At 43.1% G+C, this 275,912-nt stretch overlaps 4 protein-coding genes and 1 long non-coding RNA gene across 21 annotated transcripts; 4 read left to right on the forward strand and 1 right to left on the reverse strand.

Moving 5' to 3' along the window:
• The first annotated feature begins 218 nt into the window (after positions 1 to 218).
• OASL (2'-5'-oligoadenylate synthetase like) lies at positions 219 to 13,879 on the forward strand. Of its 2 annotated transcripts, XM_044241095.1 has the most exons (6): positions 219 to 416; positions 3,644 to 3,926; positions 5,031 to 5,206; positions 8,213 to 8,454; positions 10,875 to 11,022; positions 12,638 to 13,879. In XM_044241095.1, the coding sequence occupies exons 1-6, from the start codon at positions 219 to 221 to the stop codon at positions 13,136 to 13,138; spliced, it is 1,548 nt and encodes a 515-aa protein (XP_044097030.1). In that variant the 3' UTR covers positions 13,139 to 13,879. The 2 variants fall into 2 exon arrangements, with proteins under 2 accessions (XP_044097030.1, XP_044097031.1); XM_044241096.1 differs by lacking the exons at positions 8,213 to 8,454; positions 12,638 to 13,879 and having other exon boundaries at positions 10,875 to 10,985.
• Positions 13,880 to 14,514: 635 nt separating this feature from the next.
• Positions 14,515 to 25,131, forward strand: C3H12orf43 (chromosome 3 C12orf43 homolog). Of its 4 annotated transcripts, none has more exons than XM_044244126.1 (6): positions 14,515 to 14,673; positions 20,156 to 20,198; positions 20,385 to 20,483; positions 22,944 to 23,053; positions 23,592 to 23,682; positions 24,172 to 25,131. In XM_044244126.1, the coding sequence occupies exons 1-6, from the start codon at positions 14,520 to 14,522 to the stop codon at positions 24,524 to 24,526; spliced, it is 852 nt and encodes a 283-aa protein (XP_044100061.1). In that variant the 5' UTR covers positions 14,515 to 14,519; the 3' UTR covers positions 24,527 to 25,131. The 4 variants fall into 4 exon arrangements, with proteins under 4 accessions (XP_044100061.1, XP_044100063.1, XP_044100064.1 ...); XM_044244128.1 differs by having other exon boundaries at positions 24,175 to 25,131; XM_044244129.1 differs by having other exon boundaries at positions 22,980 to 23,053.
• Positions 25,132 to 25,524: 393 nt separating this feature from the next.
• HNF1A (HNF1 homeobox A) lies at positions 25,525 to 44,948 on the reverse strand. Of its 5 annotated transcripts, XM_044244123.1 has the most exons (10): positions 43,646 to 44,948; positions 37,166 to 37,365; positions 33,082 to 33,268; positions 32,381 to 32,622; positions 31,384 to 31,535; positions 31,043 to 31,244; positions 30,122 to 30,313; positions 28,813 to 28,934; positions 28,581 to 28,725; positions 25,525 to 26,841 (listed from the first exon to the last, which is right to left on the reverse strand). In XM_044244123.1, exons 1-10 carry the CDS (start codon positions 43,969 to 43,971, stop codon positions 26,714 to 26,716), a joined length of 1,896 nt encoding a protein of 631 aa, XP_044100058.1. In that variant the 5' UTR covers positions 43,972 to 44,948; the 3' UTR covers positions 25,525 to 26,713. The 5 variants fall into 5 exon arrangements, with proteins under 5 accessions (XP_044100058.1, XP_044100056.1, XP_044100059.1 ...); XM_044244121.1 differs by having other exon boundaries at positions 28,581 to 28,934; XM_044244124.1 differs by lacking the exon at positions 43,646 to 44,948 and adding an exon at positions 42,587 to 42,758 and having other exon boundaries at positions 28,581 to 28,934.
• Positions 41,836 to 53,206, forward strand: LOC122903344. 9 transcript variants are annotated; one of them, XR_006383952.1, is made up of 6 exons: positions 41,836 to 42,171; positions 49,002 to 49,235; positions 49,518 to 49,677; positions 50,543 to 50,801; positions 51,817 to 51,903; positions 52,459 to 53,206. It is a non-coding gene; the product is annotated as an uncharacterized LOC122903344 (long non-coding RNA). The 9 variants fall into 9 exon arrangements; XR_006383951.1 differs by lacking the exon at positions 49,002 to 49,235; XR_006383950.1 differs by lacking the exons at positions 41,836 to 42,171; positions 49,002 to 49,235 and adding an exon at positions 42,980 to 43,126.
• Positions 53,207 to 86,223: 33,017 nt separating this feature from the next.
• SPPL3 (signal peptide peptidase like 3) lies at positions 86,224 to 232,875 on the forward strand. The gene is made up of 11 exons (XM_044244131.1): positions 86,224 to 86,461; positions 180,639 to 180,716; positions 209,406 to 209,494; positions 216,010 to 216,129; positions 216,869 to 216,947; positions 218,282 to 218,394; positions 226,776 to 226,882; positions 228,885 to 229,048; positions 229,796 to 229,995; positions 230,938 to 231,047; positions 231,722 to 232,875. The coding sequence occupies exons 1-11, from the start codon at positions 86,439 to 86,441 to the stop codon at positions 231,791 to 231,793; spliced, it is 1,155 nt and encodes a 384-aa protein (XP_044100066.1). The 5' UTR covers positions 86,224 to 86,438; the 3' UTR covers positions 231,794 to 232,875.
• The last annotated feature ends 43,037 nt before the right edge of the window (positions 232,876 to 275,912 follow it).

Here is a 275,912-nt window from a genome sequence, read left to right on the forward strand (position 1 = left end):
AACTCCCAGCGGGAGGGCCCCTGCTGCAGCAAAGGGTTTCCAAGAAGAGAAACTCAGGTCAGCCCAGTCACTCCTGGTTTCCTCTCCACTCTGGCCCCTCTACCCCACAGGGTGCTGGCAGTCAACTGAGGAGGAGCCCCCTTAAAGAAGTGGGCGTGCACGGAGCCGGATAGCTGTGTGGCTATATATCTGTGCAGCGGTGATCCTCTGGCTCAGAGATGGCACTGACCAGGGAGCTGTATGCCACCCCTGCCTCCAGGCTGGACTCCTTTGTGGCTCAATGGCTGCAACCCTACCAGGAGCAGAAAGTGGAGGTTCTGGAGGCTGTACAGACTGTGCAACAATTCCTGAGAGAAGAGTACTTTGAGGGCGACTGCGGACTAGATGAGAAGGTGCGGGTGCTCAAGGTGCTCAAGGTGAGTCCCTCCATCCATAAAGCCAGGGCCTGGTAAAGGCAGCATGAGGGTCCTCGTCCCAGAGGATGCTGGGAGCCTCTTGCCTCATTATCCTTAGCCCACACTGCTGACATGTCAGGGCATCCCATTGAGCTGCCTGCACCCTACCCTGATTCTGTCTTGAGCAGAACAAGTCTGGTAAGGAAACTCATGACAATAGTTCAATTTTCTGGGATGCACTAGCCTAACCCCTTACAATACACGAGCTCTAATTCATGCACCCTTTGTGGTATGAACGATTCTTTTCCCATTTTACAGATGAGCAAAATGGAAGTTCGGACCCTTAAAATTCATAATGACTAAATGCAATGCAAGGTCTCTGAATGGATCCTGGTGTGAATAGACCATTCACAAAATACAGTTTGGAGACAAGTAGGGAAATCTTAATATGGCCTGGATATTAGATAATAGAGGGCATTGTTGATCGTTTAGGTATATCCTTTTGTGGTTATGGGCCAGGAGGAAGTGCTCTCTTTGGTTGGATACAAATGCTAAAGCAGGAGTGCCTGGGTGGCTCAGATGGTTAAGTGTCTGCCTTTAAAAGCTCAGGTTATGATCTCGGGGTCCTGGGATTTGAGGCCTCCATCGGGCTCCCTGCCAGTGGAGAATCTGCTTCTGCCTCTACCCTTGCTTGTGCTCTCTCTCTCTCTTAGACTCAAATGAATAAATAAAATCTTTTTTAAAAATGCTAAAGTATTCAGAGACAAAGTTGCTCGGTATTTGTAATTGCTCCAACAAGGTTTTGATGCAAGCAAATGTGGCAAAGGGTTTAGACTTGCTGGAACTAACTGCCTGGATATGTGAGTGCTCATTGGAGTCTCTTCCTACTTTTCTGTTGTAAGTTTTTGATTAGACGTTTTCTTTAGTGGAAGCTCAGAGAGGTAAGGTGACTTTTCCAAGGTCACACAGCTCATGGGGGAGCTGGGATTTGAACCAGGATCTATCTATTCCACAGCCGGTGCTCTAGGCCAACCCCACTGATTTTTCCCCCCATGCCTTTCCTTCAGCTGCTTCTTGTCCTAGCTAGAATCAAAATTGAAGGGGGTCAAAGCTGGAAAGGCCCTGGAGAATCAGTCTCAGCCAACCCTTTGTTTAAACATTAAGGAAACTGAAGCACAGAGATGGTGAGAGTGGTCTCAGGTTCACACAGTGAGCTAGTGGCAAAGGCAGGACTAGAATTAGGGTGCCTGACTCCCAGCCTAGGGCTCTAGTTCTCACCTCAGAAAAGGATTTAGAAATCTCAGGTCCCCAGCCCTTCCTTACACCCATCTCCAGCACCTAGAGCCTGAGGCCACAGGATTTAGACAGACCACGGTTTGACTTTTGGCTTCCTTTCCTTTCCCATCATCATCATCACCAGTTTCCTCCTTGTCCAGCAAAAGCCTCATCAATGCAAACTAAGAGATAAGCACATGGTAAATGCACCAAAACAAAAGCGCCATTATAAATTCTTGCTCTGAGTCAGGCAGACACCCCCAGCCTGCCCCACCCCTGACAATCTTGAGGGTGAAGTGGATGAAAGGGGGGTAGTCTGGAGACCAGAGGATGCTACCAACTGAATGAGTTTTGATGACATGAAGTGGAATTTACCCAGCCCTCAAATTCTCCCTGGAGACCAGAGCTACTTCCCCCTCCCACCGAAACCATAAAATAAGAGTGATACCCCCAAAGCAATGTTAGAGGAGAAATAATGCTTTATTCACGTTCTAAACCCTCTTCCCACCCCCACAAAAATCTGGAGCTTGGTTGGTTCACATGAATGAATGCTTGAAAGAGTTGGGTTTAAGAAGACTTGGACTGGAGTAAGTCATGAAGCTTGTTCAAGAATGTCCTTTAGTCTCCACCATGGGTCTTCATTGCAAAAGGCAGGAAGTCTGGGCAAAGCTTTCAAGGGAATGTGCCCTTCATCCGCACACAGGATTCCAACCCCAGCCCTGCCAAATTGGGCCGAAATGTTGGATCTCAATGAAGGTGCAGAAAGAGAATGCAAAAAAAAAAAAGGAGGAAGAAAAGATGGCAGACTTCTCCTCAGAACTAGGGCCTGGCTCAGAGACTTGGGGCACAGGGAAGAAAGAAGTAGAACACCTTGTCAGAACACCTTGTCTTCTGACCCTTTAACTGACTGACCATGACTATGACTCCTGGCCATGAATCCACTGTCTCAGCTTTCTCATCTGTACATTGGGGACAATTACTGGGGTGACTAGTCCCCACCCCAGTCAGTGGGTGTTAAGATTAAATAAAAGATACCATGGGCATAAAGGACCTTCCATAGTGCCAGACACCGTGAAGGTTCAACCCATGACAGTTGCATTATAATCAATCTGTCGTGATTCCACTTGCCAGAAGAGGTAATCACCCTCAGGTCTGAGGGATCTCCCAGCCTGCGGTGAGAAAGACAGGAGGCCAGATATTTGTAGGGCTTTATATACCAGAGGCAGGAGGGGCTGGAGAGCAGGTCTAGACTCTCAGAACATCAAATAGACTGCTTCCAAATCATCCGGCTCAGGCTCCTTCCATCCAGATGGGGAAACTGAATCCCAGGTAGAGAAGGGATTATCTGAGTCAACGAGACAAAGAGGATGAGAGCTATACAGCTGACTTCCTGCATGCCGGGCCCATAGCAGGCCCCCCCACCACACCTTCTCTTATCTAATCCTCCCAGGAACCCAATGACTCACGTTCCACGGTTACTCTCATTTTGCAGACGAGGAATTAGGGTTCACATTTAGGGACCAGAGATGAGAAACAAGTGCAGGAGTCAAGGTCAAAGTCGGGCTGCCCCTTGGCTCTTACCCACCAGGCAATCCTGCTCCCAACTTTTTAATGTCATGAAAGGCTCAGATGCCCAAATGCTCAGAATACCCTGGGGAGTAGGCCTCAGTAGTCTCTTGGAGGAGGCACCACTCTGCAGCTTAGAACACCCCATCTTAGCAGCAAAACAATGTCTGGGCTCTGGAGTCAGGCTGCCTGGGTTCAAACCCAGGCTCTGCTGTGTACTGTGTGTGACCCTGAGCGCGTGACTTCTCTTGAAATCTCAGTTCCCTCGCCTGTAAGAGGGGATGTTGGTACCACCCACCCACCCTTCTGGGCTGTGGGGAGCCTCGGATATGGGATAATTCACGTAAGGAGCAGCAGGGACTGCCTGGCACAGGCAGTGGCAGGTGACGGGGTTCTGTGTTCCACAGGTAGGAGCCTTCGGGAATGGCACAGCAGTCAGGAACAACTTGGAGGTAGAACTGGTGGCGTTCCTGAGCTGTTTCCACAGCTTCCAGCAAGAGGCCAAGCACCACCAAGCCATTCTGAGTCTGATATGGAAGAAGCTGTTGTGTCGCCAGGATCTGCTGGCCCTTGGGCTCAAGGACGTGGAAATCACCCAGGGAGACCCTGAGGCTCTTGTCTTCACCATTGAGACCAGGAGGACGGCAGAGCCCATCACTGTCATCATCGTGCCTGCCTACCGGGCCCTGGGTAAGGGGGAGGGGAAGTGCATCAGATGCACACATCTGCCATCTCAGGGGGACCTGAACTCTCACACCTCTCATTCACAGCCAGCTGCGGACACCTGCAATCATCTGTTTAACCTACATCCTGAGCTGGGGGCTCAGTTGGGGCTGGCCCAACTCGGGCCATTGTGTTGATCAGCTTGGGAAACAATTACCAAAGAATCCTGTGGATAAATACATGATTGCAAAAGGAGATGAGAGCGGCAGAGGGGAAGGTGTTAGAAGCAGAAACTGGGGTCCTCCTGTAGCATTTATCACGGGTGCCAGGGCTTGTCCTTGTTTGGGCTTTTTCAGAAGCAGACCCTAAGACAAAGATGTGAGGATAAGCAGTCCTGGGAAATGCTGAGAGGGAAGTAGGGGAGAGGGATAGGGAAGGGAGGAAGCATCACAAAGTCACCAACACGAGCCTCTGGCTTCGTGCCCCTGGAGAACTCTAGGGGACAGCACAGAGTACCCCTCAACCAAATACAGCGTGGGATGTTTATTCCCCAACTTACCATTGCCCTTGTCTGAGTTTGTCCTCAGGCGAAGAGTCCTGGGGTTTGGAGTAAACAGTATCAGCTACAACCCCAGGTGAATCAGGTTTCATCCAGATGGGTGGCTGCTAGGATCCACCTTGTAGGGACGGTGTCAGAAATGGGGTCCCACCTGGGCAAGAACAAGAGTGCCGGGATGCATTAGTGATGGCTGCTGCGGAAGCACACCCTTCTGCAAATGCCCTTGAGGCCGCCAGCTCTCTTATCTGACCCTGGTTCTCGATTCTGGTGTCAGGAGGTTGGAATCAGTCACTGAGAAAGAAATCCCAAGCAGACATCAAGGGGACCTGGCGGGTTGGGGACCTCGAGAGAGAATAACAGTCTTTGAGTGGTCTGAAGAATGGCAAGCCCACTTTTGATTCTCCAGAAGGACAACCAAGCAAGGCAAACCTTGATTCTCTTAGGCCTTGAGGAGTCCAGTTTCCCTGGGGAGACACTCCAGTGAAATTAGCAGGCTCCGCCCCTTCCTACCCACTTAACAACCTGGGGTTTCCTAAATCCCGGCTCTCTACCTTTGCTCCCTCTCACCCCAGGGCCTTCTGTTTCCAACACTCAGCCACATCCTGAGGTCTATGTGAGTCTGATTGAGGCCCAGGGTTACCCTGGATATTTCTCCCCATCCTTCAGTGAGCTGCAGAGGAACTTCGTTAAATATCGGCCAACCAAGCTGAAGAGCCTCCTCCGGCTAGTAAAGCACTGGTACCTGCAGGTGAGGAGGCTGCCAGGATGGGGGCGCGATAGGGGGAGCCTGTAGAGGGCAGGGAAGAGGAGGCGGAGCCTGCATCAAGGTGGGGGGTGGTAGTGGGGAAGGGAGGGAAATGCTAATCTTTTAAACTGTAAGTTGAAATAGTGATGAAGGTGGAGGAGGAGGAGGAACAGAAGGAAGGAGAAAAGCAAGGAATATACAATATTTTCCAGGACACAAGTGTTTGCGACACCCCAGTTTCAGTGGATACTGGCTAACACTGACTGCTTTGAGTTCTCCAGATGTTAGTTAATCTCAGCTAGTTAAGGACGAACAGAAGGAAAGTTTCTGTTAATTGCACCAGTTTCCCCCACAAATGCCCGTGTTCCTCTCATGGTCATTACCAAGTGAATATATCTGCAACAGCCAATTTTTTAGATTTCACAGATGCTGGCTTGCATGGTACCAGGTACATTTCAAAATATCTCCATGAACAAAGTCAACTAAACTTGTGAAAGGAAGACTCAGAAACAAACCCAAAGTTAGAAAGGGTGGAAGAAAGATGCTTTCTTGTATATATTAAAATACACACACGCAAACACACACACACACACACACACATACACACACCCCTGGGTAACCCAATCATTCAGGGTCCTGGGGTTAAGCCCCACATAGAGCCCCACACTCAGTGGGGAGTCTGCTTGAGGATTTTCTCTCTCACGCTCTCCCTCTGCTCCTCCCCCCACTCATTTGCTTTCTGTCTCTCTAAAATTAATAAATATATCTTTAAAAAACAGAATCAGAAAATTTCCAAGGTTAGTAAGTTTACAGTTACTCTGTTTATTGGGGGTGGGGGTTGGGGGTGGAGGGAAACAGCCATTTTCTTCTTACACGATTATCAAGTCAACCAAGGTTGTGGTACATCTTCCGTCATCAGAATGCCCAAAGCCAAGAACAAAGCTGGTTTGGTGGTTAGTCAGTCACTTACAGGAAACGCAAGGTTTTGTGGCTTTGGAGAACTAGAACTCCACAGAATGATTCATTTGCTTGCTGTCTAAGAATGCAAAGTGCTTTCTTCCTACATATGATATGCCCTTTTTCTGGTAATGTCCACAGAGTATATCAGCTTTGCTTCTAGAAGCCTCCCTTCTGTTTTTGTTCGAGCCTCCTCCTTAAAACAAGGATTTGATCGCATATGGTCTCTCTCTCTTTTTAAAAAAGATTTATTTATTTGAGAGAAAGAGAGAGAGAGTGCATGCACCTGGTGGGGGGGGGTAGTGCAGAGGGAAAGAATCTCAAACAGATCCCCGCTGAGTGCAGAGCCCCCTGTGGAGCTCAGCCTCAGGACCCTGAGGTCACAACCTGAGCCAAAATCAAGAGTCGGACACTGAACCCACTGACCTACACAGACGCCCCTAGAAAGATTCTTTAGACAGGAAGTGACTGGTATCAGGTAAGATGCTTTCTTTTGCAAGTAGGAGAAAAACCAACTTAAACTGACTTAAACAGGGGCGGCTGGGTGGCTCAGTGGGTTAAGCCTCTGCCTTCGGGACATGATCTCAGGGTCCTAGGATCAAGCCCCGTATTAGGCTCTCTGCTTAGCAGGGAGCCTGCTTCCCTCTCTCTCTCTGCTTGCCTCTCTTCCTACTTGTGATCTCTCTGTCAAATAAATAAAATCTTAAAAAAAAAAAAATCTGACTTAAACAATAAAGACAATTATCAGCTCGTAACAGGATTCACCCTGGCGTTGAGGGGAGTGGTAATCCCATCCAAACAGTGTAGGTACTATACAACGGAGAAGAGAGAAATGCCTCCTAGAGCTTTCTGTGTTCTCCCACAGAATCTCGGCTATTGCCAAGGTCTGTAGAAACTTCCCTGTTGCGTTGGTGGCTCCGGGAATGCAGGAGGAACAATAGAAATGGCTGCCTGGGCTGCCATCTTCCAGCCCCCTCCCCCGCCTTCCTCAACCCTTGATTCTCCCACCAAAAGGTCACATCTCCATAGATAAACCGATACCTATGCAGGAAACAGAAGTACCAGGACCCCCCCACCCCATACCCTCTGATGACCAAATACCCTATCATATATGGATGTGAGCCCATGCCCTGCCTTGGCCTGATAAAAGACCCCCACCAACTCCGTCCCAGTGTGACTTCCCCGACTCCCCTTTCCAGAGTCGCGGAACCTCACCCGAGGGTGCCCACCTCCTCCCAGCGCGACTTTCCTGGCTCCCCTTCTCCTGAGCCCTGAAACTTCGCCAGAGAGTGCCTTTAATAAATCTTGCCTTTTGCCTACCTCGCCTGGTGTCGTATTTATCTTGCCTATAAAATCTTACATTCCCACCCCTCTTTTTCTATCAGCAAAGACTTTTCTTTAAAGGAAATATTTCAGAAGAAGCCTAGTACAGTAAAATAGATAGAAATGCAGTTGCTTAGGCTCAGATCTGGAGCCCAACACGTTCACTCTTTGGGACACCTCTTCCTAAGTCCATTCCAGGGGCACCTGGCTGGCTAGTCAGTGTCATATACAATTCTTGATCTTGAAGTTGAGGCTTGGAGCCCTACACTGGGTGCAGAGATTGCTTAAAACTAAAATATTTTTTTAAGGTTTTATTTATCTATTTGACAGACAGAGATCACAAGTAGGCAGCGAGACAGGCAGAGAGAGAGGGGGACACAGGCTCCCTGCTGAGCAGAGAGCCTGATGCAGGGCTCCATCCCAGCACCCTGGGATCATGACCTAAGCTGAAGACAGAGGCTCTAACCCACTGAGCCACCCAGGTGCCCCAAAACTAAAATCTTAAAAAAAAAAAAAAAAAAAGGAATCGTTTGAAATCCACTGGACCAACTGAGCCCCTTCATTCTGAAACAAGGAAACCATTTAGGGCCAAAGTGGGAAAGCGACTGGCCAAGATTACACAGCCAGTAGGTGGCAGAGCTGAGACAAGAAGTTGGAGTTGCCAGTTTCTGGTCCATCTAGAGCGATCCTGACACAAGATCTTGGGGTCTCTCCTGTCTCTTTCAACAGTACGTGAAAGCCAAGTGCCCCAGGGCCGCGCTGCCCCCTGACTATGCCCTCGAGCTGCTGACCATCTACGCCTGGGAGATGGGTACTCAGGAAAATGAGAATTTCAGGCTGGATAAAGGCTTCACCTCAGTGATGGAACTACTCCAGGAGTTTAAGTTCCTCTGCATCTACTGGACCAAGTACTACACATTCCAGAACCCAGTCATCAAGGATTTTGTCAGAAAACAGCTCAAAAGAGACAGGTACTGGGCCCCTGCGAGTCTGCCACATCTCACAGAGAACAGAAAGAAGAGAGGCAAAGGCAGTGTCGCATTGAATGGGAGGGCTGCTTTATCAAGCACTAAAATCACACTGACATCTCAAACCTTTCAAAATGCCCTCGTGGGCAGAGGGGCTGTAAGCCTTCTCCTTGTGCCTCAAGGAACCCCACCCTACTTAGCTCTCTTGCTTCCAAAAGACCATTTCAGGGCATTCTAGCAACAGCATGGAAATGTGGAAAGAATCACGGGCAGCCGGGTTTCATCCCAGTTCTGGCTTTTTCTCACCGCTGTGAGCCTCAGCTCCTCCTCTGTAAAGCAGGAGTAAGTGGCATCTACAATGCAGGCTATTGTAAGGGTTGGGGAAATACCTAAAGGGCCCATGCGATCTGGTCTACGGTAGATGCCAGTGAGGTGTTCACTCTCATGGCGCATGTAGCTCTACAAAGCACCAGCATCCATCCCCAACCCCGGGATTGTCACCGTTTATGTGAAGGCTGGCTCAGTCTCCAGCCTTTGCCTGGGGCTTTCAGCCTCCCCCAGTGGCGGGTGGAGGCTGGTGGATAAACACCCCAGCTCCCTCCCATCCCAGATGGAAGGACTCTCTTAGGGTCACGTGTGCTACATTGTTTCCAGAGTCCCTGCGCTGGGACTAACCTCCAGTTGCCCACAGTGGGAATCACCTCAATACAAACCCTTCATCGGTGTCCTTCCCTTCCTGTATCACTCTCCCACTCCCGACTGGGGCTTCCTGGCTTGTCCTTCCAAATCAACCATGGGCCCTCACATCCTTCTCCTGGGATCTGCTTTTGGAGAAACCCAGCCTGAGACAACTCTTTATATTAGAAGCTCTAGGTCAGTGCGAGCAATATCCCAAGAATGTTTATTGTTCCCTTATGTAAATGTTGGGTCCCTTTAAAAAAAAAAAAAAACAGGGAAGTAAAACCCAGTCTCATGATGAAAAGAGGATTCATTCTAAGGATGCCCAGAAATTTGAGGTTAGGAAACCATCAGGACCTGAGGCAAACCTACAGACACCCTCTTTCTCTGCCACTCCCTCTCATGGTCCACATGCTGTCTCTTCCTCTGACAACCTCTGCTTCTTTCCCCATACCTGCCCTACTCCCCTCTTACTTTCATGTAATGAGGGACCTCCCTTATCCTTGGTCCAAACCCCAGAAGGAACCAGTCTATTCATTGGGCCCAAACCCTACATGTCAGGTCACCTGGTGGGTCACTTTGGGTCAGGTGATCTTACCCTGTAGGGAAGCCTGGCACTGCTCCCTAGTTCAGGGAGGGCTGTTTTGGGGTGCAGGGATGTTGGGGGTAGCAAGCATAGAGCCTTTGGTGTCCAGCACGCTCCCATAGCACAGTCACATTCTGTCATAGATGAAGTCACAGCCCCCTCCTAAGCCAAAAGCTCATGGAGGGCAAGAGCCAAAACTTAATCACGGGCTTGGCATCTGACCCATGCGCTCACCCCAAGCAACCTAAGGAGACTGTTAGACCCTCTTTGAGCCAATATTCGCTAAGTATTCATTCAACATTTATATAGAAGAGAGATGCTCGGGGGCAGCCCAACCTCTTCTCTGTTGAACCAGAGCAAAGGGATAGGAACACCCATCTGCTGACAGTAAGAACTTACAGAAGTCTGTGCCTCAGTTTTCTCATCTGTGAAATAGGGATATATAACAGCAATTAAATAGTCTCACCCCGGGGGGCTCAATTAGGTAAGCAGACAATTCTTGATTTCAGCTCAGGTCATGATCTCAAGGTCCTGTGATGGAGCCCCACACCAGTCCTCCCCACTCAGCAGGAATCTGCTTGTCTTCCTCTCCCTCTGCCCCTCCCCCGGCTCATGCATTTTGCATGCTCCATCTCTCTCTCTTAAGTAAATAAATCTTAAGGAAAAGAAAGAATGAAAGAAACCAATAGTCTAATAGTCTTTCCCTCCTAGAACTGTTATAAGGATTAAAATATGTTAATTCCCATAGGGCTTGACCCAGTGCCTCAGTAACTCTCAGTGGTTAGTGCTGACGGTGTTTCTATTATCCAAAGCAATTCAGCAGCCCTAGCCTCAAACTTACCTATGTAGTAAGTTTGCTCAGCAAAACAAAAGCTCTGATCTTAAGAGGCCCACTGGCCCGAGCAGGCCTCTGTTCTTGCTACAGCATGCCTTTGGGGATCTCAACACTCCACACCCCAAAAAGGACTTCTTGGAAATATAATCAACCCCGATCTGTTCTTCTCCAGTGATGTTCCCAGACCCTTCAAGACCGATGCCCCGCCCCCCCGGGCTCCACACCCAGCGCATGCTCAGTGGTTTTGATTAGATGATTCCTTGAACAGGCTTCTTTCTGGCCTGCAGACCAGAAAGAGCTGGGAACCCTCTCCCTGTGCTGCAGGCCCATCATCCTGGATCCGGCCGACCCCACCCACAATGTGGCAGAAGGATACAGATGGGACATAGTCGCGGAGAGGGCCTCCCAGTGCCTGAAACAGAACTGTTGCTATGACAACAAGGAGAACCCAGTCCCCAGCTGGAATGTGAAGGTAATGGCTCTTCTGTGGGCCTGTCAGGGGCTTGAAGCTCAGAAGGAGGTAACTGTGGAGAATTTACTTATTTACCTACTTTCTGTGTCGATGGCACCAACAAGGCTTTAGAACCAGACAGGCCTGGCAGAACCCAGCAGCTCTGTGAAGTTGGGAACATTTTTCAACTTGCTGAGCCTCAAATTGCTTCCTTTAAATTCATGTTCTCTTTTTCTTTCTCTTTGCCATAACCGGAAGAGAAAGCTGTCATGCTCCCGATCACTGTGGGCAGGAATTGAGGCCACGCGAGTGAATTCAGCAGCTGTTTCGTGCCAGCACTTGGGGCTGGTGGGGACAACAGTGGGGTAGAAATCAAGCATGGCTCCTACTCTCAAAGAACTCACTGGATTTGGGTGGGAAGGAAGCCCATGAAAACAACCTTGCTCAAAACTGCCGGAAAGAAAAGAACTGCGAGGGAAGTTACTCAATGAACAAAAAACGCCAAGTAATATTATTATGCAATGGCAAACCTGCTGTGCAGGCAAAGATCATAATAATCACTTTGATTCTATTCCTCTTGTACTTAATAACTTGCCAAGCACTTGTCCCGGGACAAATCTGTCAAATAGAGAGGTCAAAATAAACATTATTATCACTATCTTGAACATTGTTATCCCATTTTACAGATGAAGAAACTGAGACTCAGAGAGGTTAAGTGAATTAACCAACATCACACTGCTAGGAGCAGAGCCAGGATTTATGCCCAGGTCTTTGTGGGGGCCACCAGCCAAGTGAAGCCCACAGACTGAAATATATATGCCTCTGGATTTTTCCGGAGTATAAAAATCATTTTGCAAAGATGTTTAATCTTGAAAATCAGAGGACGTGGGGATTCTGGGCCTATATTCCTTCTTGAAAAGATCAACCAGCAGTCCAGCCCCACCCAGCGCCTGCCAGGTGCTGTTCTCCAGCCACCGGGGACTCTCAGAACCTTGGGCATGACCTCCGGTGGTGGTGAAGAACAGACTGGAGTCTGACCTTGGTTAAAATACCTGCTATGCTCCTCACTACCTCTGTGATGGTCGCTAAGTCACTTAACCCTGCTCAACCACAGTTTCCTCCTCTGTACAAGAGGAATAGGAACCAACCTCATGAGGCTGCTGTTGTACAGGACCCGGACTGGATCCTGGCCAAAGAACCCAGTGGCACTCGGAGACCTTGGAGGATCCAAGGTTTATTTAATACCGGTGGGCTCAGAGGAGAGTAATCTCTCAAGATCTGAGCCCGGAGCACAAAGGGGGCACTTTATACACTTTTACTTCCGTACTGTGCCACTCTTAACAGCTGTTGCCAGTGGGAGAGGGGGGAAAACCGGAATGGCCCTGGGGTTGGGACTGGGATCTCCTGCTGGATTGGTTGGCCAAGTTAGAACACAGATTTCCTTTATCACTGTGAGAGTAAAATGCATTCAGAAGAGTGCGGGCGCCCAGCACAGGGCCTAGGAGGTGGTTGGCACAGCCCAAGTGTGTTGCTACTGCTGCTGCTATTGGAAACTTAGGGACAAGTAAGGAGAACTTATGCATGTCAGGCAGAGGAGCGTGGAATTGACCCCCTCTCCCTCTTCTCTCCCTTCCAGAGGACGCGAGACATCCAAGTGACAGTGGGACAGTGGGGTTACTCAGATTTGATTCTTACGGTGAACCCTTATGAGCCCATAAAGAAGATCCAAGAGAGGATCTGGGAGAGCCAGGGGACCTTGGCCCTGAAGCATCTGTCCTTCCAGGAGCCCGGTGGCAAGCGACAGCTCCTCAGTAGCCAGTGCTCCTTGGCTTATTACGGCATCTTCTCCAACATTCGCCTCTGTCTGGTGGAGACCACCTCCCACGAGATCCAGGTATTTGTGAAGAATCCTGATGGGGGGAGCCATGCCTATGGCATTGACCCCAAAAGCTTCATCCTAGGCCTGAAGTACCAGATTGAAGACCAGCAAGGGCTGCCCAGAAAAAAGCAGCAGCTGCAGTTCCAAGGTCAAGTTCTGCAGGATTGGTCATCTTTGTGCAGCTATGGGATCCAGGACGGTGACACCCTTATCCTCTCCAAGAAGAAAACTGAAAGCTTTCCATTTCCGCCCCACTAATCCGGGACTCAGCATATCAGCCACTTCCTCCAGCTCTCACCTGGAGAGGTGCCATGTCTTCATCAGCTTTGTAAATAGTTAGCTTAGCCCTGCAAGTGGGGGAATGAGGAGGGATGTGAGACATTTGGTATACAATGGACAATGGCCAGACCACATATGACAATAGGATTCTGATCCACACAACCTCTGCAGTCCCCAGCCCAGGAAGCCAAACCACCACCTTCGCAGCAATCTACCCCCAGTCATCAGGACTTGGTCACTAACTGCCTAATTCCACTGCACTTCCAACATAGAGCCAACCAGAAAAAGGCAAATAAGTTCCCTAACCAATCACAGAGGACAGCCTGCTTCTAGTTAGCCACGTACTGCTTCCCCATGCCAACAGCTTCAATCAGGAAGTGAAGAGAAACCTCCTCTTTTTTCCACTATAAAGCTTTCTCTGTCTTGGAGTCTCTGCCAATTTGCAGGGAACGGTAGCTGGCTCCCTTGTAATAGGAAGCTGGGAATAAATAACCTTTGTTTATTCTCTTTTTGGATGTTCTTCATCTCTTTCCACACATGCTAATGTCTGGGACAGCGAATATGATGAAGTGTAAAACAATTCTCTCAACTTCTGATGCGCACACACAAATGGTATGTAATAGTCCAAAGGCTTTTGGAAAAGAACAGTATCTCTATCATCAGAGGACTTCATGTGATCAGGTTACTCCAATAACCCAATAAAATGTTTCATTTCCCCCCTCGCCTTTGCCCTGATTCCTTTTTTGTTTCTTAATATATATATATTTTTTTAAGATTTTATTTATTTATTAGAGAGAGAGAGAGAGCACAAGCAGGGGTAAGAGCAGAGGGAGAAGCAGGATCCCTGGGGGGCAAGGAACCAGATGCCCACCATTCCAGAACCCTGGGATCATGACCTGAGACAAAGGCAGATGCTTAACTGAATGAGCCACCCAGGCGCCCTCCTTCGGTTAATTTTTGTTGGACACAACAATCCGAGTTTTAATAAGTTCCCTATGGTGTTTCTGATGCCTAGAAGAATTTGGGAATTACTGGAATAAATGGATAATATTGAAATTACATTGGATCAAAGCCTAAGAACCAATGCTGGTTTTGTAATTAACTCCCCGTAGGACCTTAGGCAATTCCTTCTCCTCTGTGGGTCTCATTTGCCTCATCAAGAAAAGGATGAACAAGTTCACCTCTTAAGCCCTTCTAGCTCTCACGTTTGAGAAAACTCTCAGGGTAGTTCGTGTCCCAGGACGCCGGCGTCGAAGAACTACAATCCCCACAAAACCTTGCGTTCTCCCCCCCCCGCCAGCGGGTGCAGAGAAGGTTCGCCAGTAGAAGCGCTCCCCACAATCCTTTGCGGTAGTTCAAGATGGCGGCGCCCCGTGCCAACCTGAGCGATTTGGAGAGCAGCAACAGCAGCGGCAGCGGCAGCGATGCGGAGGAGCTGGCAAGGTGCCGGGAGGCGGCGATGCCAGCCTGGGGCTTGGAGCAGCACCAGAGAGGGCCGGAGAAGTCAAGAGCCGGTAGGACACTGTGCTCTGGGAGTCTGGCAGAAAGGCGTGGGATCTTATCCCGGGGTCTCAGCTGAAGGATAGATGGTGAGGAGGGTGTTATCCGGACTCCACTCTCTCCCTGAGAAAGCTTCAGGGACTGGGTAGAACCCCTATTCAAAGAGTGGGCAGCAAGAGGGAGGGTTGTTCCATTATCCCAGTCAGGGAAACTGAAGCACTTGAATGTCTTTTGACTCTGTTTCCTTTGGTCCATCGTCACTGCCGCACTCTGGTAGCCCGCCACCTCTTCCAAGATGACTGCAACAGCCCTCTTTCTGTAAACCGGTCTCCAGCCATAACCCCGCGTCCAGCTCATTCTCAGACTTTGGCGCTGCCAGCGAGCTTAGTCCTACATGTGTCTAACCGTGACTACAACCCTGAGAATAAATCCAAAGCCCTTCAACATAGAGATTCCTAGTCATGGGTAGAATCTAGAAGATCCGTGACGTTGGAACCGGAAAAATATTTTACCTTTACTTTCATTAACCTGCATTTGAAATTTAGCATCCCTTTCTGTCATGCATGTGAGCAAAACAGCTACAGTCTTTTGGGCAACACCTGTTACTTTGTCCTGACAAAATCACAGATTTTCATATCCCATTGCAGTCTGCATATGTATCAAAACACCATTGTATTCACAAGAAAATATTAGGAAAAGATAATTTACACTCGTCCTTGCTTTAAAATTGCAGTCATTTTTAGACCCATCGGTAGATCTTACTTAATGCCTTAATAAAGACAGTGCATTAATAAAGAAGCATATGTAGTAATGTTGCCGGGTTCTTTTCTCACAAAGTCAAAAAATGGATCTGGCAGACATGAAGAAATGAAATGAAGTGAAGTGAAGAATTATTAAGGGAAGGTGAGAACAGGGGGGAAAGCTTTCTAGAGTGAGAGGGATCTGGGATGGGTTGCCACTGAGGGCTTTTATTGGTAAATATTTTGTCTAGAACATTTAAGGGAAACGATGGATTTGTAAATATTATGAAAATATCTTGTCTATATTTAGAACAAACAAGGTGGGTTTGTTTTGTTCCCTGCTCTCTAGTTAATATCTTATCTATAACATTTCTCCACTTCTGGGATTTCTGTGAGCCTGGTTGCATAGTCCCCTGCATGAGCCTGGTCACATAGCCCCCTACCTGTCTCTCCCTACTAGCCTCACCTATCCCTTACTCCGTAATTTTTTTTTTAACTAATTTTTTTAAACTAATAATGGTAACTGGATTTCTATATCATTGGTTTTTTTTTGTAATCATATGTGTTGTGTTTTATGCATTTCAAACATTATTCTGAGGAGGATCAAGGCTTTACCAGACTGCCAAAGCAGGCCATAGCAAAGCAAGGTTAAGAACCCCCACATTTGTTTAAAAGGACTTACAAGCCCTTTGGTAGTCTTCAATCCATTCCCTGCCTGCCTCTCTCTTCCTCCTGTCCTGCCACATTGCATTTCCCATAGGTAGACTCCAAACCATATTATATCCTCTCATCTCTGGACACCATAGCTCAGCACTTTTCTCTTCAGCTCTGCATACAGGTCTGCCTTGCCAACTCCATCGTTCACTAGCAGTGAGACTATGGGCAAGGCACTTGGAAGGCACTTGGAAGGGTAATGGTGGTCCCTCCCCTCCCCAAGGAGATGATACCTCTACAATGCTTGGCACATATTAAAGACCCAGTCAGTGGTAGTAGTTTTGTGATTGCTCTCTCTACATGGACCACTTTCTCTCTTCTACTTAACTCTTGCTTACCCTGTGATATAGCTGAGATAACCACCTCTTCAGAAAAGCTGGTTATATGTCTTCACAGTGTCGCCATCATACCTTGTGTGATTCCCTTCATAAATGGTGCTTCCTTTTCCCCTACTCTTGCCACTTATCTCTTTTTCCTTCCATCCCTGCATCCCTAGCATTTGTGGGTGAGTTAACCCTGGCCCGAATTGCTCCACAAATAGTATAGTGAGAGGTTATGTGACGTGAACTTAACAAAGGCTGGGATCTGGCCTGTCCCTCACCATGGTATCCCCAGGGCTTAGCACAGCGTTCAGGAAAATAGTTCTTACATGAATGAACTTGCCAGAGAGGCACTTCTCCGATGAGTGAGGGACTGAGATCCAACCAGACTTCCAGTCCAGTTGTTTCTGCCTTGACAGAATGGATTTCTCTGCGAAGCTGTGAAGCTGACCCCAGACAAGTAAAATAATTTCTGAGTGCCACAGTTTCCTCATGTATGAAATGCCTAAGTCGGGGCACCTGGGTGGCTCAGAGGGTTAAGCCTCTGCCTTCGGCTCAGGTCATGATCTCAATCTCTTGGGATTGAGCCCCACATCGGGCTCTCTGCTCAGCAGGGAGCCTGCTTCCTCCTCCTCTCTCTCTGCCTGCCTCTCTGCCTACTTGTGATCTCTGTCTATCAAATAAATAAATAAAATCTTTAAAAAGAAAAGAAATGCCTAATCCTAGGATTGTTGGGAGTCTCAAACATGAACAGCTTTGACCAGCTAGTGAAGAGGTGTACATGGGAAAAGAGGCGTCTAAGATATCTGCTTTACAACTCACTGTTTTTGTGAAATTGTAAACCTTCTGCTAACCAAAGTAGATGTAGCTGCTGATAATAAGGCCTGTTACTTATTGAGCGCCTTCTGTGTGCCAGGAAGAATACTGAACACTTAACATACATTCTGGGGCCATTCTAATAGTAGCCACCATGAGTTGAGAGTTTACTGTGTGCCCTGTTCTTTTTTCATTTTTATTTTTAAAGATTTTATTTACTTGAGAGAGAGCGGGAAGGAGGGCGCTTGTGTGGGGGCGGGGAGGGAAAGGAGCAGAGGAAGAGAGAAACTCAAGCAAGCCTCCGCGCTAAGCCAACATCTCACAACACTGAGATCATGACCTGAGCCAAAATCAAGAGTTGAACACTTAACCCACTCAGCCACCCAGGTGCCCCGTGTGCCCAGTTCTAAACACTTCATGTTCATTGTCTAGTTTAATTCTTCCAGTAATCCACTCTAGCAATTATTAGCCCCATTTTACAGATGAGAAAATGAATGCTCAGAAAGGTCATCCAGCTTGTAGGTGCCAGAGTCTTTGTGACTCTAAGCCTATGCTATTAACTGCTGTTCTTGTCACTCCCTGCCACAGACAAGTGCCTCTTGTGGGCAAAACTCCCACCCTTTGGTCCATGACCATGTGGAAATGTAGGTCACTGTAGTATTAAGATTTTTTTTTTTGAAAGAGAAAGAGAGAGTGTGCGCGCACAAGTTGGTGGGGGAGATAAAGGGAGAGAGAGAATCTTAAATGGGCTCTATGCCCAGCCCAGAGCCTGACACCAGGCTCAATTCCACAACATTGAGATTGTGATGAGCAGAAATAGAGTCGGACACTTCACTGACTGAGCCACCTAGGCACCCCAAAGTGACTATGTTATTAATGTGACCCCTGATACAGCTTTTTAATCCAGTAATGAGCTCTTTAATCCAGTATTGATCACACATACCACAAACCACTTACATTTGGGGCAGTATACACTTTGATTACTTTATGCAGCCTGTCTTTCACACCAAGGCACTACACCCGGAGCTGGAGATGTAAAGATAACAAGAGGCGGACCATGTGCTCCAGCGGCTTACAAATCTAGGGAGGAGATAGACATGCAAACAAAGTGTCTGAGGGGTGCCTGGGTGTCTAAGTGGGTTAAAACCTCTGCTTTGGGCTCAGGTCATGATTCCAGGGTCTGCTCAGCAGGGAGCCTGCTTCCTCCTCTCTCTCTCTCTGCCTGCCTCTCTGCCTACTTGTGATCTGTCTGTCAAATAAATAAATAAAATCTTTAAAAAAAAATAGTTTCTGAAACAGTGTAAAACTTTACTATGTCCTCACACTAACGCTGGGAAATTGGTGGTCTTCTCCCCATATTATAGATGACAAAAACGAAGGCTCGGGGTAATAAAGTAACATGTCTGGAGTCACAGTGGAAGAACCAGAACTGAACCCTGTCTTCTGGGGCCTCATACTGTTGCTCTTCCAGGACATTAGCCGTCACTGCCTTTGCTCTGTAGTCATGCCGGAGGAAATACTCCTCCTCCTTGCGAGTGTGTGCTCAGAAGGCAGGACTGGGTCCATCCCAGGCTTGCAGGTTCCCCAACTGCAGGAGCATCGGGCACTCTGCATTCTGGGCTGTTCTCCAGAACTTGTTTGACACAGAACAGACGTGAACTGCGTGCCCTGGATTGATTCAAGACCATGAGGCCTTGCTCGGGGCCCAGAATTACCTAGTGATCATTTTGTCCAATTGGCTTCCTAAAGACACAAGCACATTTTGTTCCATTATTCGAGTCAGAGACCTGAGAGCCATCTCTCATTCATCTTTCACACCATCCATCTAGTCTGTCAGCAAAATCCTGCTGACTTCTTCAAAATACATGCATCCAGAGCCCTAACCCTTCTCCCTGATTGCCGCGGCCCCCTCCTGCCCTCACCCCACCATGGCCTGTGTCCGCACCACAGCCAGAGACATGCTGGAAAATTCCAAGTCCATTTATGTCTTTCCTCTGTGCAGAATCCTCCAGGGGCTCCTTACCTCCCTCAAAGCCCAGGTCCTCACACTGGCCCACCGGGCCCTTCCTGCTCTGACCCCCACAAGGTCCCCATTTCTGCTGCTCCACCAACTCACTGGGCTGCAGCCACACCAGCTTCTTGGCTGGTTCTGAAGTATTGCCTCAGGGCCTTTGCAGGTGCTCTTCCCTCTACCTGGAAGACTTCCCCAGGTATGCACTTGACTCACTCCCTCACGTCTCTGAAAACTCTGTTCGTGTGTCACCTATCCGTGAAGTCCTCCCTGACCACCTTTACAAAATGATCCCCCAACTTGTCCCTCCCCCATATCCTTCCCCTAGATTTATCATTATCTAATTTCATATTTTGATTGTGTGGTTTTTGTCATCCATATCCACCAACTAGAACATAAGTTCCATGAGGGCTGGGATCTGTGTCTAAATTGTTCATCAGCTGCATCACCACCTGGGTGATATTAGAGCTTCAGGATCTGGTTGAACGAATGACCACCAGGCATCCCCAGCATCTTGGCTTGAAAAACGCAGCCTATGTAACCAAGCTACCTTCTCTCTCCTCCACAGCACTTAGCACACAGCCAGGCCCACAGTAGTTGTGCAGTAAACACTGGAATCAAACACACTTAGACTTTATTGTTCAGCATGGTGGTTCAGAGGGGGCTCTGGAGTCAGATGACCTGAATCCTGCCCCAACTCTGTTGCTTACTAGCTGCCTGACTCTGGCCAAGTTAGTTTACATCTCCTTGCCTCTGCTTCCTCTTCTGCCAGATGGATAATAACTCCTTTAACAAGGTTGTTGGGAGCATTCAGTGTGTTATACATGTAAGTCATGCCCAATGGGTATTATTGTCATTTCCTCTATAAATGCCTCAATTTTCCTTATTTCTATAGGTGCTGGAAATAATCAGGGGCCAGCCACCCAGCCGAGCCTCAGGTACTGTGCACACTGTATTCAAATTTAATCCACCCTTTTAACAAGTAGTGGTCCCCTACCATGTACCAGACGTGAGGTTAGACCCTGGGATGTCAGGGTGAACAAGACACATGGAATCCCTGCCCTCGTGGACAGGGAGCAGCTGCTGAGCTGGTGGGAAATGCGGTCCTTTCATGTGTGTTGTAGGCATAGAGTGGACGACCACGAACAAGATGGCAATGAACTTCAGACCACCCCCGAATTTCGAGCCCACGTAGCCAAGAAACTGGGAGCCCTGCTGGACAGGTAACCAAAGATGGCCCTTCTCTTCTCCTGCATCCTTTAATACAAACAGGGATGGCTCACATCGGCTAGGAGCTCAGGGTGTGCAAACAGGAGCTGGGCAAGCATTTGGCATATGTCCCCTCGTGACATTCGTAACCAGGTCCTATCATTGTCCTTACTCTGTAGATGAGGAAACAGGCTCTCTGGGAGAAGGAGCATTTGCTTGAAGCCACAGAGTGTAAGGCCCAGGCTGGGACTCAAACCCAAGTGTGTTTGGCCCTAAAGGCCACCCTCTTAAGCACTGCATTATCCAGCTACCATGAAAGTCAGAGGAGCGCAAGAAGCGAGAGCTCATTCTCACCACAAGAGGGTAGAGACAGCCAAAACTACTATTTTGGGAGTACTTCCTTTATGCCCTGTGCCGTGCTGGTTCTCTGTCTTGCATTTGAGAATATGATCTATACAGATCCCAGTCAGTGTTCCTCAAGTCAGTGCCAGGTCCAAAGCATGGCTCTCAAAAGAAGGGGTCCAACAGCAAAGAAGTTGGGAAACACTGCAATCTGTGTACCTCCTTATGCCCTTGGAGACTTAAGATTCATAATAGCATATTCAAGGCTTTGAGAATCCTGCAGTCAAGAGACTTGTGTGGTTTTGCTTGGCCTGGCAGTTTCCAAACTCATCTGGCCACAGTGACTTTGTTTCAGGGAAGACTGATAAGTGTAGCATGGAACACAGTTCCGGATTCGCTGGTCTACATCCGTTCCTGATTGGCAGAGCCCCACCAGACTTTTCAAAGGGAGATGAAGATGTTCAGGCCATTGTCCTTCAATTTATCAAAAAGACAAATGTGTCCTCCCAAAGTATAAACCAGCTGCTCTTCTGAGACTGACAGAATGTTGGGCCAGACCTTCGCAGCCTGAGCCACCGCAGCCTCAGTCCCAGTCCCCCAACTCGAGAATGTGGTGAACATGTGTGGGGAGGTCCAGTGGCATTTCAACACACGGGAGCAGTTTTTCTTCATGACCCTTTGGCTTTGGGGTAAACAAGGCCTGGCTGGCATTATGGTGATTCACATCGGATGTTTCCCCAGGTGGAAATCATGCAGGATACAGGTCAGCCACAGTCAACATGTTCCCTGTGGTGTTTCTGCGTCTCTCTGAAAAGAGACTTAAATGATACTCTAATTAGTTCCTTGTGTTAGATCGAGGTTCCTCAGCCTTGGCACTCCTGACATTTTAGACTCCTGGACTGGATCTTTCTTGCCTGTGGGGAGCTACCCTGTGCCTCATAGAGCAGTGAGCAGCATCCCTGGCCTTGACCTACTATGTCCTAATAGCATTCTCATGTCCCCTGCAGACTGACATTGAACCACTGTGTCAGATGCTGGGGTCAGAGTTAGGCACCTGGGCAGCAGCGGCTCTGTGCCTGCTCCCTGCTTTCCTGCACGGTGCTCCAAGGGATGCCTTTGGCATATAGGGAAGAAATAGTCAGGAGAATGTACCCAGTACGTTGCTGTGTTCGCCGCCAAGACATTGTGCGAGCGTTGTTCTCTGCCGTGCACGGTGACCTCATCAGCACTTACCAGAACGATGCTTCCTGATCTCAGTACTTCTTCCTGCTCATCATGATGTCAGTGACCATCTTCATCATCATCAGAGCTACCATTTACTGAGCACCTACTTGTGGCCAAGCTCTATGCTAAGTGCTTGGTATCCACTATTATTTCATCCCATGACAACTCTAAGATGTAGGGTTACTATTCTCCGTGTGGCAGGTAAGTAACAGAGGCTTAGAGAGATGAAGTCAGTTGCCGGAGGGGACACCACAGGAAAGCAACGAAGCCAGGATTCAAAGCCAGGTCTCTGAAGTGTAAATAGAGTCAGTGGGTTGTATCAGTGTCCATTTCCTAGTTGGAACCTGTACTCTAGTTATGCACATGTTACCATAGGGAGGAAAGGGAAGGGTATATGGGATCTGTTTTATTTCAACAGCTGTACGTCAACCCATGATTAACTCAAATTTTTTTAAAAAATTAAAAATTAAGAAAAGAAACAAAAAACAGGGCTTCCCTGTTCTAGAGGCTGACCTCTGAACCATTCTCCAGATTGGTCTTATTTCCCTTTTCATGCTTGTTTCCAGGAAGCTCAAAACAAACCATGCCCCCTCTCTCCAGCATTGTCTGTCCCTCCTGGCCTGTTTTTGCTTTGTTCTATTTGAAATTGAATTTTGTTATACTGTGAGTATCTTTAAAACTTCTTCAGCACTTTCTGGAATAGAGTGGGATTCAAACAAAGGAAGGGCTGCCATTTGCCCCGAGAGGGGGGGCGTTCATCATGTTACGTCTATAGGTGTTACTGTCCTTAATCAGGCTCTCATGCTTGCTGCTGTAGCATTTAACATCACATTCCCCTGTCCCTTCCACTTAAAAAAAAAAAATTGTTTTAGTTTTTTTTTTTTTTAATTTTTTCCCTATTACTCCAGACCTCATCCTAAATCAGCCATTTCCTCCTTCCATAGTTCGATTACCATCTCAGAAGTAGTGGAGGAGCCAGCAAAGCCTAAGGTGCAGCAAGTCCCCGCAGAGGACGACGGTGAGCAGTCATATTGTTAGCGCCTGGTGTTGTTTCCTTACACACCCCCGATGTGTGTCCCAGCTGGCAAACCGTTTCCATACACTCTCTGATCCACACAGCCCTCTCTGAAATAGGCTCGTTGATGCTCTCCCTGTTTACAGGGGAAGCCATAGGGGAAGCTGAGGTTCTGAGAGATGAAGGTGTCGAAGCCCGAGCAGGGGCCTCTTAACACCGCACTCCCCAGCTGTCCCTGGCCGAGTCTGTCTGTCCTGTGCCCAGCCCACTTGCCACTGCGGAAGCTTCCTGAGGCAGAAGGTTCACCTGCGGGCTTCCAGTTCCCCTTAGGGCTTGCTGACCTGTTGGGGCAGCTGGCGTCCCCTGAGGCACCCTCCCCTGACTCTGGCAGGCACACGCAAGAAACCTTTTTGTCACCAACCAACACGGATTCCTGGGTCTCTGCCTCTGGACTCGGAGCTCCCTGAGGGCTGGGCGGGGCAGCGTTGGCCCTTAGGAGGAGGGCCCCTGGCAGTGCTGACCCCACCCCTCTGGATTTTAGGCTTCCGCCTCTTCTTCACATCTATCCCGGGAGGCTCTGAGAAGAAAGCTGCTCCCCAGCCTGGCCGAAAGCGATTACATTCCGGCTCCAGGTGAGGTCTCATACCCTCTCCTCATGTTCCCTCCTTTGTGCCCATTGTCTGTGTTTGCCAGTCCTCTGGAATAGCCAAGCAGAATCTGATCAGATCCAGGCCAAGAAGGAACCTGTCAGGTAGCTAGAGAAATGGTGCCGTCGGGGGGAGGGGGAAGAGGTTCCGTTGGGCATTGGCTTTGGAGTTTTACTGCTTCTTGGGCACCATCAACGGCCAGACACCTCACTCCTGGGGCATCCCTGTGAGGCCTGGGCTCTGGTAAGATCCCCATTTTGTAGATGAAGACACTGAGGGTCGGAGAGGTGAAGTCACTTACTGAGGTCACACAGCTGGGAAGCAGAAAAGCCAGGGCTGGAACCTAGGCCAGCCTCACTCCCAGGCCGGAGCTCTCTAGCCACCTCCCACTGTGACCTCTTCCCTGTGGCTAAAACGGAGGGCGGTAAGGGGCAGCTCCGGGCCCTGTGCCCACTCTGTGCTCTTCCCTTGTAGCAGTGAGGACAGTGAGGAGGAATGGCAGCGGTGCCGGGAGGCAGCTGTGTCGGCCTCCGACATCCTCCAGGAATCTGCTATCCATGGCCCTATAAGAGTGGATGGAGAGGCAAAGAAAAAGAAAAAGAAGTTTAAAAAGAAAGCCAAGAAGGAGGCCAGTGCCAACTTGGACGCTGCTGCCGCCATCACAAGCGGAACTGCAGTTAGGAAGCAGGAAAAGCAGTCACCCAAGCTCAATGGAGACCAGCCATCATTTGGGACCAAAAAGAAGAGAAGGAAGAAAAAAGCCAAGAAGACCAGTGAGGCTTCCCCATTTCCATCAACAAAGAGTACAGTGGCCACGCCTGCAAACTGACTTCGGCATAGGGGCCCAAGGCTCAGCCAGTCTGGAGGACAAGGAGCCCTTTGGGGACAAGTCATTTCCAAGCCCCATCTCCCTTTCCAAGTTCAAGAACTTGGCTAGAAGTCCATACCTGGACCATGATTGGGGCTTGCCCAAGGGTCGGGACAAAGACAGCTGTAGAGTGAGAAGCCTAATTAAGGCCTGCACATTGGTGCTCCCCCTGGGGGCTGGGGCAGACCTGTGGTACCAGAACATTCCATGGCTTCAGGAAAAAGGAGCCATCCACCTATTCAAGATTGTTGACCAGGTGGTAAAGCTTGTCTTCCCTGTACTGTCTGAAGAGAGTGAGTGAAGGGAGAGCTTTTCCTTTCCCTCCACCTTCTCAACCTGGTGTGGCAGAAAACCATAAGAAACTGAGGGAAGGGCAGCTTGGCCCAGAAGGAGATTTTTCTGCCTCCAGGCCACACAGACTTTATACAACATTGTCTGAGAGATTTTCTCCCCCACTAGGTTTCCAGAATTTTTTTCCTCCACGTTTGTGAATGTACCATGCATGATCATGTGTCTGAGCCAACCAGATGATTGAAAATAAATTGTCAAGAGACCCCCAAACTTAACAAAATAGTCAGGGTTCTGCCTGTGTATGGATGCTGAATCTTGATGAGACAGTTTCAATAAACATCACTCAGGTAGAATCCTCCTGCCTAGACCCCAAGGTGTGTCCCCGCACCCCAGCCTCCAGACTTCGGGAAATATCACAGCACTCGCAAGCGGGATTTCACACACAAGGAGAGTTCCACAGGGAAGAGGAGCAGCCCAGGATTAAGGTGAAATTCTGGCTTCCTGGCCTTGCCTTCAAGCTTCCGCAGAGCGAGACAGAGGTGGGACATGAGGGTGTGTGCACTGACCCATCTGCCCTCAGGCCCCTGGCCCACCTTCACCTCCCTCTGCCCGCCCAACCCCATCTGGGCAATGTGTGGACAAGCAAGAAGTTCCCGGTACTCATTTCCTCTACTCCGTTCCTCATTTCCTTTACTAAAAGTTAAATAAATGTACAGGTTCGCCCTTAGCTAGCTGCAAGCTGCAGGGGGCACTGGTTGTTCCCTGGCCCTGTCCTCAGTCCCAGGGTGGGAGCTGTCTGCAAGGCCAGGTGAGGTGTGGCAGCCCCAGGGGGAGGGGGTCATGAGGCCCTGGGTTTACACAACTGCCTTGCCTCTCCTGGTGGCACTCGGGACCTCAGGCTCCTGGGTGTGGCTGTGAACTGCCTAGACCTTCCCCTCCTTCCTCTGGGCACCTCAGCTCTGCCACGTGCTCAGGCGTTGGTGCCCTCCGAGCTTAGCGGCTTCTCCCCCAAACCAGGGAGGTGCTGCAGGGCCCCACAGACCAGAATCCTGACAGCACCAGGCGCAATCGCAAGGCTCCCATGGGGCAGGGATGACTTCCTAACCCTGAGGGGGACTTTCCCATAGAGGCAAGATGCCAGGCTGGCATTAGAAGGTGTGATACCCAAGGGAAAGAACAGCCAAGAAAACTGGCTATCTTGGAGGCCAGGGAGAGGGATGGTCCAGGACAAGAGAAGCTGGAGAGCTGTGCATGCTTTCACTGCTAGCTTGAGCTCTTCCGGTGGTGGACATCAGAGTAGCCACTTGGGGAAAGCTCACGCAATTGGGGGATGGGGTTGGTACAAATGGGCATGTGAGCCTACAGCTGGAAGGGGAGCAGGGTGAGGGGACTGATTGGGACACAGAAGACAGGGTGGGGCCATAGGGACTCTGAGCTTCTCGGAGCTCAGTGAGTCACAGCTGCACAGCCTCGTGTCCTGAGAAGTGTGGTACCCTTGGGAGTTCCAGGGCTCTCTGCAGGTACAGGCTGGGGGTACCAGAGTCCAAAGGCTGCCCCTTTCTGTTCCAAGTGACAGATTTGACCCTGAGCATCAGGTACAGTCCCTCCGTGTCTTGCTCTGCTTCCCAGCTCTCCACAGTCCCCTCTTGTGGACGGAATTAGCCCACCTGGGGTTAGCGAACCCTGGAACCCCTTCTGACGCTGACAGAGCAGAGTAGGGACCAAGGCACAGTTTTCTAGGGCAGACTGCTGTCCTGTGGCAGTGAAAGTTTCACAGGTGTAGATGTCCCCCTCACCCCCCAAGCAGGCCACGCAGGCTCCAGGCAGGGCCCAGCCCCTGGGAGGCGGTCGCCATGGTTACTGGGAGGACGAAGCCATCTGCGTGGAAATGAAGGTCTCGATGACACTGTGGTTGGATGGCAGCAGGTGGCTGTGGCCATTGTTGGAGTCGGAGCTCTGGTACAGCACCAGGCTGCTGGAGGACACTGCAGGGGCAAGTGAGACAGCTGGCTGCCGGCCAAGCCCTTCCTGAACCCACCTCGCCCACCCATTCCCCATCCCAAGGAGCACTTGGCACAGAGGACACAGGGCCTCACCACTTCCTGAACTGCCACAGATAACCAGACCCCAAAACCAAACCTCTGTGCTTGGCTCTCATCAACCCCCAGCCAGGCTCTGGGGCCCCCCAGGGAGTGGCCACCTCAGGACATTTTAGTGGAAACATTTGAAAAGCCCTGGTGAGATGGTGTGGTTAGTTGCTAGGCTACGGTACAGTCACCGAGCCAAACATTGAAGTGTTGCAGTGGTGATGTTTTGTAACTGTGGCTAACACCTATAATCCATTGCGTGGAAGTGATGGAGATTTCTCTTGATGACATGAGTGGGTCTCCTGTAATCAGTTGAAAGCTTTAGGAGCCAAAGCTGAGGTTTCCTAGAGAAAAAGGAATCCTGCCTCAAGACTGCAGCATGGACTCCTGTCTCTCTTGCCAGCCTGCTGGCCTGCCCTACAGCTTTCCGACTGCCAGGCCCACAGGCATGTGAACCAGTTCCTTAAATATACATGTACCTATGTCATTGATCCTCAAATAGTGTAGGGGGAGCTAGGGCCACTGACCACCTGCAGTCATAGATATGTAACTAACTTTTGACTCCCCAAAAACTGAATTACTGACAGCCTACTGTTGACCCAGAGCTGTACCAATAACCTGAACCATCAGCACATATCTTGTACCCTCTAGATATTATATACTGTATTCTTACAACAAAGTAAACTAGAGAAAAGAAAAAGTTATCCACATTGTAAGGAAGAGAAAGGACATTTATCATCCTGTGCTATATTGAAAAAAAATGGCGTATAAGTGGACCCGTGCCATTCAAACCCTGGGTGGTTCAGGGCCCAGCTGTATTCCTCTTGGTTCTGTGTCTCACCAGAACCCTGACTGAATCTGGTGGCTAAGAGAATGGGCTTTGATTTTGGACCCAGATGCAAATCCTGACCCTGCCACCTAGGCAGTGTCAGAGGCAAGGCCAAGTCCTTCACCTCCTGAGCGTCTGCTTCTCGTTTGTAAAATGGGGTGACGACTCGTGCCTGGTGGATAAAGCATGGAGCCTGGCCCATGGAGCCCCGAGTACCTGTCAGTGCAGCCACGAGGGCTGGATGGGGGAACCTGAGGCCCCCAGAGGAGGAGCGGCCGCCCACAGTCACACACTTAGCAAGTGATGACCCATGGCCCCAGAGCCCAGCAGCCTGACTCCCAAGTGCCCACTGTTCATTATTGCAGACGTCAGGCATCAGGGATGGAAGTGAATGGGTCAAGGGGGATGTGACGACCTGGAGAGCCCACACTCTATCGTTGCTACGTGGAAACACGAGTCTCCCAATTTTCCAAGAAAAACCAGAAACCATGATTTCTTTGTGAAAGCTAATTTTTAAAAAGTGGGCAACATACTCAAACAGTGCCAAGCCCTGAGCCCAACCAGCATGCCCATGAGCCGCTTCTGGTCCACGGCACGCCCAGCGTTCTGCTCCTTAGTACCCTCTACTGTCTCTTGCGATTACTTAATCTCTTTCCTCAACTGAGTCAGTGTGATAGTCACGTAAGATACGCCCATTTTCCTGTGGTTTCATACCCCTCTTGGCTCACTTCGGGGGAGCACAGGGTGTCCTCCCCTTTGCTGCACACACCTTCCTCCCCAGCTGAGGGAGCAGGGAAAGGCTGCTCACCGGTGGGGCTGGCACTGAGCCGGTGGGCTGGCTGCAGGTGCTGGATGCCAGCGGGGTCCTGGCTGGGGATGTGGATGGTGGTGGTCTGAGACGCTGGCGTATGCAGCCCGGACTCAGTGGAGGCCTCGGTGTCCGAGGCAAAGACCTGGGGAAACACAGCAGCCTCCTGAGCCCCGCAGAGGTGCCCTCTGGGAGGGGCCTGAGCAAGGGGCCAGGAGGGCCTGAGTCTTACCTGCTTGGTGGGCGTGAGGCTGGCCAGGGCGCTTAGGTTGGTGGTGTCGGTGATGAGCATGGTCTGCGGAAGCAGGCCTGTGTGGGTGTACTGGGCCACCTCAGGCTTGTGGCTGTAGAGTGCTGGCCAGGAGGGAGGAGAGAGAGGAGGATAAATATGTGGCACCCTGGGCCACGCTAGACCCCTCTGAAGGGGGCCTCAAAGCTGGGAGCTCTGGGGGAAATGGGGCATGGGGCCAGTAAATGGAGCAGTGGTTAAGGACTCAGGACAGATTTCCAAAACTGAGGGGCTAGATCCTTTCCCCAACTACAAGACCCTGCAGAGACTGGCTTGGTGGAAGGCTGGGGAGGCCCAGAACCCTCAACCCACACCCACCACCCAGGGACGACAAGTGTGAAGGGCAATGGGAGGCACAGTGCAGCTGTACTAAGTACAGGCCGTGGTGGGGAAGGCTGGCAGCCCGCTTAGGGGGTCAGCAGAGCAGGGGGCAGCATCACTCCACCTCCAGGACACCTCTCCAAAATGTAACCCAGAGTTCTGCCTACAGCCTAGCCCCATGACTATGCACACAGACACCAGCAGAAAAGCACTTGAACTACATATTCTCACATTGACTCAGATGAAACCATACACACACAAGTATGTGCCCTCAACCAAACCCACACAGAGACACAGGCCCACAGGTCTTTAGCCCTAGTTCCAAATTCCAGAAAGTTCTGAAAACCAACAGGTTTTTGTAAAGCCATCAGTTGAGCTCATCTGGTGGCAAACTCTGACCGGAACCCAATGGGAGGTTCTGTTAAGTCTTTGTTAACCCGCTCGTGGCTTTCTCCCTTCTGCAGAAGTCACAGGGCTTAGAAGACAGGACATTACCCCAAGGCCTCCCGGGAGTGTGGTGGTATGTATGGTGGACACTCCATGTCTCCTTTCTAAAGTCGGAGAAGTGCTGAGTTCTGAGATACATGTGGCCCTGCGCGTTTCAGAGAGAGGACTCAGACCTTCCTCCTACACATGCGTGTGCATCCACAAACACCGATGGACACCCATATGCACACCCACTCACAGAAACTCATGTGCACACACGACCAATGCTCATTCACACCCTGACATATTCAGGCCCCCAGACACGCATCTGAACCCCTGCAGACCGCCTCGTTACCAAAACACACAAAAGCATGTGCCCCCAACATACACACACACACACACACACACACACACACAAGCTGCTAAGCCGCCCTGTCGCCTCATCTGCTCATAGACACCCGGCCTCTCCCACCACTTCCCCCAGCGTGGGTCTCGGGGTGCTTACCGTGGGGGCTCTGCAGCTGGGCCATAGTGGCCATGAAGGGGCTCTGGGCCACGTGGCTCTGCATGGGGGGCATGAGTGGCTGCTGGTAGGAAGGGTGCAGCGGCTGGGAGAACTGGACAGGCTGCAGGGTGGTGAGACTGCTGCCCATGCTGTTGATGACTGGTACACTCTGTGCCTGAGTGGAGGCCAGGCCTGCAGCGGGAGGAACAGGAGTTAGCCTGGCCGCCTACTGCCTCCATGGCCTTCACTGCCTCCACTGCCTCCACTGGCCCAGCACTCACCCCCGGACACTGTCCCTCCCTCCAGAGCCAGTGGGGTGGGGGAGGAAGGGGAAAGGCGACCAGGAGACAGCTTCACTAGGACCTGGCGCTAACTTACATGGTCTTAGCAAGCCACTCCCCACCTCTGAGCCTCTAATTCATCTTATGGGCAGGGGGTGTGTCCAGTTAGGTTCCCCGGAGACCTGGGGTTCCACAGCAGTGCATAGGCCCTGCAGCTTAACTCTGTCCCCCTCTCCTGGTAGCTCCCTATCTGTCAAATATATTCAGCCTCTGTATAATGGTTCTTCCAAAGAAAGTCTTTCTGGGCTTAAGAAAACTAAACAAACAAAAAACACCCAAAAACCTACAAGATTTTGATCTCCTTTTCCATGCCCGGTTTTCCCAAAGACGTTTTGCCTTCCGAGACACTATATAATGTTGTACTGTGTGTGCTGTGTGCCTCCCCACCCGGAGTCATTGAGATTTTGGTCTGTTTGGCTCCCTTGTGTGTCACTGAGGTGACACTGTGCCTGGCACAGCACATGTACTCAGTAAGTCTATGAATGAATGAATGAGTCCCAGTGGCTCCTCCGGCTTCTGGATCCTGTGGGGTCCCTGTGAGCCCTCCCACCCGGATGCCCCCCCATGCCCACCAACTTACCAATAACCAGGGTGGAGGCACCTGTGTTGGTGAACGTGGGGGCCAGGGAGGCAGGCTCACCAGGCCCAATGGCCATGACCCCAGGAAGTGACGCCATGATGAGATTCTGGGGCTGTTGGTTGAGGCCTGGGGAGGTCTGCTCCAAGCTGTGCAGAGCTGTCAGGGTGCTGACAGGGGGCAGGGGACCCCCAGTTGCTGAGACCTTAGAGGGGAAACCAAGCTGAGCCTGGGTGAGGTCCCACACTGTCTCCCTGGGGACCACTCCAGAATCTCCCAGCCAAGGGAAGGTGGAAGATGGGTCTGGACGGGTCTTCCTCCCCGTGGGGTGTGGGGACACTCACCAGTTTGGCATCGGTGCTCAGCAGGCTGTGGCTGGGCTCCAGGCCCGTGGGGGACACTTGGTGCAGGGAAGCAGACACTGTCACCAAGGGACCACCGCTGCTGGAGGGCACTTCCGCCCCCTCGCTGGTTGCTGGCTGTCCATAGCGCACACCTGGAACGGGAGCCGCGGCCAGCATCAGCACCCCACCTCCCTGCCCTCCGTGGCCTTCATCGCTCCAAACTGCCCTAATTAGCTGACTCCCCCCATCTTTCTGTGTGCGGCCAACAAACCTCACTTGAACCTCCCCCTGCCAGGTCCTGGGCTGGCTGCTTCCAACTTCCCGAAGGCAAGACCTGCATCTCACTAGCTCTATGGCCCCCGTGGGCCGGAGCTATGCGTGATAGGCAGGAGGTGTGCAATGAAAGACATTTGGGTCAAAATGAACGGAAATTGATGAACTGAAACTGCGGTGAACAGAGTTTAATAGAAGGAACCGGAATTAGTTCAATGAACTGGAATCTGGTTGAACTGAACCCAAAATGAATTGAAGTAGATTGAGCATGTTGGAGTTGAACCAAACCAGATCAAATCAAATTGGATTGAACTGAACTGAGCTGTACAAAATTAACTTAATTTCCCTGGATTATATTTAGCTGGACGGAGTGGAATGGAAGGGAACTCAGTTGGATTGGAGTGAGTTAAATAGAACGGAATTGAATCGAATTTAACTGAACTGAAAGGAATTGAGTTGAGTTGATCTTAAATGAATGACCTGAATGAAAGTGACCCGAGTCAAGTTCGACCAGATTGAATGGCATGGCGTGGTCACTGGGGTGGATAGGAGGGGACCAGATAGAGGATGGAGGGTAACGAGTAGAGGGGGGTGATAAGGAACCAAGGTGAAGTGCGAAGGGGTTTGGGTGGTTATTGCCGCTGGCGTGGTGCTCCCTAGCTCACCAGCCTGCCATCTGTCCCCTCTACCCACTATTTCATGCCCCCGCACACAAAGCACTCACCGTGGACCTTACTGGGGGAGAGGGCAGGTGGGGGCAAGCCCGGGGAACTGTGGGCAGGCAGTGTGGGGCCCGGGCCTGGCCCTGGGGGCGGCCCACTGTATGTGTCCATGGCCAGCTTGTGACGGAAAGCTTCTTCCTTGCGCCGATTGGCAAACCAGTTGTAGACGCGCACTTCCGTGACGAGGTTGGAGCCCAGTCCCTGGGCCTGCGACGGGGACACCCCCCTCTGGATGCACTCCGCCCTGCAGAAATGGCCACTCATGAGCCTCCAGGCTAGGCTCAGAGGAACTGTCCTCTCCTGGGGCTGGAGGTAGGGGAGAGAGTCCCAAAATGTAGGCTTCTCCCTTAGTATTGAGAGCTGGCAGATCTGGGTTCTAATCTCAGTGCTGCTGTGTGACCCTGAGCAAGGGTCTTAACCTCTCTTAGTATCTCCATTCATAAGTGAGCAAAATAGCCATAGGGTCATAATGAGGGTGAATGGAATAGCAGCCCCTCAAGGACTGCTAGGATGGGTGGGGAGTGGGTGCTAGGAATGGAGCTAGGTTCCAGACACTGAGCGGGATCTGAGTGCTCCTGGGCCAACAGCAAGAGCGCTCAAAGACTGGGAAGCCTCAGAACCCAGAGCCACCCTCCCCCAACCTCTCCCCTGCCCTGCCCCAGCCCAAACCGAGCCAGCCCTGCCGACCCACCAGACATCCTACCTGTTGCACTCCTCCACCAATGCCTCTCTCTCCTCCTTGCTGGGGTTCTTCTGCCTCTCATAGGCCTGGAACAGGATCTGCTGGGAGGCTGGACCCCACTTGAAACGGTTCCTCCGCCCCTTCTTGGTTGGCAGCTCATCACCTGTGGGCTCTTCAATCAGCCCACCTTGCCCTGCGTGGGTGAACTCTGTAGGCACACACACAGCTGTAAGCAGGGTGCTGGCCACTCCCACCTGGCCACCTCAATTCCTCCAACCACGCTTCTGATTCTTTCTCATTCCCAAGATCTTGAGCCAACAGAGCTTACAGCTAGAACATAGAAATCCAATCCAGTGATAACAAACAGCACGTGTGCCACCTGTCTCAACCCGTGCCCCAGGCAGACATCGCTAATCAACCCTTGCACAGTAGACTGAGTAGATTCAGAGCTATTTTAAACTCCTCAGATCTGGAAATCACACTTAACATGCAAGTGTTAGCCAGGAAAGGGGAGACCCAGCCAGCCCTCATCAGCTGGTTCCACCTTAATGGAAATGCTTAGATTCTCCCTGAGCAAGGAACCGAGAGACTAGAATGGATAAATGCAAAGCCATCTTTGGGGGAGGGGAAGCAGGGAGAGTGAGTCAGGGAGGGCAGACGCTGTGCCTTCACTATCCGAGTGGATGGGACCCTGGATGAGAAGGACATTAGAGGACAGCTGAGGCACTCTGAACAATAAAGTAAGTATGGACTTAACGATAGTGTGACAGTGCTGGTTTGTTAATCGTCCCAAATGTCCCCTACTCGTGTTAATAATAGGGAAAACTGGGTCTGGGGTAAACTAGAGTCCTCTGTGCTGCCTGCCCAGAAGGTCTACACTTGTCCTAAATTAAGAGTTTGTTATGTGTGGGGGCCTGGATGGCTCAGTAGTTAAGCATCTGTCTGCCTTCGGCTCAGGTCATGATCTCGGGGTCCTGAGTCTGAGCCCTGCATCAGGCTCCCTACTTGGTGGGAAGCCTGCTTCTCCCTCTCCCACTCCCCCTGCCTGTGCTCCCTCTCTCGCTGTGTCTCTATCAAATAAATAAATAAAATCTTTTTTAAAAAAAAAGAGTTTGTTATGTTAAAGTTTTACCTGCTAAGAAGGGTAAATTAAAGCCATGCTAGTTTTCTAAAAACACTTAGTGATAGTGCCTTCAAAGTACGTCATATACAATTCCAGCCACCTGAGACCCAAAGGATGTCCCTGTTGGGTACAGGTGGCAGGAACACTGGGTCCTAGGGCATTGGTATGTGTTGCTATTTCTGCATGAATAAGTAATCAGTGATCATTTTTGTAAGGATATATTAAAATTTTACCATAGTGGTTGCTCAGTAAATGTTCAATAACCTAATGTAAAGTAACCTAATGTTACTTAACCTAATTAACATAACTTTTTGGTATTTTCAGTTTAAGATTTTATTCATTTATTTATTTTAGAGAGAGAGGGAGAGAGCGTGTGCAAGCAGGGGGAGGGGCACAGGGAAATCCCAAGCAGACTTCTCACTGGGGCTTGATCCCAGGACCCTGAGATCAGGACCTGAGCTGAAAACATGAGACGGACACTTAACTGACTGATCCACCCTGGCACCCCAATTAACTTAATGTTTTAATCAGCCCCTTGATAAAACCAATATAGTTTGGGGAGGGTTGGGCAGAGGGAGAAAGAAGGTTGTTAAGTAGGTCCCACGCCCAGTGCGGAGCCTGACAAGGGACTCAATCTCGTGACCTCTAGATCATGACCTGAGCCAAAGTCAAGAGTCAGATGCTTAACCGCCTGAACCACCCAGGTACCCCTACCAATATCATCGTTTTAAAAAATAAGTTATATAAATGATCATCACAGCTTTAAAAAGTTGTGGGTTTTTTTGTTCAACAAAAATGGTAAATAGTAGATACTCAATAGATATAAACTGAGGTGGGACGCCTGGCTGGCTCAGTCAGTGGAATGTGCGACTCTTGATCTCAGGATTGTGAGTTCGAGCCCCATATTGGGTATGGAGAGGACTTAAAAATAAAATTTTTTAAAAAGGATAAATAAAGGGCACCTGGGTGGCTCAGTGGGTTAAAGCCTCTGCCTTCGCCTCAGGTCATGATCCCAGAGTCCTGGGATCAGCAGGGAGCTTCCTCCTCTCTCTCTGCCTGCCTCTCTGCCTACTTGTGATCTCTGTCTGTCAAATAAATAAATAAAATCTTTTTTAAAAAAATTTTTAAAGGATAAACAAATAAATAAATAAATATTAAATGAAGTATAGCTTGCTCTCTTTCTCTCTTTTAAGATTTTATTTATTTATTTGACAGGCAGAGATCACAAGTAGGCAGAGAAGCAGGCAGAGGGAGAGGAGGAAGCAGGCTCCCTGCCGAGCAGAGAGCCTGGTGCAGGGGCTCGGGTCCCAAGACCCTGGGATCATGACCTGAGCCGAAGGCAGAGGCTTTAACCCACTGAGCCACTCAGGCGCCCCGCTCTCTCTCTCTCTCGAGCTCACCTGCTTTCCTATCTTGAGAGTGTACTTTTCACTTTAATAAACTTTCCAGCTTGAAAAAACAACTTTTCACCTTGTAAAAAATAGATAAATAAGTAAATAAATAAGTGAATATTAAATGAGTGAACAAATCAATATGTGAATTTGAGGACTTTAACATTTTAATAAATGTTTAGGAAGCATAGGAGCAAATAGTTGATTTTTTTAATTACCATACATGCAAATTGTCACCAGGTCTTCATAAGGAGCTATGGGAATATCTATCAAAGATTTTCAAATACATACTCCCTGACCCAGAATCCCACTCTTAGGAATTACTTTACAGACAGAGTCTTGTGTGAGCACGTCGTCTATGAAGCAGTTGGTTATAGCAGCACATTGGAAAAACCCTAAAAGTCTAAAAGTCTTTGGTAGGGAGCCAGTTAAACAAATAACAGTGCCTCCAAATAACAATAGCCAGCAGCTCTTCAAAGAGCACAGGGGGAAAAAAAGAAAAAAAATATATGTATGTATGTGTGTATTATATATTATTATACATTATATATTGTGTAGTATATGCATAAAATATCTCTGGAAGGATGCATGAGACCAGGAATGTCCATTAGGAGGACACCTAATTTTAATTGTAAACTCTTTATTTTCCCCTATTTTTTAAAACTAATATGTAGTACCCTTTTTTAAAAACGTGGGTAATTAATAAAAGAAATTTTTAAAAAAAATTTTTTTAGGGACACCTGGGTGGCTCAGTTGGTTAAGCGTCTGCCTTCAGCTCAGGTCATGATCCCAGAGTCTTGGGATCAAGTCCCACATCTGGCTCTCTGCCCCTGCCTCTCCCCTTGCTTGTGCGCTTGCTCGCTCGCTCGCTCTCTCTGACAAATAAATAAGTAAATTCTTTAAAAAAAAAAAAAAGTTTTTTACACATAGGCTCAAAAGTATGAGTGCACCTGGGATTTTGTGGGGTGTGATGTCTGAGTAAGGAAATGCAGCATTCCCTGAACAACAGAGTGGCTGATCTTCCCGAGCATACACCTTGTCTCTGAGCCTTTACTCGGGCCACTCCTTCTGCCCAAAACACCTTTCCCTGTGTCTCCATGGGCCAACATCCCACTCAGACTTCAAGACTTAGTCTGAAAGTTCTCCTTCTGGTGTGGTCCTTCCTGATGCCCTCACCTCCCTGTGGAAGAACAGATTTTTCTCTGGTCCTCTGTCAGCTTAATATCTTGAAAATCTTTATGTAGTACTATGCCCCCTGGGCCTGGCGTATGGTGATCGCTCCATAAACCCTTGCTGTTACTGTTGTTTTTATCGTATTGTAAAACATGTCTCGTTGCATCGTAACGATCTATTCTACACAGAGCTCCTAGAAGACAGGGACTCAATTCATCCATCCTCAGATGCCCGGGACCAGCCTACCCCCTCCCCCAGAGCGCCTTGTGCAGAACAAGTCATATGTGCCCATTGAATCCTGCTGACTTCTCAGCTGCCCAGTCCCGGTAACACAGGGGAGAAGCTTCCGGCCCCCACCCCCAAGCGGCAAAGAGTCCCGGGCCCTGCCAGGGAGGACAGGGCTGTGCTCATTACTTACGCTGGGCCACCTCTCGCTGCTTGCGGACGTACCAGGTGTACAAGGCGGCTCGCTTCTGCGTCTTCATGGGGGTGCCCTTGTTCAGGTGCTGGGACAGGTGTGACTGGTTGAGGCCGGTGGTGTCAACCACCTCCCTCTGTGGGATGTTGTGCTGCTGCAGGTAGGACTTGACCATCTTGGCCACGCGCCACGGATCCTCCCTAGGAGGAGGACAAGGACAGAGCCTGCTCAGTATGGGGGTGCAGGGGTGCAGGCAGGGCTGGGGGTTCTGTCAGCCCTAAGAGTGGGGATTGTGGACCGAAGCAGGTGCGGAGCCCCAGACCTACACCCAGACTCCAGGACAGCAAGGTAAGGGCACTCATGCCGGGTCATAGGGACAGAGGTGGAGATACAAACAGACTCATGCCGGAAGCTGTACGAGCCAGAGAGAGAAGGCCCTCACTTTTATGCCTCCTTTAAAGATCCTCCCCCCATCCTACCTAGAAATGTTATCTGTGGTTATGTCTTATCCACTGTGAGAGAGCTGTACACACTGTGAGGGCAGGAGCCGTCCGATTCTCAGCCCCGCAACTAGACCTGGCATAACGTATGCCTGTGGTGAATGCAGAAGTGAATGAAGGGTGTGTGGGTGCAGGTCGGGTAAATGGGATACCGGGGAATGAATGAACCAGAGGGTAGAGGGGTAGGTTATTAGGGGGATGGATGTATGGATGGTTGAAGGAGACCTCCTGGGGAAAAAATGGGTCTGAAAACAAGGAGAGAAACATGATTCTCTCACTTTATAGTTAGGGCCACTGAGGCTAACAGTGCTTGCGTTCTATCTTTTGCCCAAGGTCACAGAGCCAGTCCAGCAGAGTCCCCTCCCTCCTGAAGGGATTCCGTTCTAAGTCAGCCTATCAGGTAAAAATCACAGAAAGTCAAAACACCTTCTGAAGGACCCCTGGGTGGCTCAGGAGGGTGAGCCTCTGCCTTCAGCTCAAGTCATAATCCCAGGATCCTGGGATCAGCCGACCTCAGGCTCTCTGCTCAGCAGGGAGCCTGCTTCTTCCTCTCTCGGCCTGCCTCTCTGCCTACTTGTGATCTCTCTCTCTGTCAAATAAATAAACAAAATCTTTCAAAACAAAACAAACAACAACAACAAAAAAACCCCACCTTCTGATAATCTATACTAAAACCTAGACTGTGCCCTGGCCAGTTTCCCTACAGCATGGTAGGGGGCCGGGGGAGTAGTTCCTGATGAAGGAGTTATGGATTGGTATTCAGAGCCTCCCTGCAAAAAATACATATATTGTGTGTGTTTGAGGGTGCTGGGGACAAGGGCAGAGGGACAGCGTCCTCTGCTGCTTTTCTGTGCTTTTCAAATAATGTAATATGATGTTAGACAATAGGCGACACATGCATATAGAACATTCTTAAAACTCAACTGCAAAAAAAACAGAAAGCAAACAAACCCCCAGCACTCTGAAGCCCACCCCGTACTGCCTTTCCTCTCTGCTCAGTCCCAAGCCGCCAGCCTGGCCTCCTTGACACTGCCCTTCTCAGGTGGGAGAGCCCAGAGGCTTTCAGCAGCCCTGCCCTGTGACTCCCTCTTTTTTATCAGCAGTTCCCATACACGTGGGTCGGAAAGGGAGACAGGGAGGGTCAGATCTGAATTGGTCAGCGATCGGTACCGCAAAATCCCAGTTGTGTAGAAACGATAGGTGTGAGAACCCTTGTTTCTTGAGTATTTCCCATGAACCAGGCATTGTGCTAAGGGCTGGTCGTGTAAATCTTACCATAACCCTGGGAGGTAGGGACTACTTGTGCACCTGTTTCATAGATGGGAAAACTGAGCCTCAGAAAGCCGACCTAGCAGGGACTCCAGAATCTTTGGCTTTGCCCAGATCCACCCCCACCCCCCAGCTCTCCCTGAGCTCTTCCTCCTCTCTGTATTCAGGGGCTCCTGGGATCCTCTTTCTCCACCCCTCCCCTGCTCCCCGGGTGCCAGTCAGAGCCTGGAGGGAAGGGCAGTACAAAGTCCAGCCTTTGCTTCCAGGCAAACATGTTTATCTGACTCTGGAGCCAGACGGACTGCCGATGGCCTCCCTCCTCCCCCTAGCCACAGGCATCACCCTCCTGAGCAATCCTCCCTCCCTCCCCTCCCCCTTCCCCCTAGAGAGAGAAAGAGCTCAGTCTCCCGCTCAGCCTGGCCTCCGTGGCTCAAACTGAAGACTTACTGTCTCATCACTGTCCGTTTGACACCGTGTGTGTGTGTGTGTGTGTGTGTGTGTGTGTGTGTCTCTCTCTCTCTCTCTCTCTCTCTCTGTTCTACTTTTTCTCTGCCTGGCTCTCTCCCTCTCCGCCTCTCCTGTCTATGTGTCTATCTCTGCTGTTCTCTCTGTCCCTTCCTCCCACCCACTTCCCACCACACACACTCACTCAGTCAGTCACCCTCAGTCTCCAGACACCTGACTTTCCAGGACAGTTTCCCCAACCCAGAACTAACAGGCCACGTCTCCAGGTAGCTCCTGCTTTCCCTCTAATGGGTCTAAGAGTCTAGCCAACCTGGCTTCCCATCCCAGCATGGCGCCCTAGCATGTCCTGCATGTGTGCCCCGCACACTCACGGTGCCCATGGGAGGACCGACTGAGTTTCAGATAGGAGTGAACCACATAGAGCAGGGCCTGGGACATAGTAAGTGCTCAGTAAATACAACAATTTGTCACCACCATTATCATCATGGATGATGTGGCCATGGGACCCCCCAGCCCTGCCGCAGAGGGAAGAGGGCCGAGAAGAGGTAAAGATCGGCCCACATCTCCTCCTCCCACCTCCGACGGGTTCTGGGAGGGGTCAGGCAGAGTTTCAAGACTCTGGGCCTTTGGCTTGCTGGCCCCTGGGGTTTCAGAGGGTCCAAGGCTATGGAGCTCGGAGACCAGCCAGAAGGGCCACACGTCTGGAGGGACAGTGGAGTTCTCAGTGCTTGGAGGGGGGTGGTACAGAGAAGCTTCCCCTCTCAGGTTGAATTGGAGCTCTGCTACTCACTATCCATGCAGTTAGGACCTTGGCAAATTGCTTCACCTCTGCATGCCTCAGTTTCCCCAACTATGATACGGGGCTAAAAAAAATTTCATAGGTTGCCAGGAGGAGAAAACAAGTTTAGCGCATTTGTAAGCAGTCTCATGATCTCTAGAGCACCGCGTGGAAGGGAGTGGATGTGAGGTTAACAGGGAGAATGACTCCGGAGGATAAAAAGGGAAATAAACCTATCAAGGATGGCAGGCAGACTCAAGGACGCTGCAGAGTGGGGGACTAGGAGGATCCGGGTCCAAGTCCCCGCCTTACCACTTTGTAAATTACCTTGGGCAAGTCACTTTGCCTCTCTAAGCCTTAGTTTGCTTATCTGCCAAATGGGACTATTGCTCATAGCAACAGTTTACCGCACTTACATGCTATTTAACCCTGTGGGTGTTATACCGTCTCTGCCTTGCAGATGAAACAAGGGCTCAAAGATGTGAAATCAGGTGCTGAAATTAGGGTGGGGCTGAGTTGGAATTTGAACCCAGGGAGGTTGGCCTCAGTCACGGATGTTAAGACTGTCCCACCTTGCCCACTGTCTTCCTGGGTCTCAAAGCCCTGATGCTCCCTGTTGGAGAGGATCAGAGTCCCTCAGGTTGAGGTTTGAGCTGCTCAGGGGCAGGGAGGACCCAGGAGGACACCAAGGAAGGAGCCCTGGGTACAGGATGCTCCCTCGGCCATAAGAGCAGATGTCCCTAGGGCTTCAGGGAATCCTAGCCACTGATGAATGAATTCATGCTGTGTTTTAGCCACTGGGCTGGATATCAGGGGTAAGAGTGGTGAACAAGGACACACTGGCCTTTCCTTTGAAAAACTGATGTCATGGCAGGAGACAGAAAACAGGTGAAAACAGATCATCTTAAGTACCGTTAAGGGACAAGAGAAAGTAACAGAAGATAGTGGAAGAGGGAAGTGTAGTGGGAACTACATTTACACGCCGGTCGTGAGGGAGGGAGCAAAAGGAGGAGAGGGAATCGGTCATGGGAAGATCTAGAAAGAAGTGCCCAGGCAGAAGGAGTAGCACACACAAAGGCCCTGCGGTGGGAATCAGCAAATTCCATGTAACTAGAGGAAAGTGAGTAAGGGGCAGAGGGCCTGCAAGAAGAGATCAGGGAATCAGGGCAGGGAATTTGAGTTTTCGTCATTGGCCAGCTAGGGAAACTAAGGCAGGAGAAGAGACTTGCCCAAGGTCACACACTGAACAAAGAGTGGAAGTCTGAGGGAAGAGCTCGGTTCCCGCTGTGACCTCAGGCATGAAGCACCCCAGTGGGGAGGCCCCCAGGACCCACCCAGCCTCTTCCCACTGTCTTCTCCAAAGAAATGGCGTCCACGGGAAACCCTGCCCCTGCACCATCCTTTCCAGCCTTAAGCTCCCCAACCCAGGGCTGTCCAGGACTTCATCAGGGGTGCCCACCCCCAACTCCCTCCTGTGCCCGGAGGGTAGAGCCCCGTTTTTTTTCCCCTCGGGGCGTTTTCAGATCCCTTTTGTTACCTGAACAATAAGTAACCCAGGTAGTTAGTTATAAACTCCGCAGGAACAAGGAGCTGGTTGATAATTTATAGCAACATCTCAAATTTAAATGGAAAGTAAATAGCATGCTGTTAGCATTAAAGAAAACCCAATCGGGGCAGGCGGGAAGCACTCTAGCCTTACTGCAGCTTGGGGTGCCTCACTCTCTCCCCTGCCCCTTCTCCCAGCTGGGAGAGAGCCCCTCTGCCCTCCGGGCTTTCCTGCTCCCCTGGGCTTCTCCAGGCCTCTCCATCTCCCCCCATGCCCCTCTCTCTCTCTCCCTCCGTGGCTCCTTGCTCTCCCTCAGCTTCCAGGTCTCTGCTGGTCCCCAGGGAGCACTTTGACCTCTGCTCCCCCATCAGGTGCTGTGGATGAAGCCTCACCCCCAACCCACCATTCCACCAAAGGGGCTGATGATCCAGAGGCCCCACCCAGCCAGGTAAGAAAGGCCTTGGTACCCCCTGCCCCCACTCCCACTGGAAAGCCCCCAGTCCCATCTGGGGCCCAGAGCAGGTCTGGCGCAGCCCCACCCTGTCCTTGTCGCCCTGGCTCTGGGTCTGGCAAGAACTGACTCTCTGCCCCTCCCCTGCAGCCCAGTAGGGCCCTTTGCCCTCTTCTTCCTGCCAAGTCAGGGGGCCCTGGCTGCTCCCCTGCCCCCTGCCCAGGCCCTCACAAGTCCGGGCAGACCCTGAGGCCTCCCCCCACCCCAAGCTGGGATCAGGACCTTGGACAGAAAAGAGATGGTCCCGTAGAGAGCCTCTTTGGGGCTTTTCCTCCCACTGCCCAGTCACGGCAATTGAGAGACCAAACAGAGTGGCTGTGGAGTCCCAGCTGGGTGGCCATAGTCAAGGTACCTCCCCTCTCTGGGCCTCAGTTTCCTCATCTGTGAGGCAGTTATCCCCAGCTTCTTTCCAGCATTCATCTTGACATTCTCAGACCATTTGCATGTGAAACCCCAGCACAACAGGGTCGGACTGTTAGAATTCCAGCTTAGGAGCCTTTGGGGAGGGCGGTCCCTGCAGCCCCTAGACCCCTACCCCTCCCACTTCTGCTGGGTAAGAGGTTGGTTGGTTGGCCCAGGCCTCCCCAGGTCACCATCTTTACAAGTTAATGATCACAGGCCTTATCAGAGCCTTTTACCATTTATAAATTTATAAAACAAAAGAAATAATAAAGCTCGTGGGTAATTAGTAACCAGGTCAGCTTCGCTGAGGAGAGGGGAGGCAGCGGGCTCAGACCCACCCAGTTCTCCGGGAGGGGAGTTGGGGAGCCAGCCAGTGGATGGGGGTGCACAATGGGGAGACCTCTCATGGTGTGTGCCAGTGAGGTTGGGGGGGCCTGAGGCTGTGTAGGAAAGAGGAACAGGTCCTGCCCCGAGGCTCCAACTCCCTCAGGTAAGATCTGGGCTTTCCTGGCTTAATGCTTGGGTCCCTGGGTGGCAGAAGGAGCCCCTAAAACTCCAGCCTCGGCCCTCCTTCTCACTAACCATGCTTCCTGGCCCCAGAGCCTGCAATCTTGAGTGCTTAGTGGGGAGGTTAGGGTTTGGGGAGTTGAAAGGGCCATGGTGGCTAACAATTCCCTCCCACCCTCCAGTTCTCCAGGCACATAAATTCTAGACATGCCTGCTTTTCCCCGATCTCAATGCTCCCCTGGGGAATGCCCTTACTGCCCCAGCCCTGGGTTGAAAGCCTTGGCTCGTGGGGCCTTGGGACTTTGCAGAGGGCCAGGCTGGGGGGCTGAGAGGCTCTGGGCTGGGAGCAGGGATTCCCCGGAGCTCTCATGGGCCCCGTCCCCAACAGCCAGGCTAAAACCTGCAGGTTGGGGAACTCTGGACTCAAGAAAGGCTAGTTAGGAGCTGGGGTGGGGGTCCTGCCTGGGTTCCTTGGATGCTGGGACAGGGGAGGGGTCCTTACTGCAGCAAGGTCTCCACCACGGCTTTCTGGTGGGCTGCTTCCTCAGGGCTGAGGTTCTCCAGCTCTTTGAGGATGGGCGGCGTGAAGTCTTCCCCATCGTCGTCCGTCTCGTCCTCGGAGCCCCTCGCTTCCCCCAGCCCATTGGGCAGCTCAGCCAGTTCCCCCCGACTGCCGCCGCAGGATTCCCCCTTGTCCAGGGAGCCATCTCCAGCCAGCAGGCAGGGCCCCGGCTCACCCAACGCCTGGATCAGGGCCTCCTTGCTCAGGCCGGACTCGAGCAAGGCCACCAGGAGCTCCGTCTGCAGCTGGCTCAGTTTAGAAACCATGGCTCCGCCACCGCTGGGGCCACAAGGCCTAGGGCCACCAAACCGGCGGCCTTCCCCACTGAGTGGGCCGTCTCCTTGCTGGCCGACCAGCAGGCAGGCACAAACCAGGCTCCTTTCACCTACTGCCCCCCCAAACCCCACAAACCAAGCCCTGTGGGCACCCCCAACCCCCAACCCTGGCCCCAGCGGCCAGTGAATCAGGGCCCCTGCCCGCTCTGTTTACATTGGAGCTGGGGAAATTCTCCAAGGTTCATATTTATCCGTGTGCTTAGCGAAGGGACTGAACTTTGGACTTCAGCCCTGCAAAGTGCGGGCCTCATGGCAGTGCAGAGGGACGGGGGAGCCGAGGCCTTCAACGGGAGTGGGCAGAGGAGGGTGGGGGAGGCAGGAGGTGGGGGAGAGGGCAGCCAGAATGGAAGGAGCTGGGGGGCCACAGAGACCTTTAGGTGAACAGCTTTGGGTCCTGTCCCTGAGGACTTTGTAGGGGGCTCAGGCTGAGACAGGACAGCGAAAAGAGCAGGTTTCCCTTGGGAACTAAAGCCAGAAAGGGTTCTAGGCAGATGGGCCATCTCTCCTCAAGGTCAGGGCTAGGTCACATCCATTTTGGGTGTGGGATTCACCTCCAGGCCTCCCCATAAGAAAGACATGTTGACCTAAGTCTATGCTCATCTATAAAATATGACATTGCCTCATTGTATCCCCCTGAGAGCTGTGAGTAGGTACAGGGGTTATCCCCATTTTACAGACCAGAAAACCAAAGGCTCTGAGAGGTGAAACAACTTGCCCAAAGCCTCAGAGCTAGCAAGGGACCAAACTTGGAAGGTGGGAACAAGGCAAAGCCGGGCAGGCACTTGACTCATGTGTAAATTTTAAGGGGGCATTAGAAAACTCAGTAATTAATGGAGCACCTGGGCCTCTGCCTTCAGCTCAGGTCATGATCCCACAATCCTGGGATCGAGCCCCACACTGGGCTCTCTGCCCACTGGGAAGCCTGCTTCCCCCTCTCTTGTCTGCCTACTTGTGATCTCTCTCTCTGTCAAATAAAATCTTTAAAAAAAAAAAAAAGCGCTCAGTAATTGAGAAAAATTGTATTTTTATACAGTATAGTAAAAACCAAAATAATGCAAACCTCAAAAAAGAATTAAAAACATACCCACACAAGAGCCTGCATGTGAATGTTCATAGCGGCATTACTCACAATAACCAAACTGGGGAGAAAACATAAATATCTACCAATGGACAATTGGTGTGAGTAAGATACAGTGCATCCATGGTGTGGTATGGTATGGTACGGTATATTATTTGGCCATAAAAAGGAAGGAAAGGTAAATACTCGCTAAAGCATACGTGGTCCTTGAAAGTATTGTGTGCAGTGAAAGAAGCCGGTTGCAAAAGGCCACCTATGATTCCATTTCTAGGAAATGTCCAGAAGCGGCAAATCTATACAAAGTCAATGACTGGTTGGAGGTGGGGTGGGACATTGTTGGGGAGGGGGAGGGACTGCTTCACGGGTATCAGGATTTCTGTCGGGATGATGAACACATTCTGGAATTGACTAGGTGATGTCTCCCAACTCTTGAGAATAACTAAAAACCGATGAGTTGAGCACTTCACAGGGTGGATTTTATGATACAAAAGTCAGTAGAATATGATTTTAAAATTCAGGCAAAAATATCTGATAGGGACGCCTGGGTGGCCCAGTCGGTTGAGCATCTGCCTTCTGCTCCGGTCGGTTCCCGGGTCCTGGGATCGAGTTGCTTATCCAGCTCCTTGCTCAGCGGGAAGCCGCTTCTCTCCCTGCTTGTGCCCTCCCTTCCTCTCTCTGGCAAATAAATAAATCAATCTTTTTTTTAAAAAGTCTCTGATGGGGGCGCCTGGGTGGCTCAGTGGGATAAAGCCTCTGCCTTCGGCTCAGGTCATGATCCCAGGGTCCTGGGATGGAGCCCCGCATCTGGCACTGTGCTCAGCAGGGAGCCTGCTTCCCTTCCTTTCTCTGCCTGCCTGCTTGTGATCTCTGTCAAATAAATAAATAAAATCTGAAAAAAGTCTCTGATGGACAAAATACTACAATACTCCCCTAAGACCGAGAGTTCCATGCTCCATCAACTGAGCCAGCCAAGTGCCCCTAAAATGCAATTTTTTTTTTACATAGCTTTGGCTTTATTGAGGTATAACTGACAGACAAAATTGCAATATATTTGAAGTGTACAATGTGATAATTTGATATATGCATACAGTCCCAGCAATTTTAGGAGCAATTGACTTTTCATTAACATAAAATGTAATAATTGTTTCAGGGGTACAGGTCTGTGAATCATCAGTCTGACACAATTCACAGCACTCAGCATAGCACATACCCTCCCCAGTGTCCATCACCCAGCCACCCCATCTCTCCCCTCCACTCCCCAGCAACCCTCAGTCTGTTTTCTGAGATTAAGAGTCTCTTACGGTTTGTCTCCCTCTCTTGTCCTCTTGTTTCGTTTTTCCCTCCCTCTCCCATGATCCTCCTGTCTTGTTTTTCAGATTCCAGATATGAGTGAGATCATACGACAATTGTCTTTCTCTTACTGACTCTGCTTAGCATAATAATACTAGTTCCATCCATGCACACCCATTGCAAACGGCAGGATTTCATAAAATAGCAGAATTTTAAAATAAGGAAAGGCTGTAACCCTCATTCGCCTTGCCCCTAATCCCAGCCCTGTGCAAGAACGCCTCCCACCCACCCACATACACACACACCCCTCTTCCCTGTTCCAGTCAGATCCTTGACAGAATTCCTGAAATTTGTCCCCTAGGGTGGCCCTCAGTGCCCAGAAGGAGGAGTGCCGCCATTTCCGGGAGTAAGCAGGGTGGTGGTGAGGGGGTGCACCTCAGGGCTCTGCAGAACTCTGGTCATGACTGTGCGGGCCAGGCCAGCACGGACCAAGGGGCGCTGCTTCACTGCGGTAACTGCTTTCCCTGTCTGTTGTCTGCCAACCCCCTTACCGGGGGCTCCAGTCCTGCCTTCCCTGGATTATGCCTTTATTGTTCTACTCCCCTTCTTGCTTTTTTTTTTTTTTTAATAGATTGATTTATTTTAGAGATGAGGGTGCAGAGGGAGAGAAACTGAAGCCAACTTCCCACTGAGCGCAGAGCCACGCGTGGAGCTCTATCTGACGACCCAGAGCTCATGATCTGAGCCAAAACTGAGACTCGAGAGTCCATTGTTAACTGACTGAGGCACCCAGGTGCCCCTTCCTTCCACCTTCTAACACGGTCCGCAGTATGTGGCTACTGAGTACTTAAAATGTGGCTAATGCCTCTGGGTGGAACCCTGTTTTGGGTGTATTGAGAGAGCGAACATTTTTAAAACAGTGGCTCAGTGGGTTAAGCCGCTGTCTTCGGTTCAGGTCGTGATCTCAGGGTCCTGGGATCGAGTCCCACGTCGTGGGGCTCTCTGCTCATCAGGAAGCCTGCTTCCTCCTCTCTCTCTGCCTGCCTCTCTGCCTACTTGTGATCTCTCTCTCTCTCTCTCTCTGTCAAATAAATAAGTAAAAATCTTTTTAAAAAGAATTCATCTCCCCAGTTTCTTTTTACTTTTGTAACAGTACTGCTGGGAAATTGTAAATTACATTATGTGGCGGCTCCTATTTCTGTCTGACCTAGGCTCTGTAATTGACTTATGTGTTGTGTGTGTTACTTAGGGTCAGTTTCCCTCTGCTACAGTGTATAAGCCTCCTGAGGGCAGGGCTTTTTCCTTTGTCTTGTTCACTGCTGTATTCCCAGGGGTTAGAATATTGCCTCGTATATACATAGGGGGTGGCCAATAATTATTTGTTGAAAATGAATAGACAGCTAAATTTCACTGCAAACAGACCATGCATACTGAGCCATTCACGAAGTATAAGCGTTGATGATGCTTTAAATTCTCAGAACAACTCCACCTAGTAGGTACTGCTGTTCCATCTGCGGGGAATGGGGAGTGGGGAGGTGGGAACAGAGGCTCCAAGGGGTTAAATGACTTGCCCAAAGTCCCCGAGAGCCAATAGTCTGACTCTCTCCCCCAGTGCTTTTCCTCTGACGCAAGTTGCTCTGAGGAGCAACTCTGAGGAGCTCAGTGGCAGTCCCTTCACGGTCTCACTGGTCTCTTACTTGGTATCCCCTGCCAGGAGTCTGCCTGCTGCCCAGAGAGGTCCGCGGTTTTCACCTAGAAAAGGGAACCCGAGGGCGGGGCAAAGGGAGGGGCCTGGATTCTTCCGCTGCCTCCGTTTGAAATCTAACTGCTAAACCCTCCCGCAGCCCGGTGGCTAAGCCTGGGACTCCAGACTGAAGGTGCAATTGCCTGGGGATTAGGGGCAGAGCCTAATGGGCGCTTCTGCTCCCACTACTCTCAGAGGCTGCTGTCCTGGGTCCCCTGAGTAGGGGCCCTCCCTGGGATATGAAAAAGAAGACACATCAAGAACGTGACCCTACTTCTCCGCAAGCAGAAGAGGCTGCGCGTCCCCCAGTCAGGAGACAAATCTAAACAGGAGACGTTTGCCTTCTAGAGAATGACGCAGACCCTAGTTTGAGTGTCACGGTCCCCATACACCACCCCCAGCCCCGCCCCTGGGGGGCCTCAGGCACGTAAGCTACCCTTTCTTGACTCGTCTATAAAACAGAGGTAGGGTTGCTTAAGACAACTTTCTGTAACAAGCATGATGCAGATCCCAAACTTACTTGGTCCAAGGCACCCGTTGTCTCTAAAGTACCTCGCGCTCCCACCTGCGCAACAAACAGTCCCCCCAATAAAACCTAACAGGTTTAGTAGGTATTTAGATCAAAACAACTCTTAAATATTTACGTCCTAACAGCTTAGAGGCCACTTGAAAAAATACACATAAATGGAAAGAAAAAGGTATTTTAGTTCCTTCTTGAATAATTGTTAACTACTATTAATGGAATGAGAGCTTGCTGGACTCTACACAGCTCAACCCTTGGGATTATATTGGGAATTACCACCCTCATTTCCTGTTCCACAATAATTTTCGTATGATACTTTTTATCAGAACTGTCAAACCACATCCTCCAAAGGAACGAAGCTCCAACATTCAAACTGCGAACTATCTTGTGCTAGCAGTTTCGCTCGGTGTCCGGCAGGTGTCGCTGTGGACCGCTCAAAAAATCCTCCGCAGCCCGAATCCTCGCGCTGTGGGGACGGTAGATAATACAGTACGTGGTGGCTGTGAGCTTTATTGCTATGCTTTCCTGGGCGAGCAGCGATTTGCAAAGGCAGAGTTCAGGTAAGGCATAGGCTTCCCCGTTGGCCATCGGAGACAGCACAGGAGGGATGCCCTTAACAGCCAGTCTCAGAGTTCCTCTCGGAATTCAGATACTACCCCAGTTCAGTCCCAACTCAGGGCCCACCTGTATTTCAAACTCCGACCATTCTTCCTCCCAGCCCCACTCCCCTTTCATTTATGTGGCTGGTATATGCGTTGTTCATCCGTTTTCTCATTTAACTCCTCAACAGCCTCACGTTGAGTACTCAGGTACTTTTTTTAAAGATTTTATCTATTCGGCAGAGAGAGCACAAGTGGAAGGAATGGTGGAGGGAGAGGAAGAAGCAGGCTCCCCACTGAGCCGGGAACCCATGCGGAACTCGAACTCGTTCCCAGGACTCTGATACTACGACCTGGGCCGAAGGTAGAGGCATAACGGACAGAGCCACCCAGGCACCCTGAGGTAGGAACTTTTATCCCATTTTACAGCTGAGAAAACTGAGGCTGTAAGAGGATATATAAGCAGCCCAGCTGGTGCATAGCAAAGCTAGGATTTGAACCCCAATTCCTCTGATGGCAGAATCAAAGCCCTGAGCACTATTCCATGCTTCTTTTTTTTTTTTTTTTTTTTTTTTTGAGGCAGTTGGCGCTCTCTAAATACTTGTTACTATCACTTTGATGGTGGTTCTTCTGGGTAATTACGCCTATCAGCCTTGTCACTTTTTTTTTTTTAAAGATTCTATTTATTTATTTGACAGAGAGAAATCACAAGTAGATGGAGAGGCAGGCAGAGAGAGAGAGAGGGAAGCAGGCTCCCTGCTGAGCAGAGAGCCCGATGCAGGACTTGATCCCAGGACCCTGAGATCATGACCTGAGCCGAAGGCAGCGGCTTAACCCACTGAGCCACCCAGGCACCCCAGCCTTGTCACTTTTGAGCTGGTTTTGTAGATTAAGAGACTACGATGCCCAGGAACAACAACAAAAAACAGGTCAGGAGCATAGACTTTGGCGGTGAGTGCCTGAGTTTGAGCCTGGCTCAACCACTTACAAGCTGTGTGACCTTGGGCAACTTGCTTAGCAGCCCTGTGCCTCAGATTCCTCTTCACTGGAATGGGCCTGAAAGTACCATCTGCCCCGTGAGTTGTTAGGGGGATTGATGAGGTAACAACACACACGCACTGTGCCTGGCATACTGTAAGCCCAGCACTGAACGATTGTCATTACGTGGTTATTAACATGAGTGCCCCACTCCCCTTGGGCAGGCTGAGTTCTCTCCTTTTGCAAAAGTTCCATAAGCGTCCCTGCCACCCATCCCATTTAACTCATAGGCCCTGATTCTGGCATTCAAGGCCATCAGGACCTCAGGCCCACCCCCTTCCCAGCCCCACTGTGAGCCATCTCCAGAGCACACCTGGAACTCCCTCACAACCCTGCTTTTGCACAAGTTCTTTTCTCTACCTGGACGCTTCCACCTGTTCGCCTGTGCCGAAGATCCTCCATGGTCTCCTCCTGACTCCAGCTATTGTCTGGCCCCGGAGCAAGACCAGAAGCAGCTGGAAGCCTTAAGACTGAGGGTTAGAAACACAGGTTCGTGTCTCCTCACTCAGAGGGTTTGATTTCGTAGATCCGATGAGGCCCAAATATACAAGCTCTTTCCATCAAAGGGCAAAGAACTCTGGTGTTCTCTGTATAATAGTGTTTGAGAAAGATGTGGAAGGACCCGCCCTTAGCTGTCAACCTCAGTTACCTGGGCTGGAAATGTGTCCACAAGCAAACAAACCAATAGTACAGTTAGGAAAGAAAAGAAAACTAAAAAAAAAAAAAATCGTAGCTGTGTGAGGTGATGGATTTTAGCTAAAATTATTGTGGTGATCATTCTGCAATATGTACATAAACTAAATCATTATGTTGTATGCCTTAAATGAGTAGTGTTTCATGTCAGTTGCAGCTCTACAGAACTGGGGGTGGGAAGTAGATTGTAGGGACAGTTGCACAATTTTGTTGAAGTATCTTAAAACCATTAAATTGATACTTTAAATGGTTGAGTATCTGAAAATATTATATGTGAAAATATTTCAGGAAAGCTTTTAATAATTTAAAAAAAAAAAAAAAGAAAAGGAGGGAGGGAGGGAGGGAGGGAGGGGGTCAAAAGGAAGAGGGAGACTCCTGACTGGCTCAGTCGGTTAAGTGTCTGCCTTTGACTCAGGTCATGATGTCAGGGTCCTGGGATCTGGTCCTGTGTGGGTCTCCTTGCTCAGCGGGGAGCCTCCTTCTCTCTCTCTCACTCTGCCATTCCCCCTACTTGTAGTCTCTCACTTCTGCTCTCTCTCTCTCAAATTAATTATTATTATTAATTTTTCTTTATTTAAGAGAGCATGAGAGGAGAGAGCATCAGAGGAGAGAGAGTCAGAGGGAGAAGCAGACTCCCTGCTGAGCAGAGAGCCCCCATGCAGGGCTGGATCCTGGGGATCCTCGGGACTTCGGGATCATGACCTGAGCCACCCAGGTGCCCCAATAAATAAAACCTTTTTTTAAAAAATTAAAAAGAAAAGGAGTCTCTGAAAGATACTGCGTGTATAATGAAGTGACTTGGTGTCTGTAGGTATGTCGGGATAAACCACAGTGAGCCAGATGGAAAGATGGTCTCCAAAGAGAGATCCGCAGTTACCTTGAAATAGTGGGATTTCAGGTAATTTTTACTTTTGTGCTTATTTTTTTCTATAAGATTGGAATAGTTTAACTTGAATACTTAATTTTTATGTCAAAATGAGGGGTTTTTTTTCTTTTTTAAGTAATCTCTACGTCCAACGTGGGGCTCGAACTCAGGACACCCCAGATCAAGAGCTGCATGCTCTACTGACTAAGCCGGCCAGGCACCCTAAGATAAAATTATTTTTATTTGAGTAGTAACTCCTCCCTGTCCCCCTCCCCAAGAGCCAGGCTCCCCAGGCTATGCTAGCACCTACCGTCTGTTCCCCATCTCAAGTGTTCATCTCTGGACCCTCACCTGGTGGCAAAACCCACGATATGTCTATTCCTGGGCACGTGGAGTTTGTAAATGCTGATCCTATGCTCCTGGAGTCTGTGCACAGCACATGCCCAGGAAATTCTTGTAGGATGGAGCCTAGTCCACGGTTTCTGAACCTGTTTCTTACAATTTTCTTGTTGTCAGTAAAACTAGATTGTAAACTCCGTGAGAGCAGGAGGACCCTGCCTTCTTTTTATTCTCCTTACCCCTGCCCAGTTCTGATACAGGCGCATAGTGACCCTCAAGGGTAGAACAAAGACAAGAGGCAGAAAAGTACCCATGGAAGAAAGGACCAGCCCCCGGCGCGCCTTCCTCTGCTTTGATGTCATCCTCTTCCTGGACAGCAGAGAGCGCTCTATTTCCACGCCAAAAAAAAAAAAAAAAAAAAGCCACCTCTGCCTCATCCCAGGAACTCACAGCACTGAAAAACTTTAGGATTCCAAGGCCCCGCCCTCATTGTTCCGGAATCAGACTGGCAGAAATTGACAGAGAATCTCTTCTTTGAACAAGACCTTGGGTAGTTTTCTCAGGATCAAGCAAATTGCAGAAAGGATCTCACACAGCTCCTTGGATGTGTTCCATGTGGCTTCCGTGCGTTAAGAAGCAAAAGCCAGAGCCCAGGGAGACTTCCTATAAAACAAGGACGAGGAATCAAAGAGAACAGATAAATATGTTAGCCTGGACTGAATGGGTCAGTCCCAGAGCGAGGCTGTGCTGCTGCCCACAGACTGAACTTGCCAGCTCTGTTATGTACGAGCCGCGTGCCTGGCAAATCCCCGAAGCATTTGCTGTCTTCACCCGGTGGTTGTGATCCTTCAGTGAGATACACCGCTGTTGTGTCTCTGCAGCAAGCAGACATCGATGGAATGTTAGTTTTCAGTCTAATATAAAAATACCTGGTGTTTTGGGGCGCCTGGGTATCTCAGTGGGTTAAAGCCTCTGCCTTCAGCTCAGTCATGATCCCAGGGTGCTGGGATTGAGCCCCACATCGGGCTCTCTGCTCGGCGGGGAGCTTGCTCCCCACCCCACCCCACCCCTCTGCCTGCCTCTCTGCCTACTTGTGATCTCTGTCAAATAAACAAATAAAAATTTTTAAAAAAAGATAAAAATACCTGGTGTTTTGAACACATACTCTGCGCGGAGCTTCACATTAACTCTCTTGGCTCCTTCAACCCTCACAGTAATCCTCAGGGGTATTATCCCCGTTTCACAGGTGAGGAAATAGGCAAAGAGAGGTGTCCCAGCTAGGGAATGTCAGAACTGGAGTCAGAGGCCAGGAAGCTGTCACACTGAGGGACAAATGCCCATCAGTGACAGCTTCCGTCTAGGACATTAACTATTCCAGAAAGCACGGCTTCCCGAGTGTCGTGTCCGCCCCCCAACCCCTGGCCCTGAGACAAGGCCTTTTTGAGGAAACGAAGGGACAAGAGGGAAATCAAGCTGAACTGGGGGTCCTCAGGGCCTACCATTGGGGTCATGTCCATTCACAGGCATCCGTGGGCCTCGAGATTGACAGACAATCCAAAACAGATCGGCAAGCAGGAACCATATGATCGTGTTTCTAGATGGATAGATACAAATGAGCCTGGGAACATTGTTTCTGGGGGGAGGAGGGGACCCCAGAGACCGGAGGACAGAGTGGAATGAAGGCTTCTCTTTTGCGCTACTTCATTTTTACATGGTCCTGGTGGGATACAGCAGGCACTCTCGGATGAGATGGTGTGGGGGAGGCTTTCCATAAAGGGGCTCTTTACCTAAGTGGGAGCAGATGTAGAAAAACCCAAGGGATGGAGTATTGGGGCAGGGGCTGGTGCTGGTCAGCAGGCTCGGACTGGTGAGCGGTGGGAATGGCCTCCAGCGCTTTGGAGAGGGCTGTCCTGAGGGGCCAGAACCATGTGACTCCAAGCCAGGAGGTAGGAGGTAGTAAATGCCTCCACCACTACTACGCTCCTATCTCCTGCTGGTCTCTCCACTTAACCAAAGGCAACCACCAGACAGACTCCTGGGGCATGGGGCAGGCTACAGACAGAAGAGCACCCCTGCAGGGCAGACCTGACCACCACACAGTGGAGGTTTCCATGATACTGATGAGCTAAGGAGTATATATTTGGACTTCGTCCCTGGGTCTTGGCACAGAGCACCTGAACCCTTGTAAAATGGATGACAGAGGTGACAGGGGCATGTTTTGTTCCATTATTTGAACTTAGTCCCCGTTCTAGATTTAAGACCTTCCAAGATCTTGGGAATCTCTGGAGGGATGAACTTGTCTTTTTGTATGTTAATGAGATGGCTGATGGCTGGTGTGGGGGCACCGTGGGGGCTCACCACCCACAAGACCGGGACCAGATTAGAGGATTAGAAATTTCAGGCCTGGAGTTTAAGTGTCTTCCTTCAACTCAGGTCATGATTCCAGGGTTCTGGGATCCACCCCTGCATCAGGGTCCCTGCTCAGCAAATAAATAAATAAAATCTTAAAAAAAGAAAGAAAGAAAGAAAGAAAGTTCAGGCCCTCCCACCCACCTTAGAGAGGAGGGAGAAGGGGCTGCCGACCGAATTAATCAATGACCAGTGATTTTAATCAACACCACCTATGTCACAAAACCTCCGTTAGGATCCTAAAGAAGAGAGTTGGGAGAGCTTGCAGGTTGGTGAACACACGCTTGTGCTGGGAGAGTGGTGCCCCCCCTGCTCCACGGGGACAGAAGCTCCTGTGGTAGGGACCCTTTCTTATTTTTTTTTATAAGATTTTATTTATTTATTTGACAGACAGAGATCACAATAGGCAGAGAAGCAGGCAAGAGAGAGAGGAGGATGCAGGCTCCCTGCCGAGCAGAAAGCCTGATTCGAGGCTCAATTCCAGGACTCTGGGATCATGACCTGAGCTGAAGGCAAAGGCTTTAACCCACTGAGCCACCCAGGTGCCCCTCCTGTGGTAGGGAACCTTTTGAATCCTGCCCTAGCTACCTCTTCCTCTGACTGTTGTTTGCATCCTTTATCGTGTTACTTTCTAATAAACCAGTAATAGTAAAGTGTGTCCCTGAATCCTGGGAGCTATCATAACAGATTATAGAAACTGAGGATGGGGTCATGCATGGGAGCTTCTGATGTGAAGCCAAGTCAGACAGAAGTGTGGGTACCCTGGGACCCCAGTACCTGTGAGTGGCATCTGAGATGGGGACTGTCTTGAGGGACTAAGCCCTTAACCTATGGGGTCTGCAATAAGCCCGTGTAGTTAGTGTCAGAGCTGAGCTAAAAGCTGAGTCTTTTATTTTATTTTATTTTAAGATTTATTTACGTATTAGAGCAAGAAAGCGTGAGTAAGAGATGAGCAGACTCCCCACTGCAGGGCTCCATCCCAGGATCCTGAGACCAGGACCTGAGCTGAAATCAAGAGTGGGATGCTTACCTGATGCAGGTTTCCCAGGCTCCGAGAGGCCTGTACAGTATTTCTACCTACTGTTCAGGGAACAAAATGCAGTCACATGGCCACCCCTAGTTGCAAGAGAAATGAGGAAATACCTTTATTCTAGACAAGATCAAGATTCTGTTGCTAAGGAAAAATGGGAAGAATGTCTGTTAGATGGGTAATTAGCTACAAATAATCGTAGCATCTCCAGTCATTAGGCCCTTACTATGCGCCGGTACAGCGTATCTGTGGTCAAACAGGATTGACCGCTGCCCCTTCCGTAGCCAGGGACACACACACACACACACACACACACAAGCCATTTGCCCCTTCACTGTGAGCTGCCCATGTGAGACGTCTTTGTAATGTGATACCAAGCAGGGAGGGGAAATGTTCCCTTAATGTTCCCTTAGCATAATAAGGTCAGGGTTACTGGTTCTCATGAAATTCAGTCAAAACGCTGTGACTTGGAGAAATATTAATTTCCCACGCAGATAGGGGGGAATGTTTTCAGAAGGAAATTAATCTTGGTGGCTGGAGATAACGTTTGATTTCATATACACTGATACAAGTCCAGCGCTGTCTGGCATGGAAACCCCCCGCTGTTCCAGCCAACCCCAGCCTCCCGCTCCTGCCCCCAGAGGAGTCAACAAATGGTGAGACCAAAGTCCCTCTGTTCCCCTCTGCGAGTCAGCAGAAACTCCAGAGAAGAAAGGCTTTTGATAGTCAGCGGACTCTGGGAACTGTGTACTTAGCAACTTACAAAAAGGGGCTTCAGTGGGGACTCTGACATTTTTATAGAGATGGGTGATGGCTGGAGTGGCAGGAGGAAGGGAGGGCATGAGGCATGCAAAGGTAGGAGAGAGAAGTAGGCGGTGCAGAGAGGAAGGGAACATCACAGGGCTGCCATTTTGTACAACTCCAGGGTCACACCCACCCACAGAGAAGAGAGGCCAGCACTGTTTCTGAAGGGCCTGTAGAAAGGAGATGACATTCGACCTTCTGGGAGGGCTGGTGGAGGAAGGAGCTCGAAAGAGGGAGGTGGCAGCCATGACCATCCCCTGGGAAATGAAGCTACCCCAAGACTGGAGACATGGTTTGGGGTTCCTGAGGATTGGTGATTTGGGCAAAACCCAGGGAGGCTAGATCCTGGCTATGGAGCAGCCAGTCTGAACGAAGACACCTGCACTGAAGCCTGGCACAGAAATGGTGGTCTTGCCAGCCTTGGGGGGTGGTTCCACAGGCTTGGACGAAGGGGATAGATGAAAGGCCAGAAGGCCCCCTCAAACATATTTTCCTGTAGAGGACTCCCATGACCTTTGTACAAGACTAAAAATAAGAAGCTAAATTATGACCGAACATGAGTGCCACCCTCCCTGAACACGTGGAAGCCTTGGGTCAGGAGTAGTTGGATTTCAGATAAATAAAGTACTGTTCCCTAGTATCTGTGGTGGAAATTCATATCCCCCCCGACCCCCGCTCTGCTGCAACCTGCAAGGAAATGGTGTTATTTTAGGCAGATGGCCAGACCCTTCTGCAATGAGTTGGCAAAACTTGAGGAGAGGGACATGACCTTCCACAAGACCGCCCTCACCTCATCTCAGACACCAACTGCAAGATTGGGGTGTCCCCGGGCCACCCTCACATTTCTCTTTTTATATTTTGGGAATGAGTTGGGGAATGGAAAAAAAGAAAAGGTCAAGACTGATCAAAAGTGTAGTTCTTGAGACAAGGGAAACAAAATGAAAGCTATTAAGCCTTGATTAAAATTCTCCCATCTTCTCCCTAGAAACCTTATGCACCCACAGCCTTCCCCTAGTCAGTTAAAGACAACTCTGTGGCATCATTAGGAGTCTGGGTTCTTTTCATTTTCCTTCTCAGTAGTCTACAACATCAGCTTCACTGAGTTGTGACTCCCCTCGTGGTCACAAAGTGGCTGCCACCACGCACTGAGGCATCTTGGCTTCCTAGGGGGAGAAACAGAAGGGGGAGCTGCTTCCGTGCCGTAGTCTAGCCAGATCTGAATCAACCAGGGGCAAAAGAAGAAGGAATTACCACACTTGATTTAATCTGGTGGTGATTCTCTCAGAAGTGCAGTCCTAGGACCAGCAACAACTGCCTCCCCTGAGAACATGTTAGAAAGGAAAACCTGAGGGCACCTGGTTAAGCCTTAGGCTTAGGTCATGATCCCAGATCCTGGGATGGAACCCCACATCGGGCTCCCTGCTCAGTGGGGAGTCTGTTCTCCCTCTCCCCTGGTGTGCTCTCTCTTTCTGGGAAAAAAAAAAAACAAATCTTCCAGCAGACCCATGGAGCCAGTGTTTCCAAAGGCCTGCGGGGGATTCTGATACCCTGATGGAGAACCACTGCCTTAAGTAAAAGTCTTCATAAACCACCTTCAAGGTCCAGGCATGAGGGTGACGTCACGTTGGAGAAAGGTAGGTGAGTTGGCAGGAGGGCCGTGAGGGAAGGAATGCCCTCCCCAGTGGGCACTGCAAATCCCGCTGTGGATAATGAGATGACAGGGACAATGTGGGCTCAGGAGTCCCCATCTGCAGCAAGGAGACTGTAAGACTGAGGTCTCTTCTGCTACGACCCTCAAGGGAACGGAATCTACCCACTGGACAGAACAAGCGCCTACACATCCATCATCAATGGATCTCACAGTGGTCCTTTAAGAGATGTTACAAAATTTCTATTGTAGCCATGATAAAACTGAGGTTCAGAAAATTCAAGGCTACACAGCTATACACAGCCACCCATCTGGGTCCTACCCTCTACGCCATGGGAGACGGTCAGTCTCCCGTCCACATGACCAGTGATGATGTACCAGTCAACAGCAGAGTGATGGGAAAAGCTAGCTTCCGATCGGAACAACTAGTAACAAAGGGGAATGAACATTTCATGTAGAGAATTTTAACCTAATGGTAAAACCAGCTAAAAGTTAGTTTTATCAAAGTGTAATAGCGCGGGCACCTGGGTGGCTCAGTGGGTTAAGCTGCTGCCTTCGGCTCGGGTCATGATCTCGGGGTCCTGGGATTGAGTCCCGCTTCGGGCTTTCTGCTCGGCGGGGAGCCTGCTTCCCTCTCTCTCTCTGTCTCTCTTAAAAAAAAAAAAAAGTGTAATAGCGCTTCTTACCAATGTCAGTTACAAAATACTCTCCCCCTCCATCCCCAGTTGGTTTAAGTTCCAAAAGAACTCCTGTACTGTTGGGTTTTAGTAATATAAATGACTCTATAATAAGTATATAATTAAATTAAAATAGAACACAAGTAATATAAATGTAAAACTGGTACTTTGTAATATCTTTGGGGTGTTTTGTTTTGTTTTTAGTAATCATTATAGTCTACTTATAGGGAAGTTAATTCGGAGAATTCCCAGTGATATGGCTACTCCCCGGGCAGCTGGTCTCAGCTATCTTGGTTTTAAGAGTAAGTTTTTAATGATATAAAATCATTGGGGGTGGTCATAACACCAGCCCCCCAATGGCACTACGTGTTCCTCCTTCAAACAGTAGATTTCGGGTGCCTGGTGGGCTCAGTTGGTTAAGCGACTGCCTTTTTTTTTTTTTTTTTTAAGATTTTATTTATTTATTTGACAGAGAGAAATCACAAGTAGGCAGAGAGGCAGGCAGAGAAAGAGAAAGAGAGGGAAGTAGGCTCCCCGCCGAGCAGAGAGCCCGATGTGGGACTCGATCCCAGGACCCTGAGATCATGACCTGAGCCGAAGGCAGCGGCTTAACCCACTGAGCCACCCAGGCGCCCCAAGCGACTGCCTTTGACTCAGGTCACGATCCTGGAGTCCCGGGATCAAGTCCTGCTTCAGGATCCCAGCACCACGGGGAGTCTGCTTCTCCCTCCGACCTTCTCCCCTCTCATGCTCTCTCCTCACTCTCTCTCTCGAGTAAATAAATAAAATCTTAAAAAAAAAATAAACAGTAGATTTAAAAACAAAACAACACAGAGATAGTACAGTGATTAAAAAGATGAAGAAACAGAACTTAGCCTACCTCTAATTTGGTCATTTTAGAAGGCCACTGGGAGTAATAAAATTGAAAAAGATGAAACACAGTGTGAACAGCAAGATGTAATACTTCTGTATGGTCAGTGCTAATTTTAGTTCCTGCATGATATTTTTACTGAATTCACTAATAAGTTTAAAATTGAAATGTATTCCTACTTCTTAACCATTAATTGTTTTAAAAGGAAAGAATGAGGGTGCCTGGGTGTCTCAGTCGATTAAGCATCTGATTTTGGCTCAGGTCATGATCTTGGTGGGGGGGAGTCCTGGAATGGGGCGCCCTGGGGTCCTGTCTGAGCTCAGTGGCCTGTTTGCTGAGCCTCTCCCTCTGCCCCCTCCCCCGCTCTGGTGCTTGCTCTCACTTTCTCTCTCTCTCTCAAATAAATAAATAAAAATCTTTTTTTTTTTTTTTAAGATTTTATTTATTTATTTGACAGAGAGAGATCACAAGCAGATGGAGAGGCAGGCAGAGAGGGAGATAGAGGGAAGCAGGCTCCCCGCTGAGCAGAGAGCCCGATGCGGGACTCGATCCCAGGACCCCGAGATCATGACCTGAGCCGAAGGCAGCGGCCCAACCCACTGAGCCACCCAGGCGCCCCAATAAATAAAAATCTTTAAAAAATAAATGAAATGAAATGAAACCATCACTCAAGAAAATAATCTTGGGACGCCTGGGTGGCGCAGTTGGTTGGATGACTGCCTTCGGCTCAGGGCGTGATCCTGGAGTCCCGGGATCGAGTCCCACATCAGGCTCCCAGCTCCATGGGGAGTCTGCTTCGCTCTCTGACCTTCTCCTCGCTCATGCTCTCTCTCACTGTCTCTCTCTCTCAAATAAATAAATAAAATCTTTAAAAAAAAAAAAAAAAAAAAGAAAAGAAAATAATCTTTATTGGTTACCAAATGATTAATCCTGAAAATGATTTTATCGTCTCGAGGAAGGGAAGGTTGAGAAATGATGTGTTGGGTGTCAGATACAGTCCTTCGAATGTCTGAAGGCTGTTTTCATACCACCATTGCTAGTTCTCTCTCCCTGGCTAAATGGCCCTAGTTTTTTTTCCCTCACTTGTCTTACCACTAGAGCCTGGTGGGGCTCTTCTGTGATTGTGGCGTCTGGAACAGTAGGGTCTGCAGAACAGAAGAGCAGACAAGTTTTTTTGTTGTTTGTTTTGTTTTTTTAAAGATTTTATTTATTTATTTGACAGAGAGATCACAAGTAGGCAGAGAGGCAGGCAGAGAGTGGGGGAAGAAGGCTCCCTGCTGAGCAGAGAGACCGATGAGGGGCTCAATCCCAGGACCCTGAGATCATGACCTGAGCCGAAGGCAGAGGTTTTAACCCACTGAGCCACCCAGGTGTCCCCAAACCACACCTATTTGCATGGCTAAAATGAAAAAGCCTGACCACAGAGAGCGGGTGAGGATCTAGAGCTGTAAGGACCTATTTAGCCAGAGCGACTCCATCTTGGTTAAAAGCCATTTTGTTGTTTGTGCAGTCAACTTAAACTGACCCTGCCCCCTTCCCCGCAGAGAAACTTACTTAGAAGCAAGTCTGGGAAACCAGTAAAATATGGTCGGCTAGTTCCTAATAACAGAGCCCAGAATACAAGGCCAAATCGGCCCGTTCCTGATAACAGAGCCCAGAATACAAGGACGAGTTGGGCCAGGTGGAGACATCCTATCAGTAAGAAACACACATACTTTTCCCCTAACCACCAAAGAATGTAAACCCCGCCGTTTGGGCGCCAACCTTGAGCACCAATTCTGATCAGAGTAATAGGTTAGGTCAAACAGCTACTATAAGGTAAATTGTAATTCAATTGGCCACCTGCGTGTGACCCAACATGACTACAATCTCATTGGCCACCTATGTGTGGCCAGACTTTTGCTCTATAGAAGGTAGTCAGTAAGATGGGGGGAGGGGTCTCCCTCTTTAGAGGCGGCCCTGACCGGTCAGTCAGTCAATTCTTGAGCCTGTAAGCTGGGGGTGGTCGCTCTCTTTGGTCTGACTTCTAAGGATTAGCACAGAATAGAGCTTTGCATAACTTCCACCTTGTCTCAGTCTCGTTCCCCTGACCAATCAGTCTAACAGTCTAACTTCTAATACTTATCACAAAATAAAGCTTTAAATAACTTTCACTTTGTCTCAGTCTCGTTTCATTTAATAACGGACCCAACAGAGCCGCTGGAACTGCCCAGCGCAACTGTTAGAACTGTCAAGTGGTATAACCACTTTGGAAAAGAGCTTGCAGTTTCTTAAAAAGTTAAATATACAATTAACATAAGATCCAGCCTTGCTACTTCTCGGTGTTTACCGAGGACAAATGCAAACATCTGCCCACGAGCAACCATGTGCCACGTGAGTTCACAGCCGCTTTATCCATAGTAGCCGAAAGCCGGAGGCAGACCGGATGACAGTCAGCCAGGAGACGCATCAACAAAGCATGTCCTCTCCGTACAATCAAAGAGAAACTGAGCGACAACAGAGCCAAAGATTCATTCACGCACCACTACGTGAATGAATCTCACAGTAATGGTGCTGAGTGAAAAAGAAGCCAGGCGAGACTGGGAATGTGCGGTACGAGTTCAGTTCCGTGGAAGTAATCTCCAGTGATGGAAAGCAGACTGGTGGTTCCTGGGGTCTGGAGGGCGGGCAGGCCAGGGAAGGTGGGGGGATTACAAAGCACACAAGGAAACTTACAGGGGTTCTAGGTGTGTTCATTATCGTGATGGCGATGATGGTTTCACAGATGTGCCCTGAATGCCAACGCTTATCAAATTACACACCTGAGACATGCGCAAGTTTGTGGTCAGTCCCTTACACCGCGACAAAGCCCTTTTCACAGTCTACTCACCCCTTTACATTTTTTCAAAGGTTTGGGAGAAGGTTTGAATTGCTTCCAATTACATTTTTTCTGCCAAGTCAGTCACCACGCAGAGACTAGGCATCCAGAAGTTCTGGCTATATTTGGCTTCTGTATGTTATGCATACAGCTTGGGGCGCGCCTCAGTAAATAGCAGTGATTGGGATTAATAATGCTGTATTCCAGGTATCACCTGACGGGCACAGAACTTTCTATTTATTTATTTATTTTTAAAGATTGTATTTATTTATTAGTCAGAGAGGCAGGCAGAGAGAGAGGGGAAGCTGTCTCCCTGCTGAGCAGAGAGCCGGACCCGGGGACACCGGGCTCTATCTGAGGACCCTGAGATCATGACCTGAGCCGAAGGCAGCAGCTTAACCCACTGAGCCACCCAGGCACCCCAGAACTTTCTATTTAGACCAGATGTTGCAAACCCAAAAGAGGCCGTTAGGGGCCAGGTTGATAAACAAGGTAAGATAAGCATTTACGATAGGCAGTGGCAGAGAAGATGTCAAGAAGAATTTACATCTGGTCTGAATGCATTCAAATTAGTGCGGAAAAATAGACGTTGGTTGACTGCATGGGGAAGGTCTCCAGGAGTGGGGCGTGGGGACCCCGGACCCCCGCATTGTCACGTTAGCAGGATAACTGTGTGTAAAAGAGGTCCTTGCAACTTAGTGATTCCATAGTAACCGCTAACATTTCCACAGAAGGCTTTTATTTGGTCCTCCCTATAATTCCGCGTGCCAAGTAAGATTATCTCGGCTCTCTAAAGGAGGAGACTAAGTTTCAGAGGTTCACTAGCCCAGGGCCAGCGAAACCAAGATTCCACCTTGCTTCTTTTCAGCCCCGCCTCAGTTTTTGCCCTTACCCGGCTACACCTATGATTGTATGAGCTTTGTTTACCCCCGTGGAGTAAACCCAGGGAGAAAACTCAGCTTTCTCTTCTTTATCCCCAGAGTGGTCACTTCCCCCGGGGCCAACCTTGGTTTGGAAGGAGAAAGACAACAGGGGGCCCTCTGGTGGGCATTCTAGGGAAAAAAAAGTCGGAGTTAGGAACCGTCTCTTTCAACTCCGTTTCTTTGTTTATGAATTTTCTTTTTAAGGAGCTCGTCTGTGTCGGATATCCTGGGATAAAAATGCAGTTAAGGGAGTCCTTCAAATGTCTGAAGGCTATTTTCACTTCAGTTAAGTTCACTTCAAGGAGACCATTGCATAAGAACTCAAACTTGTAAAATGGATCCCTTTATTCACTCCACAAATTCTTATACAGCTGGTATGTGACCTGCTTAACAGTTAGTGGGACTAACTGGATGCCAGGCACAGTTTTAAGTGCTTTGCAGGTATTAACAATTAGCCCTGAAAAAACAACAATTCAGTTGGGTTCTGTGATGTCTTGGTCCACCCGAACTGCCCTAACTGAGTGGCTTAAGCAACAGAAATATTATTTCTCAATTTTGGAGGCTGATAGTCCAAGATCAGGGTACCAGCAAGGTAAGTTTCCTTCCTTCTTCTTCTTCTTCTTTTTTTTTTAAAAAGGTTTTATTTAGGGGTGCCTGGGTGGCTCAGTGGGTTAAGCTGCTGCCTTCGGCTCAGGTCATGATCTCAGGGTCCTGGGATCGAGTCCCGCATCGGGCTCTCTGCTCTGCAGGGAGGCTGCTTCCTCCTCTCCCTCTCTCTGCCTGCCTGTCTGCCTGCTTGTGATCTCTGTCTGTCAAATAAATAAATAAAATCTTTAAAAAAAAAAGGTTTTATTTATTTATTTGACAGAGATCACAGATAGGCAGAGAAGCAGACAGAGAGGGAAGGGGAAGCAGGCTCCTCGCTGAGCAGGGAGCCCGATGCTCAATCCTAGGGCTCTAGGACCATGACCTGAGCTGAAGGCAGATGCTTGACCAATTGAGCGACCCAGGCACCCCTTCTTTTTTTCTTTTTTGTTCCCCCAGATTTTATGTTTAAGTAATCTCTACACCCAATGTGGGACTCAAACTCACAACCCCAAGATCAAGAGTCGCACACTCTACTGCCTGAGCCAGCCAGGTGCCCCTACATAGGTAGGTTTCTTTCTGTGGACTCTTTTCTAAGCTTGCAGGTAGGCCCTTTTTTTTGTTTGTTTGTTTAAAGATTAATTATTTATTTATTTGGGAGAGACAGAGATAGTGAGAGAGAAGGAAAGGGAGAAGCAGGCTCCCCACTGAGCAGGGAGCCCGACGGAGGGCTCATCACCCGATGGAGGCATCACCATGGAAGAGAAGCCGAGAGAGTTACATGAGGGTACAGCAGTGGCCCCTTGTCTAGACCAGGGAGTTAGAGAGAGGGACTTTCCTGAGGATGTGCTGGGTGGGCCTCTTGTGGCATGGAAAGCAATGTGGAACAAGGCACATTCTAGAAATTAAAGAAGCGTGGGCAGGATGAAGAAAGCCACAAAAGGTGTGGAGGCTGGAGAGAAGAGCTGGGGCTAGACTTCACTGGCGGCAGGGAGGAGGAAGAGGAAGAGAAACATCGTGGGACTCTTTTTTTTTTTTTGGAGAGTAAACTGAGTGGGATGCAGGTAGATGGGATGACTTCTCTAGGGCTCCTCTAAGTGGACCCCCTGCCCCCCAGTTTACCCCACCCTCTTCTGCTCCCTACCCCAAAGTATAAACATCTTGCCTCAATTTACACAAAACTTTTCAGGAGGCAGGGCAGTCACACATAGGATCAGTCATAAAGGAAAGGGAATGAGAAAAAGCCTGGCATATTGGAGTCCCTACTTTGTGCCACTTCATTCATTCAGAGGAGTCCCCAGGAAGCGTGGATCAGAAACAAAGCCAAGAGTTCCCTGAACCCATTTCCCCTTCCCAGGCACTGACTAGGCGGCGTTCCCAAGCGCCCTTGCATCTAGGGAGTACTGTTGCCTTGTGCTGCCAATAGGGTGTGGACGGAGGGATGTACTCTCCACCACGCCTGGCCAGGAAGGAACCCATCCAGTCTTTCACGTTCCCTGTCCTGTCCAGTGGGAAAGGGAACAAAGGAGTTTAAGATGGAAGGAGCCTTATGATGGGAAGGAACCTGATCCTGAGTCTGTGGGTCAGCAGAAGGCTGTGTGCCTCTGCATCAGACCTAGCACGAGAGAGAAATAAACCTTTGTGGAGTTACGCCAGTGATGTTGTGTAGTGCTTTGTTTGGCAGTGAGCCAATGCTGATTCATGCGAGGTGACTGATAGTGTACTCCTAGTTTGGATGAGGAAACAGAGGTCCAGGGACGCTGATTAAGTAAATTCAGGTCACGCTCCTCAAAGAGTACAGCAAGAATTTGAATCAAGCTCTGCCTGACACTTGGCATCTCTCTCTCGTTCACTAGTTTCTGTCTTCAAACAACTTCTTAGAAACTGTGTAAAGAATGCACGCAGGGTTTAGTGTGAACACAGCCTAATTCACTTACCGGTTCTCCACCAGTGAGAGGTATTGCCATTTCCCCCCTCACTGTCCTAAGTAATCCTTCAGTGACTATGCTTCTATAGACCTTGATGTGCAATCCTCAATTGTTCCTTTAGGATAAATACTTAGTGATGGAATTTCTAGGTCCTGGTGTTCATATGTATGTATACAGGCTTTGGAAAGCCAAATTTGGTAGCCAAATAAGTCCCACCACGCCCTGCCTTCTGCCCTTTGCTGGCTCCCGAGTAGGTGGCTGATGATTGGAAGGCGCCTTGAGATTTCTCTGACTTCTGCGACCTCGGTGTAAGGCAGAAGAAAGCCGGTCCAGGGGCGCCCCGGTGGTTCAGTCGGTTAACCATCTGCCTTCAGGGGCGCCCTGGTGGCTTAGTCGGTTAACCATCTGCCTTCAGCTCGGGTCATGATCCGAGTGGGATCCTTGGATTGAGCCCCAGATCGGGCTCCCTACTCAGACGGGAGCCTGCTTCTCCCTCTCCTCCTGCTGCTACCCTGCTTGTGCTCTCTTGATCTATCTGTCAAATAAATAAAGTCTTTAAAAGGAAGCATGCAGGCAAGCAAGCCAGGTCCCGAACTACTGGCTGAATGTGAATCTATGAAATCGAGCGAGGAAGAAGCGGTCTAGGTAAGCAAGGCCAGCCGACCACCGAAAAATAGGTATTCCCCTTTCTTGGGCATTTGGGTTGTTTCCCATCGCTTGGTATCATAAACGCTGCAGCAAGGAACACCCTTTACCAAATATTTGTTTAGACTATCCCAGGGTGCCCGGTGAATAACGAATATAAGGTAGAAGCTGAGACAGATGCGGCTTGTGCCCTTGGAGAACTTAAGATCAAGCGAGGCAGAGACCATTGACAGTCCACAAACAAGTGAAGGACATAAGGGCACAAAGGGAAGAGCTTGGGGAGAGCAGATGGGGTGCCCAGTTACAGGGTCATTGCCAAAGGGGAGTTGGGGAAGGGCATCGCCTTCTTCTCCATCATTTCCATCAGCAGAAGCAGCGAGGGGACATATCTGGTATTGACATGGAAAATTTTTCAACCTCAGGTGAAATGTGATTATCTTAGGCTTAGTCTGAGTCCCGTGCACTGAGACCCAGTGAAAGACTGAGCGAAGCAGGCTAGGGCAGGGGAGGGGCAGGATAAAGCCTAGCCTCAGCTGGGAGCTACCTGTAGCTGGGGCAGAGAGGGAGGTGGTCTGGAGTGTTAGTTGCCCCATAGTTTGGCCCCTCACTGAGACCAGAGGACCAGTCTTCTGTGTCTTTCTATCTGCTGTTGCCTACATTGCTAGGTGGGGGAGCACTAGAAGCTGTCAGAACCTTCTACCAAGGCAGGACCCCTTAGATGAAGGCAGTTCTCTGGAGAAAGAAGTTGCAACACTCCTGGAGGTTTGACAGGATGCTGGGGAAAAAGGATCTGGACAGGGTACCAAGAGCGTCTTCTACAGCTCCCAAAACGCAGCTTCAAGACAACACCCTCAGCCTTCCCTTCTAAACCCCCTCGCCCCTCCTTCTCGTGGGAAGGTTACAGAAGGCTTCTCTGCAAATATGAATGATTCTCGCTGGAGATCTGAGGGATAGTGAGGAGTTTGCAGACCAGAGGGAGGAAGAGAGGGAAGAAGGCTCCCAGCAAAGGGCCAGCAATTGCAGAGGCTTGAGCTTGGGAGGGAGCGTAGCTCATGTGAGGAACTGAGACATAGCCAGTGAAGGGGAAGGACAGACAACTGTGGTTGACCAAAGGGACCGTTGGGCTGGAGGCTGGGTAGAGAGCACACTGGGTCTTCAGCTTTGTCTTCAGGATCAGGGAACCCACTGGAAGTTTAAAGCAAAGGAATGACACCACCTGACTCCTGTTTTCAATGGGGCCTCTGGCTGCAGTGAGAACAGACCCTTGGGAGCCAAGGGCAGAAGCATGGACTCTGGTGAGGTTACTGGCCTGGTTCAGGCAAGAAGTAATGGTGTCCGGGTGCCGGGGGGCTCAGTCAGTTAAGTGTCTAACTCTTGATTTCAGTTCAGGTCATGGTCTCAGGGCGGTAAAATTGGGCTCTGCATGGGAGAGTTCTCCAGAGCCTGCTCCAGAGTCTCTCTCTCCCCCTCTCCCTCTGCCCCACCCCTCACCCTCTAATAAATAAATTCATTTATTCATTTAAAAATGTAATGGTGTCCACACAAAAACTATACAAACGTGCATTGTAGCATTGTTCATAATGGCCCCAAACTGGAAATAACACGAACGTGCATCCCCTGGTGAATGGATAAAGAAATTGGGGTCTCACCGTATGATGGCATATTTGGCCATTGAAAACAATGAAGTACTGGGGCTCCTGGGTGGCTCAGTCGGTGAAGCATCAGCCTTTGGCTCAGGTCATGATCTCAGAGTCCTGGGATGGAGTCCCACTTGGGACTCCCTGCCTCGCAGGGAGCCTGCTTCTCCCTCTGCCCCTCCCCCACCTCTCTTATGCACACGGTCTCAAAAAAATAAATAAAATTTTTTTAAAAAGGAAAACAATGAAGTACTGATACATGCTAAGACATGAATGAGCCTTGAAAACATTAAACTAAGTGAGAGAAGTCGGACACGAAAAGACCACATACTGCATGTTCATGAAATATCCAGAATGGGCAGAGCTTAGAGGAGAGATTAACCAGGGCTGGGGCAGGGAGGAACTGGTCGGGGGTAGGGGGGGTCTCACTGCTAATGGATGAGGGGTTCTTTTTGGCGTGACAAGAATAATTTGAAAATTAGATTGTGGTGATATGGCACAAGTTGGTGACCATACTGAAATCCATTTTAAAAAGGTACATTTTTTTTAAAGACTTTATCCATTTATTTGACAGAGCACATAAGCAGGGGGAGCAGCAGGCAGAGGGAGAAACAGACTCCCTGCTGAGCGAGAAGCCAGATGCAGGACTAGATCCCAGGAACTGGGACCATGACCTGAGTTGAAGGCAGATACTTAAACAACAGAGCCACCCAGGGAGCCCTGGGATGTATTTCGAAGATGGGTCATTACAGGGGGCAGAGTGGGGCAGAGAGTGGGTCTGTAGGAGTCATGATCCCCTTAATGGTAATCCTGGGAGGAAAGCTGCCCATAGCAGGTGTGGCCAGCTCGCCTCCGCTGCATGGCTTCTTGGCTTCCTGTCCCTCTGCAATGAGCTAGCCCTCCTGGGCCCCTGGATGGACTGGGGAGATGAGTCTCCAAGGCTCTGAGCTGCCTTCCCAGTGTTTCTCAGCTCATTGTAATTCGAGTGCATGTCACAAGCTTGATGCTACACTGACAATGGTCAGAGTCCACCAGCCTCCCTCTCCGCGTGGCTTCAGAGTCCCCAGGTAAAAACCTGACCCCAGCCGGCCAAGCCCAGCTCTTAAAAACAGGGCCCTGCCTTAGAGGAGGGTTTTTCCTCCAACACCTCACCTCCATGCCTCTGCTCCCCGAGCCCAGCATTGTCCCCAGTTCACCTCCCAAATCGTTCCAGCCTCTTTTCTCCCCTAAGTTCGCATTCTGCTCCTGCCACCTCCTAGCTCTGACCTTGGGCAAATGATATTAGAGGAGAGATTAACCAGGGCTGGGGCAGGGAGGAACTGGTCGGGGGTAGGGGGGTCTTGAATCTTAGTGTCTTCATCTGTATAATGCGGATTCAGTGAGATCTTATGGCACATGAAGTGTTCAGCCCAGGACTTGGCACAGAACAATGCCCAATAATTGTTAAATTTGGCTTTTAAATTTTCAAATCCATTTTATTAGATAATGTATATACACCGTATAACATATTCATTCCAAAAACATTTATGGAGGGCCTCCTGGGTACCAGGCCCTGTTATGGTTGCTGGGGATATAGTGGGGACTAAAACAGACCCAGTTGCTGCTTTTGTACCTTACAGAAAGAGAAGACACACACATACACACGCATACACACACACACACAAAACCCTGACACTTTTCATCTCTCAGGTGGAAAAAATATAAAGCAAGAAAGAGGCAAGGGAGCACAGAGTGGATATAATTTTGTGTAGTCTAACTATAAAACCTCATTGAGGAGGTAACTTTTGAGCAAAACCCTGAAATATGTTATAAAACTTAATCACAAAATAAACATTATCTGTGAATTCACTCCCTAATTTATGAGCTATAATATGATCACGCCAGAAGCTATGTGTTTTGTTCTGTTGTTTTTGTTTTAAGATTTTATTTATTTGACAGAGAGAGAGTATAAGTGGGGGAAGCAGCAGGCAGAGGGAGAGGGAGAAGCAGACTCTCTGCTGAGCAGGGAGCCCAATGCAGGGTTTGATCCCTGGGTCCCGGGATCATATGAGCCAAAGACAGATGCTTAATCAACTGAGCCACCCGGGTGCCCCTCTGTGTGTGGCTTTGAGCAAGTCACTGTCCTGCTTGGTGCCTCAGTTTCTCCATTCTGAAAATGAAAGACCAGAGGCTCTTCAAGAGCCCTTCCAGCTTAGATATGAGTCAGACAGTGTGTGTGTGTGTGTGTGTGTGTGTGTGTGTTTTCCCAGAATCAGAACCTTGTACTGTGTTTGGGGCAGGGGCCGGGGGCAGGGTGTGGTCTACCTTCTGGATCAAATATCAGATTTTGTATGGAATGAAAGTATCAAATATTTGTTCTCACCAAACTGGACCATTTGTCTGGAACCTCTGGAAGCACAGGCTGAGGGTTGCCTATGAAGAGAGATGATATGGACTTCATCTGGCCTTCAGCGCTCAGTGGTGTTTGCGGGCTATTAGGTGTGGTCTCAGCCATCTACTTCCCCTGGGTTTCTGCCAATTCCCTGCTTCTATTTCCCTAAGCTTCCAGATGTCCTTCCAACAAGTTCTTACCTGCCTAAGTTACCCAAAATTGGGTTCTGTTGTTGGCAGCTGATGAGCTCAGACCTTCAAGTGGTCCTGTGTTATAACCATGTGTCTTTTTCTTCCTTTTTTTTTTCTTTAACTATGTTTTTCTTCAAGTGTGGCATGCCTTTTGGATGTATATATCTTATATCTTCCCTCCCCAGACAGAGGGCTATCTGGAGGACTCGAAGAGTACAAAACTCAAAACAGCTGGTCTGTAGACACGGGATCCTTTCCAAGATTGTGGAGCATCTTCCAATTCACAGGGCCACATTGTCTTCCTGATAACAGCCAGCAAGTGGAAATGCTTTGTTTGTAAATTTCACATTAAAGTTTCCGATTTCCAGATTTCCTTGAAGAATCAGATTTGGCCAAACTGACCTGTAGCCCCATGTGGTAACATTTTGTTAGAGAGGAGTCACACCTACTGCCTTTAGTTGGGGTGTGACTTCTCCATTTATCCACAGTCGTTACCTCTCCCTGTCGTCTTACCCCTGTACTGCTTCACAAATTCATTTAAATGATCTGTTTGGGTCCAGGAGGCACTTGAGTTTGCACCCTTTGTTTAGGTGAGTGGAATGTTGTGATTCATGCCTTGTTTTCCTTGAGCGTGCCTCTTAAGGCCACAGTTGGGGCTAGGACATGGCAGGATGAGATGAGCATGGGATCATTTGCTAGATACGTAACCCTAGAAAGGTCCCTTCACCTCTCAGACCCTCAGTCTCCTCAACTCTGAAATGGAAATGGCACAACAATGTAGAAAAAATGAGGTTGAGTGGGGTGGGATCACTAAAAGTTTGTGGAAGAGTTGGTGGATCCTGAGATCTTACATTTGGAAGGGCCCAGCAGGCTGCTTGGCATATAGTGGGTGCTTAGGAAATGTGCCTTCTCTTTGCCCAGCTTCTTGACCGCTGGGTTCATGGGTAGGGATGTTCTGGCCAAGAGAGAGCAAAACAGTCAGGCCACAGTACCCTCCAGAGGGGCCCTGTAAGCTAGAAATAGACTGGTTCCCAAACAGCATGGAGTATGCGATGAGGGGTGGGCATGAAACCTCCTGGAATATGGCCGGGTCCCCCCCCTCCAGCCCCGTTCTGCACGGGACCCATGCGCTTCATGGAAGAGGACCAACACCCTGACCAGGTGTCTGAACCTGGATTCAGATAGGGTCAGAACAGCCAACTGTGCTGGCAGAGGGTAGATATGACACATGGAGCTTGAGAGAGAAAATCGCAGAAGGAAGGCACCAGACAGAGAGGGCCTGACAGAGGGCTAGGCTGCGAGACTGGCAAGATTGGCAGGAACAGCTTGGCGAAGGGGACCCACATCCAAGTCAGGACTTCCTGCTGGCCTGGCTCTGGTGGGGGGCGGCGGGTGCTCAGAGCACCAAGGCCATAGGTGGAGGCATGGCTGTGACCAAGGCCTGCCATATTCATGGTTCACTTGCAGCTCTGCAGCACCTGGGCCGTGCCCAGCTCCATTCCAGGCGGATGTCCGGGGAGGAGCAGCCCTCGGGAGCTTCAGGGCAGCAGGGAGATAAGCAGGTGCATCGTGTGGGTCAAAGTGAATCCAAGGTGAAGAAGAGAATGCGATGTCCTGGAGTGGCTGGGGCAGGAGCTGAGTGATGATGGCAGATGTGGTCATTTGTGTCACCATATGATGAGCTCCCAGGTCTTGCCCTGTTGGGGCCCTTGTCCCACCTCAGAAGTTAGGTCCACTGAAGGCTTGCCCAGGAGGGCAGGCAGCTCTGTAGCCCCTCAGCAAGCCAACCCCGGGGGTCTCACATGAGAATGAGGCCAAGTGGGTGGGTGTCCTCTGAACCACTGGCGGGGTTTGCAACATGCTCCTCCTTGCCAGGGTGAACCCAGAGTCCAGGGCTGGGGCGTCACCTCTGAGTCACCTCAGGTGGGGCTGGGAGCCACCTGCTACACTCCCCCCCCCCCCACACTGCCCTGGCTCCAGGACTCTGGGAGAGGATCTGACTGGAGAAGCTCACAGAAATTGGGGCTGTTGATCACTGGGGCAGCAGCCCTACCCCCCCCACTCCCACCCCCCAGCCCCCACCCTACACCCCTGCCCCACAGCGGCCATGATGAAATTTAAGGTTCCTTTCCACCTCTTCCTGTGGGAAAGGGGTATGGTTCTTGAGGACTCGATGTCAGCATTTCTTAGGGGACTGCCTGGGGATTGTGCTGCTGTCTGAAACGGTTGCTCTAAGAGGAGGCCAGCCGGCAGCCGGCCGCACCAACAATCACCAGTCTTCGCTCCTTCCTCCACAGACCTGCCTCCTTCAAAATCCACTTGGTTTTTCCCTTTGCACCCACATCTCAGTTGAGATCCAGACCTTCCCTTCTGCTTCCTGGGAAGCCACATTTCCCTGGGTTCAAAGCCCGGCCTCGCTGTCCATTTCTTACGTGTGTGCCCTTGGAGCATCCCTTTACCTTCTCTGCATTTCGGCTTCCTCTGAGGTAGAATTGAGACAGTCTAGCCTCACAGGGTTGTCGTCGTATTTTTCAACCAGCAAATACTGCATGAATTAAGAGATATAAAGCATTTTGAACAGTACCTGGCACATAGTACCACTCAGTAAATAGTAATTTTCCTATTATCATGATTAAATATTTACCCAGTGTCTGTTCTGCTGGGCATCGGGGTTCCGTGCTGAGGAAAGCAGACACCTTATGTAGATAGAGTACAGTAATGTGCAGTATTGGGGCGCCTGGGGAGCTCAGTTGGTTAAGGGTCCGACTCTTGATTTCAGCTCAGGTCATGATCTCAGGGTCGTGGGATCGGCTCCCGTGTCAGACACTGTGCTCAGAAGCATGGAATCTGCTTGAGGTCCTCTGTCTCCTTCTGCCCCTCCCCCACCTCAAATGAATAAATAAATAGATAAAATCTTAACAACACCCAAAAAAAAAAAAAGGCACAGCATCTGGCATATAGAGGATCCCCAGTAAACAGGGGCGGTCCTCCTCCCTTCCTTCTTAGGAACCAGCCCTGGGGACCCAGCTGGTCCCCAGTGTTCCCTGAAAACCACAGACCTGACATGTGATGGAGGTTGAAGGAATGCTTTGGCCGGCAGAAGAGCCCCGGGAGTGTGCCTGGAACTAGTCACCTTGGGGTGTGCCATGTGCCACACAGGAAAGGTTTCTCTGGGGAGGAGCCTTACAGAGATGTTTGCTGGACGAGGCAAGCTTCAGGGGCGATGGCTGCGTCCTCTCTCATGACCCCCCCACTGCTCAGCCAGTGTCTAGAAATAGGGTGTTAGAAGCTCGCCTTCCTCGGAACTTCTTGGTCAGGCCTGTGTTCCCCTTCGGACACTCTGACTCAAGCCTGACTCTCGGGAGCCCAGGTGGTTAGTTTCAGCCATTTAAGTCTGGTTTTGCGATTTTAACCCCCTAGTCTGGTATTCGAGGTTGTCATTCAGGGCTTCGCTGAGGTGTGATCTGTAAGGTCCAGCTCACAGGCAAGCAGGGGCACAGCCAGATGCTGAGGGCATTTTAGTCACTTCTAAGAAGTTCTTCAAGGTCTGAGCTCAATTTAAAACACTTGCTACTCTAAGGCAGGGGGTGCTGGGGTGGGGATGGCTCAGTTGAGAGAACAGAGGTTGTGCTAACTTTTGGGAAGGGGGATTTTATTTTTTTTTTATTGTTTTTAAAAGATTTTATTTATTTATTTGACAGACAGAGATCCCAAGTAGGCAGAGAGGCAGGCAGAGAGAGAGGAGGAAGCAGGCTCCCTGCTGAGCAGAGAGCCCGATGTGGGGCTCGATCCCAAGACCCCAGGACCATGACCTGAGCCGAAGGCAGAGGCTTTAACCCACTGAGCTACCCAGGCGCCCCAGGAAGGGGGATTTTATTTTATTTTTTTAAAGATTTTTATTTATTTATTTGAGAGAGAGAGACAGTGAGAGAGAGCATGAGCGAGGAGAAGGTCAGAGAGCGAAGCAGACTCCCTATGGAGCTGGGAGCCTGATGTGGGACTCGATCCCGGGACTCCAGGATCATGACCTGAGCCGAAGGCAGTCGTCCAACCAACTGAGCCACCCAGGCGTCCCAGGAAGGGGGATTTTAAAATACCTTAGAGGACGTAGGTGTAGTTTAACTCTAGAAACTGGGTTTAGGTAAGAGACAGAACAGAGTTCAGGCAAGCAGAGGAGCTAAGAGAGGATGTGTTCATTGTAATAACAGCTACTATCGATTGAGAGCTTACTGGGTGTCAGGTCCTCTGTGGAATGTTTTGGCCAAATTAGCTCACGTAATCCTTACAACAGCCCCGTGAAGTTTGTGCTTTATATAGATATATATTAAGATATTTATTTATTTATTTATTTATTTATTTGAGAGCATGCAAATGAGCAGCGGGGAGGAGAACAGACAGGGAGAGGGGCAAGCAGACTCCCACGCTGAAAGGGGAGCCCAACGCGGTTCTGGATGCCAGGACCCCGGGGATCACGACCTGAACCAATGGCAGATGCTCAACCGACTGAGCCACCCAGGCGCCCCAGAGTTGGTGCTATTGTGATCTGCATTTAAGATCAAAGAAAGCAGGAGGCTCAGAGAGGTGGGGCCACCTGCCCAAGCCTGCACAGGTGACAAGTGACAGAGCGGGGATGGGAATCTAAGCAGGGTCCTCACCTAGGTGAAGCGTGATGGAAAAATAAGAATCCTGAGCTATAGGAGACAGAAGAACACTGGTGGCAGGTACTTTGCCTTTCCTGATGGGTTTTTAACCCCAACTGGGTATTAGAATCATGAAGAAACTGTATAGAATGTAGGCTTCAAGTCTCTACCGCTAGTACCTCTCCAGCAGATGGGGTCTAGCATCTCTATTGTTCATGGTTTCTCAAATGATTCTGACACTGCAGGTTGAAAACTGCTGCCCCAGCCTGAATAGGGGTTTTCGGGGATCTCACTTCTTTCCATCCTTGAATATTTTCCCATGGGCTCTAGACTGGGATCCAAACCACCTTAAAGACATATAGGAAAGGTTGTGATTTGGAGCAAGGACTGGGTTATGTCATCTGATTTCACTCAAACCCTGGCTGTGCCATGAACTAGCTATGTGACGTTGGGCAACATACTTTACTTTTAAAGCCTTGTTTTCCTTTGCTTAAAAACAGGGCATATTACACTGACCTTGGCGTGGAGCTCTGAGGAATAATGGGAGGCGGTGGTAATAGCAGATTGGGATTGGGTTGGTCAGAATAACCCTCCCTCATAAAATCTAAACAAAATATATACCAGAAACTTCTGGTTATTTGAAGGCACCGTAGTGCATTCCACGGCAGCCAGAAATGTGAGAGAGCTGACAACACGTGAAAGATAGAAACTACAGGTTGAAATTTGTATTGTTGTGGTCTCTCGTCTGAGGCACTCTCTAACCTGTGTGGGAGGTAGGCATGGGTAGAGAGCAGGTCTTACTGATTTGAGGTGTCAGGAGAACAGAACTCCATGCAAAGTGTTGAAAAATCAAGGTGAGTGGAGGGGGGGATCCCAGAAAAACCTGGACTGTAAAGGAGCTGAGTCCCAAACTCTGTCTAAATCCTTGGATTTCCACTGGACTATCCACATTCAGAAGAGGCTCCAAGGATCTCAGGGAAACTAACAGCCAGAAGCTGAAAGAACTGAGTGGAAAGCTCGGGGACCACCCTCTACATGGATGCAAAATTTGGAGGTGTTTTTTTTTTTTTTTAAACTTTTTTTTTTTTAGATTTTATTTATTTATTTGACAGAGAGAGATCACAAGCAGGCAGAGAGAGAGAGAGAGAGGAGGAAGCAGGCTCCCCGCTGAGCAGAGAGCCCGATGCGGGACTCGATCCCAGGACCCTGAGATCATGACCTGAGCCGAAGGCAGCGGCTTAACCCACTGAGCCACCCAGGCGCCCCAAAATTTGGAGTTTTGAGTCCAGCCAGATTAGTTGCCTGCTAAAACAAAGTTCAACAGTCTTGAGAGGAAGAAGACAGACTCCAAGGTCTCTGCAATGGGTCACTGACAATGGCCAGCACACAAAAACCAAGTAAGCTGTAAGCAGACATATGAAGAAACAGAAAACTGACTTATACCCAAAACTCATCCTCGAAGAGAAAAGTGACAATCCAGATATTGGACTTAACATCGAGGATTTAAAAGCAGCTGGTAGGGCACCTGGGTGGCTCAGTGGGTTAAAGCCTCTGCCTTCGGCTCAGGTCATGATCCCAGGGTCCTGGGATGGAGTCCCACATTGGGCTCTCTGCTCAGCAAGGAGCCTGCTTACCTTCCTCTCTCTCTGCCTGCCTCTCTGCCTACTTGTGATCTCTTTCTGTCAAATAAATAAATAAAATCTTTTAAAAAAATAAAAAAATAAAAGCTGCTGGTAAATATTTTCAAGGTCTTAAAGGAAAATAAAGTCACAGTGAAGGAACAGATGAAGCTCTTCAGCAGAGAAATTGAAACTATGGAAAAGAACCAAATGGAAATCTGAGAACTAAAATGTATGATAACTGATGTGAAAAAATTTACTTGATAGGTTCAATAGCAGCATGAGGATGACAAAAGAGTGAATTTCAAGATCAACAGAAATTACCCATTCTGGGATGCCTGGGTGGCTCAGTTGGTTAAAGCATCTGCCTTCCACTCAGTCATGATCCCAGAGTGCTGGGATCGAGTCCCGCATCAGGCTCCTTACTCAGTGGGGAGCCTGCTTCTCCCTCTTTCTCTGCTCACCACTCCCCCTGCTTGTGCTCTCTCTCTCTCTCTCTCTCTGACAAATAAATAAATAAAATATATTTTTAAAAGATCTTATTTGCTTAATTGACACACACACACACAGAGATCACAAGTAGAGAGACAGGCGGGGGGGTGGGGGGAAACAGGCTCCCTGCTGAGCGGAGAGCTGGTGTGGGGCTAGATTCCAGGACCCTGAGATCACGACCTGAGCTGAAGGCAGAGGCTTAACCCACTGAGCCACCCAGGCACCCCAATAAATAAAATCTTAAACAAACAAACAAATAAATAAATTACCCATTCTGGAGAAGATATTTGCAAATGATATATCAGATAAAAGACTAGTATCCCAGATCTATAAAGAACTTATCAAACTCAACACCCAAGGAACAAATAATCCAATCAATGGGCAGAAGATATGAACAGGCATCCTGCAAAGAAGACACCCAGATGGCCAACAAACACATGAAAAAGGGGTCAACATCACTTGGCATCAGGGGAAATACAAATGAAAACCACAGTGAGATACTACCTCATACCAGTCAGAATGGCTAAAATTATTAGGAAATGACAGATGTTGGTGAGGATGTGGAGTAAGGGGAATCCTCCTACACTGTTGTTGGAAATCAAGCTGGTGTAGCTACTCTGGAAAACAGCATGGAGTTTCCACAAAAAGTTGAAAATAGAGCTACCCTACAACCCAGCAGTCTCATTAATGGGTATTTACCCTAAAGAGACAAATGTCGTGATATGAAGGGGCACCTGCACCCCAGTGTTTATAGCAGCAATGTCCACAATAGCCAAACTAGGGAAAGAACCTAGATGTCCATCAACATATGAACAGATGAAAGGGTAAAGACGACGATATATATATATATGCACACACACATATATATAATGGAATACTATGCAACCATCAAAAATGAAATCTTGCCATTTGTAACGACATGGATGGGACTAAAGGGTATTATGCTAAGTGAAATAAGTCAATCGAAGAAAGACAATTATCATATGAGCTCCCTGATATGAGGAATTTGAGAAACAAGACAGAGGATCATAGGAAAAGAGAGGAAAAAACAGAACAAGATGAGACTAGGGAGGGAGACAAACCATAAGAAACTCTTAATCTCAGGAAACAAACTACAGGTTGCTGGAGGGGAGAAGGGTGTGAGGGTAGGGTGGCTGAGTGATGGACATGGGGGAGAGTATGTGCTATGGTGAGCACTGTGAATTGTGTAAGACAGATGAATCACAGACCTGTACCCCTGAAACAAATAACACATTATATGTTAATAATAATAATAATAAAAAGAAATTACCCATTCTGACGACCAGCGAGAAAAAGAAAACTGAAAAAAATTAGACAGTTTCATGAGCCTGTGGGACAACACTGAAAGATCAATTAGCCGTACATAATTCAGTTTTCAGGAAAAAAGAGGAAGAATGGGGCATAAGAATATTTGAAGAAATATTTGCTGATGATTTCTCAAAATTTAATCAAAGATAAATTTACAGGTTCAAAAAGCTCAGTGAAGCCCAAACAAGATAAATACAAAGAAAACCATGTGCAACACAGCATAGGCAAGTCACCCAAACCCCAAGAGAATGAGAACTATCTTGAAAACAGCTAGAGAAAAGTGACACGTTATAAGGGCAGGATCTGTGATACAGATGACACCTGACTTCTCATTGCAAATAATAGAGCCTGGAACCTAATGGTCAACACCTTTAAAGTGCTGGAAAACAAAACAAAACAAAGCAAACCCCCTCTCATACCAGATTTTTTTGAAAATATTTTATTTATTAGAGAGAGAGAGAGAAAAAGCACAAATGGGGAGAGAGACAGAGGGAGGGGAAGAGAGAGAGAATCTCAAGCAGACTCCACATTGAGTGCAGAGCCCTGAAATAAAAAATCGGACACTCAATGGACTGAGCTACCCAGGCACCCCAATGCTGTACATTCTTTGTCATACTTCGTCTGCTGTAAGGTGTCTGTTTCCTTCAGCACTGAATCCCCAATGACCATTAGAATAGATGCTAGGATTGTGTCTCTCAAACTTTATTTCATTTTTTAAAAAGATTTTATTTATTTACTTGGCAGAGAGAGAGAGAGAGCACATGTGCAAGCAAGGGGAGAGACAGAGGGAGAAGCAGACTCCATGCTGAGCAGGGAGCCTGATGCGGGGCTTGATCCAGGATCCTGGGATCATGACCTGAGCCAAAGGTAGATGCTTAACTGACTGAGCCAACCAGACACCCCCAAGACATATTCTTTAAATACAAAGCTACACGTAGGTTGAAAGATGGGAAAAGATACAAAATAAAAACAGAAATCCTAAGATAGTTTTAATGATTGTATTAATATGAGATAAAGTAGACTTCAAAGCAAAGACTGTAACAGAGATATTTCACAATGATAGAAGAGACACTTCATCAGGAAGATAGGACAACTTTAAGTGCGTGTTAACCTAATCACAGAGATTCAGATATGCAAAGCAGAAATGGATAGGATTAAAGGGAGAAGTAAACAAACTCGTAATTATAATTACAGATTTTATTTTATTTTATTTATTTTTTAAATATTTATTTGAGAGAGAGAGAACATGAGCGAGAAGGGCAGAGGGATAGGGAATCTCAAGCAGACTCCATACTGAGCCCAAAACTTAATGTGGGGCTCAATCTCACAACCCTGAGATCACGACCTGAGCTGAAACCAAGAGTCAGATGCTTAACTGACTGAGCCACCCAGGCACCCTTTAATCAGAGATTTTAATACTTCTCAAAAATTGATATGAAAAATCAATTACTAGACCAAAGGAAAAAAACCTAGTAAGGACATTATCAGCTCCCTTGATTTAATTGACATTTACAGAATATTGCACCTCAAATAATAGAATACAAACTCTTTTCGAGTGCACATAGAATATTCATCAAAATAAGCCCTAGCCTGGGTTATAAACAAGTTTTAACCCATTTCAAAAGGTTAAAATCTCATGGAATATATTCGTTGACCACAGTAGAATTAAATTAGAAATCAGCAGCAATAAGATACCTGGGAAAGCGCCCAAATATTTGGAAATTAAACAACACACCTCTAAAAAATTCATGATATTCTGAAATAAGTTGAAAACATATGTCCACACAAAAACCTGCACACAGATATTTATAGCTGCTTTAAGCATACTTGCCCAAACCTGGAAGCATCCAAAACGTCCTTTAGTAGGTGAGTAGATAAACAAACACAGGTACGTTGATATAATGGAATATTTGTGATAAAAAGAATTTTGAAGGGGCGCCTGGGAGGCTCAGTGGGTTAAGCCTCTGCCTTCAGCTCAGGTCATGATCTCAGGGTCCTGGGATCGAGTTCCACATCGGGCTCTCTGCTTGGCAGGGAGCCTGTTTCCCTCTCTCTCTGCCTGCCTCTCTGCCTACTTGTGATCTCTCTTGCTATGTCAAGTAAATAAATAAAATCTTAAAAAAAAAACAACTTTGAAGCCTCCAAAAGACATGGAGGAAACTTAAAAGTATATTGTTGAGTGAAAAAAGTCAATCTGAAAAGGCAGTATAATGCCAACTATAGGACCTTCTGGAAAAGGTTAAACTCACAGGGACCGTAAAAAGCTACCAGGGGTTTGGAGGGAGAGAGGGAGGGATGAGTAAGGGAAGCACAGGGGATTTTCAGGGCAGGGAAACTATTCTATTCTGTATGACACTATAATTGTGGATACGTATCATTATATCTCTGTCAAAACCCACAGAATTGTACAACACAAAAAGTGAAACCTTGGGGCACCTGGCTGACTCAGAGCATGTAACTCGATCTCAGGGTTGTGAGTCTGAGTCCCATGTTGTGTATAGAGATTATTCTTTAAAAAGATTTTAAGAAACTGAAGCCTAAAGTGAACTATGGATTTTAGTTAATAGTGACATACCATTATTGGTCCATTCACTGTAATAAATATGCCACACTAATACAAGATATAAATAATGAGGGAAACTGTGTGTTGAAGGGGGAGGGAGTATGTGGGAAGCTTTGTAAATTTTTCTTTAAACCTAAAACTGCTCTAAAAAAATGAAAATTTTTTAAAAAGACCCATGGTCAAAGGAATGTGGCTCACCACATTCCTTTTTTTTATTTTTATTTTTTTTTAAGATTTTACTTATTTATTTGACGGACAGAGATCACAAGTAGGCAGAGAGGCAGGCAGAGAGAGAGGAGGAAACAGGCTTCCTGGTGAGCAGAGAGCCCGATGGGAGGCTCGATCCCAGGACCCTGAGACCATGACCTGAGCCGAAGGCAGAGGCTTTAACCCATTGAGCCACCCAGGCGCCCCAACATTTTTTGTTTTAAGATTTATCTTGGGGTGCCTGGTGGCTCAGTCATTAAGCGTCTGTCTTCGGCTCAGGTCATGATCCCAGAGTCCTGGGATCGAGACTCGCATCAGACTCCCTGCTTGTAGGAAGCCTGCTTCTCCCACTCTCTGTGCTTCTGTTCCCTCTTTCGCTGTGTCTTTCTTTTTTTTCTTTTTTTTTTTTTAATTTTTTTTCAAGATTTTATTTATTTATTTGACAGAGAGAGATCACAGCGAGAGGCAGTGAGGCAGGCAGAGAGAGAGAGGAGGGAAGCAGGCTCCCTGCTGAGCAGAGAGCCGGATGCGGGACTCAATCCCAGGACCCTGTGGGGCTCGATCCCAGGACTGTGGGATCACGACCTGAGCTGAAGGTAGAGGCTTCAACCCACTGAGCCACCCAGGCACCCCGAGTTCACCATATTCCTAAACCTATACTTCCGATCTTCTGTCTTCCCATTGCGTCTCTAATAGAGATTTATCTGCCTTGTGGATTCTCGTTCTGGGTCAGGAAGTGGGTTTCCAGGGACAGGAGGGTATGCTAAATATGGACGAGCTCATGGAGAGAATCATGGGAATATCAGGCGAAACCAGTTGTCCTGTTTCGAAACCGGGTTTGCCCTCTTGCTCACTCCAACATTCATTCATTTCACAGTCTTTGAGCTTCTACTCTGAGCTGAGTTCTGTGCTGGGAACTGACGGTGTAACTGGCAAGACGCCACAGCTCCTTCCCCCAAGGCAGTCCCAATCCAGAGGGAGAGAATGACAAGTAAACAAGCCATGACAGGGAGAGTTTGCTGTGTTAAGTAGTACATGTACATTGCATACATGTACATTCAGGGATCTGGGGGGAATCCTGGGGAAGAGTCTCTAAGCTTGCCTAGGTTTGGTCAAGTTAGACTTCCCTCCCAGAGGAGGTGACATAGAAGCCAAGCCTCAAAATGAGGGGCAGCAGTTAAGAAGGAATGGAAATGTCTCCTGGGCTTGATCAGAGATCTGGAAACAAAAAAGATCAGAGCCCATTGGGAAGCTACAAGCTGGTCACTGTGGAATATAAATAGACAGTGTGTGTATGTGTGCACGCCAGTGTGTGTGGAGGGGAGCAGGGGGGCTGAGAGAAGTGGAGGATAGGGGTGAAAAATGGGCTGGCGAGGCAGGCAGGGACCAGTCAGACCCAAGCCTTTGACCCTCTCAGTAGTGCCTACTCAGCCCAGGCAGACCTGAAAAGCCTGATCCCAAGAGTCTGTGCCCAAGGCAGATGACGCGTCTTGGGGAGACTCACCAAATCTCTTTTGAACACATTTGGTAGAAGAAGCAATCCTATAATTACCGTGGCGATAATTAGAGGAACTTCCATCGCTTCTTTCAACAAACGTTGCATAAAATGTGGCTCTCTCACCTTCAGGGCAGGGGTGGGGTGGGGTGGGGTGGGGAAGAAGTCAGGCATCCCTCATGGGGGAGGCCAACGCCTGCATCTTTCTCCTGCCAAGGACACCTGACTACCCTGCTGCGGCCCAGAGGTGCCATAGATACACCTGGGACAGCTCCAGCTTGGAGCTGAGTGTTGCTGGCCGGGGGACGAGAGTCACTCCCCAGTTCCCCAGGCTGAACAGACTATAACCTTTATTTCAGTCTGGCCTTTAGACCTGCAGAGAGCCCACCCAGGACCTGGATGTGCCTTCTACATCTTGGCTACTTTAGCCTGAGATGCTCAAGCCACTAGTCTCTGGGTTCATGTTCCATCTTCCTAGGACCACATACACAGGGTCTCTGTGGCTTGGACATGCTCCTAGGCCATTACATGTTTCTTATACAATCTACATTCACATGTATACCCAAGAGACATCTTGAGGGCCTCTGGTTTAGATGGAGAGAAGAAAACATTTCTTCTCATCTCTGACCCCATGCCTTCACCCTAACCTTTTCTCCCTCCTTTCTTCTACCATATATTTCTCAGTGCAAAGAATGGTCCCATTGCTTCTGGGAAAGCCTAGACTTTCTTCCCTCAGCACCCTGTGGCCCATCCACCCGATACCAACAACTTTTCACTTGGCTTTGCTGTTAGTGACTCACTGGGAGTGAAATCCAAGCGAATTGCCTGAAGGCTCCGTGTCTCTTTTTGTCTCATTAGTGACATGTTTGGTCTGTTTTGTTCTTAGCCTTCCAGACAAGAAGCTTCTGCACCTCTCAAAGCCACTTGTACCTATGGCTTCTGACCTTTCCCAAGGGGCCTGGAGCCTCACTCATGCTCCTTTGAGACTCAGGATGACTGTGTGTCACATTTAAGGGGATAGCTGGTGTTCTGCAAAAACACCTGGCAAATCTGTAAGAGCTAAACAAACAGCAAGAATTTAGGCTCTCTGCCTTCCTATCTCCCTGTGATATCCCTACATCCAGTGGTGTTTATGGCTGGATAGATATTTGCAGGTTGGTATCTTTCCGCCAATGGTCAGAGGAAGGACCTGGTATTTTCTTGGGACCCTGCCTCCAACCCTCTTTGGGACTTTGATCTTATCAGTTGGCTGTTTCCCAGGCCTCTCTGGTGGAACTTCAGGAAACATGCTGAACCTGACTGGTCCTGGCACCTGGCAGTGGGGGAAGGAGGAAGAAGGAGAGATTCCTCCTGAAGGAAAAGTGTACTTGGCTTTCTCATTAATGGGTTCCCCTTGGGGAACAGGCAAGCAGCAGATGTATGGGCAATGGCCAACTGATCCATTTGGAGATAGATTCAGGGTGTGGTGTTCCCTGTAAGCCTGGGCAGGTCCTGGGAAACAGGAGCAGGGCTAGATCTGCTAGCTGAAATTGGGCCTGAAATTGGGCAAGCAGCGTGGAGCTTGAATATGCTGGTTTCCCATGTGCGAGCTCTGCTCCCAGTGGAGATGGGTCTGGGGAGCTAGTGTGTCTGTTGCTCAAGCATGCTTCTCAAACATGGAGCTGCTCTGATCATTTTCACTCATGAACACAGTAGCCAGCAAGGAGGCTTGGCTTGGCCCTTCAGAATCTCACTTCAGAGCAACTTAACAGTCCCTTCTCTCGATACTCGCCAGCACAAACCGTCTATCCCACTCCCGGATCCAAGGTCACTCCAGGCCTTCATATCTTTGGGCCTTGCCTCATGCCATTCTCTCTTCGTAGAATGTCTTTCCTCCTAGGAGACCACTAGAGTGGTCTTGGAGAAGCATCCCCCAATGCCCAGAGGCTCAATACGTCTCTCTCTCCTCTGTTCTCCTATGCCCCAGACTCACTCTACTGGTCTCCGGTCTAGCCCTATTATGTTTACTTCGTGCCTGCCTCCAGGCATGCCGATGGGCAGTTCCCTGAGCTTTTTGCTCCTGCATGACCGGCTCCTTCTCATCCTTCAGGGTCAGCTAGGCCTTCCTTGACCATTCATACACATTCTGCCCCATTATCTGGGAGTTATCATCTTCGTGAAACAGCATCTTAAATTATCTTCATCTATATGTTGGCCTGGACTATGTCTCTTCCTCTAGAATGTAAACTCCTGGAGGGCAGAGATACAGCAGAATCAATTGATAAGTGGTTTGTGCCCAATAAATATCTGTTGATTGATTAAATGAAGGCAGGTATGGGGTATTCGAGTTGTCACCCTGAGGCCCTGGCACAGAGCCTGGCGCAATAAAGGTTGGCTGCATGGAACGTTTGCTAGACGAATGAATGAACCAAGGAACAAACGAACCAAGGGATGCAGAGATCTGATTACTGACTGACAGGTTGACTGACAGTTGGGGGACGCTTGGCCCGCACACTGCTGATTGACGACTGACAGCTGAGTGGCAGCCAGCGGACCCGCATCGGGGCTCCTGATTGGCTGGCTGCTGCAGCCCCTGAAAGGGGAAGGGGAAGGGGTCTGAGGCTACTGCTCGGCGTGCGGAGGAGGCGGCACCAAGCGGCGGAAGGCGGCCCAACCGCCAGAAGCTGTGCGAGCAACAGTCGCCTCGAACTAGCAAACCGACGTCTCGCGCAAGGGCCCGGCGCGAGGGGCGGGGCGCGCGCGTCACGTGAGCGTGTTTTGGGCACGTGACCCGCGCGGGGCCAAAGCTGGCCCCCGCCCCCTCCTCTCCTCCTCTCAGCGGGTGTGAGCCGAGCGGCCTCGCTTCACCGCCTAGCGCCCCCCTCAGCCGCCGCCGCCTCCGCCCGCCGGCCATGTCCCCCGGCCGCCGCCGCCGCCGCTCCAGCGCGGCGCTCCGGTGGCTCAGCGCGCAGTGAGCGCGGGGCCCTCTCGCTGCTCGCCCGCCCCGGGGCCCCCTTGTTCTCAGCGCCGCCGCCGCCGCCATGTTGGGTTTAGAGCCGCAGCGGAGCCGCCGCCGCCGCCGCGGGTGAGGGAGGCCGAGAGCCGAGCCCGCCCCGCCCCGGGGCCCAGGGCGCGGGGCCGCCTCGGAGCCCGGCCTCTCCCCGCCAGAAGCCTTCCCGGCCCGGCCGCCGTGCAAGCCAGCGAGCGAGCGCCGGGCCGCGGCCGCGCCTTCCGCTCCCGGCCCGAGCGAGCCCGCCGCCCGTTCGTTCCCGCGCCGCCGCCGCCGGGCCCGGCCAGAGCCTGCAGCGGAGCCCACGAGAGTCAGCGCCATGGCGGAGCAGACCTACTCGTGGTGAGTGCGGGGCTTGGGAGGCCGGGGCGCGGCGCAGGTGGGGGTCGGGGCGCCGGTGCGGCCGGCGGGGGGTGGGGGAGAGGAGGAGGAGGAACAGGTGCGCGTTGGGGGGGCGCGGGTTGGGGGTGCACGCCCCCCTCGTCCCCACCAGAGGGGGCGGCTGGCCCTAGTGGCGGCGGTCAGCGCCCGGGGACCCAGCGCCCCTGTCCAAGACAGGGGATGGAGGCGGCGGCGGCCGCGGCGGATGTCATCTGGTCATGGGCGGAGCAGGTGATGGAGAAGGGGAGCATGACCCCAAAGGTGGGAAGCCCACGGATGGGAAGTTGAATCCTGTGGGCACCCCGGAACTAACTTGAGGGGGTGGCTTCTGGACAGGAGGGTTGAAGGGGTGGGCAGAGGGACAAGGGTGGGCCACCGGGTTGCGAGGAAGCTGGTGGGGAAAACAGGTGATAAGAGTCTGAACTTGGAGGAGGAGCCGTCTAACTGGGGGCCGCTGCTTATTAGCACCGGGCTGGCTGAGTGAAGGGAGAGTTGGTAAGGTGGGCAGAGGCTCGGGTGTAACCGAAGGAAAACTGCGGAAGGAGTGTCTTGGGAACCATGGAGGGGAGTCCCTCGTGAAGAGGTTGGAAGGGGATCCTGTTTGGATAACCACGTTCTGGAAAGGAAGTTGTTGGTGGCAGTGGGGCATGAGTAGAATCTTTGTGAGGATTGGTACTCTCTTCTTCAGAATTTAAAGTGGTCTGCTGCCCTGGTTCAAGTATGGAGATGGAAGATCTAGTTATGTCCATTTTTATGGGACTTCTAAAGTTATTAAATAGATTGTTAAGGATTAAGAAGTGTATTCTGTGGCTTATGGAGTGAGAGCTTACCTATCCTGAGAAGGGAGTGCAATGTTTGGAGAGAGGGGGCTGAGAGGCCTCCCTTTAGCATGTGGAGGTAGAGTAATTGCAGGAGGGGTTGAAGGATGATGATAGTTTCCTTGAAGAGTGGAAATCGGACGGTGGGGAGGAAGTAATAACCGGAGGTTAAGGAAGGAAGAAATGGAATGATAAGTGTGAGATGGGAAACCTGGTTGCAATCTAGAGCGATTGTTTGAAGATGGTTTTACTCTTCGAAGCAAACGTGATTTGGGACGGAATTGTACTGCTTTCCCTTGTTAGAAAAAACACAATTGGGAAGAGCATGGCTTTCGGAGTTGGAAGACTTTGTTTGGAAGTCCTGTTCATCACTGACTTGCTTTGTAACTGGGCACGAGAGTAAGTTCTCTGTTCCCCTTCCCCTACCTATTAGATAGGGAATTGCCTTTTTCATAGGTGGTAAAGATTAAATGAATAACTTTACAAAGCACATGGCAAACTGTAAAGTGTTGCATTTTATTACATTATAGCTAGGGAAACAGCAAAGAAATGGGTAATACATGAAAATAAAGAATGGTTTTAGGTAGAGGGCTTTAACGGAGTAGATGTTTTGTGGTGGTTGAGGTTATGATAGGTAAGTCAGGAACTCATTGTGTCTTCACATAGGGAAAGAGGGTTAGTGATGGAAGATGATAATTCAGAAGGGAATGTCAGTGCTCAAAAAGAAGATAACAGAGTCTGCAAAAAGTAACACTAAGAGAAGAATTAAAACATTGGTGAACAGTTGTGACTGCAAATGTATTTTTAAAAGTGCTAACTAATTGGATAGTTTTGAGCAGCAGTGAGCTGTCTCTCCTTAGCAGGTATTAATGGAACACAAGATCACAGTTTGAGCTTTCTTATGGACCAAATTAAGTCCCATAACTAACTTAACTAACTCATCTTGAGCTCTTAACACTGACTGGCCCAGCTGAGAGTTCTGATGGCTGCCCTTCTGCTTTTATTGTGCCATACAGAGACTGGATGGTTGAAGGGGTAAACACAGGGGCCAAGAAGTGGGGAAAATGAACATGTTTTGCTAGATATTTTGGCCACACACTATGTGATGTTGGTCAGCTCTACTAGTTAAGGGGAGACTACTTTGTGAAGTTTGGTATTTTATAATATTTATCCTTCTGAAATACTTCAAATCTTAGCTGCTTTTGCTTTGTTAGGCAAAGAAGCTTCTTGAAATCAGAATGGTTATTAGCCTGCCACCTTTGGCAAGTTTTGAGATGGTGAAAGTTTTTACAGCATCTTGAGAGAGGGAGGTGTTTGAGGAGGGAGGATTGGGAAACCAAAGAGCATTCTAGGTTCTGATAGTTACCATAGGTAATTATCCATGTAAGGTACACGTTTAATTCTCACCAGTCCCTGAGGTAGGTGACCATTCTGTTTTATGGAGGAGGAAGCTTAGGCTGAGGAGACCAAATGGATTTGTCCGAGATACTTCACCTGTGATGCTTTATTTCATTTGACACAAATTCCCACATCATTGTTTTCATTCTCCTTGTAATAGAAGTGTGGAAAAGGTATTCCAAAAGTACTTGTGAACTGAGTTTTGGATTATCTCTCGTTTTGCAGTATCTTTGTCACTGTTCCTAGAAGTTGATTTTTTTTTTTTTTAACAGACTTGTACTTCACTCATTTGTATGTGGCCTTTAGGAAAATCAACCTTGTGGGGACTATTGTGATAGTATAGATTTGTCTGAGGATGAAGTCAGTGAAGAATGTAGAAAGTAGATGTTAGAAGAATGAAAATAGGTTCCTTAGGATTTTCTTTTCTTTTCTTTTTAAAGATTTTGTTTTTAGGGACGCCTGGGTGGCGCAGTTGGTTGGACGACTGCCTCCGGCTCAGGGCGTGATCCTGGAGTCCCGGGATCGAGTCCCACATCAGGCTCCCAGCTCCATGGGGAGTCTGCTTCGCTCTCTGACCTTCTCCTCGCTCATTCTCTCTCTCACTGTCTCTCTCTCTCAAATAAATAAAAAATAAAAATCTTAAAGATTTTGTTTTTAGAATCTCTACACTTAAATGGGGCTCAAACACAATCCTGAGATCAAGAGTCAAAAGTTCCACTGATTGAGCCAGCCACGTGCCCCAGGATTGTCATATAATGATATGTAAATTATAAAGCAAAATTGGCCATGAGGTGGTGATTGTTGAAGCTTAGTGATGAGTACTTGGAGGTTTATTGCCATGTTTACATTTTTCATAATAAAAAGTTAATTTAAGAAAACTAATACACATGTTGTTCATGCAGTTTTCTGGTTTCTCGTGCTTGCTTTCTGTGTTGAGAAGCCAGAATGGGTGTGCTGAATTAAAAATATGTAGATTATGACCTGATGAATGAGGGGGCACAAGCCTCTCAGGTAGTTGGCAGGTAGTTTTCTCAGCATCTGAGCTCCCACTTTGGGGAAGGGAAATCCAGGGGGTCATTGCAGTTGTAGATGCAGTTTCAGTACACCCATCCAGTGGAAGTACAGTAGCCCCCGTTATCTGTGGGGTTTACATGCCGGGATCCCAGTGGAGGCCAGAGGTTGAGGGTAGTATAGAGCCCTATATGTACTGTGTTTTCTCTATATGTACATGCCTGTGGTAAAGTTCAAGTTATAATTTAGGCCTTGTAAGAGATTAATAACGAATAATAAAACAACTACAACAATACACTGTGATAAAAGTTACGTGAACGTGGCCTCAAAATACCTTATTGCACTGTATTCACCCTTGTAACCTACGACATGATAAAATGCTTATGTGATGAGATGAAGTGAGATGAATGACATAGGCACTGTGACATAGCATTAGGCTACTATCAACCCAAGGACAATATGTAAGGAGAATCATCTGCTTCTAGACTGGTTGATCCTGGTAACTGAAGTCGTGAGGCTCAGTGAGCCAGGGAAAGGGCAGTCCTCTGTCCTAGGTCACAAACAGGAGATACAGAATAGGGTAGCAAACACCTATTACTTACAAGAAGATGGAGGTGGAAGTCAGTAATTGGGGGTCTTACTTCTAGAGGTTATTTTAAAGGTGCCCCGGGGAGAAACAAAGCAGAGACTTGTGGGCCTCCTAAACTCAAATCGTTATCTAAATGTCCAGACTCTGGGTGTGATTACAGATAATCATACTGTAAAATGGCTGGGCACCAACTCTGAAAAACAAAATTCTTGTCTTCGAAAGTTGTTTCCCTCATCATGCTTTCTTCCAGCAAATTCTGTCAAAATCCCATTACCCAAGGTTCACCTGAAATTCCACGTAGCTGAGAAGTATTTTCTGAACACCCCAACTGAAAGTGATCTCTTTGTTTTGGATACTTGTAGTCTGCATCTTTCCTTCTTTTACTTGTGTGAGTACCTAGCTTCTTCATTAGATTGTAAACTCCTTGAGGGAAAGGACACTGTTACGCTAGCTACCCTTTGTCCTCCCATATACTTAGCACATCGTCTTGCCCGTAGCTTCTGCTTAAAACACGCTGACTGAATATGATAGGTTTAGACGGTGGTTCTTCCTTTCTTGAAAGAATATTTTAAGTGTAAGGGAAAACTACAGATAGATAAGTATTTATTAAAATCCTTGTACTTATAAAAGAGAGCTTTTGGTAACTTAGTTTCCTGGTGTCACAGTGCTGTAAGAATGAGTAATGCCATCCTTAATAAAGTTTTAAATAAAAGCTATTGACAGATGAAATTAAAATAATTGGTAGTAACACCACAGTCTTTATCACCATGTACTCACAAGATTCATCTTGTGTTCTTTTTACTTGTATACTGAGGAAGTAAAAGAACTCATGTGAAAACACAAATAGAAGGTGCAAACTAGATTTTTATTAATTTGAGAAAAACACCTTGATCAATATATATTTGTGAGCGTTATTTTAGCAAAAGTTCTGTGGAAAACAGGAACTTGTCTCTCTCTTTTTTTTTTTTAAAGGAACTTCTCTCTTGATGGAGTCAGTGCAGTACTTCAGTCTTGGTGGTAAAAATGATTTACGTTAGGATTAATATTGGTGTGGAAAGAAAAGGAAATAAGTACATGTTAACTTCATCGAGATGAATTTTGTTACCAGAGTAGTATCATAATATTTTATTGTGTGTTTTCTGAGTGCTAGGGCTTTAAAGAATTGCTAAGTAAGGAAACTGAGGCTCAAGGAATTTAAGTAACTTGCCAAATAACATGTAAATGGTGAAAGGGCTCAAAGTCAAGACTGTTTAATGTGAAGATTCTGTCACTAAATTTGTCTACTTCATTTCCACAATCACTCCTCTAAGCCAGCCCAACTTTTGCTTGATTTCCCTGTTAGCCTCCTCACTGGGTCTCCCTTTCCCCATTCTCCACGTGATGGCCATTCTCCTTAGTGGCCTTTTTTTTTTTTTTTTTTTTTTAACATCTTATTTATTTATTTGAGAGGGAGAGAGAGTGAGAGAGAGCATGAGAGGGGAGAAGGTCAGAGGGAGAAACAGATTCCCCATGGTGCTGGGAGCCCAAAGCAGGACTTGATCCCGGGACTCCAGGATTCTGACCTGAGCCGAAGGCAGTCGCTTAACCAGTCGAGCCACTCAGGCACCTCTGAGTGGTCTTCTGACAGTTTAACTTAGATTGTGCCTGACCTCTGCTTAAAAAACTCTTCAGTGTTCATACTTGGAATAAAATCCAGGTTCCTCAGTATGCTCATCAGGGTCTCATCTTGTGTGTGTCTCTAAGGGTTGACAGACAATAAACAAAAGTTACACAGTTACACAGAATCTTTCTATTTGGGTACTCTCTTGAGTGCCTGGCATGTAGTGGGTAGCTGGTAAATATTTACTGAACAAATGAATGAGAACGCTTCCTGGGCTAAGTATCCCAAGATCTACTCTGAGGATTGCATTATATTGAGGTAATATACTGTGATGATAATGGGCTTTACCCTGCTGGGCATTTGCAAATAGTGCTACACCTGAGAAGAAGAAATAACACAGATCTTTGGAACTTGATGGAAGTCGCTTCCCTACAATTACTGTTGTGTATTATTGTATCTCTTGGTGAACATATCTGTTCTTTGTATCTTGTGATCTTTGCATCTTATGCAAGTTTTTAACCCACTGAGCCACCCAGGGGCCCCCTTATGCAGGTTTTTCAGAGAGAAACTATTTAGTTGAAAATGTGTGTCTTGCTACTGGGTATTTACCCCAAAGATACAGATGTAGTGAAAAGAAGGGCCATCTGTACCCCAATCTTTATAGCAGCAATGGCCACGGTCGCCAAACTGTGGAAAGAACCAAAATGCCCTTCAACGGATGAATGGATAAGGAAGATGTGGTCCATATACACTATGAAGTATTATGCCTCCATCAGAAAGGACGAATACCCAACTTTGTAGAAGCATGGACGGGACTGGAAGAGATTATGCTGAGTGAAATAAGTCAAGCAGAGAGAGTCAGTTATCATATGGTTTCACTTATTTGTGGAGCATAATAAAAATAGCATGGAGGACAAGGGGAGATGGAGAGGAGAAGTGAGTTGAGGGAAATTGGAGGCAGAGGTGAACCATGAGAGACTATGGACTCTGAAAAACAATCTGAGGGTTTTGAAGGGGCGGGGGGTGGGAGGTTGGGGGAACCAGGTGGTGGGTATTAGAGAGGGTACGGACTGCATGGAGCACTGGGTGTGGTGCAAAAACAATCAATACTGTTAACGCTGAAAAGAAATGTAAAAAAAAAAAGAAGAAGAAGAAGAAGAAGAAGAAGAAGAAAATGTGTGTCTTGGGATGCCTGGGTGGCTCAGTTGGTTAAGCCACTGCCTTCAGTCCGGGTGGTGATTTCAGGGTCCTGGGATCAAGTCCCATATCGGGCTCCTTGCTCCACAGGGAGCCTGCTTCTCTCTCTGCCTCTGCCTGCCACTCAGCCTGCTTGTTCTCTCTCTCTCTCTCTCTCTCTCTCTCACAAATAAATAAATAAATAAAATCTGTAAAGAAAAGAAAATGGGTGTCTAGCATTATAGACTTCAGATTTGCTCACTTTAAAAACATGTTTTGCTTATAGTTAAGGTGGTATAATAATGGTTTGGTGATGTGTGATTCAGACTGAAATTAAGCAAAACTAAGACCAGAAATTTGTACTGAATCATTTCCCTCAGGGTTTCTTATGAAGCCTGGGGATGGGGGAGAGGGAAGCTGGAGAGTCTGTAATCATATCAGCTTTTAATTTCCCAAATGGTGTTATGAATTAAAATGCCTAATGTCCATGCATTTCTTAGAACAGATTTCTGTGTGACCATTTATTTTAGAGATGACAAATGCCATGAATTGAGGCGTTAACGGAGCTCTGTGTAACTGTATTTTACTTCAACATTAGTAACTTAGTTTTTATCATTCTCCTGTTTCACCAAATCATCTCTTAGAAAATCAGGGGATGTTCTAAGAGGAGGGTGTCTAGCTAAATACTCTTGGCTACATTTGGCATCTGAGCCTTATGTGATTGCTGTCCCCAGCCCTAGAGCCATAAGTATGACTTGATTTGTTAAATTCTAGAATATATTTTCTGGAGTTTAATGGTTGCTTCTTGGGAGTTAAAGGAAATAGTGGTTTTATATGTTGTATGTATAAATCAATAAATTTTTACAACTTCGCAACAAGTTTCTGTAATATTTTCCAATCCTCACTTAAAAAGTTAGAGGTAGAATGCTCTTCTTCTGTAATTTTAATCTCTTAGGTGTCTAGAGGGGCTCCAGGTACCAAATTCAGTTTTATAGGGGAAATCTACAGTTAGTCCCCAGGATCCTGACAATGAATTCTTACCTCCCAGATTTTATTAATAGGTCTCACTAGGGCCACAGCTTAAAACAGACCCATGCGTTAGCTGTGATTAGACTAGATTGAGCACCTGTGAAAAGTTAGGTTAGAAAATATTTTTAAGGTATTTGGCCAATTAATATATATAAGCCTAGTAGAGACCTAATAGAAAATCCCATTTCTTGGTTTTTGGGTGTCACCCTAATTTGGTAAGGAGACTTGAGAATCTCTGTTTTGGAGTTCTGGTATTGATAGTGAAGAACCGCTAAGGGATAAAAACCCAAAGTGTGCTAAAGTAGAGATGTGCTCTACTTGGTTTTTCTGTGTTTGTGAATTATATTGAATATAATTGGTTGCTCAAGAAGTATTCAGTTCTGCCAATTCCACTGGTTAAATTTTTGTTTGAAATCAAAATTCTAAAATCTGAGGATCTAATTCCGTTCTGGTTTCTTTGAATTGGGAAATTTTTTCTTTGAGGGTGATTTCTATCTCTGATGAACTGTGATCCTAGTCTTGTCTTTGAGTCACAGTATTGTATTCTGTACAGTGGTAATGCCTGTCCTACTCCGAAGAGTTGTTGCAAGGATTCAGTGAGCTAATACATGTGCAAATGCTTTGTAAGTTACTAAGTGAAATATAAAAACAAGGTATTTGTACTCTACATTGTTAGATCCAGGCAGGTTCCAAGTACAGAATTCTTCACTACAGAAATGATTTTTCTCATTTCATAATATAACCAGTCTTTAAACTTTGAGATGTCCATTCTGAGAATTCTTTTGAGGATATCCAAATAATGCCATATATAAAAAGGAGAATAGTTTGCAAATTGTCATTGATTAATATAGTTGCCTTTGAAATGTGCTATAAGGCCATCTTTTAGTCACATTTCATAGTCCAAAAATAAAAAAGAAAAATGGTGAATTGAATAAAACATACAAAAATAAGTTTTTTCATGTAAGTTTTATTTTGATCTTAAAGGCAATTTCCTTCATAATATACTCAGATGAGGGAAGAGGACAATGATGTAGATAATCATAGTCTTTTCCTGGTTTTCTTTGGAATGCACAGGATACTTATACCCTAAAATGCCCAAGGACGGGCTCTTAGCAGTCTCTTATCTGTTTCCTTACTCCACACTACTTATTCAAGGCACACCCACTTCCCCCTCATCTGAGCTCCTCAGACTTTGGCTTCGCTCTTAACCTAAATAGGACATGTGCAGCAAAGTTTTAATTGTTTCTTCAATTTGGCTATACAGACATTTTGACTTAAGTACAGTGCTTGACTTTGTTGTTTCCTTGTCTTAATTTTTGTCCAAGTTGTCTAGCTTTCCAAACTTGTAAATCTTGGGGCTTTGTCGGACAGCCTTAACTTTTTTAAACCTTTGACTGTATGCTCTGCTGACTTATAAATGCTCCCCAGTTTACATTTATTTCTCAAAAGTGCTTGCAAAAATACTGTTAGAGGTAAAGCTTAGTTTTAGGCACACCTGGGGTGGCTCGGTCATCAGGGTCCTGGGATGAAGGCCCTGTGTTGGGCTCTCGGCTCAGCAGGGAGTCTGCTTCTTCCTTTCTCTCCCTCTGCATGCTCTCACTCTCTCTCAAATAAAATCTTTAAAAAAATTAGTTTCAGAGATTGAATTCTCTTACCTCTGCATTGATTAGTGCAACAGTACTTTAAAAGTATTAAGGTCAGATATCTTAAAAATATTTTCAAATGTAAGTTTTATAGGGACTCAAGTCTAGGCTTGTTACAGAAATGCCACCTGGGACCACTGTGAGGCTAGTGAAAGTTAAAGATTTGAGATGGGGTCAGTTAACCAAGATGGAGAGAGTAGTTCTGAGGGCAGAATGGAGGCTTGGAAGTTGAGGCTTGGGAAACCTCACAGTTGAGAAATGGGAGGAAGAAGAGGAGTCAGAGGAGGCTCCATCAGAAGTAGGATAATTCACAAAGCTCAACAGTGATGAAAGTAAAGGCATGGAGAATTTTGAGGGACAAGAGTGTGAAAGGCTACAGGGTTCAAAGAGAATGAAGAAAAAACAGGCTGTTGAATTTGAAAAGGAAGTCATTAGTGAAAGTGCACTAATAAAGATCAGAGTAGTGAGGGTGAAAGGCAGATTAGGTCAGGGTAATGAAGAAATAAAAGCATCCTTTGGGTATGGGCCATTTGTTGGCAAGATAAGATGAGAAAGACATAAGGAAAGAAGATAGGATACTTGATATAGAGAGGGCCATAGCCTTCTGGTTTTCTTTTTTTTTTTTTCCTTTTCTTTCTTTTTTTTTTTGATAAGGGGAGAGAATTGTGTATTTGAAGCTAGAGAGGAGGAGAAACTGATCTTGGAAAAACTTTTCTGTTTTTAACTGTAGTTTAAATTTAGAGATTTTTATTTGTTTATTTTAGTCACGCATTTCAATTAGGAGTTTTGAAGGGAACTTAATGGGGAATGTGTATACATTTACTCTTTGCTTCTCTGGTGTTTGTATTTGTATTGCCACTAGTTCAGCTTATATTGCTTTTGAAGATCTTGTTTCCTGTTTTGTGTGTGTGTGTGTGTGTGTTTAACTGTATCAGTGTAAAATCCAACCTCTTTAGTCTGACTTTCGAAACAGTCTTGCCTTGTAACCCTACTTCCCTGTATTTTCTTTAAAATGAAAATGCTTGTTATTTCTGCCAAACTGGGTTACTCATCATTTCCCCTTTTACTTAAGATGACTCCTATACCTGGTTAGTCTTTCTCCCAAGTCTCTAAATATGTAAGTCCAAAGCATCTTTCAAGGTACTGCTGAAATGCTATCCTCTTGTTACAGAACCTTCTGATTCGCCCAGGAGAATTATTCTTCTGATGCCTGTAGTTCTTTTTCTGATCCTGTGATGTGGCAGCCCTTTTATGATTTTTCTGACCTTGTATTGAATATATTTATGTGGCTGTCTTCCCACCCTGCATGAATTCTGTAAGCATAGGATTTTAGGTGTAAGGATCTACACATAGTAGAAGCTATGATTTTCCTTTTTTTTTTTTTTTTTTTTAGATTTTATTTATTTTGACAGAGAGAGACACAACAAGAGAGGGATCACAAGCAGGGGGAGTGGGAGAAGCAGGCTTCCCACCTAGCAGGGAGCTTGAAGCAGAGCTCAAACCCAGGACCCCAGCAGGATCATGACCTGAGCCGAGGGCAGATGCCCAATGACTGAGCCACCTAGGCGCCCCATAGATTTTCCTTTTTTAAAGATTGGGTATTTTGGAGGTGAAATTTACCAGGTGCTGGATTTAGAATAGACAGGACACACAGAAGAGAGAATACTTACCTAACATTTCACAACTCTTGGAAAAAAATACTAAAGTAAAATTGTTACTGTTAAGTTGGGTCAAGGGTGGTGGCTGGATTTTGCCTAACTTACTAATATCCACACAGCACCTGGAGAAGAGAAAGTGGCTCAGCCCCTGAACGGAACACGTGAGGGAGACATTTACAGAGGACCACAGGCTCTTTAGAGTCACCATCTTTACTTATCTCATCTTCTTCAACTTGACCACAGACCAACTGCTACCAACTTATTAATACTTTTATCTCCCAAACAGGCACTTTGTGACATATATTATTTTTTTTTAAAGGGGAAAAGCTCTGCCTTTTTTGTGCCGGGGGTGGGGGGTGGCGGGGTGGTAATTAGGGAAAAGTTTCAATCTTGTGCTCAAATGAAATATTTTTCAGGAAATTTCCTTTAAGGTATGAGGAGAAATAAGCAATATGGAAAGTAGCTTCTGAGCAGTTTAACATTTTCTGTCTCTCTTGCTACAATTTCAGAAATTCATACTCCTATATTTAAGCTTTTGTTTTAAGGAGCTAAAAATATTTTAAAAATAGAAACTTATTTTGCCTTCATTTTCCCCCCCATTTCTAAGTCTATTTTCTCTTTTAAATCATTTCTTTTCTCTTGTTTAATAATTATAATTTAGAAAGGGCAATTAAAAAAAATCTCTTGGCCTAGTGCATGCATATTTTAAATTTCATAGCTGCAGCAGTGCCTCAGTCTTAGGTCAGAATTAAATCAACTGGACATCTGAATAGACATAAACCAGAAGTTTGGGGGATTAGAAGTTTGTTTTTGTTTTGTATCTTTGCTTGTTGTGCAATGGTGAAAATAACCTACAGACCTAAAGGTGATATATTAGAGCAAACTTAGAACAAAAGAGAGTAACAGGTAGAAGTGGGAGAGAGCAGTGAATAGCAGAGGTGATTGGACAGTAGAAGCAAGGTTAAGGTTAGAGACTCAAGCATCAGGAAGCTCAGATAATGAGAGCAAATGGAAAAGATAGCCAGCTCCTAGAATAGGAAAGTCAGTGAAGAGTCATCATGTGGCAGAGATGCAAATGGCCTGCAAATACAGCTTTGTGCTTCAGGGTAGACTTACCAACTTGCCATATGGAGACCTTGAAGACATTCTTAACCCTCATCAAACAAGTCAGTAAGTCCTGTTGATTTTATACATATAAAATTAAAAAAAATTATTTGTTTCTTTTTGAAGTATTGAGGACATGACTACATTTTGTTTGTGTGTTTATTCTCAGTAATTTGACCCATAGTTTATTTAAATATTATTCCAGGGCGCCTGGGTGGCTCAGTCAATCAAGTGACTCTTGATTTTGACTACGGTCGTGGTCTCAGGGTCGGATTCCTCACTGGGCATGGAGCCTGCTTAAGATTCTCTCTCTCTCCCTCTCCCTCTCTCCCTCTTCCCCATCTGAAAAAAAAAAGTTTTTAAAAAAATTTTAAAGATTTTAAATATCTGATAGAGCATACAAGTGGGGGAAGCGGGAGAGAGAGAAGCAGACTCTGCTGAGCAGGGAGCCAAGTGTGGTGCTCCCCATCAGTCCCAGGACCCTGAGATCATGACCTGAGCTGAAGACAGGCGCTTAACCAACTGAGCCACCCAGGTGCCCGCCCCCAATTTTTTTCAAATAAATAAATATTTTGTATTTGATTTTTTAAAAAATAACCCTTAAAAAAGTAAAATTAGTAAGATGGGAAAGTATGTTGCTCTCAACTTTCAGTTTAAGAGCTCAAGGGGACAAGCATCAAATATCATTTGAGGTCAGTAGCTCACTGTTTATGCTAAGTAATTTAAAGTATCATTGTGCAGAATGTTAGGCCAGATATGCCTTAATCATCACTGTTTAATTTATGGAACCTCTTCAAAATACAGTGGGAGTATTGGTTACTATATTGGCTAGCTGTTGCCATCTTAATGCTGTATAACAAATTATCCCCACATTTAGTGGCATAAAATAGCTGTCTGCAGGTTGGCTGGTCAACTTCAGATCTGTATGTCAGCTGGGTAGCTCTGTTTCATTTGTATTTATTTTGAGGCCTAGACTGAACGGGCAGCAGCACCTAGGGGAAGTTCTTCTCATGACAGTTGACAGAAGCATAGGAACACAGGTGGAAACCTACAAGACTTCTTGAGGCTCACACTCAGAACTGGCATACATGACATTATTGGGTCTTTCTTTCAACCAAGGCAAGTCATATGGGGGAAACCAAAGACAAGGAGCCACAAAATTAAGCCTTGCCCATTTGTGGGAGTAGCTGCAGAATCACAGGGCTAAGGAGTAGATTGCAGGAGGAGTGAGGAATCAGGGCCAGTAATGCAGCCAACCACAAGTGAAGTTCCCTCTTTGCTTTGGTATGACTGGTTGTCAAACATTTTCATTCTGTTCTAAAATGAAGTGTATCATATAGTCCGATTTCATATAGATTCCTTCTGTAGCATTCAGGTTTTGACTTTAATGTTTTATTTTATTTTCTGTTAATGTTTTCTATCTTTAAGCTTTTTTGAGATATAAGTCACATAACATACAATTCACTCATTTAAAGTGTATAATTTAGTGGTCTTTGGTACTTTCACAGAGTAACGCAGCCATCGCCACAATCAATTTTAGAATTTTTTTTTTTTTCATCTCAAGTGAAACTCTGTACCCAATAGCAATTACTCTCTTTCCCCTGTTTCTCTCCAGCCCCTAGCAGCCAGTAATGTACTCTTGGTTTCTATGGATTTGCCTATTTCATATAAATGGAATAATTCAATAAAGAATTATTCATAATTCAATAAAGAATTATTCATAATTCAATAAAGAATTATTCATAATTCGATAAATAATTCAATAAAGAAGTCTTTTGACTTCTTTCACTCAGTCTCCTGTCTTCAAGGTCCATCCATGTGGCATGTATTAGTGCTTCATTTCTTTCCATTGGCAGATATATTCCATTGCATGGATATACCACATTCTACTTATCTGTTCTCAGGTGATGGTTGTTTCCCTTTTTTTTTTTTTCTATTATGAATAATGTTGCTATGAACATTTGTGTAAAAGCGTTTGTACAGATGTATGTATGTTTACATTTCTCTTGGGTAAATATCTAGGAGTGGAATTGCTGGCTCATAGGGTTTCTCTGTGTTTAACATTTTGAGGAACTGCTGATTGTTGTCCAAAACATCTGTACCATTTTACATTCCTAACTGTAATGTGTGAGGGTTCTAATTTCTCCACCTCCTTACCAACACTTGTCATTGTTCATGTTTTTTATTATAGCCAGTCTAATGAGTGTGAAGTGGTTTTTACTTCTGTAATGTTTATATTGAAGGGTTTATAGAGGATAAAAGCAATGGTTACAAATTAAATCTGTTTGTAAAATAAGTAAATAAAAAATAAAATGTTAAATCTCTTTGTACTTAACAGTGTAGTACTAAAGTCACGCTTCAGTTTTAGTTACCTAAAAAATCTAGCATTAGGGAAAAAATTTTTTTTGTCTCACAGATTTTTCTTCAGACTACTCCTTTATTTTACATGCTAGAATCATTTAGGATGAAATTAACCTCAGATGATTGTTACATGAGTTCTTTATTTTTGGATAAGTGAATGCCCAGATTACTCTGGCAACCTGCTGCATCCCAGTTGTCTTGGGACTATGACTGGTTTAATGACTGAAGTTGTTGGGTTGTTTTTGAGGAGGGGTGCGGGGAGTCCTCCATATCTATTCTTTGCCAGGAAGATAATCACTAGAGGAGTTAGTTGTAAAATATGACCTTTTTGGGCTTAGCACTGTCTGATAGAAATACAATATAAAGCACCTATGTCATTCATAGTATTCTAGTAGCTTAAAAAGTAAAAGAAACACATGAAATTAATTTTAATAATATAGTTGATTTAATCCAGTGTATCAAATATTTGTATCATTGATTATATGTAATCAATACAAAAATTATTAACAAGATATTTTACATTTTTTAGTACAAAGTCTTCTCAGTTCAGGCTAGCTACATTTCACAAGCTCTGTAACTACATGTGGCTAGCAGCTTTCATATTGAACAACACCATCCTGGAGGTCTAAGAGCTTATGATCTGAATTTCTTCTCACAAGCATAATGATCCATATCTTCAGGAAAAACAGATGAGTGCTTGATCAGCCTGTATTTCTGATTCTTCAGTTTTATATTGTTACTGCATTTTCTCTTTTTTTAAACATGGGAGAGAGTCTTCAGAGGGGTATAGAGACAAGCTCCTTACAGCTTAGATTTTTGGCCGTGAGTAGAGATTTGTTAGCAGGAGGAAGAAAAAACTGGTCTCCCTTATCATTAAGGATGCACCAGGTTCTATAGTTCTTAGCAAATAAAAGAACTACTGCTATTTGGTTGTTATTCTGATTATTCTTAGATAGTCAGAGTCTCTTTTGGCCTGTTCTTGTACTGTCTGACCACATAGCTCACTTGGTTAGACAAAATAAAGCTGTAGATTTGGTCTCTGTAATTAATGACTGACTTCATGCCTGCTGGGGCTTCACTATAGTAGCTAAGGCAGAATAAACAGGATTCTCTGTTCCATGAGTTTACACTGTTGTTCGAGACTGCTGGCATTTGCTGGATCTAGCGCCAGCAAATGTAATTAAAACTTCAAGAGGAGATTTCAGAATGGGCCATTCATTGTATAGAAGCCATGTCTTAAAGGGACTGAATTTTGTCAGGTGTCTTAATACTTGAGTGCCTTCACCCATAACTTACATTTTCTAGTTTGCCTCAGTGCCTCCCACTTTATGTTGTTGTACCCTGAATCTCTACATCACTAGTTGATATGATTTACCTAGCCCTTGCAGGCAGTTGAGTGGTGACCCCTTGATGTCTGTGACCAGTTCTAGGTCATTGCCACAAAGGTGGGTTAGGGATAAGGAGATAGCTGATCAGTGCTCCAGTGACAGTAGATTTAAAAAAAGTCTATCTTAAGAGCACATGCAATGTTAGACACAAAAAGTTTCCCCATACTTGACCATTGCATTAAGTATTGCTGACTACCGGATGTCTTAAGGTTCTAACAAATGTTCCATTGGCCATGGTTCTGGTTTTTCTGAGCATTTACATGCAGTTATTCTAAATGGAATTCACTTGCTTTTATATTGTAATCTGAATGGTTTTCTGACGGAGAGAACAATGTCACTATCTAATTGACATGATATATCCTATTGCATTCATTTTTGAATTCTTTTTAACTCTTTTCTGAACTTTTGAACTCTTGATATTTGTGATCGTGTGGACCCAGGGCCCATGTTGGGTTCATGGACTTGAATTTGAATTTTAAGTCCTTATGAGTTGTAGGTCCTCAGTGCACAATTGTAGAATTAAAGAATACCATGAGTGGTACTTTCTTTGGTCAACAGTTTACTGGGTGGCTATGTCAAATTTCTGATACACGTTATGATTTTGATAATCTCCAAATATTTTAGTTTGACACTTGTTTATTCATTTTTGAAATGTGCTTGAAAGCTTTAGCTTTATTAAGAGAAAAGTAATGTTTTTAGTTTAGAATTTGAAATGCTTTGATTTATTGCTATTATGAAATATTCCTTTAACAGCTATTTTACTTGTTCTCAACTGAGTGCACAGCCTCCAGTGACTAAGCTCCAAGTCGGTTGGCCCAGTGGGGACAGAATTGGAAGCCTTACTTTTCTGGTTCTGTGTACTAAACAATTCTACTCTTTTGGTGATAAAACCTAATTTAAACCTCTTCCGATGGAAAACAAACAAACAAACAAACAAAAAAAACCCCAAAGACCTGATATGAAGTTTGTTGTTGTTGTTGTTTTTAAGATTTTATGTTTATTTGACAGAGAGCACAAGCAGGCAGAGCAGAGCAGCAGGCAGAAGGAGAGGGAAAGCAGGCTCCACTGAGCAGTGAGCCCGATGTGGGGCCTGATCTCAGAACCCTGGGATCATGACCTGAGCTGAAGACAGCCACGTAACTGGCCGAGCCACCCAGGTGCCCCATGAAATTCTTTGTTTTTATCTATTTATCTCTCTTAGTGTGACTCTTCACTCTGTGGCAGAAATATTTGTGTTTGATTATGGGGCACTGCTTGATGTAAGGGTATATTACATAATCCTAATACATGTTTTTGTGTTGCCTTTCTAAAAGAAAAAAGAAAAAAAATCTGATTTCTGAAATGTCTCTGGCTACAAGAGTATCAGATAAGAGATAATAGAACCCTAATACATATATTATTGGTGCAGTTTTGGAAAATGCAGATGAACAGGAGAAAAAAAGAAAACCGCATATTCCTCTTCCATGTCTTCATTAAATTTGTTGCATATTTTTCAGGTCTTTTTTTTTTTTCTTTTAAGATTTCATTTATTTGTCAGAGAATGGGGGAGAGAGCACAAGCAGGGGGAGCGGCAGGCAGAGGGAGAAGCAGGCTCCTCACTGACCAAGGAGCCCAGTGCTGAAATCAGTCCCAGAACCCTGGGATCATAACCTGAGCCAAAGGCAGACGCTTAACTGACTGAGCCACCCAGGCATCCATTTTGCAGGTCTTTTAAAAAATGCATATGCTTGTGACTATTGTTTAATTATACACAAGTTCATAAAAAAAATCAGACATCTCAGGTAATAAAAAAAATTGTCATTACCTAAAATTTAACCTACCTAGGAAATTCATGGAAAAATTTCATGCAACTCTTCTGGGTGTTGTAGGAATTATAGATCATTTTTTATACAAAAAGGGGAATCGGTTCATAGTGTATTTTCCTTCTTACATCATATGGAATATCTGCTCTTTGTATATAAGTTATGAGACATAGTAAGCATTCATGAACCTCATTAACCACCTAAAGAACTACAGGATTACCAGTACTCTCTTGAAGCTCCTGTATACTCCTTGGTTCCTCCTCCTACCTGTTCTCCCTCTACTGCTGTCATGAATTCTGTATTTAGCATTCCCTTGCTTTTTAAAAAAATGGGTTTTACATTTACTGTGTATTAATGTTTTACTGTGTACAACACGTTTGTTTTTACTTTTTTTTACAGTTTGAGTGTGATAAAGATAAAATATGTGGTCTTATACCTTGCTTTTTACAATCAATATTGTTTTCAAGTTGTGTCCTACTTATTGCACTCATTTTCATGAATGTATAATGTTCTACCCTGTGAATTATACCATAATTCATATATTTTCCTGTTATTATGGATATTTAGGTTTCTAGGTTGGAGCTGTTTCAAAGAGTTCTGTGATGTGTTCAATGTTTATATATATAGTATATATTCCTGGGGTTCATGTTTTAGAGTTTTCCTAGGGTTTATACCTGTTGCTAGAATCTCTTTTTGGTGAGTGCTTTTGTGTCATAAGAAATCCTTTTCTGGCCCAAGGTCATATAGGAGAAGGTATTCTCCTATTTTCTAAATAGGAGTGGGTTAGTGTTAACACTTTGCCTTTCATGTACAAATTTTTAATCTAAAGTCTAGATTAAATTTAGAATTTAGCCTGAATTAACATGAATTTAGGTAAGAATTAAGACGTGTAATTGTCTTAGTTAAACATAGGATAATAGGATTATTGATTATATTATTGTATCCTATTAGTAGAGGGTAATAGGAATCCAATTGTCCCAGCTCTATTTTTTTTTTTTTAAAAGATTTTATTTATTTATTTGACAGAGAGAGATCACAAGTAGGCAGAGAAGCAGGCAGAGAGAGAGAGAGAGGAGGAAGCAGGCTCCCCGCTGAGCAGAGAGCCCGATGTGGGACTCGATCCCAGGATCCCGAGATCATGACCTGAGCTGAAGGCAGCGGCTTAACCCACTGAGCCACCCAGGTGTCCCTTGTCCCAGCTCTATTGAACGACCTTCTTTTCTCACTGATCTCTGATGTCATCTCTGAGACTTTTTGGTGTGTTTTGTGTGTTTAAGTAATTTCGGTGGTAAATAATATTTTGTTATTAAATGGCAAATGGTATTTTGTTATCCGCCTTTTTTCTGTTTAAAATTCCTTGAACGTCTCTTTATACCATTAAATATTATAGATCAGTTTTTAGTGTATGTGTAGTAGACCACTATATTCAAACCCCCCCCTTTTTTTAAAGATTGTATTTATTTATTTGACACACAGAGAGATCACAAGTAGGCAAAGAGGCAGGCCGAGAGAGAGAAGGAGATGCAGGCTCCCTGCTGAGCAGAGAGCCCAATGTGGGGCTCGATCCCAGGACCCTGGAATCATGACCTGAGCTGAAGGCAGAGGCTTTAACCCACTGAGCCACCCAGATGCCCTTATTCAACCCCTTTTTATTTAGTCTTGTTCATTCCTTCTCCTCCAGTCTCCCTCTCCAGTAAAATTTATAATTAGCTTTCTCTCCATTCTTCTAGAAATGTATGCACATGTATAATCCTTTGAAATCCTTTTTTTAAAAATTGTGGTAGCATATAGAAAATACAAAATTTTCCATTTTAACCATTTCCAGAACTTTTTCATCTTACGAATTGGAAGCTCCATATCCATTAAACACTAATTCATTCTGACTTCTCCCTTTCCTGGCAGCCACCATTCTCCTCTCTCAGTGAATTTGACTACTGTAAATATCTCATATAAATAGAATCATACTATTTCTCCTTTTGTGACTGGCTTATTTCACTTAGCATAATATCTTCAAGTTTCATCCAGGTTGTAGCATGAGTCAGAATTTCCTTCCTTTTTGAGGCTAAGTAACACTCAATTCTGTGTATATACCACATTCTTTTTATCCACTCATCTATTAGTTGGCTGTTGTATTATTGAATAATGCTGTTATGAACATGGTTATACAAATACCTCTTCAAGTCCCTGCTTTCAAATCTTTTGAATATATACTTGGAAGTGGGACTGCAGATAATGCAATAATTATTTGATTTTTTGAGGAACCGTCACAGTGTATTCCATGGTAGCTACACCATTTTATATTCTCACCACCAGGGTTCCAGGCATAGGGTTCCAGTTTCTCCACATCCTCTCTACCACTTGTCATTTTCTGTTTTTTTGTGTTTGTTTTGTTTTGTTTGGATAATTGCAATCATCCTAATGGGTGTGGTATCATTGTGCTTTTGATTTATATTTTCCTAATAATGAATGATGTTGAACATCTTTTCATGTATTTTTTGGCTATTTGTATATATTTGAAGAAATGTTTCTTTAAGTCCTTTGCCTATTCTTTATTCAGGTTGTTTGATTTTTGTTGCTGAGTTGTAGGAGTTCTTTATATATTCTGGATGTCTTTATATATTCTGGATGTCTTATTAGTCATATGATTTTTTTTCATTCCCTAGGTTGCTTTTTCATTTTGTTAATAGTTTCCTCTGGTGCGCAAAAGTTTTTAATTTTGATGAAGTATCAATTTATTTTTTCTTTCATTGCATGTGTTTTTGGTGTCATATCCAGGAAATCATGGCCAAATCCCAGGTTATGAAGCTTTTCTTCTGTGTTTTCTTCTTTGAGTTTTATTGTGTTGGCTCTTAGGCTTAGGACTTTGATCTATTTGGGATCCATTTTTGTGTATGATAAGCATTTGATTTCATTCTTTTGTTTAATCCCTTTTTAATGAAGTGATGGTGTGTTCTATATACACCATGATGCCTGTGTCTTGCTTTTTTCACTTAGTAATGTATCTCAACCCTACTCACTCGTTTCTTTTTTGTTCTGTCTAGTATTGAGTTGAACAGTGTTAAGTCAGTATATAGGAGAGCTTCTGGGTATGGCTGCCTTAAGTAACAGTTAAATGAAAAGAAAATCAAATAGAAATGTTAAACCCAGGAATGAAAACTCAAAGGAAAAGACAAAAGCAAGGAAGGGAGAAAGAGAGGGAGATACGGGAATAAGTTCATTAATTTTTACTCTCTGGAAGACGAATTGCAATTTTGTGGAAAGTTATTGGTTTATTTATTCCTAATACTGTGTGTATGTAATTTATCTTTAAATCAGTCTTCTGAAGTATAGGTATTGCTTCCCCCACTACAATTTTACAGTTGAAAAACTGATTACTCACTCAAGATTATATAGTTAATGAATGGCAGAGCTAGAGTTTGAACACAGATAATTTTTAACTCCAAAGCCTAGGCTCTTTGCCACTAATGGTTCTCTGAGAATAAAGGGAACCTTTAAAAGCCAAGTAAGCTTGAGAAAGGCTGCATGTTAAATCCTTCTCTTGGAAATTCATAGTCTGAACTAGTGTATTTTGAGGTCTGATAAGTCAGGTGGTAATAAAGAAACCTGTTAAATTTTGTTCTAAATATTAAAAGACACTTGCTCAGGGAAAGAGTTTGCTTGGCATCTTAATACCTAGAACAGTTCTCCATTAACACTATTTTGGGAACTGCTGCTCTCAAGGTTGTGTTTTCTTTCTTGTATCAAATCTCATCAAAGACTAAGGACAGGAAATTAAATCCTAACTTGGTGAAGAAAAGAAACACCCTATAGAACTATGTAACATAGACAGGCATGTCGTAGTTTGGAGAGTGAGAGTCAGCTTATATCCTAATATCTGTAAGGTGACTCAGATGGACAGCTAGCTGCTTTTCCAGAGGCAAATTACATGTGATTGCAACTTCTGTTGTCCACAGGACAAGTAAAAAAGTTCTAGCTTTATTTCAGTGTGTATGATATAGTAAAATTATAATATAATAGAAGAATTTAAGACATTTATTTAGAAATATTTAAGAACAGATATTTGACCTGCAGTACTTCTTACATGTGAGCTTTCCGTTAAGGATTCTATCTTGGTCATGAATTGTTCATTTTAGCTGTACCATAGAGCTAGGACTTAGGAAATGAAAGATTGTCTCTATTATGAGTGTGCCATTTAAACATTGAACAGAGGGATGCCGGGGTGGCTCAGTTGGTTAAGTGTCTGCCTTTGGCTCAGGTCACGATCCTGGGATCCTGGGATTAGGTCCCATGTCTGGCTCCTTGCTCGGTGGGGAGCCTGCTTCTCCCTCTGCCTGCTCTGCCTGCAGCTCTCCGTGCTTCTGCTCTCTCTCTCTGACAAACAAATAAAATCTCCAAAAAAACCAAAAAAAAACATTGAACAGAAATTAGTGTCAGTGATTGTCAGCAAATGAATGAATCAGCAGCCTATTTGCATTTATTTTGCAAGAGAAAGTCATTTTTTTAGTTTCCTTAAGCATTGCTTTAGTATAACATAGGGCTAATCTTATTTTCATGATTTAACAGATGCCCTTTGATTTTTCACCCATTTATTTTTCCAAGTGCTCAGGTTGTACAACATTCCTGTTAGTGTTCTAATTGGAGGTACATTATATTTATTTATTTATTTTTAACTTGGACAGAATTGTTGTCTTCATGTTATGGTATATGTTCTATAACCAAGTTTTCTCCCTTTAAAGTTTAGTTTTTTTATATGTTCTGTACACCAGTTACTAAGTATTTTATACTTTTTGTTGCTCTTTTAATGGAGAGAGTTCCCCATTCTTTTTCTAGCTGGTTACTGCTGCTGTATAGGGTTACATTGATCTTTGCAGACTCACTTTATACCCAACAACTGTAGTAGACAAATTATTCTGCTGATTCTTTGCTTAAATTTTATGCAGACTGAAGTAGTGATACCTGTGTTTCAGTAATTTTTGTAATTCTCTTGTTTTATTTGTACCTTAAAAAAATACTCTGGAGTAAAAAAAAATTATTCTGGAGTAAAGACTATGTAAAAAATGCCATTATAAATAACTGAATAAGGCACTTCTTCGTCTTTTAAGTGGAAGGCCACTAATGTTTAACCATCAAATTTGTGGTGTGGATTGTTTTAATTATATTGAGTAACAAGTATTTTATTGCTTTTTATAAAAAGGAATGGGATTGAGTTTTATAAAATATGTAGAGTCTGTTGCTGTCATCACATTTTGCTTAAATCTTTGTACACTATCAATAATTTTACTTAAACAGTGTTTCTATTTGTGGGACAAAACCTATTCAGTAGTTTCTAAAATCTCTTGAGGTATTGTTTAGTATATGTGCTGCCGAAGCGAGCACTTGAGGTATTGTTTAATTGCTTGAATTTTATTTCATATTTCTCACGTCATTATTCATAAATAAGATTGTCTTGTAGTTTTCTATTTTAATTTTACCAGTTTTTAAAATTTTGTTTTGATTTTTTAATATCTTGTTAGAGAGCAAGCAATTGAGCACAGGGGAGAGCAGCAGGCAGAGGGCGAAGCAGGCTGCCTGCTTAGCAGGGAGCCTGAAATGGGACTGGATCCCAGGACCCTGACACCACGACCCGAGCTGAGGGCAGAGGCTTAACCCTCTGAGCCACCCAGGCGCCCCTTATTCCATGTAATTTTTAAAATTTCTTTCTGAGATATAATTGTCTGCAGTAAAATTCACCCATTTTATGTGTATAATTCTCTGAGTTTATGACCATACTCTTGTGGGATCTCCAGCACAATCAAAATACATTTCTTCCCAGCTCTCCAAGTAATCCTTTATACCTCTCTCTCATTTCTAGGCCCTTAGCAATCACTGATTTATTGTTTGTCGCTATTTGTTTTTGTTTTTGCTTGGAATTTCAAATAATGAATCATATAGCATACAGTCAAATCTAGCTTCTTTCACTTAGAAAAATGTTTTTGAGATCACCTGTGTTGTTGGGTGTATCAGAAGTTTTTGTTCTTTTTATTGCTGGACAGTAGTCCTTTGTATAGGTATTATATCACCGTTTGTTTACCATTCACCATTTGTTGGGTACTATTTCTTGTTTGGGAGCTATTATAAATAAAACTGCTATGAATACTTAAGTATTTTCACAGTTCATGTTGCAGCTGGTAGTTTTGTCTTCTCATTTCTGCTAGGTTGTATCATTTGTTGGTATAATATTTTCTATTCTGATAATATTCTTATTTTGATAATCTTTCTTATTTTTTAGCAATATTCTTTCTGGGGGCACCTGGGTGGCTCAGTGGGTTAAGCCTCTGCCTTCGGCCTAGGTCATGATCTCAGGGTCCTGGGGTCAAGCCCCGCATCAGGCTCTCTGCTCAGTGGGGAGCCTGCCTTCCCCTCTCTCTTTGCCTGCCTCTCTGCCTACTTGTGGTCTCTCTCTCTCTTCCAAGTAAATAAAATCTTAAAAAAAAAAAACCTTTCTGATTTTCTCTAACGTGGCTTTTTTATTTATGTAACATCTGTTGTGATATCCCTTCTTTCATTCCCAATATTGGTAATTTGTGGCTTGTTCCTTTTTCCTGATCAGTCTATAGAGCTAGAGGTTTATTAATTTTATTAATCTTTTCAAAGAATCATTTTGCTTTCTGTTGCTTGTTCTGTAGTATTTTCTTTTCTGTTATATTCGTGTATTATTACTTTTCCTTCTTAACTTTGCCTTTTATTTGCTTTTCTTTTTGTAGTTCCTCAAGAGGAAAGCTTAGATCATTGACTTGAAAGCAATCTTCTTTTCCAGTATAACCATTTGAAGCTATAAATTTATACCTAAGAACTTCTTTAGCTGGGTCCCTTAAATTTTGATGTTTCATTTTCATTCAAGTCAAAGTATTTTCTAATTTATAATCTACTTGACCATGGCTTATATATTTAGAAGTACATCTTTGTAGTTTAATTCTCTTACAGGTAGAGAACATGCTTTGTATTATTTCAGTCCTTTTAAATTTGAGTAGTTTTGTTTTTTTTCCCCTCCCTACTTCCTTAGTAATGTTTTGTTTTATTTTGTTTTTCTTAACTGGTCCAGAATATGGTTCATGTTGGTGAATGTTTCAGGTACACTTGAAAACAATGTGTATTTTGCTGTTATTGGGTGAAATACTCTGTAAATATTAGGTCAAGTTGGCTTATAGTGTTCAAATCTTTGCTGATTTTTAAAAACTCTGTCAATTACCGAGGAAGGTGTGTTGAAAGTTCCTAACTTTAGTTGCTTTGTGTATTTCTCTTTTCAGTTCTATGACTGTCAAAGCTTTGTTAATGGGTATATACATATTTAGGATGGTTGTTATGTCCTGTTGATGACTTAATCTCTCTATCATTATTAATATCCCTCCTAATAGTCATTGTTCCAAAATCTACTTTGTTGATATTTATACCACTTCAACTTAGTGTCTACCTTCATTTGTATTTTTCCATCCTTTTAATCTATCTGTGTCTATATATATATATATATATATATATATATATAGATTTAAAGATTTTATTTATTTGACAGACAGCAATCACAAGTAGGCAGAGAGGCAGGCAGAGAGAGAGAGAGGAGGAAGCAGGCACCCTGCTGAGCAGAGAGCCTGACTCGGGGCTCCATCCCAGGACCCTAGGATCATGGCCTGAGCCGAAGGCAGAGGCTTAACCCAATGAGCCACCCAGGTGCCCCTGTTTTTATATTTAAACTGTTTATAGATAGCATATGGTTCGGGCTTGCTTTTTTATGCAGTTTGACAACATTTGCCTTTTAATTGAAGTAGACTGTTTATATTTTCTGTAATTATATACTTGTATTAAACATAGATTCAAGACCCCAAAATTAGGAGTTACACGTTTTACTGACTGAGCCAGCCAGGCACCCCCATATTTTCCTTCTTGCTATTTGTTTTCTATTTGTTCCATGTGTTCTTTCTCCTTTCCTATATTTCCTCTTTTTTTTTTTTTAACATTTGAGAATTTTTATGATTCCATTTTATCTTTTTTGCTTTACTTGGTTTATGTCTTTGTTTTATATTTTTAGTGATTGATATAGGGCTTATCGTATACATCTTTAATTTCTTACTAACTGTGTTGCAATAATGTTATACCACTTCATCTATAATTTACAGGATTTACGGTGGCATACTTTAATTTTTCCTGTCCCAGTTACTTTCATGGCATAAGAAGTTATCAGTAACTTAGTGCCTAAAAACTATATACACTGTTAATTTTACAAACCTATTCTGATGGTGAGGCATTTGAATGGGGTATAGTGGGGACGATCCAATGATGTGACCTCTGCAAAAGGAGCTCAAAGCTGGGGGACTGGGATTATCTGAAGATTTGCTCACTCACATGTTGAGTGGTTGAGGCTGGCTGAGACCTTAGCTTATTAGTCTGTTGGCTAGAACTCATATACATGACCTCTTTATGTGGCCTAAATTTTTTTAAAGTCTGGTAGTTGGGTTCCAAAGGCATGTATCCTAACAAAAACCAGACAAATAGAAATTATTTTGCCTTTTATGATCTAGCCTTGATCTTGAGTCATGCAGTGTTTCTCTTGCTGTATTCTCTGGTGGAGGCAGTTACAAAGATTTGCCCAGGTTCAAGGAGAGGGAACATAGATGTCCCCCCAGCCCCCAATCACACTTACCCTATCACCATCTTATTGGAGGAATATCAGTGTCACATTGGAAGCAAAGCATATGGGTTGAGATGGGAGGCAATCTTTGGAAAATGCAGTCCATTATGCTCTTACATATCTCTGTTCCTCTGTTATCGGACATTTTAATTTTTGTATGTTGTAAACACCACAATGTGTTACTTTGTTTTATTTTATTTATTTATTTATTTTTAAAGATTTTATTTATTTATTTCACAGAGAGAGAGAGAGAGAGCTCACAAGTAGGCAGAGAGGCAGGCAGAGAGAGGAGGAAGCAGGCTCCCTGCTGAGCAGAGAGCCTGATGCAGGCCTTGATCCCAGGACGCTGGGATCATGACCTGAGCCAAAGTCAGAGGCTTTAACCCACTGAGCTACCCAGGTGGCCCTGTTATTTTGTTTTAAACATGCCTTTTATATTTATGCACATACTTACAATTTGTTTCACTCTTTATTCCTTTTTATAGATCCAAATTTATATTTGATAGTATTCTTTTTTTAAATTTTTTTAATTTTTTATAAACATATAGTATATTTTTATACCCAGAGGTACAGGTCTGTGAATCGCTAGGTTTACACACTTCACAGCACTCACCATAGCACATACCCTCCCCGATGTCCATACCCCACCCCCATTCTCCCAACCCCCCTTTCCCCATATCTGATAGTATTCTATGTGAAGAACTTCCTTTAACATTTGTTGTAGAAGGGGTCTGCTCCTGATGAATCCTCTCAGCTTTTATTTGTCTAAAAGATTTATTTTGTCTTTGTGTTTAAAAACACTTCACTGGGTATAGAATTTTATGTTGACAAAATTTTTTTCTGTAGCACTTTAGGATCTTACACTTTTTTCTGTCCTTTGTGATTTCTAGTAAGTCTGCTTTCATTTTCATCTATGCTCTTATTTGAATAGTGTGGCCTTTTCCCCTGGATGCTGCTCAAAGTTTTCCTTATCATTTTTTCTTTCAAGCAGTTTGATGTACTTCAGTGTTTTTTTCCCCTTTGTTTCTTCTGTATGAGACTTGGGTTTCTTGGCTCTCTTACAGTTTACCAAGTGTGTCAGATTTTCAGCTATTACTTCTTCAAGGTTTTTTGTTTGTTTGTTTTTCTGCTCTCCCTTCAGTTTTTCTGGACTCTAGTTATCTGTGTTTGAACACTTGATAGTGCCCAACAGGTTACTGAGGCTCTGTTCTTTTTTTATTTCCCCAATCTTTTTCTCTATGGATCGTCTCTATTTGCTGTCTTCCACTTCACTTATATTATCTTCTGCAGTGTCTCATCTCTTTTCCCAGTCAAGGTAGAGTGTGTGAGGCAGCGCGTATGTGCACGCACGCAGATGCGCACGTGCGTGCGCACGTGCGCGCACACACACACACACACAGACACACAAGTGGTGCCGGGAGAGGCAGGAGAGAGAATTTTAAGCAGACTTTGTGCTGAGTGTGGAGCCTGACTCCACGCTCAGTCCCATGACCCTGAGATCATGACTTGAGCCAAAATCAAGAGTTGGCCAGCCGTCCAACCAGTCGAGACACCAGGGTGCCCTGTATTTTTCATTTTAGATAGTATCTTCTTTAAAAACTCTACAAGTTCCATTGGGTCTTTTTTTTTTTAATCTCTTTATTTTCTTTCCACTTCACATACATCTGAACCAGATTTATAATACAACATCTTTGTATTTTAAATCCATTATGTCCCATTTGTCTTTAATTCCATTTATGGTTCTGTTTCAGTTGATTTTGATTAACTTTCCTGGATGTGGATCATAGTTTTCCTCTTTCCTTTGTATGGCTGAACATTGTGAATTTTACATTTTACATTTCTGGGTACTGAATTTTGCTGTATTCCTTTAAAAAATGTCAGACTTAGTTGTATACATAGTTAAGTAATTTTTAGGCCAGTTTGATCTTTGTGAAGCTTTGAAGGCTTATATGGCTGGTCACAGCAGTCTTTCTCCTTAGACTTTAGCCCCATGTTGGAGTGTGATCCTTCTAGTGACTCTGAGTTTCTCCATTTTGACTAATTGGATCACAGATGATTCCCAGCCCTGTGTGAGCTCTGAGAATTGTTGGACTGATTGCTTTTTGGTAGTTTGTTCCTTGCTCTTGAGGAGAAGGTTTCTGGGATCAAAAGGAACTCCTTTATAGATCATTAGATCTCCACATGCATGCAGCTAGTTGCTTTTCAGCCCTTCATTCCTCAAATTCTGACTGCAAATTCTCAGCTTCCCCCTACTCTGTTTTTCTCTTCAATACAGTCAGACCTCTGAATCCTATTTCAAATTTCTGTCCCTGCAGTGAAACCTAGTAATTGCCTCCAGGCAGTAAAGTTTGGTCAGTCATGGACTTTACTTTCTTTGCTTCCTTTTTCTCAAGGATCACAGTCTGTGCTGCTGTTTGTCGAATGTCTAAAAACTGCTGTTTCATGTATTTTGTCAGGTTTTCTAGTTGTTTACAAGAGTAGGCCAATTCCTGTAGTAGTTACCACTTCATGTTCAGAATTAGAAGTCTTCCTGTTTAAATTGCATTTGTACTTTCAACGTTTTATCTGTTTCATTGGACAATTTTTTTTTTAAGATTTTATTTATTCATTTGAGAGAAAGAGAGCATGAGCAGAGGGAGGATCAGAGGGAGAGAGGGAGAAGCTGGCTCCCCACTGAGCAGGAAGCCCAAGGTGGGGCTTGATCCCAGGACCCCAGGATCACAACCTGGGCCAAAGGCAGATGCTTAACTGATTGAACCACCCAGGTGCCCCTCATTGGCCAACAAATTCTGTGTCAATTCTACTTTCTAATTTTTCAGCTCCCCACCCATTTCATTGTTAAAATTGGTTTAAATATACAAATACATAAATATATAATAAAATATATATTAACTGTATGTTTATGTAACATAATGTAAATTAAAATGTACCATTTTAACTATAAGTGTACAGTTTGTGGCATTAAGTACATTCACGTTGTTGTACAACCATCACATCGTTCATCTCCAGAACTTTTTCATTTTCTCAAACTCAAACTCAGTGACCATTGAACACTCAATTCCCCATTGCACCCTCTCCCCAGGACTTGGCAACCACCATTTTACTTTCTGACTACTCTTATATTAAATGGAGTCATACAGTGTTTCTCTGTATGTGACTGACTTATTTTACTTAGCATGATGTCTTCAAGATTCATCCATATTGTAGCATGTGTCAGAATTTTCTTCCTTTGTGAGGCTGAACATTTTATTGTATGGCTGTATCACATTTTGCATATCCATTTGTCTGTTGATAGATGTGGGTTATTTCTGCCTTTTGGCTGATTGTGAATAATGCTGCTATGAACATGGCTTTACAGATACCTGTTGGACTCTGGTTTCAGTTGTTTTGGGTATATACCTAGGCCTTACTAATTTTTATGGACACATGCCTGAGAGAGTATTGAGACATTCAGGAACAGTTCCTGGTAGTGAGTAGATTGCTAATCCAGTAAAATCCAGTTTTTAAATATTCCTATTTTTGGATTCTCAGCTGTCTATTTGAAATCACTACATTTGAAATTCTTTTTGTTCCAGAAGATATATGTTTCCATTCTGGTATTTGAATCATGTTTGAGTACATATATATGTGATATGCTTAGATGTAGTATTTGTTTCTGTTTTTATAACTACTTCTATGTGGATCATTAAAGTGAGTTGTAGCTACAGAATAATACTGTGTAGTAGCAAAAATTCTAATTTAAGAAGTAAATAGTAGCATGCCAATGATTTTTAAATACCTAGCCTAGTTACTTAGCTCAGTAGTTCTCAGGTAGGATAGTGCTGTTGGCGGGGTGGGCAGGCATTTTTGATTGTCACCACACTAGAGGTTGTTGTAGGTGACAATGAGCTAAGTTTGCTAGACGTCTTACATTGTGCAGGACAGTGCTGTATAGTGAATAGCTGTTCTGTCTCTTAGGAGGTTGGAATCTCCTGTGATGACCTCAGTCTAAAATATTCTACATACATACACAAGACATTTTTACGTGATGTTAATATATACTGCAGTCAATGAATGCAGTTGGTATGTACATCAGGGACTGAGTACATAGAGGTTTACAAAGAATTGTTTACCATTTTGGAAAAATGGTTCACAGTGGTACCTCAGAGTATTTTGGTCACCATTTCGTATACCTGATTGAGTTAGCATTTGTAGGTGTCAAGTTCATGGTGATTCATAGTATTGATGCAGACATTTTACTAGATATATCTTCTGGTGTAGTGATGCTCAAGTTTTTACATGTTAGCGTTTTATGAGTCAGTTTCCTTTTCTCTTTCCTTCATATTATAGTTAGGGCATTGTATTTTTTTTTTTTTTTAAAGTTATGTGGCTAGGTAAGTTTTCGATACAATTTCAGGGTTTAGTAAAGGAACTGTTAAAAACTTCATTGTAAATGGGAGGTTTTGAGTCTGGTAAGCTTGAAGGCCCTGAATTGATTGAATAGCAGAGAGGACTGAGCTGCAGAGTCCCTGTGGCACACACACACACCTTTAAGACTCCTGTAGTATTTCTGTGAAAAGTTACATTAATATTGCCTTACAGCTGCGTGTGAAAATACTCTTTTATCAGTATTCTTTGGAAGTTACCAATATCTCATGAATGGGCATACCATTGGTACTTGGAGAAACAATGCCATGTATCTTGTCTTTTATATATTGACCTTATTTTTTTCAGTTACTGTTTTTGTTGTAAATTCTTTATATGTAGTTTTTTACTCCAAGCCTCTTTTTGTTTTGTTTTAAATTTTATTTACTGAGGCATAACTGACATACAACATAGTAGTTTCAGGTGTACTCCAAGGTGCTTTTTATTGTAGTTCAGTACTAAACTTTACCCTTCAGTCTGTCCTTTTTGAACAATTTGTTATTGAATTTGGGCTTTAATTCATTGCAATGAGACTTTTTATAAGGAAATCTGATCCTTTACATTTATCACTTTAATTTTCTTTAATTTTAATTTTCTTATATATAAATTATCTGATACTATAAGCCCAACTGTGGAATGAATGTGGAATGAATGTTTTTTAACACTTTTAAACATTTTTGATGTGCCTTTGCAGTCCTTAATGGCGAGTGAAGTTTGCGATTTACTGGTGGATAACTTTGTACTGCAGTTGTCACTGGCTGCTTATATGTCAGTTTAGCCATGTGTAAAGGTGTCTTTTCACTCACTTGCCACCTCAGTTATTTGCACTGGCAACATTACACATGGCTGAATTTTAAGTTAAATTTAGGTTAGAACTTGTGTATTCAATGGGAATGTGATACAAAGATTTTTTTATGTGCAGGAAGCAACCTGTACAAGGACAGATGATACAGTTAAAAGAGATAAAGTTGTTAACACATCTTAGAGTTTGAAAGGTAAGGAAGTTGAGTGTGACGAAAGGTAAGGAAGTTGAGTGTGACAATTCATGATTTGTGGTGGATTATAATCCGAGTGCTGACATCTTTTTTTTTTTTTTTTAAGATTTTATTTATTTGACAGACAGAGATCACAAGTAGGCAGAGAAGCAGGCAGAGAGAGAGAGAGGAGGAAGCAGCCTCCCTGCTGAGCAGAGAGCCCAAAGTGGGGCTTGATCCCAGAACCCTGGGATCATGACCTGAGCCGAAGGCAGAGGCTTTAACCCACTGAGCCACCCAGGTGCCCCAAGTGCTGACATCTTTAAAAATCCTAATTTTTAAACAGAAATTGCTCAACATCTTGCGGTCTAGTTAAGAAAAAATGAAACAGTATAACCACGTACAAAATTTAGTAGTATACTAAAAAGTATAACCACGTACAAAATTTAGAAGATTCCCAGATATTCCTCTGTTTGCCTCAAAGTTATGTGTTCTGAGGTTGTGAAAGAGAATGCAATTAGTTTTTAAAAAGTGACATGTTAATCTGATAAGACAGGACTGCTGATGGCCAGAAGTTCAGAAAAATTGTTAAATTTTGAATTTGAAGAAAGTTTCAGTTCAAACTTCGATCAGCTTTTGAAGAGGAAAGTCATATGTAATTGTTTTGAGAAATGTGTTGCCATGATTTCACAGTGGATGGCCCCTTAGAATGGAAGAAATTAGTTATTTCTCCCTTTTAAATCTTTCCTGTTTTCAAACATGCTTTTTTCAAGATAGATTATGCCTTACCATTCAGTTTATTCAGAAACTGACTTTATATATCAACCTTTTATTTATTTACTTATTTTTAAAAGATTTTATTTATTTTAGAGAGAAAGAGTGCATGTGAGCAGGGAGGGGCAAAGGGGAAGGAAGAGGAGAGGGAGAAAAAAACTGAAATAGACTCTTCACTGAGCTTAGAGCCTGATGTGGGGTTTGAGCCCATGACCTCAAGATCCTGACCTGAGCTGAAATCAAGAGTCTCTTGCTCAACTGACTGAACCATCCAGGTGCCCCATGTGTCAGCCTGTTAATAGTTACATTTGTAATTAATTTCATGCTTTTCAGAGAATAAAATATATAAATTGTGTGATGATAGATAGGATCTAAATTCCTCAATTACAGTGTTTCTTCTAAAGTATGTTTCCTGCCCTCACATGATCATAAGAATCCCTAACATGTTGCTGCATAGGATTCCCAGGCTTCTTCCTTGAAGTTTCTGGTCTACTAAGTCTGTGGTAGAGCCCAGGAATCTAGATTTGTAGGCACCCTAGGTGATTCTTCAGGATAGTTTGGGAACTGCTAGAGAGCCTAGGCTCATTCCTGGGAATGCTGCCTAATTTTGACTGCTATACAAAATTTTCTTTGCTACAATTTAGGACACATCTGTTCTAGTTATAGAGATATTTTGACTATTACTGATATTTTGCAAGTACTTCTTTTGTATCAGGCCCCATGCCAAACACTGAATGGGTTGAATCCTCACAACTCTTAGACGTATAGGTACTATTATTCTCATTTTGTAAATAAGGGTAAATAATTTGTATAAGGTCTTTGCTAGTAAGTGATAGACTCAGGATTGGAACCCAGACAAACAGACTTAAAGTCAGCGCTCTTAACCACATTATATTGGCTGTTGCAAGTCAAATGCTGAGCTAAGCTGGTTGTGCAGTACGTTGTAGAATAATGTACAGTTCACTGTGTGTATGAGGTGAGAGACATAGTAGAACATAGGTTGAAAGTCCAGCAGAGTGTTGTCTTCTAAATATGTGAGAGTCCGAGGGGAAAACAGTAACCAAACCTGAAAGATCACAAAGGGATCAGTTAGATAACTGTTAATGATTATGGAGATTAACAGTTTTCAACATGTGGTATCTGTACTCCTGGAAACCCTGAAACCCTTTCATGGGATCCTCAGGGTCAAACTTTTTATAACATTATTGAGAAATTCTGACTTTTTCTGTGTGCTAGTAACATTTGTACTGCTGGTACAGCTGCACTGGTAGATAAAGTGTTGGTGCCTAAGCACGAAACGGGGCATTGGCACCAGATAGTCTAGTAGCCATTTTACTCTTCACTGCCGTATATTCGATAGTTTAAAAAAAATAAAGGTCCATTTCATTAAGGAATGCCCTTATTGAAGTAGAAAATAGAGTAAAAGAGTACGTGTCCTTTGATTTGTCTGTATAAGGTAATGGGGAGTATATAGATGGCATTTCTGCATATTTATGTACCAAGGTGGTTTTAAGGAAAAGCACTTGGAGGATTAGAGTTGCATACTGATCTAGCAGATTTCTTCATGGAACACTGTATTTATTTATTTACTTGAGAGAGAGAAGGAGAGTGCGCACACATGTAGGGGAGGGGCAGAGGAAGAGGAACAAATAGACTGGCTGAGTGCAGAACCAACATGGCCAGTCCCACAACCCTCAGTTCATGACCTGAGCTGAAATCAGGAGTCAGTTGCCTAACTAACTGACCCACCCATTTTTACTTGAAAGATTAATTGAAAGAAAAATTATAGTTATTCTGATTTGGGTATTTAGCAGACATTTTCTCAAAAATGAAAAGTCGGAAGTAGGAGGTTCTGGGTGACTTTGGATGTCATTCATCCTTACCATAGGGACTACTTAGTGCCAGACCTTGCAGATTTGATCTTTTCTCCTTCTGGACCTGAGGCCTCTACTGCAGCCATGTTATGTCAGATCCTAAGGCATCCTAGCTTGATCCCCCTTTTATGTCAGTGGGTTAGGAAGAATAACCCAGAATCCTGGAACAAACTGGATGTTGGTGATTAAAGCAAGTTCTACTCAGTGAATGTTGATTATAGCAAGCTGAAGAAAGGAGTCCAAACTTCTAAATGAAATGTTTCACTATATAAAGCTGCCTTGAGTGAAGGTCTTCCAGAAGCCATCTGCACAGTTTTCCACTTATCTAGGAAATATTTCCTCTCTAAATGTGAAATCATGTTGGTGTATTGTGTTGGGGTTTACACGAATTAATAAATCTATGAAACTTGCGGGGGGGGCGGGTAATGAAAGAATTGAGTTGGGGGGGGATGCGCCTGGGTGACTCAGTTGGTTGAGCATCTGACTCTTGTTGGCTCAGGTTATGATTTCAGAGTCTTGAGATCAAGCCCCATGTTGGGCTCAGCACTGACTGAGAGTCTGCTTCAGAGTCTCCCTCTGCCCCTTCCCCACATGCACGTGCATTTTCTCTCTCTCAAATAAATAAAATCTTAAAAAAAAAAAAGAAAAAACTGATAGTATTTGTTGCCAATGGTAAAATTTGAGCTTCCCAGTATTTAAAGGCTTTTCTGAAGAGATTGGTGGTAATGTTAAGAAATAAGAATTTTTGATATTGAATAAGGAAATGTGTTAATGTTTTGAAGAGCTCTATAACTCAGTGAAATAATAATTGCTGAATAAAGATCCAAAGTGCAACGTAGACCGGTAGATTTTAATGTAACATTGATGTGGTTTCAGGTTCCATATTGTGTGTAATCTTTAAGAAACTACCATCTTTTGAGCTTTGTTTCAGTACTGAAGAAGAATATCCATAATTTTCTGAAAAGCTCTTTACAAACTCCCTTTTTAAACTACAGATTCGTGTGAGGCTATATTTTCCTTATATATTTCATCCAAATTATTGCAACAGATTAAATGCTGAAGTAGATGTGAGAATGCAGCCAACTTATGTTAAACCAGACGTTAAAGATATTTGCAAAAATGTAAAATAGCGCCACTATTCTAACTTAAGAAAAACCTATGTTTCATTAATGTGTGATTTATGTGCATATGTATTGGGCTTATTATTGTTTTAAAATAAATATTTTTAATGTTCTCAGTTCTAATTCTAAAATACATATCTATATATATAATGTACATAAACAAAAGCCTTTTGGGTCCCCAGTAGAGTCCTAAAATAAAAAAAGATGGCGAACAGCTTCTGTAGACACTGTGGGATTATTTTACAGTACAGTATTTTAATTATTGTTGACTTGTTTATTGTTGTTTTAAAGTCTTAATTCCTTCAAGTGTGTGCCCAAAATTCTAGAATTGAAACCATGTGGAAAACATGAAAATGTCGAGAACCACCACCCGAAGCCATATTCTTAATTCTTTCACAGTTCTCTTTTATCCCAACTCTCTTTTAGGCTTCCTTACCTTCTTTTTAGTATCTCAAAGCTCTTGGATATCAAGGATCCAGAGCATATTTTGAAAGGTACTTTCTGCTCTTCCCTTCTTCCCTTCTGCATCTGTTATCCTTATTGCTCTTGTAATCTAGTTATTGACCCTCAGTTTGAGAGATTTTTCTTGAGAGATATTAAAGATATCTTTAAAGTTTTATGGCTTTATTTCAGATGGTTGGAAGTCTGAATGCTGGTGGGGTTTTTGTTCTTTGTTACATATATTGAGGAAATCTTGGTCTGGTGAGAAAGCCTGAATAATAGGGATCAGGAAATCTGGATTGTGGTCTTGAATCCACTTTTAACCAGTTATGAAATTTCTTGTTCCCTTGGTTTCATCATCTGTGAAAGACAGATACGAATCACTCCCCTCCCCCTTAGATCTTATTCAGCAAATAGTTGACTTTTTAAAATGTAGAAGAGATACAAAGAAAAATCGGCATGAATTCTGCTCTCAAGTAACTTAGAGTCTAGTAGGAAAAGTAATGTAATTTTTACCTTGCATTTTGGCTATTTATAGATGCATCTTATTTTAATCATTAGAATATAACTTTTTTTAAAGGCAAACCTATTTTTACACCCTCAGTAATGGATACCACCAACAGAGCTTTGTACCTATTAGGTACAGAAACTATTTCATAACACAAATAATAAGGGACAGGACAAATCTGTTGAGAAATTGGATTTTTTTTTATATGTTATGATTCTCAGGGTCCTGGGATCGAGTCCCGCATCAGGCTTTCTGCTCAGCAGGGAGCCTGCTTCCTCCTCTCTCTCTCTCTGCCTGCCTCTCTGCCTACTTGTGATCTCTCTGTCAAATAAATAAATTAAAAAAAAAATCTTTATATGTTATGATTTTAAGGATGTGTTTTTTTTTTTTTTAATCTACTGGAGATTTGGTTGTATGCTAAGTGTAAAAGCAGACTGTATCCTCCCCTGCCACATAAATCAGGATTTAGTCCTTTGTTCTGATGCGTATAAAGGAAGGCATCTTACTTATGTAATATCACCACAAGACTGTAGTTTACTGTAATAAAGCAAGGATCCACCATAGCCTGGTTAACTAAAAATGTGGCTACTGGCATAGCTAAATGAAATCTAGATTACATTGATAACAATCTCTTCAGGATTGGATTCTAAAATTCTTACTCTTTTCCCCTTCCTGTCTTTGGCAAACCCTTTCCAACGTTTTTGTCCTTTGAGAGAATTTTATGCTTTGTCTCCTTCCTCCTATTTTTCTTCAATGTTATATAGTACAGGAATCAGTGAATATGGCCTATAGGCCAAATCTGACCCACCAACTGTATGTGTAAATAAAGTTTTATTGTAACACAGCCATACCCCTTTATTTTCATATCATCTATGACTGCTTTCATGCTGTAATGGTAGAGGTTAATCATTGGAGCAGAGACCCTATGGTTTGCAATCTAAAGTATTTACTGTCTAGCCCTTTTAAGGAAAAGCATGTTGGATTCTGCTTCTCACGCTATTGCTGATAAAGTGCCAGTTTCTCATTCCTCCCTGCCCCCAATTTGTCATGAGCACATATTTTGGTAAAATACACTAAAATAAATTATCAGGAAAAAAAAGTAATAAAAGCTTACAAAATGCGCACCCCCAATTTCATTATTAGAGGGAACAGACATAAAATTACCAAATTCCTTTAAAGGTTTCAAAATCATTTATTTTGTTTTTGTACTTGAAGTAGGTCAGTTACCAGTAGTTTTTAAACCAGCACCAAAGCTGAATCACATTTTGAATAGCCCTGTTCTAGGGACACCTGGGTGGCTCAGTTGGTTGAGTGTCTGCCTTCCACTCAGATCATGATCCCAGGGTCTTGGGATTGAGTACCGCATCAGGCACCTTGCTTGGTGGGGAACCTGCTTCTCCCTCTCACCCATGTTCCCCCTACTTGTGCTGTCTCTCTCTGACAATAAAATCTTTAAAAAAAAAATTAATAGCCCCGTTCTAATAATCAGTCTATTATTTAAGGACTTTTGCATTTATATAATTTATTCAGTTTGTTTAATAATTATAAAAGTATTTGTGTAACTTACTTGGCATAGTATGCTAAAGATATATCTGGAAAATGATGTGTTTTCCACAGGTGAGCCAAGTCTTTCCTGGGTAATTTTATGTGTTCTTTTTTTTTTTTTTAAGATTTTATTTATTTATTTGACAGAGATCACAAGTAGGCAGAGAGGCAGGTGGGGTGGGGGCAGGGAAGCAGGCTCTTGATGCAGGGCTCAATCCCAGGACCCTGGGATCACGACCTGAGCCAAAGGCAGAGGCTTTAACTCACTGAGCCACCCAGGCACTCCTGTGTATTCTTCATCAGCTTGAAGACCCTGCTTAGTGACTGAGTAGACCCCCCTTTTTTTTTTTTTAAAGATATTATTCATGCATCTGACAGATACAGCACAAGCAGGCAGAGGGAGCAGGCTCTCCTGAGAGCAGGGAGCCCAACACAGGGCTCGATCCCAGGACCCAGGGATCACGACCCAACCAACTGTTAGCCACCCAGGCACTATCTGAGTAGACTTTTTGACTCTGTGTTTTATATTGTATTTGAACTTAGTATAGCTTCCTTATTAATGGGGACAATATGTCTAGAGATAGAAGTGTTCAAAAAGAATTTTTTTAAATTAGTGGTTTTTCTTTTTCTTTTCTTTTTCTTTTTAATTTTTTATTTGTCAGGGAAAGAGGGCACAAGTGGAGGGGAGAGGCAGGCAGAGGGAGAAACAGACTCCCCGCCAAGCAATGAGCCTGATATAACTCTCCATCCCAGGACCCTTAGGATCATGATCTGAGCTGAAGGCAGCCACTTGACTAACTGAGACACCTAGGCATCCCAAATCAGTAGTTTTTATAGGATTTTTGTTTCAGGTGGTACTTTTTCAGGAGGTCAAAATAAACCATATATACCCAGACACACTACTATATGTGGTACACATGTGTGTGTATATATAACACAAATAACTTCAGTTACTGCTTGAAAACATTACCTTATTTAGGAAGAGATGTAAGCACTTAATTTTATATTTTGCTTATAATAAGCACTCTAAGTTTTCTTTATAGATAAAATCTCCCCATTAGAAATTTTTCTTACCGTGCCTCCTAGAAACATGATGAGACTAAAATAAAAAATGAAAGCATAACTTTTTATTTTAAGGACCCTAAATAGAGTGACTAAGTAAAGGAAACCCTAATAGATTATAAAAAGAAACTGATTCATAAAAAGTTAAGCGATGTACTGTATGACCCTACAGTTTTATTCCCACTAGTTTGGCTGCCTATAAATTCTTGGCTCACATTTGGTTTTCTCTGTTGTCTTCTGCCATATTGTATTACTGTCCAGGACTAAAGATATTCTGATAGTTCTTACAAGTGATTTGGTCTTTTTGCCTGGATGCCAGAATTTTTGCTGGCTGTTTTTCAAAATCTAGTCATTTACTAGAGTGTCCTAGTAGTGGTCATTAGGGCTTAATAGATTCGATATATAGTTTGTTTTTTTATTTCATAAAATTTTTCTCAAATTATGTTTCAGTATTTTTTATGTTCCATTCCTTTGCTTTTGTTTTTTTTTATTATGTTATTATTATGTCATTTTCTTAAAATTTTAAAGCTGATTTTGAAATATTGTGTTAGAATTTTCATAAAGGCATGTTTTTCTAGTATGCTTTCATTGCCTTTAATTAAGGATGGTATCTGCCTCCTCCCCCACCCCCTTTAAAAAAGATTTATTTATTTGACAGAGAGAGAGAGACAGGGGGAGAGGGAATATAAGCAGGGGAAGCAGGAGAGGGAGAAACAGGCCTCCCTCCCATGGAGCAGGGAGCCTGACGAGATGCTGGGCTCATGACCTGAGCAGAAGGCAGACGCTTAATGACTGAGCCACCCAGGTGCCCCACCCTTTTCTTTGAGTATCTTTGAGATACAACCCCTGTGCTTTCCCTTGCTCATTTGTAAGTGAATTTAATTTCCTGAACTATTAGAAAAAATAAAGAGTCATGAAAACTTTTCTAGCTTCATGGTTCTAGCTCCCTATTCCGAATTTTCTGGTTGGGGGCACAGAGGTAAGCTTGTACTTGCACAGAGGTAAGCTTGTACTTGTACTTTCCTGGCCCTTACTCCTCCCAGTTGTTTATCCTGGCCACCGCCTTTCTTTCCCTCTCGTCTCTTTTTTTTTTTTTAGATTTTATTTATTTATTTGACAGAGAGAAATCACAAGTAGATGGAGAGGCAGGCAGAGAGAGAGAGGGAAGCAGGCCCCCTGCTGAGCAGAGAGCCCGATGCGGGATACCAGGACTCGATACCAGGACCCTGAGATCATGACCCGAGCCGAAGGCAGCGGCTTAACCCACTGAGCCACCCAGGCGCCCCCCCTCTCGTCTCTGTGATGCTTAACTTGGATTCTCTTTCCAGTAGTGTCTCCTCAGTACAAGGCTTTGTCCTGAAAGGGAGCTTTAGATGGGCTAGCTTTGAGTTCGTAGGGCCAGAGTACTTCATCCCCTTCAGACCTCCACAGTCTCCTTGAAGCTACCCATAAGTTGGAATGTATAAAATTCCTTTTATTTTCACCTGCTGTTCTCAGTTGTCAGGCTGCACTTTCCATACAGTGCGTGTCATCTCTTTTGGGGTTCTCCTGATTTCAGGTACGTCAGATATCTTGTTGCTTCCCTCTGCTGCTTCTCAAATGAATGGCAGTTGCACGTGGGTCTTTAGCAGGCAGTAGTTGGCCCCTACCTGCTTGTGTATTGGGTTTCATAAGCACACCTTATTTCTTAGTTTCGTTGTAAATGTAGATTTTTAGTTTTGCTAACCAGATTGCTCAGTTTGTTTTTATGGGAGAATTCAGGAGGAGTCAAAAACAACTATGCCCTTGCTGCTGCCATTATTCTAGAATCCTGTCCTGTAATGAAGTATTTTTAAAATCCTTTTTTGAGCAGAAGAGTAGCAAAATTGAAAATGCTAGTATTTTGGTTTTGCTTTTTATGTCAGATATGCGTGTCGTTTAACACAATATAGTGGGAAAAAGCTCTGGTGTGATATGCTATCTTGATTCATTAGGAGTACCAAACAGATTTAAATTACTTCACTTTGGAAACATGTTTTAATCTGTTTATATGATTAGCAGAATTCATGTGTAAGGGACTGTTCTTTGGTTTGAGAACGGTTAGGTAACTTAAGTACTGTGTATTTTGTAATTCATACAAAGCAGTAGAGAGAGAGATACATGGAGGAGAAATTAAGTTAGAAAAATACTCTGTTTTTACCAATACCTTAATAATTATACCTTAAATTCGTCATTGGATGGTAGTGTACAGGTGGTTAGTTTACTGTTGACCATATTTATTTATGTTTCTTCATAGTCTGTCCTTAATACATGCTAACAAAATGATTTTTAGCAAAGTACTTATGACCCATTATTTAGGATATAAGTTTGGAGGTGCAAATTTGGAATTGACATCAATGTCTGATCATTATATATTTTTTCACTGCTGTATGGAGGAAGACAGTTTACTTCCTCCACTTTTTCATTCTTTTATGAATTGCTGTATCTTCAGTATCATTAACAATAGTCCTGACTTGACTGACATAACAAAAACTTACTGAATTCATATTGTCAGGATTTTTTGTCTGTTGTGCTTATTGCAATATCTCTAGTCAGTACTTGGGAATTATCTGAATAAATGAAAATATCTAAAATACCTAAGTAAATAGATGAAAATATTATCTCCATAATAGTGGTTGGGCAGCTCAGTGATAGTACCAGGGGCCCATATTCTTTCCATTCTTCTGCTCTCCTCTCCAGTGTATCTACCTCATCTGTAGGCTTGCTGCTCTACTGTTTGCAAGATGGCTGCAACATTTCCTAGACATCACTTCCTTGAGACCACATCTAGTGGCAGAAGAATCTTTTCTTCCTGTGTGTGGGGGCGGAAGGTGTTTGGTTTTTTGCTTTGTTTTGTTTTAGATCAGGGAAGACCTTTTCCTCTGATCTCATTGGCCAGAATTGTATCATAAGCCTAAGCCAGATCACTGTCAAGGGGACTGGAATTTCCCGAATTTGCTTAGACCTGTGCTGTCCAATAAAGTAGACTCTAGCCACATGTGGCTATTTAAATTTAAATTCATTAAAATTAAGTAGAATAATAGATTCAGTGGCACTCACCGTGTTTCACTTATTGGCCAGTGCAGATACAGAATGTTTCATCATCACAGAAAGTTCTGTTGGACAGCGTGGACTTAGAACATGATTTATCCTCTGGGCCTTTTAGAATTTCATTCACTCTTGAAACTGGAATTCTCTCTGCGACCTTCTAGCCTTCCAGGGACATCTGCATAATGAATAGGTACAGTATCTGACAGTGATTCCACCCTGGTGTGGCTTTTGGGCTACAGGTACACCTCTACTCCCTTTGCAGGGTGACGTATTTCCTCCGTGTGTGAAAAAGAGTAAGATTTTTCTGCCTGAAAGAGAACCTCACACATTTTTGAAGCAAATGTTGTTTCCACTCGAGACCAGTAACTTTATTTGAAAATAAAGCTTGGGGTCAAAATGCTAAGTAGCAGAGAGCTATGATTTACTGGACAAAAACTGATTTATATACATTTATCGATTTTTTTTAAAATAAAGATTTTATTTATTTATTCCAGACACAGTGAGAGAGGGAACACAAGCAGGGGGAATGGGAGAGGGAGAAGTAGGCTGCCTGCTGAGTTAAGTTATTTATAGATTTGGGATACTAGGACTTTATCTGATATGTCATTTGCAAATATCTTCTCCACTCTTCTCCATTTTCTTTTGGTTTTGTCGACTGTTTCCTTTGCTGTGCAAAAGTTTATCTTGATGAAGTCCTAGTAGTTCATTTTTGCTTTAGTTTCCCTTACGTTTGAAGACGTGTCTAGGAAGAAGTTGCTGCAGCCAAGGTAGAAGAGGTAGTACTATGCTGAATAGCAGTGATGAGAGTGGAACATCCCTGGTGTATTTTGACCTTAGGGGAAAAGCTCTCAGTTTTTCTCCATTGAGAATGATACTTGCCTATGGGTTTTTCATAGGTGGTTTTTATATTGAGATATGTTCCCTCTGTCCCTACACTGTGAAGAGTTTTAATCAAGAAGGGGTGCTGAAAAACATTCCTTTTTTTAATCAAAAAGGGATGCAAGAAAAATGCTTTTTCTGCATCAGTTGAGAGTATCATGTGGTTCTTGTCCTTTCTTTTATTAATGGGGCTTGTCATATTGATTGATTAGAGGATGTTGAAACACCCTTGCAGCCCAGGAATAAATCCGACTTGGTCGGGGTGAATAGTCCTCTTAATGTACTATTGGATCCTGTTGGCTGGTATCTTGGTGAGAATTTTGGCATCCATGTTCATCAGAGATGTTGGTCTGTAATTCTCCTTTTTTGTGGGATCTTTGGTTTGGGGATCAAGGTAATTCTGGCCTTATAGAGTTTCCTTTCCTTCCATTTCTAGTTTTTGAAACAGCTTCAGAAGTATAGGTATTAATCTTCAAATGTTTGGTAGAATTCCCCTGCCTTGCCCCCACCTGTGTTCATTCTCTCTCTCAAATAAACAAATACAGTCTTTAAAAAAATAAATAAAATGAAAAAGAGTAAAGGAAATTTAGTTTTTCATTATTGATAAACTTTGCAAAGTTCTGTAATTTAATGATACTTAGACTTTGGGGCATTCACGCTGACTTATTTTATTTTATTTTTTTTAAGAGGAGGGAGGGGCAGAGAAAGAATCTTAAGCAGGTTCCACGCCCAGTGCAGAGCCAGATGCGGGGCTTGATCTCACAATCCTGAGATTTTGACCTGTGCCAAAATCCAGAGTCTAGATGCTTAACTGACTGAGCCGCCAAGGCACCCCCAGGCTGACTAATTTTACTTTATTTTTAAAGATTTTATTTATTTGAGAGAGAGAACAGGAGTAGGAAGAGGAGCATAGGGAGAGGGAGACTGCTGGGCGTTTGAACTCCCTGCTGGAGCCAGATGCAGGGGTTTAATCCCGGGACCCTGGAATCATGACCTGAGCCAAAGGCAGACACTTAACCAACTGAGTCATTCAGGCGTCCCCAGGCTAACTAATTTTAGACTGAACCAGTTAACTGCCTTTCTGTTTGTTTGTTTAGTATTGGGATGCTTTCTTGCCTTAATAAAATATGCCAACACAATTTGACATTTAGTTGATTAAGGATTTGATAACACCTCTTACTCTTGTTCGTCATTTACTGTTTTACTGATTTTAAATGTTGGTGTTGTAAAAGACAGGTGAGCAACACAGCACATCTCCCCTTGATTAACAAACAAAACCAAACCAAAAAAACCTGCTGCCTGCTTGCATACCTCTCCATTTTACGTCAGCAGGACTAGATTTACTTCTGTCTATTCGAGTGTAATTTGACAAACACCACCAAAACCTACTTGTTTCTTCATTCTGAAGCAGTTGAGGGATGAACAAACATTCTGAAGTCTTTACAAATGTTATAACCTCCCATTGGATGTGGAAAATTATTCTCATGCTTGATGGTGAACCCTGGGGCTTTTCTGAGCTTTCCTTTCCTCTGCCCGCCGCCCTGCGTGTATGTATTGTCTCACTGCACAGAGCAGTCAGTAAAGGGTAAATTGATAACTTGCACAGACCATGAGGAGCTCAATTTGAGTTGGCTCAGTTTTCTTGTTTGGGAAAGTACTGACTGTCACTGTGTTTTGTTTCCCCCTGGGTGTTTTTGTTGTTTGTGGTGGGTTTTTGTGGTTATTTTGCAGTTTCAAATGTAGTTTTGTTTCCTCACCAGCTTTCATAATTACTAGCTTTTCCGGTGCCATGAATATCTGAATTTTATCTAAAACAGCATTTCTTTTAAAGTATGGTCCTTGTACTAGCAGCATCTGCATCACCAGGGAACTTTTTAAAAATGTAAATTCTTGACTCTGCCCTAGGTCTACTGAACCAGAAACTTGGGGAGTGAGGCCCAATTGTCTGTGTTTTAATAAATCTTTCAGGTGGTTTTAATGTACCCTCAGGTTTGAGATCTCTGATCTAGAAGATCCATGGATTTGCATCATTTGGATCAAGCTCTGAAACTTTCTCTCCATGTGCTTTGATCTGCTTATCTTCCTAACAGTCTTAAAAGGATACCAAAAGAATGAGGAAATAAGATAATTTATGTTGAGAGTTTTTTACTTTACTAATATTGTGTGCTTTTTTTTTTAAGATTTTATTTATTTATTTGACAGAGAGAGATCACAAGTAGGCAGAGAGGCAGGCAGAGAGAGGGGGGAAGAAGGCTCCCTGCTGAGCAGAGAGCCTGATATGGGGCTCGATCCCAGGACCCTGAGACCATGACCTGAGCTGAAGGCAGAGGCTTTAACCCACCTAGCCACCCAGGCACCCCTATTGTGTACATTTTTATAGTTTGTGAATTTTTGATGTTTGGTATCAGGTGTTCTTGTGGTATCTTAATGAGTAAGTAAATTCATTTGGGCAGATAAAAATGTTAGTGTATCTTACTTGTCTTAACACAGAAGTTCTCTGCTTTTAGATGCAGCATACTCCTGGAGAATTATAAATAGAAGTCCTTACTATATACAGATACTTTCTTTGAGCTGCTCCCGTGTTCTCTCAGGAGAATATGATGAGCAGATATGGTGGTGATAAGGAATGTATTTTTAGTAGAAAATGTCAAATGGGATGCCTGGTGACTCAGTTGGTTAGGCATCTGCCTTCGGCTCAGGTCATGATCTCAGGGTCCTGGGATTGATCCTTGCATGGAGCTCCCTGCTCAGCAGGGAGTCTGCTTCTCCCTCTGACTCTCCCCTACTTGTGCTCTCTCTCTCTCTCAAAATCTTAAAAAAAAATAAAAAAGAAAATGTCAAGTTGGCATGCCAGTATGTATAGTAACAGACAGGGAGTTCTCTATATTGTCTTAGCCCATTATCCAGAAATACAGCTATCATTTTTCATACCAAATAGCATATCCCCATAGGTCCAAATAATTTTACCAGTATGCTGTGTGGTGCCTCAGCAAAACCATATGGGCATCACAGGATATTTTTAATTTTCCAGGAAACACAGTGACATCTGTCAGACATCATGCAAATTGCTGGTGTAATGTAGTTCACAATTCAGCATTAAATCACTGCATTCCTTTATATAGGATGTTGTATTTTTGCAAAGCTGGGATTTTGACCATTGCTGTAACCAAGCAAGTACTGTATTATGAAAATCAGTGTGAAGCAGGAAATAAGGGAGGCAATTTCCAATCTGATTCTAAGACTCAGAACTTGAGAAGTTGAGAGTACCCAAAAGGTGCTAAGTTGTTAGGACATACTTAGTATACTTGGAGCTAACAGAACTATTTGGCATTTCTTTTGGCCCAGTGGACACCATAAGAAAATGACCAAGGTTATAAGGGAACAATGGCCTGAAGAAGTGAGGGAACCTCTGGTGTGAATTAAGTTTTCTTTGATAAATTGCTGTTTGGACTTCAGGTATGGTAAAAAGTTGTACAAGAAAACAAGAGGAAGAAAGTGAGATGATTGTAAACAGCACAGTCTAGGAGAAGGCAGTATGTGGTGATGTGTGTGGTCTTCAGGGTCATATACTCTTGTTTTCAGTCCTGGTTTTTTGGCTAACTATATGACTGAGTGAGAAATTGACTTTTCTAGACTGCCTTAGTATTCATAAAATAGGAATGATTAACATCGCATAAGATTTAAGTGAGACATTCTAGGTTAAGTATGCTTTATAGAACTTAAAATCTCTAGACAGGTTGAGGGTAGGCTCAGTAATGGTTCCTCAAAGATGTCCATATCCTAATTCCTGTTACCCTAAATATGGTAAAAGAGACTTTGCAGATGTAATTAAGTTAAGGATCTTGAGAGGGGGAAGTTATCCTGGATTATCCAGGTGGGTCCTTAAAAGAAGGCAGGAGATCCAAGTGAATAGTAGTAGAGTTGATGGTAGAAGCAAGAGGAGGGGGTGATGTAATTAAGGGGGCCTGAGCCAGAGTACAGGAGGGCCTCTAGAAGCTGAAAAAGGCAAGGAGACTAATTACCTCTCAGAGCCTCCAGAAGGAACCAGCCCTGCCAACACCTTATTTTTTAGTCCTGTGGGACTCACTGCAGATTTATGACCTCCAGAATGATAAAAGAATAAATTTGTTTTAAGTCACTGAGTTTGTGGTAATTTGTTATAGGAACAATAGAAAATGAATACAGGGTGTTACTGAAGTTGAACAGGGGGACAGTTTCTTTAAGAAACCATTAGACCAGTATCAGAAGACTCATTTTTTATCATACCATGAAGTCTGGAATAGCAGCATGTGGCTTCTCTACACTGTGACATAAACTTCCACCATGTGTATATGTTGAGATTTCCTTTGGCCTTAATACTCAGATGGCTCTAGAGACTAAGAAATTAGATTTGATAGGGACGGTGGGGAGGATTTCTAAACCTTTGGAACAGATAAAATAAGAGCATCTCCAGAAGACTTAATGCAATGGAGAGAGTTCCAGGAACGGGAGCTTCCTTGGCAGCTCATCTCTCTGTCCTTTACTGATCATCCATCCTGATGAGTTTGGTGCAGCAAGTTACTTTAGAGCAGTTTCTCCAAGCCTAATGGTAATTTAAGTTTGCACACTGGCGGGTAGTATTTCAGAGCCTCTCTAAAGTGCAAAGTTGGGGTTTTTCATGGCCCACTGATTGAGCTCTGAGGGAAGCATCTGACCGGTGTCTGCTTGTATGTATCTGTTACACTGTTAAGAATGGTTATTTTCACTGAGTTTTTATCAACAACTTTTCAATCATAGATTTTCAGATAAAATTTGTTCACACTAGATATGGATTTATAAAGCAGTAGCTGTCATAAAGAAGTGGTACGTTTTGAGGACATGAAAACTTTAAGGGGATGGTATGTGTGAGGAAAATTTAGAGCCTATAACCCAGAGTTGTTTTCAGGAGTCTGAGCTAACTAGGGTTTTCCTAGTCCCAAAAGATATAGACCATATGTATCATTTGCTAGTCAAGCTAGTTCACAGCTTAACTAGAATGCCTTGTACAAGCCAGACATTTTCTTGGACATAGTCTCAGTGCCATATGGAAATATCATACAGAATATGTTAGTCTCTGGTTTTTGACCAGTTTTTGGATTTTTAAAGTGAAAGTCATAATTTTACTTGTATTTGCTACATATTGGTAATTTAACTGCCTTAAATCTTTTCTTTTTTTTCAAGCTCTATTTATTTTAGAGAGCATGTGCATGAGGGGGAGGGATATAGGGAGGGGGAAACTCAACCAGACTCCCTGCTGAGCCGGGAGCCTGACATGGGGCTTGATCCCAATACTCTGAGATCATGACCTGAGCCAAAATCAAGACTCTGACATATAACTGACTGAACCATCCAGGTGCACACTGCCCCAGATCTTTTAAGCAGTTGCTAGTGTAAACAGATCACCCATTTCCATTGCGTCTGTGGTGGCTCACTAATCATTAGTAGCTACCTAAACAGTAGCTTAGGAAACTGCCCTGCCAATTGGATATAGCTTTGTAGAAGTTGGTACTAATTACATGAAACTATTTTTTACCTTAGAAGACTGGCTTAGATGGTTTGATACACCGTAAAGCTTTTTAGAGTTATGATTCCATTTCTGGTAACTTTATTGGAGGGAAGTGAGTATGAGAGGTATAGGGGTTTTTTTCCGGGGGGGGTTGTTTGTTTGTTTGTTTGTTTTTAAGATTTTATTTATTTGACAGGTATAGATCACAAGTAGGCAGAGAAGCAGGCTCTCTCGATCCCAGGGGCTCGATCCCAGGACCTTGGGATCGTGACCCAAGCGAAGGCAGAGGCTTTAGCCCACTGAGCCACCCAGGTGCCCTGTATGAGAGGTATATATGTAAGTTTAGCTTTATTTTTACTTTATTGATGTAAAAACGTTTACACAGTAACCAAGTTCGTATTATGCCCTGAGCCCCAGAAGGTGGTTAAAAAAATAAAATAGGGTGTCATACAAATCGTCTATAGCTTGCTCATTTTTTGATTACTGGTGTTATTTATCATATAGAGGTAATAAAGAGTAGGTTCTGCACCAGTTTGTTTAGAATTTTATCCTTACTGTTTGCTTACTTTCTTTACTATTCCTTATACTTTAGATGTAATGAGGTATGTTAGAAGAACAGTAATTTTAAAGCACGTGTAAGAAATCTAGCCTTTAAAAAAAAAAGAAATCTAGCCTTTTCCTTTGGAATCTTCTTAGTATGACTTTGGAAATGAAACAATCAGAAAGTAGTTATGAAAGCTATAAATTTGTCTTCCTTTAATCTTAAATATATAGATTAATTCTACAAGTTCATGCAAAATATTTTGGATGATTAATAAACAATTCTGATACTTGTAAAGGAGGCTTACTTGGTGGGGTAGGGAGACAAGTAAATTAGTTAAAATAAACTCTTGCCATTCTCTTAATGGTACCAGTGTTCTAAGTCATTGAGACTGGACGAGAAATAGCAGTGCTGGTGTGTCACCTGCCTTGGGCAAAGCTTCCCATGTTGAAGGACTTTAATTTGAGCTTAGTTCTTTGATTTTGAGAATCATTATAGACCCACACACATCCCTGTAGTCTTCAACTTCATTCTAAGACTTTAAGATCTAGAGCTGATCCTAAATGGCTGTGGTTTGGCCTGCTTTCTCAGACCCTTTCCTTGAGATTTATATCTTGATCCTGGTATATTGGAAAGTAGCCTTTGGAGAAAACAAGGTTAGACACTGCAAGTACAACTTTGTTTACAGTGCCAAGTAGAGCAGGCTTGAGATTCTCTTTCAAGGCCTTGCTAGTAATGTTCTTTTACCAGGTTCTTGCTGCTCTATTCATCAAGAGGTGGTAGATAGTCTAGGTCTGAAGCTACTCTTGGACACATGTAAAAACACCTTCTAACTCATTCCAGTGTTCATGGGTAAGACTAGTTTTGAAGTTTCTCGTGGTTTTTTTTTCCCCCCGTGTTTGGGATGGGGGCATGCATAATGCTTTCTCTCTTTTCTGTCACCAGACATTCAGCAGTCTATAAAAAATCACTCTCAGGGCGCCTGGGTGGCTCAGTTGGTTAAGCGTCTGCCTTTGGCTTAGGTCATGATCCCAAGCCCCCTGTTGGGCTCTCCCTCAGTGGGAAGTCTTCTCCCTCTGTCTCTCTCTGTTGTCCTACTCTCCATTCTCTGTGTGTCTTTCTCTCTCTCAAATAAATAAAGCCTTAAAAAATATATATATCACTCTCTATCAAACTAGAGCTTATCCCCTTTATCTCAACAATTAAAAGGAACACAGTTTGTGTTTACTGTGGCAATTTCAAAGCAAGGGCACACACCCAAGGTTTATGTATGTAGTTACAGGGGAAGAGGAAGACCAGTGCCCTGCTGTGGAACATGAGTTATGAATATCAGCACTACTTTTTTATTAGATTAAAAGCCGGTTCAAATGGCTGCCTTAAAAAATAAACCTAATGGATATTTCTAGCTTCCCTTGAGAGGCTAACTAAATTTGTCTTTTTCTTTCTTTATTTCCTTTCTCTCTAGTTAGCATGGAAATCAGTGTTATATCTTCTTTTGGTTTCTTTTGTTTCTGGAGTCTCCCTTTCTCCTTTTTTCCATCTGTTTGCTTCTGTGCATAGTGAAGCTCGGGGCTCTCTGTGCAGGCGTTGAGTAACTTAAGTTATGAGTAACTTACGTTACTTATTTGTGTCAGAATCCTATTTCACTTCTTCCTGAGCCTGAGGAGAAATCTTAGAAAAGTCCATTGAGATTTAAGTTTTAAACACACTAAATTACTCCACAGGCTTAACCACAGAGTTTGCTTTCACAATATAAACACCCAGAAGAGGGCCTGAAGGAAGCCTCCACACTTCTACCCTTGTGAACTCCCTTGGATTTTCTGTTCCTGCCCTCTATCTGGCAAACAAAAGTATGGAATCCATTCCAAGAGCTACTGTAGAACTGGCTTAGAAACTTTATAAATGGCTCAACGAAATGCTCAAAACTCTACTAATTCTATTCCGTTTTACCAGCTTTCCCCAAACCATTTTTTAACTTAAAAAAAAAAAAAAAAGGTTATTTTTCTTGAAAACTTTGTGATTGTATTCTTAAGACATTCTATTTGCCTTCCTGCCAAGTTTTAAAAACTCCCAATTTTAAGACTTCTCTTTCTCATCTTAAATAATATATACTAAATAAGCAAAAAACATCTCTGACTCACTATTTTACTCTCCAGAGTCTTTATAGGATAAAACATCTTCGGGCTTTTAAATTCTAAGGCAACTATTTTAAATTGAAATAGCAGCTATGTAAGTAAACCAGAGACTGTGGGTTGTTTCATCAGTTTAAAATAGTTAACATTTCATTGCCTTCAATACAATTAAAAATCTACTTGAAGATCTCAACATAATATCTTCAAAAAAAACCAAGTGACATACCAAACAAATGTGTCATACTATGTATGTGTTTGAAATGAATTTGTGAAATGAGAAGATTATTTTATCAGTCCTCTCATAGTGTTCCTACTTTCCAATTATTCAGTCATTTGAAATATTTACTGTGCTCTATTTATATCAGGCACTGTTTTAGGTGCTGGGGGTTTACTAGAACAAGGTGTCAAGCCCCTGCTCTAGTGTAGCTGTAGGGAGCAGTAAACAAGGAAAATACCAATAATGAATTCTAAGCACAGAATTAATATAGAATGATACAGTGATTGGGATGACTGAAATTGGGTAGGCAGGAAATAGCTGCCTGAGAAGGTGACATTTAAGCTGATGTCTGAATAGCAAGAGTCAGCTATGCAAAGATCAGAGGAAACATATTCTAAGCAGAAGGATTAGTCCTAAAATGGAAATGAGTTGAGTATTCAGAAACAGAAAGGTGGCCAGTGAGGCTGAATCGTAGTGTTTGTATTGGTAAGGCATGGGGTGTGGGGCACTGAGTTGGGGTGATTCAGGAAAAAGAATAAGATTTTGGTCAGATGGGTATATAGGAGCTTGGATTTTATCCCTGTGGTGAATGCCACTGGGGGATTTTTAAACACAGGCGCAACAGTGCTGTTTAGACATGAATTGGGTGTGTGTGTGTTTGTGTTTTGGGGAAAGGAGATGGAAGTAAGGAAGACCAGTTGAGACTGTTCCTGTGGTTCAGGGTAGAAACTGAGTTGAGCCAGAATGCTTATAATGGAGATGGAGGTGAAAGGATTTGGGGATATGTTTGGGGGGTATGATTGATTTACTTGTGTTGTAGATTTTAACTTGAGTACCAGGAGGGTGATGCCTTTACTGATGTAGTAAAAACTGGGGAAGAGAAGCTTTTTGAGAAAAGTCAAGAGTTTCTGTTTTGTCCATTTAAGATTTTTTAAAAAAAAGATTTTATTTATTTATTTCACAGAGATCACAAGTAGGCAGAGAGGCAGGCGCAGAGAGAGGAGGAAGCAGGCTCCCTGCTGAGCAGAGAGCCCGATTTGGGGCTCGATCCCAGGACCCTGGGATCATGACCTGAGCCGAAGGCAGAGGCTTAACCCACTGAGCCACCCAGGCACCCCGTCCATTTAAGATTTTTTTAAAGACTTTTTTTTATTCATTTGAGAGAGAAACAGAAAGCATGAGTCGGGGGAGGGGCAGAGAGAAAAGGACAAGCAGACTCTCCCCTGAATGTGGCTGGATCCCACCACCCTGAATTCATGAGTCAGTTGCTTAACCGACTGAGCCACCCAGGTGCCTCTTGTTCATTTGAAGTTTAAGATACCTGTTATTAGCCAACTGGAGATCTTAAATTAGCAACTGAATAAATGACTCTGGAGTTGCAGGACACGGACAAATGGAGAGGTATTAAGTAGTAGAGAGCAGGTGTTTCAAACCACTGGACTTGTAAGATGGAGGAAATTGTGTAGATTGAGAAGAAGAGGAGAGCTAGTACCCTGGGGACCCCAGAAGAAAGCCAGCAAAAGTGACTGAGGAGGAACAACCACTGTGGTGGAGGGAAACCAGTGATTTGTGGCAACGAAACTGAAAGTTGAAAGTTTCAAGGAGGAGGAGTAGAAACTGCCAAACACTCCTGAGGGTCAAGTTATATAAGAACTACAGGGACGCTGGCTTTGAGAGCCATCTATCCATGATCTTCATCAGAACATTCTCAGTGGAGTTGATACAAATGAATGTCAGGAGAGAATAGAAACAAGGAAGGAGACAGTTATTGACAGCTTTCAGATTACAAAGGATTATGTCAAGAATAGATAGAAGAGGAAATTATGTTTTGTAAGAGAGAACTGGGATAACAGACATATTTTGTTCCTAATGCAAATCTACAGAAATGTCACTATATAATTTATAGGTACCTCTCTCCCCTGTGGACCCAGATATGCATTAGTAGAACTGTAAACCATCACCATAAGAACGCTATTGAATGTGGCATAGACCATGTTGAGAACCTTACTTACTAGTTTGAGGATGTAATTCAGTATATTTCAAGTTAGGAACAGTGCATAGTGCATCGTTGATTGGTATGTGGATGTGTGTGTATGTTGTGTTGCCTCCTCCAGCTTCCAAATCACTGGTCAGCAAGCTCTTCTGTATTTAAAACAAAAACTAAAGCAAACAAACAAAAAACCTCCTTGGTGTTTTTTTTTTCCATTAACTGAATGTTTGCTAGAACTCTCTCTTCAGCACTGTATTTTCCCCTTTCACTATTTTTGAAAAATAATTTGCTCAGGAACATTTTTATAGGAACATTTTATAAGCTATTGGTAAGGTTCCTTTCTCCCTTCCCCCACCATCTGTAGCTTCTTGGGGGTGTATTTTAGTGTTCTGCCACTATCTTAGCCTGAGGAACACGAGTTTCTGACATTTTGTTTGTACATGTGTATAACTTTTTTATGGTGCCTGTTGGCATTATTATTTGTATCAGTCAACTAGATCATTGGGATCTTTATGACTGCTTTCTCTCTTCTTACTCTACCTAAAAAGTACTAGCTTCCTGTCTGTGAGTCTGACCCATCATTTCAAAAATTGAGCTCTTCATTTCATCACAGGTGGTAGCTGTGCTTTATTTTTTTGTTTGTACTGTAATAGTCCAGCAGAAGAGACCTAGACAGTATGTGTTGGTGACCAGAATTAATTGAACCTGCAGATCCTTAGAGTTACTATTTCATGTGATAAGATAATATTGGGGCATGATAGAAGCTTAAGACATAAAACAGTTAACTCATATTTTGCCATAAATGTCTAATAGTACTGTGCACATTTCAATGTACAAACCAATAGTTATGTGACTCAGGTTATTGATTAGTAGTAAAAATAGGTATATATATTTTAAGATTTTACTGATTTATTTGAGAGAGAGATCACAAGCAAGAGAGTACAAGCAGTGGGAGCAGCAGAGGGAGAGGGAGAAGCAGACTTTTCCACTGAGCAGGGAGCCTGATGTAGGGCTCCATCTCAGGACCCTGAGATAATGACCTGAGCCAAAGGCAGCCACTTAACCGACTGAGCCACCCAGACACCTGGTGAAAGCAGAAATCAGAAAGGTATTTACGTTGATGCTTATTTTGCTTTGAAGAAAGAAGTTGTATTGCTGGGTATTGCTGGGTACTCAAATACTGAGACTCTCTGACTAAAGGACAGTTTGGTTATCACTCCCTGTCCGACCTTTTACTTTTCAGACTCAGAAGCTGAATAGATTTGGACAACAAGGGATACTTGTTTTGTAACATTGGGCTAATTGTATAAAGCAGAGGCTGGGACTTACCCAATTAACACATTTTGTTTCATATTCCAGAACTTCTGACTTACACAGTCAAGTAATTTAACCTAATTCACATGAATGTGCAAGCTAGGCGGTGTCTCTTTTTACTCTTTTAAGGAAAGTATGTAACTTGGCTCTTTATTTCTCATCCTTTTACAACACGAATGTCTCAGGAATCTGTAACAACGTAAACTGAGTTGGAGGAAGGAGACACCCCCCCTGTATAAGTAATAAGTAATCTGTTCTCTTCACTTGACAATGCATAGCAGAGGGGCGCCTGGCTGGTTCAGTGGGTTAAAGCCTCTGCCTTCGGCTCAGGTCATGATCGCAGGGTCTTGGGATCGAGCCCCCCATTGGGCTCTCTGCTCAGTGGGGAGCCTGCTTGCTCCTCTCTCTCTGCCTGCCTACTTGTGATCTCTCTCTGTCAAATAAATAAATAAAATCTTAAGAAAAAATGCATAGCAGAGAAAATCAATGAATAATAAAGATTTGAACAGTTCAAAGCTTTTATTCTTTTTAATACCAATTTATTGAGATATAATTCACATACTGTAAAATTCAACCTTTCCTATCTACTTCATTGTTTTTAGTTGCATAGCCATCATCATCTCCTTTTCATTCCCCCCATGAGAGATCCATGGGTACTAGCTGTCACTTTCCATTTCCTTATCCCCCACCCCAACCTTAAGCCACTAACCTGCTTTTTACTGATTCATCTCTTCTGCTGTGTCATAAGTCGACTCCTGCGATATGTGGCCTGTGTGTCTGACTTTTCTCCCTTAGCATAATGTTTTCAAGGTTCATCCATGTTGTAGCACATATCAGTGCTTCATTTCCTTTTTATGGCCCCAAATAATCCTTTGCATGGATTATACCACAGTTTGTTTATCCATTCCTCAGGGGTGAACATTGAATTGTTTCCACTTTTGAGTTAATTATGAATAATGCTGATATAGGAGCATCTGTGTACATGTTTGTGTGTGTGAACATGTTTTCAGTTTTCTTGAGTATGTACCAAAGAATGGAATTTCTCCATTTTGCAGTCTATTTTATTGTTTCTTAAATAATTGTTATTTAAAATTGTTTCTTAAATAACAATCACTGTTGACTAGTTCAGTGAATGGAATGTGATAGATGTACTTACATACTGAAAAAATAATTTATCCACTGAGCTAAGCATATTCTTCTGCTGTTTTCCACCTTTGGTTATTTAAAGACAAAGACTCCTTCATTTATTATGAGTTGAGGAAAACTGATTGGGTTTTTTGAGTCTGCCTTTCTTGGAATGATGGCTATGCACTTTGCTAATACCTTTAATTCTAATTTCACATTTGCTTCCTGATTACTCTAAAAATTTTTGCTAGTTGAATATTTGGTTAACTAGGAATGAGGCTTCTTTAGTGCAGTGACTGAAAGTCCAAGTAGTCCTGCCTTGGGGCAAGGACTTGTCCTTCCACTTTTTTTTTTTTTTTTTTTTTTTAAGATTTTACTTATTTATTTGACAGACAGAAATCACAAGTAGACAGAGAGGCAGGCAGAGAGAGAGGGAAGCAGGCTCCCTGCTGAGCAGAGAGCCCGATGCGGGGCTCGATCCCAGGACCCTGAGATCACGACCCGAGCCGAAGGCAATGGCTTAACCCACTGAGCCACCCAGGTGCCCCTGTCCTTCCACTCTTAAGATGAGTTCCCTGATGGCTTTAACAGAAGTCCCAGTTGAATAGTATGTCCATGATTGATCTGCCTTTAGTAGTGTGCTCTTTATTTATTTATTTTAAAAAAGATTTTATTTATTTATTTGACAGAGAGAAATCACAAGCAGACGGAGAGGCAGGCAGAGAGAGAAGGAAGCAGGCTCCCCGCTGAGCAGAGAGCCTGATGCGGGACTCAATCCTAGGACCGTGAGATCATGACCTGAGCCGAAGGCAGCGGCTTAACCCACTGAGCCACCCAGGCGCCCCTAGTGTGCTCTTCTTTGGTCAGGATTTGGGTCAAACTAGAACTGGGAATGAGTACCCTCCAGGTTAGGGTTCTGTTAGGGAAAGAAGAATGTGTTTGAGATGTACCCAACAAGGGCCCATTGCACAGTCACATTTCTCTTTCTGTAGAGCTGATAAGAGAAAAATAAATTCACATCTCACAGCAGTTGAGCCTGAACCTGATAACCTACCAAATTCAGGAAGCCCATCTTTCCTCAAGACATCAACAACCCTTTTCTAGACTTTCCTGGAGATCCGTGATGTCTGAACCTCTTTATTCTTGAGTATTTGTTTTGATAAAGTGTTTTATAACTTGTTAGATAAAAATGGTTCCTTTTCTTTTAAGTAGTATGTGTGGGCTTTATTCATAAATCACTGGGTCTGAGTTTTAATACTAAAGAGACACCTGTCATGGTGAAGAATGTTTTATTTTTGCTCGGTGATAGTCTTGCTTAGTATTAAGGGTTGGGTTTTTAGTGACCAGTGCAACTTGAATTTTATTTGAAACGGCATCCCTGTATGACTCTTCCAGTTCATTCTATATTTTTTTTAATTTTTATTTATTCATTTGAGAGACATACAGAGATACAGACAGAGAGAGCCAAGCTGAGGGAGAGGGAGAAGCAGACTCCTTGCTGCGCTGGGAGTCCTCCCAGGAACTGGAGATCATGACCTGAGCAGGTCATGCTTAACCATCTGAGCTACCCAAGTGCCCCTAGCTTATTCTAATAACTAACAGGGCAAGGCAGTATATGGGGTGGCTTAAATATTCCTTTATGGGCATCAGTGACAAGAATGCAGATAAGCATTCTGTGTATAATACAAATTTTATTCAGTTTAATAACTTTCCTTGTATAGCTTTTTTTCTTTTTTCTTTTTTTGGATGCTGCATAACCCCAAAATCTCAGTGAATTACAGCCAACATTTATTTTTGTTCATATGGGTTTTTGAGTTGGTGCATTTCCTCTATAGGCTTTGCTTATCTAGGCCAGGCTCAGTTTCTATTTCACAAGTTTTTGAAAATAGTTTGAAAAAACTATTTCACAAGTTTTTGTTCTGGGGCCTGGGCTGAGAGGCATTGGGTATCTGGGTACATGGCTACATGTTCTTGTCATATAGGATCACAGGAGTATGAGAAGGGTGAGTAGAAACATGCAGTGTCTCTTAAGGCTTTATCTGGGAATTAGCACACTGATACTTCCTCCCAGTTTTATTAGCCAAAGTAAATTATATGGCCAAGCCCAAAATTAATGGGGTCAGGAAATAGCTGCTCCCACAGTGGGAGGCATTGTAAAGTCACGCAGCAGGGAACATGGGTGTATAATTCTAACCAGGGGTTGAATAAAGTATTGGGAATGATAATCTGCTTAGCTATAGGTATTATCCCAGAAATAATGGTGCATGAAACTATCTGACAAAAGCAGACTTCTTAGAGTGAGTAAATTCAGATTATGTAAGAGTATAATTGGGTACATTTAGATCTGATTAAAACCATAAATGTTAAAACTAAAATTAATGATACTTTATTTACTGCTACCTCTCAGAAAGCAACCTTGGTTGGTACTATGCTCAATTCCTTATCTCAGTGTCTGAAGACACTTGCTAAATTGCTTAATGATTGTTAGTACTGGCCTCTTGTATTAATAGTAAGAAGGGTTGAAATCCTTGTTTGTGGTCAGTCTTAAATTACTAACCAACTCTTATTATTCCCATTCTTTAGAATTTAGCAAACTACTAATCAGTCAATTTATATATCAGCTGTTGCAAGGATCTCATAACAGCTAGAACATAGAATTAGTGAAAAGGTGAGGCATCTAAAATTATATTTAGAGGGACACCTGGGTGGCTCAATTGGTTAAGCACTTGCCTCTGGGTCAGGTCATGATCCCAGAATCCTAGGATTGAGTCCCCGAATCAGGCTTCCTGCTTGGTGGGGAGCCTGGTTCTCCCTCTCTTTGCCTGCCGCTCTGCCTACTTGTGTTCTCGCTCTGTCAAAATAAATAGATCGATAAATAAAAATAATTAAAAACAAAAAAATAAAATAAAGTTACATTTAGAAACATTTAGGTCATAGGAACATTTCAGGAACACTGTATACATTCTCCTAGACAGAATTGTTGGTTTGCATTTGTCATTTTGAAAGTTTCCAATGCTGGTAGAAAAGTGATTTTGTAGACTTTGAGGAATGTAGGTTTTAATGGGTAGGATGGTGTTTTTCCTACTCGTTTATATACGGAACTCTTTCACAAAAAAAGGATATTTTCAAAAACTAAGATTCCTTAGGGGTATGTTTTGGAAAATACTGTTATAGTCTTTATTTATTAGCTGAGATTAATTTAACTATATGTTATTTAAAAACTCAAGATAATGGTGGTTATATGTGAAAGAACTGTAGAAAGCAAAATTATTTTGTGTTTCGAAATGTAGTTAAATATATATTTGGACTTTAAAAGAGCTCAGATTTTAATGTAATGTGTTTCAGCTCATCTGAGACTGTGGATTTAAAATGGACCATTATGGGGGCATATGGATGGCTCTTTCGGCTAAGCGTCTACCTTTGGCTCAGGTCATGATACAGGGGTCCCGTTGTCTGTTCTCTGCTCAATGGGAAGTCTGCTTCTCTCTCTCCCTCTGTCCATCCCCCCAACTCGTGCTCTCTCTCTCGGGCTTTCTCTCTCTCTCTCAAATAAATTAATAAATAAAATCTTTAAAATGAACCGTATGTTTGCACTACTAAGGAAAAAAATGCTGTTAACTGTAAAATAATAGTGCAATTTCAGAGATGTTAAAACATGGAAAAGGGTGCCTGTTAACAGTATTAACCTTTTTCATGTTTGGTTTTGTCCCCTCCCATTTCTAACTAGCCTGTTGAAGGAATAACTGTTGCATGCAGTTGAGAAATGTTTGGTCAGATGCAGATGAAATTAGGCAAAAATAATGCACCATAATAATAATAGCACTTGTTAGCATCAGTTATATATCCAGTTACTGTTTTCTTATAAAACTAAGCTAACAAGCTACATTAAAATATTACCACTCTGTATCAGTTATTTTTTGCTATATAATAGGCTACTTAAATATTTTAGTTGACATTTTTATTGAGATAATTGGATTCATATGCAGTTGTAAAAAAAAAAAAATGCAGAGAGATTCCCATGTATCCTTTGCCCATTTTTTCCTAGTGGTAAATTTTGCAAAACTTTAGTGTGTATTACTGCCAGGATTCTGGCATTGATCCAACCCACTGATCTTATTCAGATTTCACCAGTTTTACTTGCCTGTGTGTGTGTGTGTGGTCTGAACAATTTTAACATTTGTGTATGTTTGTATATCCACCAGAGTCAAGGTACTGAATAGGACTAACACTAAAAGTACCCTTCATATTGCTCTTTTGTAACCATACCCACCTCCCTCTCAGTGCTGACATGCCACTCTCACTTCCATCCCTAACCCCTGGCAATTACTGTCTTTTAATTAATTTTGTCTTTTCAGAAATATTTGCTAATAATTGCATGGATCTGCCTTTGGAGCAGGGTTCAGTTGGGATGGTTTGTCTTTGCTCCACATAGTATCCACTGGACTCTACTAGCACTGAAGAATCCAAGATGGTCTTGGTCACTTGCCTGCAGTCTTGATACTGGCTTTCAGTTTGGTTATCTAAGTGTTTCTCATGACCTCTCTCAGGTAGCCTTCTCTCCTATGGGCCCTCTTTCCACATGGCTCCTTGTTTCTAGCAGTAGAGTTGGGACTTCCTTACATGTGAGCTCAGGGCTCTAAGAAAGCAAAAATTGGAAGCTACGAGGTCTCTCAGTCTAAGTCCAGAACTGGCACAACTTCACTTCTATAAGCAGCCTGTTGGTTGGAGCAATCACAAGGATAGCCCAGGTTCAAGGGGAGGGGAAACAGGTGCTGTCGTTTGGTGGGAGGAGCAACAGGTGTGTGCAGGGATTGTTGGTCAGCTTTGCATACAGTCTCTCATTTTAAAGCTTGAATTCCTTAAAAAGTACAAAGAATATAAAATTCGTAGTTTTCTGCTGTTAATGCCTGTTTCAAATAGAACAGTTCCTTTGGAGGGCAAGTTGCCAGAGTTCAAGTTACCCACCAAATCTAAGGATTCCCAAGGGGCCTGTGGTATTTACAGAACAAGTGGTTGCTTGAAGTGGCTGTTAAGGTGTTAGAAATGGTTCACCTCTCTTTTATTTTCCCAGGCTAGCTGTTTTCATGGGATCTTAAAATAGCAGGGGCTTATATACATACTTCAGATTTCTGCAGTGCTAACTTTGAGAGACCGTACAGATATCTTTCTTTTTATTAAACATTTTAGGTAAGGCATAACGGTATTTTTTAAAGATACTTTGACTTAATAGAAAAGGTCTTTTAATAGGGAATAAAGTTGTAGAAGGAGACACTAATTTCAGCCAAGAATTTGGAACCAGAAGAGCATTTTCTCAAGATTTTTTGGACTGTGAAATGTTACTTACTCTGAGAGGGTTCATTTTGCTGTGAGAGTGGCAGTAGAGTGGGTCAAGGGTTAGGTCCTGGACTTGGTTGGAAGAATCATTGTTTATCTATTACACTGTAAGGAATAAGTATTCTTAGAATTTCTAGAATAACAGGTAACTAAAGAGCTGTTGCCCAGTGAGGGCCACATGCTTATAAAGTCTTTAGTGAATCATGAGGGTGTATAGTTGTGATTTCAAATATAGAAATGAATTTTTCAACTCTGAGTTGTAGACCAGTGTGTTATTTGATTGTTTCCTTCCTGACTTCTTTTGAGTGATAACTGACTCTACAGACATTTACTATACACTCTATATTGGGGCACTTTGTTAGACATCATTAAAGGAAAGTTGGAACAGGGCAAATAAGATGCACACAAATATCTGATATATAATACCAAGGTGATAACATAGAAGTTCAAAACAAGTAGAGAACATTACCGGCAACAGGCTGAGCTGCCAGAATCTTAGTTTTCATTTTCACCCCTGTGAAACCAATGTGGATGGGCTCTCTTTGAGTAATCTAAAGTATTATAATTCTGAAATGTCTGCCTTAATGATTAGTTAGTGGTTTATCGTTTCTTTCTTTTTTTTTTAAAGATTTTAGAAAGAGAGAGACAGATATGTGCATTTATGAATAGGGGGAGCAGCAGGAAAGGGAGAGGGAAAATCCCAAGCAGACTCTTCATGGAGCTCAGAGCCTGATGCTGGGCCCAATCCTGCGACTGAACTGAAATCAAGTCAGCCACTCAACCAACTGAGCCACTCAGACACCCCAAGTTTATACTTTCTTATAAGATGTATCAGATTCCATGTGATGTTCTGATGTTCTAAAAGATTTATTGTAATTTTGGCATGTTTTACCCACTGTGCGTACGCAATTATGGACACCAGTTTTAATATTTGTTGATAAAACAACGAATTACATTCATTAATGAAATACATAAAGGGAAACAAAAGTTTTTTTATACTAGAATAGTTTAAGACTTTAATTTAGTGCTTCTCAGATACTAGGGGTGAGAATGGCATAGCTGATTCCTGTTCACTCTGCTAGAAAAGGAGAATTAATTAAAAATTACAGAAAGTAGTTTTACCTAGACAGTGAGAAGGAAAGGCCTTCCTTTGTTTTAGTAGACATTGCTAACTTCTTTGGTGACATCCATGTCCTCTTTTGCTTCCTACCTCCTAAATGTTAGGTGTTGACATGGAAGCTGTTCATGGTCCATCTGTCTGTCTTCCCAGCAGTCTCTCAAAGAGTACTTCAGAGGGCAGAATCACTGTCACGCCCCCCCCAACCCCTTTCAGAGACAGCCATGCAGCCTTCATGGACCATTGAGCCCTCTCATCACCCCGTTGTCCCCTGTTAACCATGGCACAGTTGGCTTCAGACTGCGTAGCATACATGATTGGGCTGAAGAGATCAGGGAGCTACGAGGAGTAAGAATGAACTGAATGATTGTCATACTGGCTTGGTTGCCTGTTAAGAACTGAAGACTTTTGAAACATTACCTGTGGGATATTTCCTCTGTTTCTACTTTACAGATTGTGGTTAAAACCAGTTCTAACTGAAGTTATTAGCTAGGAAGCATTTATAGGCCAAATATTATCGTTTCAGGAAATGGTGATAAGTAATCATGTGAGATAAATGCTGTCTATTTTATTAGGATTAAAGGAGAATGTAAGTGAAAGTGTCTAATCCTTGACATATGTTTATTCTGAGTCTTCAAAGAGTCAACACTATGCAAATTTACCAGCAGTTGGGGGTGGGGGGCGTGTGTGTGTGTGTGTGTGTGTGTGTGTGTGTGTTAGGGTGAAATCTCAATCTTGAGTGCTAGCCCCACATGTGGAGCTCACTGCAGTTATGTAAAATACAAATGGATCTCACCATTGAAATGTTCCTCTATCACTTGAAACTCAGTGTATAAAAAACAGCACTCCTTTCCCTGTCCCTACTCACATGCATCTGTTTCTCCTCCTTTGCTGCATATTTTTATCACTGTGTTACCATCCTCTCATTTACCCAGCCTCATTTGCATTTCACTGTTGTTTCACCATACCATGTCAGCTGCCAGACCCTGCTGTTTTGCCTTTTAAAATGTTTTCTGGTGTCAGCCTTGATTCAGGTGTTCTCCTAGAATATTATAATCACTCTTCCTCTATGCTCTCTGCTGCTGTCATAGCCCAGCTTAACCTGTCTGGCCAACCTTATTTCCTAATGTTTCCTCTCAGGGCCCCATGCTCCATGTGAAGTACTGAACACGCCGCACACTTCCGTCCCATCCACACTTCCTTGTCATCATGTCATTATTCTTATACCTTTTGCTTCTGAATGTTCTTCTCTCTGCTGGATTCCACATATCCAGATCCTACTTATCCTTTAAGAACATTTCAAATATTACCTCTTCAGAAGAGGATAATTTGATGTCTGTATTTGGAAGTAGTTTCTTTCTTGTCTCCGGTAGCTGTCTTTTCCTTTTATTGTAATTTAATTATCCCTGGCTTATTTAGAGTTATTTGTGTGCATTTTTATCTCCCCACTTAGGTTGTAATCTGGAGGTCAGGAGCCTTGAGTTATCACCATATTCCTACAGTGCTGATGTGGTGCCTAAAGTAATCTCCCGTACTTTGGAAGGGCTCTGTAAAACATCTGTCCAATACACTATTTTAAAATAGTGTCTTCCTGTGCATTTAGATATCTGATACTAAACTACAGTGTAAAACAAGGTGCCTGTATAGTGTAGGGAGCTCTCAATTGCTGTGAGGACAACCTCGAGTTCCCTCAAGGATTATTACAAAGATTTCCAAGCAAAATAAAAATTTTCATTTCCATAAATGTGATATTTTCAAATAACCTGTTTTCTTTAAGAGCAGGCACACCTGTATTTTTCTTCCTCCTCCTCCTCCTCCTCTTCGTCTTCTTTTTTTTTTTTTTTTAATTGTCAGAGCCAGAAAATAACAGTATAAGGCAAAAACCATTTTCTCTAATCCTTTGGGGATTAATTAAATGTCATACTCCTTAGTGTAATGCCAAAATATTGGTCATTCAAACCAAATTTTAGGTACTTGGTGCTTGCTTACTTCTAAGATTAACATATATCTCTTGTTTTTATAAATGTAACTTCTAAGGTTAACATATATCTCTTGTTTTTATAAATGTTACCTTGAATACAAACTTTACATGAATAAAATAGGAGTAAAGATAATGGTAACTTTGTCACAGGGTTATTTTGAGTATTAAATGGGCTAATTTATTTAGAGCACTTAGCACAGCACCCCACACATATTAAATTGTCAGTAAACCCAAGCAGCTGTAATTACCATCAGGAATTTACAATTTGAGATTTTGCTTGGTAATGGTGTAAAGGCAAGTGCTGCTGCTGGTTTTTATGTTTTGAACTCTGTGGAGTAGTTTCCTAGGAATTAGATTAGCTCTAAATGTTATGTCAGCTGAGAATTTTGGTTTCTAGGTGACAGTAGTGTAGTAGGAAACAGGACTGGCTCTCCCTTCAGAGAAAAAAACTTTCAGTGGGAATCCATGGTGGCTTTTTTTGTTTTGTTATCACGTTCTTTCGTCCCACCTTTCAGATTAAAATGATAGTCAGTGAGGGGAACCTGGTTGGGTCAGTCAGGTTAAGCATCCGACTCTTGATTTTGCTGAGGTCATGGTTTCCGGTTGGTGTGTTGGGCCCCATATAGGACTCTGTGTTCAGCAGGGAGTCTGCTTGAAATTCTCACTCCATCTCCCTCTTCCTGTACCTCCCCCTGCCCACCCCCACCGCTGCCTCGTAAATAAATCTTAAAAAAATAAAATGATAGTGTAAAGGGGAGAATAGGGAGCCTCTGAAAAGGATCAGGACCTACAGAACTTCAGAGGAACTGACTCACTGACGAGATGGGAGGAACAAGAAGCAGTATTTTCTTTGTTTTTGTGTTTCAAGCATACCGTTTACTAGTGGAAATGTTGAACTCTATAATAGGAAGAGAATGCTGTATCAGAGATACAGGTGATTCTGACATGAATCCCCAAAGTATCCAACCTCTCCCTTGCATAAACAGTGGGGCAAACAGTGGGCATAATAATTGAAGTATAGAAACAGTGATGTGGGGGCGCCTGGGTGGCTCAGTATGTTAAGCCGCTGCCTTCGGCTCGGGTCATGATCTCAGGGTCCTGGGATTGAGCCCTGCATCAGGCTCTCTGCTCAGCAGGGAGCCAGCTTCCTTCTCTCTCTCTGCCTGCCTATCTGCCTGCTTGTCATCTCTCTCTCTGTCAAATAAATAAATAAATCTTTAAAAAAAAGAAAAGAAAGAAAGAAAGAAATAGTGATGTGGAAGAATTTCTGTTAGAGGGTTAGGTGTGAGACCTGAGTAAATAGGAGCCATGGACAGTGGACACATTTTTGCCTTTTACTTAAGAAGAGTATGCTTCACTTGGAAATGATTGCTGGTAGTACCATTAAGCTACCATGAGCAGAATATATGATGACTAGGCTTCCTTCTAAGGTCACAACCAAGTCTACATGGTAGGACTTCGGGCTGAAATGGAGGAATACAGGGACATATACAAAAAACACACAAACATGCAAAACCATTAGATGGGTAACATTATCTGTCTTTGATAGCAGACTGGAGCTTAGAAGTGAACTCCTGATCAACCTCCATCCCTCCTCCCCCCACCCATGTTCCCCTTGTAGTCATCCAGTGTCAGTTGATGGTAGCTTCATGTTTCCAGTTGCTCGGGCCAACCATGGTAGACATCCTTGGTTTCTGATTCTCTTCATGCTCCATTTTCAGTCTGTCAGGAAATCCTATAGACTTTTCTTCAAAATAAAACTAGATCAGATCACTTCTTACACTACCATGACTTTCATTTGGTGCCAGCCACTGTCTATTGTTGTTTGCCTGGATTACCGCAGTAGTCTATTTTCTCTCCTCCTATCTTAACCCATAATATCTGTTCTTACTATTATCAGCCAGTCATTCCCTTTTTCGTCCACTTTTTTAAAAAGTCACATTTCTTAAGGTATACTTTACAAACAGTAAAAATTACTTTTTTAAGCATAGAGTTTATGAATTTGGGTACCACAGAATCTTGTACCGGCCACCATAATCAAATAGAGGGAACACGAGTTAGATTTCTACCTCAGTCTGTGCCTTCCAAATTTCTAATTGCTCAAATAAATGCCTGTTTGCAGAAGGAAAGAAAAGAGGGAGGGAGGAGGGAAAGAGAACATTTCCATTGCCCCAGAAAGTTCCCTCATGCTCTTTTGTAATCATTGTCATTAGTCCCCTCATCTGATCCCTGGTCCCTGGCAACAGGTCTCTTTCCTCTCTTTTTAGTTTTATGTTTTTCTGGAATGTCTTATAAATAAGATGAGGTTTTGCAGTCTTTTGAGTCTGGCTTCCTTGCGTTAGCATAAGGAGATTCATCCACATGTATCTATTAGTAGTCTATATCTTTTTATTTCTGAGTAGTACTCTGCTACGTAAAAGTTCCATAATTTTCTCTTCCCTAGTTGATGGACATTTAGATTATTTCCAGGTTTGGCAGTTCTGGGTAAAGCTGCTGAAAACATTCATTCACATTGAAGATTTTCTGTGGATATATGTTTTCATTTCTCTTAGTCCTAGGGTAACTTGTTTCATTTTATATGAAGCCCAAACTGTTGCTAAAATGACTGCTATTTTGCATCCCCACTGGCATTGTTTACTGTTTCCAGTAGTAGCTCATCTTCCTTCTCAGCACTTGTTACAGTCACTTTTTGTTTTTTAATTTGAACCATTCTGATAGGTACCTAGTTGTATCTTTTTTTTTTTTAATTTGACAGAGAGAGAGAGAGAGATCACAAGTAGGCAGAGAGGCAGGCAGGGCCGGGGCGGGGGGGTGGTGAAGCAGGCTTCCCGCTGAGTAGACAGCCCAACGTGGGGCTCCATCCCAGGACCCTGAGATCATGACCCTAGCCGAAGGCAGAGGCTCAATCCACTGAGCGACCCAGGCGCCCCAACATAGTTGTATCTTGATACAACCTCCATCCCTTAATCGTTTCCTTAATGATTAGTGGTGGTTGAGCATCTCTTTATGTATTTATTTGCCAACTGTATCTCTTATTGGTGAATTATCTGTTCAGATCTTTTACTTATTTTTTATACTGGTCTGTTTTCTTACCGAGTTGGGAAAGTCATTTGTGTATTTGGTTAGCAGTTCTTTATCTGATAAGTATTTTTCCGAATTTTCTCCCGTAGCTTGTCTTTTTATCTTCTCCACAGTGTCTTTTGAAGAGCAGAAGTTTTTATTTTATTTTATTTTATTTTTTTGGTAAAGATTTTATGTATTTATTTGAGAGAGAGAACAGGCAGGGGGAATGGCAGAGGCAAAGGGAGAAATAGGCTCCCTTGATCCCAGGACTCTAGGATCACCATCTGAGCCACCCAGGTGCCCCCAGAAATTTTTATTTTTATAAAGTCCAATTTACCCATTTTTCTTTTATGATTAGTGTGTTTTATGTCTTAAGAAACCTTTACCTAACCCAGTGTCACAAAGATTTTTCTCCTCTCTTTTCGTCTAGAAGCTTTGTGGATTTCAATTTTACATTTAAGTTTATGGCTCATTTTGAGTTAATTTTTGAATCTAATATGAGGTTTTTGTCAGTTTGCATTTGAATGTCCAGTTGTTCAAACACTGTTGAAAAAGACTATTCCTTCCCACTTGGCATCTGTGTCAAAAATCAGTTGACCATAACTTTTTGGATTTCTGGAATCTCTCTGTTTTGTTCCATAGAACAGTATATATATTCTTCATCAGTTATCATGGTATGAATACTGTAGTTTTGTAGTAAGTCTTGAAATCAGTTCATGTTAGTCTTCCAACTTTTTCCCCCAAAATTGTTTTGGCTGTTCTAATTCCTTTGCCTCCATAAAAATTGGAATTAGCTTATTGATATCTATAGAAATTTTCTGGTTTTCAGTTTCATTGATTTCTGCTCCATACTATTTCTTCTTCTACTTGCTTTGAGTTTAATTTGCCTTTTTTTTTTTTCCTGGTTTCCTAAGGTAGAAGTTAGATCATTGTTCTTTCCTAAGGTAGAAGTTAGATCACTGATTTTTAAACATTTTTTCTTTTCCTGTATAACAATTTAATGCTGTAGATTTCCCTCTGTGAGCTGCTTTAGCTGCGTTTCACATAGTTTAGTATGTTTTGTTTTCATCTTCAAGATATCAGTTCAAGATATTTTCTAATATCCCATGTGATCTCTTATTTTGATCTATGGATTCTTTAAAAGTGTGTTGTTTAATTTCCAGATATTTGGGGATTTCACAGATTTTCTGTGGGTGATTTCCTAATTTAATCCCATTGTAGTTAGAGAATATACAGTGTATGATCTCAGTTCTTTTAAATGTTTCTTTTTTTTTTTTTAATTTATTTATTTGACAGAGAGAGAGAGATCACAGGTAGACAGAGAGGCAGTCAGAGAGAGAGGAGGGAAGCAGGCTCCCCACTGAGCAGAGAGCCCGATATGGGGCTGGATCCCAATCATGACCCGAGCTGAAGGCAGAGGCTTTAACCTGCTCAGCCACCCAGGTGCCCCCTTTTAAATGTTTTTATGGCCTAGCATGTAGCTTATCCTTGAAAATGGTCCATGTGTGCTTTGTTTACTGTTAGCACTTAAAAGGTGTGTTTTGATCCATCGTACACAATTTAATGATCTGGGCTGTGGTTGGGGAATAAACAAAGTTGGGGAGGAAGATTCTGCAGTGGTTTAGAGCATGACCTCTGGATCTAGTCAGATTGCCTGGGTTGGCTTGCTAGCTCTTCTCCCTCTTTAGTGGTAAAGTAGTTCATCTCTCTGCACTTCCAGCTCTCTAGAGTTGGTAATCTAATTGCCTTCTTCAGAGGGATGTTGTACAGGTAAAATGAGTTGGATGTTAACAGCTTGTACAACGTCTAACAATAGTAAGACACCCCCACCGAATAGTAGCTCTTGGAATTGTTACTATTATTATGTGATAGCATTGTGATTTCTTGGTCTCACAGAACTTTTTTTTTTTAAGATTTTATTTATTTATTTGTGAGAGAGAACGAGTGAGTGTGCAAATGAGAGGAGAGAGGTCAGCAGGAGAAGCAGACTCCCTGCTGAGCAGGGAGCCCGATGCAGGACTCATCCTGGGACTTCAGGATCATGACCTGAGCCGAAGGCAGTTGCTTAACCAACTGAGCCACCTCACAGGACTTTCAGATAGGGCCTGGTTTGGTTGCTTGGATACTTTTTAAAGAATTACTACTCCCCCTTTAAAGGTTCTTCTCGTGTTAATTATTTATGGGAAGCCAGATAACACTTGTTTGGGGATTTGTGTCATGTGTGCAGAAAATGGAAAGTTTGGAAAATCTGTGTAACCCAACCTTTTAAAACATCACAATTTAAACAAGAATGTGACTCTTAGTCAACAGTTGCCTCTGAAAATATCCTCATACGTAGCAGAAATCTCCAGTTACAGAATTGAGTCCCATTATCATTATAGCTACCAACTAAAAATAGTCTTTTCTCAGTGTGACTTTTAAATATTGACATTTGTCTTACGAATATCTCATTTTTGTTTAAGATTAATCAGAAAATTCATAAGTAAAATCACCTATGGCTTCTTGTTCTTGTTTCTGTTTCTAATAGTATATTTTTATTGCATCTCCTACCCCACCCTGCTTCCTGGAGTCCTGGACAGTAGTTAATTGATCTGAATCTTTTTAGAGTAGTGAAAGTGGATTAATTCCAGCTAAAGACTTCAGTCACTGATATTTTGCATGTATCTCTGAAAAAAGCAGGGAATTAAATATTCTTGTTATTGGTAAGGACAGAAGAGTCTTCTCTAGACAATAGAGTGTCTGCTTTTTGCAGTTACTTAGCACAGAGTATGTTAGAGCTCTGGGCTCAGATAGTCTGGATTTGAATCCAGACTCTGTCACCTACTAATTTTGTAACATTGAACAAGTTCTTTTTTTTTTTTTTTAAAGACTATTTATTTAGGGGCGCCTGGGTGGCTCAGTGGGTTAATAAGCCTCTGCCTTTGGCTCAGGTCATGATCTCAGGCAGGGTCTTGGGATCAAGTGTGGCATTGGGCTCTCTGCTCAGCAGGAAGCCTGCTTCCCCTCTCTCTCTCTGCCTGTCTCTCAGCCTGCTTGTGTTCGATCTCATTCTGTCAAATGAAATCTTTAAAAAATTTTTTTAAAATAATAATGAAATTAAAGTACTGAAGGATGATACTTGGCATATAAAAAATGCTTAACAAATATTATTTGCTATTATGATTGTGGTTGTTATTTGTGTTTAGTTTCTCCCATCCAAGTACTAACTAGGCCCGACCCTGCTTAGCTTCCGAGATCTGACGAGATCAGGCGCGTTCGGAGCCGTACACTTGTGTTTAGTTTCTGAATGAAGAGTTAGAGACCAAGTTTTTACCTGACTTTGTGTTGGCAAAAAGACTCCTTTTAGAGCAGAGCTTCTCCAGGAATGCACTGTAAAGTATAAAACTTCCTCTAAGGAAAAAAGGGGGAGAAGTATAAGTTCTGTGGAAAAATAATGTGATGAGGGCACCTTGGTGGCTCAGATGGTTTAGCATCAGCCTTCAGCTCAGGTCATGATCTCAGGGACCTGGGATCCAGTGCCGCTTGGGGCTGCCTGCTCCTGCTTCTCCCTTTGCCTCTGTCTCTTGTGAATAAAATAAATTCTTAAAAAGAAAAAACATACATGATGAGCAGCAGGAAGTTCTCTACTTAAAAACAACAACAGCCCATAGTGGTATAGCTCAGCATTCAGCATTTAACAAGCCTGCTTGTCCATTACTGGTTTTAGTCATGCAAATCAAATAAATTGCCTAAGAAGCTTTTGTCAGCATAGAATCTGGGAAACACCAATAGGTTTGTTGTTGTTCTTGTTTAGTGATACTGAAGTGTGCCAGATGTTTTCCTCTTATCACCCTTGTATTTGTTGTAAGGCATTAGTTCAGCTCTGACCAATTTTATCAAGGTTCTTACCATTTCTGTTTCTTCTGAATCACTGAATTCTGGGTATAATCAGGGCAGTGGTGAAGTAGACAACTGCATTTCTCTTTCTGCATGGGCCTAAGCTGTGCAAGCTCAGGAGTAGAAGTTGGGCTGCTGTCCAAATAAGGGTGGTATGGGGCTTTGGGGAGCTTGGAATTCAAGTATGACCTTACAGTAAACATGTGTTTATAATATTGGGAAAGCAGCAACAAAGCTTTTTTAATTGGTTTTGGAATACTTGTGTGTTACATGAATGTTGCACAGTGAGTTGCCTTTTACATTGAGTTGATAAATGTTGGCCTTTTTTAACATGCTGTAACTAAAATATTCAGGTTCTGAAGTCAGTCTCAACACCTCTGGTCTTAGATTCCTTATAAAATATATTGGAAATAGAATAAAAGGTAATGTTAAAACTTTCAGAATGCTATAAGCTATTACTTTTAAATATATTATTGGAAACCTTATACTTTATTACTGATTTGGAGGCAAATTGCTGAATGACCTCCAGTTTAGTTGAAACACAAATTATTTATGTTTTCTGTTGTGGACCTTCATCTGTGGCCAGTTCTGGCACCTGGTACATTAAGGGTAGGTATGCCTTTTCCTCATACTCCAGAGGTGGATTTTACTTTAGGTAAAATCCAGCTGAATAAATTGGGTGAGTTCAAGATGAAGTAAAACATTAGCACTTGAAAATGTGGTAGTACAACTAGAAGTGGAAAATGATGGAGGGACTAAGTAGTCAAATGGGAGTATATATTCCTAGTGGGAGATACAGAAGAGTTTAACCTCAACGGGGTTAATAACATTTCTTCCACCCACCTCCCTACTGCAAGCAGCCCTAAGTCACTGCAGTAATTCAGCATAGCTTTGGGTCTCTGGAAAAAAACAGGCCCTGACGCTGATCTTGATTTGTCTGCTGGAAAATGACAAATAATTGTATCTGCAGACAGTCCTTGATTATTTTCACTAACAAAGGGAAGCCTTTACTTGGAAAATACAAATGGCAGCTATTCAGAGTAAACAGAGTACTTTAAAGTTTCTGTACCCCAACTGTCTGGATTTGAATCCAGACTCTGTCACTTAATACTTTGTAACCTAAGCAAGATAGTTCACCTTCGTATTCCTTAGTTTCCCTGTATGTAAATTAGGGATAATAAAAGATATTTCCTGTAGTGGTAATAAGGATTAAGTAACAGAATTATTCAGAATGAACCAAATCTTTTTCTTAAAAAAGATTTTATTTATTCACTTGACAGATCACAGGTAGGCAAAGCAGCAGGTGGGGGCAGGGGGAAGCAGGAAACAGTCTCCCCACGCAGCAGAGAGCCCAATGCGAGGCTCGATCCCAGGACCCTGAGAATATGACCTCAGCTAAAGGCAGAGGTTCAACCCACTGAGCCACCCATGTGCCACCAGAATGAGCCACATCTTTAGTAGAGATTAGCTCTTACCCTCTATAGAATTATTAAAATAAATTTCTCTACTTTTCTCTTTTCATAATCGCTTAGCTGAAGAATATGTGATTCCCATGAACAGTAAACTTATAACTCCATCTCCCTGGTAACTTTGAGAGTAATGGTGTTATTATCATCCTCATTTTACAGGTGACAACACTGAAGAGTAGAGAGGTGAAATAACTTGCCCAAAGTCTTAGTTGGCAAAGGACAGAGTTAGGATTTGAACCCAGGACATCTGACTACAGAACCTGTTGTCTTACCTGTACTATCTCATAAGGCACTTCTGTCCACTCCATGTGTTTCATTGACCCAGTTCTCATATTTTCATTAGGTATTTATCCTCCTCAAGTCAAATCAGTTGTGCATTTCCATCTCCTTACCATTTTATGAGTCATTTCTTCTGCTTAAAATACCTCCCTTTTTCAGCCAGTCTTCTGGGACACCTTGCACACTGTTCACCTCACCCAACACTTGATGTCTTTCTTTGGCATCTTTACCTGGCTGATTTCTGTAGTGCTTAGATACTCATTATTCTTTGAAGGGAATTCAAGTGTCCCTTTTTATCTATTAATTCAGTGTGAAGATTTTCTAACATGAATCTTATAAAAGTACATGATTAATTTATCTTATGAAACCAAGCTGTGAATTTAAGGAAATTTCTTTCTTTCTTTTAAGATTTTATTTATTTATTTGACAGAGAGAGAGATCACAAGTAGGCAGAGCGGCAGGTCGGGGTGGAGGTGAGGGAAAGCAAGCTCCCTGCTGAACAGAGAGCCCAATGTAGGGCTTGATCCCAGGACCCTGAGATCATGACCTGAGCCAAAAGCAGAGGCTTAAGCCACTGAGCCACCTAGGCGCCCCTTAAGGAAATTTCTGCTTATAGTACTTTCAAACATGCTCTTTTCTTTGAACTTGTACCATCTTTACTTCATACTGAACAACTAACTCTGCATCCTACTTTATGGAGAAGATTGAGATCTTTTGGCATGAGTACTTTCGTAAAACCTCATCTGTACTTCAGCCCATTATTGCTTATCTGACCTTTCTGGTCTTGGTAGAGAAGGTGTTTTTTTCACTCCTGTCTAAAGCTAACCCTTTCTTTCCTATTTTCTGTGGAATCTTGTCCACATAGTCATTTCTCTCCTCTGGTGCCCTTAATCTCTCTTTCTCTAAGAATTTCTGGTTCTGCTTCATTCCAAGTGGCATAGGTCTCTCATCTTTAAAAATGTATCAGTAAACAAAGTCACCCTCGTTACCTTTTACATTACCATTCAGTTGCATTCCAGTCTTCTAGTCGTGGACCTCCGCCAGCAGTGAAGGGACTTAGCACTTCACAGTCTATCTGCCATTCATGGAAACTGCTCTAGAAAATAACCTTTAATCTCTTTTAAACCAAATGACCTATTCTCAACACTCATGCTCTTCTGCTTTTTTGAAAGATAATATGGGGTATTGGTTAGAAGTGTGGGCCTTTGGAGCCATACTATGTTCACATACTGTTTCTGATGCTTTCTGTATAACTTGGGGCAAATACGTTAGCATCTGCCTGTCTCACTGCCCCAGCTTGCTCAGTACATATGCCCAGAATTTTTAACTACTCTTTGTTGTATCTCCAAATGACTTTTTCCCCCCTCGACTTTCAACTCTCTCTGTAGTAATTCCTAATTTCCATTGTGCCACTGTTCAAGATCATTGAAACCAAAGATTAAATGCTGGTTTAAAATGTTGGAGTCATTTTGCTGTCAGCGAGTGAACCCAGTCCAGCGGAGTCCAGGCTCTAGAAGATGAGATTTAAAGAAGAGGAAGTGGATTAAGGCTTTTGCAGTCAAAAGATAGCAGAGTATCTCAGTTCCTTATTAGGAAGGTGGAGTGTGGGGGGGTTTGCAGGTTGCCGGCACTTGTTGATTAAGGAAGCATTGGGCCGGGAGGAGATGGTCTGTCTACAGGATTTTTCTGTCTTGGTTTGTGATTTCCAGCTGCCTTTTCTACCAATATAAGGTACCTGGACCTGGATTCTGGTGTCCAGTCAGGTGTCCCCACCGTCAGGCTAAGTGGCCCAATCACTGTTTGTCATACTGCAGAAATTTTCACTCTCGGCTCTCCTTCATTCCCTTTGCCCAGTGTTGTCACCAGGCCTCTTTGGTATTTCTTTCAAAATATAGTTTGTAGGGGCGCATGGGTGGCTCAGTCGGTTGGGTGTCTGCCTTCAGCTCGGGTCATGGTCCCGGGGTCCTGGGATTGAGCCCTGCATTGGCTCCCTGCTTGGTGGGGAGCCTGCTTCTCCCTCTCCCACTCCCCCTGCTTGTGTTCCTTCTCTCACTGTCTTTCTCTCCCTCCCTCCCTCTCTCTCTCTGTTAAATAAATAAAATCTCTAAAAAAAAATTATATATATGTAGAGAGAGAGAAACTGTATTAGCTCTTCTGTTTCCACTTCTTATTAATCAGGCTTTCTCACTTAAGGCCTGGATTGCATAAGAATTTTAGTTACTCTCCTTCATTCCAGTCTCATTTCTTCTGTCCCTTCCTTCTGCATTGGATATTTCTACCTGACTGATTTTCCAGAATATTACTGTATCATTTTTATGATTTATTCTATTGACAAAAGTAGTATTTCTAGGTGAGATCAAAACTCCAGCAGATAAAATCCTACTGACAAACCCAGAACCCTAGTACACCATATTTTAACCTGCTCACTTAAATAGAAGCTAAACTTTCAGTTAGTTTCTCTGGAATTCCACTCTTCTGTGAGACAAGAGAAACTTGCTCCTATTGATGTATTCTCCTTCTGTACCTATATCCTCTTCCCAGAGTTTAAGACTTTAGTAACAAAGATGTCCATTTGTGCTACTAAATATAATGACTGTCCAATAGATTTAAGGTAATGTCACATAGGGGAGGGCATACTATGGGAAAGGGACTGAGGGGTCTGTCTACTCTTTAATGTTTGCTCAGGCCCATCTGCAAATAACCTTTCTAAAAATATTCTTAGAAATCTGTTACACGGGCTTCTGGGTGGCTCAGTGGGTTGAGTGTCCAAATCTTGGTTTTGGGATCTCGGGATCATGAAATTGAGCTCCATTATGGGTCTGTGTTGGCACTCAGCAGGGAGTCTGCTTTAGATTCTCTCTCCCTCTGCCTTTCTCCCCACTTACATGCTCTCATTCACTCAGTAAAGAAATAAATAAAATCTTTTTTAAAAAATCTGATATATGGGCTCCATCTTGTGCTCAGGTCCTCAAGTCATGATCTCCAGGTTCTGGGATGGAGCCTTGTATTGGGCTCCCTGCTCAGCAGGGAGTCTTCTTCTCCCACTCCCTCTCCCTCTTACTCTTCCCCCAGCTATTTCTCTCTCTCTCTCTCTCTGTCTCTCTCAAGTGAATAAATCTTTTTAAAAATCTGGTACAGTAGCTGCTTAAATATTTTTAAGCTGCCTTTTCAAATAAATTAGAGTATGAGAGTTTGTTGCCATTTCCTGTGTGAAGAGGGGTCAGTAACCAGAAAAATAACATTTACCTGCAAGTAGCATTTAGTGCTGAATCAAGATCTCAATTGATGTGACTGTATGACTAAATAAATCTTAAAATACGAATGTAATCGTAATGTTGGTGCTTTTAAAGTTTAAGAAAACCTTTATCTTTAAAATTGGCTTTTTAAAAATAATTCTATAGATGGGATGTTACGTTTAACTGTAGAACATAAGCTTTTAGCATTTGGTTAAAAATAAATGAAAAATATAGCCAAATCAGAAATCATAAGCACTTCTTTTTCTTAACGTGTCTTCTAAGATCCTAGACACAGTTTTTTAAAAATTTAAATGTTTGTGTTACTTTAAAAATTCACATAATATAAAAATGTGAAATAGTACATCCCATTTTTAAAAAAAGATTTTATTTATTTATTTGACAGAGATCACAAGTAGGCAGAGAGGCAGGCAGAGAGAGAGGAGGAAGCAGGCTCCCCACTGAGCAGAGAGCTCGATGCGGGGCTCGATCCCAGGACCCTGGGATCATGACCTGAGCTGAAGGCAGAGGCTTTAACCCACTGAGCCACTCAGGTGCCCCAGTACATCCCATTTTTAATAAAACTAGGATTATGTGATATATTGGTCTTTAGCCTGCTTCTTCCTGTAATAGTTTCCATGGTCTCCTTTTAAAATTTCTTCATCATGAGTGAATTATACAAAGTAGAAAGAGAAAGGTTGATTAAAAGAGAAAGAGAAAGGTTAATTTCTACAAAGTAGAAAGAGAAAGGTTGATTAACCTTACTATGTTTCAGTTTCTTCAATCGCTTGATGCAGTGCTCAGTGGAAGATTGTTATTGCTTAGAGGAGGGGGTCATCAGCCTGTAAAGATGGTAGCTGAACACACGACAGTGGACTGTCACCCAAAGACAATGTGTAGGATAAGAAGGGAAGAGAACTGATGACAGAACCCTGATGGGCTGAGGAAAAGGAGACTAAGAGGTTTAGGAGCTAGAGGGATAGGAAGAAATCCAGAAGAAAACTATGGAAGCTGGAACAATACTGTTTCAGGAAAAGGAGGCAGTCACTGTTGCCTAGATCCTGCAAGGGGCCAGAGGGAGCATGTCAAGTACGATACTGACTGAAGTTTAATAGATGAAATAAAATTGTTGCTGATCTTGGGGAGGGGAAGAAGAGCATGTGCATGGAGTACTGAGGGCAGAAGACAGATTGTGTCAGAAAGACACTAGTAGCGTTGGCAATCCAGCCTGAATCCCTCAAAGACTGGACCTGACCTGTTTAACTTTTCTGGCCGTTTGTCTTTTCACTACATCACCACACACCTCCCCCCTTCCCTAACCGGTATAAACCCCAACAGATACTTTTATGGGAGTACATTCTTGCTGCCTCACGTCTCTTGGTTCTCTTGCTCAGTCTTCTCTAGCTCAGCTGAACTACTGGACTATTTGTAACCTCCCAGCGGACCAGAGTCTCCCACAGGCCTCCAAGCTGAACCTTTACACCTATCCACTCAACTTGATAGCGTGTTTATTTCTTTTTTTCCTTAGTGGGTGATAGGGGGCTGGGTCTTTATCTCGGAGTGCCAGCACTTATCAGTACTAATTTCAATAGTCATGCATGCAGTGATGCATTGGATAGGATGGGATAGTGACAAGCAGTTATTACTGTTGGAGCGCATATAACAGACATTAGATCTTGCAAGGTGATGGGGAGATTTGTTTGGTTTTAGATGTGTTGAATTTGAGGTGACCGCAGTCTATACAGGTGGAACTGCCTTCATGGGCATTGGAGATTTTTTACTGAAATTCAGACTGTCTTAGAAATTCCCCTTGTTCTGGGACATTTCCTTTTAACTCTGGTTTATCTTGACAGAAGTAATGTAGGCACCGTGACTTAAATTGTCAGGCATCTTTTTGCTTGTCTACAGAAATAGATTCATCACTAGGAGAGGTTAGCTACCAGGAGATGACTAAATGTCAACCTGTAGCATTCACTTTTTTTTTTTTTTTTAAGATTTATTTATTTACTTTAGAAAGCACACATTCACCCACAAGGGGGAGGAGGGTGAGAATCTCAAGCAGACACCCTGCGGAGCACAGAGACTGAAGCAGAACTTGATCTCAGGACCCTGAGATCATGACCCGAGCCAAAATCAAGAGTCAGGGGGCGCCTGGGTGGCTCAGTGGGTTAGGGCCTTTGCCTTCGTCCAGCTCAGGTCATGATCCCAGGGTTCTGGGATCGAGCCCCGAATTGGGCTCTCTGCTCCGCAGGGAGCCTGCTTCCTCCTCTCTCTCTGCCTGCCTCTCTGCCTAGTTGTGATTTCTCTCTGTCAAATAAAATATTTTTAAAAAATCAAGAGTCAGATGCTTAACTGACTGAGTCACAAGGCACCCCTGCAGCACTGACTTTTACAAGGCATTGCAGAATTTCTTCTTAAAGTCCAGATTTTGGAATTGTGTGCATGCTTTCAAGACTTTGTTTACAGAATAATACGTAAAATTATTATATTATCAGCATTAAATGGCAGAGAATAATCTTGCAATGAGACTCACAAAGTGAAAATCAGTTTGCTGCATGTTTTTAAGAGCAATGTTAAAAACTAATTCCCTTCTTGTTAAAAAAAAAAAAAAATGTGATGGGGCGCCTGGGTGGCTTAGTGGGTTAAGCCCCACCTTCATTTGGCTCAGGTCTTGAGGTTGAGCCCGGAATCAGGCTCTCTGCTTGGCAGTGGGCCTGCTTCCCCCCGCCCTCTGCTGCTCCTCTCCCTACTTGTGATCGATCTCTCTCTCTCTCTCTCTCTCTCTCTCTGTCAAATTAAAAAAAAAAAAAAATTAATGTTATAAATACAGAAGTTACCAGTTTAACCATTTGTAAGTGGCATTAAGTCCATTCACTTAGGTTGTTGTGCAGCTGTCACCACTATCCATTTTCAGAGCCTTTTCATCATCTCAAACAGAATTCTGTACCCATTGAACAATAATTCCCAGTTCTGGCAACCTCTACTCTACTTTCTCTATGAATTTTTTTTTTAATTTTTTAAAAAAGATTTTATTTATTTATTTGTCAGAGAGAGAGCATGCACAAGCAGGCAGAGAGGCAGGCAGAGGAGGAGAGAGAAGCAGGCTCCCTGCAGAGGAAGGAGCCCAATGTGGGACTTGATTCCAGGACCCTGGGATCACGACCTGAGCCAAAGGCAGTGGCTTAATTGATTGAATCACCCAGGTGTCCCTCTCTCTATGAATTTAGCTCTTCTAGGCCCCTCGTATAAGTGGAATCAAACACTATTTGTCCTTTTGTGTCCTGCTTATTTCACTTTGCATATTTTCAGAGCTCATCTGTGTTGTAGCATGTATCGAAGTTGACTTTTTTTTTTTAATCGAAGTTGACTTTTTTAAGGCTGCATAATATTCATTTGGATATATATACATACCACATCTGCTTTATCCATTCATTTGTTGTTGGATAGTTTGGTTGCTTCCACCTTTAGGCTGTTGTCAATAATGTTGCTATGAACATGTATTCAAGTATTTGTTGAGTCCCTGGCTTTCGGTTGTTTTGGGTATACATAGGCCTTACTAAGTTCTATGGGCATATATCATGAGAGAGTGTATAGACATCCAGGTGTAGTGCCTTCATGAAATATTTATCTTGGCCAGCATGTTAACACAAATTTTTGTAAATTTGTAAGGATATTTATTTAGTTCAAGTTCTCAAGCAATCTTGGATAGTGCTACAAAAATGTCTTTGAAAGCTGCATTATAAGTTTCTTTTCCAAAAATGAATTCCTTGGTCAAATGAAAATATACAAACCACTTTACTCCAGCTTGTACCTGTCTACCTTGAGAAAACCAATTGCCTAGGTTTTTCCCTTGCCTTAAAAATACAACTGTTATAGCTAATACAGTTCTATTTCTGGCTGCTGGTGTATTAACACAGAGGTCACAATTATGTTGCTGGGTGTATGCTCAAATCACAAAAAAATGCACATGCTTTTGAAATTGTAATATGAGGGCATATCTAAAAGAGTAATTAATAGGAAAAAATGAAAGCATAGTGCCATGGAATCCTTCAGTATCGGTTCTTCTTATTTCACAGGAGCATTGTATACCCTTTCTTATCTGTCCTATGCAGTAAAATCCATCTGAAAACAAAATGACTACAACTCCTCTTTACTGCCATGGAGAGTAATACCTTTCTTTCATAGGAATTTGCTCAGTCCACAGATTTTGCATTTCTGATGGAAATAATTTTTTACTGTACTGTTTGGGTAAAATGTGAAATATTAACATATGGTATATCTCATATATGTTCTTTCCATAAAGTATTTGGTGCTAGTGAAGGGATATGAACAAATGAAAATTCTTCTTTTCTGATCCAAAAATATTTTGATATTGGAAATCCACCCATCTTCATGTTGTGACTCAGAGATGTTCGTGACTCTTGATAGACTACATAGATACACCTCTTTGGCAAAGCAGGAAATAGTGCCTCCATGGCTGAGTGGACTCAGGCTCATAAATAATCACCTTTCTGAAATGAAAAGATGCCATTCCTACCAGGTAGTTGCATCCATCCACTAGGAGACAAGGTCATGCTTATCAAGCTTTGTGCCTAATGTCAAGCTGCATCCTCTGGGAGGAAAGGACATGTTGTATTTTGACATTTTCTCTCCCTAGTAGCCAGGTGGCTTTGTACAGTAACAACAGTATACAAGAGTGAGCAAACTGTTTCCATGTAGGACTAGATAGTAAATATTTTGGGCTTTGTGAGCCATGTGCAGACTGTCACAACTTTACAACTCTGCCAGTGAGGCACTAGACAGCAATAAACAATACCTTAATGGATGAGCTTACCTAATGTTTACTGAATAGCAGTAGGCCATAATTTGCCCACTCTTAGTATGTAGCAACCCATAGCACCTCCCATAACACTTTATTAAAACATTGCATTCTGGGGCGCCTGGGTGGCTCAGTCAGCTGGGCATCTGTCTTTGGCCAAGGTTATGATCCCATGGTACCGGGATCAAGTCCCACTTCAGGCTCCCCGCTCGGTGGGGAGCCCACTTCTCTGCCTGCCCCTTCCCCTTCCTCTGCTCATGTTTGGGTGCTCTCTCCCCCCCACCTCTGAAATACATAAATGAAATCTTCCAAAAAAAACAAAAACCAAAAAACAAAAACCATTCTGTCACCTTGTATGCTGTGTCTTTCTTACTATATTGTAACCATCTTAAGTGACTGTCTTACTTTGTATCTTGCACATAAAGATTTAATTTATTTAAATTTTATTTAATAAGATTACCTATTCCATTATTAGGATACATATTTTTCCCTTAAAATAGAGAAAAATATGGAAGGGGATTGTGGACATTATGTTAGACAAATATTTTAGATAAAAATACAAATTAAGGAGCGCCTGGTGGCTCAGTCGATTAAGCATCCGACTCTTGGTTTCCGCTCAGGTCATGATTTTGCCACTGTGAGATGGAGCCCTGTGTCAGTCTCCCCACTCAGTGTGGAGTCTACTTCAGATTCTTCTTCTGCCTCTCCCCACTTGTGTGTGTGCTCTGTCTCTCTCTCTCTCCCCCTCTCTCTCACACACATACACACTCACACACACACCCCTGAATAAATAAAACCTTTAAAAAAATACAAATAAAATCCTCTTCTATATACTGTCTTTTTTTTCAAACATTTTTAAAGTTTATTTATGTTTAATTAACATATTTCTCTATATCACAAGAATCTAGGTAAAGTAATTGTGAAGTAATCAATATATCATACTCTGTCTTAAAGGGAAAGATTATAGCATTTGTTAGGCTTTGTATATAAGTCATTCTACATACCATACATATTTAAAGCCAAAAATCTTGCATAGCAAAAAAATTATTCACTACTTCTTAGTGTTTTGTGATTTTAGAATTGCATATGAGGGGACGCCTGGGTGGCTCAGTCTGTTAAGCTGCTGCCTTCGGCTCAGGTCATGATCCCAGGGTCCTGGGATCAAGTCCTGCATTGGGCTCCTTGCTCAGTGGGAAACCTACTTCTCTCTCTGCCTCTGCCTGCCACTCTGCCTGCTTGTGCTCTCTCTTTCTCTGACAAATAAATCAATAAATAAAATCTTAAAAAAAAAAAAAAGAATTGCATATAAAAAATGCTAGCAGTCTGTATAGCCAGGGCTGTGGGTAAATGCATAAGGCAGCAGTTCTCAAAGTGTGAACTTTGAATCTCTCAGGGTTCCTCAGACACTTTCAGGGGGCTTTAGGGTCAAACTGTATAATGCCATTAAATTTTTTGTCTTCATTTTGAAGTTTTTTTTTTCCTTATGATAAGTGGTGAGCGGTAAAACCACTGCTGGACTGTTACAGGAATCAAGGTAGTGGCATCAAAACTATGGTAGTAACCACTGTATTCTTCACCACCATGCACACATTGTTTAAAAAAGATAACAAGGGCGGGACGCCTGGGTGGCTCAGTTGGTTGGACGACTGCCTTCGGCTCAGGGCGTGATCCTGGAGTCCCGGGATCGAGTCCCACATCAGGCTCCCAGCTCCATGGGGAGTCTGCTTCGCTCTCTGACCTTCTCCTCGCTCATGCTCTCTCTCACTGTCTCTTTCTCTCAAATAAATAAATAAAATCTTTAAAAAAAAAAAAAAGATAACAAGGGCAATTTCACTTAGGGTGAAACAGTGAAAATTACTTTTATTAAATCTAAACCCTTGAGAACACATTTTTTATTATTTTTTAAAGATTTTATATATTTATTTGACAGAGATCACAAGTAGGCAGCGAGGCAGGCAGAGAGAGAGGAGGAAGCAGGCTCCCTGCTGAACAGAGAGCCCATTGCAGGACTCGATCCCAGGACCCTGAGATCATGACCTGAGCCGAAGGCAGAGGCTTAATGCACTGAGCCACCCAGGCGCCCCAAGAACACATTTTTTAATAATAAAATGGAAAGTTCTCATTAAGCACTTTGCTGTATACTAAAGTACCATGGGTTTTCTTGAAAAAACACTTCTGCAGTCAAGTGAGATGCTTGCCAAACTGGCTACTTTTTTCTTAGAACACTATTTTTACTTAAAGAATGACTAGTGGACAAACTAGAGTTACTCACACTTTGATGTTTGACAGTTTCTGCAAAATGAATAAAAGTAAGCCTGTCACTTAAAACACATACACACACAGTACTTTCGCCACTGATAAAATTTGAACTTTTTAGTGAAAATAAGAATTTTGGAAAATTTATATGTTATCATTAGCCTGAGGAATGATACTAACAAATGTGGTTTTTCAGATACTGTATAATGAAATGTGACAACATGTGGCATAGCTACATAACTCAATGAGCCAGTATTTTCCAGATGATCAATACGTAGATGTTACAAAAATTATCCATAGGTAGAGGATCCATTCAAAGTATAGCATAATCCACTGGATTTTAACATATGATCCATTGGATTTTAACATAACAAAAAAATTCACTGATATAGTGTCAGATTTCACTTTGAAACTAACTTTAAGAAATTACCACTTGCTGAAGTTCAGTGTAGTATCAAAGAAGAGTATCCTCATTTATCTAAAAATGTTATTACAATACCCCTCCCTTTTCCAGCTACCCATCTGTGTAAGGCCAGATTTCCTTCTCTGTAGCATTCAACTAAAGCAACAGAATGAATGCAGAGGCAGTTAATGACGAGTCTGGCTGTCTTCCTTTTAAACCAGCCATTTAAGAGGTACGCAGAAATGTAAGAATGCCATCCCCTTGTCTCACTAAATTCTTTTTTGTTTTGGAAAATAGTTCTTTTTCTTTTAAAAAATTTGTGCTCAGGGCTCTTGGGTGGTGCAGTTGGTTGAGCTTCTAAGTCTTGGTTTTAGCTCAGGTCATGATCTCTGGGTCGTGAGTTAAAGCCCCGTGTTGGGCCCTGAGCTCACCGCCAACTCAACGCAAAGTCTGCTTGAGACTCTCTCTCTCTCTCTCTGCCCCTACCCCCTGTTCTCTCTTTCTCTAAAGTAAATAAATTTTTTAAAAAAAATATGCTCCTGTGTAATGGTTTTGTTATATTTAAATGAGTTAGTAAATGTTTTTAATTTTCTCAGTTTTAATTTCTGTTATTACCCACAGGAAAAAAAAGCACTAAAGGGTCTTCCCTTCAAGAGTATAAATAGTTTCAAGATGAGAAAGTTTGTAGAGTGCTAGTGTAGGGCACTGTCTGTGCCGGGTTGGAATATTAGTTGCTTGGTTTGTTGAATGGATAAGAATGCTTTCATTGTATAGCTGGAAGGCTGACACATAGAACACATTATAGAACAGTACTCTCTGTGTCTCAGTTTGGCATGATTTTTAGCAGGCTGTGTGTTATAAGCACTTGCTGATAAAGCATCTAGAAATAGATGTTTGATTGTAGAGCAATTACTAAGTAAAATCCAGCATGGTTCTAAAAATCTTTGGGTGTAGAATATAATCTTACTGTATATGAGAGAACTTTCTGGTAACTTTTTGTCTTTGTCTATTAAGGTTGGGGGAATGTAGTAAAGGAATTAGGAGTTTTCATAGTGACCATATAAAATAGCTCAATAGCTAACCTGTACTAATACATTACTTGGTACAGTCTCCCAAGTCTGTCTTGGTACATTTGGCTAACCTGATTTTGGCCTGTCTAAAATACATGTATTTCGTTTCTTTTTGCATTTCAGTAAGAATTCCTTTATTTCAGGGTGTAGAGTATGTTCCTGTCTTTAATGTGCATCAAGTCTCTGGAAGAAACACCTCACTAGGAGGTCTTGAGAGATGACACATTTCTGCTGATGGCTTTGGCAGAGTTTGAAGTATGGGATAGGAAGAGGTTATAAAATAAAGAAGATCACAGGGCTTTGATTTCCTAGATTTCCAAGAATTGGACAGACTACCTTTTTCTTGGGAATGTCTTTCCCTCTCTGCCTACTGTACTCTGGTTGTACCCCCAAAGCCCAGACCCCAATTCTGTTGTAAAGTTATAGGATCTCTGCATACTTCTAAAGTGGTGACAATTCTTTCTTCACTGCTTTTTGTGGACCAAGAGAAGAGAAGAAAGAGGTATGAACCCGGCACTCTTCTCCCATCATTATCAGCAGTGAAAACCTTTATCGAACAATCTGTTTGACAAAGGAACAAAAGAGCCGGGGGTTAGACCCTAGAGCTGGCCAGTTTTTTTAGAAAGTGACTCAGAAGGATTTTCCCTGGGTTGATTAAACCAACCAGTTATGGAATTAATAAGTCACAGAAATAAAAGGCACAGCATAAGAAATACAAGAAATGATATTATAATAGTTGTATGTAACAGTTGTATGGTAGCTTGTGGTGAACATAGCATAATGTGTAAACTTGGCGAATCACTATGTTGTATGTCTGAAACTAATGTAATATTGTGTCAACCATACTAAAAATAAATATCAATTTTCAGTTGCCTGAAAACAGTACTGATTTACCTATAACATGCCAGTGATCAGCCAAACATAAACGGATATTTTTGGAAGGACTTATAATTTTTGGAAGAAAAACACAATACAAAAACCTAGAATCTTTTTTTTTTTTTTTTAAGATTTTATTTACGTATTTGACAGACAAGTTGGCAGAGAAGCAGGCAGAGACAGAGAGAGGAGGAAGCAGGCTCCCTGCTGAGCAGAGAGTCCAATGCGATGCTCAATCATGACCTGAGCTGAAGGCAGAGGCTTTAACCCACTGAGCCACCTAGGCGCCCCTAAAAACCTAGAATCTTAAAAATAAAAATTAGTTGGGCCTTCAAGTTTATTGAGGACAAAGGAGGGTTTTATAGAGACCAGGAAGATGTAAAGCCTTTCCCAGGGAAGATCACATGGCTAGTTATAGTATAATTAAAAATAGAAAGAAACTGGAACTTCCTGACTCCCAACGTTGTCATCAGATGATCAAGTCAGTTTGGGAGAGAGTCTGGAGTAAGGCTGCATGTGTTCAGAACTGCACCTGGCTCCTCACCTCAAAATGGTGATCATCACACAGGTCCACAATTCCCAAACCCCAAGTTCTGAAAACCCAGAGTTTTTCTTTAATTCTTTTGGAAGCAAAACCTGACCTAAGCTGATATGAAGCAGTTTCTAATCTTCATTTATCTTACTTCGGTTATTCATGTTTCGCTACAGAAACATTAATATTTGATTATGAGGTACTGTACTAGACCCAAGTGAGGGTGTTTTCTGTGTAAGATCCAAAAAATTTGAATTCTGCAGCACATCTGTTCACGAAGTATTGTTTTGGCTAAGGAGTTGTGGACACATAGGACCTAACCTCACAGAATGGTTGTGAGAATTAAGCACTCAGTAAAATGGTCAGATGTTGCTCTTACCACCAAGAAAGCGCCAGAAGCCCAGTTTTGAAGTGAAATATGGGCCTCTTCCTATACAAGTGTATGTCAGGGCAGTCATGAGAGCTTTCTCCTTTGGTGGAAATGTTCTTTATCTGGCCATTCAGTACAGTAGCCACCAGCTATTGGACACTTAAAATTCAACTAGTATAACCAATGAGTCAAATTTTTAATTAAATCTAAATAACCACATGTGTCTAGTGGCCATTTTAGTGCCAGTGGCTGCTATATTGGACAGTGCAGTTTGGTATTTGAGTTCATGTTCCATTCAGTCTTTACATTTGCTACTTTTGTCATTACCTCTTTGTATTGATTAAGATACAACATGACCCAGCAGACTGTTGGGTAAGACAGCTGGTGTGAGGGGGAGAACTTGTGTTTCTAACTACATTCTAGGCTTATCATCAGCTGAATAGTTCTTTTGTCCTCAGGGATTTTTTAAAGACTTAATAGTCAAGTGTACATATTGCTACTTAAACTTGACATAGGCAACCTCTAGTGAAATAAATGTAAGTGATTCATAAAACATAATGCATCTATGCGAAGAAGTCCCTAAACTTAGAGAATGTAAGTGGCAGAAGGTTTTCTGGTAAATGTGAAAAGAGAAAAACTTCATCGTGAAGTTTTTAGAATAGCAGAATGTGCTAACATGTTCAATGTCCGTGACAAAATGTGCTAGCATGTTCACATTTCATAAGCAGATGTTATTGTCCAAAAATACACATTTGAAATGTAATATTATATATAATGTCAATATTTCCGATAACCTCTAGGCTGGCAGGAGTCATTAGAGTGCATCTGCCAGAGCACAAGATGCAGTGTTTCCTCCTGTTTTTCACAGGAGATTTGACTGTTCAGTGTCAGGACATGGACGTTATCTTTAACTGTTTGCCTTTCCGTGGTTTTTGCCTTTGAAAAAAGGACAATAGAAAAAAAAAAGGACAATAGAAACGTTCCTGTCTTCATTAAATCTTAAATTGACAAAAAAGAGCAACACAGGCACAGGCATCCATTTTTTTCTGTTGAGGTTAGAAACAACAGTCTACCCTCCTAATATAGAAAATCAAGTGAGATGAAAAAGTGTGAAGCATTGGGAGATCCTACCATTGTTAATACCTCAGAAATAAGAATGTTTAGATGGTGTGTATGTGGTTAAAAGTTGTGAAGGAAAAGGAAAAGAAGAATGCTTTCTAAATTGTCAGGTTTTCCATGTCTTAATTTTATACCCAAAGACCAATAAGGTAAGGCAGTAGAAAAGAACAGTTCCTGGTAATAGTTGAGTTTTCAGAAAGAGTAGGTTGTAGAAGAATGTGTGTGTGTCCCGATTTTATGGCTGTGTATATATTTTGCAATTTATGGAGAAGGATGCACACACCAGATTGTAAACAGTGTCTGCTCATAGGGAATGGGAGTGCAAAGGAGGAGGAGGGAGGAGATGGTTGTATTTTTGCTTCTTAACTTATTTGTTACAATGAACATGAATTGTTTCTGTAATTTTTAAAAAATATTTTTGCTTATTTATCTGAGTGTGCAGCTTGAACAGGGGAAGGAGCAGAGGGAGAGGGACAGACTCTGAGCTCAGCATAGAGCCCAACGTGGGGCTGTCTCAATGACCCCAAGATCACGACTGAGCTGAAATACAGTTTCGGAAGCTCAGCTGACTGAGCCGCCCAGGTGTGCCCCATTTTGGCAATTTTTTAAAAAGAAAATCACTACTGTTTTAAAAATGCAAATTGGCCAAAATTAATTTTAAACTGTACTCTGTATAATAAATTCTTTGTGTTAAAAAGTTTTTGAAAAACTTCCATAATGGTAGAGTTGAAAATATATGACATTTCAAATAACCCCATGAAATAATTTATAAGTTCTAATTATGTGATACTTGGTACAGTTTGCAGTGTGATAACTTTTTAAAGTGTTACTATAAATTACAAAATACCATGGATATATCAGGAGCCAGCTTTCACCAGATTTTTTTGTATAGATTGGAAAAATAAAACTGTTCAGTCTAGACAAAGCCATTTTCTGAAGCTGTGCATTTAGTTCTACAGTGGGTAACATGTTTATTGGCTGGTAGCCCTGGTCAGCCTCTTTAGAAGGCATTTTGCACATGGTCAGACCTTTGCCTTGAAAAAGACTGAAGAACGTTGGTGACTACAAGATGGTCAGCCACAAAGACAAGAGCACAGTCCAAAGGATCTGTGGACGATAAAGAGCTGGTTTAGTAACAGTTCAACCCCAAACTTAAGCAGTCTTAACTGATGAGTCTTTGGAGAGTCTCCACTGATTGGAGAGATGTAGCAAAAGGAATAAACAATGGTATGAGATCTTAAGATACTGAGTTTGAGGGGTGCCTCGGTGCTCAGTGGGTAAGCCGCTGCCTTCAGCTCAGATCATGATCTCAGGGTTCTGGGATCGAGCCCCACATTGGGCTCTCTGCTCAGCAGGGAGCCTGCTCCCCCCCACCCCCCTCTTGCCTCTCTGCCTACTGTGATCTCTCTCTCTCTATCAAGTAAATAAATAAAAATCTTAAGGGAAAAAAAAAAAGATGCTGAGTTTGGGAAATTTAGACTTTAATATACCTTTTAGGTGATGATAATAGGCTTCAGAATACAAAGGGTATAAAAAAACCAAGGCATCCAACCCAAGTAAAACACCAGCAAAAAAGGGGGTGGGAGGTGCCTGGGTGGCTCAGTGGGTTAAAGCCTCTTCCTTGGGCGCAGGTCATGATCCCAGAGTCCTGGGATGAAGCCCCACAATGGGCTCTCTGCTTATCAGGGAGCCTGTTTCCCCCCTCCCTTCTCTCCGCCTGCTTCTCTGCCTACTTGTGATCTCTGTCAAATAAATAAATAAAAGCTTTAAAAAAGAAAAAAAAACAGCAAAAGAAAATATCCTTTTAAAAAAAAAGTATGCCTTTGTTTTTTATAGCCTTGGAATCTGGGAAAAAAATTTTTTTTTAATTAAATTTAAAAAAAATGCCTACTAGCCTTTAATCATGTGAAAAGCTGCTTAAGCTCACTTTTAATCAATTTTTAAAATTTTAATTATATCAGGAAATTAATGCAAATAAAAACCATATTGAGATACCAATTTTCCTGTTTCAGATTGGTAAAAATTCTGAAATTAGAGACACCATTGACAAGGCGTTGGAAAGAGGAACTCTAATCTGTTGCTGGTGAGAATGCAAAATGATACAATGTCTCTGGAGGGCAGCTTGGCAGTATCTATCAAATTGCATGTGTATTTCCTCTGTGATAGGCAGTCTCACTTTTAAGACCTTTGTTCTAAACAGATGTGTCATTTCGTGGGTGCATTGCAGGTATAATTTACTCCGCCTTTTTTTTTTTTTTTTTTTTTTTGGTAGAAGTGTGGTTAAGAGAATTTGTGGAAACAACAACCAATGTCTATCTAAAAGGGATTTGTTTAAAAACAAACAAACAAAAAACTGCTTTTCAGTGTATCCACACAATAGAATACTATGCAGCTAAAAACAAGAGAAAATCTGCACATACTAATAAATAGGAAGATCTGTACGTTATATTGTAAAAGGAGGATAGGGGAAGTACAGAGTCTTGCCTTTTGTGTAAGAAATGGTGAGAAATAATGTGTTTATATTATATATTCTAGAAGGCTCTACAAGAAACTAAAGTGGTTATCCAAAGAGGAGCTGGGGGAAACTAGATGGGAATGGGACTTACTGGTGTGTCCCTTTTGATATATGTAGTTTTGATTTTTGTACCATATGATTACATGATGTTTTCCAAAAATTTGTTAATTTTAAGAAAATGTTCCTTCTAGAGGCGCCTGGGTGGCTCAGTGGGTTAAGCCCTCTGCTTTTGGCTCAGGTCATAATCTCAGGGTCCTGGGATGCAGCCCCACATCAGGCTCTCTGCTCAGCGGGGAGCCTGCTTTACCCCCTCTCTCTGCCTGCCTCTCTGCCTACTTGTGATCCCTCTCTGTCAAATAAATAAATAAAATCTTAAAAAAGAAAAAAGAAAGAAAGAAAATGTTCCTTCTAAACAGAGGTCATTTGTTTTCAGAATTTTTAAGAGATGTACAAAAGCGATTATGTCAAAGCAAGAAACTCAATTCTAAAATAAAGAGACATTGATTGAATTTGTTTTCCTAATATATGAAATGTAGTCTTGTGGTGGGTAAGCCCTGTCTATGTCGTCTGGTTGTCTGCCTGAAAGAGGACACATTGGCCAGTCACAGCTGCATGGCTGAACACAGGCTGGCAGAGCAGCTAGGGTGGCTGTCCTGTCGCCTGCATCTCCATTTCCTCTGCTGACTGAAATTTTAGGAAGGGGTGGTTGCCTGCTGTGGGGTGCTGTGGTTCAGAAATCATGATCCAGAATAGACGTTCCTGTATCCATTTGCCTCTCACACTTTTAACTGTCTCACCAATTTTCATGTTGCTGTGAAAAAAGATGGGTTTTTTCCTTTTTTAACTTTTTATTGTGGAAGTTTTCAAAATACACAAAAGTAGAGGGAAGAGTATAATTGACTCTTGAATAACATGGGTTTGAACTGCATAGGTCCACTTATACATGGATTTTTTTTTTTCCGGTAAATACACTACAGGACTGTAAATGCACTTTCCTTATGATTTTCTTAACATTTCTCTAACTTTATTATAAGAATACAACATGTAATATAACAAAAAGTATCAGTCAACTGTTGATGTTATTGGTTAACAGTAGTTTAGTAACAGTTAAATATCTGGGGAGTCAGGTCAGAAGTTGTACGATTTTCAACTGTGAAGGGGGTTCAGCATCCCTAACCCCTAGGTTAGGGCCAGCTTTATAATGAATTCCCATCTACCTATCATTCTAGCATCAATAACTAAAAATTTTGCCTTAAAAAAAACTATCCCTACCCCCCCACCCCCAGACATTTTAAAGCAAACCTTAAATCATTTCACCCAGAGTCACTGCCTCTAAAAAGTGAAGATCAAAAAAACATGACACTACAGACCACAGTATCTTACCATTGAATTTCACTGTGTGTCCTATTTTTTAGAAAGGTTAAAGCTCCTCTATATTCACCCGTCTTTCTCTTCTCACTGGGATAATTTCCAGTCAGCATACACAAAATGTTGAGTATCTCCTATCTTAAAAAAAAAAAAAAAAAAAAAAAAAAATCAGACCTGGGGACCCTAGGTGGCATAGTCGGTTAAGTGTCATACTGGTTTTGGCTCAGGTTGTGATCTCAGGCAGTTGTGGGATCGAGCCCCCTCCTCGGAGAGTCTGCTGGTCTGCTTAAGACTCTCCCTCTGTCCCTCCCACCCCCTGCACATGCATGGGGTATCTCTCTCTCAAATAAGTAAATCTTTAAAACAAATTTTTTCCAGGCCTCACTTATCCTTACCTTCCTTTCCTACTGCTGTTCCCTTCTTTGTGCCTTTCAAAAAGATGTCAGTGTCCATTTGCCTGATTCTCATTCTCAGCCAGTTCCAACCTGACTCCATCATTGCCATGCCTTAAAATGTTCTTGTTTGGTTTATTTTTTTTTAAGATTTTATTTATTTAGTTGACAGAGATCACAAATAGGCAGAGCAGCAGGCAGAGGGGGGTGGGCGGGAAGCAGGCTCCCAGACGTGGGGCTCGATCCAAGGACCCCCGGTTCGTGACCTGAGCCGAAGGCAGAGGCTTTAACCCACTGAGGCACCCAGGCGCTCCATAACGTGTTCTCGTTAAGGTCACAGGTGACTTAGATGGTAAATAAATCCAGTGGATACCAGTTTTTATCTTGCTTGCTATCTCCTCAGCCTTCAGCACAGGTGATCTCTCCCTACTAATACTAACAGTGATTGTTAGTTCAGCTGTTCAGCTCTTCGTAGGAATTGTCTCATGGGGGAGCGGCAGAAGGAGAAGCAGGTTAGATGTGAGCCTGATGTGAGCCCAGTGTGAGGCTTGATTCCAGGACTCTAGGATCAGAACCTGAGCCGTAGGCAAATATTTAACCAACTGAGCCATGCAGTGTCCCTCATTTGATTGTTTAATATCTATTTAAGGTAGGTGCCATTATTTGCGTTTTATAGGTGAAGAGGCTGAACTTAGGTTGAGTAACTACTGGTAAATGGTAAAGCAAGGGTTTAAATTCAGGCACCATCCAATCCTGCTGCCTCTGTGAAATACTCTCATCACATTGTGCTATTCTGGGTTTTCTGGGTTTTCTTCTTTTTTCTCGTTCATTTTGGGAGGTATTTCTTTGTGTTTTCCAGCTTCTCCTTTTTGACCTTTATATTTTATAGAAGTTTCTCAGGCTTTCCTCCTTGTGTCCTCTTACTGCTGCTAGGCAGTCTCATGCACACCTATGGTTTCAATTAACATGTTGAAGGTGATGAGCTCCCAATATATATCTTTGTCCTAAAGCTGCTTCTGAGCTCTAGACCCACATACCCACCTGTCTACTCAACGATCCAAAACCCAACATACAAGGAATTTGCTTCTGTATGTTGCCTTTTTTGCTTAATGGTACAGCCATTCAGCAGCTGCTCAGCAGAAAGATGGGAATGCTCTTAGCTCTTAAAAACAATTACCAAGTCCATTACTGTGTCTTTTATCTCATTGTTCATCTGTTACCCTAAGGAAAGGCCCCCACCCCCATTTCTTCAGTAGGACCCACCTATTATATATTCTCAGAGGACCTTGTACTTGTCTCTCTCCCCTTTACAACGTTTTTCATGATGATATTTACTTGTTTTAAACTTTTTGTTTTCATTCCTTTGGAGAGAACAGAGTTTAATTTTTTTATTCCTTTAGAACATTCAGTATGGGACCAAGACAGTCTTGTTTGTTACTGTATCCCCAGTCAATAGCAGAGTACCAGCATAGAGGCATCATCAAATATTTGGTGAATGAAAAAAAAAATAATGAGAAATTTGTTTTAGGAAAATCGTGAACAAAAATGATTAGTGTGAAGGGTTAACTCCTGGAGACAGGCTTATACACAAGAATTTTGTTGGTCACGCCCTAGAAGAGAGCTAAAGAATTGGCCAGTAGGATTTAGAGAAGTGGGATGGTTGGGGATGTGGCAGTTGCAAGATTTGCTGATGTTGTTAATGTGTAAAGAGAATGGGGTGTCAAGAATGCAGCCAACTTCTAGCTTTGAACTGAGGGAATTGTAATTCCATTCCTTAAGAGGATCAAGTATGAAGGGAAGTATACTGACTTTAATTTTGGACCTTGTTGTCTTGGAAGAACTCCTGTAGGACACCTGGATGGGGAGAACCGAGTGGGCAACTAAAAAATGGAAATGGAATACAGGGAAGAGATACAGGCTTCACCTCATCACTGAGGAAAAGCAGTAAAATACTATTAACAGTTCAAGTGTAAACTGATAACAGTTTAATCACTGAGACTTTTTATCTTTGGCACAGTGATAGTATATATTTTGGTACTTCTTAAATTGGGAGTGGATATTGTAGGCATATGTGGTATACAGAGGTGGGATTTTTACATTATATCATTTAACATCCTGAGAATGTTAATAATAGCTGTGAACCTACACATGTATTCTTTATATTAAACTAGCAGACCTCATTTTAATTACACTGTTTGTTCATGCTAATTTACATTTTATTTTTTAACTTAAAGACAATAATGAAGCTTAGTGGGATCGAACTCCACCAGACTGTAAACTCCATGAGGACTTGTAGCATGTGATCTAATTTTTTTCCCCTCTTATTTCTCTAGGGCCTATTCCCTGGTGGATTCCAGTCAAGTGTCTACATTTCTGATTTCAATTCTGCTTATAGTCTATGGTAGTTTCAGGTGAGTTGCTCTCAATATGTATGGATTTCAGTTGGAGCTAGAAGAAGCCTTGCTTTGAAAGTGTGAAAACTTACTGCTCTGTGAATAGAAACATGACTAATAAGAATTGAGTTAGAGTGGGATAATTCTGATATTTATTCTTTGGTTGGCTGCTGTTAAAACATTTTAATCCAAACATGTAAAAATTGCTTAAAAATTAAAATTTAAAATTGCTTTAATTCTGGTTCTAGAAATAATGACTCACATAAGTGTATTCATTAAAAAGATCAAGGAGAGAATTCTTGATAGTGATTCTACAGAGTTTGAAAGGGGGCAGAAAGTTTTCCTTAATATAGAGGCATTGACATTGGTTGAGCCATATGCAGTTACTGATGGTCTATTCTTTTGACCTACAGAAATTATTTCATACGGTTTAACCTATTATTTTTAGGATTGTGCCAAGATCATTCACCAAGTATTCTGCTAATCTTGGCAGTGCTGAGACTGGATCCTCTTGAAATCCCTGTCCTACCAGACAGCCCTAGGAATGGAATACTAAGGAAAATCCAGAAGCTAGAGGCTTCTTCTTCTCCCTCCTTACTGGAGAGAGAGGAAATTAGTGGTTGTATAACTCAGATGTTTTATGGATTATATATTTACAAATGAAGGCTGCCTGAGAAATTTTTAAAAGAGAACTTGGAATGGGTTGACAGTGATAAATGAAATAATAAGGTGTGAGGATTTTGAACTGCCCAGTATTATAGCTGTATTTGAATGACCACTCGATAAAATCAGACTTCTAGGCTTAATCTCAAAACTGGGTAGAATGGTAAAATAGTATTGATAATTCCAGTACCAGCTGGTGAAAGTTTGAAAGATTAAGATTTCTACTGAGAGCCCTAGAATCATAACCACTCTTAGGAAGCATTAATCAGGCTAGAGTAATTTAGAACCTTATCAACATAATCTTGATATTTTGTATCATACTTGGGATGTGTTTCTGATTTTTTCTCTTTGAGTATATAATATATTAACATTTCAAAAACTACTTTGTCATTAAAAACAAGGTCTTGTAGGGGCACCTGGGTGGCTCAGTGGGTTAAAGCCTCTGCCTTCAACTCAGGTTGTGATTTCAGGGTCCGGGGATCGAGTCCCGCATCGGGCTCTGCTTGACAGGGAGCCTGCTTCCTCCTCTCTCTCTCTGCCTGCCTCTCTGCCTACTTGTGATCTCTCTCTGTCAAATAAATAAATAAAATCATTGAAAAAACAACAACAACAACAAGATCTTGTAGATTCAAAATTCTGATACTACTTTCATTAGTAGAAATGACTTTGGTGTATAATTTATATACAATGTACATTTTCATTTTTAAATCATTTACTTTCTGATTATTTTTACCTAACAAAAAATATTTTCCATAATCTTCATACTAATTTTTAGTAAGTTGATATTTCTTTGTGTTACTGTCTTATTCCACTATTATTGGACATGTGGATTGTTAAAGTGACCATCTTTTTATGTGCTCTTTGACTGGTTAAATTATTTTCTTAAGACAAATATCCAGAAGTTGAAAAACTTTGCCAGAGAGTATGAACTGGCTCTTACTACATACATATTGCCATATTGTTTTCCCGAAAGGTAATACCAATTATACGACTGGGCAGATTTTAAACAAAATTGATATAATAGGTGTACCATAAAATTATATAGATGGAAAGGACTTCTCTGGTCAACTCTTCTATTTTACAAATGAAGGAACTGAAGCCCAACAAGATGGAGTAACTTGACAAAGATTACACAACTAGTTGGTAACAAACTCTGGACTAGAACCCAGTTCTTAATACTTGTGGTCCAGTACCTTGTATCTTTTATACTTTAAGGAATTTAAATTGACCTCACTAAATAAGTCTGGAAGTGTTTTCTTCTGTTTCCTGGAAAAGATTATGCAAAATTGTGTTACTTCTTTTTTATGTATATGCTAGAACTCACCAGTACTACCATCTAAAGCCTGGCTTTTATCCTTGTGGGAAGATGATTTTTGTTTTCTCCTACTTTGTTCACTACTTTCTTTCTTTCTTTCTCTCTTTTTTTAAGTATTAGGACTGTAAAAAAAAATTTATTGTAATAAAATATAATGTAAAATTTACTATTTTTAACCATTTTTAATTACACAGTTCAGTAGCCAGTTTGAGCCTTTTTTAGCACACGTTACTGTTCTTTTATTATAGCCATTTTAGTACTAGGATGTGAAGTGATACCTCATTTTGGCTTTGGTTGCATTTCCCTGATAATTCAGATTAGAATGTTGAAAAGTTGTTGAACATCTTTTCATGTGCTCTGTTGGCCATATGTTTTTCTTCTTTGGTGAAATGTCTATTCAGATCTTTGGCCATTTTTATTTTATTTTATTTTATTTTAAGATTTTATTTATTTATTTGTCAGAGACAAAGGGAGAGAGAGCAAGCGAGCACAGGCAGACAAAGAGGCAGGCAGAGGCAGAGGGAGAAGCAGGCTCCCTGCTGAGCAAGGAGCCCTTTGTGGGACTCGATCCCAGGACCCTGGGATCATGACCTGAGCCGAAGGCAGCTGCTTAACCAAATGAGCCACCCAGGCGTCCCATCTTTGGCCATTTTTAAATTGGGTTGTTTTTGTTATATTGAGTTGTAACATTTCTTTAGATAGTCTGGATACAAGTTCTCTGGAATACTGGATACTCTGGATACAAGTCCTAGGATTTGCAGATGTCTTCTCCCAATCTCTGCCTTTCATCATCTTGATACTGTCTTTCATAGTGTGTAAGCATCTTTAATTTTAATAAAGTCCACCTTACCAACTTTTTGTTTCATGGATCGTGTTTTTGGTGAAAAGTGGTTTCCTAATCCATGGGCACGAAGAGTTCTCATGTTTTCTTTAAAAAATTTTTTTAGTTTTATTGCTTTCATTTAAGTCCATAATTCATTGTAAGTTAATTTTTCTGTGTGGCATGAAGTAAAATATAAATTTATTTTATGAATGTGGCTGTCCAGTTGTGTTGGCACCATTTATTGAAAAGTCTGTCCGTTTCCCCATCAAATTGCATCAGCGTCACTATGAAAACCCAATTGCCTGTAAATGTGGATACCGATTTCTGTTCTTTGGTCCATATATCTCTCCTTAGGCCAGTACCACAGTGTCTTTCTTGATTGCTGTAGCTTTTATAATAACTGTGGAAATCGATCGTGTTCATCTTAACAACTTAGTACTTTTTTAGAATTTTTGCTATTCTAGATCTTCTGTAGTTCCGTGTAAATTTATATTTAGCTGGTTGTTTTCTACCAAAAAAAGTCTACTGAGATTTTGTAGGTATTGTGGATATGCAGATCACTTCAGGGAGTGGCTCTCCTAAAACTGAGTCTTCGGTTCAGAGACCTCAACTATCTCTCCATTTACTTAGAGCTTTACTTTTTCTTAGTCATGCTTTGTAATTTTCTGTGTACAAGGCTTGCACTTCTGTTGTTAAGTATGTCATTCTTTTGGATATTCCCAAGTATTTTGTTCTCTTTGGATATAGTATTTGATGAAATTTTTTTCTTCATTTCATTTTTGGGTTTTTCATTGGTGAGTATGTAGAACCATGCTTGATTTTGTATGTTGATCTGGTATCCTGTGGCCTTGATGAACTCATTTATTGTGCTGATAGTTTTTTGTGTACAGACTCCTTAGGTTTTTCTACACACAGGATAATGTGGTCTGCAAATAAAGACAATTTTGTTTCTTCTTTTCAAATCTGAATGCCTTTAATTTTTCCTCCTCCTCCTTTTCCCACCCTTATTGCATAGGATAGAACCTCCAGTACAGTGTTGAATAGAAAGTGAAAAGCACACACTTCCATCCTTCTTTGCTTTATTCCTCATCTTAAGGCAAAAGCATTTCATTGTTCACCAGTAAGTGCAGTGTTACCTGTATGTTTTTCATAAATGCCTTTATCTATCAGTGAGGAAATTTCTTCCTGTGTCTAGTTTGTGGAGAGTTCTTTTTTTTTTTTTTTTTTTAGATTTTATTTATTTATTTGACAGAGATCACAAGCAGGCAGAGAGAGAGGAGGAAGCAGGCTCCCTGCTGAGCAGAGAGCCCGATGTGGGACTCCATCCCAGGACCCTGAGATCATGACCTGAGCCGAAGGCAGCGGCTTAACCCACTGAGCCACCCAGGTTCCCCTTGTGGAGAGTTCTTATCATGAATGGGTTTTGTCATGTATTTTCATGCTTTTACTGAGATAGTCATGTGGCTTTTATGCATTGTTCTATTAATACGGTATATTAATTTTTTAATGTTGAACCAACTTTTTATTCCTGGGGTAAATCTCAGCTCATGGTTATATACCCTTTTAAACGTTGCTCATATTTTGTTAAAGACTTTTGTGTCTGTATTCATGAGGGATATTGGTCTGTTCTGTTCTTGTTATCCATCGTCTTATGATTTTGGTACCTAGATAATACTGGCTTCATTGAATGAGTTGGGAAGTGTTTCCTCTTTTATTTTCCTGAAAAGATTGTTTTAGAATTGTATTATTTCTTCTTTAAATATTTGTTAGAGTTTACCTGTCTAAGGCGGGGCTTTCCTTTGTGGGAAGCTTTTTTTAGTTTTTTTTTTTTCCTACTTGGTTCACTACTTTATTCCTTTTTCTTAAGTATTAGTAGGGTTTTGTTTTTTTGGTTTTTTGTTAAGATTTTATTTATTTATTTGACAGACAGAGATCACAAGTAGGCTGAGAGGCAGGCAGAGAGAGAGAGAGGAGAAAGCAGGCTCCCCACAGAGCAGAGAGCCTGATGTGGGGCTCTATCCCAAGACCCTGGGATCATGACCTGAGCCAAAGGCAGAGGCTTAACCCACTGAGCCACCCAGGCGCCCCTAGTAGGGTGTTTTTTTAAATAGCTTTATACATATCTATACATAGATAAAATTCTCCTATGTAAAGTGCACAATTTTAGTATTTACAATTTTAGTATTTACAAAATTGTCCAACTGTCACCAATTTTAGAACAATTTTATCATCCCAGAGGAAGCCTTGTATCCATTAGCAGTCATTCCCCTTTGCCTTATCCCTTGTTCTAGGCAACCACTAATCTGTTTTCTATATAGAAATTTAAATTTCTATTCTGGAAATTTACATTTAAGTAGAATCTGCAATACATGGCCTTTTGTGACTGGCTCTTTCACTTAATGTTCTTAAAGTTTATTCATGTTGTAGCATGTGTCAGTACTTCATTCCTTTTTATTGCCCAGTATCTTATTTATCCATGCATCAGTTGATAGATATTTAGGTTGTTTCTACATCTGGGCAGCTGTGAACATTCGTGTATAAGTTTGTGTGGGGACATAAGTTTTCATTTCTTTTGAGTAGATACCTAGGACTGGAATTGCTGGGTCATATGGCAACTCTATTTTTAACATTTTGAGAAACTGCCACTGTTTTTCAAAGCAGCTGCATCATTTTACATTCCTACTGGCAATGTATGAGGGTTCTGATTTCTGTTATTATCTGTCTTTTGATTATAGATACTGGATTCTGTTTTGGTGGATAGGAGATGGTATCTCACTGTGGTTTTGATTTGCATTTCCTTAGGGACTAATGATGTGTTGACCATCTTTTCATGTGCTTATTTACCATATGTGTGTCTTCTTTAGTGAAGTGACTATTCATATCTTTTGTCCATTTTAAAATTGTATCACCTTCTTATTATTGTTCTGAGAATTCTTTTTATATTATGGGTCTAAGTCCTTTATCAGATAAATGCTTGCAGAGAGTTTCTCCTGACCCATGGCTTTGTCTTTTCACTTTCTGTTTGTTTATGATTTTTATATTTTCCTAGTAGATTGAGATAAAATGTCATTTTTTAGAAATAGTTTTTGTCGTGAAAGTCCTATATCATTGATGTTAGTATAACCATTCCAGTTCTCTTATGGTTGCATGTGGAAAGATTTTTAATTACCAATTTTATTTCTTCTTCTAAGTCTACTTAGATTTTGTTTCTTTTTGAGTTGGTTTTGGTAATTTGTGTCTTTCTAGGATTTGTGCATCTTTTCTAAATGATTTCATTTGTTGACATCAGTTTGTTCATATTGTTCATGTATAATTCATTTAATTTTTATTGATCGATAGTGAGTGATGTTCTTTTAATTTTTTATCGTAGTCATTTGTATCTGTAGTCTTTTTTTTTCCTTGATCACTCTAGCTAAAGGCTTATCAATTTTGTTGATCTTTTCAAAGAACCGGGTTTTGGTTTCATTATTTTTTCTTCATTTTTTTTTCTATTTTCCGATTTAATTGATCTCCACTTTAATTTTTATTATTCCTTCCATCTGCTTGCTGTGGGTTTAGTTTGTGCTGCTTTTCCTAGTTCCTTAAAGAAGCTGAAGTTACTGATTTGAAACCTTTCTTCTTTTTTAACATAGGCAATTAGAGCTGCAGATTTCTCTCTAAACATTGCTTTAACTGCATTCCAGACATTTTTTTATGTTGTATTTTGTTTCATTCAATTCAAGATACTTTCTAACTTCCCTGGTGATTTTTTTCTTCCCTGGTGATTTATAAGTGTGTTACTTACTTTCCTACTATTTGGAAATATTTCAAAATTCTCTCTGAAAAGAATTTTAAGAGCCTAATTCAATTCCACTGTGGTCAGAGACATACTTTTTATGATTTCAGTCTTTTTAAATTTATTGAGGCTCATTTTATGGCATAACATATGATCTGTCCTAGAAAATGTTCCATGTGCAGTTGGAAAAATTGGCCTACAACAGAGGGTTGAGAGCAGGAAGTGACATAATCTAGTTTGTGTTTTAGAAAGATTGTTGTGGGTTCTGTATGAGAAATAGCTTTTTGGATAAGAGGGAAAAGTGAAATAAGGGAAACTGGGAGTGTGTTGCCCTCGTACAGGCAAGAAATCATGATGGCTTTAACTGGGCTTAATAGTAGTAGAGTGAAATGTCAGTGGATTTAGGACAAGACGGCTGATAGAATGGATAATATGTGTGAGAGAGGAGTCAAGGAAGACTCCAAGGTTTATGGCCGAAACAACTGGATCCAGTGATGATGCCATTTCTGAGATGGAAAGCTCTATAAAAAAAAAAGCAGACTTTTCGTGGAAACACAGTGTTACAAAGCAGATATGATTTATCAAGAGACTGATGTCGGTTCTGTTCTCTTCCTTCTCTTTAATTAGGGACAAGAAATTTAACCTCTGTAGACCCCTATCTGGACAGTTGTTAATTTGAGTAATTATGAGTATTACTATGATTTATAATAATAGTAGTGTCATTTATTCTGACTTAATAATGGTATCTCTCTTTACGGTTTCCAAAGGGAGTTGGAAGTATATTTTAGTAGTATTTTACCAAATTTAGTAGTGCTTTCACATCTTCTTTCTGAAAGAAAGTAAACAAGCGATACTGCAATTACTGTTTTGGTAGGTCAAAACTTGTCAAATATTGGCAGTTTTATGTAGTTCAACCTGATAGATTCTTTTTACTCATTGACTAGGATCATGTAGGGTTTTATGTATTTCTTTTCTCGAAAATACCTCTTTGTGATAACAGAAGTGAAAATTGAAGTCATCATTGAGGTAAAACTAGTAGCAAAGTAATTTCCTTAATTCTTGCTTTCACATAAACGTCGGATAGCTGGATGAAGAACTGGCCTGTGACTTCTTTGTACATAGATTCCTTGATGAAAATATTTACAGAGAGTTCATTGAGGCAAAGCCAGTGTGTACCCTGTGGGTTCTGAATGATGCTTCCCAGTCTACATGCTGTCTGACTCCTACAGTTTGGGTTTTCTACAGTTGAGATGCTTTATAATTGTTGTGAGTTGACTTTTGTTACTTACTGTGAGGGGGTTGGGTGGAGATGTATGATTTTTGTTGGCTCTTATAATCTTTTTACTGTGATATTAACTGAATTTAAAAATGTGACAAAAATGAAGAAAACAGCTAATAGTTTGCTCAGCATTTATGTGACAGGTATGGTGCTAAGTGCTTTACATAAAGTCTGATTTAATCCTTATATTAATTCAATAAGATACGTATTGTTATTCCCATTTTACAGATGAGGACACTGGGCCCAGAAATGTTTAAGTGGTCAAGTGTAATAAGTGACGAAGCTGGGATTTAAGTACTTTACTACTGCCAACTATTGAGAATAGTAACAATTTCAACTCTGAACCAAATAAATTGATCTGGTAGTAAACTCAGAAGGAATGAGAAGCTTTCTCATAAACCTCTTTTTTGTGATTTTTTTTTTTCCTTCAGTTGTGGTCTTCAGGCCTTATTGTGCATAAAAATCACCAGGGAAAGATTGCTTCACTAGGCTTTGGATGGGAACCTAACACCCAAGCCTGTTCAAGTGGCCTGTGTGACACACTTTGTGCAGACTCTTTCCTGACTTTCTAAGTTGTTAGTTCTTAATTGCTGGTAGCATTTTCAGGGCCCATTCGTTGATATGTTGTTTACCCTTTACAGATCTATTTGAAACTCTCCTGAAGTTTTCAAAGTTTTTCTCTTTTGCTAAAAAGAAAAAAAATTCCCCTCCAGTCTTTCTCTCTTTTTTTTAAGATTTTATTTATTTGAGAGAGAGCATGCTAGAGAGAGGGAGAGAGTGCACAAGCAGAACAGTGGAGAGGGGGAGAGGGAGAGGGAGAAGCAGACTCCCGCAGAGCAGGGAGCCCAATGCAAGGCTCCGCCCCAGGACCCTGGGATCATGACCTGAGCCAAAGGCAACCGATTGACCAACTGAGCCACCCGGTGCCCCTCCAGTCTTTTATTCTTGAACTGTCCTTCATGGTTTACCACCACCTGCTACTGAAATTTTCTCCATTAGCTTCATGATTCACTTTTCATGCTATCCTCCATTTAGGACATGCACAAAAAACATTCCTGAATTTGAATAGAACAGTTTGTATTATTCTCCTTTCCCCGCTACCCAACCAGATATGTTCATATCTCCTCTGAGACCATAAGACTATATTATTTACTCATTCAAATTATCACATTTTACTCAGAGCTGTGAAGACATGGGGACTATCATAAAATATAGGATAAAAGATTTGTGAATTGTACGGGTTATTTCTTACCAGGCTTTCACGTTTTTAAGTACAGAAGGAAAAACTATACTGTGTAAAACTAGATTCTAAAAGCCAAAGCCAATCCTCAATTTAGGAACCCTTATGTTTGCCATCCCTTGGCTGAGCTTTGCTAGATTTCCTATATTACTTAAACCAACACCTATATCTCCTTAGTCTTTCCACTTGCTCAGGAAAAAAATATATCATAATTGCTCATTTAATCAGTATGTCCCTGAAGAGTTTGACAAACTATGACAAACTACAGAAGAGCACTAACAGTGAGAGAGAGAAACAGAATAAACTTCCAACCACAGCTCATTAGTGGCAAGATATTTAAGTTCTGTTTCATCAGGAATCATAGCCACAGAAATAACAGGTTTGAAATAGATCTAAAAGAAAATCCAAAGGAAGCCATATTTTATATCCTATCTCTCTAGGAAGATAATTATTTAATATATATTTATCTATAATCCCTATATAAAGTTGCTGTATGAAGGAAGAACAGAACTTCTGTAACTGTAGGGTAACTACTACCTTTTTCCTAGGACAAGCACTTACCTGTGCTTTCTTTAATGGCAAAGGCAATTTATTTCCTACTCTAGGAAGACAATGTTACCAAGTTAGTGAGACTGCAAAGAGTATAAGAAAAGCACTTTCTATGATTGTGTTGGTCTTCACACTAAATGTGTATCACTGTAGAGTCAGACTGGGTTAATAGAAACAAATTCCATTGTGGTCCACAGTGTCATGACAGGTGTTGATCACACAGTGCTGTGGCATTTGATGTGTTACCTTTTGAACTGCTCTTGTTGCCACCTCATAATCTCTCCGACCTTCAGAAAACATCATATACTGGGGCACCTGGGTGGCTCAGTTTGTTAAGCATCTGCCTTCAGCTCTGGTCATGATCCCAAGATCCTGGGATTGAGCTGCACATCAGGCTCCCTACTTGGCAGGAAACCTACTTTTCCTCTCCCATTCCCCCTGCTTATATTCCCTCTCTCACTGTCTTTCTCTCTGGCAAATAAATAAATAAAATCTTTTTGAAAATCATATACAGAAATCTGAATTTATTAGGGAATGATTATGTACATTGTAATGTATATGGACAAGTTCCTTGATATACTTAACAGTTTCATCAACTCTTTTTAAAATGTTCCATTTATTTAAAAAAACCACTGAGTTTTCTAGAAACACACATCTAGCTTAAGTCCAATTCAGCTATGTAGTTTTCTCTGACCAACTGAATTCCTCTCTTCATTGCACCTGCTTCTGATAGTAGAATGATTAAAAAACATGGTATTATTAAAATATTAAGATAAAAAGTTCCAATTTGCCTTTCTTCTCCAGTACTCACAGTGTACTCTGTTTTCAGAATTCAAATGAAATGAACAAGTATAACTCAGCAAATACGTTCTCAGCTCCATTTTGCTTCCTGCAATTGTTTATTTTTGCTCTGCCCTGTTCAAAAGAATTTCAGGCCATTTGCTAGAGTTTTCCAACTTGTGATGAGATAAGGTAAATTAAAATGGGGCCAAAGAAAAGAAAAAGTATGGGTGGAGACAGAGAGCCAAAAATAATTCTAAAAATGCAAACCATACTGGCCAACACCTTTATTACTGGTGGTCCACAAATAGCACAGTAAGCCTTCTAGCAGCCAACTTTAAGAAGAAAAGAAAACCTTTACACTGCTGTTGAATAAAAAGAACCTAGTTGTTCAGGTGAATTACAACTGTTGTTGGTCTTAAGATCAGAGAGACATTTATCCTGAAGATCCTCAGAAAGAGGAGAAACTTTGAATTTCATAGCAGTTCAAAATAAGCATTCAGATGTTTGTTGAATGAATTACAGTGCCCTTCAAAATCAGCTAGAAGGTCGTTTCATGAAAGTACATTTCAGCAAAAGTAATTTTGCTAAAATTAGAGGCACACAGCCAGCAGCAGAAAGTTGTGGTTCAGATTGCTAGCTTACTCTGGTCTAACATTATATTTTAGAATATCTGGGGAAATGAATGGGTTGTTCGTTCTTCAAATGATTATTCCTGAATATTGATCTCTTGATAAATGTTGGCAGCAGTCCAGACATGTACTCTGTTGCCAGGCGAATACAGACCTCTTTGTCTTAACAGTCCTCAGAGCACATTTGTATTTTCATCAGAACTAAGGAACCTAAAAAGGCCTAATGATAAGCCCATATTTCCTCTTATTCTAGGCAAGCAGTGGAAATTCCCACGGGCCTAGGACTTTCTTTAGAAAATCCTTTATAATCCAGTCCAGTACATAAAGACATGAGTAGTTGATTTCCTAAAGTTCTGTTCCTTGCATCTGAATTAGTTTTAGTCTGAAAAATTTAGAGCAAATACGACCAGATTTCCAGCTCAGCCAAAATAAAATCTTATTAAAGCACTCAGAGAACATTAAACCACTTCCTCCTGTAGTTAGTGTCTGTGATATATTACTTGTGTGACATGTACGTCAAAGTGACCCCAAAAAGGCACACTTAAGATTTTCACTTATTCATAAATTTAAATTTGAAGAACATCGATCAGTTGGTTCTTTCTGACACTAATTAGCCAGCAGGCTCAGTTATCAGTTGAACCCTTCCCAGTTCAGTATAAAACCATATCATCTTATTATAAAAGGGTGCTTGTGTAATAAGGTAGGATATATGCAGTTCATCCAAAAATGGTATCAGGTTAAGTTAACTCAAGGAGAAATACTGTGTAGTTTATTTTTTGTGGGTGGTGGTGGTTGTTGTTTTTTTAATGAGAAAAAAACTAGTGTGTATTGATGTAAAAAGACATCCTTGTCTTTTGGAATAGTCTTCAACTATTCCAAATATTAATTTGTGAAATAATACTGTATTGATCCTCATTTTTAAAAAAGATTTACCTGCATTCTTAGTAGTAGATTCTTCATATAGGTTCTTTGTTAGCGTCAATAATTAGAAATTTGTATGCCTCCTACAGTTTGACCCATAACTATTTTCTATTCAGTCATAGTTGATGACAAGGCAACTAAAAATAGCAAATGATATGCTATAATTTAGATGGCTTTTTCTGCAATGGTAGGTGGTTGTGATGAAATAGCCACAGCTCAGGTCTTTCTGTGAGTGTTTGAACACTGATTTCAGTAACCCAGATTTGCTGTTAAGCAAATAGCCAAGATACAATTTGGCTGGAATGTCTAGTGATAACACTGATGAATTAATGTGTGTTACTGTGTAGTAATAACAGTGAGATTGTGATGGCAGGGAATGAGGGGGTAGAGTTAAAGATAGTCTTTTATGAAGATGGAACAAACGCTTCTAGGTCCATACAAGCAATTTCATGTCTGTAGAGTTAATAAAGATCACCAAGTAAGGCGGGATATAGGCTCATCATTCCACTCAGGAAGCAGCCAAGACTTTATTTAAACAGCTGAAGTTGGCTGTCACTTGCTCAGTGTGGGTAACTGTTGCTGGACCCCAGTAACAGTGGCCTGGAATCTGCTAAACCTAGGTTGTCCGTTGATCTTGTTTTGTAAAGCTACAATACATGAATCTTCCTGTTTGAGCAAATACATGGGGCCCCACAACCTCATTTAACCAGATTTCTGTTTTGTAGAGTAGTGACCCGTGGTCTGTTTATCAAGCAGTGCTTGATTTTAGCTAAGCTTACTTGTGGCAGTAAGAAACCCAAAGTAAGCTTCAAACCATATACATGCTTGCTTACCCCACACCCCTACCTTGTACCTCATTAGCCTATCTAAAACTTTCAGGTTTCAGGTTTTCTACAACGGTTCTTACCAGACTAGGGTCTAAGAAAATGTTACAGCTAAAACTGGTTTTAAGTTAATCCCAACCTACTAGTAGTTGGAAAGAAGCGGAATTCTTGCCTTAAAACAGCCAGGGTAGTCTTAAATAGTCCTTAGTTAATAACAAATTGAACTGTAGTTAGGTATCACCACTAAGCCTATCTGACAGTACTGAGCAGCCAGTCTCATTTACCCAACGTTAAGACAGAGGCTTTGTACTAGCTGTGCCGAGGGTCAAACCAGAAAGATGACTGGAACTTTCCAGTCCAGACATCATTATAATGGCCAGGAGAAAGCATAGGAAAAACTAACAATTTGTAATAGCCAGCCCCAGTGGTTGAGATGCAGGTTGACAATTTCTGTAACTGTATCATGCTGTCTTCAAGATTCTAAGCAGAAGAGGCATAACAAATGTTGTTGTTGTGATTTCCACTCATAAGTGAACTTGAAAAATGCAATTTAATACAGGTCTTCACCAAAGCATCCCCACAGGGAAGAAGTGGTCTTCATATTCCCATGGCTCCAGATAGGTCCTCATGAACTACATCACCCGTTTTAGAGTTTAACTCTCTTAGCTTTTCCACAAGAAACATGGATTAAAGTTTAAAAACCACAGAAACTGAAAACTAGGACCAATGGCTTAGCAGGAGAAATATTTGCAAAACATTGTGTCTAGTTAGTTGTGGAACTAATCAAAGTTGACTGGGTAGAGTTTGTCCCCAGAGCCAGTGGCTGTAGCAGTAACTAGGGCTGACTGAGGTGCGAACAGCTTGTATACTTCCTAATTGCTGCTAAAGTGTCTTCTTCTCATTGCAGGAGGAATAGAAGTCCCTAATACTAGATATGAGAATATGAATGTTCTAAAATATAGGGCTTTTTTTTTTTTGTAATTATAAACTCCCAGGAAGGCCAATGCATCAAAGTCCTGACCGTACTCAGAAGAGCAGTGTTATTATCCATGTTTTAAAGTGTGTTGCCATTTGCAACACATGGATGGAACCAGAGGGTATTATGCTAAGCAAAATAAGTCAGTCAGAGAAAGACAATTATCATATGATCTCCAGACCCCGGAGGGTTAGGGGAAAGGGGACAGATTGTTCAAAGGGTACAAACCTTCAGGTATAAGATGAATAAGTTCTGGAGACCTGATGTACATTGTGGTGACTATAGTTAATATACTTCTGTACTTAAAACTTGCTTAGAGAATAAATTTCTGGTGTCTGACCGTGAGAAAAAGAGATAATTATGGGAAGCAGTGGATATGTTAATTAGTTTTATTGTGGTAATCATTTCACAGTGTATACATGTATCAAAACATCATGTTGTATACCATAAATAGTACAGTTTTTACAAGTCAAAAATAAATTTAAGGGGCGCCTGGGTGGCTCAGTCGTTAAGCGTCTGCCTTCAACTCAGGTCATGGTCCCAGGGTCCTGGGATCAAGCCCCATGTCGGGCTCCCTACTCAGGGGAGCTTGCTTCTCCCTCTCCTACTCTCCCTGCTCGTGTTCCCTCTCTTGCTGTCTCTCTCTCTCTCTGTCAAAGAAATACATAAGTAAATAAATAGATATAAAATAAATTTAAGAAAAAGGGAAAACATTAAAGACAATGCCTAGATAATGGTGTAGGGAGAGACATCCCTTTCCTCAAAAAGACAGCTGAGAGTCGAGGAAACCTAAGGCAGCCAGAGTTAATAGGACAGAGTATGAAAGACAAAAGTGTTTAAAGCCAGAAAACCCCAGAGATGTGCAGGTGCACCATTTGAGAAGTCATGGGAGTATTGATCACTGCATGCTTGTGAGGACATTACCTGAAGCTAAGGAAAGAATAATGTGGAAGGAGTAGAAGAAGAGTGCCTACTCCCTCAGCTGGGTTGGAAAACCTTATGATTCATGTGACATTGGATAGAGTACCTCAGTTGGTAGAGAGTAATTACCCTAAATTGAGCACTGCCTAATAAATTACAACAGCAATACCTGAATACACACTACGTCTGAGTAACTAACAGCATTCCAGAACAAAGCTCAAGAAGATTTGTGGGAATTTAAAAATATCAGATAATCAGCAGGAATATAAAAATATTGAGACAAAGTAAAACTCATAATGTCTGGCATACAAGCAGAGGTGACCACGCAGCAAAGAAGAAGGAAAACATGACCAGTGATGAATCTTCAGTCAAAACCAACCCAGAACTGACACATATGTTGGAATTACTAAAGAAGTACATTAAACTGATACTATAAATTACATTCCACCTGTACAAAAGTTAGAGAGATACATGGATAAATAAAATAATACCCAAAGTCAAGCCTCTGGAAGTGAAAAACTGCAACATCTGAGATTTAAAAATATATATATGCAGAATGGGAACTCAGTGGCAGCCACACTGCTCATACCAGACACTGCTTACTCATGCACCTCACTCTGCTTCCTCTGTAACCATGTCTCACAAACCTGATATGGCTGAGATTGGGAAATTCAGTAAGTCAAAATTGAAGAAGATAGAAATGCAAGAGAAAAATTACCTACCCTCAAACAGCAGAAGGAGCAAGCAGGAAAATTCTAATAGGGCATGTACTGCCAATATTCACTATACTCCAGGAGCATTGTGTATTTTACTGCTTCTAGCTGTTTATAAGATACAAAGAGTTTGGATCAAGTTAATGACTGCTGCCCCTTTTCACATCAAAGAATCGAAGACTGTGGACAACAAAGGTCACATACTTCTCTCATCTGCCTGGCTGGCTGTCAGGAAAGGAAAACTTGGATGCTACTGAAAGAAGCTGGGTGGGACAACAGTGAAATCTAGAGGAAAATCAAGCTGTTCTAAGGTGTCTCGTAGGCTGCAAAATGCTGTTTAATCGGGGGGGGGGTGTTTAAATGATTTTAATTATTGGACTGCACACATTTTTAAATATGTAAGTTTTAAAACCTGAACAAAATACACTGGGAGGGATTAACGGCAATTAGACATTACAGAAGAAAGGATTAGGAACTTGAAGGCACAGTGACAGAAAATATCCAAAACAAAATACAGAAAAGAGAGAAAAAATGTTCTTAATGGAAAGAGTGTCTTTGACCTATGGCCATCAAAGAACAACCCCCAGGGGGGCTAATATATGGGCAATCAGAATCTCTGCAAGAGAGAAGAAAGGGAAGGAGAGAAAAATCCTTGAAGAATTAATGGCCAAAATTTTTCCAAACTTGAAGAAAACTATCACCCACAGATCTAAGAAACTTAAACTCATAGCACACAAAAACATGAAGAAAACTACTCCAGGGCATAGCATAATCAAGTCACTCAAAAGCAGTCATAATAGAAAAAATCTAAAAAGGAGCCAGGGGTGAGTGGGGGTGGGCAGAAGAACATGTCACATAGAGAGGAACAAAGATAAGAATAAACACCAGATTTCTCACTGAAAATAATGTGAGAAGACAGTGGAACAACAGCTTTAAAGCACAGAAAGGAAAAACCATCAACATAAAATTCTGTGTTGACAAATTCTGTTGGCAAAAAATCTTTCAAAAATGAAGGCAAAATACAGATGTTTGCAGATAACACAAAACCACTTTGCCCTGTAAGAAATGTGAAGGGAAGTACTTCATGCAGATTAAAAATGGTACTGCTGGAGATCTGGATCTACACAAAGGAATAAAGATCACCAGAAATGGTAACAATATTGATAAGTATAAAAGGACTATTTTCTTACTATTTAAAGTTTTTTAGAATATAATTATGTAAAAAAAACTAACAGTATATTGTACAGTTTATAGCATAACATGTAAAAGTAAAATGCATGGAAATAGTACAAAGGTTCAGGGTAGGGACGCCTGGGTGGCTCAGTTGGTTAAGCAGCTGCCTTCGGCTCAGGTCATGATCCCAGCGTCCTGGGATCGAGTCCCACATCGGGCTCCTTGCTCGGCAGGGAGCCTGCTTCTCCCTCTGCCTCTGCCTGTGCTTGCTCTCTCTCCCTCTCTCTCTGACAAATAAATAAATAAAATCTTAAAAAAAAAAAAAAAACAAAGGTTCAGGGTAACAAATGTAAACTTGTCAGGTTTTTATACTACACATGAAGTACCGTAATATAACTTGAAGGTACACTGTATGGTTAAAGATGTTTTAATATAAATGCTCAGTGACCACTAAAATAACAAGTTACAGATAGTAAGACAACAAAAGAGATAAAAAGAGAATCATTTAAATACTTTTAATCCTGGGGTACTTGTGTAGCTTAGTTGGTTAAGTGGTTGACTCTTGATTTTGGCTCAGGTCATGATCTAAGGGTCCTGGAATTGGGCCCTACATCCAGCTCCATGCTCAGCAGGAGTCTGCTTAAGAATTTCTCTCCTTCTCCCCCTGCCCCTTCCCCTGATTGTGCTCTCTCTCTCTCTCTAGAGTAAATAAGCCTTTTTTTCCTTTAAACCGTTTATCCAAAAGAAGTCAGGTAAAGGGGAACAACAAAAAATGATAGGACAGGTAGCAACATGATAGTCTCAAAACTAATCACAATAATAATCTTGTTAAATGAAATTGGCCTAAATACTGCAATCAAAAGGTAGTAATTGTCAAATTGAATTAAAAAATAAGCTCCAGGGGCACCTGGGTGGCTCAGTGGGTTAAAGCCTCTGCCTTCAGCTCAGGTCATGGTCTCAGGGTCCTGGGATCGAGCCCAGCATCCGGCTCTCTGCTCAGTGGGGAGCCTGCTTCCCCCTCTGTCTCTGCCTGCTTCTCTGCCTACTTGTGATCTCTGTCAAATGAATAAATAAAATCTTAAAAAAAAAAAAGTAAGCTCCAATTACACGCAGCTTACAAGAAGTACATTATAGCTATAAGCTAGAACAAGATTTAAAGTAAAAAGTTGAGAAAAGACATACCTTATATTCATCAAAAGAAAGCTAGAGTTAACTGTAGTAATATCAGGCAAAGCAGCTTTCAGAGCAAGAAATGTTACTACAGACAAGGTTAATTCAAAATGATAAAGTTAATCAACAAATCATAATAATCCTAAATGTTTATGCATCACATAAAAGATCTTCAAAATACATGAAGCAAAAACTGATAGACTTAAAGAAGAAATAAAACATTCACAAATATAGCTGAAGATTTTAGTAGCTCTCTCTTAGTACTGGATAAATTGTCAGAAAATCAGTGGCTTGAATGATACTCTCAACCAGCTTAACCTAATATTGATAGAACACTCCTAACTGACAGGAGAATATGCATTCTTCAAAGTGCATCTGGAACATTTGCCAAGATAGAACATATTTTGGAACATAAAAGAAGTCTCAGTAAGTGGATTCAAGGCATAAAATGTATGATCTCTAATCTCTATTAGTTAGCTGGGGCTGCCATAACAAAATACCACAGACTGGATGGCTTTAAACAACAGCATTTTATTTTTTCACAGTTCCAGAGGCTGGAAATCCAAGGTCAGGGTGCCAGCATGGTTGGGTTTTGGTGAGCACTCTTCGTGTCCTGCAGACAGCCACCTTCTCCATGAGTGCTCACATGGTTTTTCTCTGGTGTGTATACACTCAGGGGAGAGAATGCAAAGCTCTCTGGTACCTCTTCTTAAGAGGATACTAATTCCATCATGAAGGCTCTGCCCTCATGACTTTAGCAGAATTACATCCCAAAGATCCAGTCACCAAATATCATACTAGGAGTTAGGGCTTTAACAAATGAACTTTTGCAGGGGGCGGGAGTGGGGGGACACAAATATTCAGTCCCTAATGTTGGGGTCCGTTATCAAAGGAACGAGACTGAGACAAAGTGAAAGTTATGCAAAGCCTTATTCTATGCCAAGTATTAGAAGTTAGACTGACTGGCCAGGGCCGCCTCCGAAGAAAGTGACCCCCTCCCGATCTCACAGGCTGGTTTTAGAGGACATAACCGCAGACCCAAGGTACGTGGCTTCTGTTGTTAAGGCATTTACTCCTGGAATGGATACCCGGAACCATACCAGGAACTATGGGGGCATTTATTCCAGGAATGAAGTCCGTGGATGTAAACAACAGTATGGCTACCTAGGCAATATGGAGTTGCTCTGGCTAAGCAGGCCCTAATAGTTAAACAGGTTTTAACATTAAAATGGCCCTAACATTCCGCCCTTTTCTTTGGAGATTAGTCAATTCTTTGACTCTTCAGCCAGTTCTTGCTGGTGAAAACAGGCTGACTGAGGTGTCGTTAACCTCAAATGTTGTTCCATCCGCTGTTTTAGGCCGATGAGGTGTCCCATGGCTGCTGCTGAGTAGGAACAGGGTTAAAAGTGACCCAAGTTATGAAACCCTTTTGAGTCTTAGTTTTAGTCCACAGTTAGTGGGGTCCACTGACAGTGGCTCCCATTTCTGGGGGGTGTCCTTGTTTTCGGCCCATTTGACGTGACACGCATGAATCCAAGCCCTGATGCCTTCTACTCTTACTGCCATGGGGGTGGTCAGGATGACCATGAATGGTCCCTTCCAGCAGGGCTCCAAGTTTTCCACTCGGTGATGGCATATCCAAACCAAGTCTCTGGGTTGGTAAGGATGTGGTTCTACCTCCGTCTCCGTCTCAGTGTAGGCAGCTCGGATCCCTGCATGGGCTCTTTTTAAGACAGACTGTAATGCCTGCAGTGACTGGAGTACAGACTGATTGGTCATTTCTGCTAGGGCAACCTCTTGTAGCCATGGGCAAAGTGGAGGGGGTCGCCCAAACGTTATTTTAAATGGGGTACCTTGTTTAAGTAGGGTATACATCGCGCCCTAAGGAGGGCAAAGGGAAGAAGATCCACCCATCCACCACCATTCTCCAGAATTAACTTTGTTAAGGTCTCTTTCAGAGTCCGGTTCACTCTCTCTACTTGTCCGGAGCTCTGGGGCTGGTAGACACAGTGTAGTTTCCAATTAGTGCCCACGGCATTGGCCAGTGCCTTTGAGACTGAACTCACAAATGGAGGGCCGTTGTCTGACCCGATCGCGAGAGGCAACCCAAACCTAGGAATTATTTTTTCTAATAGTTTTTTTGGCTACCATTCCTGCCGTTTCATGTTTGGCAGAAAAAGCCTCTACCCAGCCTGAAAGGGTATCCACAAAAACTAACATATACTTGTGTCCATACTTTCCCTGTTTCATCTCTGTAAAATCTACTTCCCAATAAATTCCTGGTTCCCTTTCTCTTTCTCCTCTTCCCATCCTAGTTTCTCCTGCATTTACCGCCTGACATTGAACGCATCTATCAACCACATCCTGAGCCATACACCCTAATTTAGAAACCTGGAACTGTTTACCCACGAGCTCCTTAAGCTTGCGTGTCCCTAAAGGAGTGCCCTGATGTATTTGGCTTACTAATTTTTTTTTCCTAGTCTTCAAGGAAGAATTAACTTTCCTGCCCTAGTCTTAGCCCAATCCCCTTCATAGTCTAATTTAGTCCATTTTTGTAAATATTTTAAACCTGCCACTGAATAATCTGTTTTTTCTGGTAGGGCTGGAGCCGGGAGTATAACCAGTTCTTGACCCAGTTTCCCTGGCTACTTGCTTTGCTGTTTGATCTGCTTATAGGTTTCCTTTTGAAACCAGATTAGTCCCCTTTTGGTGCCCCAGGAAATGCATAATGGCCACCTCTTTTGGGTCCCAAATAGCTTGGAGGAGAGCCAGTATTTCTTTTCTGTTTTTAATTTATTTTCCTTCTGCTGTTAATAGGCCCCTTTCTTTATAAATAGTCCCGTGTATATGGAGAGTAGCAAAGGCATACCTGCTGTACCTGCTGTCCGTATAGATGTTGGTGGTCTTACAGTGCCTTGGTGAGTGCAATCAGCTCCGCTTTTTGTGCCGAGGTTCCGTGTGGCAGGGCCACCTTTCAGAGTTCCTGTTCAGGAGAAACCACTGCAGCCCCCGCATACATCTTTCCATCGGCCGTGAGGCTACTCCCATCTGTGAACAGAGGCCTCTCCGCATCCAGGAGGGGAGTGTCTCTGAGGTCAGGCCTTATTTCTGTGATCTGGGTTAGGACCTCCCCACAGTCGTGTGGGTTGTCAGCTAGCTTTTCTGGCAGCAACGTGGCTGGATTTAGCACCGCCGGGGGCCTGAAAATCACTTTCGGTTCGTTGAAGAAGAGGGCTTGATACCTGTCACTTGGGCGTTTGTCATCCATTGGTCTGGTGGGGTCCGGAGGAGGCCTTCGATAATGTGAGTAGTGATCAAGATGAAATTTTGACCCAAAGTTAATTTACTTGCATCCTTGACCAGAAGGGCTGTGACAGCAATTATGCAGAGGCAAGGCGGGAACCTGGCCGCTACTGGATCTAGGTTTTTTTTGCTAAGATAGGCTACTGGCCTTTGCTAAGGCCCCAGAGTCTAAGTCAAAACCCCTTTGGCCACCCCTGCCTTCTCCATGAAAAGTGGAAGGGCTTGGTAACATCTGGGATGGCCAGTGCTGGGGCACTCAGTAAGGCTATTTGTAATTTTCGAAATGCTCCTTTTGTCTCAGCTGTCCACTCTACCGTAGTGAATCCTCCCTTAATCAGTTCATAGAGGGGTTGGGCAATTTCCGCTAACTGCGGCATCCACAGTCTGCAGTAGCCCACCATCCCAAGAAACTCCCTCACTTGTTGGGGCATGGTGGGGCGGCGGTATCGGATGATCACCTGTTTCCTGGACTCAGACAGTGAACGCACTCCCTCGTGGAGATCAAAGCCTAAATAAGTGGCGTGGCTCTGACAAAGCTGTGCTTTCTTTGCTGACACCTGATACCTTTTTTTTCTGCAGAGTCTGTAAGAGTTTTCGTCCCCCCTCAAGCATGACTCATAGTCCTCAGCGGCTATTAGCAAGTCATCAACATACTGTAACAGAGTGACTCCCAGGTTGGTGATTCTGTACTCACGCAAATCCTCACGTAGGGTCTCGTCGAAGATGGTGTGTGAATTTTTGAATCCTTGGGGAAGTCTTGTCCAGGTGTGCTGGCCCTGGAACCCCTCCTGTGGGTCAGACCACTCAAAAGCAAAGAGGGGTTGAGACTCCCTTGCTAAAGGTATACAGAAAAATGCATCCTTGAGATCTAAGACGGTATACACAGTTCTTTTGGGGCTTAGGAGGGAGAGTAGGGTATAGGGGTTGGTCACCGTCAGGTGGATATCTTCAACCCGTTTGTTAGCTTCCCGCAAGTCCTGAACGGGTCGGTACTCCCCAGTTTCAGACTTTTTGACAGGCAATAAAGGTGTGTTCCATGGAGACTTGCAAGGAACTAGGATCCCGTCTCCTCAGAGGCGGTTAATGTGTTTTCTGATCCCTTCCTTTGCTTCCCGGGGGAGGGAGTACTGCCGGACTCGAACGGCCGTAGCTGTTGCTTTTAACTGTACCACTACTGGAGGCCAGACCAGGAGGCCTCTCTTCTGCCCAGACTTCGGGAAATTCGACCTGTAGGTTTGGAGAAGGCTTCCCTCCCTTATCTCCTCTGATTTTGAGACTGGCTTGTAAAGGAGATGTTCATCTGCTGCTGCCACAAGCATCTGCACAGTGGGTTGTCCCAAAGTCACTGAATGCCAGCCCGTAGTTTGTGGAGGAGATGGCTTCCCATCAGGTTATACGGGGCATTAGGGAGGACCAAGAATTGATGTTTGACTACTCCCGAGGCCAAATTTAAAGTCCTTTCTGTTGTCCATTTCTTTCTGTGCCATTTGCCCCTTGTACCCAGACTTCCTCTCTAGATAGTTTTCCCATAGGCTTTAGTAATGATGAAAATTGGGCTCCTCTGTCCACCAAAAAAATCAATTGATTTCCCCTCCACCTCAGTTTTAACCAGAGGTTCAGGGAGGGGCTCTGAACCACGGCCCCTTCAGTCTTTGGTGGCCAGTATTGCACTTTCTTCTTAGGGCACTCGCCGGCCCAGTGTCCTTTTTCCTTGCGGTAAGCACACTGATCTGAATCTAAGCCTTCCCACCTGCTTTCTCTGTGTTTAGGCTTTTTTTTTCCATTGACCATCTCCTACCTGCCTTTTTCTCTTCCACTGACCTTTTTTTCCTGTCTCCTTCCCGCCTCATGTAATGTCAAAACTTGAACTATTTTTTTAAGTCTGTTTTTCATCTTCTTGTGTATCCCTGTTGTTAAACACCTTTTCTGCTATTCCCACTAACTCAGATTCTTCCCTTCAAATCCTTTAATTTTCTGAAGTTTCTTCCTTATATCTGGGGCTGACTGACTGGCAAAGGCAAGATTTACTGCCCTCTAATTTTAACATTTACTTGAATTGATCACCAATATAGATTTTCCATGACATAGGGCTTTAGTCTTCCTTCCTTAAATACTATGTCTCATTTGAATAGAAACATTTTATAGGAAAAAAACTTATTAGTCTTTTTTCCCTTCTTGTGAATAAATCAAAACTGATCTAAGATGGTCAGATTTTTAACATATTTCATTGTTTCCTTTCAAACCTATAAACCAAGACAAATAAAAGTCACTTACTTTCCCCTAGCCTTCTACGACTTACTATATACCCTCAAGTTTAGTTTTTATTATCTCCTTTCATGTTCTGGTGCAACCAGATATTTTTACTTTAAGACAAAACTATTTACTCTCTTAGGCCCTCTTTTTTGTGTGTACAGTTTTTTTTTTTAAACTTACTATCAGTCAACTGCCTTTCCTCTGGTTTTTCAGACAACATTAAAACTTTTAATAAAAAACCTTATGGCGTTTTTCTTCTGGTAGTCCGTCCTGACCATACCTAAATTTTTTTTTCTTTTCTTTTTTTTTTTTTAAATTTCCCTTCACACACCTTTTTACAACTTTCTTTTGTATCCAGGTTTTGTCCCAGGCCATTTCCTTTTAAACAACCATCCCATTTAGGACAAAATTACCTTTTCTTAAACAAAATATATTCCCATTCCTTATCTTTCTTATGTATCTCCTACTTTTTTACATATAGGGTTATTTCCCTTACTTCCATCAGTCTTAGTTACAGTTAGCAGAATTTTCTATTCTTAGAAACATTTCGGTTTCTAGTGATGGTTAACTATTAACCAATTGTGAACAGTTACAACAGAATTCTGTAGATGGCAAATTTTATGAATCAGTTAAGCACAAAACATGTTTACCAACAGATTTAAATATTCTTCGTTTCTTTGCAGTAAGAAGTCAAAAGCACAAACCTACATCAAGTACTCAGTACTTTAGCATTTTATCCCATTTGGTTAAGACCTAGGTGTCCAACAAATTTAATTCCAATTTGTCATCCAACCAAAACTTTGAAGTTTCAGGTTACCAAAGACTTTGAAAGTTACCTTAACAATTACCCATTAAAACTTTGAAACAGACAATTAACCATCAGTTCAGTTATTTCTTTGCTAACAGATTTTATCAAATAGCATGAGCTTATTTGACCTTCAACGAACTTTGATTGAAGTTTCACATTTACTGCTGTAACTTTAAAGACATGTCTATCTTGGGGCGCCTGGGTGGCTCAGTGGGTTGGGCCGCTGCCTTCGGCTCGGGTCATGATCTCAGGGTCCTGGGATCGAGTCCCGCATCGGGCTCTCTGCTCAGCAGGGAGCCTGCTTCCCTCTCTCTCTCTCTCTCTCTCTCTGCCTGCCTCTCCATCTACTTGTGATTTCTCTCTGTCAAATAAATAGATAAAATCTTTAAAAAAAAAAAAGACATGTCTATCTTAATTAAACCAACAAACTTAACTTAGTTCAAATACTGATTTACGTTTTACCTGGACCCACTCCATTTTTAATGTTTACCTGAGACACGGGTGGGAAGATCTGGAGTGGGGGGTGTTAGGTCCAGGGGCTGCTCTTCTTGCTCCTTGACAGTGAAGAGGGAAGGAGCCGTGGTGCAGGAAGCACCGAGGACGGTCTAGAGGCCAGTTACGCAGGCCACACTCAAGTTGGTGCAGAAACAGAAGGGGGAGTGCTGCCAGAAGGCAGAGAAAGGATTCCCAGTTTTAGAGAGTTTTCCTGGGTAAACCTTGTCACCCAACTGGGTAGTTTTACCTTGAAAATCCTTGAAATGCTGGAGAACAAGACTTAGGGGTGTCATAGGCCCCTTAGTTTCTGCTTGCCCCATTTCTTCAAACACAACAAGCAACACAACAGACAACAAAAAGACAAGACAAAGACATCTGCAGACCAGACCCAGCAGCCCTTCCTCAACCAGATATCAAGTCTAAGGGTGTGCAAGATCTACAACCTGCTGCTGGTGGGGATTTTCTCAGTCCCCTGACCACCTAGGGGGACTCGAACCCCCTGGCAGTCTAAGTGGTGGGATGGGGCATCCCCACATCCACTCCAGCCCTGGGGAGCAATGCTGTGTCCAGCTTCTCCCCGGTGGGCTATACCCTGGAGCTCCGCAACCAGACAGACCAGATTCTGCAGGATAAAATCTTGAGATCTTACCTCCGGAGCCTTTTACCAGAAATTCTGATGCTGAGTCAGTTCTCATCCTTTAATCCCGGACGAGCCCCCAGAATGTTGGGGTCCATTATCAAAGGAATGCAACTGAGACAAAGTGAAAGTTACACAAAGCCTTATTCTATGCCAAGCATTAGAAGTTAGACTGACTGGCCAGGGCCGTCTCCGAAGAGAGCGACCCCCTCCTGATCTCACAGGCTGGTTTTATAGGGCATAACCACAGACCCAAGGTACGTGGCTTCTATTGTTAAGGCATTTACTCCCAGAATCGATTCCCGGAACCATACCAGGAACTACGGGGGCGTTTATTCCCGGAATGAAGTCCGTGGATGTAAACAGCAGTATGGATACCTAGGCAATATGGAGTTGCTCTGGCTAAGCAGGCCCTAATAGTTAAACAGGTTTTAACATTAAATTGGCCCTAACACCTAACAGCTCACAGTTGAATCAAATTAGGAATCAATAACAGAAAGAGGTCTAAAAAATTCCCAGATATTTGGAAACAAAAATAACACTTCCATCATCAAAAAAGAAGGAAAATACATTGAATTAAAGTGAAAACACACTAAATTTATGGGTTGCTGCAAAAGCAGTACTTAGGGAGGAATTATACCTTTAAATGCATAGGTTAGAATAGAAGGAAAAGGTATCAGTGATCTAAACTTTTACCTTAATAAACTAGGCAAGAAGAGAGTAAATTAAACCTAACTTAGCAGTAGGCAAAAGGTAAGAATAAAGATCAAAGCCAAAATAAGTGAAATATTTTCTTTAGGGGTAGAGAAAAATCCGTGAAACCACAAGCTGATTTTTAAAGACCAATAAAAGTGGTAATCTCTGGCCCGACTAATCAGGAAGAAGAGAAGCCATAAAACCAGTATCAGGAATGATAGAGGGGGTATTACTAGATCCTCCAGTATTAAAACAATAATAAGGGACCACTGTCAACAACTTTATGCCAGTAAATTTGATGGCTTAGATGAAATGGACCAATTCTTTGAGAGAGACAATCTGCTAAAGCTCACTCAAGGAGAAATCAAAAACCTGAAGAATAGCCCTATATTTATTAAAGAAATTGAAAATGTCAGACTGATTTTCCAGAGTGTCTGCACCAATTTAAATTCTTACTAGCAATGTCCTTGCTGACATTTGGTTATTATCTGATTTTTCTGGTTGTACCATCCTGGTGGGTATGAAGTGCTATCTCATTCTGTTTGACTTTGTATTTCCCTGACATTTAATGATGTGAAAAATCTTTTCGTGTGCTTACTGGCAGTCATTTGCATATCTTCTTCAGAGAAGTATTTATTCAGATCTTTTGCTTATTGTTTAATGGGTTGGTTTTTTATTGTTGAATTGCAGGAGTTCTTACATGTTCTGAATACAAGGCCCTTATCAGACATATGATAGCAGGTATCTTCTCCTATCCTCTGTGTTGGGACCTTTTTGATTGTGACCTTTGAAGCATAAGATTTTTATGTTGATTAAGTCCATTTTATCAGTTTTTGCTGGGTCTTTGGCATCATGTGTAAGAATTCACTGACAGGGCACCTGGTTGGCTCAGTGAGTTAAAGCGTCTGCCTTCAGCTCAGGTCATGATCCCAGGGTGCTAGGATCGAGCCCCGCATCAGGCTCTCTGCTCAGCAGGGAGCCTGCCCCCTCTCTTTCTCTGCCTGCCTCTCTGCCTACTTGTGATCTGTCTGTCAAATAAATAAAATCTTTAAAAAAAAAAAAAAAGTATCCACTGACAAATCCAAAGATCGTGAAGATTTATCCCTATGTTTCATCTAAGAATTTTATAGTTACAGCTCCCATATTATTTAAATTAATTTTGCCCTCCCACATATTAAGTGCTCGTGTAGCTGATGTCTCCCCAGTGCAGATAAAGAATGTTTCCATCATTGCAGAAAGTTCTTTTAAGACTTTATTTATTTGAGAGAGAACAAGTGAGAGAGAGCATGAGCAGGTGAGAGGGGCAGAGGGAGAAATAGACTTCCCACCAAGCAGGGAGCCCGATGTGGGGCTCAGTCCCAGGACCCCGGGATCATAACCTGAGTTGAAAACAGCCGCTCAACTCACTGAGCCACCCAGGCACCCCTGCAGGAAGTTCTTTGGGACACAAACACTTTAACATAGATGAAGATAAGCTAAGAACTTGAACAGTTAGTTAACCAAAAAATAAATGAGTGAACTCATGTACACAAAACTGTTTATTAGTTAAAGAATGCAATATTAGAACAGAGATTGCATTGTTAGTTCCCCAGATGGACAATGACTACTTCCTTCAGGTCTTGACTTAAAAATCACATCAGTGAGGCTTTCCCAACCCACCCTATTTAAAATTTCAAACTTAGTCTTTTCATTTCCTGCATTTTCTCATTAGCTGTTACCATATATATATTGAACTTATTTTCTTTTTTATTGTCGGGGTGTCCCCCCCCAACTTTGTACATGGAATGTACAATCCATGAAAGCCTGTTTTATGCACTATTTATTGTCCCTCCAGTTTGTAGAACAGTTCTATGTATAGAAATACAGGGGCGCCTGGGTGGCTCAGGGGGTTAAAGCCTCTGCTTTCAGCTCAGGTCATGATCCTAGGGTCCTGGGATCGAACCCCGCATCGGGCTTTCTGCTTGGCAGGGAGCCTGCTTCCCTTCCCCCTCTCTGCCTGCCTCTCTGCCTACTCGTGATCTCTGTCGGTCAAATAAATAAAATCTTTTTTTTTAAAAGCATATTAAGGGACGCCTGGGTGGCGCAGTTGGTTGGACGACTGCCTCCGGCTCAGGGCGTGATCCTGGAGTCCCGGGATCGAGTCCCACATCAGGCTCCCAGCTCCATGGGGAGTCTGCTTCGCTCTCTGACCTTCTCCTCGCTCATTCTCTCTCTCACTGTCTCTCTCTCTCTCAAATAAATAAAAATAAAAAATCTTTAAAAAATAAAATAAAAAATAAAAAGCATATTAAAAAAAAAAGAAACTCAAATACATGTTGTTAAATGAAAGCTGACAAGGTGTAGAGAAAACAATGTTCTCATATACTGCTATCAAAGAGTAAATTTGGTACACCCTTGTTGGTGGTAGTTGTGTAGTATGTTAAAGTCTCAAAATTGTGCTTGCCCTTTGACCTAACTTTTCTCTTTCTAGGTATTTATCATAAGGAAATAATTAAGGATGTGCACAGAGATATGGCTGGAAGATTTGGCCACAATGGAATGCTTTTATCTGCAGTCTGAACTCTTGAACTGACATACCAGAAGGAATGTAGATTGTTTTCAAAATGTGATGACAAGAACTGTTTTTGCAGAGTTGTTCAAAAGAGCCTTTCCTGTCTTCCATAATGCCTTAGCGTATTAAAATATTGTCTCATTACTGACTTTTGGACCTACTTTCTTTCTTAAGCAAAATTAAACCTTGTCTATGTAATTTTTTCCACAGGTCCCTTAATATGGACTTTGAAAATCAAGATAAAGAGAAAGACAATAGCAGTTCTTCTGGGTCTTTCAATGGCAACAGCACCAATAATAGTAAGGCATTTTTATGTCAATTAACTTTAATACATATAGTGGTCTTAATTAGATTCTTCCTATAACCCCAGTTAATTAACCACGTTTAAGGATTTATGTTTAATTATAATAATAAAATCTAATCTGTATTGGTATAATTTGTAAAAATTCATATGTTCTGAATCTAAACCAATGATTTCTCATTAGTGCTTTTAACTCTTGCCTAAAAGCTTGCTGCTGAGATTATTTTCTTAAAAACAAGTAGGATAGTAAAGATTTTGTAAGAATGTTGAGTTATAAGAAATAGAAGTGTGCTAGATAGCAAATGTTTGGCAGCATTGTTTATAATGGCCAAAAAGTGGAAACATGACTCAGAGACCAATAAACTCGTTGATGGATAAACAAAATATGGCCTGTCCATGCAGTGGAATACTATTCGGCATTAAAGAGAACGAAGTACTGACAGAAGTACTGATACTGATACATGATATGAACCTCAAAACATGTTAAGAAGTCAGGAAAGAGTACATATTGTGTGAGTCCACTTACATGAAATTTCCAAAAAGGCAAATAGGGTGAAACTGAAAGTGCATTTGTAGTTTCCTGGCAAGTATTGGACACTAAAGATGGGTGAATTTTGCCATATGTAAATTGTGCCTCAGTAGAGTTATAGAAAATTGGTGATGTTTATTATAAGGGGAATTTAATTATAAATAAGGAGACTTAATTTGATCATCAAGAGCTTGATACTGGGTTCCTACCATGCAGTTTATTAGATATATATTTTTAAGATATTCTATTAGATATTTTGAAAGCTGCCAAAGCACAAGAGCCTGGTACCCAAGCTGTCACTAGGCACTGTGGCCAAAACACTTTGTGAGGCGTTAATAAAGTGCTGAGACAGAGATAGTAAATACCACTTCCTGTCCCTAGAACAGGAACATTCTCTCACAGACCCTTACCGTAGCCTCAGAGTACTTCTAACAAGCATCTGCTATCAGTAGATCAGAGTAAGCCTTAGAGATGAACTCATTTGACATCCATGTACAGAGAGAGCAAAGAGAAAGGCAAGTCAGGGTAAGCCACATGGGTCAATTTAATAAGGGATTCCCGTGCCAGAGAAGGTGAGTTTGATCTGAAATTTGAAATGGTGAACTTGGATTGCTGGAGAAGTCATTCTGGATGGGAAGAGCATATGATTAACAGGCACAGAGGAGAGAATGAGTGTGACTTACAGAACAGCCTCAAGTCACCACCTAACAGGGAGGAAATATTGAGGATCCAGGATAAAGGTAGAATAATGATAGAGAATTTTAGAACTTAAATGAAAAGAGATCACTCATTTTCTCTAGTTACTGCCCCGCCCACCAAATTATACTTGCCTAGCTTTTACCCAGTTAAATGTGTTCATTGTACCCAGGAATGTAAAGGGGGCATTGCAAATACAGTAAGTAGAATTATTTAAATATAATGAGTCTATTCTTAAACTTAAGACACAGATTCTTTATGAGGTAAAATAACCATATCAGTAACTTACAGGGAAACCAGGTAAAACCCAGTATCAATACCCGATTTTCAGGTTAAATGATTGCATAGCGTTTATTGTCTGTCAACATTTTAAGCCAAATCATTTTTACAACTGAAACTCCTTTGCAAGTCCTGTGTTATGTAGCATATATGCATATGATGTTTTTTTTTTTTATTTGACAGAGAGAGATCACAAGTAGGCAGAGAGGCAGGCAGAGAGAGAGAGGAGGAAACAGGCTCCCCGCTGAGCAGAGAGCCCGATGCGGGACTCGATCCCAGGACCCTGAGATCATGACCTGAGCCGAAGGCAGCGGCTCAACCCACTGAGCCACCCAGGCGCCCCATATGATGTGTTTTAACCAGACTATAAATCCATTGTACATTGACTCACAGAAACCTAAGAGAAATGGACAATGTGTATCTAAGTACTATTTTATCCTCAAATAATTAGGTCAGTCCATACAGTAGAAGGAAGTTACCTAATGACATGAGTTTTCATTTCTCACTGCTGATGTCTAAAGAGTAGTAAATGCTTGTTGAAGTGGTCATTTTCTTTTATTTTTTTTAAAGATTTTATTTATTTATTTGACAGAGAGAGATCACAAGTAGGCAGAGAGGCAGGCAGAGAGAGAGGAGGAAGCAGGCTCCCTGCTGAGCAGAGAGCCTGATGCGGGACTCGATCCCAGGACCCGGAGATCATAACCTGAGCCGAAGGCAGCGGCTTAACCCACTGAGCCACCCAGGCGCCCAAAGTGGTCATTTTCTTAAATCTACCTCCTGTGTTGTGCTAAATGATCCTCACAAATGTATTTCCTCAGTGCCTCATGTGGGCCATGGATACCAGAAGAGATTGATTAGGAGAGAATGCAGTCCTCTTCCACAAAATCAGGAAAAACAAAATGAAAGAAATGGCTGTTGCAGCAGGGAAGGCCAGTATTTGATCATGGGGCATGACACCGTTCCAGATTGAAGGGACAGCATGGAACATGGGGTACATTTATCAAAATCAAAGAAATAATAACAGCCAAAAGGATGAACGGAGAAACAAGAAATTGTGTGGGTGCTGAAGAGATTGAAGTCCTGAATGATAACCAATGTAGAAGAATTACAGGGTTGTTCTCAGGAAAGGAAGGTATTGAGTTTAGTGTTCAGATTTTGGCAAGAGTCTTGATTGAAGCAGAAAGTGTAAATAGGTAGAAGTTGTTGTTAAAGGTTGCAATACTAAAAAGAAAAAATAAAAAGGTTGCAGTTGCCTAATCCCAAAATAAATAAGAATCAAGGAATTTGTGAAAAAGACAACAAAAATGAGTGACGTATGATTTCCTAGACAGCATGGATGCTGATAACAGTGTTGAGCAAAAGGAAGCCAGACACTCAAAAACACATGCTACGTATTAGTGTATGCAATAAGCTCAAAAAATAAGCAAAATAAATACTAGTATTTTAGAATGTGCAGTTTAGAAAACATATAAAACAGAGCAAAGAAGAAAGTGTCATAAAGGCCAAGGTAGTAGTTCCTTTTGGGGAAAAGAATGGGGACTTAGGAGGGGCACAGGAAAGACTTCTGGGCTTGGCAGGGTTGTTCCTGACCTGGGTGGTATTTGCTGATTGATTGAACTCTACATCTTTGTTTTATGTACTTTGTTTTATGCCTGTTGTGTTTTTGTTTTTGTTTTAAGATTTTTATTTGTTTGACAGAGACCGTCAGCGAGAGAGGGAACACAAATAGGAAGAGTTGGAGAGGGAGGAGAAGCAGGCTTCCCACTGAGCAGGGATGGCGGGGCTTGATCCCAGGACCTGGGACCATGACGTGAGCGGAAGGCAGCCGCTTAATGACTCAGCCACCCAGTTTCCCCCGTATGCAGTTGTGTTCTACAATAAAAAGGGTTAGAAAGAAAGTGGGGAAGGGGAGTGCCCTCCAGGTTCTGTCTGATTTTCCTGAACCTGTTTCTAAATCCTGTCTCATCCCTATATCTGCCCCAAGAAACCTATATAGAGATTTTTCCTTCTGGCACATCAGCCCTTCATTTAATCAGTATTAAGTGAGTTTAAAAAAGGACAGCTCCCACCCTTGGCCCCATTATCTGACGTTTTGAAGTCCTTACCAGGCTTCCCATGTAATTTATCTGAACTCTGAAGACTGTACAGCTTTTCAAAGCCCTCATGTTACCTACTGTGCTCAGTAAATAGTGAAAAGCATGCTTCTTTCACGGAGGTACAAAATCAGTAACTTTCTTAGTGATTATCAATAATATGCTGGTGCATATTATTGTTCAGTATCTATTTCATGACCATGTATTTAGCCTATAGCCTTGTTCAGTAAATGCTAAAAATAATTTCTCTACATAATTTTTTCCATCACCTGCCTATTTTTTCTTCCTTTTTTTTTTTTTTTTTTTTAAACGACTGCCCTCCATCTCTGTGCTCCCAACAGTTTCTAGCCACTGTCCTAAAAGTACTTTATCTCTAGGGTCTGCCTTGAAGAAAAAAACCGTGCCTATTTCTTACGTTAATTTTGGCTTTAAAGGTAATGCCAACTGCTTTTGAGTAACTCCTCCTAATTATGACAACTCTGTTTTGCTTTGGTCTGTTTTGTTTTGTTTTGAAGTCACTGAAGTTTGCCCGAAATTTCTGTTAGCTCCATCCCCTTCAGGACCATTATCTCCAGACCTTTAGGAAGTACAGTATTAAAATTGTGTACATTTTTTTAGGTAGCGTATTGTCAGCAACTAAAGGAACTCTACTTGCCCTGTGACATTGCCGTTTGGTAAACTCCCTTGGGCATTCTTCTATAAAACTAATGGAAACAGTGTCTCATACCTCCTGGTTTAAAATCTGTGCTTTTAAAAAACAAAAATCTAAAAAAAAAAAATCTGTGCATTCTCTCTAATACTCTAGAAAGGCTCTTTGTGTTCAGTTTTGCATTTTTTTCTAAGATTTTATTTTATTTGACAGAGATTACAAGTAGGCAGAGAGGCAGGCAGAGAGAGAGGGGGAAGCAGGCTCCCCACTGAGCAGAGAGCCTGATGTGGGGCTTGATCCCAGGATCCTGAGACTAGGACCCAAGCCAAAGGCAGAGGCTTAACCCACTGAGCCACCCAGTCACCTCCAGTTTTGCATTTTAATTGCAGACTGAACTTATAAAATTTAGATTTTTTATAAACAAATACTTATCATATACCTGACTCACTAAAGTCTTTAGTCTAGCCAGCCATTTAAGTTTTCTGTTCATGTTTTAAACCAATATAATTAATCTGTAGACTATATGATGTTTTGTTTTACAAAAGAGGGGGGTGTGGATGTATATTTTAAGACTTACAGTTTTTTAAAGATTTGTTTCTCTTAAAAGATTTGTTTCTCTTCATATAACAATTACTTACTTATGAAACTATTATTTTCTGTTGTGAAAGGCACCTAAAATCTGTAGTTTTCTCTAGTAGTTCTTTGACATAGTGTAGAGCACTCAGACCAACTAGGTGAAATTCAGTTAGAAATTTCATGGAGTTGTGTCTCATAAACGTCTGTAAGACACTTCACTTTAAGTAAGGTACCACCCCTACCTTACCCCCCCCACCCACCCACTCTCATATACACACACAGATGATCCAGGCCAAGTGAAGTTTGACTGCAGTTCTGGTCAGCAGCCATCTTCTTAAGAGCATCTCTGTCTTGACACGTAGATCACTCCTTAGTTGAAATGCCCTATTCCTACGTGAATTGACTACTCCACCTAGCCAGTAAAAAACAATTCTGTTTTGTAGAAATATTTAATATTTTATTTAACTAAAATACCTAAATAGCCTTCTTGGGACAGATAAATTTAAATACCAAAGAGCAGTTTTTAAGCATTGGTTGATGATTGCAACCCTTCGTGCATAGTTATGTTCTTCCTGGTCACATTATATCTTATTCATAGCCTTAATTTAATGAAGAGAGACTTCTGATATTTCTTTATAATAGTTTCATATGAATATTTTTTCTTTGATTCCTCTCAAGAACTTTGTATCTCTGCAGGGTTAATTTGGAAGTAGATCACACACAAGATTAATATTTTTTTCTTTTAATAAAGTGGTTATCAGATATAGCCATGTTTTCTCTACCAAATATTTTTTTAATGCTATTCAACTCTGTATGCAAAATAAAATTTTCTGGGAGTTTTTAGCTGGGCCTACTAACCCCTAGAGATTTCAGTTTCATTGGTCTGGGGGGTTGGGCCTGGGCATTGTAATTGTTACAGCTCTGCAGGTGATTCTAATGAGTAACCAAGAACTGAAAACCACTGTGCTAAATTCTGTATCCCAAGTAATTGTTTTCTCCCATTTATCCTTAAAGTGTTCCCATAAAATTTTTCTGATTTTCAGTTTTCAGATGTCTTATTCCCTCCACTCCCTGACTCTACTCAGCAACAATGGGGAAGAATGAATATGAATAAACCCGTAGATGATGAGAAATGATTTTAGTCATTGGATTTAAACCATCTCTTTTACTAGATCTGCACACGAGACTACGAATGTACTCAAATTGACTAATCTGAATTTTTTTTCCTAAGATTTTATTTATTTGAAAAAGAGCTCAAGCCAGGGGAACCACAGGTGGAGGGAGGGAAAGGGAAAAGCAGGATCCCTGCCAGGCAAGAAGCCTGATGCAGGGGTTTGATACCAGGACCCTGGGGCCATGACTTGAGCCAGAGGTAGACACTTAACTGAGACACCCAGGTGCCCCAGTTAATACAAATTTTTACTACCTGTTGATGTTCTTGATTCTTCGTTTTTGTTTGTTTGAGGGGTTTTTTTGGTGCCCTGTCAACCAGATTGTTAGCACCAGGAGGTAGATAATGAAGGCACCATGAGGAGAGCAAGGAGTTCATGATCTCAGTGGGAAGGAAAGAATCAGAGGACCCAGATAAACTGTATCTTACATACTAACCCCCGGAACTTTTAAAGTGTCTGGAGTACATGGGCACATTGCCTGTTACTTAAGTCATTAATCTGTCCCTTTTTCTCTTTCAGGTATCCAAACTATTGACTCTACCCAGGCTCTGTTCCTTCCAATTGGAGCATCTGTCTCTCTCCTAGTAATGTTCTTCTTCTTTGACTCAGTTCAAGTAGTTTTTACAATATGTACAGCAGGTAAATGAGTTTCTTCTCTATTCTCAAACTTTAACCTAGAAGGAATTATTTTCACCTCTTTTTAATCATCATTCAAAACTTAAGATTTATACACCATGCCATGCAATTTTTTCTTCTTAAGTCTGTTTTTTCTCCCCATACTTCTCCTTGAACCACTGGATACACGTAACATCAGTTTGGGACTGCCAGTACAGCATGAACAAAAGACCAGGGGGTTTGAAAACTTGCAGACTTTATGATATTAGAGTAGGACCTTTTTTGACTGTGGTTCCTTGTCTGGGGGGTTACTAGAAGATCCAGTGTGGCAAAGTGGTCATTGGCAACCCCCACTGATGTTTCTGTAGTAGACAGACACCGTGATAACTAATCAAAGTAATTTGACTGTCAGCCCCTTATCAGTTTTTAAGCAAAGAGGTGATGTAAGTGTATATAACATCAGCAAAATGCTGGACATGTCAGATCATCCCCTGGCCCGTTGTTTCTCTTTTCATATTAAGATAGAAGAAAATGAGAAACCTAGATGTCTCTGCTTCCCCTACTTCAAATCAGGTACTTCTTTCTTCTCAAGACTTTATCTGTATGGTGCTAATGGAAGACATTTTTTATCTCTAGTTAGTTAATTGTATCTACTTACTGAGAAAAGTTTTCTGGGCAGTCAGTGTTTCCATAAGTCATGCCATTTTTCTTACGGTTATTGAAAATAAACAACAAAACCTAACCATATGTTTTCTTTCTCTAGTTCTTGCAACAATAGCTTTTGCTTTCCTCCTCCTCCCGATGTGCCAGTATTTAACAAGACCCTGTTCACCTCAGAATAAGTAAGGACTTGGGATTTTCTTCTAAATTATGAATTTGTGTATGTTTTTATCTTAGACTTGATAGCATTGTTGGGAGTCTCAATTTCTGGTATTGACCAGAGCACACAAATGCCAGAAGACTGGGAAGGGAGATGTTTGATCTTTAAGACTAGAAGACAGTGCTTCCTTTTGTACCTTTCCATAGCAGAGGAAATGTAAACAAATCTTACAAAGTCTGAGTCATTGAAATATGCTTCCTGCTTAGATTACTGAAAGATGAGCAGTTTTATTTATTTTTTTTTCCAATTTATTTATTTTCAGAAAAACAGTATTCATTATTTTTTCACCACACCCAGTGCTCCATGCAAGCCGTGCCCTCTATAATACCCACCACCTGGTACCCCAACCTCCCACCCCCCCGCCACTTCAAACCCCTCAGATTGTTTTTCAGAGTCCATAGTCTCGAGCAGTTTTATTTTGAAGCAATACTCTTATTCCTTTACTAGGGAGTTAACGGGATGTGAAAATAGTGGTTGACTCAAACATTTTTTGCCTTTCATCTTTGGTGGCCTAAAATATACACTAGCCACATAGGTTCAAACCCCATGTGCATACCTTTCACTCCTTAACTCCCAAAGCCATTGCTCCATAGAAACAAAATGCTGTGCTAACAGAAATGCTGTATGCACTTAGGAAACCCGTCACTTGGGGCAACTGATTTTCCCAGGAATTAGTGATAGCCAAAGAGAGTTATTGCAGATTTTTTTAAATATGTATTCATCATTCATTGCCCAGTGGATTGAAGGTCAGTACTTTTTCATTTTGTTTTCCTCATAAGAACAGAATTTCCCCTATAATGTATTTAATTCTCCAAAGATTGGTGTTGTCACTTAAAATTTCTAAACACCCATGCTGGTAATTTGGGATAAAAAGTACAATCAGATGGGTGCAGAAGTATAATTAATTCCTCTTTTTTTTATGATTTTATTTATTTATTTGATAGAGAGAGAGATCACAAGTAGGCAGAGAGGCAGACAGAGAGAGAGGGGGAAGCAGGCTCCCTGCTGAGCAGAGAGCCTGATGCAGGGGCTCGATCCCAGGATCCTGGGATCATGACCCAGCCGAAGGCAGAGGCTTTAACCCACCGAGCCACTCAGCTGCCCCTAATTAATTCCTCTTTGTTTCTGTAGCTTACTCCAAGGAGGTTTGGGTATTTTCGAATTCCAGGTGTCTGGGTATTGCCTACTGTTCTCATCTGGCCATATGAGCTCTGATCATGAAGGACCAAGGTAGAATTTGGTTATTGAAATATAATGTATTGCCTATTAGTCCAATAAACGGTGTGTGTTTTCCAGGATTTCTTTTGGTTGCTGTGGGCGTTTCACTGCTGCTGAACTACTATCATTCTCTCTGTCTGTCATGCTCGTCCTTATCTGGGTTCTCACTGGCCATTGGCTTCTTATGGATGGTGAGTAACATGTGAAAAGTTGAAGTTTTAATGTAGTTTATACAGTTATATTTGTCCTCCCTTCCTCTACTGTGTTTAGTAATATTTCCTCCAATTACTGTGAACATTAGGTGTCCTTAGGCGGTGCTACCCATTGTTGAGTTTTTTTACCCACATTCTTTTTTTTTTAAGATTTATTTATTTGGCAGACAGAGATCACAAGTAGGCAAGGAGGCAGGCAGTGGAGGGGAAAGCAGGCTCCCTGCTGAGCAGAGAGCTCAGTTTGGGGCTCTGTTCCAGGACTCTGGGATCATGACCTGAGCCGAAGGCAGAGGCTTTAACCCAGTGAGCCACCCAGGTGCCCCTTTTTACCCACATTCTTAAGATATTTTTGAATAATAGCTTTTTGAGGTATAATGTCCAAGTGTATAAATGTACAATTCATTGGTTTTTAGTATATTCAGAGAGTTGTGCAACCATCACTCCAGTCAATATTGGAGCATTTTCATCCCCCAGCCTCCAAACCCCATACCCAGCAGTCACTCCCACTGGCCCACCCAAGCCCCAGGCATCCACTAATCTACTTCTCTATGGATCTGCCTCTTCTGAACATTGCACATAAATAAAATCATACATTATATGACCTGTGTGTCTGCCTTCTTTCACTTAGCATGATGTTTTCTAGATTCATTCATGCCATAATCTGAACCCGTACTTCATTTCTTTCTCTGGCCAATACTACTCATTGCATAGCTATGCCAGTTTTATTTATCCATTCATCAGTTTTTTCCACTTTTTTGCTTTTATGAATAATGCTGCTGTGAACATTCATGTTTTCGTTTTTTGTGGAGACTCTAGTACATAAATGGAGTAATACTGTAATATATATAAATACATATGTGGAATATATGTTATATATGTGTTATACTATATACCATAGACTTTTTATGTAATGATATAAATAACATGTCTGTATCATTACATAAAGGTAGCATATCCTTCTTAATAATTCCAGAGTTTCTGTGTATGTTACTTTACTATTGCTGGACCCTTAGATTGCTCTTAATCATCTTTTATAAACAACCTGAGGTAAACATTGTTCTACTTCTGGATATACATGACAGATTACTTAAAACAGTTATTTCTATGGATGAGTTCCTAGATATGAAATTCCTAGATGAGAGGATTTTTGTATTAAAAATTTTTTTCTCTATTACCGTAATGCCTTTCAGTAAAGCGGTAGCACTTTACGCTCCTACCTGTAGCACATGAGACTCCCTCTTTGTTGGTGATAATTAGGATGAACTAAGAATGTCATGAGGAGCTAACATTTTTTGAGTGCTATGCATTGGCCACTTCCCTGGATGTTTACATGAAGTATCTCATTTAATCCTGAAAAGTCTTTGAAGTAGATACTTCCGTTCCCACTTGACAGAAGAGGAAACAGGTTCAGAGAAGTCCCTTATCCAGTCACAGAACTCTCGTGTATATTTCATACTTCTCATCAGAATATCTTGAAGGGACATTTCCAGAAATCCCCCTTTATTCTTTTCTTTCCCTTAAGACATTTTAAAACTTTTCTCAAAGACCACATAAGCATTTCCACCTCCTTTTTCATTCAGTCCTTAATTTCACAGTTCACGTTCTTGATCTCAAGAAGCTTTATCTAAGGTCTGTTCTCTTTTTCCTTTCTTCTGGTGTTTCAGAAGAGAAGGAAGTTAAAATACAAAAGACAGTTTTATGTAATTTGTAATACTATCTAAGGAATATTTAAGGGAGGATTTTGAAAATCAGAGAAGATGGGTACAGATCACACTTATTCCTATTATCCATTTCAAGCAAACACAAGGCTAATCAAGACTTTGGAAACAGGGCTCTTTGGAGGCTCCTGTCCACCAAGACTCTGTCCTACAGCTCTGAGAATGGCTCAGCTATTGTAGACTCATGGTCCTCTAAGCACAGAGCCACCCAGCATGGCACTCCCTATCCATGTCAGGAGTAAGATTTGTGTCACAAGGTTCTGCTCATGGTCAAATCAGATAGAATTTGACAAAAAGGATTTTAAACTGCATGTATGTTTAAGTGTGCAATCTAAACCTTGACAAGGAAGTAGTTTTAAATCTTGAGGAAAACTAAAAACATACTTTTGTTTCAAGGGATTTTTTTTTTCCTCATAATTTACTTGGACTAGTTTAGGGATTTGAAATTTATGTGTGCGAAGTTAACTGGCGAAACAATATTATGAGGAACAGGCTGTCAAGTGGTTTGAGAGCTCTGTAAAGCTATATTAAAATGGCACATCATTTTAACTCAAGGTGATAATTATGGAGAAAGGATTTTTCAAATTGTAAACCATACAAATATCTGATATACTTCTTCAGAAAGTATTTTTTAAAATAATAAGAATTACAGTGATGGAGAAACAGGTGAGTGGTTGCCAGTGGTTATATAATATTTATAATTTTATAAATATGTAATTTGTATATTGTCATAGTTCCTTGTTCCAACAGTTGTCACTATCCTATTGTTCTTTGCTTTTTTGAGTGCCTACCATATACCAATCTATTGATACTCAAAAGTAGTTCCTTGAGGTTGCAGATCAAGTTACCTCTTAGATTTATATAGAGACCTTTAATGAGTTGGAATGGAAGGCAGAGTCAAAATCACCAGTGTCTGACCATGCAGTAATTGACATTTGCTGATTTCTGACAGGTTTGGTCTCTCGTTTTAGCTTCTTAAGTTGCTTTACAAAAAACATTTCTGTGGTCATTTGCTTTGGAATGTGTATAAATAATCCTGAAGTTTGCAGTGTTTAGGATTTTTAAATGGTTACCAGAACTACTCAATTTCCCAAGTCAAGTATCAGTGCTTTCAGTATTCCTGTGGATTGGTGTTTGATACATCAGGGCTTGTGGAGATTGATAAAGAGTAAGTTTGAGGGACCGAAATTACATTTAAAGTCACACAAGTTGCTTGCCTGGTAGAAGAGTGAATGCCAATTTTTATATGCTAGGCATTGAGTATTGAGAAATACCAGGTATGTACATTTGACTTTCCTAAGATTAACTCTTGATATCTGCAGAATGATTTAACCTAAAAGCAGTAGGTGATTTTGAAAGACTTTAATAGAGCATAATCTCTTTTTAAATCTGTGTTATAGAAAATTAAGGAGTCTTTGTCATGATGATTGGAGTAAGGATAGTAACTGATAGTCCAAATCAATCTCAGCTGCTTTTATGATTATATCCTTTAATCTCACCTAAACCAGTGCTTCCTGATGAGGAAACAAGCAGCTTAGATATTTCTCCTCTACTACTTCTGAAACAAAAATATTTAGAAATGCTGGTTGTTTGGTTAGTTAATATCTTCAGTGTATTTAAAATCACTGGATGACTGTTAGCTATATACTTTTAAGAGAAACCGGTTTATGTTGACGTCCTTAAATGAAAGACTCCACTCCCATAAATATTACACATAAATGATCTCCCTATACAAATACTGTGTTAAATGAGATGACAAGAGCTTCAGGTGCCACTGTTTTAACTAGAGTAATAGCAGACAGTCATCACCTAACCAGATTGATTAGTTTCAAAGCCAGCATACTCCAAAATCCAGATGGCGCTTAAGCTACATTGAAGTCTCTCAGCTTCCTCTGAGGTTCTTTGTAATCCCACGGACTTCTGGTGACTCTGTACTTTCGTAGAACTCTTTATTCATGTGTCCAGACACACATGTTACTATCTGTAGGCTTTGCTAAGGGTTTTAGCTTACCAAGCTGTTGACCCGAAAAGATTAGATACCTCTCAAAGCAGCAAGCAGTGTGTTTATACTCTCATCTCTACTCTTCCCAAGCATTGCAGAGAACAGAGAAATACATATTTTCTAGTAGTATGTAACTAAAAAAGAAAAGGTTGGCATTGGAAGGTGACATTCTTTTCAAGATCCACTGATTTACACAGTCATCTGAAGTACATACTTTGGAAAGATAAGCAGAATTTTCCTCATTGTAACTTTGCAGGCAGGGCTAGGGACAGGCTTACTAGACTCACTAACAGAAGAAACGGATAAGCAGCTCTCCGTAAGATAGAATGCAGAGTCCACTGCACTACAGGATTTCCTCTAGACTATAGAGTTCCTGAGAGCTGCCCATACAAGACAACTTTCTTTTCCCAGTGAGTACTGTCGGAAATACATTTCCATCCTCAAATTCACCTGATAGCTAAAATTCTTTGAGGGTTCAGTGAGGTTCCCCAAACCCCATTTAACCCGAATGTGTGGATGTTTTTATCACCTTTTGTCATTATTGCTGGTCCCCCAAATTTACTTGTCCAGGATCTCTTCTCCCCACCAGTTCGCACTGGTTAAACTGCCTTTGTAACCAAGAATAGAGTTCTCTCCCTACCTGGTCCCCCAAAAAGGGGAACCTTTGAGCTTTTTAAAATTGTTTCTCAGACTCTAGTGTTCAGTGTGTGTGAGACTTGTTTTCTGCTGTTAAGAAGAATCTGGAACTGGTCCTTTTCTGACATGGAAATTATCTTTGTAGATGTCTCTGCAGAATCAGAATCATAATAGGGAGTGATAATTTGGTAGTAGAATTTTTTAAAAAATGAATGTTTCTCAATGAAAGCCTGTTACTTGAAGTTAGAGTGAAAACAGAATGATAAATGTGGTTGTTTTAGGGCAAGGCATGAAGTATATTTTCAGGCTTATATACTAAAAAGCATTAGTAAGAGACTTAAGCATGTTCTTGAACTAAACCTAGAGTATTTTATCTACTTTCACCTTCATCTGGCAAATTAACCTTTTAAATTTGGGAAGCCTTGAAAGAATTTGACCAATGGGTGGTATGGTACATTAGCTAAAAGTTGATGAATCTTGTGCACACACATTTACTGTTCAAAGATTATTACACCAGGTCCATAGTATGTGTCCACTAACCAGTTCAGGGACTAGAAGTCTTGAACAGATGTCTAGTCCAGCCACCTCATTTAATATGCTTGTTACTAATCTATGATTAGAAAATGTACAATGCCAAAAATCTAGTAATTGGTTTGTTTTAAAATGCTAGACTCTGGCGATTAGTCCACATAAGGCTAAGATAAAGACTCTACAGGTTCTACAGAACAGCATACTGCCTAAGATCTTATTACAGGTTACATGTTTCTTTTCAAGAGCATTTTGGCTTGGTTCGGTGTCGTTGTCTTTGTCCCTGGCCCTACTGGTCATGGAAGGCAAAGTGACCCAAAGATTATATCAATAATACAATGAAAGTAATTCTAGATAGCTGGCTAAGAATAATAATTTACTTAACACTTTTGGTTATTTTACATTTAACCAAAAGTTAAGGTTGGTCTTGAGTTTCTCAAAAAGTCAAGTCTTGGGCTCAGTGGGTTAAGCCACTGCCTTTGGCTCAGGTCATGATCTCAGGATCCTGGGATCGAGTCCCGCATTGGGCTCTCTGCTCAGCAGGGAGCCTGCTTCCCTTCCTCTCTCTCTGCCTGCCTCTCTGCCTACTTGTGATCTCTGTCAAATAAATAAATAAAATCTTAACAAAAAAAAAAAAAGTCAGGTCTTCAGTTTCTCAACCAGCATGGAATGAGGGAAAGCTACCGCCCCTTTTCATTTTGGCTTGGAGAAGTCCTAAGGAAGAGGTGAGACTTTGAAGGGTTGTTTAAATGAAAGCATGAAGAAAAAGAGAGGCAAACTAGGCAAACACCTGTGTTTCGGGGATGTGACAGATTGTGGCAATATTTGTTTGGGGGTAGGAGTGATACTGAAAGAGTCAGAAGGGATGCATTTTGCCTCTTCAAATGTGGAGCTCACAGCACAGTGGGGATGGTTGGTCGGAATGACTGGAAGAGGGTACGCTCAGCTTAGCTGGAGACGAAACAATAGCTGAGGAATGGGAGCAAAGGAAGGCAGACTCTGAAACCTCACTGTGAGTTGTGCCCAAGGCCATGGGACTTATAATTAGACTGGACCCATCACAGAGTAGGGAACCTAGTACCATATGCAGGAAACACACAGTGATTGTTTCCAGTGGCAGGGAAGAATTAAGTGGGAGAGAAGCCAGAGTGGGAAAGGATGCATGTCAAACTAGGGAGGTGTAGGGAAGCATGAACAGGCGTACTGTGGCCACAAAGGGTGGCACCCAGAATGGCTGCAGCGTGAGTGTACATGATGAGAGACTGTGAAAAACTGAAAACAGACCCAGAGTTTCTAGTTTGGAAGATAAGAAACTGAATGGCATTGTCTGGAATCACAGAAAATCCTGTCACTGAGCAGTTCTATCTTGTCCGCGGGTGGTTTCCTCTCCGGTGGGGTAGGATTAGTGTAAGAGGATTGGCAAAGCAACAAGTGGATGCTTAGACCATATGGCCAGAAAGGCTTCTCCAATTTAGGATTAAGTAACTGTATGGCAAGTTGAAAAGCTCTAGAACAGACCAGTCACCTGCGTGTGTCACAGAGGCATATACATTTAACTTGGGAACCTGCCATTTTGCTTGTCTGTCCCTTTCATTAGCATAATACCTCTTTTTCAGGTGTCATCAGTCCACTGACCTCCACTGGCCACATGCCTGTCCCTTGTATGTCCATCTCGGGCCTTCATTTCTCCCTTTCTTCCCTTGATATGCTTCGCACTCCACATATGCACTTGTCTAAGTTTCTGAACAGATCACTTCTTGTTCCCCTACCCCTGCATCACCCCTGCATCTGCCCCCAGGGCTTCCCACCCTCCACTGACCACTGTTGTTCCTCAAGTCAGCTGAGCTTATCCCTGCCCGCGTCCCGAGTATTCATTCACAGCACAGCCTACTCTTTTTTTCTGAAGATCATTATAATGGAAAATACCATTATTAAAAAACAGGTATGAGTTGATTATATCAGGGCCTTCGTTGTTTTTATGAATTTATTAAAAATTAAAGGAGACCCTAGTAAAATGAGCACATCCTAGATTATTGTAAAATCAGAAATTATGTTTGACCACCTCTCTCCAAAACATAGACACAATGCACACCATGGAGATTAGTGAATACTTCATAACAATAATGACACAGGGGAAATTGAGATAGTTTGCTCTTCTTTCCAGTTTTAGTGTTGTCTTCCAGGGATGGGAGTGGTTGTTCTCATTTGTTTGAGCAACACCATTCCCATGGTAGGAACTCACCAAATACTAGTTGAACTGTTGTGTCTAGGGTCCACCGAACTGCTGTATTTGCCCACTTAGTTACATGTATTGACAGTTTACCACCAATTCTATTAAAATGATATCCATCTGTTAATACGGTCTTGCTTTTCTTACCTTCCTTAGAATTAATTTGAAATTTAAAGTAGACAGCAGAATTTCTCATTTATTCAGCAAATATTTGTTGAGTGACTACTCTGTTAAGTGCTGGGCCTTCATAGAAAGAATAAGCCATGGTTTCTGTCTACCAGGAGCACTGAGTTTAGGGAACAAATTCACTTGTATATAAATTAATCACACTGTTACAGAATGGATGAACGTGTTGAGAGAGAGAGTTCTGTAGCATCACAAGAGGTGTTTCCTTAATCTGATTAGATCAGGAAAGACTTCCCTGAAGAGGGCATTTTGTGAACAAGAAGGAACATAGTTGAGAGGTGTGATCATATTTAGGTGACTAGAGAACAGAGCCAGAGCACTGCATGCTGAGGGCAGGGGACTTGGGCAGTGGAGAGTGCCCTCCCTTACATCCTTGTCAGTGCCCATCCAAGTTTTCTGACCTTTGTTCCACTGTGAGAACCCACAGGAAGTACAGAAGCAGCTTGAAGTGGTCTGATCAGACCTGTGTTTCAGAAGAATGGAGGAGAGCTGAAGGCAGGGAGAGACCATTCATCTGCGTGACCTGTTCTAGTCTCCCGGGATGCAGCAGGGAACCATGCCCTCAAGGACCTGGTATTTTAGTTGAGAGAGAATTTAAACACATATATATGGTGTATGTCAGATTTTGAGAGGTGTGAGAAGAAAAATAAGGCCAGGATAGGAGAATGAATTGCTGAGTAAATAAAAGGGGATGTGATCTCAGGTGTGGGCAGACCACGTAAAGTCAGGAGCAAGGGGAAGGCCAGAAGCAGAGCCAAGAAGTCTTAAACTGGGCCTGGCCAAGAGCTTTATCATTCAGAACAGAATCTCCTGGGTCTTACCCAGTTAGCACTATCCAAGAACATGAAAAAAAGGATGTTCCCAAAGACCAAGCAGGTCAGAATTGGCTCAAGTGGGCTATTTGCACAAGTAGAGTGTAAATGTCTTAAATTGGAGCTTAAACTGAGCTGCTTGGTTTTTGAAGGGGCTTATAAACTGTTAGGTGTATAAGCAAAATAGCTTGTGGAAAGAGGATGAGCCCATATTCCATACTGACCAATGTCTGTGGTCTCCTCCCCAGCCCTGGCCATGGGTCTCTGTGTAGCCATGATCGCCTTTGTCCGCCTGCCCAGCCTCAAGGTGTCCTGCCTGCTCCTCTCAGGGCTTCTAATCTACGATGTCTTTTGGGTAAGTGTCTGTTTCCCCGAAGCCACCGCTCTCTCTTGTGTTTAATTGGAGTGTTGATTCCTGAAAGTTCTTAACTTTAAATATCCAAATGCTGTCTGGCTGAAGTACCTCCTGCCTAAGATCACTCCATCCAGTCCTGAACTGTACATGTTAAAGGTGAGCAGGCATCTGTCCCCACCTATTTGTTGAGATGTGTTAAACAGATAGTGCATCTGTGTCTCTTGGGGTGAGGGAGAGACCAGGCAGACAAGATTCTCTGCCACGGGAGCAAATATTTTTTTCTTCTCCGAGCATGCAGTCAAAGAAGCCTGATGTTAGCCCAGAAATAGACCCTCAACTTTATGATCAACTAATCTTCAACAAAGCAGGAAAGAATGTCCAAAGGAAAAAAGTCTCTTCAACAAACGGTGTTGGGAAAGTTGGACAGCCACATGCAGAAAAAATGAAACTGGATCATTTCCTTACACCACACACAAAAATAGACTCAAAATGGATGAAGGACCTCAGTGTGAGAAAGGAATCCATCAAAATCCTTGAGGGAGAACACAGGCAGCAACCTCTTTGACCTCAGCCGCAGCAACTTCTTCCTAGAAACATTGCCAAAGGCAAGGGAAGCAAGGGCAAAAATGAACTATTGGGACTTCATCAAGATCAAAAGCTTTTGCACAGCAAAGGAAACAGTCAACAAAACCAAAAGACAACTGACAAAAAATGGGGGAGGATATTTGCAAACAACATATCAGATAAAGGGTTAGTATCCATAATCTAGAAAGAACTTGTCAAACTCAATACCCAAAGAACAAATGATCCAATCAAGAAATAGGCAGAGGACATGAACAGACTTTTCTGCAAAGAAGACATCCAGATGGCCAACAGACACATGAAAAAGTGCTCCACATCACTTGGCATCAGGTAACTACCAATCAAAACCACAATGAGATACCACCTCACACCAGTCAGAATGGCTAAAATTAACAAGTCAGGAAATGACAGATGCTGGCCAGGATGCGGAGAAAGGAGAACCCTTCTACTGTTGGTGGGAATGCAAGCTGGTGCAGCCACTCTGGAAAAGAGCATGGAGGTTCCTCAAAAAGTTGAAAATAGAGCTACCCTATGACCCAGCAGTCGCACTACTGGATATTTACCCTAAAGATACAAATGTAGTGATCCAAAGGGGCACGTGCACCCAGATGTTTATAGCAGCAGTGTCTGCAATAGCCAAACTATGGAAAGAACCTAGATGTCCATCAACAGGTGAATGGATAAAGAAGATGTGGTATATATATATACAGTGGAATACTACACAACCATCAAAAAGAAATGAAATCTTGCCATTTGCAGCAATGTGGATGGAACTAGAAGGTATTATGCTGAGCGAAATAAGTCAATTGGAGAAAGACAATTATATGATCTCCCTGATAGAAGAATTTGAGTGGCAACGCTGGGGATTGGGGGTAGGGAAGGGAAAAAGGAAACAAGATGGCATCAGGAGGGAGACAAACCATAAGAGACTCTTAATCTCACAAAACAAACAGGGTTGCTGGTGGGGGGGGGCGGTTATGGACATTGGGGAGGGTATTGCTATGGTGAGTGCTGAAGTGTATAAACCTGGCAATTCACAGACCTGTACCCCTGGGGCTAATAATTTATGCTAATTAAAAAACTCTTGACATTGCATTATTCTGAGACTTTGCTCTTAAGAACAAGGAGGGTTGGGGCGCCTGGGTGGCTCAGTGGGTTAAGCCGCTGCCTTCGGCTCAGGTCATGATCTCAGGGTCCTGGGATCGAGTCCCACATCGGGCTCTCTGCTCCGCAGGGAGCCTGCTTCCTCCTCTCTCTCTCTCTCTCTGCCTGCCTCTCTGCCTACTTGTGATCTCTCTCTCTCTCTCTGTCAAATAAATAAATAAATAAATCTTTTAAAAAAACAAGGAGGGTTGATGCTGAAATCAAGGTGCTCCCAGCTTCCTCTTTTAAACACCTCTCTCCATTTGGCTTTCGGCAGGTGTTTTTTTCTGCCTATATCTTCAATAGCAATGTCATGGTGAAGGTGGCCACGCAACCGGCTGACAATCCCCTTGACGTTCTATCCCGGAAGCTCCACCTGGGGCCCAATGTTGGGCGTGATGTTCCTCGCCTGTCTCTGCCTGGAAAACTGGTCTTCCCAAGGTAGTACTGGCATGTCAGGCCTCATGCTGTGATAGTGAACACTGTCTTCCTGTTCCTCTGTATTCCTTGATTAGTCTTTGTCATCAACATTCTTATCCTAGACGGGAAAAGAGATGTGAGTCATCCTCTCTGTTTTACGAATGAGGAAGAGAATACTGATTTGAGTATTTATCATTAAATGATACAGGTGCTGCTTTTTATTATTGATTAATGTTATCAAACAGCCGTATGTTACTATGGTTAGTATATTTTAGAGTTGGCTGGAGGAAATCAACAGGAGACTCTGAATCTTTTTTATTTCTAAAGCATTTGTAAAAATATGTACTAATGCTAAAATTATGCAGTTGCTGATGATACAATCTTAGGAAAAATTATGTTGCTTTAATATCCATGTCTGGGAGTAGTCAGGTGCTTGTTTAAAGTCACAGCAGCGAATGTGTGACAAAATATGGAATTGCTTGACATTTCTGAAAGACGCATTACTTAAACAGATGATTTCAGCAGTCACTTTAGAGGTACTCTTCCTGAAGCAGTGAGGGGCCTGGTTGAAGACATCTGTTGCCAGTAATTCTGTGGCTTGTGATCTCTAAAAACTCTTAAAAACTAGTGTTGTTCTACCTCTAGAGATTTCCATCTCCCATTCAGGTAAGTCCAACTTCTTAAAAAGCTGACAGACGACTCTGCACAGGAGGAGGAGAAATGGGATTGTTGAGGGTAGCATCCCTGACCTATGACACTGCATTCCAGCTCCACTGGCAGTCACTTCTCTATGTTGGGCATTGGGGACATCGTGATGCCTGGACTCCTGTTGTGCTTTGTCCTTCGTTATGACAACTACAAAAAACAAGCCAACGGTGACTCCTGCGGTGCCTCTGGACCTGCCAATATCTCTGGACGCATGCAGAAGGTCTCCTACTTTCACTGCACTCTCATCGGATACTTTGTAGGTAAGAGAGCTGGAGAGCCTGCATGGGATCCCCTGACTGTCCTCCAGGCCCTGGAGTTAAATCAGGTCTTCTAGCTGCAGACACTAGGTGGAAGGAGAGCAGTACTCTGGTTGCTGTTCTCGACAGCCACAGAGAAAGAAGAACGTGGCCCATGACATGACAGATGCTGTCTCTAGTGGCCAGCCCAGTTCCCTATCCACCCATCTGAAGACTATTGTGGAAAGACTGATCAGGCCTCAGAGTTAGAAACATCTACCACTCAATGATCGTGGATCAGTCTGTGTGCTGATTTAAATCTTCAGCTTGAGGTTAATCAATGTCATGTTTATTTCCCGCCTCATGAAACAGGTATTTCCCTTTATTTGTTCTGACTTGTCTGTCACTTCTAACCTTAGACTCTCCCTGGGCCAGTTCTTCTCTAGCTGGCTCACTTACACACAGACAGGGAAGACCCACATAATGGGGCTGTAGAATGGTGGGAACCTGTCTGCTGCGCCAGTGGCTGGCTACAGCAGGGTGCATCATTTCAGCGCTGAGGCTCAGAGAGTTGAAACACCATGACCCAGGTGACAACGCTTGCAGAAGGAGCAGAGTCAGAACTTGAACCCACCTCTTTGCCTCTGAGTTTGGCATCACCTACCACACGAGACTGGAGGACCAGGCACATTCAGGGCAGAAGTAAGGGCTTGGACTAGAAAGCCAAGCACTGCAGGCACCTGGGCCGCTCACGGGTCCTTGGAATTGTAGGACTTTAAAAGCTGTGCTGCTCCACCCTGGGCAGAGATCACAAGCAGGGTCTCTCCCTGGGCATCCCTCTAAGACAGCACAAGTCACAGGAGAGCTGTCCGATCAAGACCCTGGCAGGTTATCAGCCAGGTAGCAGGCCTTCCTCACTGAGGGTTGACCCCTCAGTGTTGTGTATGAATGTTTCTCCCTTCATAGGTTTGCTCACTGCAACCGTGGCGTCCCGCATTCACCGAGCGGCCCAGCCCGCCCTTCTCTATTTGGTGCCATTCACCTTATTGCCGCTCCTCACGATGGCCTATTTAAAGGTGAGAGAAGCAGTTAGAAACCCGTGAAAGCAGTAACTTGGCATTGACTCAGCACTTGGGTATGTATTCTCCTTGACAGAGGTGGGTCTCCTTAAGCCCCACGGCTCTTGACCTTGATGGTGGGTTGGTGGGTCTTTGTTCACCTGGTATGAGCAGCCTCTTCCAGCCTGTTGCAGACACTGGCACAAAATGCTAGTGAATTAGACTACTATGCCTCTCCATCATGAGTGAATTTATTGAAGTCCCTAGAGCCCAGCTCCAGAGACTTCCCTTAAAAGCAGCATCATATTGTTACCTAATAGCTTTTTACTACTTTGCATTAAAATTTTGAGATATTTAAGAAATGTATGATTACAGCTAGACTTGGAACATTACCTGATATATAAGATTTGTATTTTCCTTATTTTACAGAGGGGGAAACAGAGGTAAAACTAGGTTGGCTTCAGCATATCTCTCTTAAATGATAGAATTTATACCCTTCTTTACTAGAGGGGCCTAAGAGCTCTTCTAGAGAGTTCTTCAAAGAATGATAGGTTACTTTTCATTGAATAAAATTTGCATGTTCTTTGATTCTTCACAGAAGCCAGCTGATCTGAGATCAAGAATCAGAAAGGATATATAATGTGTGTGGCTCATGTTTAATCTATAACTTAGTAAAGTTCCTTCTTCCCCAGGGTGACCTTCGGCGGATGTGGTCTGAGCCATTCCACTCCAAGTCCAGCAGTTCCCGATTCCTGGAAGTATGATGGATCCCAGACAGTGATCAGAATGGCCATCTGAGTCCTTTTCTGTCAACGCGTGGTTTTGTTTCCTCTTAGAGCCGGCCTGGTACTTGGAGATGTACCTGTATAAGGAACTGACGTGTGACTGGATTTTGCGTTTGCAGGGAGCTTGTTTGCAGGAGCAAGGTGCTGGAGCCCTGCTTCGTTTTTTCTCTTCCTGCCGTTGTAGAGGCGGAGCCCTTCCTGAAGTGACAGGCCCTCCCCAGCGCTCCTTCCTCCCCCGTTTTTATGAATCTGCACCAGACTGTTACCTGTGGGGGATGGAGATATGACTGCTTAAAACTGACCATGGCAAGGAGTCGATCTATACCTTTTGAACACTAAAAAGGATGAAAAATATTAGCAAACCGAAGTTTCTTCAGTGAACCCTCAAGAACTTTGGGACCAGTTTCCTATGGGGGACTCCGTTTCAGAGAACTGAGACAGAAGCTCTTCTGTCATTATATTCTTTCCTTTTTCTGGATTTATTAAATATTTTCTGTGGTGTGAAGTGACTTATTAAAAATCCACAGACATTGAGTGACTTCTTAAAACATACACATAAGAATTTGTTGTAATGAGTTCATGTCCACCCAGATGTTGTGTCGGCAGTGAACGAGGGCACGGTTTTTATACATACACACACGCACACATCGATATATATGAATAAACAGAATTAAAACCTGCTAAGATCATGCTGTGTAGCAGACAGGGACTTGCTGTAATTTTTAGCATGTAGAGCAGTTTACTCCGGCTTTCTTGTATATGGATACGCTGCTGTCTCTCCCCTCCACAACTGAACATGCAGTTAAAAAACCAGTATAGTATTCATACTGATATACTCATGGACTTTCGGGGGCTCTTGTTTGGTTTTGATCAGTGTAGCCAATTAGGGATGAAAAGTTCAAACTTTTTGGCCCTTTTTTTGTTTTGTTTTTACAGGCTTCTCCCTTGCAGGGTTTTTAGTAGTTTCTTCTTGAACCAATGCATGTAATATAGCAGCAGGTGTCTTTGTGCTTTCTGATCATAGTAATGTACTACTTGTAAATACATTTTTCTATTTTCTATTGTTTTTGTATTTTCTTTCTTTTTTTTTTTTTTGGCATTTTGTTTCATTGGTGTGCTGTATTTCCCATGCCCTCACTCCTTGAAGAAAAAAAGGAAAAAAGCAACATGATCCTGTCCTTGCTGTTGTGATTATAGTCTCAGTTTACCTGTGGTGACAACTGGGTATTGGGGACAAATGTCAGTTTCCCCTCTGAGCTGGGCCCTACATTGCAGGCATGGCAGAAGGAGCAGGCTGCTCTGTCCCCTTAGAATCTGACTGTGTGCTGTGTGGTCTCTGCTTGAGAGCCATGGTATTCTGGTAGTAACTACTGTGATCATGTCAGCTCACTTTTGTCTTGGCAACCCCAGCCTGATAAGAAATGGCCCACTATAGAGGCAGAGAGAAGCCTGGCTACCTGACAGCAGAAGTGGGAGAAGGGCCCACATGTCCCCCTCTCCCCCTCTTCAGCAGGTAACCTGCCACCGCTTTGACCTGTGCAATGAACTGGTGTGCTGTGCCTCCCCACGGACAGAGCTCATAGGCAGTGCGTGTCGCGTGGTCATGGGGACGTAAAGCGATCAAGACTATGCGTTCACCTGTTGTGTCTTCAAATCCTGCTGAGGGCCGTTTCGTTTTTTGTTGTTTTGTTGGTTTTGTTCTGTTTTTGTTTTTTAATAAATGACTCCTTTCTAGCCTTTGTCACCTCATCTTCACTTTTGGTTGCTGGTACCACAGAGCCTTTCGTCACCTCCCACCCGCTGTGCCTGTTCCAGAAGACCGACAGGAAGACCTTGTTTTCAGACAAGGTCACCTATAGCTCTGGTTGATTTCAGTCCTAGAGCTGTCAAAGAACTGAAGCTTCCATTGTCCACAGAACTCGAAACAGCCTCTGGAGTTGGTGAAGACCAAAGGTACACTGGTGTGCTTGCTGCTTATCAGCTGTTCTTCCTTAGCCCCCCCTGATGCTAATGACTAATTAAACGGGGCAGGAGTCGGGGGACTCTACCAAAATGACTCCGTTTAAGGGTAAGTGCCAATAATAGTTAGAAGTAGTATCCTGGCAGTTGGTCATTTTGATTTTTCTATCTTTTCGTAAAAAAACTAAATTCCAGACAGAAGGAATATAATTTTTTGTCATCCTTACTTCTGTGCAGGTTTAGGGGGGAAAATACCCACTTGGGTCTCCTGGATGTAATTTGGATCCCAGCTGGTAGTTCTCAAAGCCCTTAAACTTTGGCAGAGGAACCACAAATAACTCCTTTTGTTTTAACACAGAAGACACATTAGAACTTCCCTGGTTCTGGAAGTAACTACTGTGGAGGGGTGGGAGGTGCTGCAGTTACAGCACACGATTTTGGTCTTTCCTTACAGTCTTCTCCCCTGCCCTGCCTGATACAGATTTATGTCCTCAGCGTTTTTTCTTTTTTTCTCTTCTGGTTTCTCAGATGGTCTGAGTTCTGTGGTCTTCTAAGAAGTCTTTGCATTAGGCAAGTCATGTTGACAAAGTTCTAGCACAGACCACCTTTCTTCCTCACGGTCTGAGTTTCTTCCTCCTCTAAAGAGACTGCATGCTGGAACTCTTCACTTACATAGTAACTTTATTCTAATCTGAGCTAATGAAGACAGAACAGCAAAGTTTATGCAAAGCCTAGTGTGTTCCATTACTGTTACTACAGCTTCTGCTTTTCTGAATAAGATAGCTGCACAACTCGCTGTGTAGGGGAGTTCAAACCAGCACTGGAGGGTGTAGGGGTAGGCTACTATCTGAATTACCTTTGTAGCATGCCAGCACAAACTTTGGTTAAACAGGTAAGTTATGGCACCCATAAGAAAAAAGACTAGTTCTCTGTGAGGGTGGAGGGAAGGGAGTTCTGTTTTGTCAATAAAATGTCAAAAATAGAAACTGCCGTGTCTGCATAGCAGCTCTCACATTACTGCTAACCAGATCCGGTGTTGTATGTAGACATTTGTGTTTGGTAAAGGCCAACATTTACGTCAGAGCCTTGGAATGTAGCCGTTTTGTATATACATGAAGCGTAGTCTTCAAGAATGTCAACTGCAATTCTCCTTCTCCGTAGAAGCAGGGCAGACAGTACAGGCTCAGAAGGAAAGCTACCTGTCCTACTTCTGATCTTCCAGTGCATAATGGCCTGGACAGACTCAGTCACATTGCCTTTGCAATTTCTAACAATGAAATTACTTCAAGAACAATGGCTCTTAAACAGGTGGCAGCCTTGCCCCAGAGTCTGTACGAAGTCCTGCAGATCTCCCTGTAGAGCTCAGCCCTCTTCCCTCTTTTGGGAGCGATAAGCCAGGTAAGAGGTTTTTTATCCAGAAATTATTTCTGTTCCTGTGCAATTTATATACTGCTGTTTGCAGGACTGAATGAACACTTCTTCAGATTCGGACTCTTAACTTCTCACATGTATGGAGCCTCTCCCCAGAACAGTTCGTTGATGACTCCTCCTCGTGGCTGTCAGCCATCATTTGTTTCCTCCTCATTTCCCCTGGAATTCAAAACCTTTCCTGCCCACTGGTGGTCATTTCAGAGTTGTTTCAACTTAAGCTGTGTCAGGCACTGGGTGCTCCAGGGAATAAAACCAAATAGCTGATCCCTAGTGCCCCACGGCAGCGGTGCCTTACCATGCCGGGCATGAGGGGAACGTGGTCCCCGTAGATGAGGTCACTCAGCAACGTAGCACTGAGTTCGAGAGAGTGTCAACCTGAAATCGTTAGGAAGCAATAATTAAGCACAACTATTTGGGATACACAGATTTGGGTAGCAATCCAAATAGTGTCCCACTAGGGAGCAAAAACCAGAGTTTTGTTTTTTGTTTTTTTAACAGAAAGGGCATTAATATTATTTACAAAGAATCCTGATTGGTGGTGGCAGAAGACTAATCTTGGCTGAACATAATTGGTTGCTAAGGCTGTTCCCGAAGCAAAACTCTGTTCCTGTACAAAGTTGCAGATCTGTACAGAGTCCTTCGGAGGATCTTGTGATTTAGCCCAGTCCAGAAGTTCATGGTTCCATCCGGTGAGGATGTGCATAAGGCCCACCTCCTTAACGGCCTCCTGGCTCCTTTTAAAACTCCTTGACAGAAGTGATCTTATTTCACCTTTGACAAGTAGAATCTAGAGCTTTTGGTCCATGACTCTGGACTTTCCTGTAAATAGCAAAGGCATAGCTAGGAATGTAGGACTGGATCCTGCAGCTAACAAAGGGAAAGCAGGGCTATAAATGCTCCTTTTTCCTGCACCATGGTGCTCCTGGACAAATACATAAAACTACAGCAGACAGGAGCTCTGAGCACATGATCTCTGTGCAGCATGGTTTAGGAATCTTAACTAAAGCCAGCAGTTCTAACTTTATGCAGTACTTTCTCGTAGTGATCGCTTTGGTGTGCTATACAGAGCTTTTAGGTATTTATTAAAAATTCATGTGGCTGACTCAGGCTTAGTTTATGGCTCCTCTGATTACAATGCTGCCTAGTCAATTGTTGAAGTTCCAGGAAGTCTAGCCCCTGTCAAGTAGAAACTGTATTACTTGCCACTGGTTTGCAAGTGAACAGTGTTCCTGAGAGGAATCCATGGGCTTGCTCCAGCCCCCACAGAGTCCTGGGATTCTCACTAGATCTCAAGAAGACAGAGGAATGGGAACCAATTGGGGAGAGGAAACAAGGCTTGAGACTGGGAGCTGGGAAGTTTGCCAAGCAATGGGCTTTTGCCTTGTGAGGAATGAAAGCCAGGAAGTGGGTGTCCGGAGGACAAAGAGATGGGAGAGGGGGCAGCAAGGTGGCCGCGTGCCAGCATTCCGGCCTCGGGATTCTGAATGCCAGTTCTCTGCCTTCCCAAACACTCTGGCTCCAGGCAAGTTACCTCTCCACCCTCTAATGGGACGGTTCACTCAACCCACCTGGACTTGGAGATGCAGGTAGCACATGTAGCTAACTTTTAGCCTGTGTGGTTGAACCTTTCCGTCGGAGACCATGGATTCCCTCCCTCTTCCAGTTGGTGGTGCAGCTTGTTTGGGATATTTTCTGTGGGTATATAGTAGCACATCCTGGGGCAGCTGTGCCCGGCTTTACAGGCTTCCTGGCGAGGGCAGACACCTAATTTCAAAAAGAGAGGTTAAGGACTTGCTTTTATGAGAAGGAGCACTCCTGGCCTCTGAGATGACAAAGCTCTGTACGGATAAGTCACGGTCTTGCTAGCTTGACAGTGGTGGAAACAGTGCCACCCACCCCAAGGCTGGTGGCAGGTTTGGCCAGGTCTGAAGGAACACCTCACGCTGGCCAAGAGCCCCAGGCCCCCCCAGAAGCCTGGGGAATGAAGAAACACCTTTCCCCCCCACAATGCCCCACTCCTTTCAACAACTACAGGTGTAATCAGAGCCTGTGCCACTGGTTGTCACCCAGTGGCTCTGCCTGCTGCCATTCTGTCCGGCTTTCACCATCGTCTTCAAGGAGCTGTTCTGCCAGCAGGCCTCCCTGCTATGCAGTCCCAGTGCAGGGTGCCTGGGACTAGGGGGTGGGAAGAACCTGCTGCCACCCTGCATGCAGAGCACAGGGACTGGAAGGTGACACCACAGCTTTTGACCTGAACACTTAATTGCCAAAACTGAGAGAAAGGAAAGACCGAGGAGGAGAAGTTCTGGTTCAGTCAGTAAAGCAGCTAGAGAACTGGGGTGTCTTAAAGATAGAAATATACATTCCCCAAGGCTTTAAATACAGATGATCTCAATAGTGAGAGGTAGGAAAATGACTCCCAAGTCAGCCACATGTGGCCTGGGGTTAGTGATAAAGCCCCTCTGGGCCCTGGCGATAAAGGTGCGTTATTTAAAGTACCAAATGAATACTAGGCACTTCTCTGGTCTGTTGAGTTTTCATGTACTCTACACAATTTACCAGTCTCTATGGAGTTAGAATGCAATTAAAATTATCAGATTTAAACAGACATGCTTTGATTATCAAAGCAAGCACAGCTTCTGTAAGTGCTTCCAGTTCATCACTGAGGAAACTGGTTATCTTTCCCCTGTTGAGGGGTAAAGGGAGGGCTGGCACTTGAATTTGAATCCTAGTCTGGGTGTTCAAAACAGAGCGGATTCTTTATAGAGAATAGGATCTTTGCCATAAAACTAGGCCAGCCCAGGGTCTTGACATTTTCCGGTGTGCACTGTAGGACTTGGTACAAAGCAGGGATGCTGGCTGAGCGTGTCTAACAGTTCCCACATATGTGAGTCCTGCGATGTCTGGGCAGGGCCCAACAGTGAGCCTCACCCTGGTTAAGTTTAAGGAGTGGCCTCCCAGAGCCTTTAGGGCCTTCCCTGAGCCATTCTCTGAGGTCAGTTTAGGCCTTAATTGTTTGCAGCCTGGACTTAGCAAAATGCTCACAACAGAAACGTGATATGTCCTCAGCAGTGAACATAGAGGCGCTTACAAGAAGCCACTTGTTCTCTGCAATAACTCAAATGCGACAGGTTCTGCGTAATAATTGGTCCTTAACATTTTGGCTGCCTAAGGCCAACGGTATCAGCCTCTAATCAGATTCTGCAAACCAGTGGTGATGTTTCTGTTTTTCGTAATAAACACTACCTGTGCCCTCTCTCACCTCATGTACTTTAGAGTCCTGCTACTTATTTTGAGGGAAGAGTTAACCACTGCATTGTGAAGCTCCCCATCAGTCATTGTGAGCTTGTATTAGTTCCCAAATCTGCAGGCTTTTCTTGAACAGCCTTAAAACAAAAGATTCAATGGGCTAAACTCCCAGTCTATTTTAAAATAAAGAGCAGTGTCATTCTAAGCCACTTGGCTGAAGCCAGTCCACAAGATAGAAGAGGGACAGAAGCCAGAGTCAGTAGAAAGCAAGAGTAGATTCAGCAAAGCATTTAGAAAATTATCCTCAGGGACAAGGTGGGGAAGTCAAGGCTGAGGTATCATTGATAAAATAGGTTAATAACTTGTTAAATGACCCTGTTCCAAATAAGCAAAGGAAGGGCCTGGCAGTAACTCAGAGGAGCAGCCCTGGCCTTTGTCTTCAGCCCCACCCAGTAGTTTCCCTGACAGTGTGGCTGAGGCAATGCCTGCCAGGCTTAGCAAATTGGAGGAGGACCTGAAGCGAGGAGAAGACACAACCATGATCCAAAGAGAGCGTAGAGGGCTAGAAGTGGTTAATCCTACATGGAATTTTGATGGTGAGGGCCACTACCATCACCAGTTTTACAGAGGAACTCAACGAGGCCTCCAAGATCACTACCTGATAGCTCCAAACACTGGCCTGTGACCTTAACACCTGTACTTGCTCTCCAGCACACTATTACAGATAGTCCCCACCCTCCGAAAATACAGTCAAGTCATTAGACTCTCTGTGGTAGCTGACTGGCTTAGTAGCCCCAAAACATTTTAAATCTAACCACTGCTCAAAACGAATGATGATTGTTGTAACCACCTCTGCCCTGGTCTTCTCAAATCCAGTCCATATTCCACGTTTGTAAGCCAAAATGGTAATCACCTCATATTTTTAATAAAACCTCATGATATAGACGAAGAAGATTTTATTACCCATTTTATATACCAAAAAAACTTTCAAGGTCAGTTTGCCTCTGGTGTTCCTACCGTCTTTGTCCAGCTTATCAGAAGGTAATCACATCCCGGTGTTGTAGATGTGACTTGTGTGGCTTAAACAAAAGGGGGCTAGGGGTGTCTGTAAACAGAGAACTGTGCAAACAAAATCCTGTTGGAGGTGAGGGACCACCAACCCTATTAGGCAAAGAAGAGCTGGAGTTTGGGCTGCCTGGGCCCTTCTGACTCAGCTGCTGTCCGGAGGTATATGCAGAGACTTCATTCCCAGCCGTGTTGTGGCAGTGTGGACTACTACTATTAAGTACGGTCTTGTATAAATCAGGAGTCCCTAGGAAGGAAGGGCCAGGACCAAACACCTCTTTGAGGCATCTGAAGCAACCAGATTTCAATGTCAAAATTTTGAATCCCCCATTGCTGTCATTAAAACAACAAACCATAAAAATAAATGAAAATAACTGCCAGCCACTGTTTAGATCTCTAGCAATGATGGGCTGTAAATTAAACAATCCTTCTGCTAAAAATAATTTTAAACTATAGAAAATGTCTTTTACAAAGCAGTGAAGAAGGTTCTGCTTCTGCTAATGGTGGAAGAGCTTCTTTTCGTCCAACCCTCCCACAAATGACAACTATAGATTCTCAACAAAATGAAGAAAACAAGTACCTTACTTAAGGCAGTGAAGAACAACCAACCAAATGGGAGTTGCCATTTGGAAGGAAATGTCACTGAGTACCCATTTTTATGACTTTTTGCCTGAGGACAGTCCCCAGTTGCCACCATAAGGTAGTTAAAAACTTGGATAGAAACCTGCAATCTCTCTGGAAAACAGCATGGAGTTTCCTCAAAAAGTTGAAAATAGAGCTATCCTACGACCCAGCAATTGCACTACTGGGTATTTACCCTAAAGATACAAATGTAGTGATCCAAAGGGGCATGTGCACCCGAATGTTTATAGCAGCAATGTCCACAATAGCCAAACTATGGAAAAACATAGATGTCCATCAACAGATGAACAGATAAAGATGATGTGGTGTGCACACACACACACACAATGGAATACTACACAGCCATGAAAAGAAATGAAATCTTGCCATTTGTGACGACATGGATAGAACTAGAGGGTATTATGCTGAGCGAAATAAGTCAATCGGAGAAAGACAACTATCATGCGATCTCCTTGATATGAGGAAGTGGAGATGCATCATGGGGGGTGGTTGGGAGGTAGGAAAAGAATAAATGAAACAAGATAGGATCGGGAGGGAGACAAACCGTAAGAGACTCTTAATCTCACAAAACAAACTGAGGGTTGCCGGGGGAAGGGGGGTAGGGAGAGGGTGGTGGGGTTATAGACATTGGAGAAAGTATGTGCTATGAAGCGTATAAACCTGGTGATTCACAGACCTATACCCCTGGGGCTAATAATACATTATATGTTAATTAATTATTAAAAATAAATAAATAAAAAGAAACCTGCAATCTTAGCTTCAGTCACCAAAGGAAATGGTTTGGAATCACCCCAGTACCTTAAAAGTGAGGGAGTCAATCTCTGAAAGAGTGAGTGAGTACCCATGGTCTGTGTATAAAACTCTGCCTAAAATCTTTAATCTCTGAATACAGCAGACCCCAAGCAGCCCGCTGAAAGAGCTAAAAAGAAAGACCAACTGCTGCCCACCACAGGGGAATCCAAGTTTTAAGTCTGAGTTCAGCCAAGTGCCTGTTTTTAAAATATTCTTCAGAACTTCTTCACTGTATTATCACACTATCTAGGATATAATTCAAAATTACTACAGAGGAAAATGTGATCCATACCAAAGAGAGAAGGTAATTAACGTAAACTGACTTGGAGATGACCCAGATGTTATTAACACTCAAGATTTTTAAATCAACTGTTACAATGATGCCAAAGAATGTAAGGGAAAATAAGCTTATAATGGATGCACACATAGGAATTGTCAGCAGACAAAAAGTAATGAACCCAATAAAATTCTAAACTGAAATATACAGTACTATAACTAAATTCAATAAGTGGGATTAATAGCACATGAAGATGACATGGCAAAGGATCATAGTACTTGTGGCTTTGAGGGTCAAAAGTTTCCATTACAACTACTCGTCTGTGCCACTGCAGTGTGAAAGCAGCTAAGTAAATGAATAGGGATAAACAAATTTGGCCTAGATGGATCGAGTTTCTTAACTCTGAAAAAGAGTGATAGATGTCCAATCTAAAGAACAGAGGAAAAATAGCTATTCTTCTGAAGCTGTTTCAAAAATCAAAATGGAAGGAAAACTTCAAAACTCTGTCTATGAGGTCAGCATTACCTTGATCCCAAAACCAGACAAAGACCCCACCAAAAAATTATAGGCCAACATTCCTGATGAACATGGATGCAAAAATTCTCACCAAAATACTAACTAATAGGAGCCAACAGTACATGAAAAGGATTATTCATCACAACCAAGAGGGATTTATTCCTGGGCTGTGAGTTTGGTTCAGCATCTGCAAATCAATGTGATACACATACATTAATAAAGAACAAGAACCATAGGATGCTCTCAGTAGATTCAGAAAAAGCATTCGACAAAGTACAGCATCCTTTCTTGATCAAAACTCTTCAGTGTTGGGATAGAGGGTACATACCTCCATATCATAAAAGCCATCTTAAAAAACCTACGGCGAATATCATTCTCAATGGAGAAAAACTGAGAACTTTTCCCCTAAGGTCAGGAATACGGCGGGGATGTCCACTATCACCACTGCTAGTAAACATAGTACTAGAAGTCCTAGCCTCAGCAATCAGACAACAAAAAGAAATAAAAGACATCTGATTTGGCAAAGAAGTTAAACTCTTACTCTTTGCAGATGATATGATACTCTGTGTGGAAAACCCAAAAGGACTTCACCCCCAAATTACTAGGTCTCATACAGGAATTCAGCAAAGTGGCAGGATATAAAATCAATGCACAGAAATCGGTTGCATTTCTACATACCAATGAGACAGAAGAAAGAGAAATTAAGGAGTTGATCCCATTTACAACTGCACCCAAAACCATAAGATACCTAGGAATAAACCTAACCAAAGAGACAAAGGATCTATACTCCAAAAACTATAGAACACTCATGAAAAAAATTGAGGAAGACACAAAAAAATGAAGAAACATTCCATGCTCATGGATTGGAAGAAAAATATTGTTAAAATGTCTATGCTAGGGGCACCTGGGTGGCTCAGTGGGTTAGGGCCTCTGCCTTCGGCTCAGGTCATGATCCCAGGGTCCTAGGATCAAGTCCCGCATCGGGCTCTCTGCCCAGCAGGGAGCCTGCTTCCTCCTCTCTCTCTGCCTACTTGTGATCTCTCTCTGTCAAATAAATAAATAAATTTTTTTTAAAAAATGTCTATGCTACTAGAGCAACCTACACATTTAATGCAATCCCTATCAAAATACCATCAACTTTTTTTGCAAAACTGCAACAAATAATCCTTAAATTGGTACGGAACCAGAAAAGATCCTGAATAGCCAGAGGAACATTGAAATAGAAAACCAAAACTGGCGGCATCACAATCCCAGACTTCAAGCCTTATTACAAAGCTGTAATCATCAAGACGGTATGATTCTGACACAAAAACAGACACATAGATCAACGGAACAGATTAGAGAGCCCAGAAATGGACCTCAACTCTATGGTCCACTAATCATTGACAAAGACAGGAAAGACTATGCAATAGACAAAAGTCTCTTCAACAAATGGTGCTGGCAAAATTCGACAGCCAAATGCAGAAGAATGAAACTGGACCATTTCCTTACATCATACACAAAAATGAACTCAAAATGGATGAAAGACCTAAATGTGAGACAGGAATCCACCCAAAATCCTAGAGGAGAATACAGGCAGCAACCTCTTCAATGTTGGCCACAGCAACTTCTTGCTAGACATGTCTCCAAAAGTAAGGGAAACAAAGGCAACTTCGTCAATATCAAAAGCTTTTACACAGCAAAGGAAACAGTCAACAGAACAAAAATTTGAGGGGCGCCTGGGTGGCTCAGTTGGTTAAGAGACTGCCTTCGGCTCAGGTCATGATCCCAGAGTCCTGGGATCAAGTCCCTCATCGGGCTCCCAGCTCCATGAGGAGTCTGCTTCTCCCTCTGACCTAATCCCCTCATGCTCTCTCTCACTCTCTCTCTCAAATAAATAAATCTTACAAAAAATTTTTGATAAATGACAATGGGAGAAGATATTTGTGAATGACAGATAAAGGGCTAGTATCCAAAAACTATAAAGGACTTATCAAACTCAACACCCAAGAAACAATCCAGTCAAGAAATGGGCAGAAGACTCTACATCACTCAGCATCAGGGGAACAAATGAAAACCACAATGAGATACCACCTCATCCCAGTGAGAATGGCTAAAATTAACAAGTTAGATAACAACAGATGTTGGCAAGTATGCAGAGAAAGGGGAACCCTCACACACTGCTGGTGGAAATGCAAGCTGGTGTACCAGCGTGAAAAACTCAAAAAGTTGAAAACAGAGCTACCCTATGACCCAGCAATTGCACTATTGGGTATTTACCCAAAGACAGAAATGTAGTGATCCGAAGGGACATGTGCACCCCAATGTTTATAGCCCAATGTCCATACTAGCCTACCTTTGGAAAGAGCCAGATGTCCATCAACAGATGAATGGATAAAGATGTTGTGATACGTGTACACACACACACACACACACACACACACACACACACACAATGGAATATTACACAGCTATCAAAAAATGAAATCTTGCCATTAGCAAGGACATGGATGGAACTAGAGGGTATTATGCCAAGCAAAGTCAGTCAGTCAGAGAAAGACAATTATCAGATGATCTCACTGATAAGTCAAATTTAAGAAACAAGGCAGAGGATCACTGGGGAAGAGGGGAAAAATGGAACAAGATGAAAGCAGAGAGGGAGACAAACCATAACAGAATCTAACAAACAGCATTTCTGGAGGGGAAGGTGGGGAAGGGATGGAGTAACTGGGTGATGGACACTGGAGAGGGTATGTGTTGTAATGAGCACTGGCTATTACATAAGACTGATGAATCACAGGCCTGTACCCCTGAACAAATAATACATTATATGTTAATTTAAATTTTAAAAAAAAAATTTTAAACGTGAAAAAAAAATGGTCAGAGCATCTTGGGACAACATCAACAGTCTAACATACATATAAATAATTGGGATCCCAGAAGGAGAAGAAGGAAGGCATTAGGCAGAAACGGGGTGGTTTTTTGTTTTTAAGTAGGCTCCATGCCCAACTTGGGGCATGAACTCACGACCCTGAGATCAAGAGTCACATGCTCTACTGAGCTAGCCCGGTGCCCCAGAGTTTTTTTTTAATAATGGCCAAAATTTTCCAAATTTGGAAAAAGTTCTAGAATCATAACAAACCCCTAATGGAATAAATACAAAGAGAGCTGTACCCAAGGACTTCATTGTCAAGTTGCTGGAAGCTAAAAATAGAAAATTTTGAAGGCAACAAAAATGACACACTTAAAAAACCACATTTCAATTATATACCGCAATTCTGCAGTATATTGCAATACTGCAAGCTTCTCATCAGAAGTCACGGTCATTAAAAGACAATGGGATAACCTCTTGAAAGGTATGAAAATAAAACATGTCAACCCAGAATTCTATTACCAAGTGGGAATATTCTTGAAAATGCAGGTGAAATATAGACATTTTCAGATAAAAGGAAGAGTCAGCAAGCAGCAGAGCTGCATTACAGGAATTACTAAAAAGTTCTTCAGGGGCATCTGGGTGGCTCAGTTGGTTAAGCAGCTGCCTTTTGCTCAGGTCATGGTCCCAGGTTGTGGGATTGAGCCCCACATTGGGCTCCTTGCTCAGCAAGGAGCTTGCTTCTCTCCTGCCTGCCATTACCCCTGCTTGTAGCTTGTATGCTCTGTGTCCAAAAAAAAAATCATTAAAAAAAAATTTCTTTCAGGTCAAGGGAAAAGAGACCAGTTGGGAACTGAGGTTTACCGAAATTAAGCCAGTCGGCCTAGTAATTTCAAAATGATCTCAGTAATCCTTTCTCTCTGTTATTTATCTCCTCTATATAGTTCCCTCCCACACCATCAGGACTGGTCTGTTTGACCACCAGAATATGAAGTGATCATGTAAGATGTCCAAAGCGAGGTCATTAAAGACATTGACATGGGCATAAATCTTCATGACCTTGGATTAAGCATGAAACTTTGAGAAATAACAACTAAAACACATACAATCAAGGAAATAATAGATAATTGGACTAAAATAATTTAAAATAAAAATTTAAAACATTTGTGCTTTAAAGACACAACCAAGAATGTAAAAAAAAAAAAAAAGTCCAAGGAATTGGATAAATTATTTGTAAATCACAGATAAAGGCTTAGTATCCAGAACATTTAAAGAACCCTTACAACTCAACCATTTAAAAAATCCAATTATTATGTGGGCAAAAGACTTGAATAGACATTTCTCCAAAGAAGATATATAAATGGCCAATAAGTTCATGAAAAGTTGCTCAACACCATTAATCATTAGGGAAATACAAATCAGTCATGAGATACCACTTCACATCTACTAGGATGACAATAATAATAATAATAATAATAAGCCAGACAATAACAATGCTAGCCAGGATGTGGAGAAACCAGAACTCTCCTACATTGCTAGTGGGACTATAAAATGGTGCAGCTGTTTTGGAGAACAGTTTGGCAGTTCCACAAAAAGTAAAACATGGAGTTACCATATGATCTAACAATTCCACTAGTGGTTATATACACAAGAGAATTTAAAATATATATATCCACACAAAAACCTGTACACAAAGGTTCACAGTAGCATTATTCATAATAGCCAAAAAGGGGAGATGACCCAAATGTTCAACTGACATATGGATAGACAAGTATCCATACAATAGAGTGTTATTTAGTAATAAAAAAGAATGAAGCATATACATACACTGATACATAAGACAACATGGATAAGCCTTGAAAACATTATGCTAAGAAGCCAGACACAAAAGGCCACATAAAATACTGTTTCACTTATATCAAATGTCAAAAACGGGCAAATCCTTAGGGACAGAAAGGAGATTAGCGGTTGCCAGGGGAAGGTGAAATGGTAATAACAGGAGGGTTTCCTTTTAGGGTGATGAAAATATTCTGGAATTAAACCACACTGGTGATTCCATAGCTTTGTGAATACACTAAATATCCACTGAATTATACACTTTAAAAGTGTGAATTTTAGGGACAACTGGGTGGCTCACTCAGTTAAATGTCTGCCGTCAGCTTGGATCATGATCTCAGGGTCCTGAGATCAAGTCCCACATCGGGCTCCTTGCTCTGTGGGGCTCCTGCTTCTCCCTCTGCCTGCTGCTCCCCCTGCTTGTGCTCTCTGACAAATAAAATTTTTTTTAAGTGTGAATTTTACAGTATAAGAATTCTATCTCAATTTACAGTAACACGAAACAAACCTCCCACTTCCATCTTTCTCAGAACATTCACATTGGGAGAAGCCAGATGTCATGTCATGACAGCACTCAAGCAGCTTTATGGGGAGGCCCATATGGCAAGAAATGTATCAGTATGCTGTGAGGTAAGAACTTGGAAGCAGATCCTCTATCTCGAGTCAACCCTTTAAATGACTGCAGCTCTGACCAGTATTTTGACTGTAATCTCCTAAGAAGGTACAAGCCAGAATCATCTAGCAAAGCCAATTCTGATTCCTGCCTCACAGAAACTGTGGAATAAAGGTTTATTATTTTAAGTCACTAAGATAGGAGGTAACTTGCTATGCAGTAATAGATAACTAATACAATTGTCAATTGATTAAAAGATTTTTCTCTAAATTTCATTAATATACCTGTAACTGAGTGGAAAACTCAACATTGTATAGTGGGGTTTCTGATATATGAAGATCTAATACCTATAACAACTATTGCATAAAATACGGGTGATGGGTAAATGGACCTCTACGGTTGCAATATTTTTATATTTTTTGTGAACTGACAAAATATTAATAACTCTAGGTAGGTTGTGAAAAGTTTTTCATGTATATTGTAATCCTTAAAGCAAATACTTAGTTAAGTGCAAAAAGTATAACTAAAAAAGTCTAATATGAGGAATTAAAATGGAATACTAAAAACTAAAGAAATCAGGAAAACAGAAAATTAAGATGGACAAATAGGAAAATAGCAAAAGAACCAACCTAAATATGACCATATCAATAATTACATTAAACATTAATAGGCTAAAAAAATATTAATGGGCTGATAACCCAATTCTGACTAAAGGAATAAAAAGGAGTTTAACCCTCCCACCTTAAACAACTAAAACATGAAATATATGAAACAACAGGTCTCAGACAGACAACAGGCAGTACAGGACAGAGATCTCTGACAGAAGGAAAACTAATGACATAAACCCCTACAACTGCCCCAAAATACAATGTGTAGAGCATTTCCAAACCATGGATCAGAGGGAACATAACAAAACAGAACCCAGAAGTTTCCTTGGAATGCCTAGAATTGTGGGACAAGGTAAAAGAATTTCAGAGGGAAAGAAATCACTGAATATCTGCAAAGGTTCACCTTTGATTTTAGTACATCTGTATGAGAAACTATCAAGGCCAGAAAAGGAACTGGAAGAAAGGAACAGGGCTCCACAGAGCTTACACATAGCCAGGAATATTTCATACTCTCAACACCAGAATAGAAAGACTAACACATGAGGCATCAATTAGTGTTCTCAAAAAGGTGTTGTCTCAATGCAGTAAATTAGCCACAGATGAAAGGACATTCTGGACCCATCTAATAAAGCATATAAGTAATCCCTGAAAAGATCCCAACTATTTCCAAGTAACTGTCACAGGACAAAGCTCAAGAACATTTAAAGGAATACAAATGATACAAAACATCCAACAGTGTAAAATACACTGTGTCTGGAACCCAATAAAAATTATGAGGCATATGAAGGAGCAGGAAAGTAAGACCCATATAGGAGAGAAAAATCCACCAACAGGAATAGACCCAAGAGTTATTTAGATGATAGAATTAGTAGATAAGAATATTTAAAAAGTGGTTATATACTATATATCCAAAAAAGTAAAGGAGACCATGAACAGGTTGAGAGAAAAAATGTAAGATATAAAGAAGACCTAAGTCAAAATTACAGAAATGAAAACTACAGTGTCCGAGATACAAAATATACTGGTTGGGAAGAACAGCACATTGGATACTGCAGAAGAAAAGATTAGTGGCCTTGAATACAGCAATAGAAACTATCAACAACAACAAAAAAAAACCATAAAAAGACTGGGGGAAAACAGCATCAGTGAATTACAAGACAACATTAAGCAGCTTCACATATGTGTAATTAGAGTGTCAATAGAGGGCGCCTGGATGGCTCAGTTGTGAACTGTCCACCTTCGGCTCAGGTCATGATCATAGGGTCCAGGATCGAGCCCCACATTGGGCTTCCTGCTCTGCAAGGAGCCTGCTTCTCCCTCTCCCACTCCCCCTGCTTCTGTTCCCTCTCTTGCTGTCTCTCTCTCTCTGTCAAATAAATAATAAAATCCTTTAAAAAAGAGAAGTGTCAAGAGAAAGATGTAAAACAGAAAAAGATGGCAAGAAAATAATGGCCAAATTATTTTCTGGATTTGTTTTTTTTTTTTCTATTTTGGAGAAAACTGTAAACCCCAAAATCCAAGAAGTTCAATTAACCCCAAGTAGAATAAACAGGAAAACAACACCAAGGTATTCATAATCAAATTGCTGAAAATACATGATAAAATAATTGTAAGTAGGGGCACCTGGGTAGCTCAGTCAGTTAAGTGTCTGACTCTTGATTTATGCTCAGGCCATGATCTCAGTCATGAGATTGGGCCCCATGGTGGCTCCCATGTCAGGTTCCACACTCAGCATAGTCTGCTTGAGATTCTCTCTCTCTCTCCCCCCACTCACCTGCTCTTTAAAATAAATTAATAAAATCTTTCTGTAAAGTAATTGTAAGTAGCCATGTGGTGGGTGAAGGGGGTGGGATGAAAATACAGAGCAAAGGTAAGAATGACCAATAAAGTTCTCATCAGAAACAATTCAAGCGAGGAGACAGGAGAGCATCATTTTTAAAGGACTGAAAGAAAACAAGCCCCCAACCAGAATTACGAAGAATTCTGAATTTTCTAAGAATTTTATTTTTTTTAAAAGATTTTATTTATTTATTTGACAGACAGAGATCACAAGTAGGCAGAGAGGCAGGCAGAGAGAGAGGAGGAAGCAGGCTCTCCACCAAGCAGAGAGCCCGATGCGGGGCTCAATCCCAGGACCCTGAGATCATGACCTGAGCCGAAGGCAGATGCTTAACCCACTGAGCCACCCAGGTGCCCCATTTTTCTCAGAATTTTAAAAGAATGTTTTTCAGAAATGAAGATACAACTCATAAAAACTTAAGGGATGCAACAAAAGCAGTACTCAAGGAAAATTTATCACTGTAAGTACCTACATTAAAAATGAAGAAAGTCTTGGGGTGCCTGGTTAGCTCAGTCAGTTAAGCATCAGACTCAATCTCAGCTCAGGTCTTAGTCTCAAGGTTTTGAGTTTGAGCTCCTTGTTGGGCTCCACACTGGGCGTGGAGCTTACTTGAAAATAAATGAAGAAAGATCTCAAGTCAATAATAACTTGCACCTTAAGAAACTACAAAAAGAAGAGCAAGCTAAACACAAATCTAGCATAATGAAGAAAATAATAAAAATTAGAGAGAAGACAAAGTAGGAAATGGAAAAATAGAAAATCAATAAAACCAAAAGTTGGTTCTTTGAAAAGATCAGCAAAAGTGACAAAACCTTAGACTGACAAAGAGACAAATAATTAAATTGAAAATGAAAGTAAAGACATTCAATAATGACTTTACAGAAATAAAAAGGATTACAAGTGGGCGCCTGGGTGGCTCAGTGGGTTAAGCCGCTGCCTTCGGCTCAGGTCATGATCTCAGGGTCCTGGGATCGAGTCCCACCTCGGGCTCTCTGCTCAGCAGGGAGCCTGCTTCCTCCTCTCTCTCTCTGTCTGCCTGCTTATGATCTCTCTCTGTCAAATAAATAAATAAAATCTTTAAAAAAAAAAAAAGGATTACAAGTGAATACTATGAAGAACTTTATGTCAACAAATTCTATAATCTGGAAAAAAAATGGGCAAATTCCTTAAAAGATACAAATTACTTAAACTGGTTCAAGAAATAGAAAATCTCAACAGATCTCTAACAAGTAAAAAGATTAAATAAGTAATGATAAAGCTCCCAAAGAAGAAAAATTCTGTACCAGATGGCTTCCCCAGTGAATTCTACTAAACAAAGAATTAACACCAATCCTCAAATTTTTCCAGAAACTGAAAAGAAAGAAACACTTCATATCTCATTCTATGAGGCAACCATTACTCTGATACCAAAGCCAGTTAAAGACATCACAAGTAAAGAAATTTACAGACCAATTTTGCTTATGAATATAGATGTAAAAATTCTCAATACTAACAGATTTTACTCAACAGCACATTAAAACATTCACCATGACCAAATGGGACTCATACCAGGGACACAAGAGTAGTTCAACATAAGAAAATCAGTAAATGTTAATACATCACATTACCAGAACAAAAGCGGGGGAAAAAACCCAGATGAACATCTCCATTAGTGCAGAAAAGGCATTTGATAATCCAACACCCTTTCATGATAAAAACTCACAGAAAACTAGAAATAGGGAGAAAATTTCTCAGCATGATAAATGGTACTTAGGAAAATCCCACAGTTAACCTCATCTGCAATGATCAAGGCCTGAAAGCTTTAGGATGAGGAATGAGACAAAGTTACCCACTTTCACTGCCGCTATTCAACTTTGTACTGGTAGTTCTAGCCAGACCTATGAGACGAGAAGTAAAAGGTATCCAAATCAGAAAGGAACAGCTAAAACTATCTCTAGTCACAGAAGACATGATCCTATATAAAGAAAATGTCAAGAAAGTCCACAAGAAAGCTATTACAGTTAATGAATTAATTCAACAACAACAAAATAAATTAATTAATTCAACCAAGTTGCAGGGCATAAGATCAACACATAAAAATCAGTTGTATTGCTATACACCAGCAATGAAAAATCTGCAAAGCTAATTAGGAAAGCCATTCCATTTACAATAGCATTAAAAAGAATAAAATAATTATTTAACCAAAGAGATGAAAGATGTACACTGAAACTATAAAATATTGCTGAGAGAAATTAAAAACAAATAAATAGACATCCTGTGTTCATGGATAACAATACTTAATATTGTTGGGGCACCTGGGTGGCTCAGTCCATTGAGCATCCAACTCTTGATGTGGGCTCCGGTCATGACCTCAAAGTTGTGAGATCAAGCCCCATGTCATGGTGCCTGCTTAAGATTCTCTCTCTCTCTCTCTCTCTCTCTCTCTCTCTGCCCCTTCCTCCATCCCTGCTCACACTCTTAAAATAAAAAAAATAATAAAAAATAAAAAACTTAAATTGTTAAATGTCAACACTACCCAAAGCAATCTATAGATTCAACGCAATCCCTATCAAAATTTAAGTAGTCTTTGCAGAAATGGAAAAACCAGTTCCCAAATTCATATGGAATGGCAAGGGGACTCAAGTAACCAAAACAATCTTGAAAAAGAAGAAAGTTGGAGGAGTCACACTAACCAACTTTGAAAATTTACTACAAGCTACAGTAGTTATAACAGTATGATAATGGCATCAGGACAGACATATAGACCAATGGAATTATATAGAGAGTCCAGGAATAAGATTTTACACATACAGTAAATTTATTTTCAACAAGAGTACTAAGACCATTCAATGAGAAAAGGACAGTTTTCAACAAATCATGGTGGGAAAACTAATATCCACATGCAAAAGAATGAAATTGGACCATTGCCTTAAGCCATTTACAAAATCAGCTGAAAACAGATCAAAGTCCTAAACTTAAGAACTGAAACTATAAAACTCTTAGAAGAAAACACTGAAGAAAATCTTCATGACATTGGATTTGGCAGCAACTTCATAGATATGACATGGAAAACAGGCAGCAATAGAAAGAAGAAAGATAAATTAGATTTCATCAAAATTAAGACTGCATCAAAGGATACTATCAAAAAATTGAAGTCTGGAGCACCTGGGTGGCTCAGTGGGTTAAGCCTCTGCCTTTGGCTCAGGTCATGATCTCGGGGTCCTGGGATTGAGCCCCGCATCAGGCTCTCTGCTCTGCAGGGAGCCTGCTTCCTTCCTTCTCTCTGCCTGCCTCTCTGCCTACTTGTGATCTCTCTCTGTCAAATAAATAAGTAAAATCTTTTTTAAAAAATTGAAGTCAACTTACTGAATGGCAGAAAATATCTGATAAGAGGTTAACATCCAGAACTTGTGAAGAACTCCTCCAATGACAAGCCAATCTAAAAACTTTGTAAAGGATTTGAATTGATATTTCTCCAAAGAAGATGTACAAATGGCCAATAAACACATGAAAGAATGCTCAATCTCACTAGTCATTAGAGAAACCATCAAAACGATAATGAGATACCACTTCACATCCCCTCATTAGGATGGCTATTATATTAAAACACACACAGCTAAAAACAAGTGCTGGTGAGGATGTGGACAAAATGGAACCCTCGTGCATCACTGATGGGAGTATAAAATGGTAAAGCCACCGTGGAAAACACTTTCGAAGTTTCTCAGAAGGTTAAACCTAGAACAGCCATATGATCCAGCAACACCACTCCTAGGTATAAATCCATAAGAACTGAAGGCTTGGACTGATACTTGTACACCCATGTTCATAGCACTGTTATTCACAATAGTCAAAAGGTGAAACCACCCCAAGTGTCCATCATATTAAAATAAGGATAACTAAAATGTGGTATATACATACAATGGAATACTATTTAGCCAGAAAAGGGAATGAAATTTTGATATTGCTACAACATGGATAGAACTTGAAAACATTATGCTAAAAGAAGTAAGCCAGAAACACAAAAGGAGAAATGGTATATGAATCCTTTTATATGAGGTACCTCAAATAGGCAGATTCACTGAGATGGAATAGAGGTTATCAGAGGCTGGAGAAAGGAGAGGAGAGTTACTGTTTAGTGACTATGGAGTTTTTGTTGGAGATGATGAGAAACTTTTGGGTATAATGAGTGGTGATGCTTATACAACACTGAATGTATTGAACACCACCTAATTGTACACTTATGTGCACAATTAAGTATGACAGATTTTTTTAAACAATTTTTTTTAAGATTTTATTTATTTCTTTGGCAGAGACAGATCACAAGTAGGCAGAGAGGCAGGCAGAGAGAAGGAAGGAAGCAGGCTCTCTGCTCAATCAATGCGGGGCTCAATCCCAGGACCCCGAGATCATGACCTGAGCCGAAGGCAGAGGCTCCAACCCACTGAGCCACCCAGATGCCCCAAGTATGACAGATTTTTTTAGAAGATTTTATTATTTGAGATGGGGAGAGCACAAGCAGGGGGAGGGGCAGAGGGAGAGAAAGAAGCAGACACCCCACTGAGCAAGGAGCCAGACTTGGGGCTCATCCCACGACCCTGAGATCATGACCTGAGCTGAAGTCTGACACTTAACCAACTGAGCCACCCAGGTGCCCCTAATTATGATAAATATTTTGTATATTCGACATACACAAATAAAAAAATTTTTTAATTGAAAGTGAAATAAAGACTTTTTCAGTTCAGGCCTACAAAAGCAAAAAGAATTCATCATTATCAGACAGTAATGCAAGAAATGTTAAAAGAATTTCTTCAGGCAGCACAATGGTACCAGATGGAAACTGTATCTACACCAAAGGATGATGAGCACTAGGAACAGAAAATATGTGGCTAAATATAAAAGACTTGCGTTTTCAATCTCATTAAAAGATAATGGACTGGTTGGAGCAAAAGAAGTAAGATATGTTGTGGGTTCATAAATATAAAACTAAAATGTATGGCAGTAATCACACAAAAGTTGGAAGGGAAATGGAAATACACTATTTTAACATTCTTATATGTCAGGTGGTATAATATTATTTGAACATAAGCTGAGATAAGGTATATGGTAAATCATAGAATAACACTAAAATAAAATAAGCCAATGAATGAGATAAAATGAAATCATAAAATAATCTAAAATAAGGGAGGAAACAAAGAGATAAGACATCTTTATCCACTCATCACTTGAGGAAGGTATCAGCTCTTTCCCTAATTTGGCTGTTGTTGATAATGCTGGCCTAAGCGTCCGGATGCGTGCATCCCTGGGAGTCAGTATGTTTGTATCCTTTGGGTAATACCCGGTAGGACAAGTGCTAGATCAGAGGGTAGCTCTACTTTTAACTTTTTGAGGACCCTCTGCATTATTTCAGAGTGGCTGCACCAGTCTGCATGCCCACTGGCCGTGTAAGAGCGGTCCCCTTTCACCGCGGCCTGGCCAATAGCTGTTGTTTTTTGTGTTGTTAATTTTAGCCGTTCTGACTGGGGTGAGGTGGTATCTCACTGTAGCTTTGATTTACGCTTCCCTGATGATGAATGATGTTGAGCATATTTTCATGTGTCTGCTGGCCATCTGGATATCTTCTTTGGAAAAATATCTACTTGTGTCTTCGGCCCATTTCTTAACTGGATTATTTGGTTTTTTGGGTGTTGAGTTTGGTAAGTTCTTTATGGATTTTGGATAATAATCCTTTATCAGATATGTCATTTGCGAATATTTTCTCCCACTCCGCAGGCCACCACCTTTTAGTTTTGTTGATTGTTTCCTTCACTCTGTGGCAAAAGAGATGAACGGGGAGGGCAGGTGGAAAGTGGGGTTGGGGGAGCGGTGCAGGGAGGCAACCCATAAGAGACTCTAACTACAGAGAATAAACTTAGGGGTGGGGGAGGGTGGTGGGTGGAGGGATGAGCTAAATGGGTGACGGATACTAAGGAGGTCACTTACTGTGATGAGCACTGGTATTACGTTAGTGATGAATCACTAAATTCTACTCTGGAAACCAATAATACCCTATATGTTAACAAACAGAATTTAAATAAAAGTGTGAAAAAAAAGAAAAAGAATGGAAAATATATATCATGCTAACACAAATCATAAGAAAACTGAGTGTCTACATTAATATCAAAATAGTTTTCAGAACAAGCAGCATTACCAAGAATAAAGCAAATCATTCCACAATAATAAGATGATTAATTTATCAGAAGCGCATATTTCTAAATGTTTATGCAGCTAATAATATAATTTCAAAATGCATGAAGCAAAAATTGATAGAAATATAAATAGTCTCATCTACAACTGTAATTAAGATTTCAATATCGCTCTCACTAATTCATAGAGCAAGTAAACAGAAAATGAGTGAGGGGGCGCCTGGTGGCTCAGTCGTTAAGCATCTGCCTTCAGCTCAGGTCGTGATCCCAGAGTCCTGGGATGGAGTCCCACTTCAGGTCTCCCTGCTCAGCGGGAAGCCTGCTTCTCCCTTTGTCCCTCCCCCTCCTCCCGTTCTTTCCCTCCTCCCCCTGCTTGCACTCTCTCTCAAATACATAAATAAAGTCTTTAAGAAAAAAAATGAGAACATAGAAGATTTAAACAACACAATCAACCACTGTAACCTGATTAATATTTATAGAACACTGCACCCAACAACAGAATATATATTCCTCTCAAGTGCAGAAAGAACTTATACAAAGATGGACCATATTCTTTTTTTTTAAGTATTTTTTTTTAAGTTTTTATTTATTTATTTGACAGAGAAAAATCACAAGTAGATGGAGAGGCAGGCAGAGAGAGAGAGGGAAGCAGGCTCCCTGCTGAGCAGAGAGCCCGATGCGGGACTCGATCCCCAGACCCTGAGATCATGACTTGAGCCGAAGGCAGAGGCTTAACCCACTGAGCCACCCAGGCGCCCAAAGATAGACCATATTCTGAGCTGTAAGATAAGTTAATAAATGAAGAAGGAGTGAAATCATGCAAAGGCTGTCCTCTACCACAAAAAAATTAAAAATCATTAACAAAGATCTTAAAAATCCTCAAATACATGAAAACTTAAGTAGCTCACTTCTAAACAACCCATGGATCAAAAGAGGGTAAGAGGACAATCACAGGAAAATGTAGGGGGAAAAAATACATTTAGAATGGAAAGAAAATGAAATACTACATGTCAAATTTGTGGAGTATAGCCAAAGCAGCACTTAGAGGGAATTTATGGCATTAAATGTTCATATTTGAAATGAGGAAAAGTCTCCAATACATTACCTAAGCTTGTGCCTTAATAAACTAGAGTGGGAAAACCAAATCAAACCTCAAGTGAACACAAGAAGAAATAATAAAGATAAAAGCAGAAATATCAGAAAATACAGAAAAAAAGAGAAAAATTAAGCCAAAATCTGATACTTTGAGAAGATTAATGAAATTTATAAATATTTAACCACACTAATGAGGGGGAGCACAAATTACCAATATCAAGAACAAGAGTAGAAACATTTCCACAGAGTTATAGATATGGAAATGATATTAATAAATTTTATGAACTTTATGCCAATACAGTTGAGCATTTAATTGAAGTGGAAAAATTTCTTGAAAGATGACAAACTACCAGAGTTCAGTGAAGAAGTAACAGATAACATGAATAACCCAGAATCTACTAAATTGAATTTATAGTTCAAAACCTTTCCACAAAGAAAATCCAGGCCTGATGTCTTCAACAGTGAGTTTTACCAAACATTTCAGAAAGAAATATTACTAATTCTCCAAAATTCCTCCAGAAAATTGAGGAGAAGGAAATACTTCCTCTATGCGGACAGCATTATCCTGGATATCTAAACCAGAAAGACAGTGCAAGAAAACTCTAGACCAGTATCCCTCGTGAACCCACAGATTAAAAATTCTCAACAAGATCGATGTGGTGATGTCGTGTTCTCCCAGGCCGGGCCTAAGCCGCGTCAGACGAGGGACGGACATTCATGGCGAATGGGACCGCGCTTCTCGCTCTGCCCGCGGGTCCCCCGCTCCTCCTCTTCTGCCACCCGCTGTCGTGGGTGGTGTAGGGGGAAAGGGTGCGGGGGGGTGTGGGCTCCGGCCCGACTCCACTTTCCCACGGTTCCCGCCTCTGGGCGCCTGTGGGTGTGGGGCCCTCTGACGCAGCGGACACTCTCGCTTGCCACTGCTGGCTTCCTGTGGGGTGAGCGGCCCTCCCTGTGGCGGGGAGGGCTGTCCCCATGCCGCGCTGCTCACCGCCTGGGCGTGCTGAGTGCGTGGCGCCTGGCCCTCTGTGGTGCCCCTGGAGCGCTCCAGGTTGTCTCAGGTGCCTGAGGCCGAGTGGTGGCGTCGTTTCCCGTTCCCAGCGACCCCCTTGGGCTGCCGCTGTCGGTGGTGTGTCCGAAGAGCAGGTGGTGGAGCCGGTAAGGGAGGCCCAACCCGCCCCCCCTCTGTGTGGGTGCGGGGGCCTCCTCGTCCCCTGGTGCGCGTCGTGCCAGGGGGATGTGTGTGGAGAGGACTTGGTGGGGCGTGTGAGTGACCGTGCCGGGCCGAGCCAGCGCTGTGGCGCTTGGCCAGCCGAGGGCTGCTGCTGTTTTTGCCCAGCATGCTGTGCCCGTCTCCGCTCCTCTCGTGGCCCCGGTGGAGGCACGAGGTTCCTTCTGGGCGGTGATGGGAGCATGGCCTGCGTGGAGAGGCAAAGGCGGTCCCCTTGTCGGGCTCTGGCCGCGAGCGCTCAGGATTGCCCTGTGCCTATCCCTTACCGCAGACCCACCCCTGCCCCCAGGCCCTTGGAGGCCTTTGGGACCCGCCGTTTCGCGGGGCTTGGTCGGGGGGACGAATGGGTGGGGGCGATGCGCCCTCGGTGAGAAAGCCTTCTCTAGCGATCCGAGAGGGTGCCTTGGGGTACCGGAACCCCCCAGCCGCCGCCCCTCCTCTGCGCGTAGTGGCCACCGGATGCGGGGTGACTACGGATGCGTGTTGGGCAGAGCCCCCTCTCTGCGAGGGGTCTGCCGGCCCCGCGGTGGGGCCGAGCGTCGCTCTCTTGCCTAAAAAAAAAAAAAAAAAAAAAAAAAAACAAGAAAAGATAACAACAAAAAAAAAAATTCTCAACAAAATTTTAGCAAATTGAACCCAAAAATATATTAAAAAGACAATACATAATGACCAAAATTGATCTATTTCATGAATGCAAGTTTGGCTTAAGATTCAAAGATCAGGGCGCCTGGGTGGCTCAGTGGGTTAAGCCGCTGCCTTCGGCTCAGGTCATGATCTCAGGGTCCTGGGATCGAGTCCCGCATCGGGCTCTCTGCTCAGCAGGGAGCCTGCTTCCCTCTCTCTCTCTGCCTGCCTCTCCATCTACTTGTAATTTCTCTCTGTCAAATAAATAAATAAAATCTTTAAAAAAAAAAAGATTCAAAGATCAGTCAATGCCATTCATATCAACAGACTTAAAAAAAAAAGGGGCAGAAAAAGCATGTAACAAAATCCAATATTCATTCATCATAAAAACTTGCAGGAAATTAGCAATAGAAAGGAACTTCCTCAGTTGAATAAAAGGTACCTAAAACAATAAAACAAACATCATACTTAAATTGAAAGAAATCAGCAGAAAATAGAAGTGTGAGGGAAAAAAGCCAATTCAGAAATCCCTGTCTTGGGGGGTCAGTTAATGAACTTTGCTCATGAGTCCTCCAAGCACTGCTTTAATCAACTGTATAACTATCACATCACATTTTTTTACTCCTGCATATGCTTGTCCTGATAATTATCCTTAAAATCTTTTGGTTATGAAAATAAACTTCTAAAGGTTTTATTCTTGTTTAGAGATAACGTGTGCATGCAAGTGGGGGAAGGAGGAGAGGGGGAGAGAGAATCTCAAGCAGATTCCACACTGTGTGCAGAGCCTGAGATCATGACCGGAGGCGAAATCAAGAGTCAGACACTTAACCAGCAGAGCCACCCAGGCGCCCCAAAACACGCTGCTACATTCTAAAACAAGTGAATTTAATGGGTGGAGTGAAATATGGAGACTGAATTACTAAACCCATGAGGGCTGAGGAAATTATCCAGAAGGCAGCACATAGAGACAGAGACAGCAACATGAAAACGAGGTTACAAGACCCAGGCGATAAGAGGAGAAGGTCTGCAGGACCTCCCAGGAATTCCAGGGGGAACGAACAGTGCCTGCCACCAAGGTTTGTTCTGAGAATGAGAAGGACGATCATCAAATCCAACAGGTACGGTGTTTACTACGTGCCAACGATGTTCTGCCCAGTAATCCCGGTGTTTAAGAAGATCTGGCAAAAATGTCCTCCAAAAAGGAGATTTAAATCATGGTATATCCACAAAATCGAATTCCATGAAGCTATCAAGAAGCAGAAGGCAGATCTACAAGTACTAAGATCTGGCGATCTTCAAGGGACACCAGTAAATGGAAAAAGCAAGATGCAGAACAGCGTGGGCCCATCCACACGAAGGTGGTGTGGACAGATCGCATCACCCCCCACACAGACGTCCCTGGGAAGGGAGAAGGAAGGGTAACAGCCGCTGCTCTGCAGAGAAGTGGGATGGGAAGGAGTCCGAGTTTTCAAACTTGTGCCTCTATTAAGGAACAAACAAATACTTCACTGAAAGAAAATCTTGCCAGGCAGCAGGAATCACCAGAGCATGGCCTGGAGGAAAGAGACAGTGGGTCACCGAGCGTACACTAGGTGGTGTTCACGTCCCCAGGAAAGCCCGGCCATTAGCCACAGACTCGGGCCACAGCCAGGCTCTTGGCTGGACTAGACTGTGCACGCCGTCCCCAACACAAACACCCTCCTCTTGGGGTGGCGGACCTCAGACTGGTCCCACTCCCTGTGGTGAAAAAGAACAAGACAGACCCACCTCCTCCTCTTTCCCATGAAAATAAGATCATAAAATGGATGTCACTTGTCATCACTCCTAAAGTAGATGATACATGATGCAGTAATAATCTATGGGGACAAAAACTCAGAGATTCACCCACAAATATGTGAGGTGAAGGGCAGAGGAAAACACAGACATGCCTGGTTATTTCCTCTTCTAGGAGAAGTCAGTACCCTGACCCATTTCTGAAGATGAAAAACTGGAAATACAGACCTAAATATATTATTTAAAGTTAAAGATAACAACTAGGAGAACTAAAAATGTCAATTTTCCAAATTACGCAGGGAAAGACACTGCAGCAAAGGATGAAAAGCAAAGCAAACAACAAGCATGCAAAGAAAAGGTGATAATGTGAAAAAGGTGAAAGCTAAGATCGAGAATCTGGTACTAACTTAAGGTGGATAAAGTCACTTGTTAGAAGAGAAAAATGCGTAGAAGAGAAAAATCCACCCACTGAGAAATGACTCAAAATTCTGTTCCAAAGTAAAAGTTCGAGCAAAGATGTACCAAGCAAATATGTGTGAGAAGAAGGGACATGATACTCAGATCCAGCAAAGCTGAATTTGGGTGAAAAGCATTAAGTACACATTTCATAAGGGTGCGGCCCCTCATCCACACTGAGTATTTCATTATCCACCCCAAGCTGTAAGCCAAGTTTTCCTTTCAGAGAGCGGAAGGTGGGGGGCATAAATAGGGACTATTCACAATTTTGAGTGCTTCGTGGCCATGTTTTCATTGTTATTATTTCAATAATTAAAATTTTTTTTAAATGAAGATTTATTCGTCAAAGAGAAAGAACACAAGCAGGGGAAGCAGTAAGCAGAGGGAGAAGCAGGCCCCCCACTGAACAGAGAGTCCAATGCAGAACTCAGTCCCAAGACCCTGGGATCAAGATCTGAGCTGAAGGCAGACCCTTAACCAACTGAGTCACCCAGGCATCCCAAAAATAAAAATCTTAAAATCTGACACTGTTAGGAACTTTTACTGCCAAACATATCAAACTATATAAGCCAAAATGCAACACAAGAAATTGATAAAAATGTTGCTGAAGAATGTGTACAGAAAGGCTCACCATGTCTGGGACAAATCTTGTGCTCTCCCCAACATCACTGCTAAGAGTGATGCCCCTTTTCTGCATGAAAGACCCCACCATCCAGCCAGCTGGACACGTTCCTCCGCTCCCATAACCAGTCATTCTCTCACTGGCTCCTGTCCATTCACCTTCCTAAAGGTCCCTGGGACCCATCCATTTGTCTCCATCTCCTCTGTCTTCACCGTGGTCCAAGATACTACCGTCAGACCCCTAGATTATTTTAAGATTTTATTTATTTATTTGACAGAAAGAAACAGAGATCACAAGCAAGCAGAGAGGCAGGCAGAGAGAGGGGGGGAAGCAGACTCCCCGCTGAGCAGAGAGCTCCATGCGGGGCTCAATCCCAGGACCCTGAGATCATGACCCGAGCCAAAGGCAGAGGCTTAACCCACTGAGCCACCCAGGCGCCCCTTACCCCTAGATTATTACAGGAGCCTTCTCTCTGACCAACCCCCCTTCTGTCTCCCATCACCTGCTCTATACACCACACCCAGAGTGATCTTTCCAAAAAGGAAATAGTCTCATACCACCCCCTCTGAGTCAAGTGGGCCAAGGGCTTCCTGTTGCTCTCAAGGTAAGGCAAAAATCTATAATGTGATCCACAGGGCCAGGGCCACATGGTCCTCCCTGCATCTCTAGGCTCCTTTCACACCATGCTCCTCTCCCACCACAGGGCATTTGCACAAGCCATACCCTAGACCTGGACTGTTCACCTCTAGGATCTGTGTCTCATTAATGCCAATGCACCAGTCACCTGGTCAGGGAAGCCTTCTGTGACCTGCCATTCTAGCTCAGATTCCTCTATGTTATGCTCTCACAGAACTCTGTTCCTTTCTTGTATTTTATTTATCCCATTTGGGCGATTACTCGATTGCCTGCCCTGCCGCCCACCACCACTGTCATTATTCTAGAAGGACAGTTTTTTTCCTGTTTTCCCCAATGGCTTGCACAAGATCTCAAATGTACTAGGTGCTATAATAAACACTAGGAAAACAAATCTGAATCAAATTATTAACATTTATTAGATCTTATTAATACCTGCTTATTGTCATAGAAATCATAACCTTTTAGTTCTTATGGAATATTGAAGAAAACTGCCTCCTCACACAACCTCATCTGAAAAGTAGAGACAGCTCACCACTTACTCAGACTACTGCACAGAAGTGTATATGAGAAAAAGCGAAACCCAACAAGGGCTCTGTCTTGCTCACCGCTGTGTCTCTGGCACCTGTCGCTGGTGCTCAGTGCCCATGTGTCGAACAAGTAAGAACGGAAAGATGAACGTGAAGACCCTCAAGAAATAGGACAAAGAGACAAAGAAGGGTAAAAGAAAAGGAAATTAGAGATTCAGTCAAAAAGAGCCGACATCAGATTCATGGGAATTTCAGAAAGAAAACAAAAAAGAGAATAAAATGACCAAAGAATATACTATTTCCAAGAAGCTCAGAACATGAATCTCCAGGCTGAGGGCAGCAGCCAAGCACTCAGCTGACTGGGTGAAGACTGAGCCACATCAAGGCGTGTTGCCTTAACACCTCAGGACATGGGAGACAGGGAGAGGACGCTGCAGATGCTCGACAGAAAACACGGTTCACCTACAAAGGTTCAAGAACAGAACGGCTCTGGACTTCTAAATGGTAACATTAGAAGCTAAAAGACAATGCCTTCAAAATTCTGAAGAACCGTAGTTCCAAACTAGAATTCTATACCCTAACTATCAAGGATTTAATAAAGAATGGATTAAAAATACCCAGGCCATGTGGGGCACCTGGGTGGCTCAGTTGGTTAAGCATCTGACTTTGGCTCAGGTCACGGTCTTGGGGTCCTGGCATCGAGTCCTGTGTCTGGCTCCCCGGTTGGCAGGAAATCTGCTTTTCCCTCTCCCTTTGCTCCTCCCCCATCTCATGGGCTCACTTGCTTGCTCTCTAATGAATGAATAAAAGTCTTTTAAAAATATTTAAGATATTCACCATCTTTTAAAAAATTGCCTCCATTCATCTTTTCTCTGGAAGCTACGGAAGGAACTATTCCACCAACACTAGGTAATAAAACAAAAAAGAGCCAGGATCCAAGAAACAAGGAACATGGCAAGGAATGTTCCAGAATGATACTGTGGGTAGTGAGTTCAGATTAACCGAAGGAGAAGTTTCGGGGCCATGAAAAAGCACCTGTCAGAACACAACTGACCGAGGGCCTCAGCTGCTCGCCTTTAAAGTCCGTGCTGCTGTTTGCCCCAAGGCCACCTCCCACAGGTCGCTCCCAGACAGAGACTGAGTACCACAGGGATTCTAAGGCAGATCCATTCCGGGGAGACAGGGGACTCCTCCCGTGGCTCCGTCTGGCTAGAAGATGCCCTGAAGGCTGTGCTGAACTTTCCCGACACTGCCCTAAAGCCTAGGATGCTTCTACCCAAACTTCTCTCCTTCACTTGGGGCCCGATGGCTCACCCAGCCTTCTCCGACTCCCCCGCCAACATTTTCCATCAGAGGGGCATCCTTCCTAATCAATTCTCCCGTTTAGTCCCGCCATGCTGTCCGCTTCTGCGAGGACTCAGCCGAACACAAGCGAAACCAAGAGTGCGCTTCGAGAACAGGCAGTAAGACCGGGGGTTTGGAGCCGTCTCACCAGCAGCAGCAAGGGAAGAGGACATGGTCCCAGCTGGCAGACGGCGTGGACAGATCCTGTCCCCACTGATGGCTGAACTAGGAAAGCTCTCACCCGCGGTGACCGGGGGCATGTCGTGGTTGGGGAGGAGGGATGCTGTGGCAGATGTGGTGACGCAGGCATGGGAAAACTCTCCAGGGCACGAGTGTGGGGGACAGCGTCTACAGAAACAGCAGAGTGACCGTCCGTATTACCGACTGTCTGGATGCCTTGTAGATGCTAGTGAGAAACTGAGCGCTGTTACCAGTGAGACGGCCTTGAACCTGAACGGCGTATAAGGAGGCTCTTTCTCTTCAGTTACTGAGATACGGTTAACACAGAACGTTGTGTAGGTTTAAGGGACACAACACACTGATTCGATACGTTCACAGATGGCAGCGATTACCACCCCAGCGCCCGCTAACACCCGGCACTTGCGGCTCTCTCTAAAGAGGCTCCTACCACCGGCCACAGAAGGGCAGACGCGGCTGAGTGACAAGACTGGACCTCAGCGTCAGAGCTCCAGAGACCCGATGCTCAGCCAAGGCAGGTCTGCTCTGCCAAGGTGAGGGGCGTGGTGGGGAACAACCCCACCCCCGGTGAGATTCTCCCCACTCCAGCCCAGACTCTCTGGGCTCGCAGAGGGAGCGCTGCCGCTGAGCTGCCTCTCGCCATCTCAGGTGCCCCCTCAGAAGCTGCCCCCGCCCCTCCTGGCAGCCAAAGCACTACATGTAGTTAAGCCCTAGCATAACCCAATGCAGGATATGCTGGTCCTGCCCAGGGAGCGGAGAGACTCATGTTCTACTGCAGCAAACAAAACTACCCGGGTCTCAGTGCCTTTCAAAGTGCCTCAGTGGCTCAGTCGGTTAAGTGTCCGATTCTTGATTTCAGTTCAGGTCATGATCTCAGGATCGTGAAATTGAGTCCCACATCAGTCTCCATGCCCAGTCTCTCTCCTGGGGCATCTGGGTAGCACAGTCAGTTGAGCATCAGACTCTTGGTTTTGGCTCAGGTTGTGATCAAGTCCTGCATCAGCCTCCACTTTAGGGGGGCAGTCTGCTTGGAGAGTCTCTCCCTCTGACCCTCCCCCCACTCACACACACTCCAAGATAAATCTTTTTTTTTTTTTTTATTTGACAGAAAGAGAGACACAGCGCCTGGGTGGCTCAGTGGGTTAAGCCGCTGCCTTCGGCTCGGGTCATGATCTCAGGGTCCTGGGATCGAGTCCCGCATCGGGCTCTCTGCTCAGCAGGGAGCCTGCTTCCCTCCTCTCTCTCTCTGCCTGCCTCACTGCCTCTCGCTGTGATCTCTCTCTGTCAAATAAATAAATAAAATCTTGAAAAAAAAATTAAAAAAAAAAAGAAAAAAAAGAAAGACACAGCGAAAGAGGGAACAGAAGCACAGAGAGTGGGAGAAGCAGGCTTCCTGCAAGCAGGGAGTCTGATGCGAGGCTCGATCCCAGGACTCTGGGATCATGACCTGAGCCGAAGACAGACGCTTAATGACTGAGCCACCAGGCACCCCAAGATAAATCTTAAAACAAAAAATGTTGGGGCGCCTGGGTGGCTCAGTGGGTTAAAGCCTCTGCCTTCGGCTCAGGTCATGGTCTCAGGGTCCTGGGATCGAGCCTCCCATCGGGCTCTCTGCTCACCAGGAAGCCTGTTTCCTCCTCTCTCTCTGCCTGCCTCTCTGCCTACTTGTGATCTCTGTCTGTCAAATAAATAAATAAAATCTTTTAAAAAAAAGAAGAAGAAGAAGAAGAAGGGCTAACACTTATTTAAAAAAAAAAAAAAAGTTTCGGGGCACCTGGGTGGCTCAGTGGTTTAAGCCTCTGCTTTCCGCTCAGGTCATGATCTCAGGGTCCTGGGATCAAGCCCCACGTCTGGCTCTCTGCTCGGCAGGGAGCCTGATTCTCCTTCTCCCTCTGTCTGCCTCTCTGCCTTCTTGTGATCTCTATCTCTCTGTCAAATAAATAAAAATCTTAAAAAAAAAAAAAAGTTTCTCTCCCCCTCACCCTCTGGCTTTCTCCCACCCCCCCAAAAAACAAAACAAAACAAAACACAGTGCCCATTTATTATCAGTCAGTGCCCATAGTTTAGGAATCTGGGCACAGCTTAGCTGGATCCTCCACTTGGGGCCTCACAGAGCTGTGGTCAAATGGAAGCTGGGCCTGCATCTCATCTGAGACTCAGGGCTGTCTCCCAAGCCCGTATGCTTGTCAGCAGAATTCAGTTCCTGGTGGTTATAAGACTGAGGTCCCTGACAACTGGAGCTCCCCTCAGCTCTTAGGGGCCGGGCAGTTCTGGACATACTGCCCTCACACGGGCCCTCCTCTCACAACATGGCAGCATGCTTCCTCAAAGCCAGCAAGAAAGCATCTGTGAACTATAACTTTCTGTTATAAGCTCACCTGATTAGGTATGGCCCACCCAGGATCAATTCCCTTTTGATTAATTCATAATAAACTGATCTGGGATCCTAACTGCAGTGGTACAAACTTCTCAAGAACTTTGCTAGTCACCTACGTATGTCACAAGGATTCACATCAGTGGACAAGAGGCTCATCCACAGATTGTTCCTACATAATCACATCTCTATTTCTGGTTTCTGCTGAGGTGACTCCAGGGATCTGAGTCACACACGTTATCTCTTCTGAGAGACCTGTCTGGGACCCGCTGACTGAAAAAGTGCCCAGGTTCTTAGAAGGAAGGACACCTGAGCCACGCACCACATCACGCATAACATCACAGCAAGCACATAACCCATGAGCATCCCCCCCAGTCATCCCCCAAAGGAAGTGTGGTTATTGACTTGGGTGACTGTACACTGGGAGGAAAGGGGCCCACCAGATACTTCAAGGACTACTAGACACAGGCTTTGAGTTGACACTGATGTCCAGAGGCCCAGTGTTTCGTCACAGTGCCCTCTTCTTAGAGTGGAGGCTCATGGGGTCAGGTCCCACACAGCAAGCCCGGCGCACAGCCATGAAGCAGGTGCAGGAGGGCACCCACCATCCTGTGAGCCCCTGGGAGGGGTCACATTCCAGAAGCAGACTCACAGAAAGCTCCAGGGGCCTGAAGGCACAGCTCAAAGGCCAGCTTAGCAAACATTCTCAAAGGACAGGTGCTACCCAGGACACTGGGCTTCTATTACATCAGGCACGGCTGTCTAGGTCTGAGTCTGCGCAGGAAGGACACATGGTTCTCGGAACCAAGAGTGGGAGCAGGAGTTGCCCCACTTGCCATTTTGTGCTTCTCACCGCACAACTCTGGGCTCTGCGGGGTTGGAAGTCACGGTCACCAAAGGGGTGACCACTGTCGTACTACAATTCCAGCAGCTGCCGGGCAGGTGGATGTCTGAAGGAAAGCAGCAGGAGGAAAAGAGGATCCCGCACAGGCACAGGTAACAAACCAGCAGGAGGAGGCTGTTTTTACACAAGGAAGACGGGAAACAAGGTGCATGGAATCCAGGTGACCCTCCTGGACCCCTCCTGGCATTCTGCCCTGCGCCAGCCCTGAATAGACCTGGGCCGAGCAGGATCCGCCCACCAGGAAGTGCTCAGACCCTTCGGAGATGAAGGTGGGGACTCCTCCACCAGACAGAACCGCCAGCACATGCCAAGGTGACCGCCGGGGGTGAGAGGCACGGGGAACGGACCGTGGAGGAGAACGAGGAGGAACGCAATTGCAAACTCAAAGTCAACTGCAGCGAAGGGAGCTGCAGTTCACCTCACGGACTTCCTCCTTCTGAATTTCCCCAGAGGAAGAAAGGCTCCCGAACCGCAGAAGTGCTGACCCGCACACCTCTGGAGAGAAGCAGGACCGAGACACGCGTCACAGGACTCCAGCACCAGGGAGCAGAGCTGACTAACAGCGCCAGCTGCTAAGTTTCGAACCGCACCCTCTGGTTTCCGAGGAGGCTTTGCCGGCCATGAACCCCTCCCAGTCCAGGACACAGGACAGCCGGGGTACTGAGGCAGAGGACCCAGGACTCCTGTAACAGTTGATTTTAGCTTCAGGATTCCCTAACAGCTTTGCAGAAACTTCCTGCGGGTGCACAGCAATCCAGGTTGCTTCCACTCAGCCTTCTCTTCTGCTCTCCCCCACTTGGTGTGATTACAGCTCAGCCTCGTGGTCAAAATCAAGAGTTGGAGGTGTACCCAACTGAGCCCTCCCCGTGCCCCTCAAAACACATTTGAAAAATTTGCAACCCAGGCGCACCTGGGTGGCTCAGTGGGTAAAAGCCTCTGCCTTCCGCTCAGGTCATGATCTCAGGGTCCTGGGATTGAGCCCCGCATTGGGCTCTGTGCTCAACAGGGAGCCTGCTTCCTCCTCTCTCTCTCTCTCTGCCTGCCTCTCTGCCTACTTGTGATCTATCTCTGTCAAATAAATAAATAATCTTTTTAAAAAATTTGCAACCCATTCTTCATTAAAAAGAAAAACCTGTTCCTAAACTAGAAACACATGGAAATGTTCTTCGCTCACTAAAGGTTCTACCCAGAAATGCACGACAAAGAGATGTCAGACCTAACGGCGACGCATCTGAGACCTTCCCAGTAAAGCAGGGGCGGCCATGCAGCGGCCATGCAACGTGCCAAGAAAAAGAAAAGAGGGATGTCACATAGAAAGGATCACTGGCAGTGATGACTTAGCTTTTCTGAGTAGGCAATCTGTTCAAAGAGCTGACAAGAAAGCTCTTCAGCATAACCAGATAAACACACAGAAATACAAGAACGTCAACGACATCAGCCATCAAGGATTTCTGAAAAAAATAATGGAGGGCTTCTGGTTTCGACAAGGGAGAACTGGGGAAGGCTGCCGGCCCCGCCTCAGCCGGGCCGGAATGCTCTCGAGATGAAAGGCACGCACGCGGCATTAAGAAACTCCAGTGTGAAGAGCACAGGAAAATTCCTGGGAGCAAGGGTAGTTGACACCAGGGATAGAAGGAACCACAGCAGCCCAGAGAAGAGTCAGGGGACACCCGTGGCAGGGGTCCTGTGACCAATCCTCGACTCCGGTGACCCACTAGAAGGCCTGGGCAGACCTGATACCAAGTTACCTCACGGCTAAGGTTTGTTGTTGTTGTTGTTTTTAAGATTTTTTTTTTTAATTTATTTGACAGAGATCACAAGTTGGCAGAGAGGCAGGCAGAGAGGAGGAAGCAGGCTTCCTGCTGAGCAGAGAACCCGATGCGGGGCTCAATCCCAGGACCCTGAGATCATGACCTGAGCTGAAGGCAGAGGTTTTAACCTGCTGAGCCACCCAGGCACCCACAGCTAAGGTTTCCTAAGCAAAGGATATAACACAGAAGCAGCAAGAGAAAGATATGCACAGGTAAGGCCCTGAGAGGTCAGGAGCAGACCTTCTGTAAGCGTTGCACAGATTTTTTTAATTTTTATTTTTTAATTTTATTTGAGAGAGAGAGCCCAAGCGGGGAGGGGAGGGGCAGAAGGAGAGGGAGAAGCAGACTCCCCCCTGAGCAGGGAACCCATGTGGGGCTCCATGCCAGGACTCTGGGATCTTGACCTGAGCTGAAGGCAGATGCTTAACCAACAGACTGAACCAACCAGGCGCCCCCCAGATTTTTTTTTAGATGAAGTGCTTATTTTTAGACCAAATATATTTCATATAAAACCCCTTTAAGGGGCGCCTGGATGGCTCAGTGGATTAAAGCCTCTTCCTTCGGCTCAGGTCGTGATCCCGGGGTCTTGGGATCGAGCCCCGCATCGGGCTCTCTGCTAGGCAGGGAGCTGGCTTCCCCCTCTCTCTCTCTGCCTGCCTCTCTGCCTACTTGTGATCTCTGTCTGTCAAATAAATAAATCAAATCTTAAAAAAAAAAAAAAACTTTAATATGCAAACCATAATCACAATAGCATTCCCAGAGCCGGAAGGGAATGGGGAATGGCAGAGAGTACGGCAGTACAGCAGGGGGAGGGAAGGTTTTCAGGGTCCCTTCTGCTTCCGTAGCCTGTGAGAGCAGGAGGCCTTAGTGGAGAGCAGATCGAGGCAGCCAGAGGCCGGGAGTCCTGATGCCATCACTGAGAAAGAGTGAGCAGAGCCAAGCCCCTCCAATGTGCCATCTCCCCACTGTGGCTGCCTCCCGGGACAGCCAGATTCAGCTAGGAGGTAAGGGGGGTGGCTGTGACGGACCGGAGAGTCAACGGTCATTCCTCAGCATCTCATAGAATGTACCCTGGGAACAGAGTCTTTCAGGCACCCTCAGTGCAGCACAGAGAAGCAGCAGGTGCCCAGGGAAAGCCACTCAGGTCTTGGAACCCAGAGCTCTGGTAAGACGCGGACATGGCACCTTCCTGCTACATGACTAGCGGTGGTAAGTGAGACTTGGGACTCCCAAACAGATACCAGCCGTGCAACACAAGCCCTAAGAGTCATGTTCAATATCCTAACATCTGATCATTGCAGGGCCTAGGGATTGTGGAGTACATAGTTTACTCTGTCATGATGCTATACCCAAGAATGTCGCAGAGTTAAAGACAGACAGGACAAAGGCTCAGTGAGTGTTATACAAACCAAATGATAAAAATCCCACCTCCAAGGGTGCCCAGGCAGCTCAGTGAAGCCTCCAGACTCTTGATCTCGGCTCAGGTCTTGATCTCAGTATCGTGAGATCAGGCCCCACCTCCTATCACCAAGCACTTTGTGGTTTAACTTAAGAATCTCAAAAAGAAAAAGAAAAACAATGGAAGGCCTTCTAGAGATAAAAAGCGGATAATTTATAACAGAAAAGGAAAAAAATAGGGCCAGAAGCAAGAAGACAAAGATATTTTGAGATTTCAGAAGAGTTTCTATACAAAGGACTTCAGTAAATCAATCTTGGATAAAGTCCTTCAGTAAGAATATAAATAAGTCCACAAGAATGTGGAGATGCATGAAAATAAGAGAAACCACCTTGATCATTCACAGTGACTGGGAGGGAGGGAAGGGGAGGTAGAGTCTTGAACAACCCTGAACCAATACCCCAGAAGTGAATGGTGGGGTGGGGGGGATTGGTAGAAGAGAAAGGAGAGACCAGACAATGAGAGAATGCTCAAGTTCTTTACCTGTCTTAAGAAAGGATGTAGGTGGGGCGCCTGGGTGGCTCAGTGGGTTAAGCCTCTGCCTTCGGCTCAGGTCATGATCTCAGGGTCCTGGGATCGAGTCCCGCATCGGGCTCTCTGCTCAGCAGGGAGCCTGCTTCCTCCTCTCTCTCTGCCTGCCTCTCTGCCTACTTGTAATCTCTCTCTCTGTCAAATAAATAAATAAATAAATCTTTAAAAAAAAAAAAAAAAAAAAAAAGAAAGGATGTAGGTATGGGGTGCCTGGGTGGCTCGGTGGGTTAATCCTCTGCCTTCGGCTCGGGTCATGATCTCGGGGTCCTGGGATCGAGCCCCACATCGGGCTCTCTGCTCAGCAGGGGGCCTGCTTCCTCCTCTCTGCCTGTGTCTCTGCCTACTTGTGATCCCTGTCTGTCAAATAAATAAATAAAATCTTTTTTAAAAAAAAAAAAAAGGATGTAGATATAAGTTAAATAAGTTGATAGGAGAAATTAAAAATAAGTACTGGTCTAAGTTACCTTAACCAGCAGAAGAATAAAACTAGAATGCATGCATTTTAAAAATAAGAAAATTCAATGTATGCAATCAAAGACAGAGAGGGGAAAAAATGAAAACAAAATAAAATGGAAAGGGGAAAATATAAAATGGCAGAAATAGGTCCAAATATGAAACAATTACAACAGATATAATTAGGTTAAACTTGCCAAGCAGAATGGGGACTCAGATTTGGGTAAAGTTGGGGTGGAGGGGAGAACCAATAAAAGGTTTTCCAGGGAGACATGCTTACAACAACAACGTAAGGCTGAAAACAAAAGCAAAAACAACAAGAAATTTTATATATTGGGAAAATACGAACCAAAAAACACAAGGGTTCCTCAAGAAGATAAACATAGTTACTATATGACCCAGCACTCCGGGGTACGCAGAACTGAAAACATAGGTTCACACAAAAACCTGTACACAAATGTCCACAGCTGCATTATTTGTAAGAACCAAAACAAAAAAGAAACGACCCGAATGGATAAATAGGAGAGATTATTTGGCCATAAAAAGGAATGAAATGCTGACAACATGATATAACATAAATGGTCATAAAAGGCCATGTTCGTGTGATTGCATTTATAGAAAATATCCAGAAAAGGTAACTGTACACATTGGCTGCTGCAGGGGCTCTGGGGCTGGAAGGTCGGCAGGAATGAGGAGAAGCTGCTTAACATGCGACGGGCATGGGGCGCCTAGGTGGCTCTCTGCTCACTGGGGAGCCTGCTTCCTCCTCTCTCTCTGCCTGCCTCTCTGACTACTTGTGATCTCTGTCTCTCAAATAAATAAATAAAATCTTTAAAAAAAAAAAAAAAACATGCGATGGTCTGCCTTCAGAGAGAAGCTAACAGAAGCGTCATGGAAGTCCGCAGTGTCTAAAACCAGCAGGGACTCTTCCCATCTAGACCATAAGATAACGAACAAGAGAAAGATAGGAAGGAAAAACGGATCCAGGACATGAAAAAGAAATTCACAGACAATAGGAAATAACCAATAAACATTTGAAAATACGCTCAAACTCCCTTGAAAACTAAAGTCACAGTTTTCAACTGTCATACTGGCACAAATAAGATGCCTGGTCATTTTTTTAGTTTATTTATCTATTTAAGTAATCTCTCTGACCATCATGGGGCTCAAACTCATGACCCCAGTGCTGAGTCGCACCCTCCTCTGACCGAGCCGGCCACGAGCCCCAGATGCCTGGTGATTTCTGCCGTTGGGAAGACCCGGGGCGCTGGAGGCATGGAAGAGGCAAGCAACTGGGCGGAACTGGAGGTCGAACCACACAACGGAATGTCTCAAATCGGTTACAGAGAACAAATGGTTCAAATGTATTGACGTGAAGAAATACGAAGTGAGAAGAACTAAATAATGCACGGAGGACTCATCTCACTGGGGGGTAAGGGCGGGGACACATAAATGAGATGTTGGTAGATGCACGAGAAAAGTTCTGGAAGGATGCAGCCCCAGAAGGGACTGTCACTTTTTACCGCAAAACGTGTATTTTACCGCAAAACAAAATGTTTGCAGAGGACAGACAAAACTTCTAGAACAACTTTTTAGAGTTAAAGAGTAAACATTAAAATGCAAAACGCTGGGTGCCTGGGTGGCTCAGTGGGTTAAGCCTCTGCCTTTGGCTCAGGGTCCTGGGATGGAACCCTGCATTGGGCTCTCTACTCTGCTCTCTGCCTACTTGTGCTCTCACTCTCTCTGTCAAATAAATAAATAAAAATCTTTTTAAAAAATAAAATTCAAAACCATTTTTTAAAGTATTTATTTATTTATTTGTTTGTTTAGTGCAGTTTGGGGGAGGGGCAGAGGGAGAGGGAGAGGCCCTCACGCAGACTCTCTGGCAAGGGCAGACTGGATCCCACGGCCCTGAGATCATGACCTGAGCCGAAATCAAGAGTCGGACACTTAACTGACTGAGCCACCCAGGTGCTCCTGCAAAACCATTTTAAAAAGTGGAAGCCACACAATATAGGAGCCTTTGTGCAACTAGACAGCCGACAAATGATTAGCGTCTGAAATACAACCCATGAGACAATTCTGAATCAACCAGGGAAGGAGCAGACAAAGGATGGGAACGCCCTTTCCCAGCAGAAACCACAATGGCCAATAAACATGTGAAAAAGATGTGCAAGAACAACCAAGGAAATGCAAGTTAAAATCAGTCAGGTGGAAGCAGCAGCGTGAAGTCAGTGATACTGAGTGAGGGTTGCACTCCCGCGCGGCTGGAAGGGGCGAGCTGACCCAGCTGCTGCGGAAGGCAGCTTGGCGATATCTGGTGAAGCTGAAGAAATAAACAGCCCAAAGATCAGCAAAGACCACTTCTACTTACATACTCAAAAGTTGTCTCCAGTGACCAACAAGACACATTCCAGAATGTTCTCTGCACCACGGTGTCAGTGAAAAGCTGGAAACTTTCTAAGTATATTTATACAATGCAGCAACCAAAATAAACTAAAGTATCAAAGTGGAAAAAGAATTTTTTTTTCCTGAAAATAGAAGTTTTTTTTAGTATTGAGTTTTTTGGTTTTGCTTTTTATTTAAATTCAATTAGCCAACATATAGTACATCATTGGGTTTTGGCGTAGTGTTCAATGGTTCATTAGTTGCATATAACACTCTGTGCTCATCACGTCAAAAAGAATCTCATAAACAATACTTGGTTTTTTACAAAAAAAGTGAAGTAGATCCAAATACATTTCAAAGAATTTAGATAATCGGCAAATGTTCTAAGACCACAATGCACTTAAAATCATTAACAATGGGTACGGAGTTTTCTTTAGGGGTGACAAAAGTGTTCTGGAACGAGATAGTGTGGATGGTTACACACACTATACATGTGCTAAATGCCACTGAATTGTACATTTTTGAAGAAAAATGGTAAATTTTACATTATGAGTGTTTTATCACAATTAAAAAAAAATCAGTAACAAAAAATACCAAGGAAAATCCCATGTTTTTTTTTTTTAAAGATTTTATTTATTTTATTTGACAGAGAGAGAGATCACAAGTAGGCAGAGAGGCAGGCAGAGACAGAGGGGGAAGCAGGCTCCCTGCTGAGCAGAGAGCCTGATACGGGGCTCGATCCCAGGACACTGGGATCATGACCTGAGCCCAAGGCAGCGGCCCAATCCACTGAGCCACCCAGGCGCCCCAGAAAATCCCATGTTAATAATACTCCTCTCAGTAACTGATAAGTCAAAGGAGAAGAATACCGAAAGAATGAAAATACAATATATCAAGGTTTTGGAAGTTAAGCTAAAGCCATGCCTAGAGAGAAATGTAGGACTTTAAATTCATTTATTAGAAAAAAGACCGGAAAAATCCATGAACATTCAGCCCAGGAAGCTGGAAAAAGCACAACATATGAAACCCAAAAATAGAAGGAAACAAAGCGTCAAACAAGATAAAACTTAGAACCACAGTACCCTAAAGTCAGTAAAGCCAAAAAGCCGTTTCTTTAGAGAGACTGCGAACACTGCGAAACGTCGCATTTATTCGGTAAAGGGTAGCGGAACTAACAATGGAAGTCAGCAGTGAAACCGGACTCCCCCACGTTCTCACCGCCAAAAACACGACCACGAAGCCATAGCCAGTCCAGGAGAAACCACCAGAACGAGGCGCAGCCTGGGACCCAACCGGCCCAGCCACTTCCAACACGCCGGTGTCTGACCAACAGATACAGTCTGGGAACCTGTCCTGGAGTGAAGGGGACAAGAGACCTCTCGCTGCAACAATGGACCCCCCCGACCCTGAAAAACAAAACCGAGAAAGACCTAGTGACAACGGACAAGTGTGCAGGCGTCGGCAGCTGGACCCCCCTGGGGGGGAACGGCCCGGCGTGGTGAAAGCGAACGTCCCGGGCCTTAGAAACACGCACGGGACACTGGGCACAAAGGGACGGGAGGTCCGAGACCTGCTGCAGCGGTTCAGCCGCAGAGGGACCCAGGGGCAGAGGTCAGCCTTTTGTCCTACGCTGAGGGGCTTCCACGAACGGAGGCCGCTCCTCGTCAAAGCCAAGACTCTGGGAGTCGGCGTCCCCGCCCCGCGACAGCTCCTGGAGGCTCCAGAGTGCGGGCTGGACGCTGGCTCGGCGACCGGAGACCAGCGCCGGGCAGGACACTCGGGGGAGCAGATCCCCAGCGGTGACTTGGAAGGCAAGCCTGTCCCTTCGCGCGCAGTCC

This window comes from Neovison vison, chromosome 3, assembly GCF_020171115.1.
Source record: "Neovison vison isolate M4711 chromosome 3, ASM_NN_V1, whole genome shotgun sequence".
NCBI classification, from domain to species: domain Eukaryota; kingdom Metazoa; phylum Chordata; class Mammalia; order Carnivora; family Mustelidae; genus Neogale; species Neogale vison.

Bases quoted from the DNA above. Each gene is read 5' to 3' on its own strand.
- OASL (XM_044241095.1), top strand. From the start codon at position 219: ATGGCACTGACCAGGGAGCTGTATGCCACCCCTGCCTCCAGGCTGGAC. The intron at 3,927-5,030 runs GTAAGGGGGAGG...CTCTCACCCCAG, and splicing joins GCCTGCCTACCGGGCCCTGG to GGCCTTCTGTTTCCAACACT. The intron at 5,207-8,212 runs GTGAGGAGGCTG...CTCTTTCAACAG, and splicing joins TAAAGCACTGGTACCTGCAG to TACGTGAAAGCCAAGTGCCC.
- C3H12orf43 (XM_044244126.1), top strand. From the start codon at position 14,520: ATGGCGGCGCCCCGTGCCAACCTGAGCGATTTGGAGAGCAGCAACAGC. The intron at 20,199-20,384 runs GTACTGTGCACA...TGTGTGTTGTAG, and splicing joins GCCACCCAGCCGAGCCTCAG to GCATAGAGTGGACGACCACG. The intron at 23,054-23,591 runs GTGAGCAGTCAT...TCTGGATTTTAG, and splicing joins AGTCCCCGCAGAGGACGACG to GCTTCCGCCTCTTCTTCACA.
- HNF1A (XM_044244121.1), bottom strand. From the start codon at position 43,971: ATGGTTTCTAAACTGAGCCAGCTGCAGACGGAGCTCCTGGTGGCCTTG. The intron at 31,245-31,383 runs GTGAGTGTCCCC...TTCCCCTCTAAG, and splicing joins TGAGCACCGATGCCAAACTG to GTCTCAGCAACTGGGGGTCC. The intron at 28,935-30,121 runs GTAAGCACCCCG...CCTCCTGGCCAG, and splicing joins CCAGCTGCAGAGCCCCCACG to CACTCTACAGCCACAAGCCT.
- SPPL3 (XM_044244131.1), top strand. From the start codon at position 86,439: ATGGCGGAGCAGACCTACTCGTG. The intron at 218,395-226,775 runs GTGAGTAACATG...TCTCCTCCCCAG, and splicing joins CCATTGGCTTCTTATGGATG to CCCTGGCCATGGGTCTCTGT. The intron at 229,049-229,795 runs GTAGTACTGGCA...ACTGCATTCCAG, and splicing joins GGAAAACTGGTCTTCCCAAG to CTCCACTGGCAGTCACTTCT.